General features: G+C 45.8%; 5 protein-coding genes and 1 long non-coding RNA gene across 14 annotated transcripts in view; 2 read left to right on the top strand and 4 right to left on the bottom strand.

Annotated features, from left to right (window-relative positions):
* Positions 1-83,122, bottom strand: part of GDPD5 (glycerophosphodiester phosphodiesterase domain containing 5) — a 104,113-nt gene extending 20,991 nt beyond the window's left edge. The window contains exons 1-7 of the mRNA XM_083881899.1: positions 83,007-83,122; positions 39,543-39,717; positions 8,270-8,373; positions 4,721-4,814; positions 4,088-4,147; positions 1,401-1,499; positions 91-184 (exon numbers count right to left, since the gene is read on the bottom strand). Of these exons, the coding sequence (XP_083738025.1) occupies positions 91-184; positions 1,401-1,499; positions 4,088-4,147; positions 4,721-4,814; positions 8,270-8,373; positions 39,543-39,659 (568 nt within the window). The 5' untranslated portion in view covers positions 39,660-39,717; positions 83,007-83,122. The remainder of the gene's footprint in view (positions 1-90; positions 185-1,400; positions 1,500-4,087; positions 4,148-4,720; positions 4,815-8,269; positions 8,374-39,542; positions 39,718-83,006) is intronic.
* Positions 83,123-91,391: 8,269 nt separating this feature from the next.
* LOC310923944 lies at positions 91,392-103,122 on the bottom strand. Of its 4 annotated transcripts, none has more exons than XR_014592721.1 (4): positions 102,799-103,122; positions 102,281-102,360; positions 98,086-98,255; positions 91,392-91,980 (listed from the first exon to the last, which is right to left on the bottom strand). It is a non-coding gene; the product is annotated as an uncharacterized lncRNA (long non-coding RNA). The 4 variants fall into 4 exon arrangements; XR_014592722.1 differs by having other exon boundaries at positions 102,281-102,357; XR_014592723.1 differs by lacking the exon at positions 102,799-103,122 and adding an exon at positions 102,508-102,593.
* Positions 103,123-105,722: 2,600 nt separating this feature from the next.
* SERPINH1 (serpin family H member 1) lies at positions 105,723-112,496 on the top strand. Of its 4 annotated transcripts, none has more exons than XM_083884860.1 (5): positions 105,723-106,204; positions 108,855-109,468; positions 109,700-109,798; positions 110,171-110,403; positions 110,551-112,496. In XM_083884860.1, the coding sequence occupies exons 2-5, from the start codon at positions 108,886-108,888 to the stop codon at positions 110,851-110,853; spliced, it is 1,218 nt and encodes a 405-aa protein (XP_083740986.1). In that variant the 5' UTR covers positions 105,723-106,204; positions 108,855-108,885; the 3' UTR covers positions 110,854-112,496. The 4 variants fall into 4 exon arrangements, with proteins under 4 accessions (XP_083740986.1, XP_083740987.1, XP_083740985.1 ...); XM_083884861.1 differs by having other exon boundaries at positions 108,852-109,468; XM_083884859.1 differs by lacking the exon at positions 105,723-106,204 and adding an exon at positions 107,528-107,742.
* Positions 112,497-114,753: 2,257 nt separating this feature from the next.
* On the bottom strand, positions 114,754-119,687 carry RPS3 (ribosomal protein S3). Its single transcript, XM_083854697.1, has 7 exons — positions 119,596-119,687; positions 118,642-118,772; positions 118,439-118,532; positions 117,605-117,699; positions 116,864-117,051; positions 115,491-115,687; positions 114,754-114,827 (listed from the first exon to the last, which is right to left on the bottom strand). Exons 1-6 carry the CDS (start codon positions 119,623-119,625, stop codon positions 115,494-115,496), a joined length of 732 nt encoding a protein of 243 aa, XP_083710823.1. The 5' UTR covers positions 119,626-119,687; the 3' UTR covers positions 114,754-114,827; positions 115,491-115,493.
* An 11,831-nt stretch (positions 119,688-131,518) lies between these two features.
* Positions 131,519-252,718, bottom strand: FCHSD2 (FCH and double SH3 domains 2). 3 transcript variants are annotated; one of them, XM_083855410.1, is made up of 20 exons: positions 252,157-252,718; positions 249,747-249,844; positions 225,622-225,667; positions 190,091-190,167; positions 188,817-188,961; positions 185,873-186,006; positions 184,942-184,996; positions 184,428-184,556; positions 163,190-163,312; positions 159,084-159,179; positions 150,433-150,549; positions 149,056-149,160; positions 139,199-139,360; positions 136,390-136,524; positions 135,998-136,081; positions 135,695-135,872; positions 134,843-135,063; positions 133,740-133,869; positions 133,509-133,591; positions 131,519-132,504 (listed from the first exon to the last, which is right to left on the bottom strand). In XM_083855410.1, exons 1-20 carry the CDS (start codon positions 252,175-252,177, stop codon positions 132,421-132,423), a joined length of 2,223 nt encoding a protein of 740 aa, XP_083711536.1. In that variant the 5' UTR covers positions 252,178-252,718; the 3' UTR covers positions 131,519-132,420. The 3 variants fall into 3 exon arrangements, with proteins under 3 accessions (XP_083711536.1, XP_083711535.1, XP_083711537.1); XM_083855409.1 differs by lacking the exon at positions 252,157-252,718 and adding an exon at positions 251,290-251,589; XM_083855411.1 differs by lacking the exons at positions 225,622-225,667; positions 249,747-249,844; positions 252,157-252,718 and adding an exon at positions 192,277-192,689.
* Positions 252,719-270,786: 18,068 nt separating this feature from the next.
* Positions 270,787-278,655, top strand: P2RY2 (purinergic receptor P2Y2). Its single transcript, XM_083855116.1, has 2 exons — positions 270,787-270,947; positions 277,562-278,655. The coding sequence occupies exon 2, from the start codon at positions 277,566-277,568 to the stop codon at positions 278,643-278,645; it is 1,080 nt and encodes a 359-aa protein (XP_083711242.1). The 5' UTR covers positions 270,787-270,947; positions 277,562-277,565; the 3' UTR covers positions 278,646-278,655.
* Positions 278,656-279,184: the final 529 nt, after the last annotated feature.

Raw genomic sequence — 279,184 nt, 5'->3', positions numbered from 1 at the left:
AGGGGAAAAAAGAGAAACAGGGGGAAAATAATAGAACCAAGAAAACCAGCCTCTCCCCACCCTGCAGGGAAGGACACAGGAGGTACTCACTGGCTTTCTCTGTCCGTGCAAACTGCCCTGCCACCAACCACGACAGTGCTGTGACAGCTGCCAGGGCTCCTATATGCAAGAAAGGGGCTGTGGCCTGCAGGGCACAAGAACAAGAGAGGAAAATGTGATTAAAAACAGCCCCAGTATCTCGAAAATTCATTGATTTTGCAGGTGGATTCTGCATCAGCCTCCTGCAGCTGTTTTGGCCATTGCTTCTTCCAAATCCTGACATTGCCTCTGGCATTCAGGCTGCTCTGAAGGGAAAGGAGGAAAGCTCTAACCCCCTTTTAGGGGAGTTTCTCCCTCAATAACACAGCTATTTGGAAAAAGGGGTCCTGGAGAGAGTCCAGAGGAGGTCACAGAGTTGCTCCAAGATCTGGAGCCCCTCTGCTCTGGAGCCAGGCTGTGAGACCTGCTCACTTGGAAAAGGCTCCAGGGACAACTTGTTGTGGCCTTTTAGGACTTAAAGAGGGTCTGTAAGAAAAATGTGGACAGACTTTATTAGGCCCCAGCTGCAACAGAACACGAGGGAATGGTTTTAAACTGAAATAGTGTAGGTTGAGACAAAATATGAGGAAAAAAAATCAGGATGAGGGTGAGGAGGCCCTGGCACAGGGTGCCCAGAGAAGCTGTGGCTGCCCCTGGATCCCTGGCAGTGCCCAAGGCCAGGCTGGACAGGGCTTGGAGCAGCCTGGGACAGTGGAAGGTGTCCCTGCCCATGGCAGGGGGTGGCACTGGATGGGCTTCAAGGTCCCTTCCAACCCAGACTCTTCTAAAATTCTCTGAACACACTGGACTCTATCACCAGGGTGCAGCACCATGACACAAAGTTGGAGACATATCATCTGAATCATGTTTCTGCTCTCCAGTTCCCTGCCTGAATCTTAAAAATACCCCAATAAAATAAAGCACTTCTGAGAAATGTTAGTCACTTGTGTGAATGCCATTTCCACCCCCTGTATTTGCATAGATTTGCATACTCCCAAATACACGTCAGCAGTCACCTCTGAAGAAAAATGGGCAAAATATTTTTGGATTTTTTTTTTTTTTTTTTGAGGAAGAGAGGAAAAAGGAACAGAGAGCAGATACGTAAGAAATTAAGTTTGTACATATTTTCCTTTCATACTTCTCTTGCCCTGCAGGTTACCACAAATCTTCCTTAAAACAATTTTCTCACTGCCAAGGTTTCAATTTGGGGTGTGACAACCATCAAGACAGGGCTTCATCCTACAGAAATACATGAATCCCATGGAATTCAGCTGCACTGGCCCCTTTCCTCCCTCAGGGAAGCATCCTTGCAGACAACTTACCTGCAATGAAATAAATACCATCTCCCACTCGTCATCCCAAAGCTGTGCTATCGATGACATGGTCACCACAGTAGTTATCAAGGTTGTCACCAGGCCAATCTGCAACAAATCAGAGGGTATTTACAGGCTGGGGACTGTGGTTATTATAAAAATTATATAGGTTGGGAAATGGAGAGAGAAAACCTTTGCATGTAATAAAAGGTCTGAAAAAAGCAGCATGAAGACTCACAGGGAAGGAGGTTGGGCTCACATGCTGTCACATTGTGACCTCTTACAACAGATACTGGGCCTGGGGAGGGGACTCTGGATGGGACAGTGGTGGCATTGAGGTGACAGGCCAAGACCCAGCCCATCAGGACCTTTCCCTCTCATGTGGAAGCACTCAGGGGTCTGAGCAAAGCAGCCAAAATGAAGACGTGACCTCTGTGGTGAAGGTAAAAAGTTCAAACCATCGAGGAGTGCCACAGAAATAACTCCAGCTGTAAAGGCAGAAAATCTGGGCTGTCTGTCTAAAAATAATTCCCCACGTTCTGCCTGTGTCTGCTATTCAGCCTCTGCTCTTCTGCCAAAGGATGCTGCTGCAGATCCAAAATTCGCAGGGGAGACTTGGCAGAAAATTGATCCCCAGAAACGAACAGATCCTGTCAGGTGCACAGGGCTCCTCTCGGCCAATTTCAGGTTTAATACCTCAGACCAGCAAATAAAATCTCACATTCCCAACACTTACAGAATCACTCTGGCACATGTAAACAAGATTCCTCTTTGTAGAACCCTAATTCCCCTTGGTGTGGCTATCCTGTGGGGCACAGAGGTGTCAGGACACAAATCTCCACTCCTCCCTTTCCTCCTCCCATCAGATCCAATCCCCTCACACTCATCTTCCACTTGGCTTACAACCCTCAGCTCTTTGCACAGCATTACAGGAGAAAATTGGAAGGAGCTGTGTGGTTTGCCCACACCAGCCTTTGCCTCACACTTTCCTCTATATTTGAAGTTAATTCAGTACAGTTCAGAGAAAAATATTAACTTATTCCAGTCTTGTATCTCAACCTCCTTAGGAAGTTGAGGGAGGTGTGGGGAAGGGAAGAGACAGAGCAACACATCTGAGCTGTGATGAAAAGGGGGCTGCTTTGGGAGAAGGGAAGGAAGGGTGGGAGCCCACAGGGTAGAAGTGATCTCCACCAACACATCCCTCTTCTGGACTTGCTCATCTCAGCCCACCAGCATGTCTGAAAAATAACACTTCCCCTGATGAAGAAACATATGTCAGACTCAATAACTGATAATTTATTTTGCAGCAGAAGTCAGACAGTCCCTGCCCCCTCTCTGACTGCATCCTCTTCCCCTGAGGAAGCACGATTTCTATCATCTCTAAGGAAAAGAAAAAAAGAAAAAGAAAAAGGCAGGGCGGGGAAGTCTCTGCTCTCCCTGTCCTGAGAGGTGTTCAGGCTCTGATCCTCACGTGCAGGATTTCAGGAGGAGCTGTGTATTGGCAGATTCAGGACTAGTCCCTTCATTTCCAATTAGCAGATTGCCAGCTACGAGGGGATCCTGCCAACATATTTTCTCTCCCTGCACACCCTTCCCCTCCCTTTCTGTGCTCCGAATCTCTTGTGTTTCATAGCAGCGTTTCTCAAACTGCTTTACACACAAATCTCCTTGGGCCCAGCAAACCTCACCCTGCGCACTGCACAACCTCAGCCTTAACACCTACATCTCCTCCCAAGGCTTTTCCAGCTGGACTCTCCAAGCACACTCTGAACAGCCTCACATCTGCTCAGCCCCTCTCCAGGGCTGGGTTCAGCACAGAAAGGAGCTCTGAGAGGTTCCTGGAGCACCTGAGCTGGGATGGAATCAGGCTGCTCTAAGCACTGGTGTTTTCTCCACCTCCACAGGTGGCCTCTCTATCAGCAAGGGCCAAAAGCATTTCACCAAATTCTTTGTCCCCAGGCTTTGATGGCCTCTCCTGAGCAGTTTGCTCACGAGGCCACACATGCACCACAGACATTTTAGGCTCTTCCCAAAGACACAGTGACAGCAAGTGGCACCCCCACCTGCTCCTCAGGTGTTGGAACCCTGGAAACTGGAAATTCCAGGCTTTCTGTTCCAACAGGCACTGACCCTCAAGCAAGCACTGCATTTCACCTGAGGCCTTTGAAAAGTCTTCCAAAATTGAATGATAACACTAGGATTATGGGTGTGTAGTTTAGAACAGAAGTGTGAGATACCACATGGTGGAACACTGAGAGTTTAAGGTTTTAGAATATAGTAATATATATATATAAAGCAAGATGGAGGATTTAGGGCATTCTAGTCCTTCTTTCACCTTCTTCATGGGTCTGGGTGGTATTTTGTAATTGGGTAGAAAAATCTGCATTGCGGGCCATGAGTGGTTGGTTATTGGGTTAAAAGCAAAAATAATATGGGTATCATCTCATAACTGGACAGTTTGTTCTTAAAAGACCTTGTAGAGAGATAGAGACAGAGCCATTTTCTACCTTGTTAGGTAGAACTCACAACTTGTGAGACTGTACTATAGATAGGAATTAATAAACATCTGAGTCTGAACATGAAACTGCATCTCTTGAGCATTTAATCCTGGCTCTAACAGAAGAAAAGAAGATAAAAAAGCAACACTCGGGGTCCCACATTCCCGAGGTCCTGCTCCCCTTGGAGCTGAGATTTACCTTGTGCAGCCAGTGCAGGTTCATCTGCTGTCCCACAGCAATGTGACACAGCGCCAGGATCTGCGAGGAACAAACCAAGAGTCAGACAGAGGCACAGCATCACCCTGAGGGGTTTGGGCACACAGGGACACGTCACCACCCGAGGGGACAACCCCAAGAGGTGGCAGGAATGGAGGCAGGATGGGCCAGCAGATCCTCTCCAAAGCCAAGGATGTGGAGGAAAAGGCTTTGTCCTCCAAGGTACAGGGGGTTCAGAGCTTGGCCCACAGCTCCTGGTGCTGCAGGAAGCAGTGCTCATGTGTGGCCACCTGAGTGGGCACCGCGCTGAAGGTCCCAGCACCCTGGGATGAAGGGAAACAACTGGCACTTGTGCCCAGAAGTGAAACTGGGCCATTCTATGGGAAACAAGAGCTGTATTCCTCCTCTGAGGGGATCTGTCTTTTACTTTTGACCATCTGAGGTCAAAGACCATCAATTTCCCACTTTTAATTTTATGCAACTTAAGGCTAAAAGAAAGGGAGAAAAATCACTTCTGAGAGAAAACTCCTCAACTTGTAGATGGCCTGAGAAGCTCATGGCCTTTTAAGGGCCAACTCACAAAGCTCTAAAGAAATGGGATTTCCTTCTACTCACCAGTAACATTGTAATATAGGTAAAGCTAGCAGCAGTTGTAACCAGGATTGGAATGGACCAGTCACTCCAATATCCCATTCGGTTATATAAAAACCTGGAAGAGAAGTGGGAAGGACAGATTAAGAAGGGATTCAACACCAGAACAGCTTCACTAGGGTTAGAGAAGACTTTAGAAAACAGATCTCTCCATGAAAAGAGATAGGCAGCAAAAAGCACAAGTGACAACCCAGTGCTCTAATCCCTTATGGAAATTAACCAGATAGAAAGAAGCAGAGAAACCCCAGAATCCTTCTTGCATCTTTTGAGAATTCAGACCTGACCTGGATTCAAAATTTTCCATCCAAAACAACATCCCTAATTTGGCTTGGATTAGGGTTGACATCATCTCCATGCAAACCCTTTGGCACAACAAGGGCAGGGGATGGTTCCAGGGTGGAATCAGCTCATTCAGTGACCTGGCTGGGATCTTTTTTTGCCTCTCGGTGCCTTTTTTTTTTTTTTTTTTTTGGTTACAACAGACAGAAATGCTGCATTATATAAATGCAGGTCAAAGACTCAAACTGCCCTCCAGCACTCAAATCCAGCATCATTCATCAGCCAGAACCTCTGGCCTTTTTGGACAAACTCTGGGGTGATTTTTGGGGCTGTCCTGTGCAGAGCCAGGTGATACAAGTCAGCCTATTCTCTGATTCTAATTCTGTCCAGGAGTAAAGCTCCCCTGTGGGACCTGGAAAGCAAATTCTCGGGCTCAACAGGCATGGCCCATGTCCAGGTTCTGCTCAGGGAGCCAAAGAGCACAGAACCAGGGATCTGCAGGGATTCAGACGTGCTGTCAGGAAAAAAGAGGGAATAAAGGAAAGAAGGCTTCTCTGAAGTCTTTGCTGATGCCACCCCCCAGAGCTTCCTCAGCTCTCAGTCCATTTAAGTTTTTGCTCTGATGTCCCTTCAATGCCCCTCTGAGAGCACCAGGCCTTCACTTGATGTGCAAATGATTGTTTTAAATTGCTGGGTCCATGGCAGTTATGAAGCAGATGAGCTTTTTCCAAAACCAAGGAGGAAAACATTTGCTACACAGACTTGCATTTCTGGTCCTGCTGCAGAGGGAACACAGGCAGGTTCACAAATGACAGCATCCCCCACAGCCTGCCTGAGCTAGAGTGAAGCCTTCTGGTGCAGTAAAACCTCAGACAGTGCAGATCTGAACCATAATGCAATCAGGTATAAACACCAAAAAGGGAAATGCCAGAAGCAATTTTTTTTTTTTTTAAATTAACTTCAGATGCACAAAACACCCTCACTAACAAGGACCTTGCTGATATTTAGCCTTGAGGAAAAAAAAAAGGTTAAAAGCCTGAAGCAATACATGCTGAGCCACAATTCTGCCTTGTCCTCGTAAAGCCCATTTCAATCCCAGAATAATCCCTTTGGCCCTTACAAGCTGAAATGACCTAACTGCTGCCCGAACTGCCTGACACACAGGTAAAAAAGATAAAAAACCTCCTCAAGGGTGGCAGAGGGGGAAAGGCCCTCAGAGGTTTGGGTTGAAAAGTCTCCTAGAGGGTGGTGCAGAGCTGGAACAAGCCCCAGAGAGGGCAGAAGTCTTCATCCAGGCCTCAAGCTGACCTGCTGCTGCCAATGGCCCTCCTTGGACAGACACCTCCAGCCTCTCTTCACCTGTGGGACAGGCTGAAGGAGCTCCGTGAAGGTGACACAAGCTAGAACTCCCAAGGATGAGCTCTGGAGGGCAGGAAGAAGCTCAGCAGCTCCTCACACCAATATCGCAGCAATTCCTTCTCCCAGCTCCTTCCTCTGGAAGGTCCTGGCAGTAGCTCAGTGTGGATGCCCCATGCAGAGATGCTGTTTGCCCCAAGGAGCCCTTCCTCTCCTCTGGGGGAGCTCCCAGCTTGCCAATAAATCAGTGGAGCAGACAGGAAGGCAGCAGGAACAAGCAGCAAAGAAATCTTGTCCAAAAACACGACCCAGAAGTGACAACGACAAAGGAACAGCAAAGGTGCTGTTTCTAAACACCAGGACCTCACTGTACCTCACCAGCAACAGGTTCAGTGCCCTGCTGGGAATAAAATGATGTTTTCAACTCCTTCACACCCTGTCTGGCCCAAAACTGCTCTGTTTTCATGGAGCCCATGCAGCTGTGCTCAGCTTGCACGGACCCAATGGAAATTATTTCTGTCCCTTGCCTGGAAGTGGCATGGCTGTAATTAAAACCTCACCCTGTGTTCTCCTCCTGCTCCTCCCCAGCCTTTCCACAGCTGTTTTCTGGAAACCCTGCTCGACCTCTGGTGCCAGTGCATGGAGCAGGGATCTGACTGGGGTTACAGCACACACAAAGCACTGAGTGGCAGTGCCTGAAAATGCTGTTTTCCACCCAGAGAGCCTCTTCCAGACCTGTGGTGCACAAGAGGGAATCCTTTCCCAGTGCTGGGCACAATCCAGATGTGCTTCCGGCTCCCTGGCTTGCATGGCAGGGACAGGCTTTGGGCTGCAGGTGACATCTGGACGTGTTAGATCCCAAATGCCTCTTGCAGCCAGAGCAGACTTGCACATCTCCCCCTATTCCTGCAAGAATATTTGGGGGCCCAAAACTTGGCAGCACTGCAGCTGCAGTGCCCGTTCACAGCATTCCCAGGGCTTTCCTTCATTTCTGAAGGATTGTTTTGAGCCCTTTCACAGCTTTGAGCTCAGAGAGAGTTGGCTTTGCACTGGGGTGGACTTGGAGCAACCACATCCTTTACTGAGGATACAAATTGAAAAGGAGAGGGGTTCCAAAATACCACTTTAAAAAAGGCATTTTTATCATCATGCTGCTGTTGTAGATAATCCAGAGCCATGGTGATGGTTTCACTTCTCCCAGTGAGGGTGTGAGCAAAGAGAAAAAAACCATTTCCTCCTGGAAGGAGCCAGCTCACATCTCCTTGTTGGTAAACACTCTCCCTCACCCAGCTCCAGCATCTAAAGCTGATGATTTATTTAAGGGATCAGCTCCCCACTGTGTTTTAAAATGCACTTTACATCTGATGTTTGACAAGAAGATGATGGCAAAGCAGTTTGGTTAGAAGACAGCCTAAGGTGCTGTCAAAATGTTTTAAGATGCTGCCGATAATAAAAGGGAGAATAATTTCCAGCACTGGAGGCAGCTGGCAACACCCTAAATTCCAGCACATCCCACTGCAAAGCTCCTTTTCAGTTCCTTCCAACTTTGTATAATATTTTCCACACCCATGTGCTTCAGGCTGAATTTTTGCCATGGATATTTTGTGGAATAGTTACAGCCAAATTGCTCAGTTGCTTTCAAATCCAGCCAACCATAAAGATAAACAAACAAAAAACCCAGCCACCAAGTGGAGATGTGAGGCCACATTACACCCACACATAGACCAGGCAGAAGCAGCCCTCCTTGAGCCCCACTTCCCATTACATTTACCCTTTATCATTGTTACAGCTCCATCCAAAGGCTTCAAATGAATCCAAAGGAGCACCAAGCAGGTGCACGATGGCAAAACCAAATTTCCTAAGGGCAGCTCTACTCACCAGTTGATTTCATTGTAGTCATTGTGAACTTCCCACCAGAAGTAAAACCAGACAAGGGTGAGGAAGAAGGATGAGGTGAGGATGAGGAACCAGAGGCGCTCCCACTGTGGGGGAAAAGAGAAGTCAGTGTCAATAGGATCCTGTTTGATCCCAGCTGTTGGGACTAAGTGGAGTAAAGAGGCATCTCCAAAGGCAGATTTCACACCTTTGCTCCCTGGGGGATGCGACCCTGTCCCCCAGGTCTGGGCAGAGGGGTCATTTATGTCAATTCATCTTATGGAGGGCTGGAAGAGCATTTCTCCAGCTGTCAGGGAAGAGGGGGCATTTCCAGATATGGAGCTGGGGTTTTGTTTGGTGAGGGGTTTTTGCTGGTGGTTGTTTAGTTGGGGGTTTTTTTAGGTAATTGTTTAATTAACTTATGCATTCTCATGAATATTCCCCTCCCTGGGGCTTAGCCTAAGTAATTACCACATGGTGAAGATCACACAGTGAATTAGGGATATTCCCACTCCTTATTCCTCCCCTGAGGTGCTCAGATCCTGCAGAGCCAAACCACCCATCCCCAGCATTTATTCCTCCCACCACCACCACATAGTTTAAGTGTTTTGCAAACAGACCACACCAGCACCAACATTCAGCTTTCACAGACACTTCAAATTTTACTCAACACACACAGAAGAAATGCCTCAAATAAATCTGTTCAGTGCCCCTGCTCCAATACCATGGGTAAAATCCTAAACCACAAGGACATCAATCTGTATCTTCAAACTCTCTCTCACCAGCACCATTTTGCTGTGAGAAACCTGCTTGGGTTTACTCCTTGGCCTTCATCAGTCCACACATTTCCATTTCAACAAGAAAAACACTAAAATAAATTCTGCATGGAAAATATTCCAACAGATCTTCTCTTCCTGCAACAAGCAAGGAAAGATGAAGATTGGAAAAGACTATGAGCAACTCTACGATAATTCCCTTTCAGAGCCTGAGCACACATTGATCTTCTTGGAAAATATTCTTTTCTCTGGTGAACTCTCCTGGCTTTTTAATTATGCAAAACAATGTAACCAATATAGTGATAATAGAAACACTAAAAACTACTAGCTTTTGCCTCCCTTTCCATGCTAAGGGCTGGAGTTTTCGACTTAACTGTGTGTTGACTATTTTTTAATATGCATCACCCTGGATACCAATCCTGTGATTACAGCTCCTCCTTGTATCCTCCATCATAGAAAAAAAAAATCCAAAAGAAAGCAATAAAAAGGGCTGGAATGATTTCATTTTTGTTGTGCCAAAAATGATGTTTTCTGCTAGAAATTCCAAATTCCTGGCTGTATAACCCAAATCAAGACACCCAATTTTACCCAGAGAAGCCATGGCTGCCCCTGGATCCCTGGAAATGTTCCAAAGGCTGGACAGGGCTTAGGGCAACCTGGGATAGTGGAAGGTGTCTCTGCCCATGGTGGGGTGGCACTGGATCAGCTTCAAGGTCCCTTCCAACCCAACCCATTTCCCTCCTCCTGGATGCCTTCCAGCCTGTACATCTCCAAGACCTCAAACCTCAATCTCTCCATTGTTTGTTGGGATTTTCTTTCCTTCTCTCCATTTAGGTCTAACACCTCCTTCCACACATAACTTAAATATGGGTTATATTCCCACATATATTTGGGGTTTTCCAAGGTAAGGGAAGTTTTAGGAACTTTTTATGCTGAAGATCAATGTTGCTACAAAAAATCCCACCCTCCAGCTCTTTAAAGGTCACTCAGGGCTGAGCTTTGCTGATATTCATGCACTGGATGGCACTGATTTGATAAACAAATCGAGGAAAACATTTTAAAACCTTTGAGCTCTTTTCCCCTTATATATATATATATGTATAAACATAATTTCCCCTCCCTTATTTACATGCAAGGAGCATAGCTTGTGGCAAAAGCTCTCCAAAAGCTATTTTGGGTCTGTCCTTGAGGGCGCCCTTGCCATGCCTTGCTGGTTTTGTGAAAATGCAGGCAAATTCTTCTATCTCAAGGCATCCTTCAGTGAGTTCAAGCCCAGTTCTTGGTGGCTTTCAGAAAAACACAGAATATTGGATCTTTAAGGTCCCTTCCAACCATTCTCTGATTCAGTGATCAACAGACACCATCAGAAGGGCCCGAAAAAGAAATTAATGCAGACAGACACATTTTACCAAGCTGTAGTTTACCAGTTTTTTTTTAATTTTTCGTTAAAATCAGAGGATCCTTAATAAAAAAAAAAAAAAATAAATAAATCAGTGGTTCACGCACATTCTCCACCACTTTTGAACATCCCCAATCCCCACCCCATGCCAGGTGGGACTGAAACCAATTCCAGGTTAGGGGGTTTTGGAAAAAAAAAAAAAAAACAACAACAAAAACCAAACCATATATGAAAGGAATTTGCTGCAGAAAAGCCAATGTTTGATTCATCTGTGACGCTGGCTCACGGATTTTACCTACTCTTGTGCTTGAAGATTTAATCTCGTTTAAAACAGCACGGAAATTCATACCACGGGGGACAGATTTTCCAATTTAGGGATTAGTTTTGGTTAACTGAAGCCTCTGCCAGTCTCTTTTGCTGCAACTCCCCAAGCCAGACAAAGCATTATTGACTGCAGTGGCACAGGAAAGCAGAGAGGTTCAGGAAGTTTATTTTATTTATTGCAGGATCTGTAGGAGATGTTATGAAGTTCAGCTACACACACACTCCCACCAACTCCTCCTACAAGGACTTCCTCAATTCAGTCAAACCTCCTATATTAGAAACAGGAATTTCTCACCTATTTCATTCCAGATGATCACACATATGCCAGGAGACACCTCCCAGCATGGTACCATTTGTGAGCTAAAGAAATCTCTGACCAGGAAATCCAGGCTTGCTAAAAAAAGTTTCTTTAGAGGAAGCTCCTGAGAAACTCATCCTCTGCCAAAACCAACCTGCAGGGCCAATGCAGGTTTAGCCTCTGCCCCTTGGCTCAGGTGAGATCCCACCTGCAGAGCTGCCCCAGCCCTGGGCCAGCAGCACAAGGACCTGGAGCTGCTGGAGAGAGTCCAGAGGAGGCCCCGGAGCTGCTCCAGGGCTGGAGCCCCTCTGCTCTGGAGCCAGGCTGGGAGAGCTGGGGGTGCTCACCTGGAGAGGAGAAGGCTCCAGGGAGAGCTCAGAGCCCCTGCCAGGGCCTAAAGGGGCTCCAGGAGAGCTGGAGAGGGACTGGGGACAAGGGGTGGAGGGGCAGGACACAGGGAATGGCTTCCCACTGCCAGAGGGCAGGGCTGGATGGGATATTGGGAAGGAATTGTCCCCTGGGAGGGTGGACAAGCCCTGGCACAGGGTGCCCAGAGAAGCTGTGGTTGCCCCTGGACCCCTGGAAGTGTCCAAGGCCAGGTTGAACACTGGGGCTTGGAGCAACCTGGGACAGTGGAAGGTGCCCCTGCCCATGGCAGGGGTGGAACTGGATGAGTTTAAGGTCCCTTCCAACCCAAACCATTCTGCAATCTATGATTTGTCTGCCAGACCTATTGCCTGATGAATTCCCTGCTGAACACAACACAATTCCAGAAAATTCCAGAGAAGCCACACTCTGGTCCATTTGATATCTACTTGATGATTCCTTGTCAAGCCTTTAAATCACTAAATTGCCCATTTTCCTCCCAAAAAGCGGATCAACACTGTATTAGGATTCAGAGTGTGATTTGAACTTAGAACAGATATTCAACACTTAAGATTTCAAAATTCAAGACTGTCCAGGGTGGGACTGCATTGATCTGAAGTGGTTATCACTGCATTTACATGTGCCCCTCTTCCTGAGGTTTAAATATTTTAATAGGATTATTAATCATAGAATTTGAAAGGCTAGAAAAGAACTCCAAGATCATCAAGCTCAACCATACAATTAATATTCTTCATATTATATATTAAGAGTAATATAATTAATATTTATAGGCTATAGAAATAAATTCAATATATTTATAATTAAGATTGATTTAAATTACATAATTGAGCTGGCTCTATCAGAAGTCTGTCCCAAACTCTGCCTGAGGCCTGCAGGCAAAACAGAGAGTTGAACATGCGAGGCCATATTAAATTCCTTATTTAGTGCCACATACAGTCCCCCAAGGTTGCTGAAACGCTGCACCATGAGCTCAGCTGCCCCCTCACACTTCCTTTGGACCCAGCTGGGAAGCAGGGGCAGTGCAACACTCTTGGCTCAAGGTCTGCTCCATGAAAGCCAAGAAAATCCAAGGGCAGAGCCAGCTGATTCCCTGACAGCCCATGGGGCCAACAGAGCAGAAGGATTTTGCTCCATTGAAGCTGCTGGAGTCACCTCAGTTGACACCAGTCCTGAAATGCCATCCTGCACCTGTGCTGCTTGCTGGAGTCCTTGTCAGCTCATCCCAAACAGAATTAGCACCCCTGAGATCCACCTACGTCTCCCAGCCTGAGGATGAAACAGCAGAACTCCTTCCTGAGCAAACCCATACATTCAGCATCCTCCCTGGCACCCAGAGCCCACACAGAGTTTCAGAAGGAACTGGAAAGAGAGAAGCCTGCTTTGAACTGGGAATGGGTCTGAGGAAATGCCAGTGCTGGATGGATTAGGGCTCCATTCCCATGGAGATAAGCTCGCAGCAAACATTCCACCAATGTGGGTGAAGTTGGGTCCTTTCCAACATGTGCATCCACAGGAGCTTTCCTCTGAAGGAACTCAAATGCCACTGCTGGAGCATGTTGCAGTTCATCCCAGTACAGCTCACATGGGAACAGATGGATTTTACATTCCCTCCTGGGTTCACATCCAAATGTGAGGATTGCACCGGGCTCACGTCAAACCCACTGAGCCCAAAGCTCTCCCAGAGCAGCTGAATCCCCCTAAAGATCCCACCTAAAGATTCCACCTTAAATAAAGGGAGGAGGTTATGGGTGCTTGGAATTGAGGAGATCCACCTCAGAGCAGATGGATCTTCCTCATTAAAAGGTATTTTCTTTCAAAGACTGAGAACCAGAGAATATCAACAGCTTGGAGCAGCCTGGTCTGATGGAAGGTGTCTCTGCCCTGGTCTGGTGGAAGGTGTCTCTGCCCATGGCAAGGGTTGGAACAAGATGACCCCTAAAGTCTCTTCCAATCCAAACCATTCCTTGGTTCTGTGAACTCTACAAGGAGCCACCACTGAGACTGGGCAGAGGGAACAAACTAAAGTTGTGCAGAAGTTTAAGTCAGATGAGTGTGGCAATTGGGGCATTCTTCTTATAAAAACAAACAACAGGAAAAAAAGAGGAAAATGGGAAAAGAAGAGGAAAAAAAAAAAAAAAAAAAAAAAGGGGAAAAAACTGGAGAAGAAAAAATGGGGGGAAAAGGAGGAGAGAGGGGGAAGAGGAAGCTGACCCTCGTGTTTCTGGAGCTGCCAGTCATCCACCACGAAGAAGGCTCTTATTCAAGCCAAAGTGCCTCTGGGAATTCATGACTTTCAGTCCCTGTGGAGGACCCTAACCACCCTCTGTCTCCTGAGCACAGTGAACCTCCTGTTCATTCATTAAAATAATGAAATAACTAAATAAAAATCTAACTAGAACAGGAAGAAGCTTTTAAACAATGTCTTACCCCTCCTCTCCCTTCTCCTTTTCTATTTTTTTTTAATCAAAAAAGCTCCAGTTTTGTAGAACAGAAGCCTTTTAGAGAAAATCTAATATTTTAAAGCAATTTCTTGCTGAAGGGCATCTTGGCTTGAGGATGGAATTTCTGCTGAGAGAAAACTGGAAGGAGCCTGAGCCCTCCCAAAAATCTGGCAGCACATTGGGCAGGGCACGCACGAGCAGATGGAAAACAGCCGCACGTGGATCTGACCACACAAACAAAATCCAGTGGGGGAACCTTCCTCCAGCTCCATGCTGTAAATCTCCCTGCTGGAAGTTTATGTGCAGACAACATTCAGAGATATCCAAGTTATCACACCCTCAGATTTAGAAATGCAACAAAAAAAGGTGTTTTATCTCCCTGCAGTGCATACCATCCTCATGTCCCTAGAGATCCACCAGCTCAAGCTTTAGCAAATGAAGGAGTTTTTTAAGGGATCATGGCCACACAGTCCTGAACAAATCCAAGAGCTGGTGCTGGACTGGAGCATCACCATCATCACTCAAAGTGTGTTCTCAGACCATTTTAATTCACTCCTGGATCCAACAAAGAGTTTATTAAGGAGTCTGCACTCCACTGTTTTCTGCCATTTCCAAGAATCAATCTGCTGCAGGCATTTATCAATATTAGCTTGGAGAGGAAAGGAGGAGAGCTAACATTTATCCAGCAAATACAAAGGAAAAACCTGACGCCGCAATTCCTCATTTCGGGATTACCCAGTCGCTCCTTGTCCAAACAAACAAAAGATTATCTTCAAGCAAGTTATTAAATCATCTCTGAGGATGAAAGATGACTCCATCTCCCAAGAGAAACTGAGGATCACCAGAACAAGTGTCAGCTGGAGTGTTTTGTCAATGGGAACACTTCAGTTCCTAAGGCGAAGTCAGAAACTTTCATTATTAACTCTCAGTATGTGAATGCAGAGTCCTTAAAGCAGTGGCTTGTTCTGAATTCCCACCCTCCTCTGGCTTCTTCTCCAGGCTTTCACCACCACCCTCGCTGGGAGAAACTTCCCTACTGTGCAACTGGAATTTCCCCTGATGCAGGTTGTGCCCACTGCCTCTTGCCAAGGGCCATCTTGGCTCAAGTTCTCAAGGCCAGGCTGGACAGAGCTTGGAGAAACCAGGTCCAGTGGAAGGTGTCCCTGCCATGGCTTGGAATGTGATGATCTTCAAGGTGCCTTCCAACACCAAAAAAATCACATTTCTGTGACCTTCTCTACAGTCACTCTCTCCTTAGCTGCTTAGAGCAACCAAATCATCTCCTCCCACCTCCAGCTGCACAACTCCAGCTCTCAGCCCCTCCTCCTCTGTTCCTGGCTCCTGCTACAAGCAGTTTGGTGGCTCCAGTGGGTTCACTTCTCTCTATTCTAAGACTGCCAGGGTTATAGGGAGCCCTCACGGCTCAGATGTGCTCCCCAAAGTGTCCCTGGAGAAGAAACCCCACATCCAGCGTCATCATTGTAACAGCCCAGGGTGCAATCAACCTTCACTTCCAAAAGCACAACCAGCAGCCCCATCTCGTGTTGCAGAGGGACAGAACTAATGCAAAGCACCTTGCACTCCAAGGATCTGAAGCATTTAAGTGAGCAGATCAATATAATTGAGCGGCAAATGTTGGCCTGACAGACCTCATGCACATCCAGGGCAGAACCAAGGCGCCTGGGCTGAAATTCCCTCACCTAACAGGCTGCAGAGGGATCAGCCTTTCATCCCTCACTTGGACTGAACATTCAGGAGCCCAAGAGAGTAGGAGGAGGCTGCAAGACTCCACAGTGCGTCAGGCAGCTCCCACAGGACTTCCTAACCTGCCCAGAGGCTTTGTTTCCTCTCCATCCAGCAATCACGACCATCTGGTGCAAAGCTCTGCTTGAACTCCTCCTCCACCTCTTGCTTTTTATTCCTCATGCTCAACTTTCTGCCTTCCCCCAGTGGCAACAGCCCTCTCCAGGCAGGAGATGGAGCAACTGGAAAGATAAATTTGGGAACACAATCAATTTGAGCCAGTCTGGTCACTTCAGAAACACTGCCAAGGTTTTTACCTCTTGGTAACCCCTGTGGTCTTGCATAAGAGGCACCTACCAATCATTATAGAAATGGGAAGAAAAAGGAAGAAACTGGGCCTGAAGCAAGGAGCAAAGAAAAGAAAACCCTGCTGCTCGGGCTGCTGAGGCTTCAACACTTAACCAGATGTTTCCTAAGTAAGTCATCTCAGGCACATCTTGTTTGATTATTGCAAAGACTGGGCTAATGGTTCTCTGCACACCTTGTTAGGAAAGGCCATGAATGAGATTTCTGAGCTGTGCCACGCTCCATTTACAATTCCATTTAGCAGGTCACGGAAAGTGGCGGAGAACATATTCCTGAAATATGTGTTCCTGCTGGGGCTGCTGGAGCTGAACTGCAGCTCAACAGCTGCAACTAAAAGAGAGCCAAATCTCTAAAAATATCAGTGTTACACTTTGCAAAACACCTCCAAAACTCCCAGCCTCCAAAAACACAACCAGAAAGGGTGGGGCTGATTCCCTTCACGCTCCACGGCTTGCAAAGCTGGGAGCAAAGCAGGGTTTTCCTTGCCTGAACAGCAAGAAGAGGGATCCAAACTGAGGAATAACCCATTCTTGCCTGCTCCTCCCTCCCCATACACTCCTCCAGAGGGTCAGTTTAACCCTAGGTGTCCATCACCAAACAAAGGCAGCATTTCACTGCATCCTCAGCATCCACCACAAAAAGCACTGGCAACCCTCGATGGGAATTCCTGCGCTGTTCCAGACACGCAGCACAGCTGGAGCCAGGGCTCTCTCTGGCTATTAGAGGCCCCTGGGGACTTTGAGCAGCAATAATCACGTCCTGGACCAGCTCCGCCTCCGGCAATTACGTTCTCCCTCTTTCATTCAAGGCAGAGGTAAACAAAAATCCCTGAGGGAGCCTCTGATTCATGAGGAAACAGGAGAGAGTGATAGGGGATCCCCAGTCTATCCCCTACAGCATGATTTACTCTACTTCCACAGCTCCTGATAACATGTTTTTAACCTACTGGAATTTGCCCAGCCAACCTAACCAGTGCTTCTGGACAAACTCATGGAATGATCCAAGTATTCCAAACCCATTCCTGATGCTAACAAGGCACTACAACCTCCATTTTTACGAAACACTTTCATACCTGGAGGCCAAGGGGAGACAGCTATTTTTTCCAGACTAAACAGGTCCAGATTTTTCAGTCCTTACTGATAAGCCTCATCTAGGGAAGGAAAAAAAAATACAGCCCGTGGTTCTTGCAGAGACCAACTGGCTGAGGTCCAAGGCTCGCCTGAAGAGGGGCACCTTGCTGGGCCCAGCATCCCTGCTGAGCTCTCATCAGCATCAAGCAGCAGGAGGATTTCATCCTCAGAGCCTCCTGAGGGTGTTATTCCTGCTAACTCATCCCAGCCTCCTGACAGTCCCTTGCAAAGGCACATGATGTTGTCGACTTGCATTCAGCTGATGGTTCACTTTAATTAAAGCACCAGCATCCTGGGGCAAGGGGGTTAGAATTAAAAACAGCTTTAATAAAAGCAGCCTCAATTTAAAAAAAATAGACTATAATCTACCTAAGAAAATAGCCAATGAAGGCTGTTTAATATAATAACCAGTATTACATTTTACTCAAGAAATCTCTGAAAAAAAAAAATATTATCAGCAGGAGGAACATTTTGTGCATATCCTCGGGATTTTGGAAGGTGTTTCCTTAATGGTCAAGCTTCTGGCTCCAGGTGGAAATAAGACATTTGGGCCCTATCCCAGTCAAAGCTGTGATCTAACCACCCTGCACCTCAATGGATCGCTCAGTGCCAGGGTCCACATTTGCCTATTTGCCTTTACTGATCCTATTCCTGTTCTGTCCCCAAACTGCTTGTGCCATTTGTCCAGCTCAGGCTCAGATGTGCCCCCAGCTCTCTCCTGTGGGGTGTTTGTGAGTTTAATAAGCACAACTTGATAGGAAGAACAGTGGATGAGAGAAGTCCTGAACATTTATCCCTATTTAAAGAGAATAACTGCATTTCAGAATTGTTTACAGGAATTCTGTCGTAAAATGTTCTATAGAATATCCTAAATAATCTGACATAGATGTCAAATAGATCCAAGGGCAAAGATTGGACTGGGAGAAGAAACAGACAGTAAGTTTATTCCTTGGACAATTTTCCCCTTGCATCTTACCCTTGGCAGCAAATGTCTCCAAGACAAATTCTAAAAATACTATTTTGTCATGATGCTTGGCACAAAATAAACAAAAATGTACCAAGGATTTCTGTGCTGGCTGAAAGGGCAAGAGCATCACCAGCCAGTGCTGGAGGAAAAAATCCTGACAGGAGAAGAGGCACTTGATGCCATTCTTGGTGCCAACGTCCACTTTCCCTGGATTACACCCCAGATTAAACACAGTTTGGGTCTAGAAAAATCTTGCTTTGTATGACCAGCCTGTGGTACCTTCAGAGCAGGTGATATCAGCCCTCCCCCACAGCCCCCTTCATGTCACAGAGGTCACTTTGGTGTGGCTGCAGAGTGCCCACATGCAGAAGGACAAAGCTAAACCAGGAGCATCAGCACCAAAAGGCAAACCAGAACGTTTCCCCACAGGTTCTTTCTCCTCTCTCCATTGGTGGCACAAGTGACAGGCAATGACATATCCAAAAAGCCTCTGCAAGGGTTGATCATCTAGCAATTCTGCCTGAAGGGTCAGCTGGTCTCCAGCTGAGGACAGCAGCAAGGAAAATGCTCAAGCAGTAGGTGTCTAAATGCTTGTGTTATTCAGAAACCACTAGAGGCATAAAAATGTGACCTAAAATAAGTGAAATTTATAGACCAATAAAAGGTGCAGCGAAGAGACGAAAGGTCTGACTTTACAAAAGGTCCCTTTCCCACTTCCCAGCAGCTCTGACACATCACACTCACATCACTGCTGTTGCAAGTGGGCATTTTCTGAGATGTTTACAAATTCTGGCATGGCAAAGTTGAATTATGTAACAACAACTCTGCCATGCGTGTCTGGACAGGAGCCAGAGGTTCCCCTGCAGCTATTTCCTCTCAGTACCCATCACCATGGCTGAAAGGCAAGCAGCCAACTCACAGACGAGAGAAACAAGTTGTTACCATCCTGTTCTAAGCCGGAGCAAGAGCCTCAGTGCCCTGCTGAAAACCAGGAATGCCTCAGTGCCTGTGCTGAACGAGGCCCTGCAGCTGCTTCATCCCCTGCTGCTTTCCAGGGCCTTTTCCAGGGCAGCACCTGAACAGTGCCAAGCCAAAAAGGGGGGCTGTACTTAATTAAATCTGGTTTATTTCTCTTCAGTTAAAGTTGGAGCATCTGCAGCAGAAGCACAAAGGCCAGCTCTGAGCAAGAGACATGGCCAGGGAGATGAGGAACTCCCAAGGGAGGCACATTCCAGAGTCACCCTTCTGGAACCAGAGCAAATTTCACATTTCATAGAACCACAGGATGGTTTGGGTTGGAACAGACCACGGGCAGGGACACCTTCCACTATCTCAGGCTGCTCCAAGACCTGTCTAGCCTGGCCTTGGGCACTGCCAGGGATCCAGGGGCAGCCACAGCTTCTCTGGGCAGCCACAGCTTCTCTGGGCACCCTGTGCCAGGGGCTCAACACCCTCCCAGGGATCAATTCCTTCCCAATATCCCATCCAGCCCTGCCCTCTGGCAGTGGGAAGCCATTCCCTGTGTCCTGTCCCTCCATGCCTTGTTCAGTCCCTCTCCAGCTCTCCTGGAGCCCCTTTAGGCCCTGGAAGGGGCTCTGAGCTCTCCCTGGAGCCTCCTCCTCTCCAGATGAGCACCCCCAGCTCTCCCAGCCTGGCTCCAGAGCAGAGGGGCTCCAGCCCTGGAGCAGCTCCGGGGCCTCCTCTGGGCTCTGTCCAGCAGCTCCAGGCCCTTGTGCTGCTGGCCCAGGGCTGGGGCAGCTCTGCAGGTGGGGTCTCACCTGAGCACAGGGGCAGAATCTCCCCTCCCCAGCCCAGGAATCTCTGCTGGGATGTCCAGTGAGTGCCCGTGGAAGCAAAGCAGTACCCTGGATGGCTGCTCTTTGGAGAGAAAACTTGGTTCATTTCCTTACCAGAAAATCATTTGCCATTCCAGAAAAGACATTTTCATCTGGCTCCTGTTCTCAGCTCTGTGGAAATGGGAATAATTATCCGTCTCTTTGAGAGCTGTGCATTGATTAAAGCACCTCCAATGGAGGGTGGTACAGGAATAACAAATCTGCCAAAGTGCTTCTTCTGCACCTCACTGCACTCCAGAGTTTGTCAAAGCAGCAGCACAGCCAGCCTGACTTTCCACTCCCCTTTCAGAGGACAACCTGGAGAGGGCATTTTCTGGAAGTTCAAAAAAGCTTGTGCTGAAAATCACCCAAAGCTCAAGATTTTTCCTACTCCATCACTCACTGATGGTAAAACGTGCCAGGAAAAAAAGTGCTAATCCTGCAGCTCTCCCACGTGACTGTGGACAATTTGGATGAGCAAACTGCTTTCACACCTTCTCTTTGCACAACCTAACGTGGAATTCAGCAAGTTGAGATAAAGCCCCTATGGTGGCCAGGACAGGGATGGACCTGACAGATCCCAGCTGGGGAAAAAATGCAGGAAAAGAATTCCCAAAGCATCACTGGTTTGCAGCCTGGGCTTTCACGGACAATGGAAAACATGACTTTTGGCTTCACTAATAAAAAATATTACCAAGCATAGGAACAGATCATGCCCAGAGTGCCAAAAGTGTCAACCCAAAAGGGTTGGGTTTTATCCCAACCACACAGCCTTGTCTCGTGCTTATGGAAGAGAACATGGCCCAAAATGAGACACAACCTGTGTCATACCAAGGTGTAACACCTGCATCCAATGGTCCTTCTCCACCTTTCTCATGGAACAAAGCAGTTCTTAAATCTACTGCTTGGAAGGGAAGCTTGGCAGACATCAAAATGCTCTAAAGGCTGCTGACCACACTCAGAAGCATTTTTTTTCTCTTCCTACTCTGTTCAGATCAAAACAAACATCTTGGACCTGAAGGAGTGTAAGATAAATGCATAATAAAGAAAAAAAAATTAATTTTACAGTGATTTAATTTTTACTTCCCCTGCAAAGAAAGCTTTCCAGCACATTTCTCTCCTCCTTCCTGCAAGAGCAAAACTGCTTGCACAGCAAAACTCACAGCAGGAAAAGTCACCTGCAGAGTCCCTGCAAAGTCATTTGTCACCTCTGTGAGCTTTGTCATCACAATCCCTAAGCAAAGGTTTCTGCCACTGAGAAAGGGAATTCTGGGCAGGAATGGCCTTGAACGTGTTCTGCCTTTGGCAAGGCTGGGTTTTTTCTGTGCATCTCAGAGCATCAAAACTGCTTCAGTGAGAAGCAGCTGGTGGGAAAAATGCCTAATTTTTCAATCAACAGCTAAAGCAGTCCTGGTTTTTAATTATGACTAATTATATCAAGGCACATTTGCTGTAAGACACCTGTTTATTTTTTCAAAATGAAAATACAGCCAGCATTGCCTACAAAAAGCACAGGAGAAGTAAAAACTGATTCACAAACCCGCCTGAGGGTGTCAGCTGTCTGCCTGCAGGACACCCACCTCAAAAAATCCACTCCTTTGCCACAGGAAATATCTGAATTATCCACGGCTCCCATTTCAGTGGGAACTGATGGAATTTCTAAATATAACACGTGCTAAGCCATATTTCCGATTTTTTTATAGCCTCTTCAGCAGTCTGGTTGTTATTGCTCCAGATCTGCTGAGAGATTATCAGGAGAATTTCACAGAGATCCAGAAGGACTCTCTGTTCCTTCCTCTCCAAAGGCAGGCTGGGAAGCTCAGAGGTAGGAGGTGCATCTGCTGTTTCAGCCCACAGAGGAACCTTGCCTTGGACTGACTCCAGCTCCAAACAGGCTGCAGCTTTCAGAAGAACCACGAAAAAAGGAAAAGCAACAGCTCTAAAGCCAAGCAGGATCTTTCTGAGAGATGTGATCTGTCACATTTTTCTTGCTGCATTTAATACCCAAAGAGGGCTGATTTTCCCCTTATCTGTCTCATCATAGGGGGTATTTCCCAAAGCATCTCCCAGCTGTGGCCAGCAGCTCTGGGAGCAACACAAAAGGCAGGGAACAGAACTGGGAAAGGGCTGGAGCCCCAGGAACTGCTGAGGGAGCTGGGAAAGGGGCTCAGTCTGGAGAAAAGGAGGCTCAGGGGGAAATTTTAGGCTCTCCTGGGGTTTTGTTTGAAGAATTTTATCCAGAAGTTTGGTCTCTGCCCATTAACAGCCTGATGTTTTCTCCTCACATCCTCCCTGCATTAGAAGGTCTCCAGAAGAAAATCTGGACTTCAGAGGAACTGGAAGATTTATTTCTGGGGCCAAGTCTTTTTCTTCTCAATGTGCTCCATGCTGAGTGCAAAACTGAGTTATTAACATGCAGTGCTCCCAGTTCACAGAGCTGATGCATGTGGGAAACCACCAGACAGACGTGGCAGCTGCCTGAGGTTGTGTGGGAATATAAAATAAATCTGACAGAATCAGACAGTAGCTCAGAGAAGGCTGAACTCTGTTTGCTGCTGGCAGGTATTTAAACAAAGCAAATAAACCTTATCAAAAGTACCTTGTCAAAACGATGGCACACAAAAAAATGCTTCTAAAAACAAACAGACAAAAAAAAAAAAACAAAAAACAAAAAAAAAACCAAAACAAACAAAAAAAACCACCTAAACAAAATAATGAGCCAATCACACAGAAACCTAAAAACCCCACAAACCAAAACTCAACCAACGCCAATTACAGACTCCGAATCAGCAGGGCTCACAAACAGAATCACAGAATTGTTTGAGTTTGCTGGGAAATCCAGCTCCAAACCCCTGCCATAGGGCAGAGGTGTTGGAAAACAACTCCTATCACCAATGGACAGCACAATACCCCCATCAAGAGCAATCAGACAAGGGCTGCAGCCACGGATTCAGGACACAGCAGCACCTGGGAACAAACCAGGTGGTGCCACATGGGATAAGCCAGCCCATAAAAGCAATTGCACCTTAGATGCTACTGAGCATGATAAACTGCTTCTAAATTATTAGGTCTGGCCTGATGTAATATCCCTGGTCTGCCTTGAGCAACAATCTATAGGTTTATTGGATTATAAATTAGAGTAAACAACTCGAGCAGGGTACAAATTAAAGATCTGTTTTGGAAGCAGAATTACCATCATGCCATAAAGAGTGACACATCGCACCTTCCTTCTTTTATTCTTCATTACACTGAGGCTCTGCTTTAATTTTACAAGAATCCTGTTGTGAATCTTCCCTCCAACAACATCTTTTTAACCCAAATTCCCTTTCTCTGCTGACTGAGAACACCAGGAGCAGCACCCCCAGGTCCTGCAGCTCTCCAGCCACTCATCCCCAATCCCAGAGTACCATGATGACCCAATGCCATTGCGCTTGTTGAACCTCATCCCACTGGCCTCAATCCATGGATCCAGCCTGTCCAGATCCTTCTACTGAGAATTCCTGCCCTCAACATTCCCACCCAGCCTGGGGCTGTGTACTGAGGGTGCCCTCGATCCCCTCATGCAGACACAGACATGGATTTTAAACAGGACTGGCTCCAATCCTGAACTCTGGAGGCCACCTCTGCTCTCCAGGCCCAGCCAGTTTTTTACCCACTAAACAAGCCCTGAGCAACCAATTTCTCCTGAGAAATGCTGTGGGAAGCTTTACTGAAGCCCAGGTGGGAAGATCTCCAGTCACCCTGTGGAGCTCTCACAGCTTCCTTTGCCTCCTGAGGACACAGCAATGTTTGGACACAGATTTAGGACTTGTTTTGTCCATAACTCAGCCAGCTCTCCACCTTTTCCAAGCCCTACCAGGAATTCAGCTGCTCCAATCTCCACCACCTCAGGTACCTGCTCTTTTAGCCCAGTTTTGCACTCCTCAATGTGTTTTTTGTTTGTTTTTCTTTTAAGTGTAACATTCAAAGAAAACCCCTTAGCCTTTCCCAAAGGTGAACTATCACCAGATGCTCCTGAGGGAAAGTCACAGGAATCAGCAGACCTTTATCAAGGCTCAGGGAGTAGCCAAAAAGTAACAGGAGCACCTTGGAAACAACTGGACTGAACATCCCTGGACACAGAGTGAGGCCAGGGAAAGCCAGCCTGCCAGTAAAACACTGGGATTTTCACTAAAAGTCACTAACAGAAAGCTTTTCCAGAGGAATCATTACAGTCAACAACTTCCCACAACATCTAAGCATCCCTGTTTTATTTTTGCCCCTTTCTTGGAGTTTAGAAACAGGGAAAGTCAGGAATTTTTCAGAAGTTCACAGCCATCCCTCTGCCTGTAAAAGGCACAATACTCTTTGTGAGCCCTGAAAACAATCAAAAATATTTCCTGCTCAGGTTGGTGCAACTGCAGGGTCCTGCACTTGTTTCAGACAAAAGCAATTGCATCATGATAACCCAATTCATCCCATTTCCCCCACCAGCCTTCTCATGGTCCCTTTACAGGAAAAGCAGCGTTTCCAAGAAGAGACTGATCTGGATAAGTTGGTTTTCAATATTCACAAAGTCTGTGAAGAGATAAATAGTGACCCTGAGTTTGCCTTTCATGCTCAGAAGCTGCAAAACCAAAGCCTCTGTTCACAGACAGCAAATCAATCCTGACACCCTCTCCAGACCTCTGAGAAAATTAAAATCATTTTTAAACCCCAGCAAACTCTGACATCTGGAATTTGACTGCAACAGGACCCCGAGGAGGATAAATAGCTGCAATTTTGCAGGCAGCAGTGACAGCACACAGCTCCAGAGGACTCCTTTCCTACCACAGGAAATAATTAAATTCGTATTTAAATCACCCTCCTCCCACCAAATTATATGAGAGCAAATGCACTGTAGAAAGTTTTAACAAGTAAAAAGCAGCTGCCAAACACACAAAGAACACGTGATTTATTTCCCAAGCTTTCTTCACCAGTGTCAGTGTCCCTACATAGTAAACATGCCTTAATAATAGAGCTAAAGTCCTCCTTAAGCAAAATTTCAAGAAGCCAAGGAAAACAAACTCTAATCCTATTTCAAGCCAGCGCTGTGATGACAGACAAAAGTATTTAAACAAAGCTCAAGATGTCCATACATGAATTACTAAACTCAAAGCCTCTTTTCCAGCAGTGCAAAAAGCGTTTCATCCCAACCCCACAAGCAAGGCAAGAGTCCAAAAACTGGGCAGTGCATGAATTGAATGATTTTTCCCCAAAGTATGTCCACATATTTGTTTTTTCTCCCCTTACTGACTCCTTCCTGGTCACCTTTTGAGGTGTTTGTAGAAGGTGGAGCTTGCCAAGATCATGACCTCCATTAAAAAGGCACCATCATTCAGAAAATATCCATTTTCCACCGAGGAAATGACTTTCCAGAGGTAACTGGGTGGTGTTTAATGGACCTCCTGATTCTGAATGCAGCCTCAAGCTTTAACCTGCTCCAAGGAGGACAAAACACATCCAGAGGAAACAATGATATCAAACAATTTAAATTTTCTATTCTCCACCATGAGTTCTCACCCAATTTTAACACCCAGCAGCCCCTGACCAAGTCAGTCTTGAAAAAGTAAAATAGGGGAGAAAAAAAATAAAAAAACACAAATAGCAGAAGGAACACACTCTGCCTGTTTCTGAGGAGCATCATGGAAGTCACCCAGATCTTTTCTTTATCGACCTCAAAGCAGGGCAAAAGAAAATCTGAGTCTGGTGTTGTTGTTAAATCAGCATCATCAGGAACAAGAGGACATGAACAACCCGTCCTCAGCCAGCTCTGGTGCAAATGAAATATCTGAGTTTAAAGAGGGTTGCCTTTGAGCAGTCTGGTGTTACTGCAGCTCTTAGGAAAGGGATTTTTGACTACTTCTCTCCTTTCAAGCAAATTAAAAAAAAAAAAAAAAAAGGAGATCACAGAAAGAGGAAGAAAAACAGCACAGGTTAAAAAGGGAGGGAAGGAGGTGTGCACCAATTAAATAAAAACCACAAAGTGACATGAATCATTTCACTGCCAAGAAATGGGGGGAAAAAAGGAAGAAAAAAAGTTCACTCAGGGCAAGATCAGATGTTGAACAAGCCCAAGCAGGTGGAAGCAATGCAGAAGTGGAGAAACTGGGGAGTTTCTTTTCCTCCTGTTGCTTTTTCTGACCTCAAACACCCAGGAGGCTTCAAAGGCACCATCCCCTCACCCAGGGCCATCCCCAAAGAGCATTTCAGCACCAGGGCTGGGAGAATTTTCTCCTGGACCACCTCCCCCCCAACTTCACTGCAGGCTTCTAAAAAAGTCAAGCCTAGAAGTAGCTTTAAAAATCCCTACTGACACCTCTGAAAAACCCTTCAATCAGTGGTAAAAGTGTAATGGAGGCTTTAGAGCCATTTCAGCTTTTTACCTCTCTAATAGCTTTAAACATTGGTTGCAAGTGTTGAAAATCTCAAATTTAATTTGTTTTCAAGCCACAGAGGCACTGGACTAATAAGAAGCTGAGTGCTGGCTTCTCATAAAGCTGTTTTAGTGCTCATAAACCACTTAATGTGCCAGCACCAGCAGATGCTTCCCAGATTCTCCCTGGGGTGCAATAGTCAGGTTGGTGCTGGGATCCATTTCCAAAGCACAGGTAAGAGCAGCATCTCAGGGGTAAAATGACTATTCCCATCTGGAGGTAAGTCAGAAAGGAGGAGAGGAAGACAAGTCTTCATTTCCAAAGCTGTCCTGTAGTGCTTTATGAGCCCTCAATAATCAGAAGGGATGCAAGACTTGAGAACAAAACAGATCCAAGATCATCTCACGCACAGCAGAGGAATGAGCCCGAAAAGGGCCCAGAAAAGCATCCAGAAAGCCCCTCCAGCCTCCACCACGAGCTGCTGCAAACCTCACCCATGAGGTTTGATGTGCCTGCCCAGCATCATTCTGCAGGGAGTGACAGGAGCATTTCCAGGCAGCACCTGACTCGAGGTGAGCCCATCCATCACTGAAATGACAGGCTGGAGAACAAGGGGTAATTGATAAGGAAAACAATTTGGGAGCACAGGCAGTGCATTAAGTCATGAATCACACCCAGACAGACAGAGAGGGCAAAGAACTGCTAAACTTGAACCCTGTTGCAAAATATAATTGTTTAGCAGCAGTTGTCAGTCGATTTAATACCTTAAAACACCCTGACAGCTCTGTGTGGCCTGGGTCACTTCTCCATCACTTTTCCCCAGCTGCAGGACAGCTTTAATGCTCTCAGAGAGATCTACTTTGAAGGAACAAGTTCAGCCCAGGAAAGCTTTGTTTCCAAGAGCAGAAAAAACTGTTTTCCTGAATTTTGCAGGATTTTCTAGAAAAAGGAGTGGGAATCATGGAATCATGCAATAGTTTGAGGTTGCAGGGAACCTTTTAAAGCTCATCCAGTCCAACCTCCCCAGCAATGAGCAGAGACACCTTCCACTGTGCCAGGTTCCAAGCCCTGTCCAGCCTGTCCTTGGACACTTCCAGGGACCCAGGGGTAGCCACAGCTTCTCTGGGGACCTGCGCCAGGGCTCCCCACCCTCACAGCCAGGAATTCCTTCCCAATATTCCATCCAGCCCTGCTCTCTGTCAGTAGGAAGCCATTCCCTGTGTCCTGTCCCTCCATCCCTTGTTCTCAGTCCCTCTCCAGCTCTCCTGGGGCTCCTTTAGTGTCAAATGCCACTTCACTGACATGAAGAAGAAACACTAAATTGACACATTTGAAGCCAAAGATTGGTGAGGTAAGGGCAAGACCTCAATCCTGTCTTTTATTCATCTCATCATATCCAACATTCAAGGCTTTTGGTACAATTTTAAAAAGCCCAGAGGAATACCAAATGTTACAAAAACCAGCACACAATGGCAAATCCCAAACCCACCCAGAAAACTGAATAAGGAACTTGGGTTGAAAGGAACCACCAAATGTAAACATTTGGGTTTTAAGTTACCCAAGAAATGGTGACAGTTCAGCATGTGGGTTGTTGAATTAAATGCATTATTCTACACCCAGATCAGCAACTGGGGGGTTGAAATCACAGCAAATCCACTGCATCAGCTCTGCCCACATTGCAGAAGTGGGGAGAGGAAAGGCAAAGCACCTCTGACTGCTTTGCTGCCTGAATTATGATGCTATCAAGGCATTCAGGCTGCCATGTCCCACTGAATGAATTACATGCTGAATTACAACCCCCATTTCCCAGCACACATTTATCTCTTAGGATGGAGTGCTGGTACAGAATCCCAAGGGAAATACTCTCATTAGTCCCTCTGACCCCACTGAACCAGCTCTGTTCTAGCTGGAAATGAGACTGAGTGCCCTGATGGCACATCCCCCACTTAGGAAGGGGCTTCTGCAAAGATCTACAACAGAGCCAGGGCCAGGAAACAATTCCCAGTTCCTTCTTCTGCCAGTTCCCCACAGTGCAGATAATTTTGGGCTGCTCTGGCAGCAGGTCTGAGATGGAAACAGGAAACGACGTCAGGGGGAAAATGAGAGCAAGGGAAAAAATAGAAAGAAAAAAACCCCAAACACCTTGAGATCAGTATTTCACAGAACCACAGAATGGATTGGGATGGGAGAGGCCTTGCTGGTGACACCACTGAAGAATCCTGAATCCCTGGGATCACCCTTCTCCCCTGGTACCTGAAGCTTCCTGACAGCACCAACTACTGTCTGCTGTTCTGGAGGTGAGGCATGTGGCACTGAGGCTGATGCCACCAGGAGTCACAGAGAATTTGGGGGCTTGCGGGTGTTCTCTGCAGCTTCAGCTGCTTTGCCTTCAAATCCAGGCTCTGGGTAATAGTCCAACTGGCTCCTGAGCAGGGCTGACCTTTTTTTAAGCGATTGATTGGCTCCTACAGCAGTTACTTACAGAATTTCTAATCCTAATTTCTAATCTGGGCCTCCTGTGCCAGGCCTCCCCTTACCCTCACAGCCCAGAATTCCTTCCCCAAATCCCACCTATTTCCTCTGTCAGTGGGAAGCCATTCTCTGTGTCCTGGCACTGGAGGCCCTTGTCCAAAGTCCCTCTCCAGCTCTCCTGAAGCCCCTTTAGGTATTGCTTTGTAATTAAGAACTGTTGGGAAACTGAAACTTGTGAAAGTAAATACCACAACTCGCACCAATCTATTCATTAGTTATTCCCACTGAAGACAATTAAAACTCTGAGGCACAACAAGCGGCTCACTCCAGCTGCACTGAGGAACTCAAAGACAGCTCTGAGCAGAATTTGTCCTCAATCCCAAAGAAATTAATTTTCCAATTATTCTTTTGTTCAGCCCTGTGGGCTCATCCCAGTGAAACTGGTACTAAGATGCCAAAATAAAGACAGAGGTTGCTTTAAACTTTTTTTTCTGCCATTTCAGCCCAGGCTGAGCAGAAGAAATTTTTTATTATTATTTGATTTTCTCAGTTTTCTTTTGTTCAACACACCAAGCTACCTCCCATTTGCTTTAATATATTTGCAGAGGGCAGACTGGCCCCATCCCTAAATCCTCCCATCACAAGAGCAGCAATAAAGTTTGAAATAGTGGCAACTCCAGTTTTCAACAGCTGCTGGTGGTGAAAATTAACTGTAACTTCAGAATCACTTTTCTTTCAAAGGAATTCCCACATTCCACGATCATAAGCTGTCCAATTCAAAGAAAGCAGAAAAAGAAATTTCTTATTTATCCAACTGGGGCCAGTTCATCACAAAATAAACAAAAACAACCAACAAACAACAACAACAAAAGCTTTAAGCAGCAACAGCAAAAATACTGCCCAAAGGTAATGATCCTGAATTAGTTTCTACTCCCAAGCAAGTAAGCTCTGCCTGAGTCCTACAAAAGACTCAGAGAAGCTGAACAATATCCTAAATGAAAAAGCACATGAAAATACAATATATGGAAGGAGGTTCCTGGGATCATCTCGCATTCTCCATTTCTCAGAGGGAGTGTGCTCAGGAATAACTGTAATGCCTCTTTATCTCTCTGAGAAGTCCATGTGTCCACCCAAAGCAACTTCACTAGAAAACATCACTTTCTCCAATGAAGAAACTTATCAAATTTTATCTATTGAACTGGAAAGGTTTCTCCAGGCACTCTTCAGGCAAGCTGATGGACATCAGTTAATTAAAATCAAGAAGGACAGACAAATATTGGATCCAACTACTGGACTGTCTGATTTCCTTGCCCTTCATCCTCCTCTATATTAAGTTTTTTTCCACAGTCCTCTTTCACAGAATCCCACACTGGGCTGGGTTGGAAGAGACCTTCAAGACCATCTGGTCCCCATCCAGGGACACCTTCCACTATCCCAGCTTGCTCCAAGCCCCACTGTCCAACCTGGTCTTGGACACTTCCAGGGATCCAGGGACAGCCACAGCTTCTCTGGAGCCTCCCCACTCTCACAGGGAACAATTCCTTCCTGATATCCAATCCTAGATGGCCACAAGGCAGGAGTGGGAAGAAAGGAGCCCAGAGCAGAGCAGGCTCCTCCCCAAGCCCATCCCTGTGCCCAGGCACAGACAAAATGTTGGGCAGGATGACCTCCAGTCTGACCCAGCTGGCAAATCCTGAGTGCTCACATTCTGCTTCACAAAGTGCTGCCCCATCAAAACACAGAGTTATTTATCCCACAGGATGGTCCAGAGGGCAAGGACACATCTGGTAACAAAAGCCACTGAATGGGCTAATGTGCCAAAGGCTTTCTGCCCCGGCTCTGCTGGCAACCCAGTGACCTGAAGGCCTAGAATAAAAAAGGAATTAGAGCAAGGCAAAACTGAAGTGCCTCTCTTTCAAGGGGAAAATTGATAAAATTGGGGTCTTCCCCAGCCTCCACAGGCACAGCTGACATCAACAGAGACTGTCTGAAACACAGTGGACATGTCAGATTTACCAGCATGAGGTTAGGGCTTGGCTTCCCAGAAACAAGGGTACACTTGTTCCTGTATCTGCCAGACAAGGGGATGCTTTGTGCAAGTCAAAGAAATCATGTATTTTTCTAATGCTTGATGTATGGAAGGAAATTACCTCTTTTTCCCCTAAGAGAGATTTAAATGGGTTCAGTGCACTGCCAGAGGGAAACCAAATGAAGCCACCAGGCCCAGCAGCAGCTGAGTGTCCAAAGCCAGCATCTCTCTGGAGAGGAGGCAGAAACTTGGTTTATTTATTCATTACTATTTCTTAAATCTCAAGGGTGAAGTGTTGGGAAAAGAAAATAAACAATCAGCCATCCTGGGAGCAATTTCAATGCTGGAATTGGCTCATCACACAAAAACTTGGATATTTCAAGCCCAGCACACAACAGACACTGCTCCATCATAGGTTCCACTTTGCCTTGTGTTGTTTATCCCTCACTTCTGGCTGGAGAAACAGGAATCCCTGACGGCTGCAGACAACAGCAGCAAAATAGTTTGGTTAGACTTGAGCACACAGCTACTAAATCCTCCAGACACACACAGAGAGTAAGTCTTCATCAACCTCAAGGGGAAAAAAAAGCAGTGAAATGAGAGATCCTTTCCAGGTACTGCTCAGCTACACCCCCACTTCTGATACAACTTGAGGCTCTTGAGCTTTTTGGGGAAGGAAAAACCCCAGACAAAGAGGCACAGACACAGAGGGGTGGTTTGCCCAGGACGTGGGGTGGTTTGAGTGGTGACAAACCAGGCATGGTGAGCAAAGCCTCCAGTCAGGCACCACAGTCAGCTCTGAATTACAGGAACCAGCTTTGATTTTCCAGAAAGGCCACAAAAAGTCACGTCAAACAACGTCAGACATGAAGGAGCAGCAGTGAGCAAGAACGAAAGAGCTCTGTGGTGAGGCGAGCAGCCTGGGGGAGCGGAAGAGCCAACATAGCACCAACACCAAAAACATCCATCTCCCTCCAAGCATCATTAGATGAGATATTGGGAAGAAATTCCTCCCTGGGAGGGTGGGGAGGCCCTGGCACAGGTTCCCCAGAGAAGCTGTGGCTGCCTCTGGATCCCTGGAAGGGTCCAAGGATAGGTTGGAAAGGGCTTGGAGCAACCTGGGGCAGTGGAAGGTTGGAATTAGCTCATCTTTAAGATCTCTTCCCACCCAAACCATTCTGTGATTAGAAACAAGAGAAGGGCTGGTTTCTGCTGCAAGGCATGAGGATCTGGGTCTCTTCCCTCTCCCTTTGCTGAGCATCCAGCTGACCTGATCCCATTGGAATGGTTGGGAATTGGAGGCCAGCAAGGACACTTCTGCATAAAGGGGATGTAAAAGTCACCAGATTTCTGCTGTTCACATCACCCTCAAATCAAGCGCCTGCTGCCTGCCCAGCAGCTTAGACACCCAACTGATGGGCAGGGAGGTAAGAGCTGCTCTCCTTGACTGAGGGACATCTTTGGCACAGGCAGCATGACCTGAATCACCCAAACTCGACTTGCTGGTCAGTAGCACTGCTTTTTGTCACCCAAAAAATCAACCTTGACTTTACAACTGGCTTCAGGAGAGCTCACAAAGAAGTTGATTCAGTTTCCAAGGCTGCAAGCACACACTTCAAACAAAGCCTCAGTTGTCTCACTTTTTGTTCCATAATTCTCCCTGGAAAAGGGCCTCATTTGACTTCACTGAAGTCAATTGACTCTCAAGTGCTTGCTGACATCATCTGCAAATAAGGATCTGCCAAATAAAGGCTCAGAACTGCATGTCAAGCAGGAATGATGGGTCCAGACCAGTTCATCAGCTTTTCTTTTAACATCTCACTATAGACATGGCACAAAGGCAAAAAAAAAAAAAAAAAATTAGAATAATTTTCAAGGTTGAGATGAGTCCATAGAGTAACAACCAAAACAAACAATTAAAACCTCCAGCCATGGACAAGCACATTTCCAGCTGCTGCTCACACCCTTGAAATCCCACTCAAGGTTGGCCATAGTTCTTCTGGAAACAACCTGGAGAAAAAGCTTAAATCTACAACCCAACACTCCTAAATCCAAGTTTCCTTTCCCACAGGAACACATGCGACAGTAAATAAAAATCACAGATCAGCTTCGCAGCCAACGAAGAAGAGTCATTATGTTTTCCAGCTTTGCTAATCAATTTTGTTAATAAGATGTGTCAGCAGCACAGAGGTTCCCAATTTCTAAAACCACAAGCATTCCTGGAACCCAAGCACTTTGGATCCCCACCCAGACCCCACAGGCAGCAGAGTCCTCTCCCAAACAACAAACTGGCAGATGACTGAAATGTCTTGTGAGCAATGCCAGGAAAACCACACCTCACGTATTTTCAAGTTGTTCCCTTCTCTGCTGACCATTATTTCAGAGAGGGGGATTTGGCAAGGGCCTGGAATAACAGGACAGAGGAGAATGGCTTTAAACCATCAGAGGGCAGGGTTAGGTGGGATACTGGGAAGGAATTGCTGCTCTCTGGGAGGGTGCTGAGGCCCTGGCAGAGGGTGCCCAGAGAAGCTGTGGCTGTCCCGGATCCCTGGAAGTGTCCAAGGCCAGGCTGGATGGGGCTTGGAGCAACCTGGGATAGTGGAAGGTGGAATTAGGTGGTCTTTAAGCTCCTTCCCAACCCAACCCATTCCATGATCTACCTCCAGACTGGTTCCTTTCCCACCTTCCACCTTTTCCTCTGCACACCTTTCTCAAGGATTGTCATCACTAACAAATCCTGCTCCTTCCTATTTCCTCCCTTTCATTCATTTACTCTCACTGGTTTCCTTCTTACCTAGTTAATTTTCATGGTCATTTTGGAACCACAAGCATCTTTGAGGCACTTCCACAAAGTCTACTTTTATGAGAGATGGAAGAAATACCTTCAATTTGGATAGGAAAAGAAGAAAGGATCATGAAAAGCCTTTTCCATTGGCCCCTGCACTCTCCCAGTACACCCAGCCACCCAGGAAGGGCACACTGCAAAGTTACTCTCCAACATTTTCTGCCAACTGTTCTTGGATGTGTTCCAGGACACCTGGGAATCCACGAGAGAGGCTGGAAAAGCAGAGTTAGTGATGCAGGAGACTGGCAAATTCAACCCCAAATGTGAAAGTAAATCACCTGAGTCCAACTCAAGGGCAACAAGGTCACATGTGCTTCCCTCTGGGTGAGGAAAATCAAGTCTCCTCTGGAAAAGGGCCACAATTTTTCACTATTCTCTCAAGATCACAGAACTTCTGACATTGAGACTCCCACAAGTCAAACTTCCATGATGCCCATGCCATTTCACTTTTCTCGTTTTCTCTCCTCAAAATTCACACTCATGGCTCCACACATGGGAAAGGACTAAATGTCTAAGGAAAGAGAGGCACAGTGAATTATCCTGGGATTAACAGGATCACAGGTTCCCATTGCCTCTGTGGAAAAAGGAGTTATACAATTCAATTGTAAAAGTCCAACTGTAACAACAACTACACAGCTGAGAGGATAAACATTTGTTTAGAAAAACAAGCAGGAAAACCACCTCATTTTTCCCCTTCTTGGAGGGGATTCAGAAAATATCATACCTTGATGCTGTGTAAACAATCTTCAGCAAAAGCTGTAAGATTGTTCCGGTCACAAGCCCAAAATCTGGCACCACAGCAGCTGCTGTGCAGAAAATTAACTGCATCCCAGTCAAAACCAGTACAGGGAACTCACAGGGAGAGGCTGGAAAGGCTTTCCCACATGGCTTAAACCAGGAGTTGACTGAGCATATTCAAACCAGCTGAGATTTTACAAGAGTGGCCGTACCACTTTTCTTAGACTGGATGAGCATTGCTGTCCCCAGGTGTCCAGGGGCAAAAAATGTCTGTAAAAACACATGGCTGGTTCCACGGGACCATGGCCCAAAAATCCCTCCTTGCCCCCTCTCTTCTCCCCCCTTTCTCCAGATGCAGCTCAGTTCAGTGCTGGCTGTTCAGAGCCCAAAGCCACGTTTTGCAGATGCTCTGCAGTAAAAACCTTTGACACCTCTAAAGCTTTCTAAATCCCAGGGCATGTTAATCACCCCGTCTGAGCCCATAATCCCAAACCAGGCCCCACAGTCAATGGGTTTTGCAGACTCTCCCCCACAGGCATTCTGCCTGTATCATGACTACACCAGAAACTCAGCATTTCTTAAACATCCTCACCCTGACAACATTTAGGGTGCACCACAAGATTAGGCTCTAACACTGTGGCTTTTCCCTGAGGTTTCCAGGACTTGGGAGTTCCCATCCTTCAAACCAGCTTTGCTGAAATAGGGAACCTCTTTGACACAGAGCAAGCAGGTTCATCCCAGCCTTTCTAGGAGCTGTCTGATGGTGTGGAAATCAAAGAGAAGCAAGCTCCGAACAAGTTTATCCCAGATCCTGAGGCTGGAACATTTCTCTGCCCTCTCTAAGAGAGGTCTTGCTTCTCCATGAAGGCCAAAATATGCTATTCCCAGTTAAAACCAGTAACACTCTGCAAATTCTTGTCTGAAGGCACCACACAAAGCAAAGGCAATTCCTGCCTGGCTCAGCTGTCACATGGATTTCAAACAGCTTCCCTGGACAATCATCCACCTCACAGCATTCCAGTAAAGGCAAATTTTAGAAGATGTTGAAGCGATGTGTAAAACCCTAAACACAGCCTGGTTTTGATTTCATTTCCAAGCATCATGGGGATAAAAAACCCAGAATCACAGAATCAGAATCATTTGGGTTGAAAGGGACATTTAAAGATCATCTAGTCCAACCCCCTCTAATGAGGGGGGCACCCTCAGGAACAACAAGGAAAAAACACATGGATATTTAATGGAATGACTGGATTTCCCTGCATTTAGCCCATCAAGCCAACATGACTGGACACATCCATTCATGGGGACTCAACTCTGAACCACTGGTCACAGCCAGTGTGCAGCACCCAATGCTTCAGTGCCCAGCCTCACACCAAACCACCTTGAAAGAGCCTCTTTCCCTCAAAAGCTCCTGTGCCCCCAGGCCTACGGTCTGAAACACTCGCAAATTGAAAAACACACAGAAAAGGGCAAATTAACCCATCTTCTAATAGCAGATTTCAGCAAAGCAAGCAATTTCTGTGAGCAGTGACCTCTGGCCATTTGGGAATCAGCCCTGAACATGTCCCAACTCCAAAGCCCGTGGCTTAGATCATCTGTTCAGGTCATTTCACAGCTCTGGCCAAGCGGGAATTACAAGAGCATTTCAGCAGAGAGTGAATTAATACACGCAGCCCAGACACAGCACTGCAATTCATTATGCTGATGGATCACAGCTCCTCATTTATCTTCGCACAAAAGGACCCCAAAAAGCCATCAGAAGCCTCAGTTGGAGGTCATGTGATGCATTTAACCAAATGGACTATCTTGATTCACACACATTTCATTTGAAGGGCATAAATCCTGTCAGGGAGTGCCCAATTCGTTGGAAGGGGTTGATATCTCATTTACAGATTTGCAGCTACATGAGCAGCAGCAGATAAAGGCAGGAAGAGGCTTTATTGGGTATTTCCCCTCACCTCCCCTCTCCCACATCCTCACAGTTCAGACAATTTGCAGGTAAGAAGAGGATTAGGAGATTTGTGATGGAAAGAAAGATTTGATATCTCAGCCCAGCCAGTCTATAAAAATGGCTTCTTCTTTTTACTGGATAGATGAAAAAAAAAATCATTGCTATTTCTCTTTCTCCCCTCTCCTACTCAGGATGATTTCCAAGGTGAGATATTTGCTGTGTACAAAAAACAGGGGTTTGGAAGCAATAAAAAAAAAAAATCATGCATTTTTTTCATTCTTCATAATATTCTTGGTTGAATATGTGACGAACAGGCTGTGGTTAGATCAGAAATTCCTTCCTCACACTAGCTACAGAGATTATAATGATCTCAATCTCAGCAGGACCATCTCTCCCCCTTCATGTGTCTTTCATTTAAAAAAGCATTGAGGGGGAAGTGAACGGGGATCTTGCCATTAAAGCTGAGGGCCCACAATAGAAAAAAAGAATTTTGTAAATGTTCAAAATTTTAAAAGGAGATCAGAGTATGTTGGTTGTGTGCCTTCAGCCCCTCTCTTCATTCTCAAAGATCAGAGAAAAGCAAAGATTAATGACAATTCCAGCAACCTGCCTCTCAAAAAAAAATTAGAACTCAGGTGTCCAATTAAAATTCTCATTTTCATGTAAATTTTTAACGTGGAAAGCTTGATGTGCATACATTTGAAGGAAAAAGAGAGGCATCATTAAAATTCTGGCTGTTGAGGTGGAGCACAATTCTGACAACAAAGATTCACAGGTACCAACTGAAGAGATCATGGAGGTCAGGTAGGGTCGTGACCCAAATTTGGATGAAAGCCTTTTATTCTGGGGAGTTTGATGTTTTAACAAGAAAGCAGATAGCCTAAAACGAGCTGCAGGCTGTATTTTCTTCTCCTACTCCTGCTGCTGTCTCCATCTCTCTTTTACCAAAGTGGAAGTTGAGGCTTCACATAGATTTTAAAAAGACCAACTCAGACTGGACATATTGTTAAGCCTGGATCAGCTACCTTTAAACACAACAAATTCCTTTCCAGCACTAGCAAAAACCAATGGAAATTCCAAGTAGACTTGGAAAGCTGCCACTGATATTTTTTGGTAAGGCAGGCAGAGGCAGATTACACTGAGAAATTCATGATAACTTTTCTGTAAATTTTTACCCAAGAATTGTAATGTTCTGCTGGCTCAAAGTGGTCACCCAGACCAGGCTGAAAGCAGAGGGAAAACAGCACCAACACATTCCTACTTTGCACAAGGAAATTTGTTTTGGGCTGCACAAACTCAAGGCGTGACTTCCCAATTCACGGGGGAGCTCCCGGCCAAGCTGCGCCGCCAACAATGGCTGCAATTCACAACCAGGAGCATTTCTGGCACGGGATCTGCCACACAGCCCTGTTTGCTCCTTCACAGCTGCTTTTCCAAGAGGAAAAACACTCCAGAGCCAAGACAATCCCTGGTTATAGGCTTAAAAACAGAACAGAGGAGCCAAGCGATAGGAGAGCAAAATTAAGCATTCAAAAGGCAACCAAAGGGGTCTCCTGGGAGCACTTCCAGATGAAACAAGAATTAAAGTAGGAAAAAAGCCCCAATTTAACTTGTAAGCACACTTTAAAAAAACATCCCAGGCAACATGGGAGTACAGGAGAATAGTAAAACAAAATCCTTACCCAGATGATGTAACAGGGTGGTTTTGACAACAATATTTTCACACTTCTCCTATCAACACACCACAAGACCTCATCTCAGAGCCCAGAACAAGAGGGGAGGTGCAACTCGAGCCTCACTGCCTGGATTCCCTCTGCCAAAGCTCTTACAATCTATATTTATCCAGGGGAAAGAAGAGTCATCTCCAACAGCTTTCCCATTGATCTCCAGCTTGCTCTCACCTTCTGCTGCCTTTCATTGCAGGGTTTAGGTTGGAACAGACCTTAAAGCTCATCCAACTCCACCCCTCCCATGCAGGGACACATTCCACTGTCCCAGGCTGCTCCAAGCCCCATCCAGCCTGGCCTTGGACGCTGCCAGGGATCCAGGGGCAGCCACAGCTTCTCTGGGCACCCTGCTCCCCTGCCTACAAACTCCTTGTCATACACAGGAACAGAATTATGAAGGTTGTAAAAGACCTCCAAGATCATCAAGTCCCTTCTGGGACCAAATACCACTGTGATCACAAAAAACACACCACAAAGGCAGTGATGCTGCAGAAACACAGGAGCTACATATCCAGCCAAGGGTGCTGAAAACACCAGTAGGGCACAGAGCAAGGAGTAAAAAACCACAAGGAAAGTGTTCCCCTTTACCACAACATAAACAGATTTGGGCACAACCAATCCCCTGGAGCACCATCACCAACCTCACTGTGCCCATCTCTACATCGGCCATACAGGGCAGACCTCCTGCCATGCTAAACAGCTCCCAGCAAACATCCCAGCCAATAAAATGTGGGAGTTTTATCTTCTATTCTTGTGTTGTTAGAGCTAGGATTAAAACTCCCATACAGTGTTTGTGTTTGGACTCAGATGTTTATTAATTCTTATCTATGGTACAGTCTCACAAGTTGTGAGTTCTGGCTAACAAGGCAGAAAATGGCTCTGACTCTTTCCAAGGTTTTTTAAGGACTCATTATCCAATAACGAGATGACACCTACATTATTTTTACTTTTAACCCAATAACCAACTACCCATGGCCCACAATGCAGAGTTTTCTACCCAGTTACAAAATAACACCCAGATCCATGAAGAAGAAGGTGAAAAAAGAACTTAGCCTTATGCCCTAAATCCTCCATCTTGTTGTATATGTATTACTATATACCAAAACATTAAACTCTAAGTTTTCCACCCTGTGATATCACAAACTTCTATTCAAACCACACATCCATAATCCCAGTGCTGTCACTCAATTCTGGAAGCCTGTTCCATGGCCTCAGGTCAATGCAGTGTTTGCTTGAGGGTCAGTGCCTGTCAGCACAGAAAGCCTGAAATTCTCAGTGCCCAGAGTTCCAACATCTCCCCCTCTCGTTTGAACCACAAAAACTGCTTTGACAGCTTTGCTTTTCTGAACTTCCAACAATTAAAAAAAAAAATCAATTATTTCATACTTTCAACCCAGACCTACAAGCCAAGAGGACAGGGCAGAGGTGGCAGCCAGCTGCTGTCACTGCTCACCTTGGTGGTGTCATCATGTGACCGCTGGTACCGTTTCCAGCGGCAGCCGTAGATCCCGGTCAGACAGGACAGACATAGCTGGGGCTCGTAGTACTGCAGGGGTTGGTGTTTAACCATGCTCCTTCCAGCCCCTCTGGAGCCAGCTACCACACATCCATCAGCTCTTGGGAGCGCCCTGAGGCAAAAGGAGAGAAAACAACAACAACAAAAAAAGAAATTAAAATCTCAAGCGATATTTCAATACATTAACAAGCAATTTAATAATTAACCATCTCCTCTGGCTACTGAGAGGAGGGATGAGAATCAGATCTATTCCCAGCCCTGCCAACATCTCCCACTTGTAAATCAAGGAGACCAAGAAGTTTAATTAGTTTGCAAGTTTTATTTCCTTGTGCGGCTTCCCCCACATCACCAAAGGCAAATGTGTTCACAGGAGTTATCAGTAGGGAAAGCCACGTGAGGGCAAAAGCAGGAGGGTGACAATCTGCAACCCAGGTGATTGGGGTTTTATGAATGACTGAAGTGTAAAGAGACAGAGCTGCTGCAAGAACAACCTGAAAATCGATTTAGAGACCTCCACAAAGCTGAAGCTGAGCCAAGCTAAAACAGTTTATCATCAGCATCCCATGGAGCCTGCAAAACAGTCCCAGACGAGGAATAAACACTTCCATGCCTCCTGCAGAAGGAGCATCACAGAATCATGGACTACCCTGAGCTGGAAGGGGACCAGCGAGGATCAAACTTCTGGCCCTGCACAGGAAAACCCCAAGAACATAGAATACAGTGTGCACGTGGGCAAAATATATAATATAGACATTACCCTCTCCCTTTATAAACCTCTCAAGCACTCACAGGGATGCAGAGCTGTGCTTGATCCCACACCATAGGCTTTCCACAGCTTCCTGAAGCACAGGTGTGCACCCACAGCCCCACACATTGCTGCTGTGTGGATCACCAGTGGGCTGGGAGCACAGTTTGACAGCGGCTGAGCTTGTCAAGTGCTTGCCCACCTTTCCCCAGAGCGCAGAGTTGTGTGCAGGGTGTGTGGGCAGTAAATCCCATCCTCTCCAGGGGAAACACTTTGCTTCCTCACATGTGGGATATTCCCAGAGCTCAGGTCTTGGGAAAAGCTGTGACAGCTGAGTGGCAACATCCTCCTGGGCATCAGCAAAGCGTGGCTGGACTAAGGGAGATACACCAACCACCTAAAAGCTTCTCCTTGCCACATCCTGTGGAAGGAAGCCTCCAAAAGCAGGGCTGACCATATTTTTCAACCCAGCTGATGCACAAGGGGATGCTGCAGGCAGTGCAGACACAGTGGTGCAGTGTGGAAATGTCAGCAGGGACACAGACAGCTCATCCCTCACAGCCCCTGCCCGTGTCTGTGTCCATTCATGCTCCGTGCTGACAGCCCAGGACAGCCTTGCCCTGACACTCATCAGGAGTCAGCACCCCAGAGGCAGGAGGTTGTTGTGGCTCCCAACCCAGCAGCCTGTCGCCACACTGTCCCCAGAGCCCTGTGCCTCCCCCAGGCACAGGGGCAGCTCTGTGCTTTCAGCAGAGCTCTCTGTACTGCTCAGGGCGCTGACCCAAGCAGGGGACACGAGGTGGGCACCACTCACACATCCATGAGTGGCCAGCCCAGCTCCCCACATGGCTCTGCTCGTCCCCTGGGGGGTGACAAGCAGGACAGAGGCACAGGCACAGCCAGCCTGACAGGGAGCTGTTTGCTGATCACATCCCCCCCGTGCCCTCCCAGCTCAGCTGCTGTGCCACCTCCGTGGCCTCCTGTTGAGGTCACCTCCCTGCCTGCCTTTCACCTCTCCTCCTGCTATTTATAAAGCTCAGCATTAGTCACTGCTCAAGTTGCCTCCCATCTTCAGCTTCAAGACCATCCCCAGGAAATGAGTCTCCCCCTCTGCTTTCCCACCACAGGCACAGAAACTGTCACAATGGGACAGAAGCACCGAGGACATGCTAAAACTGGATACTATTTAAAGGTCTTGGGCAAAACCATCCTCCCTGCCCTGAAAATTCCCAGCGCGGAGTGATGTAAAAGATGCTGAGGGATCTGTGCAAGATGTAAAAATCATTCACAGCCTATTAACAACTCCCCAACCAAACCCCTTACTCCCACCCTGAAAACCTAGAAGGCTACAGTTGTTCCAAGCAATCCTGTACCAATTCTTCTCCCAAGGACAGCATTTCTCCTGATTTCCAGCTGTTTGGTCATGAAAGGCATGAGGGCAGACAGGCCAGCTCCACCCACAGAAGCTTTCACTGGGTATTTCATTTGATCACTTGCAAGAATTGTGTCGATTTGATAGGAGAAAATCCTTCCCTTTGAGGGTTGGGAGGCCCTGGCACAGGGTGCTCAGAGAAGCTGTGGCTGCCCCTGGATCCCTGGCAGTGTCCACGGGAAAAGACAGCTGAAAAGGGTCTGTAAGGCACCAAGTGAAGCTCCCACCCTGGTTCCTCTCGCTGCCAAGGCAGACACTGTGGGAGTCCAGAATTCCAGGCTGCTCTCCACAAAAACTCAGGAAAAGCACGATGACAAAAGAAATCCATTCCTAAATACAGTGTAATTGCATGAGGCACAACCAACAAACCTAAAATCATTCCTTCTTCTCCATAAGCATCACAACCAGATCCATAAAAGCCTGAACCAGATGAGAAAGGACAAAACAGAGCATCAACCCTCCCCACCACACACACCTGAGCAGCAACAGGAGCTGCAGGGAGAGAAACCACACTGATACCATCTGCCCAGAGAGCCTCGCTTGGCCAAGAGCATGGACTTGATACTTACTGCTCCTGCTGCCAGAAATGGAGTTAAGGGAGCAGCAGAAAGTCTGCAGCACCTCACAATCACTGTTCCCATGACATCTCCAACTGTCGAGGTGGAGAAAGCAGCCTATGAATGATTCAGCCCACTCCTGGTTAGCATTACATACAGAAATGAAAACAGGAAGCAAGACAACAGGCATTAATTATTCAAATCCAGCAACGTGCACCAGGAGGGAGGGAGGAGGGAAAAAAGAAATAAAAAACACAAACCCACTCATGCTCTCAGCCTTGACTTTCAAGATGCATTGTCTGCCAATGGCTGTGAGTTTCTCAGAGATGAATAACCAGCTCACTTGTCCAAAAAGGGGGAGCAGGGTAGATTCCATCTGCAAATACAATGGGAGCACTTTCCAAAGGCTCCAGGATGCCTAATTAGCACACACTGCACTTCTGAGATACTGAAGTGGAGGTATCAGTTACACATTATTCCTTTACAAACAGCTTTGGAGAAAAGGAAAAAAAAAAGAGAAGTGGCAAATTTAAAAATGAAGATCTCTGGGGAGATCTGGCCTAAAATTTTTTGATTTTTGTCTCTCTGAGTTAACTCCTCCACCTCTGTAGTCTCAGGGCAATATTCAGAAACCTGGACTGGAGAGAGAAGGCAGCAATCAAGACCAAATCACTAAAGCATCTCAGTGCCCTCATTTTAGTGAAGGGAAGAGCAACAGCACAAGTCCTGAAGTGCTCTGAGTAAACAGTGGGGATGAAACTCCAGAGGAGCAGGTTTAGCAGCCTTTCCCAAGGCTTGCTGCAGTCCAAGCTCTCCCCTTTGATCCCCCTGCAAGGAGACTGAGGGGAGAACCCACTGCAGGTACAACTTCCCCACGAGGGGAAGAGGAGGGGCAGGCACTGATCTCTGCTCTCTGTGACAGGGACAGAACCCAGGGAAGGGCTGGAGCTGTGTCAGGGCAGGCTTAGGTTGGATTTAGGAAAGGGTTCTTCCCTCATAAGAACTGCCCAGGGTCCCCAGAGAATGGGCACACCTTCGAGGCTGCCAGAGCTCCAGGAGTGTCTGGACAGTGCTGCCAGGGATGCACAGAGTGGGATTTTGGCAGGTCTGTTGCAGGGCCAGGAGCTGGACTGGACGATCCCTGTGGGTCCCTTCCAGCTCAGGATATTCTGTGGTTTTTAAAAGCCCAGGAACCAAAAGCCCAGCAGCTTTACTGCTCTTCCAGCCACACCATGGACAGCTCTGAACACCCACCACGGTTCACTCAGGACAGTTTGGATCTGCATATCCAAAGGAAAACCCAAAACACAGCCAAGGATGCTTTGATGGAGGGTCATGAATAATGAAATCATGGAATCATTAAGGCTGGAGAAACCCTCTAAGATAATGGAGTCCAACCATGAAGCCAGCACTGCCAGGGCCACCACCAACCGATGGAGTCCTGGAGAACCACGGAATCCTGAAGCCTCAGGACATGTTGGAGCAAAGCCAAGCTTTTGGAAAGAGGCAGGCACACATTCTTCTCTCCAATAACCCCACCCATGCAGATGTGGAAGACACCTGTGGTCTCCTACAGGATTCTCCACCTGCCAAGGCACGGTGGGAAGATCCATCAAATGGAAAACCTCAGCCTTCCACAAGGACACTCCCAGGGTTTCAGAGAGACAAAGCTGGGGGGAGAACGAGGAGAAGCAGCATGTGGGACACTCATAACCAAAGCAAGCCCTGGGCACACAGGCTCCCATCTCCCAAAATTCAGCCCAAGGAGACTCATCCCACTTGCAATGCAAATAAACATAGAAAATACAGGCTCCTAGGGTATTTGAGGTTAATTTTTTACATCAACTCATTTTAAAAAGAGCTTTGACAAATTCTGCTGATTTCCATATGAAAAGAAGTGTTTTTCCTCTTTTTGGTGACTCTTGGGATCACTGTTTATCAAGAATCTCTCTAAATTCAACATCTCCATCTCTACTTAAACTTGTATCAATCTAATTATGCTTAAAACCTTGTTAAGCAAATAATTTCCTATGCCAATTAGGCGAGAACATCCCTGATAATCAATTAGCCCTATTGATATGCTTGTAAGACTGCTTGTCAGTCGTTGCCCTAATTATACTGGAAAATCCCGATTTTCCTTAAACGCTTTCTAAAAAATTAAGCTATTCCAGAGCAAACTCTACAGTTCTGTGCACAAAAAATAAAAAGAAAAATAGAAGAGAAATCTCTATTGCCCAGCCAGGGCTGAAATCACAATAAATTATCTAAATTCTTGGGATTTTCATGCACTCTCCCATTGGTTTTCATACACTTTTTTTTATTATTATTATTTTTATTAATACACTGAACTCATCCAAGCCAAAGTAATGCAATTTCATTTTCCCCAACTTGGAAAATGGAAATGGAAGCAGGTCAATATCCCCATCTGTTTAATAACAAGCTATTACTGAGGGCTGTTTGCTCTGGCCACTCCCAGGGGAGGAAATCGAGATGCGCACACACACACTGAGCACCATTTTCCACATTTTGCTGGCACAAACCCAAAGCATCTCAGCTTGCAAGATCCAAGATTTCATTTCAAGGCAGGAATGGGACACTCCAAAGCCATAAAACAGCCCCAGGTGATTCATTCTGGGGGTGGAGGATGCCCAGGCAACGACCCCTTTGATGACCCAGCAGAGTTACTCTTCCCAACACACTGTTATTCCCCACTCTGGAAATCAGGTTGGGTCAGAGGTCTCCCACCCACTTTTTCCAGGCTGTAAACATTCATTTTTACACTGATAATGCTGCACAAACAAAACCAGCAGATATATCAAAACTCCACTCAGCATCTATTTTTTTTCCCCTCTGGCATACAAACAAAAAAGATCAATTGCAGCAAAGTATCTCTTGCCATGTGCATGTGGATGGATGGAATCTTTTGGATAAGAACTGAGGCAGGAAAGCACAACATCCTTGTCCTTAAGGCCAAGTGCTGCAGCCTCAAGGACAGAAAATAAGAGTGGGGGAAAAAATAAATTAAAAAACTGAAAGAAAGGTCTACAGGCCATGTGTTGGTCTGGCAGAGCATTCAGAAGAAACATCCCTGTCTCCCTGAAGATCCCAGAAATCCATGGCTACATCCCAACCCAGGGTGAGCCTGCAGAGCCACTTTGATCCCCAGAGTGGCAAGGGATGACCCAAACAGACACATCCCAAATAGGATCTGGCTGACATGGAGCCCCTGTGAGTCTGACCTGTTGTTTATTGTCCTTAAATGTTTTCCACTGAAAAAAAAATTACAGCTTTGAAACTAGGGCAGCATGTAGTTTGGGGCTTGTACACTTCCAGTTAATGAAAATTCAGACTTCAAAAGATAAATACTTCAAAGGGATTACAAAAGAAAAACTTAGACTTTAATCTCCCTAAATAAATAAGCACAGGACGGACTAACACCCTCTGCAACAGAGCTTCTTAATGTTTTCCACAAACTGAGGAGGGAATGGGTGCCTGGAACTTTGAAAGGGTGGAAGAAGAGGAACAGAGCACTGGAAAAACCTGTATAAACTTCTGGCAGAGCAAGAATTAAACACAATCTCTGCTTCCTGCACAAACCTTGCAGGTCAAGGTGTTGGCACAGCTCTGAAAACCCAAAAGCTGCTGCAGATCCCAAATTATCAGCTGAATCCACAAGCAGGTTCTGAAGTAACTCCAAGCAGCAAAGCACAGGTGGGACATGAAGAAAAATGTGGGACACTTCAGGTCCTCTCTGCCAAAGATTTTTTGACAACCTGAGCATAAAAAGAGCTTCATCTTCTGGGGGCTGGTGGGGAGACAGGCAACAACTTGTGAATTTCTCATATTTTTAAGTCTAATAAGGCTCTTGGCTTTTAGAAGCAGCAAAGAGTTATGTTAAGCAGCCCAAAGTGTGTGAAATCACATTTTTGGCAGAGAAAGTCAAACTTTTCCACCTCTCCAAGTCTATGTTTGGTGGAGTCCCCTTGGGACAGCATTCCAGAAACATTCAGAGCAACACAAGAACCCAGCAGCCCAAGAGCTAAACATCTACAATAGCAGGTAAGGTGAGATGAGACACCACCAGAAGACAGACAGCCCTGTTGATCTTGGCAGGGAAGGGGAGGGAATCTGAGCCACAAACCTCAAGGGACAGGCAGGAAAACACCAAACTGCTCTGGGAGAAGTGGGATGGGAAGGGAGTGTCTTGAGTAAGAGACCCCATGTTCAGCTTCTGCTGTCTGAAGAGGCTCTGACAGAGAATGCCCTGTGATGTTGGTATGGTCTGGGTGATGACAAATCAGCAGAGACAGCCAGGTGAGAAAAATACAGGAAAAAACATCACGGGAAGAATGAGCAGACAACCCAGGAGAGCACAGCTGGATGCTAAACAAAACCCATGCACCAACAAGGAATTAAAAACTATTTAAAGAATTAAAAAGGTTACAGAATACTTTTCCTCTCCACAGACTCCCCATCCTCACCAAGGTGCAAACCAGAAGTTTGCCCCAAGCCTTACCCATTATCAGCAAGTTTTTGCTGAGAAATTAAGTGGAAACAGAGCTGGGTTTAAACATGCACACCCTGACAAGCAGCTTCCTCTTCAGACAAGCATTCCTCTCTCTCCTGGTCTTCCCCTTTTCAGACACAGCCATGAAGAGTTCCCCACGGATGGTGTCACCCTGCAAGGGCCAGGTTTCACTTTCCCTGCCAGGTGCCAGCAGCTGGAGCAGGAGCCTGTCCCACACATTGCTGCAGAGACCTCACTGCCTTCCCTCAGCCACACTCCCTGCTGGAAACCTGGCTCCTGCCAGCAGGAAGAGAAAACTGCACCAACAACCCCAGGAACGCTCATCTGACAGGGAGCCAAGTGCCTCCACACCCACTGCACGCACTGGAATGGAAACAGTAAGGCAGGGGGAAAAAAAAGGAAAACAAAACCAGCAAGACTCATTTTCCAATCGATAGCCTGCACATCTGCTGTGCAACTGCTACCCAGAGAATTAGGCATGAATCTCTCTGGCTTAATGAGAGCTGGAAAGTCCTAGTTAAATGGATTACAAGCTCTTTATTTCTTATGATTGATTCCTTTCATATGGCTGCAGGAGGCATTATTAACCAAAAAAAAAAAAAAGAAAGAAAAAAAAAAGAAAAAAGGAAAAAAAAGTTCTTAAGTAGCAGAGAAGCTAAATAAATAAAGAAGAAAATATTGCTTTGCCTTCTCGAGCAATCTGGGAGAGTTGAAGGTGTCCCTGCCGATGGCAGGGGGTGAAACTGGGTGGGCTACCTCCATGAGGTAACTGATGAAGTCCAGGAGAGGTTCAAGAAGCAAAGTCAGCCCTTCATCACCTCCACTACAGCTTTGTGATCGCTTGAAAAACATGGAAACAAAAACTGATATTGGAAAAATGAGCTGTATGCATCCCCCATCCCCTCCTCCACCCCTGTGGCACAGAAGGTATTTGATTTCTGCCAGAGGAAGGCTAACATCCACTTTATCCCTCTTCTGTGCCAGTGAAGCAGAGGCTTGTCTCATGTTCCTAAAGTCTCCTTCCAGTTACTACTGGGGTGTTTTTTTCCAGTTCTGTACAAATCAGTCTCTGCTCAATGCAAGGAGATGGACAGGAGAGTTTCCCTGTCATGGGGGAAAGGAAAACTGCATCCAAGGAAACAAATGGGTAACAAGAGCCAGGTTACAACCCCCCTCCCCCCCATTCCAGAGTCACTCAGCCCCAGGTAAATGCCTGTCTTGCCTGTGATTCCTGTGTCCTGCCAAAAGCTGGTGTTGATCTTTAGGAAGATTTAAAGGGCAAAAGGATTTTACTCTGTTTGCTGCAGCATGAATCTTTCAGGAGAAAGGAATTTTCTCAATTGACCTGGCAAGCAGTTGAATCAGTCTTAAAACACTCCTTGCTTTCCAAAAAGCATCTCCAAATGCAGGCTGAGGTCACCCTGACACAAGGAGGGATGGGGAGAGGGTGAGGTCAGGAAGGGAACCACCCCTCCATCCACAGGGGCACTCCCAGAGTCTCAGACATTGCCAGCTCTTGCCTGGAGAGTCCTGCTCTAATAAAAACACAACAACAAAGCTCCATCTGCCAGTTACATCAGCTCCTATCTTGTTTTCCTTATGGAAAGGCCCAGTCATGAGGGACTCACAAACTCATTTAGTGATGCAAACCCAAGGCCTATTAGTCCAAGAGCTTTCAGTCATTTCTGAGAACTTTTAACAGGATGAACATTGATTCTCTGAGCATTAACTCACTGTGTCCTGGTGCCCTTTTCCTAACACCAGTGACCCTTTTCCAGCTGGTCACCACTGGTGCATTATCAGCAAAATGATGTTTCCAATATAACCAGGGTTAGAGTGAAACAGGGACACCTGCAGACATCTGTCTTCAAAGCAAGATGATCCTGTTCTCCCACAGGCTGCCCAGCTGTGGCTGCCCCAGTCTTGGAATTGTTCAAGCTTGGACAGGGCTTGGAGCACCTTGGGATAGTGGGAGGTGTCCCTGCCCGTGGCAGGGGGTGGAGCTGGGTGAGCTTTAAGGTCTTTTCCAATCCAAACCATTCTGAGATTGATATCAAAGGTATCCAAAACAAACCTTTCAGGGGTTAGGATGAGCTTGGGGGCTGGAGATGCTGGCACAAAGTTCTCCCCATCTGGGAATCCCAGTAATCTCACTGAGGTCATTATTTAATACCCTCAGCCACGTGCTCCAGGGAACATGATCCTCCAGGCAAGACCCCCAAGGGTCCATTAAAACACAGCAGTTGGGTGGGAATTGCTGCCAGCCCAGAGCAGTTTATCCAAACATCTGGAGCAGCTAAATCCCATAGGAGCCCAGAGGCCAGGCTGCAACAGCATTTCTCTCTCCTTCTCTGCACCACTCTAAGCTTTCTAGGAAAAGGCCTAGGAAAAAGGACAAGGCGGAAAGTTGTGGGTTTTTTGTTTTTTTTAAAGTAGCTCTGTGACATCGGAAGAGCAAAAAATATACAAATACCCTGGAGACGTGGAGCAGGGCAGGGTGCTCAGCAGCACAGAATCAACACCAGCTATGCAATCATCCCTCAGTCAGTGAGGCTGACCACAGGGAACACATCTCTTCACCACAATGACCTTTCCTGTCCATCCTAGAAACACATCCCCGGCACCAAAAGACCAGGACGCTGCTCAAAGCAGATCTTTGAGCACCACACAAGTGAAGAATTCAATAAAAAGGCTTCCTGAACATCTGCTGATGAGCCAGCCCTAGCCAAGCCTGAGAAAAGTGCAATTTTCAGGGCTACGCTTGCTCTGAAGGCAGGACCCCTGTCCAGGTGGGTGAGGGATCTCCCATCTGGAATACACACCAACAGCAGCCACATCCCAGGGAAGCAGAGAAGAGCTTTCCAGAGCACAGAACTCCACAGAAAAGCTGTCATTATTGTTGTTGTTAGTCTCATACACATTTATTTAAGAGGTCCCTAGGAAAATTAGCCCGTGAAACTTGAAAGGGCAAGGCAGCTGCACACAAACACAGCATTTCCAGGATGAAATGGCTTTTATCCCACTTCCAGAAAGCCACTCCGAGTTTTCAGCCCATCAGATTAAGATCCTGCCTCGAGAGCAGCTACTGTCTGGGTAGGAGACAAGCAGCTTTCCTTCCGCGAGCCAGGATCTCTTTATTTCCAGCTAATTTTCCTACCAAAACACAGTGAGATTGCATAAGTGTCTCTGTTCCTGTTCTTTGCTTTCTCCTACCTTTCCTTGCCTGCCCAGGCAGCGATTCCCTGGAGCTCCAGCCTCTTCCAGCCCAGCTGGAATGCTCTCCAAGAGTTGCTGCTGGGTGAGAAAAGATCAAATAAACCTCCCCCCAAAGGAAGAGCAGTTTTAGCCCAGCCTGCTGTCAAAGACTAATCAGCAAGTACAGCTGGAGAGGGGAAAGGATGGAAGTGGGAAGATTAAAGATTTGAAATAAGTCCCAAAGAAACCAGACTGCACTTGCTCTTGAGTCAGTATTTTTTGGTTAAGTAGGAAAACATCGAGAGCATTGAATAATTGACTTCACACTCAATAATTTGCTGGCCAAGCCAGTTCCTGCCACTGTTTTAAACAGACTGAAAAAATACTGGGCTGTTCAGCAAATTAAGAGAAAGCATCAAGTACCGAAAAAAATTATTGCTGCAAGTGGGAAATTTCAGGAAGAAATTTCAGAGTAAGACCTTGCAAGTATTAGAAGCAAATAAAACAAAGCAAATCCACCCCCCCCAAAAAAAAAAAACAAACCCAAAACCAAACCAAACCCAACCCGACCAACCCAACAAAACAACAAACCCCACTAAAAACCAAATGAAACAAAAAACCCACAAACAAACAAACAAACAAACCAACCAAAAAACCCACAAACAACAACCCCAAAAGGAAACAAAGAAGAACATCAGCAATACCATCCTTTTTGCTGGAATGGTTTTTACACACTACTGAAACTCAAGGGCAAATCAACTTTAAAATTGCTGTTCCCTAAAAGAGCACACCAAGGTTTTAAAGCCACCAGTATCCAGACTGGATAAACCAGAATTCCACAGGAAAAAAGCTGGCCAGGAGAGAAAGAAAGAAAGAAAATGAAAGGTAGAGAGGTGGAGGTTGTTTTGTTTTTATTCCTGAAAAAGTGTCAACTTCCAGACTAGCAAAGCATAACTGGGTGCAGAAAAGAGAAGGAATCTCCTTTTGCTACATGAAAGCAGAAGGAAATGGCACAACAAATCACCAGCTGAATCTGTCACGGGGAAGGAGAAAAAAGGAAAAGACAACTGGGCAGGGGAGAGAGTCAAGTCTTTCTTCCCATTCCCAAATCTGGTAGTGTAGCTCTTTGTCCGTGTTTCAGAAATTATTTTCAGCTGAAAAGAGGAATTCATGTATGTTTTCAAGGACAAGATGGACTTGGAGCAACCTGGTCTAGCTCAAGGTCGGAAAAAGGATCTGGTTGGAACAAGATGGTTTTAAGATCTCTTCCAACCCACCCCGCTCCACATCCTCTAGCTCTGAACACTCATCCTGCTTCACCACCGCAGCCAATTTCCCTGCATCCCTGGGATGGGAGCATCCTCCTCTACGTGAGACATGGCCGGAACTTGAGCAGGTTTTTTTTTTGTCCTCCCCAGCCAGGACACAATTATAAACATCACAGGTATCCTCCCATCAAGATTAGCATCCAAGATTGGGGTTTGTCTGGCTCAGGGCTCGTGTGAATCCCTTGAATTTCTGTCAATCTGCTGATTATTACCTCCAGCAGGTTCTCCTTCATTCCCTGGAGGCTGCTCCTATTTTTGGATTCTCTGGGCTTATCAGCAATCTTTCACTAGTGTGCTTTTTTTATTTCCCCTCCCCATCCCAGCTCTCTCTTAAGCTGGTTTAGAACAGTTATGTAAGAGTGCTCCAGGGTTACAAGGGGAAGGAGGCACTTTCCTCCCTGACCTCAATCCTGGCGTTATCAGCACCTCTGCCAGACCTTTACCAACCCCAGCCTTACTGAAACCCCTTATTTTCAAAAAGAGAAACCAAACACCTTCCAAATTCAGTATTGGAGGCATTAAGTCACAGCATTTACCTAAGCAGGCTGTGATTGTTTCTCCTGAAAAGGCACTGAATGGAAGCATCACCTGAAGCAGGGTCGTCCTCTGTGCAGTGCAGCTCTTCAGCCAAGAAAGCTGAGAAGAAACAAATCCATGGATCCTCACGGCACCAAGAATCAGACCCATAAGTCCTAAAGATGGATGAGACAGAAGATGCCTTGCTCACGGAAAAAAAGTAATTTTATTCTCTGTACTGACTGAGTTAAACTGGTTGCCTTCCATGGCTCTAAGCCCACAGGTGAGAGACATGAATTAAACTTTTCGTGTCCTCCCTGTCCTTTCCAGCTCAACAGAAAGCTGGAAAGGAATAAAAAATAAATCCAGTGATTTTATTTTTTTTATCTCCAAGGGGGAGAAAACTATGCAACTGCTAGAAGACACCTTTTTCTTGATTTATTCTTGATTTATTCTTGTGTATTTTTGTGAATTCTGTAGGAAAGTGCCTATCAGTCAAAACAAGACAAAACAAAACAAAACAACAACAAAAAAAAAACCAACAAAAAACCCCAAAACAAACAGAAACCCTCAACAACCCAGACTCAGACCCCTTGGCTCACACTCTTTTTTGATACAGAGTGGGGTTGTGGTGGTTCCTGCTCATTCTCCCTCCAGTGTTTCTGGAGTCAGCCTGCATATCCTAACAAGCTGAACTATTTATTCTCATTTTTTGTAAGCAGGAATCACTTTCTTCAAGGAAGGTAAGGAAGTGACTGGAAAGAGGAACTCAACAGGAATTTTGTATTTTATTCCTCCCCTTCCCCAGCAGTAGCTGAGCCTTTTTTAACTTTTCAAACAACCTGAGGTTTACAGCCCATGTCTAAACTCTAACAGAGCGAGGCTGCTCAGGTTGGAAATCTCTTTTTTCCAGCAGAAATCCCCTCAAGTCAGCAACTGGCCAAACTGCTGCAAGTCATCATCCTCCTCATCTTCAATCCTGGCTATTCACTTGCATCTCCCTAAGGAATTTTACATGTTCCACCAAGCTGGGAGTTTGGGCCATGCTGCTTTCCAGGAAGGTTCATTTCTCTCTTCAGCAACTGCAAGTTCCTGAGGAGCCTGGGAGACTTCAGCTCCAGAGCCCCGAGCTTGGCTCATCCGCAGCAGTACTTGTTCACTGGGCTAAAAACAAACACACTGTCCCAGTATTTCCAGTAAGATCCACTTGAATTCCAGGTATTCTCAAATGGAGTTGTTTGCTGTTCAACCTTCTGCCAAGCCCCTGAGAACGTCAAGTTTTCTCATCTCTCTTTTGATGCCAGTTTGCGTGGATCGACTGAAGCCCTGAAAAGCCTTCCCTCTTTTTGTTTTGGCAGACAGCTGACACCACCTGCTTCCAGCAGCAGGGCTGCATTTCTATTCCAGGGACATTACCCAAGTGCTTTCCTCACACACCACCCACACCCGGGTCCCCAAATCTGTTGGGCTTCACAAAATCCACACGGAGCGAGGACGCAGAGGCGGCTCCGAGTCTCGTCTCGCTCTGTCTCTCTCAAGAGGCTGTTTCACAGCTTGAGGACATTTCCACCTTCACACCAGATCATCTCTGTCACCCAACACCTGCTCAGCCCCCAGGTGTGAAGCCACAGCTCACCCCAGCTCCAGAGGTCTCTCCCTGCAACAGGTGGCTCAAGGTTTTGTGGGGATTCGAGTGTGATTCCTCTTAATTCCCTCCTTCAGCTCAACAGAGGCATTTTAAACATGATCTTCTGAATGTTTTCTCCTCAACCAACGTGACTGATCCCAGCTCCACATCCAGCCAACACCACAGAACAGCTGCTGGAGGTCACATCATAAAGTTCCTGCACAGGGAGCTCCCTGCCACGTGCTGGAGAAAGCTCAACCAGCTCAACAATCCAGAAGTCCAGCAGAGGTGGATGCCAGGAAAGAGGTACAGAGGAGGCCATGGAGATGCTCCAGGGGCTGGAGCCAAGCTGGGAGAGCTGGAGGTGCTCACCTGGAGAGGAGAAGGCTCCAGGGAGAGCTCAGAGCCCCTTGCAGGGCCTAAAGGGGCTCCAGGAGAGCTGGAGAGGGACTGGGGACATGGGATAGAGAGACAGGACAGAGGGCAGGGTTAGATGGCATATTGGGAAGGAATTCCTGGCTGGGAGGGTGGTGGGGCCTGGCACAGGGTGCCCAGAGAAGCTGTGGGTGCCCCTGGATCCCTGGCAGCATCCAAGGCTAGGCTGGACAAGGCTTGGAGCAGCCTGGGACAGTGGAAGGTGTCCATGCCCGTGGCAGGGGTGGGATGATCTTGAGGCTCCCTTCCAGCCCAAACCATCCTATGAACACATTTAAAGCTTCCAACCCCACTTCAGTCTCTCCATGGGCTCCAGGTTCCTCTCTGGGAAAGTTTCCAAGAAGAAAAGGCTGCTCAGCTTTCAGACAGGAACAGCCAGTGGTTATGCCAGGGAAACACTTTTGCCTTCTTCTGTAGTAAGATCAAAAGAGCTGATCTGACCCTCAGAGCTGGGAAATCCCAACCTTGTGCCACCAGCTTTCACCTCAGCTTCCATTCCTTGGTCAGAGACTTCAGGAACAGGACAAGATGCAGAGTAAAGGGATTCTTTGTCAAAATAAGGAGGGAAGGATGGAGACACAAAATTATATTTTTATTTATATTTCTTCATTATTACTGTTTTTAAGAGGACTGAGCTAAATGGCAACACACTTAAGCATCTTAAGGAGCCAATACCCCTAATTTTTGGAGCTTCCTCCTGATACTGACATCACTTTAGGATGAGCAAAATACACAAACAGTAGCAACCTCAGCTTCAGCTCCAAGCCTCTGCCAAAATCCACAAAATCCAGGGATATTACTGGAGGAAGGAGCAGAGCACAAAGGAGACAGCAAATCACCAAAGTTGTTTCACTGCTGTCCCATGTCATCTCTTTTGCCCTAAAAGAAAACCTAAATCATTTCACCATCTCAAAGAGCAAAAAAATAAGAGCAGGTACAGGATCAGCTCGAGCAGCCCCAGTGCCAACACTCACCAGGCAATCTCGGCCACAACACAATGAGATTTTATTTTTTCAATGCACAGTCATGCTTTGTACCAGCTGTGGAGGCTGCAGCACTGCACTCCCCAAACTAGAGCTGTCAGCAGCTTTTCTCCTCTTTTATGGGGGAAATACCCTCCAGAAGAGTTTCTCACTACTGAGAGTATTTTTTAACTTTATTTTTAGTTTGGCAGTCAGGAGTCATTTTCAGGATCCATAAATTGTGTTCAGGATCATCCCCATCTTCATATTCTGACAAGGCTGAATTTTTGCTTTAAGTTCCAGTGCAGTTTATTAGTCCAAAGGCTTTCCAGCTGCAGTCATTGCCTGGTAGGAGCTGAGCTGATACCCATTCATCATCCCCTTACTTACAAGACAAGATTGCACAAGGAAGCCAAAGTTCACATCGATTTCCTGCTAAAATCAGGTCCTGGAGGCAGAAGAGGCTTCTTTGTGCATTTTCATCTCATTGGGCTTTGAAATTCTGCTCACGAGACAAGCACAAGGTGGCCAAGCCTTCACCACACAACAGCCCAAGCACTGTGCCTGTTGTCAGCCACAGAGAGGAGAGTGCAGATCCAGGCAGGTTTAGGTCTAGATTTAGTTTAAGCCAGAGGATAACTGGTTTACTTAAACCCCACCTGGAGGTGAAGAGCAGGTCAGATCCAGCACAGCCCAGGAAAAGCTCTTTATGGAGACAGGAATGGCAAGTGAAGGATAACAGGGCTTTTGCAGCACTCTGGTTTGACCACAACATGATTCAGGGATTCCAGCCACACTCCACATTTCCAAAAACAACACTCAATTCCCCCTTTTGGTCACTGAAAACAGGAATACACAATGGAGGAGGAACATTACAGCCTAAAATCCAAGGGGAACAACAGGACATCCAAAGGTTTAATGCCAGCAGCAGATACAGGAGGGAACAAAGAAATCCAAAGTGATCTCACTGCAACTCACAAATCTACCCTCCAGTAAAGTTCATCCACTTTAAAAGTAGGGTTTAACTTAACAGTTAAGCCCAAAAACTTGGATTTAAGTTGAAAAAGACTCAGCCTTCTGTTTACTTCTACTCAGCCTTCTGACTGTCAAGGCTTGAACAAGCCAAAGCCCCAAGGAAAGAGATCAAACAGCAAAGGCAGGAGGGGGAAGAGCCCAGCTCCCAAAAGATCATCCCTGTGCAGAACCTTCTCAGAGCTGCTGACACTTTTTGGCAGCTCAGGGGGGCACAGTGAGAGCAGACATGACAACTCCTGCTCTTTGCACAAGCCTCAGACAGATCCAGGTGGCAGCTCCATCAGTACGAAGCAGACACAGCAGAAACAGCCTGAAATCTCCTCGGGGAAAAAAAGAGTTTCTGGCTAAAAATGTGTACTTGTTGTAAGAAACACAGAGCAAAATGTCAGTGAAGAATTTTAAAATATTTTTTAAAATTATACTCTAAAAATATAGCAAAAGTGCATTAAAATAATGATTGTGTCACAGCAATTCTGTCACTTTTTCCTCATCCACCTGTCTTCAGACCACACAATTTGCTTTATGTCAGACTGGCAACAATGCACATGAAGCCTCTGGAGGATTTAACCACAAAAACCCACATCACAAATCACCTCCACAGATGGAGAAAGACCAGAATCGTGCAGCAGGTCTGTCTTGCCATCACCCTCTGGAAAATCACCCAATCTCAGGATGCCGCATTCACTTTTTTACTTTTTTTTTTTTTTTTTTTTTTTTTTTTTTTTTTTTTTTTGCCAGATTACTGAAAAATCTGCCAGAGATGCTGAATCACAAATGAATCATCACGGAATTGTTTGGGTTGGGAGAGATCTTAAAGCTTATCCAGCCCCACCCCTGCCATGTGCAGGACACCTTCCACTGTCCCAGGCTGCTCCAAGCCCTGTCCAACCTGGATCTTGGACACTTCCAGGGATCCAGAGGCAACCACAGCTTTCCTGTCCTATCACATCAGACATCATCTGGGTTCATCACGGCAAAGCTCTTTTTTCTCACGCTGCACAAAACCACGCCAAAAACCTTCCTTGCTTGCCCTGCAGCAACGCTTGGATGCTTCTCTGGTTGCCACAATCCTTCTGTGCGCCACCTCTCCTCCCCCACCCAATCAGGACATAGCAAAACAGAAAAAAAAAAAAAAACTCAAAAGAAAAACATACAGAGAAGCACTGAAAAGAAATCTCACCATCCCAGTCTGCAGCACAGATGATTTCACCCCAATTACTCGCTCTTGTCATGCAAAATAAGAACTACAGGAGAAAATTCTGATCCAGACAACACAGCAGTCAAAAAGGAAGACGCTGCCCCAAGCATTTCTTTCAGGATTTTACATGCTGGGATCGGTCTGTCAGCATGCGAGGAGTCTCCCAGAAGTGTTTTTGGAAGGAAGACTGATATTAAAGACCAATTAGACATCTGAATGTGAGTCTTCACCCCCTGATTCAGGGGAGCCTGAGGAACACGCACATACAGAAACAAGGCATTTAACAGAGACAGAAAAAAAAGGAAAATGTTCAAGTTACGCAGAGAATCCGGGCAAAGAATGCAAATTCTGGCCTACTTCTCCCTCCTGACTGGGAGAGGGCACGAGGCAGCTGCTACTGCTGCTCTGCAAGGACAGGAGAGGAGCAGGAGCCCTGCCAAAACTGCTGCAGTGATGCCTCTTCTGGAGGCAGGAAGGTGAAGGCCACCATCCTTCTGCCCAGGCAACAAGGCCATAACCCTCCAAAGTCAGCAGCACCATCTTCCAGCGAGCTGGGAGGGCTGGAACCTTCCCACAGCTTCCCTCCAAACTAGTTCCCAAGATAGGAAGGGGACAGGGACAAAGCCACGGAGGGGAAGGACACAACTGGGTTGACTGCAATGCCAGCTGGACACACACAGAAAGCCAAGGTCTCCATCCACTGTCCCAGGACAAGGGAAATTCCAGGGGGGAGGAACAGCCAGCCAGGAGAGGAATTTTGGCTCAGCATCTCCTCCAGCTGAGGATTCCCAGTTTTATCATCTGAGCTGAGGCTCTCAGCCACACCTTCACGAGCTGCCTGCTCAGGAGCCATGCAGCTTCTGCAGGAAAATCCTGTCCTTCAGCTGCTCCCAACCCCAGCAGAATGGAGCCCAGTCAGCCCAGTCCCTGATCCCAGCTGGAACCAGTAACATTCACCCAGAACTTTCCATCTCAAAAGGGTCAAGTTTTCTGTGCACTCCCCAAACCAGAGTGATCTTCAGGAGCCACGAGAATTCTTCCTCCTGGTACAGAATTTTCTAGAGGAGAAAGCCTCTCAGGTGTCAAAAACCCATCTGACCTCACTCAGGACAGGGGCTGACCAGGTTAACACTCAGCTTAGGTCAGAGAGCCCGAGATGTGTCACTGCAGAAGGTTTTTTATTAAAGCACTGAGCTGTGTCAGCACAAAGAAAAGCAGTCAAGATGAGGAGCCGTCAGTGTGACCCCAACCAGAGATCCAGCTCATTTCCCAGTCATCTCCATCCTGCAGCAACCTGGGCTGGGGGAAGATGGCCCTGCCCATGCCAGGGGCTGGATGGAATGAGATGGTCTTCAAGGTACCTTCCAACCCAAATTACTACATGGCTCTAAAACTGTCTCCAGTGATGAATTCCCATAAAAACACTGTTTTCATTAGTGCTTAGCATGCATTTCCTACAATATATCATACACATTTCACCTTTTAATGATGCAGAGTAAGGTACAGGATCCAGCAGCCCCCACACCTCCTCTTGGCATAAATGCAATTATAGATAGAGCCATAAAATCCTTGCTGCACTGGCCAGGAAATGCAATTTCTGTCCAAAGCCTGCTCCAAACTCTGATTATAGAGAAGGCTTTGTTCAGCCAGTCTCCTTCTTTTCCCTTAGGAAACCTATATGTCAAAAGACCAATAAATGCTGGTAATTTATTATGTGGAAAGACAGAACTGAGACCTGAGCCGAGTTTATGTTTGAAATGGTCACAGAGCCCTGGGATGGCAAGTCAGAATCATTGCTCTCTGTTTATACACACATAAACACCCAGAGATAAAAGAATGTCAGGGAGAGAAGAATTATCAGCACCACAGGAGCACTGAGCAGAAAAATGTAGTTCAGATTTAAAGGTTGTCTATGGATTGTACTGCAAGAAAACATAAAAATCAATGAAAAAAACTATAAGGAATAAGATAGTTTCCACTTGCAGTCTGTTTATAAGCATTGAGTAAGGAAAGATTTGTTTTATCCTAAAGGAGAGCAGGTGAATCACTTACAAGGCTTTAAAATTCTCCTCCACCACTCACAGATGACATACCCTGGGCTCTAGAAGCATGTGTGGTATAATTCTGATGTTTAAATAAACAAGAAACACACAGACAGCACTTGGGTTTCTTCCAGCCTCCCAAACATCCAAGAAATTCTGCAGCAGGCCCAGGATGTGGAATCCTGTTAATCACCACCTATGAAGACATCCAAAGCACACCCTGCCAGGTGATTTCTCACCTCCCTCTGGCCTCTCCCTAGGCTTTGGAACATTCCAACACCTCCTGAATAACTTTTATCCTTGCCTTTTCTATACAGCTGCGGGCAGGGGAACTTTCTCCAGCTCCACGGGATGCAGATTACAGAAATCTCCCTCACCCTAGAGAAAACCAAGAGCTGGAATATTAAATAAAACATCTAATCTTTCCCACCAAAACCAGACTGTAAACAGCCTGAGGGTTTAGACAAGTACCTGGGAAGTTGAAGACACTTTCAAAGCTGTTTTCTTCCTCCCACATCCCAGGTGAACTTCCTGCCTAATCCATGAACAGATTTCTTCCACAAACCAAGAGGAAGGGAGCTCTCAGCTCCAGGATGGAGTCCCCAAAGACTTTAAGCCCCTGTTGCTTTGGGTTAGAATGAGGGGGGATGCTTGCAAGAGTTCCCAAGGACATCTGTCCCACCAGACATTTGGGCAGTGAAGAAATAAAACTCCAGAGAAGAAATAAAATGGATTTTCTTTGGGTTGGAAGAGTTTAAGAGACCCAACTTGTGTAGAAAGAATAGGAGCAGGGGAAAAAAGAGTTACCTCATGAAGAGTTAAGTGCCTCCACTGCTAGGGAGATGGTGGGAGATCCACTGAGGAAAAAGTAGAGACAATCACACCCCAATCACTCAAAAGTTCTTTTCTTGTAACAACACCACCTGACAGAGGAGCACAAGAGCTCAGCTCAAAAACAGCCAGGGAGGCAGGCAAAGCCAAGATCACCCTGATCCTGCTCCATGAAAACGTGGCAATTGTTGCTCCAGGGAAGACACAGCCATTTTTGTACAGGAAATGTTGTGCCTGCTGGATAAAGCACTGCCAGAAGCTTGGGTCATTCTGCCCTGGTTGTGTCCTCAAGCTTCTCTCCATAACTGAAGGCAAAGCTCTGACTGAAGGGAGAGCTCTCCAGCTGCTGTGGAACACTGATTGTGGATTTCAGGAATACCAACAGCCACCCATCAGATTCAAAACTGGAGCTGGAAATCAGAGCTACAAGCCCATCACAATGTGCCTCAAAAGGCTGGACACTTCTCCCTTCCCCCATGTCATCCCTAGTCCTTCTTTCAGCCAAGGGATACGACCAGTTCTCAGGGAAATAGGGCTTCATAGCCATCCTTGCCTTTCTCCAAATTCCCCACAACTCTGGGCTCTTTTTCCAGTCTTTTCCAAAGAATAGAAATTTCACTGATGTACTGCTATAGTTGAATTCAGGCACTAATGCACATGGGCTAGTTTTGGGACTCTTCACAGCTTGTTCCAGGACTGGATAACCTTTTCCTTGAAGAATTTCTTTCTAATCTCCAATCTGAACCTCCCCTGGAACAACTTGAGGCTGTTTCTTCTTGTTCTATTATTTGTTACCTGGGAGCAGACATTGATTTCCCTCACCACTTGGGAGATAAAGGCACATCAATCCTTCCATAACATTTTGAGGGAGATAAGGATGTAAATTAACTCTCCAGCATATTTGCTTCAATGTTAATTGTGTCTCTTATAGACCTGGCAGTTTTAGGAGTCTGAACTGCCTCAGGTTTTAACAAGAAGGTCACTTCTGCATCTACTAAGAAAGCTGGATTTTGTTCCTCATCACCTTTAGCCTTGTTAGAATCAGAACTAAAGTCTTTTCACATAGCTTAGTACAAGATGCTGTGCTATGGACACAATGGAAGAGGAGATTTCAGGTCACCATCCCCATTTCCCTTTCTGCATCCTTCTGAGACAGACTAATTCCACCCTCTGAAATTTTCACTAAACCAAGGAAGACCAGTGATCTTTTTTTTGCAGCCCCAAAGAGAGTAGCATTCACAAAACCAAAGACAGTGGTAGTGGGGAATCGTACAGCACCAATGTGCCCTGTTTTGCCAGTTTAATCCCTCCAGCAGCCTATGAGCACATTTCAGAACAGTCACCAGCCAATTAGATGTTCATTTGCACTGGATGGCAATTAGGACACCCAAGTTTCCAATAAGTTAATGAAATAGTGTGAAACCCACCAAAAGTCTCAGGTTGGCCTTTTGTGAGCAGCTCTATGTCCCACCAAGCACCAGAATTACTGTGTTCAAGGCTCTCCCTTTGCTATGTTTTCCTTAATCTGCTCCAGAGGTTCATAATCAGAAGAAATCTTTCCCTGTGAGGGTGGTGGGGCCCTGGCACAGGGTGCTCAGAGAAGCTGTGGCTGCCCCTGGATCCCTGGCAGTGTCCAAGGCCAGGCTGGACAGGGCTTGGAGCAGCCTGGGACAGTGGAAGGTGTCGCTGCCTATGGAAATGGACAAGCCTTAAGCCAAAAAGAGGAAGAAGTTAAAGCTCTGGTTTATAAAGACGGTGATTTAATGTGCTGCAAACACAGACTGGACAGGGGAAGAGGATAAATTAGCCCCAACAGCCCAAGCTGACACATCTTTGCTGCTGGCCTCCTGTCACCTCTGGGACAGGGATCCAACTGCAACAACAGACAGGGTGACGCCAACCCAGCGTCTGTGGGCGTGCCAGCCCCGGTGATTAACTCACTGCTGTTAATTACAGGATGTAAACAGTGCCCTCACCTGACCCGCAGTCAGGTCAGGCATTTGCAGCTCAAGCAGTGCCCTCATGGGTACACATGTGCCACGTCTGGCAGAGCCACTGCACTCCCCTCCCTGCTGGAGCAGCACAGGACATCAGGAATGGCACCACCGGGACTTGGCACTCTGCATTCCTACCCCACCTCCCCCATTCAACAGGGGAGAAAACCTGCTCAGGGCTGAGAGCTCACACAGCTTTTATATCAAAAAACAAGCCAAGAACAAAGCCTTGTGCCAGCCCGAAGGCCCAAGGAATACCTTGAGGGACACAGCTCAGGCTTCCCAGGGTGCTGGGGCATGGACACACTGGGAAGAGCTCTGCAAGGCAGGAACTGGGAGTGCTGCTGGATGAACAGCTGGACATGATCCTGCCATGTGCTCTGGCACCCAGAAACCTCCCTGCCCTGGGCTCAGGGGGATTCTGCCCCTCTACCCCTGTGCTCAGGTGAGACCCCACCTGCAGAGCAGCCCCAGCCCTGGGCCAGCAGCACAAGGATGTGGAGCTGCTGGAGAGAGTCCAGAGGAGCCCTGGAGCTGCTCCAGGGCTGGAGCCCCTCTGCTCTGGAGCCAGGCTGGGAGAGCTGGGGGTGCTCACCTGGAGAGAAGCTCCAGGGAGAGCGCAGAGCCCTGCCAGGGCCTAAAGGGGCTCCAGGAGAGCTGGAGAGGGACTGGGGAGAAGGCATGGAGGGACAGGACACAGGGAATGGCTTCCCACTGCTAGAGGGCAGGGCTGGATGGGATATTGGGAAGGAATTGTTCCCTGTGAGTGTGGGGAGGTCCTGGCACAGGGTGCCCAGAGAAGCTGTGGCTGGTTCTATCCCTGAAAGTGTCCAAGGCCAGTTTGGATGGGGTTTGGAGCAGCCTGGGATAGCGGAAGGCGTCCTGCCCATGGCAGGGGGTGGCACTGGGTGATGTTTAAAGGCCCATTCCAACCTAAAGTATTCTGTTGAACAGTTCTAGCCCACAGAATCCACAGATGATGGTGTCTAACACACCACAAGATCACTGAACACTTTCAATGTTTCCTGTGCCACAAGAGCCCCACGGCTGGCAGTGAGAGATTTAACAAAAAGGACCCCTCAGGCAACAACCTACATGGGCTGCCAGTCTGGGAGCGAGGCAGCCAACACTGGCAGCTTAACACATGTCACTGTGACCTTCTGCTGCTCCAGGAACAGCATTCCTCCAGAGGCACGATGAGATAACACAGAGACAAGGGCACCCAAGAAGTTATTCCTGACAAACACTCATTAAACGTCTTTTCTTGCTGTAATCCTCCCAAACTTCTTTCTGGTTTTTAATCTAAATTCCTCATGGGAGAGCAGATCCCATCAGTCCAGGAGATACCTGACTCTGATAGTGAATACACCAATGTGTAGTTCTACAAACACACTCTGAGCCTTTCTACCAAAGGAAAAGCAAACAAATGTTCTCCCATCTCCCAGGAAGTTTGTCCTCATGTCAGCTTTCCTCCCAGCCTTTGTAGGCAGCATTTAAAACACATGAAAAGCCCTGTTTCAGGTTAAATTCATAACCAGGAGGCAGGGACACTGAAAGAGGACATGAAGCAGAGTCAGGATGCCCAGGCTGCTTTTTGAGCTGCAACCACTTAGAACAGATGACCTTAAGTGTGGAGAGCTGGTGGTGATGGGTTGAATATTCCACATGTGGCATCCCTGTGACCCATCCCAAAGGGGTGGGAAGGTCTCAGGGGCAAAATGACTTAGAATAATAGAGTGGTTTGGGTTGGAAGGGACCTCAAAGCTCATCCAGTCCCATCCCTGCCATGGGCAGGGACACCTTCCACTATCCCACATTGCTCCAAGCTCCATCCAATTCATGACAGCACGAGACACCACAACCAAACCTGTCTGAGCTCAACTCAGACCATGGGTCCCTCCCAACTCAGGATATTCTGTGATTCTGTGAACTTTCCACAGAAGGGCTTCTTAAGCACCTCTCCCCTTCCATAAATTCAGTTTAAAAACTCTTTTCCCCCTGATTTCCCCCACAAGGATGCACCAAACTCCCCTCGGGTCAAACATGCTGGGCACAGTTAAGGTCAGCCTGGGGCTTATCGTAAAGCTGCCTGTCCTTACAAAGGCAGGCTCCACTCTCCAAATACTCCATTAGTGTGTCTCAGCCAGAGCAGCACAGGGCCAGGCCACCCCCAGCTATCACCTGGAGGGCACCTGGCTCGTGCCAGCACTCTGCAGGGGACAGCAGAGAACAGAGACGCTGCTGATTCAGGATGAAGGAACCTTTGCATGAAGTACCCATGGCCCAGCCATGGTACTACAGCCCTTGGGCAGCTCTCTAGCATCTGCAGTAACTGCTTCAGAACACAAAGCTAAAAAAAATAAAAAACACCAAAACATGGAGTAAGAATTTGGGGTTCATTTTTAGCAAAGGAAGATTTCAGTTCTCCCTCGGCGCTGTCGCTGGCGGCTGCATTCAGCCGTGGCTAATCTCTGCTCAGACACTCTGTGACACTGATGTGGAGTAAGTCCAGGGATTAAAGGGGGTTATCCAGAGGGCCAAGGGCAGCCTGAACACACACAGCAGCTGGACCACAGTTAGTGCAGCCCCAGGGATATCCCCACCCATGGAATTCAGTCCCCATCCCAAGGATATGACATAAAGGTTCCCCATGGCCTCCTGCATCAGCCAGCTGAGGCTGGCACCTCTGGCCATGGCCTGTCTGGGGACCAAACCAGGGACAGGATGCAGCCAAAAACTCTCCACCAGAGGCAAGGAGCCTTCTGGAGTCTTCACATGGTTCCACCAAGAGCAGCAGCTCCAAGGCATAAATGTTGGTAACAATCACAATTTTTTAAAGCCTAAAGGATTCCACACTAGGAAGACAAAGTTTCCTAGATTTTTAATGGGTGTCTGCCTTTGAGAGCAAATTCCACTAAGATGTATTGCAAAAAATAGGAAAAAAGGTTGTACTTAAACAGAATCATTAAGGTTGATCATTAAGATCAAATCCCGCTATTAACCAGAACCAGAGAGTGCTCAGGTACCACACATCCCCCACACCTGCTGAGCACTTCCAGGGGCTATGATTCCATCATTCCCCCTTCCAGCCTGTCCCATTGCCTGACCAATCCTCAAGGGAAGAAATTTTCCCTCACATCCAACCTAAACTTCCCCCAGCACTTCCTCCCATCCTGTCACTTGTTATGTTTGGGACACAAGTATCACACAGCCAATGCAAGAGATCTCCAAGCAACTGGAGGCTGGAGATGTTTATCTGTTAATTCTGTTCCTCTGCTCTTTCCTACGCCTCTGGATCAGCTCTGCATTGAGGACTTCCCAGAAGTCCCTTCCCTGGGGCCTAAACTCTGGGGCAAGAAAATAAAAAGGACACAAGAGGAGTGCAAACAACTTCTGCAGAGTCAGCAGCAAATTCTGGCACCTAAACCCATAGATTTGTTTTCTTTTGAGGAATTGGAAAGGAAGGAAGACGATGAGTGCTTCAGAAAATCAGCACTGCCACAGCTGGATCTGTGGAGCCTTGCTAATCCAAAGCAGGCTCCAGCAATCCAATGGCTCCTGCAGATTACACAGGGGCTTAGCTTGCAGATTTATTTGCCATTTCTGGACATTTCCAGTGATGGTATCCCTTAGACAAAAGCTGATGTGTAGGTGCAGTGCTTAGAAGAGTACCCAGTACTCCACAGGACTTGTCCCAAATTTCTGCCTTCTTCCTCCAGCAAGGAATGCCCCAGAGAACATCACCATGGGAGTTCTGGTCTCCCAAGAGGAGGGAAGGAGGAATCCCAGAAGTTAACCAAGATCCTCTGCCTGGCCAGCACCAGGTCAACACCTCAGTGTTTGGCCCCCTGCTAAAGAGAGACCCACCATTCCCTCCAGATCTCCCTTAAAACTGCTCCCAGAAGCAATTTCTTTATCATCTTAATTAAAAGCAATGATAAGAAAGCCCAGAGAACAACCCCACAGCTCTTCTGCAGCAGCCACCACAGTCCCAGTTCCCACAGCATCCCCATCACTCCTGTGCTTCCCTCAAGGAGCTCTTGGTGCAGAAAGTCCTTTGTGCAATCACTCTTGTCCCCTGGAACAGCATCAAACTTTTTGGACACTGCCTGTTTAAACATTGGCTAAAAATACAGCTGGCTCTGGATCAGATGCAGGTAAAGCCTGGGTGACTGGGATCGAGCAAGGACAGATGCTCACATCACACTGGGTTAGGGTTTTATCTATCACCTGTCAAGTCAGCAAACAGTAGCACTTCCAGGCAGCTCTCCAGTCAATAATCATTTCAGGGGATTGCCTGCAATTCCTAACCACAGACTGTGAAAAGGGCACAGAAAGGAGGCTTTTTTTCAGAGTTCCATGTAGAAAAGTCCTTTACCACTGCCCAAGGGAGCCAGGCTCTCAACAGGCTTCTGTTTAATCCTGAAGTCCCAGGTTTCCATCACAAGTTCAGGCTGTTAATTACTGTGTTTACAGTGGGTGTTGGCTTTATCAACAGGATGACTGTCCTGGCTCTACTGTAGAATGATGTAATCCCTTCAAACAGGTTCTCATCAACTCTTGTTTCATTAGACCATGTGATTTCCACCCAACAAGAGAGGGCAGAATCCCCCAGGCTGCTACTGCCGTTCCCAGTTCACTCCATGAGCCATCCAAAGCCTGTCATGGAACATTCACCCTCACTCTTCCTCCCCAGCACAAATCACCCACAGCTCCCTGCAGGAAGCTCCTCTGATAAAAGCTGGAAGACCTGGAAGTTCTTATCTGGAGTCTGAGGGACATTTTCCAAAAGAAATAAGTCGCAGTGGAGTTAGAATCAGGTGGCTACTTATGTCCTTAAGCCTGGAATACCCAATGGTTTATTATTCCTGCATGTGGCATGTGGAATTGTTCAGTTCTAACTTAATTAACGTGCCCACAGTGAAGTCTGAGTGGAGACATCAGCATCTCTCCCATGCTGCTCCATCTAGGCCTGATTTATGACAGATTTTCCCTGGAAATGCCCCTGAAGAACAAACCCAATCTTATCTCTTTATGACTTCCAGGAATGAGACAGCCACAGCTTCTTTGCACAACCTGTGCCCAGGGCTCAACCACTATCCTGGTATTCTTGAAAAATAAAATCAATTAATAAAATAACTCTTGTCTCTGCAAATGGATGCATTTGAAAAGGTTTGAAATTAGGCTGGTCACAAAAAGACCATTTTTTCCCCTAAGGAAGAATCTGGCTCTCCCAAGAGGAGACTACATGGACCCAAGGGATGAAACCCAGAAAGTCTGTTAGGCTTTGCAGTCCCAGGTCTCTGGCAGTAGAATCAGGAATCATCGAGGTTGGAAAAGCCCTCCAGGATCATGGAGTCATTAACCCAGCCCTGTCAAGTTCAAGGGTGAAGGTAGAAGCTGTTCTGACACTTAATTCTCTCCATCAGCACTAAAACGTCTGGTTTTGGCCACCCTGTGCTGAGGATCTGTGCAGAAGTTACAAAGAAAAACAAGAGAGCTGAGGAGAACAAAGAAAGGCAAAGCAGAGACTAAATGTGAGCCCATCCATCATCATCAGGAGGGCTCTTCCCACGATGGGGAGGAAGGGGAAGGAAGAGAGTCAGCCACGGGGAACAATTGCTCCAAGGAAGGGGAAGCAGCATTGTTTGAGAGATTTAACAGAAAAGCATATAAACCAATCCCCCATCCCTCAAAAAAAGGGAAGAAAAAACATTCCCATAGTCTTTGGGAAGGCACAGCTCCACCTTGACATCAACACCCCACTCTGAGCCAGAAGGGAAGAGAAGCTGCTTTGTTTGATTTTTTTCCCCCCAAGCTGCATTACCAGCCCTTTTCCCCAGGAAGGAAACCTTCCACACACTCCCCTTCCCCTCCAACCTGCAAAGGCTGAGCCTGGCTCCTTATTCCAGCTCCCCAGGAGCCCTGACAGTGCAAGGAAATGGGAGCAAAATGCAGCAGAGCTCCCCACTGGGCCAGGAACTCAAATCCTGGGATAGCAGGACCTCTGCAAGCCTGGCAGGAGCTTCCATGGGAAGCAAGCAGACCCAGCATACCCCTTTCACAGAGACAAAAGCTCTCTTTCCAGCAGGGAAGACCTGAGAGACAGGGCTGTGCTCATCCTACGTGGAAGTGATAAAACTCCTTGCTCTATCTCACTTGTCTCCAAGCTTCCCTGCTGTAACATGACTGCAGCTGAATTTTGTTTCACTTAAGCCTTTCCCAAAATACCTGTGCTCCTTTGAGGTACTTCTTCCTCTCCTCAGAAGCTTTGCAGAAATTAAATCCTATTAGTGCTCAAGTCTCCTGCAATAACTGTGACATTCTGGGGATTTTCACTGGCAGGCTCAGCAAAAAACCTTACCAGAGGAGAAGTCCTTCAAATGCCAGACATCCAAGACATGTGCAGCCTCAAGGCACAGTATTTAGTGCTAATCCCAAAGCTCCCCAGCCCTTCACTGCTGGATTTCAGCTCTGCTCTGCCCTATCACATCCTCCAGCAGAGCAGCTTCCCTACCTTGGATCGCTCACGTCCCGTCCCTGGAGATGTCCAAGGCCAGGGTGGAGAGGGTTTGGAGTACCCTGGACTAGAGGAAGGTGTCCCTGCACTGGACGATCTTCAAGGTCCCTCCCCTCTAAACCTGTGACTCCACGATTCCCAGTGCCTCGAAGTAGAGTATTTTAATGGATCTCAAATGTTGCAGGAGTCTCCAAGTTCTTCTTCACCTGCTTTTTTTTAGTGCTGGAAACATCAAACCTTTGCACCTGTTCCCAAAGCAAAAGGGACACATCTGCTGATCAACAAGCCCCATTCATTATCTTCATACCTTTCCCTGTTTGTACATCTATGTTTTCCAATGCTACAGCAGCAGTATCAGGGCAGACCCCACTCCTTCCTTCAGGACATCTCCTGACAAGTTCCTGGAGATGCTCTGGAAATGGGATTTCCTCCAACAGGCAGCAACTGAGGGGATTTACCTGGCCCAGCAAGGAGAGGGACGTGCCTGAAGCACAGATGTCCCCCAGTTCGATTCCCATCTCTACATGCTCCCCAGGTCTCAGGTCAGGGAGGCTGACAGCCAGACTCTGAAAAGCAAAATCACTTCTCTGAAATCCTACCCCCACCCCTTTCCCTGCAGCTTTCCACTGGCATCTCCACAGAGGCAGAGCCCTGTTTCCAGGGAATATTTTCCACCCAAATGTTCAGGGAAGCAGCAGCACGTGATTCAACTCTGCCATCTGCTTTCCAAGGGGGCTTCCTCCTCTGAAAACTCACAGTTAAAAGCACCAACCAAACAAAAAACACCTCCAAAGCAACAAGGCCTCACTTCCCTAACCAGAATAGGAAGCCCTGCAATAACTTTGGGAAGCAGAAGTCTTTAAAGGGCAGATATTTTCTGTCCAGTATCTGAGACATCTTCCTAGGCTTCATTAAGCACATCACAAATTTACTTTTGTCAGTGGAAGTACAGGTGGCATTTGAACTAAAGATTAGGATCTCATTTCCTTCCTCTAAAGCAGAAGGCAAACACTAGCAAGGCCTGCTGAGGTCAACCTTCAATTATTGCACAAGAAGCCCCAGTGCACAGCTCTAACAGGTTCTTCACACCTCAGAGCCCCTGCCAGGGCCTACAGGGGCTCCAGGAGAGCTGGAGAGGGACTGGGGACAAGGGATGGAGGGACAGGACACAGGGAATGGCTTCCCACTGCCAGAGGGCAGGGATGGACGGGATATTGGGAAGGAATTGTTCCCTAGGAGGGTGGGGAGACCCTGGCACAGGGTGCCCAGAGAAACTGTGGCTGTTCCATCCCTGGAAGTGTCCAAGGCCAGGCTGGACAGGGTTGGAGCAGCCTGGATGATGAGGTGAGCTCATCTTTAACATCTCTTCCAACCCAAACCATTCTGTGATTCAAGATTTTCTCCCACTCCAGGGAGAGCTTTGATCCCTAAGAAAAGGGCTGTAAATCAGACACACCCAGCTCAGGGACAGCCAGTGCTGAATACAATCCCATCCCAAAAGGAATTACACCAGTTGATCAATAAAATGGAGGCTCTGGGATAGGTTTGAGGGAGAGAAGCTTTGAAGCCAAGTGTTGTGCATGGAGCACATGACAGGGGAAGAGGGAACCTCTTCAGGTTCTTACCCCTCAGATCCCAAATCACACAGGAGCTGTGACATCCCTTCTCCCAGAGAAGCCTCTAGCTATGGGATCTGCCACCAGGCCACCAGAAGATGCTTTATCACACCTTGCTTAGCATCCTCCCATGAAAAAAAAACCTAGACAAAACACATCCAAGTGAGGTTTTTTCTCAGGCTTCCCAAGAGTGGGAATAATCCCTGCATGGCTCTCCACAGGTTGAGGCTGTGGCAGCATTGTACCTTTCCACTTCCCCTACTGTAAAATTGAGTTATTCTGGGCTCAGAGCTGACACCAAGTCAAACCCCATCTGTTTCCACCACGATAAAGACTCCTCTGAGGTTGCTCTGCTGAGTTGCTGCCATGGCTCCCAGCTCAGCTCTCCCACAGCAGGAGCAGGGAGCTGTGTGATGCCAAAATTAGTGCCTGCTCTGCTCAGGGTTTATTCTGGGCTGCGTGCAAGGCAGTGTCTTTGTGCTTTTTCAGTGCTCAGACCAGTGCTAGGCACAGCATCAGTAAGTGGGGAGTCTGGAGTAAGCAGAAAAGCACAACCATGACAGGAAAAACTCAGGAGATGGCTCTTTCCAAAGCCATTTTTTGCTACGTGGAAGTTCCACAAGTTGCAGCAGAGTCAGAGAAGCATCCCACCCACACAAATTAATTCAGAGCTTGTTTTAAATTAAACTGTTAAAAAGAAAAAAACCCTATCAAGAGGTGCAACAGCAGGATAGAAAAGCAAATGCCACAGCAGCATTGTCTTTGCACCCAGCAAGAAACAGAATGAAAAAGACTCAAGGACTGTGAGTATTTCTGAAAGCAGAGAGATCTCATGAAGTGCTGGTGAGCTGGAGGAGCAGGGAAAGCCAAGCAGCAGCACAGCAGGTGGGCAGGCAGGGAATCAGGAGTGGGATTTGCTCCAGCAAACACAAATTACAGCCATTGAGTGCTTGGGTGACAAATCCATTTGTGCTGGATAAATCAGGACAGCCAAGGCAGGCTTGCCTATGGCCAAAAGCAGCCCCAGCAGGTCAAGGGCTCCCTGCAGAGTCACTGCACCGAGTGACAGCTCAGATGTGACATGCCACTGTCACTGCACCTTGCTCAGCCCTGCCTGTGACGCTGTGTGGGAAGTTCTGCTGCACCCTCAGCTCTTTCAGAGCCCAAATAACCACTGACATTCTCAGAAACACTGTCAGCAACCCCCTGTGGGCTGGGCAGAATCCTCACCTCTGCTCTGGAGCCAGGCTGGGAGAGATGGGGGAAAAAGGATCCAAGGAGAGCTCAGAGCCCCTTGCAGGGCCTAAAGGGGCTCAAGGAGAGCTGGAGAGGGACTAGGGAAAAGGCTTGGAAGAACAGGACAGGGGGCAATGGCTTCCCACTGGGCTGAGGTCAGGATCTTGCTGGACCAGCAGCGCAAGGTCCTGGAGTGCCAGAAGAACGTAAGCCTGAGGGACAGACAGAGTTCTGTCACTGCTGTCCCCATCCTGGCAGCAAACAGACTCACACCACAGGGAAGCCCTTTGGGAGATGACATCTCAAAAGAAAAGTTACTTTATTCCCACCTTTTAGTCTGGGATGGACTGAATACTTTGGGGACACTGGATATTCCCTCAGGGACTGGACCAACCAACCTTGGCCAGGGTGAGCCTCAAAACCTCTCCTGACAAACCCAGTCTTCACTTTATTCTGTGTTTCTCCCCGCCCCCCCATAGCAGCTCACAGGTTGTCCTAAGGAGACCCACGTTCAGTCTGAAAAAGCACATTTTTGCCAGCAATATCTCAGAAAGCTGAGAGATGCCGTTAGCAGCATCCCCCGTGCTGTTCCACCCCCAGAGGGAGGTTATTCCTGTGAATGAGCAGATCTCCCGTGCCCAGCACCCCCCCTCACTGCCACCCCCTCAGGGGAAAGTGCCACTTCCAGATGGAAAGCAAGGAGCCAACACATTCCCTGCTGCCCTCCTCCCAAAAATCATTCTCCAGAGCCACCCCCGGAGTCTCTGGGAACCAGTGGAGCTGAGTGGAGCAGCACAGGCGGGTTCAGCTGCCAGACACATCCACATGCCAAGGGAAAAGTGGCCAAAAATAGCTCAGACACCTCTATCCAGCCCCATAAGACTGGGATTTTACTCCTGTCACACTCATCCACGGGATAAATGCCTCCTCCATGCCCCTCAATCACTCCAAGCAGGGAGCTGAGTGGGTTTGGAGAGGTCTGTGACATTCCCAGGCCAATCCCAGGGCACCAGAGTGCACTCAGCCACCAGGATGAATAAAAACAATGCTCAGGGAATGGAGTTTAGTTTCAAAACCTCCCCAGGTGAGCATCCCACGAGGTGGTGAAGTACTCCCTGTGTCACTGCTGCAGCAGCAGGAGAATTTTCCCATATCCACCTCACACCCCAGTGGTCCCAAAGAAGCTCTGGGAGCTGGGATTGTTGGCTCAGGCTGGGCTGGGCAGAGCCCTTTGCCAAACTCCTCCCCCTGCAGAGCTCCCAGAGTTATTTTGGGCAGGTTGTGTCCAGAGCTGAAGGTATTTCTGGTACCTGCTTAACGTCCATCATGGCAGGGAAACAAATAATAAATAATCACAGAACAAGGGCTCATCCTTTGGCTTCTGCACTGGAGAAGAACTGCTGGAAAGGAAAAAGGAAGGAGAAAAACTACTACAGATTCCATTTTATCTGACACCTTTCCTTTCAGAGTCATCATCAGAGCATCACCCTAAGTTATGTCACATTATCCGAGCACAAATAGCCAACAAATTATTTCTTTGTGGTGCTCCAGTGTTTCTCCATTTAAAACGCAGGATAAAAAGCTCAGTCCTTGCCTGTTCCCATGGAGAAACAGGAGGGAGAGGCACAAGCAAGAGCAAAATCCTCAGAGCTCCAGGATGGCCATGGCAGACAGGTCTTCATTAGATTTTTCATCCTTTTAGAGTTTTCTAAAAGCCAGACAAGTGGCAAACCCATTTTATTTCTCATTTTTGTCACATTGTAAAAGACAGGCCAAATGAAAAGATCAGAGATCAGACTCTGCAGCAGGTTTCAGCTTTAGAGCAAGAAAAATATTTAAATACAGCCCTGATGTTGCAGGGAGAGGATTTATTACTGCTGGGACACAGGACTTTCCCCACAGGCTGCCTTCCTAAATTCCCAAGCCTCCCACCTGGCAGAGAGCCCTGGGGGGAATCCAGACACCTCAGCAGTCCCTGTGTACCCACTCACAGCATAATTTATTCCCAAGCTCAGCCACTTGCAGCAATATTTATTTTTTTAATACCAGCCCCAGCACCTCAGCCCAGCACTTGCTCTCAACAGCTCTGCCATTTAGCAAGCACTAAACCTGATGGCGCATGAGACAGAACAGGGTTTTCCTCACAGCCCTGTCCAAGAGCTGCCTCAGTAGAGCTGACAGCCGCAAGTCTTTCAGGCAGTATTTATTTCGTCCCTTTCCTTCACAGAAAAAAACTTCAACAACACAAAAACAAAACAAAAAATTTGGCATTCTGCCTTTGAGTCCAAAGTCTTTTGGAATCAAACATATGGGATCAGTCACCAAATGTGGCCAGTTTGGGAGCAAAATATCTCATAGGCTTCAGGCAATGCTGAAATACAGCAGTAACTTTTAGGGTGGCCAGACAAAACCAAGCAGGAGGAGACAGACTCCAGGCTGCCCCATTGTTGTATTTCACTTCCAGTTTGGAGCAGAAAACCCTTTCTAAAAAGGAGGAATTGGGTCAGGGATCCAGTTTGCAGCTCTCCACGTTAAAAAGAGATTTGAAGTCACTGCGACCCTTCCCCTCCAAAGGCTGGTTGGTGTTTCCTGACTGTGGTTTTTAAACCAGAGAAATCTGTCAGTGCCTCAAAGCCTGAGGGGTTGGAGCTGTAAGAAGCACCAAGGATGCTCTTTCTCCCCTCTCAGCTTTACAGTCAATTAAGATAAAACAATCAGCATCTCAAGTCTGGGAGAAATCAGATGGCTTTGCTGAGTGAGGCATTGGAATTTCATAGCCCCAGGAACTCCTATTCCCAGTCATTTTAGCTCTGGCTCTTTGGGATTAGGTTGCTCTGACAAAGCCCAGTCAGAAGCACCGGAGGCTGATAAACCCCATTAGCTGCTCACACAGCTGAGCAGCAGCAGCTGTTAGCTGGAAAAATTGGGAACAATTTGGGAGCTCCACGGTCAGGCTGACCTTGGGCACGGCAGCAGGGAACAGCAAGCAGCATTTGCTCCCACTTTTGTCCAAACCCATCTCCCCCAACAGCTCCAGCCAGGGCTGATTTTCCTCAGATTAAGCCCAGCTCAGGCAACCTAAAGCCTGGAATGTGGCTTTGAGAGGGACAGGACACAGGGAATGGTTTTCCACTGCCAGAGGGCAGGGATTGATGGGATACTGAGAAGGAATTGTTCCCTGTGAGGGTGGGGAGGCCCTGGCACAGGGTGCCCAGAGAAGCTGTGGCTGCCCCTGGAAGTGTCCAAAGCCAAGCAATGCTCCACCACTTTACCCTTTGCCAGCTTCAATCCAATGTTTTCCCACTCTTGCAGAGGTCAGAGCCATGAAGAAGCACCAAGATGATGCAGGAAATCTGTGCTCCCTGCACTGGTGTTCAATGGCTGCACAAAACCTCCAGGATCTCCTCCTCTGAGCAAAGAGCAGCCTGGAGAGATGCAAGAATCCCTAAATTTAACTCACAGCATCAGTAAGTTTGGAAAACATCTCCAAGAGCTTCAAGTCCAAGCAGTAACCTTTCTCTGCCAAGTCCAGCACTAAACCACGTCCCCAAATGCCACATTTCACCTCTTTTTGGAGACTGTTCAATCCACGTTGAAAGCAGCCACCACCTCACTCCCCACACACAGAGCACACCACAGCCAGGCAGCTGCCTTTCAGACACCTCACAAACCTTTAGGTGATCCCTAAATTTAAATTAAAAAAAAAAGAGAAGTACATTTGAGAGGGACTTACAGAGCAGCGGCAGCACTCCCAGCACAATTCCTGGTTGGATGTTCTGTGCTGAGGGAGCCAGGGCAGCCTCATCCCTGAAGCCCTGCTGATACTCACGTTTAGTAGTGCTGATAAGCCCGGGCTGGAACAGCTCTTACGCACTGCAGGTTTTATCTCTGGCACAGCACACTTGTTACAGACCCTCTCTTATCAGCACTGCAAATATCAGCCCAGATAAGGGCAGGCACATCATTCCTGGGAAGGTGCAGAAGCTGGAGCAGACACGTTGGGGTTTGTCTCCTTTGGCCTCATCTGCCCCATCTCATGACCTCGAGGGCTCCCTGGTCCTCACCCCCACAGCTCCACATTCAGCCCCTAAACTGCTCCAGGAGAGGGGCAGAGCAGACTTCAAGCCAGACTTCCAGATCTGTCTCTCCAGGGAACCCTGCAGATGAGCTGTAAAGTCCAGGGAAATAGGGAAAAAGCCATTATTTCCCCTGAGCTAGGAGAGAAGAAGCCAAGAGAGCAAAGTGATTTCCTCACAGGTCCAACACAGCTCAATATAACCAATTACCCCAGAAATTTGGATTTAAGGACTCTCATGACAGAAGGAGTTTAACAGAGCCACCTGACCCTTTCAGAAACACAGAGGAGTCAAAAATTTAAGCTTATGGTGCTGTTAGAAGTGGATCTGTGTCTATTCATTACAAGGCAGCTTTAAAAGTCTTTATACCGGGTTAGGGCTTCCAAGCAAGCCCCCAGGCTTCCCTCCTGCCCCACATTCCCACGTTTATGACATCCAGCAGATCAGCCCCAGGAGGGCTATCCAGCCCAGCAGCAGCCTTGGCTTCCAGGTCAAATCCCATCAACAAGCCAACCTTTCTCCTCACACCTCTCACCAGCAGGGCCATCCAAAGGAGCCATCCCCCTGCTCCAGGTGACATGGGGACAGGGCACCAGCATCATTAAGGCAGAGATTCCCTTCACAGAACCACTGCTGAATGATTCTCCCCAAGTCCTGAGGCTCAGCAGAGCACAGGGCAAGGTGTGAGCTCCACATTGACCCCTTGTACCTCGCACCAGAGCTGAAACCTGCCCAGGTACAAAGCCAGGGAAGGACAATCCTCTCCCACACTGCTCCTGCCCATGCTCTCAGGGACAGCAGCTCCATCCCTCTAATCCCACGAGCAGCTCTGTTTCTCTTGGCAAAGCAGAAGTGTCCCAGAAGCCCTGGCAGGGTTTGTGTTTTGGGGACACCACGCAGCTGAGTGACCTTGTGATGCACAGAGGTTTGTCCCTGCCAGCATCAGACACAGCAGAGCACACCTACTGCCCACCAGGTTAACATCTGAACATCCACAGCTGCCTTACACCACGTTCCTTTAACATCCAGCTCTCCCAGGGCAGGAGCCTGGGGATCCAAATAAAAAAAAACCCAAAACAAACACGTCCCTACGCAGAGGAGACAGATTAGGAAAGAGTCGTGATAAGGGAAAGTATCTCCAGCCGAGCTGTCAACCTTGCACTTTAAATCAGGCACTTAATGAGGGCTGCAAGCACTCTGCGTTTGGGTGATTAACTCCCAGCTAAAGAGGAGTTTAGCTGCTTCATTCTCAAAGCAGATCCTGCCTCCAGCTTCCAGGCAGGAGCAGAAAAGCAGGAGATGATCTTACAAGCTGTCAGCCACCACCAAGTGATGCAAAAGCCCATGCAGGGAGGAGAAATCACCCCGAAAACAAGAGCCTGCCACCACTCTGTGTTCACAAAGCATCAAATGCAGCACAGCAAGTGGTGTGGGAGCTCCCAGTCCCCAGCTCCAGGGCACAGGGAAAAAGGAGACAGCAATACCTGAATTTTTGGCAGGCATTTTGATATCTAAGAGCTGGAAAACAGGGATTACAAATCCAGTGTCCCAAGTGCAGAGCAATCCTTGATGATGAATGTAATTTGCATATGAACAGGAACACATCTAAAAATAGGTGTTTGAGAAAGTGTCACCTCACCTCTTAGCTTGATGAACTCCAGGGCTCCCAAATACCCCAAATGCACAGACCTCAAGGACTGTTCAGGCACTCTTACTGTGCAGACCTCTAAAATCAACCATCCACAGTCATAGACAGAGAAATCCCAGCCCAAAAAGCTTGAGAGAAACAGAGCAAATCACACCTGGACACCCAGACCAGGACCCAGGAGCTGCCTCTTTGCTGGGTTTCAAACTGCAATAGGACTGACTGACAGCTTAAAGTCTCACTGACAAGATTCCTGAAAAATCAGTAGGCAGATTAATACCAAAATTCCCACAATACCCGCAAACAATCACTGCTGATCAGGAAACTGCCTACAAAGCATCACCTCCCTGACAGCCTGGAGGAATTTCTTTATGGGGCTGCTTCATGCAACAAAGGAGAATTACAGAATCATCACAGAAAGATTTGGGTTGGAAGTGGTCTTAAAAATCATCTTTTTCCTTGGGCAGGAACACCTTCCGCTAGCCCAGGTTGCTCAAAGTAGTTGGGAAGAGAGAGACACCCTGCATTTGGACATACGCTTCCCACCTTCTCCAAAAGAGCCTTTTTTTCCCCTCTGAGAAGGGTCGAAGGGTTGGATGACTCCTTCCCAAACCAACAGCTGGGACACGCAGGAAATCGTTTAATCCCAAGGAAAGCATTAATTACCTCCTGGCAAAAAAATAAAAGCCAAAATCCACCCAAATATCACAGAGTGACCTCAGCACGGTGCTAAATCCCTGTAAACAAACCTAAGCCCTCTCCATCCGTCCCAGGGACTGGGTTTAAGCCATAACCTGGGAAGCCCCCAGCCCCATCCTGCCCCCAGCAGCACAATGGGGAAGCCCTGGGCACAGTAAGAGGAACCTGAGGCATGATCTGGGATATAAATGCCAGTTTTGTCCCCATTCCTCGAGGTTTTACTCAGACAAGAGCTGTGCAGTCAGCACAGGGGATTGAGACGGGGTCACACACAGGGCCACACCAGATCCCTCCCTCCTGGCAAGGGCCAGGGCAATTTCGCAGGACAGCAAGCCCCGACTTGAGCTTCAAATCCTCTCCAAGCTCTTAAGTGCCCTGCTCAGGATTAGCCCTGCTTCCCAAGAATCTCCTGGAATACCCTGAGCATCCCCTGTCACCTTCAGGTGCCAAGTCCCATCTGCTCCCAATGGGCTGGGGCCTGGCTCCAAGTCACAAAATTTAATGCATTTCATTTTGCTGCAATTCTGCAGTTGGCAAGCAGAACACTGCCTTGATTTTAGACTTTTAGACTTGATTTATGATTAGGTGACTGTCAGCTCAAGAGATTCATCAATAAAAGCTAAGTGGCCCAAATATAATCTCCTAGAGTGGCTCAGGAGAGCACGTGGATGCTGAAAGGTACAACCAGTCCATTGCATCTTTTTAAAGGCTACACCCAAAAATACCTATTAGAGGAAACTCTGGGTTTCACCTTGGACTATTTCAGTCAGATACAAGCTGCTTTCCTTGGGCAAACGTGAGCCTGAAACTCAGCACAGCTAAAAACAGCCAAGGAGCAGAATATTTATGCTCTGTGCATTCACCTCGGACTGGGGGAGGGACAAGTTTCATTTCACCTCAGCGAGGAGGAAAGGGAAGCAAAACACAGGGGCCAGACATTTATGAAGACGTTTTACAAGTTGCAGCAGCATTTTAAGAGAAGCAGCAGGATTTTAAATAAATAAATAAGTAAACAAAATTAAAGGCAAGCTGACATCTAAGGGGGAAAGTGGGAGATAAAAAGCTGCTTTGGCACAGCACCACGTGGGATCTCTGGAAGTGAAACAGATCCTTCTGAGCATTCCCAGACAAGAAGAGAATAAACTTACAGTCCACCACTTCCAAGTCCTCCAGGATCCAGCAGCCTGGACCCCAAGCTCCTCATGGGCAGTAGCTCCAACACAGAGAGATGCGCAGAAGGAGTCAGGTTTGTCATGACTAAGAAATTACATTAAAACCAGTCCAGGCTCTTTCCAAGGAAGAGATTAACCAAGAGCAGGGCTCTGCACAGATGGGGACAGAGCTAGTGCCCACATTTGTGCAGCACCCCCAGGAAAGGTGCAATTTCCCCCTCTCCTATCTCCAGTTCACCCTTCATCCAGCAGGGAAAACAAAGAAAAAAAATAAAACCAGATCAAGAGTCACACACACAAAAGAAGAGTCACAGACAGAAACTGTTTTCGTTTTCATTTCTCATCCTCAGGACTAATCCTGCCCAAGGACCAGGAGGACAAAGAAAAAAAAAAAAGACAGAACTCAATCTCAACCTGAAATGGATTCCAAATGTGGAAACAGGGAATGCATGGAGGTGCAGGCACAAAGAACTTCCCAACTGCCACCCCAGAAGGTCCTTGTTTGAACACCCTTCAGGGGAACACTCTGTACCTTGAAACCACTCCTTGGCAGAAATCTTCTACAAATATTTAATTGCATATATAAAAAAAAAATACAACTTTTTTTTTTTTGGTTGTTTGTCAGGCTATTGAGCAATGACAGACTATTGCACCAAATATTCAGGCAGTTGTCCTGCCAGTATCTGTGGGTACTTCTGGAGGAAGTGGGGGGAACACAGTGGTTTGCTAAAGAGGAAAAAGCAGCAAATGCCAAACACCAGTGTGCAGCCTTTTTTTTTTTTTTTTTTTTTTAAGTCAAGGCATGCATTAAAGTAGCTGTATCTAATCGCTGTTTATAGAGGGGCTGGCAGGCAAAAGCAACTGCCATAAAAATCTTTTAAATCCCTTTTCCCAGCATCACGCTCAGAATGTTCCTGAAAAGGGCTGTTAAGCCCCGAGAGCAGAGCTGGAAGGGGAATATTTGGTTTGGGAAGAAGGGAGGGGGATGAGGTACCTGGATCCCAAACCCCCCGGTGCAGAACCCCTGGGAGCCCCTCTGGACAGAGGTGGCAGCTCTGTGAGTTCCTCAGCACAAGGAACGAGCTCCTTGGTGTGACACTGCCCTCTCCTGAGCACAAGGGAGTGCTCAGCCTCGCACCCGGCCCGGAACAAGGATTTTGGGGAGCCCTGAGCAATAGAGAAAGCACTCTGAGATAAACAGAGAAACTGAGAGCACACTCACCCCAGAGGAGCTCCAGCTGGCAGCAGCAGAGCCCAGGGCAGCCTCAGCCTCCCCCAGCAGCACTGACTGGGGGTCAGGACAAGAGTGAAACAGCCCTATTTGAGCTCTTTGGAGCCTAATTAGCAGCGGCTGCAGCCTAATGAAGCAAAGTGGCTGCCAAGTGGATCCCAGCTCTTCATCTCAGAGGGTGGAACTGGATGAGCTTTAAGGTCCCTTCCAGCCCAAACCATTCCATGAATCTCAGCCTGAAGGTGCAAAGCTCCTCAGGGACAGGAGCACAACCTCTCTGGGTGCATCATGTCAAGAAAAAGGAGCTTGAAACCAGCACTGCAGACTCCAGGGAAAGCACATTCCTACCCCGCTATGTTTGTAGGAAAGCTGCTCTCAGGAGGAACCCTAACTGCCCCCTCCACGTCCAGCCCCACCATCAGTGACTGCCACACCTTCCCACACAAGCCCGGAGCTGCACCGGGAGTATTTCAAAGGTACAACCATTCCCTTTTATCTTCACCCTCGGGAAGACTCACAGAGCGAGTTAAAGGACATTATTCCCCCAGGTGTGTCTGGTTAAAGGGCACCCAGACCTAACTTCCACCACCTGTGAGCATCAAAGTGCCTCTAACACAAATCAGGGTGAAGGACCCACCTGCTCCCTGCATCTTTAACCTCCACCTACACCACCACTTGCACCTGTGAGTTTTAACCCACATGTTAAAAACATATTAAATGACGATTTTAAGGCAGTTGCTTGAGACCAAATAGACCTGGGTACACAGTTAATGGGTAAAAGTACAACAAAGGGTTGTCCCCTCACAGCTGGTTCTGTGTCTCGTTATAACCTTCCTGGTTTATAAAGCAAATTGTTGCCTTGTTAAAAACAAACCCCTTTATCATTAATTCAGAGCCAGCAGTTTCTGAATCTACAACCTGTCACGGCATCAATTGATCCGACCAAGACTCATTTTCCTTCCAAGACAAACACCAGCCGTGCTTTGCCGAATTCACTGCTGGGAAAAATGTAACAAGCAGAACACGCTCATTTAATAAAAAAGTACAGCTTGACAGAGACACCCACTCTAAAATTAACTCAGCCATCAAAGCAGAGCTTGTATTTGCCTCTGAAGAAGCACCTCCTAAATCACAGAGAAATATTCTGCAGCTCCACATTGCTGTGGTATCGGCGTGAAGATGCTTCAAAGCTTGGCAGAGGAGAATATGTTAAAATAACAGGCTTTAAGGAGTCAGGATGCATCACTGCTCAGGTGGATAAAGGCTGGCTAATGAATTAATGGGCCATTTTCCATAGCAATCTGATGAGGAAAATGGACATGCCAGCCAAAATGCGAGGCAGGAAATCCATTTACCTCATCTTTTCCCTGGCCACACCTGCCAAGTGCAAGCTGGCAATTTGTAAAAAGGGGAAAGAAGGGACGAGGCTGTTATCCTGCATGGCTGGGTGATCCAAACCCCAAAAAAACTCTTTAAGAAGCAGCACCACTCTAACTTGTACTTGCTGATCAGCAGCAATCTAAATTTCCTGGCAGCTGGAACATCCCAAGGAGAGTCCAGCACCCGAACAGCGTGCTTGGATTTCGCGTTCTCTGTGCACAGCGTAACTTTCTAATGGAGAAAAATCTGTACAGGCTCCTTCCCACCAGGACAAAGAGCCAGCAAAGAAAACCATAATTCATTATTTTTTAAATTTCACATGCAGCATGGCTATGCCTGTTCCTGTCATCTCTCCCTAATCCCTCTCCAGCCCCAAAATAACCCTTAAACCAACACGATTACACGTAACAAGAGTGGCTGTAAGGACCCACCCCTAAAATCCCAAAGCACGGCAAGTTTGACACAGCCAGGTTTTTTCCTGGCTGGACAAACCCCCATTTCCATCTTGCCAGGGGTGAAATTTCACAGCTTCCACAGCAGGAATTGCTCCAGCAGCCCTTTTCCAGAGCAAGGCTGCAACTCCTCAATGCCCAGTTTTCCGGGCGGGGAACAGACAGACGTGGGTGAGGGCTTCAATAAAACAGCAACGAGACCATTTTTCCCCCCTTCTTTTTCCTGAATTACTCTTTTTTTTTTTTTTTTAGTTAGTTTCTTTGCCAAGCATCAAGACAAACTACACCCTCTTACATTCACCTTTTTTCACCCTCTCTGCTCAGCGCTCGCTGGAAATTTGGGGTCTTTAACAGAAGCTTTGCTGCCAGGGAATGTCGCCAAGAGCCATCCAGGACATCCCTGAGCATCCTCAGGGAGCTGGATGGGCACCGAGTGCCACAATAAATAAATCCCTCTTGGGATTCTGCTGCCTCAGGGTTTTTCAGCTCCGGACAACAGTGGTGTGAAGCCCCGGAGCGGCGGGACACTGCAGATGCCATTATTTTATATCAAAACGAAGCGTTCTCTGTTACACAAGCAAGGCTTGAAGGCGAAAAGCGGTGTCCAGAACCACACCCGGCCAGTTTGAGGCTCTCAGAGACCAGAGGGGGCACCCCGGGACCTCTCCCCAGATGGGTCCCCCAGCACCGGGAGCACCCGCTCACATCCCCAACTTTGCTTGGGATGCTGGCGGCCAGGTGAGCCTCCCATTGTGGGGACGGGGGACACGCAGGGCACAGAAACACCTTTCGGGGATGGGAAAGTAACACCTTTTGGGGCAAAGGAACGCGGCTTTGGGCAGCGGAGCCCCTTCTGGGGGTGCACGTCCCACCCGCAGCAGCAGCAGCTCAGCATCACCCGGGGGATGCGGGCAGCCCCCAGCCCACCCAGCGCGCCCCTTCCCTTTACCTGCTGCCGCCGGGAAATCCGCCAGGTTCCCGAGCCCCGGGGAAGAGGAAGGCCGGCCCCGGCGGCAGGGCTGTGCCAGGGCCGGCAGGGAAGGGCGCAGGGACGGCGCTGGCACGGCCGCAGCCCCGGCCCCGCAGCCCGGCTCGGCTCGGCTCGGGAGCGGGGCGGGCGCTGGGCCGGGCGGCTCCGCCCCGGGCAGCGCGGGAGGAGCACAGGGACGAGAGGAGGAGGAGGAGGAGGAGAAGAAAAGGAAGCTGCACCCGGCCGTGGGGAGCTGTTCTCTTTGGGGTGTCCCCGGCTGCCAGCGAACCCTCCCCCCCCCCCAAGGGTCCTGGTTTGGGGGGCAAAGGGAAAGGTTGGGGCAGCCCTGAGCTGGGAGTGCCGGGGAGGTTTGGGAATGCTGAGCCCCTGAAGGTCAGCGAGCAGCCGGGAATCCCACAATGGGCTGCGCTGGTAAGGGACCTTAAGGATCATCGCGTTCCAACCCCCCTTTCCACTGTCCCAGGTTGTTCCAAGCCCCGTCCGGACTGGTGTTGGACACTTCAGGGATGGGGCAGGCACAGCTTGGGGGTAGGAGGGATGTTCTGTGTTCCCACCTGGGTGGATAGAGGTGGATAAAAAGGGTCAGGTGCAGGTTTAGGCTTTGCAGCCTCCCAGTTTGTCCCCCCCTTTCCAACACACCCTTCAGTTTTTGTACCCCCTTTATCACCTGCACCTAGTCCTACATTAGATCCTGAACTCCCAAGTGTGGAGGTGGACGTGATCTCCACACTGAGGTCATCCTGGTGTGGGGTCCTTGAGCTGTAGCATTTTGAGGGAAGGATAAGTGTTTTGTTGGACCTACACCATGCCCAGGACTTGTTTTCCTCACACTGCAGCAGCACAGGTTATTTGGAATGAGAAGGATGCCCAGGCCTGCCCAGCACTGTGGCCAAAACTCAGCTGTGTCCTGGCTGTGAATCCTTTGCTGTTCTTGATACAAGGTGACAAAACACTTGGCTGACAGCAATAGATTCAAATTTTTTTGTGAAAATTGGCCATTTTCCACTTTTTTTGGCCCAGCCCTGAAGTAGAGACTGATCCAAGCAGTGCAAAAGGAAGGGATGTGCTGTCAAAATAACAAACAAGCACAAGCCAAATGCCAGACTCCTCTTTACTGAGGCAGACTAGGCTGAGAAGAGGTTGCTGGCAACTGTCTCTTTTCCTAGGAGAAGCTGAAATAATCCTGCTGCACCCAGCAGTAGGGAAAGACTGGAGGTGAAAAAATGAGACTTTAGAGTCTGATCCAAGCAATGAGCAGCACAGCAGAGGAGCTGCCGGGTTGAGGTACAGGCAGCTGTCCTGGCAGCCCTTTGCCAAGTGCTTCTCCTTCCAGCACTGCTGACAGGAGACATTTCAGAATCACAAGCTCAAGAGCTGTGATTATCTTAAACCCTGGTGAAAATCTGTCCCGTGGGAGCATTTTATTTGCTGCTTGGTTGTGAGTCCCGGGCAGAGCTTTAGGATGTGTTTTCCTGCAGGCTTAGGGGTGGATGTGCAGGAGGGGACAGGACAGATGCAGATATTTCAAGGCACATAACAAAGTCTGGTGCCTATGCCAAACTTTAAACATCCTTGGTCTTGTGCCTAAGGATTGCCTTTTAACTTCAGTAGAAAGAGTTCAGCCTTTTGTAAGATCAAGGGGAAAATACTTTTTTTCTGGCACCAAGAGGAAATAAATACTCTTCAAACTCGTGAGGTTCCAGAAATCCTGCAGATGCTCCCAGCCAGTCAGCTCTTCACAGCATCCATTTGCTGAGGAAAATGCCTCTGAAAAGATACAGAGTTCGCATATTTTCAGAATATTTCCGTGACTTGGCCAGCTGAATCCGACACAGGATCCTGCCAGGATGCAGGGCTGGGGAAGGATTTCTTCTCCAGCCACTCTAAGCAGCTGTGAGGACAGCAAAGAGGAGCACAAGGACCATCCCAGCCCCCTGAAAGCAGCACTTTGGCTGCTAAGGGCTGTGCAATGTCAAAGAAAAGTCACTGAAGGAAATTTACCATGAATTCCCATGCAGCCTCTAGGAAAACAGATGCAATTCCGGACAGGGAAGAATTGCTTTCAGATTTATAAGCTCCTTGTCCCGTGCTGAGAGCCTTGAATGCTCAAAGCTACTTTAAATATCTCCCTTTGGCATGGGAGGGATTTCTGCTGTGCTCATTCCTCACATTTCCAGCCAGCTTCCCTTCTAAAGTATACAGCTCTAAAGCTCTCCTGAAAACCCTCTGGACCTTGGTGCCACTCCCTGTGTGTGATTCCCTTTTTTAAGCTGCTCCTTTAGGACCTGGCTCAGCTCTAAACCAGGGCTGAGTTTCAGGATTTCATGCCACATCCTGAAAGCATTTTGTTACGTGCTTATGGAAGGGAAAATTCCTCCAGAAGGGACATTTTTGTTTCCTGGCAGGGAAATATGAGGCTGGCAGCTCAGAAGGGCATCAAGGCAAAGTCTCACAGGAGTCACTGCTCTGGTCTTTGGCTGGGATGGCTGGTGAGGGAGATGATGCAGTTTCCTACAAGAGTGGAATCAGGAGGAATGGGCAGATTAATCCTTAAATTCAGCGCCAGCATCCTCCAAGAAAAAGTGCTGTTCCATCCCCTCTGTAGGCAGAAACAAAGTCCTTTTTCCTCCTCCCAGGCTCACGGGGGGAAGTCTTTGCTGGAGAAACACTTTCCTGAGCAGTCTGGATGACCCAGACATGGCCTTGGACACATCCAGGGGCAGACACAACCTCTCTACCCTCCCAGGGAATGATTCTTTCCCAATATCCCATCCAGCCCTGTCCTCTGGCAGTGGGAAGCCATTCCCTGTGTCCTGTCCCTCCATGCCTTGTCCCAAATCCCTCTCCAGCTCTCCTGGAGCCCCTTTAGGCCCTGGAAGGGCTCTGAGCTCTCTCTGGAGTCTTCTCAGAGATGTCAGAGCATGTTGGATGTTCCCTTTTCTGCATTTGCTGCTGTACTCAGGGGCCAAACAAGGCAGGGTCTGGTGACAGCACAGCAGATTCCCCCATGGGGAATTTTTGGGGCAGAGCAAGGAACCCCTGCTCAGCTGCCAGTGCAGCGCTGCCACATGTGGATGGTGGACACAGAGATTTCAACACCTCAATTTTACAGAGAGAAAGGATGAAGCAAAGGATTTAAGTGGGGGACGTCTGGCAGGAGTGGAGCCAAGCCGTGCCTGTGGCTCTGCCCGTGCAGAGGAGCTCTGGGAGGCAAATCCCGCTGTGGCTGCCCCAGAGCATCCCCCCCGGGCAGGGGAAGGAAGCGTGTACAGGGACACACCATTGTTCTGCCCACTCCAGTTCTCAGAGAATGCAGGGCAAGCAGGAGGGAGCTCGGCGCTTTCCTGTGTTTGTGCTGCGAATATTTTCATTAAGGTCCTTTTTCCTACCTCTTTCTCCGAGGCCTTTGTGCCTCTAATAAGTGCAAGGAGGGTGTTGATTGTAAGTGTCCCCCCAGGCATAATTATTTTACCATAATAGCATTTACAGGGAGAGCTTACAGAGCCATTTTCCTGTTACATCCTCTGCATTTCAACCTTTCACTTTTTTTTTTTTTTTTTTTTTTTTTTTTTTTTTTTTTTTTTTTTTTGCCTCCTCAAGCTGCCCCAACAAGCCCTTGCAAGGTCTCCATCCCTGCAGCAGAAGCCATGGTGAACTGGTGAGCCCTGAAGACATCGCTGAGGGTGAAAATGGGAATATTTGATGTTACCCAGCAACTGGAAATGAAGATATCTTTTATCCACCGGGTCAGGAAACACTGTTTGCACAATGACTGTGTTTGCCTGCTCTGGAGGAGTTAACCAGCAACCCCTTCCAGGGAATAAGAGGGATGTACATCTACAGGAGGAAAGTCACTGGCAGGGATTATTGGAGCAGGTAAATCAGATCCCTGTCACCCTCAGCACCCCCTGATGACTGCACTGAAGTCTTGCAGTGTGGGGGAGGAAATAGGGATGGCTCAGTCATAAAAATAAAAAGTAAATAAATATGAAATGAATACAACAAATATAAAATTGAGAAGATCTGGAGGAGCCAGGAGCAGTTATTGTGGCAATGGTGACCCACTGGCAAGGTGAGGAATGTCTGTCTCCATGGAAGTTTCTCAGGATGAAGAGCACCCTGTGCCCCCCTGTCCCTCTGAAGCCCTAAAGGATGTTGTCTTATATCATTCTCTTGGGCAAACAACTCCTGGACTGGCCCCACAGCCCCTCAAAGGGGTGGAGGAACACGGATCTGCCCAGTCCCTCCAGAGCCCTCTGGATGAAGGGAGCTGGGCAGTGTCCTGACAAGGACAGTCCCTGCCACAAAGGATTCCCAACTGAGCTGGTGACAAGACTTAGTCCTGTGTCCCAAGCTTGTGAACTTTTAGTTGCTGGCTTTTTTTTTTTTTTTTTTTTTTCCTCACAATTAATGCACAATTGGAAGGAATGAAACCATCCATAACCTCCAGCTCCTGCTCTCAGTATCAAGCTTAGGATAAACACACGTCTCCTGTGGAAAAAAAAAAAAAAAAAAAAAAAAAAAAACACAAAAAACCAAAACATAGTAAAACCATCACATTGGTGTGGCACTTCACAATATGGTTTAGGGGCATGGTGGGATTTGGTCAAAGGTTAAATGTAATGATCTTGGAGGTCTTTTCCAGCCTTAGTGATTCCACAATTCCAGATATATTGGGAGAACTTCAGGGCATGTAAGTAAAGCCATCTCTGAATGAATTTGTTTTAAATTAGACTTTGTTTAACAGCATTTTCTAGTGCAGTCCACTTAATAAACAAATTCAGCTGAAACTGCAAGGAAGGAAATAGATTTGTCATTCTGTGGTGCAAGACTTCCCTGCCCTGTGAGAAGGAGCTTTATCAAAAACTGCTTTTGATAACATCTGACCAGAAGAGTCAGGGTGAGTGTGAAGGCCAAGCCTTGCTTGCATCACAATCCTAGTGCGTTTTTCTGGAGGAGCTCCCCTCACATCCACCCTGGAAAGCAAATCCCAGCGTTCTCTGCTGGCTGCCCCGTGCACACAGGGCTGCTTTGTTCCCTCTGCTCCCTGCCCACCCAGCCCTCTTCTCTTCACCAACACATTAATCAGAGCCTTTTGGCTGAGGCCTTTGTTCTGTGCCTGCTCAGGAAGGCCTGGGCTCATGGATCACATTCCTGGTGCCAGCACGGGATGATCTTTATTGACAAACCCGTCATCGATCCGGCTCCCTCCAGGAGGACTTTCACCTGCTCCAGCTCTGGCCACATTATGGATTTGCAGGTGATGTTTGGATAAAAACACAGATAGGCTCACAATCAAACCCTTCAGGGATGTGCCCTGCTCCAGTTAATATTAAACACCTTTGGAGATATCTCTGCATTTCTCCAGGCCGGGAGGAACCTGCTGCATTCTTCTCATAGCTCCTCTGCAGGTACTGAAATAAAACCCCTGACCTGGATCCCTGAACAAAGCCTCTGTTATTCAGCCAGGCCAGGGACAAATCAGTTTTCTGATCCTCTCCATCCCAGAGTTTTCTCAGATGGAGATGTGGGGTTTAACCCCATCACAGGGGATAAAAATCCCATCTCAGCCTCAGCTCAGCCTGCCTGGGATGGAGCGTGTGTGCACAAACACTGCTGAGATTAAACCTCTAGAGTTCAAAACCTCACCGTCTTCAAAACGTTATGTGAATCCATTTCCCTGTATTTCCAATAAAACAATAGCCAATTTTCCTCCTGTTACAATGTAATGTTTTTCTACGTGATGCTGTTCCAGCAGTTTATATAAATTTCTACAAATTTAATCTGTAAATTGATTTTTGATGGGTGAAGCACAGCACCTGCATTCAGCTTTCCAAGCATCAGTAACTGTGCACAAACACCCTTCTCTGTTAAAGCCAGAGTGGCATTGTGGGGTATATTTGGCTCAGGAGGAAATTGTAAAAATATATTGGAAAGATGAGTGCACCTTGCACACCATTAGCTTTTGGGTGAGCACCTCACAGTAGCCATGGATTCACAGATTGATGGAATATTCTGAGAGCAGCCAGGACTATTCTATTCCCAGCCTGTGGTCAGAGCAGGGCTGGGCAAAGCAGCACCAGAACATCCCACATTCCTGGGATGGGAGCGTGGGCTGCACCCCTGGCTGCAGGGCCAAGCCCCTGTCTGGGGGATGGATTTTTCCAGCCTCAAAGATGGAAAGCATTTTGCCTTCATCTGCTGGAATACCAAATCCACCAGTGGCACTGTGATGCTTTGTGCCAGCCCCAGGGGGAAGGAGGGAGCAGCATCCTTCACTCCAAGCAGCTCATGCTGGGCTCTGTGGAGGAGAGGTGAGGATTAACTCAGTCCTGGGAGAGAACAGGAACTGGGGGTCCCCACACTGAGGGACAAGCAGGAGGGCAGGGTAAGCAAAGCCTAAATGTCTTGCCCTCCTTTCTCCAAAGGAATCCAAACCACCTCCCAGGCCAGGCCTGGATCACTCTGAAGATGTCAAGACCCACACAAAAGTCCTTCATTCAACCAGGTTTGGAAAAATCTGCAAAATGCTCCTTTGGGCCCATTTCAGTTCAGCTCTTGGATGCCAGGCCAGGGGTGTGCTACCATCCAGGAGGCTTCACAGCCCAGAACCTGTTGGGCTCGTCTTGCTCCCAGCTTCCTGCTCAACCTGCCAGGAGCTGATCCCAAGAGGAGACATTTCAGCCAGGCAGCTCCTCAGCTGCATGGAGAGAGCAGAGAAACATTTCCAGCCTTTCCTCCCAGGGCCAGACCTGCCCTGGATTCTGCTGCCTTCACCTTGAGCTTCCTCTCCTCTTCCTGGCCTTGAAGGCTTCTCCCTGCTCCAAATCACTCTGGAGTTTCTGATGCTGCAAATGCACCTCTTTGTCCTCCCGTTGCCAACCCAGCCCAGAAGTTGCATTTTCCACCCCAAAACCTCAGCTGGGGTCAAGGTCCACCCCAAGAATCACCTCAATCTTTGACACCATGAAGTGACCGGCACCAACCCTCTCATTTCCAGCAGCACGGCAGAGGCAGAGCCAGGGAATCTCCACTCCTCGGGGCAGATTTCCCCTCCTGGTTCGTGGGACAGGCAGGAGAGGCCTGGAGATGTTTGCTTTGACCCTGAGGTGACGTCTGGGGTGCAAAGGTCACAACCAAGACACTTGCAGTGTTTACCCTGTGAGCCCAGCAGCCACCAGCAAGCTGTGCTGGGCACTGGGGCTGTAATGAGGAGAGCAAATATTATCCTCCATAGGTGTCATGAGCTGAGCTGCTGGGAGAAAAGCCTCCTTAAATTGTTGGGATTCCTCCCAGCAGCACAGGGATGAGAGGAATAATATTTGGGAGAGGAACACACCCCGAATGACGGCGTCTGTGTGAGGGTGGGAAGCAGAGAGCAGCCGGCATCTCCCGGCCACAGATGGTTCCCATCAAGAGGAATTTTTTCTTGTTAATCCCAAAACAAGCTTGGGATGTATTTTTATTTCAGTGTTAAGAGGAGAAAAAAAGGAAGTCTGACATGACCCCCTGTTTTTCTGGCCTCACTCCCTGCTCAGCCTCTGCTGTGAGCAAGCACAGAAAATGTAGCTCATGTTAAAGGCAGGCACTCAGAGAACAAAAAATCCTGGGGGGTTCTTCCAGCTCCTCTTGACCTGGGAATTTATTCCATTCAAGCTGGAAATGGAGGTAAAAATCTAAAGCCTGGGTGTGTATTTGAAGTATCCTGTGCTGTTCTCTGGGCTGTTCATCAAGGCACAGAGGACATCCAGGTGCCTGTGGGGGTGTCACCAAGGGTGTCCACTCTCCCCTTTAAATCTTAAACCTGCTCTGAGCACCAGGGAGGGACTCCTGAGCCAATCCTCTCCCAAAGCCATCACATGAGCTCAGGAGCATTTCTAGCTCAAAAAACCCCCAAAACAGTGATAAAAATTGCAATCAGTGGGAGGACTGGGAATTAATTCTACTCAAAAGCCATCCCAAAAGCCCTGCTTTAAGGACTTGCCTGGCATGTTGGATGCCACAGTTCCACAAACTCCCTCTGAGGGAGCTGCCAAGTGGAACACCTTGGCATATCCCAGGCAGTTTGCAAGGAGAGCCATGGCTTGAGGATGTGGCACCTCTCCCAAATAATCAGCTGTGAGCCATCTGAAAGGATTCACATGGAAGCAGGGCCAGGAAATAACTTTTTTTCATGGAGTGACACTTATGGTCCATGGTGATGGCCCTGCTGGACCCTACCAGGTGGTGACCTCTCAATGGGAATTTTCTTTCAGCTGGAACTTCCTGGGATATTTACACCCTCAGATGACACTGGACATCCCCCCCCCCCCCCCCCCCCCCCCCATCTCTGGCAACTCCCTGGAGTGACTCAGGACGTGCAAACACTGACTCATCCCAACCTCCCAGGAGCATTGAACTGCCCACACACTCCAAAACAGCGTGGTGGGAGAAGGGAAAGGCTCCATTGGGCCTCCCCTGTGCCCTGAGGGAGGACTGCAGATGTATCAGCAAGCTGGGGCACTCAGGGCAGGCTGGGGCAGCCAAGGACCCTCTGGACAGGGATGGACAGAGATAAGGGCATCCTGGTGTGGGAACTGCTGCCCAGTATGGGAACAATGGATTGGGAGTTATCCTCCAGGACATGCTCTTCTGGCTCAGAAAGAAGGATTTGAAGAGGTGAGGAAGATCAGGAAATCCAGGGTTGGTGTCTTGGCAGCTGCAAAGGCTGGTGGCAGTTGTAAAGTCATCTTGGCTGCACAAATCCTAGTTTTCAGCAGGACATGATTATTCCATGCAAGGATAAAAATACGTGGTTTCTGCAGCAAACAGCACCACTGAAAAAGCTGCCAAGCTCTCGGGTCTGTGACCACCCACTGCAAATCCTGCTGGAAAACTGTGGAGGAACCTGGATCTGCTTGCCAGGGATGAGGTGGATGGTTCTCCTGGAGTTCTGAAATTTAAATGGACATTCAGATGCATAATTGGTCATCCTAAAAAAGCTGCTTTCCTCACGCCATTGAACACTATGGGGGACAAAACTCCCTGACCTGTTTTGTTTGTGAGTCAGAGCACCACATTTGGCATTTCTCCTCCCTTAGTCCTGGGAAATGGTCAAGTCCAGCCCCTAGCCCTGCACAAACACCCCAAAATCCCACCCTGTGTGTCCCTGGGAGCATTGTCCAACTTCTCCTGGAGCTCTGGCAGCCTCAGGGCTGTGCCCATTCCCTGGGGAGCCTGGGCAGTGCCAGCACCCTCTGGGGGAGGAACCTTTTCCTAAATCCAACCTAAACCTCCCCTGGGACAGCTCCATTCATTCCCTGGGTCCTGTCAGACACCAGGGTCGTTTTCCTGCCATTCCAAGGGGGCAGGATGGAGCTGGGACAGATCTCCAGGTGATACATGAGAAAGTGAGGGCTCCTGAGTGTTTTCCCTTCCCAGCAGAAGCAGGAGGGATGTGAGATGTGACATCCGTGCCCATCACTGGCCATTAAAGATTACAGCCCAGCCAGGCCAGAAGGATTGTAGGAGTCAATCCCATTTAAGCCTTTCTATTTAAAGGAATAAACTACCTAGGGAAAAAGCAGCCTAAGATTAGAAACTCACAGGATTTCCTCAAATTCCAGCCATCAGCCCCAGATTCAGCCCAAGGGGGTGGTTTGTTATTCTCCCAGAGCATGAATCCTGCCCCCCAGCAAAGTTAAGTGCAGCTTAACTTTGCAGCTCCATCACAGGCCCAAAAGCCATGCTCAAAGCTGTTTTAGTGCTGCTCCCTCTCTGCCTAAACCATCTCCAGTATTCCTTGATTTAAAATAGTTTTATAGGCAGGAGAGTTTTGGGGTTTTGCACAAGCAGGGGATGTTTCCTGCAAATTTCATATTGCTCAGGAGGATGCTCCTGTGCAGGAAAATCTTTCAGAAAATTTAATGCTAAGCAGGGTGGGAAGCAGAAATAAATGTTTTTCCTTTTTCTTGTTTTGGGTAGGAAAAGAACTCAAAGACCACCCAGCTCCACCCCTGCCATGAGGGACACCTTCCATTGTCCCAGGGTGCTCCAGGCCCCATCCAACCCGGCCTTGGACATTGCCAGGGATCCAGAGGCAGCCACAGCTTCTCTGGGCACCCTGTGCCAGGGCCTCACCTCCTTCACAGGGAGGAAGTTCTTGCCAATATCTAATCTAAAAATCTCTCACCTTAGTTTAAAATGACACAAAGGATGTGGGCAAAGCAGACAAAGTCACCCCATGCTTTGTGCCTCATCAGCCAGGAACTGGGAAGTCATCTGGGATCTGATACCTGGCTCTGCTGCTTCTCCCTAAGCTGGGTGTAACTCCAGCCTAATTTACCTTAAAGCAGGACAATAGGGAAGCCTAAAGGGATCCCAAAGGACCGAGGGATCCCCTCTGCCCCAGCACCACAGCAGGATGGGAGCAGTTGCTTTTTCCAGGAGTAGCACATGGGGCTGACTCATTCCTGACAGGAATTTCCCTCTCACCCATCCCCTCCTGCCCCCCTCTCTGCCTGGAGATTTTCCCCCAATAGCAACAAGGGGTGAGGGCAGCTGAAGCTCAGCCAAGAAGCAGAGACCTGCCCTGAATCCCTGACGTTTCAGCTGGCAGCAGCTGTGCAGGGACGTGTCCAAGAGGTCCCCACTCCCTCCCAGCTGTGTTTTGGGCAGGAGGGGAGGAGAAATCTGGAATACTGGGCAGAGCTGCCCCATTATGAGGGCGGGGAGACTGAGCATCAAAAGAGAGACATCTCATGTACCAATTGTCCCTGTGGTGGCCTTGAGGTTCAACCAGGGCTGGGCAGGGCACGTGAGGGAGCTCAGCCCTCCCAGGAAACCTCAGATCAGCTGCATGTGCACAAACAAGTCCAGCAGGATCCATCCAGCGATGACCACACAGCCAGGTAGCCCATGATTCATGGGATAACCATCTGCTGAAGCTGCAATCACTCACTTTCCACCTCCGGTTCTCCAGGCCAAGTGGCAAAGCCACAGGGGCAGAAGGTGCCTCTTGCCATGGCCACCAAGCAGAGCCTGGTCCCACAGCCCACAGCAGCAGGAGCTGCCAGGGCTGGTGCTGCAGCAGCTGTTGCTGTGACACAAGACCTTAACTCAGCTCCACACCACAGCAGGGATTTAGTAGGTACAGGGTAGCCTTGGGGACACACCTCAATTTCTCAAGGTACACAACCTGGAATGAGATCTTGGAAAGCTGGAGGTGGAAGGGAAGAGTCCAGAGGAGGACCTGATTTTCAGGAAAATAACAGGGAATCACAGAATCACAGACTGCTTTGGGTAGAAGTGACCTTAAACCTCATCCAGTTTCACTCCCTGCCATGGGCAAGGAAATCTTCCACTATCCCAGGCTGCTCCAAACCCCATCCAACCTGGCCTTGGACACCTCCAGGGATCCAGGGGCAGGCACAGTTTCTCTGGGCACCCTGTGCCAGGGCCTCACCATCTTCACAGCCAAGAATTCATTCCCAATATCCCATCTAAATTTACCCTCTTTTGGTTCATAACCTCATCCTACAACTGCTTACCCTGACAGATGCAGCAGCTCAGGATATAGGAAGGGCAGAGATGTGCCCCTCTCTCCAGGTGTGCTTTTCCTTCACCAGTTATCCCAAACACACCAAGTCTCCCTTTTTTTTTCCCTCCACACTGGGCAGCCACAGCTTGGACCTCAGTGGAAAATGCTTCCTTGAATGAGTGTGGCTGGATCAGCTGACTGGGCTGGCTACAGCAAATCTCGTGGTCACCCAGCTCTAAATGTGCAGCAGTGTCTGCCTAAGCCTTTCCGTTTATAGGACGGAGAGGGGAGCCGGGAGTGCAGAAATAAATCCTTTGGAAGCAGAAGGGGTTTGGAGACCGAACAGGACTCCCCAAGGGAAACAGTGGGAGTGCAGAGAGGGTGGGCAGCAAGCACAGGGATGGAGCTGATGGAGCATCACCAACTCCATGCTTCTGCTGAGCCAAGGTCAGGGAAAGGCACAGAGCTCTGGGAACTGGGATGAGAGCGCTGGGGCTGGGACCTGCCTGCCAGGCTGGGGAGGGAATGCAGTGCTGCAGTGCTCACAGGAGTGTGAAAGCCCCTCCCTGCCTCCCTCCTGCAGCCTGGCTCATCTCTCTGACCCCTGGCCTCCCCACAGGAGCAGAACTCTGGAATAAATCTCAGCTGTCTCCCAGCTCTTCCCTGGGTGAGCTGCCATGCCATGATAAAGCAGCTCCTCCCTCCAAGGCAAGCCCCTGAGCTCCAGCTCTTTGGGAAGGCAGCCTGCTGATGGACTGTGTCAGGGAATAAAAAATGCCCTGAATTGCCCCTTTGTCCAGCAGCTCCTGTGTCCTGAAGGAAGGCAAGCAGGAGGCATCTGGAGCTGTGTGCACAGGCACTCAGATCCCTGGTAAATCACCCCTGACAGGCTCTAAGAATCCTGACAGGCTCTAATTTCTCTCTCCTGGACAGATACAAGGGTAAAACTTGCTGCTTCACTTGGTTATCCCAATGCAAGGGTCTGTAAGCAATCCCTGAGTTATTCCGCAGGGATTTTCCTCACTGCTGGCAATTGCAAAGTCAGGAGAGGAGGGGACCTGAGCAGGAACTGCTGCTGAGGTTTCATTTCCAATATCCATCCCCTGAACACAAATGTTTTTGTCAGACCTGTAGGGGTTTTTCAGGTGGATCAGTGGGGTTTGCTGGCATTGGCACCAGCACCACTGAGGCTGTCAGCTCTGATCATGCACAGCTCGGGGCTCACTGGTGACTGAGAACAGGCTTGGGCTCCATCCAGTTCAGATCCAGTTAATTAAAGGAAATAAAACACTTCCCTACAAGCCAAAGCCCCTTTTCTGGGTGTTGTTTACTGGGAAGCTGCAGTTCTGGCCCAGAGCTGAGTGGGAGACCTGAAGGGTATCACTGCAAATCCCTTGTGTCTTGTAGGAAGCCAGCCCTTCCCGTTCCCTGCTAAAGGGGTTGCCTGCTGCTTGTGCATCCTGGCACATCCCTCTAGGACACACAGACATGTCCCAGAAACAGAGAAGCTGTGGCTGCCCCTGGATCCCTGGAAGTGTCCACAGCCAAGCTGGACAGGGCTTGGAGCAGCCTGGAAGGTGTCTTGCTCATGGCAGTGGGTGAGATTGGATGAGTTTTAAGGTCCTTTCTGACCCAAACCATTCTGTGCCATTATGATTGTACGAATTTATAGGAGAGCTGCTCTAAGTCACTCCCATCCCTACAAACTTTCTGCCAAGATTGTCCTGCAGATCCCATTTGTTCCTTGCCTCTCCTGTAGGCACGCTGCATCCCCAGCCCAGCCTGGGAGGAATTTGGGCAGCCTGAGGAACCCTCTTCAGGAGAAGAGGATGCTGCAGGTCCCTCAAAGAGAAGGAGAAGGACTCCCTCTCTCTGCTCCCAGGCAGAATAGCATCTTTGAAACTAAAACCTGGAAAGACATAAGGAATCTCCTGTCATGTTGCTCTCAGGCACCCGTGCCATGCTTCCACAGTTTGGGGTTATCTATACTGTCATCATCTTATTTCTAGTGATAAATCTAATAAATCACAGTTGAAATTATATTTAGCAGAGTCTGAAATGAGTTAAATTCCCCTTCCAGGCTGGGTTGGATAGGGCTTGGAGCAACCTGGGATAGTGGAAGGTGTCCCTGCTCATGGCAGAGGGTGAGACTGGGTGATCTTTAAGGTTCTTTCCAACTCAAAACAAGGAAAAAAAACAAGCAAAAATTCCAGGGGTTTCTATATCCATCTTTGCTTCCCTTTTTCCTTCCTGGTCCCTGCTAGCCTTGTTACTCCTCTTGGCTCTGCTTTTCTCCTTCCTAAGGGAGGACTGGCCTGGAAGAGCATCATTCCCAGGGCAGGTGGAAGAGGAAACAACTCTCCCGGGCAGAGGGGGGTTCCAGGACGCACTGCTGGGGCACATCCAGGGGCTGGGCGGTGGAAACTGAGCCCTTCCTACTGCTCCTGCAGGGATTGGCGGCTGGGGAAGGCTGGAGGCAGCCCGGGATGGTGCCGGAGCCGGGCAGCGGGGGGAGCAGTGAGACCGGGACACAGGACATGGGACAGGGAGCAGGAGGATGGAATGTCCCTGCCCGGAGCAGCGGCGGCTCCCCAAGCTCGGGAGAGATTCTCTGGGGGAATCAGCTGGGGCTCTGCCAGCACCCGGCCCCACAGAGGGGTGGGTTTGAGTTTGGGGATGCACAGAGGGGATGTCGTGGAGCTGGGTGGGATCTGCTCCCTGGGGAACCCCAGGAAAGGGGAGTAGTGCCAGAGCCACAGGGGACTCTCTGCAGGGGAAGCTGTGCCCAGGGATGGAGCAGGGTCTAATGAGTTCTGCAGCTCCCTAACTGGATCTGTGTGCTCCCAGTTCTCTGTAGCTCATGAAACCCAGCCAGCCCCTCTCTGTTCTCCACTATTTTTAAATCCATCTATTTCCGCTGGTCTGTCTGCTTTGGTGCAGCCTTTTCCACACTGACACTTCTGCAGCCCAGAAATCCTAAATATTCTCCTTCTCCCAAGTGTTTAAGCACTAGCTGCACTGGGGACCAGGGGAGCTCAGGGACAGCAGTGCAGGGGCTGTGCTGTTTATTGTGGGTTTATGGCACTTTCTGAAGCATGGGAAACTCTTGGCCACAGCCCCACAGAGCCAGAAGTGTATTCCCAGTGCAGGATTCAGGGCGTGGGATTGGAGCTGGGGCCAGAGACAGAAACCATGGGGGCAGTCAAGGCTGGAGGAGCTTTTTCACCGTGATCCCACCCTCAAGGACAGTGGTCCTGTGCCCCAGGGATGCAGGGCTGGCACCAAGGCACACAATTATCTGTTTAGCTGAAGCCAGAGCACTGGGATTTTCCAGCTAATGGGACAATGCAGGTGATGAGGCCCCAAAGGACCTCTGGAGTACACGGTGCCATGCACCCAGTGCTTCTCACACCCGTAAGGATTTGTCTGCACTGACTCTACATCAGCTCTGTGGTGCCCAAGATTCCTGCAGGGCTTTTTGGGTGTCCCCCCCATCCTGCCCCACCTTCCACTTCATACCTGCTTCCACAGGGTGACCATGGGGAAATGCCAGGGAAGTCAGGAAAGCTTCAGGCAGAGAATTGCTGGATTCATGGCACGTGGTGAGTCAGAGACGGAGCCCAGAGTGGATTCATTGTGCATCCCACAGTTGATGAACTTGCCTCCAGCAGATCCAATTACTCTATTAACTGGAATTAGGAAGAAAATCATAGTTAAATTGTTAATTCATCAAGACAGGACCATCATAGTCTGGTATAAAGATATTTCTAGATTTGGGAGGGTCTTTGGAAAATGAAGACAATTCCACAATGTACAAATTGCAGTTTCTCCATTATTTTGTGTGTCTAGCACACAGCTTTGTCATTGGAAACTACAATAACCAGAACTGGGTACTCCATAGCCAACAGAAACCCATGGGAGTTCAGGATTTGAGTGTTTCCCTCCCACTAAACTGCAGCCATGACTTGCATCCTGAACTGTTCAAAACTCAGGAGCTGCTTTAAGTTCTTTGCTGCTGCTTCTCTGTGTTCAGGCAGCAAAGGAGCTTGAAATAATTCCCAACTGGATGGGGCTAAGCCAGATCCATGCAGAAGAGGAGGGGGGCAGCAGTAAGAGGCTTTGATTCACACATGTCTTTGTAACCACAGCATCTCCTGGGTCCCAAACCAGGAGTGATCCCAGGGGGATTCAGGTCTTGACGTCAAAGCCAACAGAATCCACAAGTGCAAATGATTTCTAAGACTGAATTTGAGCTGTTTGTGCACGGCTGGGAAACATCCAGCATCCCTCCTGAAGGGAATCAGGAATGAAACAACGATCCTCATTCATCCAAACCTCCCACCCCACCTCTCCCAAGCACCTCTGCCCCAGGCTGAACAAGAGACCTTCTGTACAAAGCCAAATTCAGCATCTCTGATGCCTCCTCCAGTGTTGGGAACAGCTGTCAGATCCAGGGACATGCAGGAGATATTCAATGTGCTGAGTGCTGGGCCAGGAGCTTGGAGTGTGCTGCCTGGAGGTGCAGAGAGGCAGCTACTGCATCTCTTCCCACTGTGGGAAGCACACTTTGGGCATCCACGTTGGAGAAAGGCATCACTCATGGTCCCACAGGCTACAAAAAACACAAAGCAGAGCCTGTTCCTGCCTGGGGTTTACAGCAGAGTAACCAGGAGCAGGGAGGGAAGACAAGGATACAGAGGCTGCTCTGTAAATCCAGAGGACCCCTTGGCCATGAGATCCATCTCTGCTGGATGAGACTGGAGCTGGGATAAACCCACACAGAGTAGCTCCACATCCTGGGCTTCCAGCCCTGGGCTTCGGATTCTGCCCCAAACTCACTTTTCATGCCTCAGTCTCCCCAGCTTTTACAGAGGATAGTGAGCTTTGCCCAACTTTATAAAAACCTGGGACATCTGCAGATGCAGATCTGGTGTGATGAGTCAGATCTGCCTTGAGTGACTCAGCTGGCAGATCCCATCCAACAGCCACGGAGCTTCCCTTGCTCCAGGATCCATTTTGCTTTTTGTCCTTACTGCCAAGTGCTGACTATTCCCAACACTGAACATGCCTGTGAGTTTTAGAGGCATTTGGGAAGAAGCCTTTCTAGCTTCATTCTGAAATGGGAAACAGAGAAAAGTTCACTGGGCTTTCCTCTCTGCAAGTTACAAAAGACGGAAAACGGAAAACAGAGAGTGGAGTTTGCTTCTAAAATTAACATAACTCTCCTTGATGTGGGAATGTGGCTCTGCAATACCAGGAGCTGTTGCAGCACAGGGATGTGACCCTGGAAAAGTCTTTAATGTGTGAATGCAGCCCACTGGAAACTGGAATAAAATGTGAGCAGCTCCTTCTGAAGCTCCCAGGAGCAGGCGTCGCTCTGCAAGAATGCAGCATGGTTGCATCATGTGGTCTCCTTGAATCTTCCAGAAACCTGCCACTTCTTCCCTGCCAGAATTCATGGGGAATCTGTACAGTAGCTGGGAAAAACACTCTGCAATTTTCTGCTGGCATATTTGAAGCAGGCAGGAGTATCCAGGCTAAATGGGGTTTCATGCGGGGACATAAGGTAGATGTCACTTTTTTCCTAAGGGTTTCTAGCCTTGGAGATACATCCTGGCTTCTTGCAGACACATCCTAAACTGCCACGTTATGGATTAGGCCCCCTGACCCAATCTGGACCTATGGGAAGGGACATTTGCATCCTAGGTGGGTGTATTTTGTCACCCCCAGCAAAGCTGCAGCAGCTCAGATCTGGACACAAACTGGTTTGGCCCACCAGATCAGCATAACACCCCCAGGGTGGGGGCAACCACGGTCCTTGAAACTAGGGAATATGAAACCCCTTTTCCTGTTTGGTTTTACCCTAAAGGAGAGATTTTAGATTAAATATTGTGAAGGAATTGTTCCCTGGGAGGGTGGGGAGGCCCTGGCACAGGGTGCCCAGAGAAGCTGTGGCTGCCCCTGGATCCCTGGAAGTGTCCAAGGCCAGGCTGGCTGGGGCCTGGACACCTGGAGCAACCTGGGATAGTGGAAAGAGTCCCTGCCCATGGCAGGGGTGGGACTGGAGGGGCTTTAGTATTACTTCCACCCCAAACCAGTCTGAGATCCTGTGATCCCTGCTGTCTCTCTCTGGGCAGCTTTTCTGCTGCCTCTGCAAGAGCAGAATAGACAAAGAGGCTGCCAAGGCCCTTCCTAAGCATCCCTTTGCTTACACATCCTCAGCACTCAGCTGAGGAGGATTGCACTCGCTGTTTGTTCCTGCTGGGCCACTGCCCAGTGCTGAGCCCAGCGTGTCCTTCCTGGGATTCAGCCCTCCCTCCTCCTTCCCTGCCTTCAAACTGCTGCACCAACCCCCCAAAGTCCTCAAGGCAGCAAAACCCCCAGCCCTGTCCTGCCCCTCCTTCTTCTGGCATCAACAGGGGCAGTTTTAGGACTTGGCTTGTTGGGAACCTGATTCCTAAGGAAGAAAAGACTTTTAGGGACAGTAGTAGGACTGAGGAGACAGGCAGTTGTGTGACATCCTTGCACACACAGCACAGGCTGAGCCCACCCCGCCTCCAGCCTGAGCAGTGCTGTGCTGGAAGGAGAAGATTGGCTGCCTGAGGATCCCTCTCCAAGCCAGGCTTGGGTTTAGGGGCGTTTCTGTTCCCTCAGCTGGCTCCTGAATAAACGGTTTCCTTTTACATCCCGGTTTCCTCGGGAGAAGCTGAGAGGGGGGAGCGTGTGGGGCTGAGGCCTCCTCTCAGCTTCCACCAAAGGGGAAGGGCAGACAGAGCTCAGACCTTTCACATTCCCATATGCTCCTGGAAAATGCCAGGAAGAGACAAGGGAGAGCTCATTGCAGCAGAGTGAACTCAGCTTTTAACAAGAGCTGCCTCACCACAGTTCCACTCCGTGCAGAGCAGATCAACCGCTTGGGCCTTCTCTGCTTCTATTTTGTAATAAAGAGTGAAAACCTGGAATTGGCATATTCCTTGCTGCCTGAGGAAACTGATGTTGCAGCATTCCAAAGCCCTGGTGCTCCCACATCCTGTCCTTGAGATGGCCCCTGTGCCCGTAGGGCTGACGTGGCTGACAAACCAAGCACCTGCTTTTCCTTTTGTCTCCTTTTTGGGAGGATCTAGCCAGTCTCACTCACTGTGAGGCAGAAGGGAGAGGGTAAGGAGTGCACATCACCAGTGTTCATCTTAGAGCCACAGAGCTGAAGGTTGGAAAAGTCCTCTAGGACCACTGAGTCCAAACATGAGCCTGGAAAGGGCATCCTGGAGTCCTCCTGGCTTGCCACGACCCTAAACCAGTGCTCCTGGATCAGTGCAGGAACAGCCCAGGACCCCAGAGCCCCATGGGATCCCTCCCAAGGGATTGCAAATGCTTCCTGCCACATCCACAAGGATTTTATCTCCTCCTGCCATAGCCCAGCTCCCAGGAAGGTGTGGGATACAGGGGCTTGCAATCCAAGCTGCCATCACCAGTGCTGGCCCTCTGCTGAGGCCACACAGATGTCATTCTTTCCACCCAAAAGCACCAGAGGAATTCTGCCCCCCTGCCTCGCTGTGTTGGCAGGAAACCCTGTGGATTTTGAACTTTTCTCTGGGAGTATTAAACAGAGATTACAAACTGGGATCAAGAGAATCTCTCTCTGCTGTGCCCTGTGGGAAAGCTGCAGCTGCAGCCTCTGTAGCCTGTCCTCCCTGGTTTGTGCACCACAACATACCTGGATGAAGCCATGGATAGGGAATTTGTTCCATGGCAATCAGGTCTTTTCCTCTTCCTTTTCCTCCTCCACCACATCTGCTGAGGAAGCAAAAGGAGATCAGTGCTTTGCAGAGCATCTACAGAATTTGCCCCTTTAGGACATGTAAATCCAGTGAGCTCCCTGAGAGCCTGGAGCTGGCATGGCCAGCTGAGCACAGCAGGCTGGCGCAGGGAGTTGGCTCTCACTGCTGCACTCCAGACAGGCCAGGGCACAGATCCACGGGATGCAGCCTTTCAGCTCCACTGCCATCCTTTGTGTGCCATCTGCTCACACAAAGCTGGGCCCTCCCAGCTCCCCCCAGGCCAGAGCTGGGCATGGCTGAGAGCCAGAGAGGGGGGAAAGGGCTGGGATCCCACTCCAGTGCAGGGCACTGCTGCCAGCAAAGCCACAGCTCTGGGATGCCTGGGGCTGCATGGACGAGCTCACAGTGCCAAACGAGGGTGTGCAGGGAGGAGATTAAAGTGCTCATCCCAAACCTGTCCTTGAGCTGAGCCAGGAGCAGAATTCCCCCAGAATCTTTGCATGTGGGGACCTGGAGGAGCAGGCAAGCCCTGACTAGTTTTAGAGCAGAGAGGGATCCAGGAAGAGCTCAGAGCCCCTTCCACTGCCTAAAGGGGGCTTGTGAAAAAGAGACAGAAGGATTTTTTATAAGGGAAGAAAGTGACAAGACAAGGAGGAATGGCTTTCCACTGCCAGGGGGCAGGGTCAGATGGGATATTGGGAAAGAATTCCTCTTGTCAGGCCCTGGCACAGGGTGCCCAGAGAAGCTGTGGCTGCCCCTGGATGCCTGGAAATGCCCAAGGCCAGGTTGGATAGGGCTTGGAGCAATCTGGGACAGTGGAAGATGTTCCTGCCCACGGCAGGGGGTGGCACTGGGTGATTTTAAGGCTCCTCAGTGCTGGCTCTGAGCATTCCTGCCCTCCTTAGCCATGATCCTGGAAAGCAGAAATCCTGCACCAGTACTGCCTCACAGCAGCACGTAAGATGACAGTGTGTCTCCAACACAGGAAAACAGGATGAGTCTCCTGGGTCACTGTAAGGTGAAAGTGCAAAGCTGCTGGAGTTTATATTTTAAAAAAGTCCTGTCCAAAGAACACACAGTGTCTGCTTTCGTAGAAATAAAACACTCCTTCAATAGATAATCAAGTGCATTGGTAACAAACAACCAGGACAGCACCAATCCGGATGTTTCCTGGCTGGGCATGGATTGTTTCCCACAGACCTGGACTCCTACTACAGTTGGATTTCACTGCTCTCCATCTCAGCAGCTGCTCCAGGCCCATTCCAAGCACTGCAACAATGGCCTGGAAATCTCCCTCTGTTTTTTCTTGGGGGCTGTAGGATCACACCCATGTCACAAAAACTTCGGGTGGTTTTTAATTTGAGGCTCAGTGGATCTGCACTGCCCTAAACCCACGAGGTCAACCCATGCTGGAAATAACTCCAGACAAAAGAAACTCGAGTTTTGCCCTGCGCAAGTGCGGTTTGGAGGGGAGGAGCTGGGCTGGAGGAGTGGATGTGTCCCTTTGGCAGCTGGAACCACTTATTACATGAGCAGGGGAGACGGAAGACGGCAACTCCCAGTTTGGCTCCCCCTTCTCAGTCCCCATCCCACCGCTGGAGGAGCTCCTACGTGGCACTGTGGGGGCTGGGAGCGCCTCTGCACAGTCCAATCACACTTGGAAATCACTGGAGAGCAGCAGGAATCTTCCCCAGCAATGCAGAGCAGCCCGATTTCCAGAACTTCGGCCCTGGACAAAACTGTTCACAATCACGATGAAGCTGTTTGCTGTCATTTTGGTAGAACTGACTCATTCTCTGCATATTCACATCCTAAATCTCTGCAGGGGTTTGGGGGGCTCCTACCAGGTTGTATTGTAGAGACAGCAGGAATAGATTGAAATATACACTTGAAAATCAGGAAAAATCTGAAATACCTTTATGCTGGGCTGCCAGCCCTCAAACATAACTATTTTCATTCTACTCCAAATTCATGTTATTGAGGCAGAGCCATTTCAAAGGACTGAAGGACAGAGCCCCCAGTGTCAAAGGACTTTGGTGCTGGGAGGCAGTGAAAGAAATCAAGATTAAAAATTTAGGAGTTTATTTTAAATTTCACTCAGAAGGTGAAAAAAATCTTACATGGGAAGTAATTACAGAGAAGGGTTTGAAGGTGGAGCAATTCAGAATTTGGCAGAGAAAAGCAGCTGACAGTGGAAGTTTAAAGGAGCTTTTCTCATTTCTCAGCTGGCACATGCTCTTGGTACAGAATTACAGTACAGTAATATTTACCTTGGTATTGATAGTTTGATATCAGCAAATTCATTTTTAATAAAGCAAAAAATTATACTATAAAAACTAAGGGATTCCCAGAGAACTGTTGATCATTTATGCAAACACAAAACGAAGCTAACTGCACCAAAATACACTAGTGCACCAAAATCTGTTCCTTAAGGTATTTTAAAGCTCTTTTTCCCACTGAATCCCTCCCTAACCAGTTCTCTAAATATCCCTGAGCATCAGGTTTATTGCAGCTGATGGAAACTTTTTTTTACAGGGAGGGCTCAAACATCTCCCCTTGTATGAGATGAGAAGTATCTGCTCACATGGCACCATCTGAACAGTTCAGATGAAAGAAAAATGGCACTTTTGGATGCTACCTTCCAGAATAGGTAGGCTATGAAGGGGAATTCCAAAGTAAGATGCTTCCAAGACAACAAGCAGAATATTCAAAGCCAGAAGGAAAAATCAGATGCTGTTTGCTACTACAGCAACAGGAGGCTGAGACCTGCTGTCTTCAGAGGGAAGCAGAAAAACTTGGCAGAGGCAAAATTAGGGGGGAAAATGAAATTACAGAGTGATTAAAAAAGAGTTGTAGAGATCAGTTAGAGAACACAAGGATGCAGCATCCTTCTACTGATGCAACCATCCACAAGGTGGATGGTATCTCAAATATCCCTACATCCCAGATTACCATGAAAACAATCCTGTGCTGTCCTAAAACATGACAGGGTTGAATCTGAGCTTCAACACTTGTGACTCAGCAGAACCCTCTCCATGGCACAGCTTTTCTGGCCACCCTGTGCCAGGGCCTCTCCACCCTCCCAGCCAGGAATTCCTTCCCAATATCCCATCTATCCCTGCCCTCTGGCAGTGGGAAGCCATTCCCTGTGTCCTGTCCTTCCATCCCTTGTCCCCAGGCTCTCTCCAGCTCTCCTGGAGCCCCTTTAGGCACTGAAAGGGGTTCTGAGGTCTCCCTGGAGCTTCTCCTCTCTCTTGGAGGTCACCAGTCAGGGTACCCTTCAGATGGCAGGATGGGGCAGGTGTTAAACACTGGCTGCCTGTGACTGCTCCAGTCGTGGCTTGAAGCCCTTTGCACCACTCCTGACTTCATATGAAGGGTAACAGCCCAGAAACAAAAAAACAAGTATGTCACTACCTGCCTTTGCTACCAACAACCATCCAGCTGCAGGAGATGTGAGGAACAGGGAGAGGATGGAAATAAGATGGACTAGAGTCCTGTAAAAAGGCAAAAGCACCGTTTGGGCAGGGAATAGCTCCCCATGTTCCTGCTGCAAGGGCTGGCTGGGCTCAGGCAGGGGACAGGCTGGGGACAGGCTGGGACAGGCAGGGGCAGCTCCGGGAACGCGCATCCCCCCATCCATCCCGACCCCCCTTCGGCGGCGCGGGGCCGGCATTCCCTGCCATTGGCGGCCGGCCGGGAGAGAGCTGGGACGGATCCTCCCCTTCCTCTCCCTCCCAGGCATTTTTGAGAGGGTTTTCCCAACTTTCCAGAAGTTTCTCCCCGGCCCCTTATATACCCCCTCCGCAGGACCGGGAGGTGCACAGGGAGCCGAGCAAAGCCGTGTCCCGACCCCACAGGTAAGAGGGGGGGAGCCGGGGGACCCCGGGCTGACAGGGTGGAGACCGAGCTGAGATTGCAGCAGGGTGGGGGGGGGGACGAGATTTTGGGGTCCTGTAGCCTCCTGGCTGGGAAAAAAAAATTGGGGGGAGGGTTATGGAATGGGAGAAGGGGGTGCGTGGGAGGGGTAGGCTGCAATGGAGTGGGTGGAAGTGGGGGACAGGGATACAGACTGTCCCATGAGCTGGCTCTGGGTTTTTGAGGAACAATAGTTTAAAAATCCCCCAGTTTTGCCTCCAGTTTGCAAGAGGTGGTCACAGTGAAGCTGCAGGAGAAGCTTTCAGAGAATGACGAAAAAGAAAATAGGGATAAGGGAAGCTTTAGTTTGATGTGAGTGAAATCCTCCAGCCCCTGCTCTGGCTCAGCCTGGGAGCCTCCAGGACCCTGGGCACCATCCCAATGCAGGAATGAGAGCTCTCCCTGCAGCCTCCCGCCACAGGACGGCCCGACCCGTCCTTCTGCTGCCTTAACCAAGTGTCACATCCCTCTGGTGACATGGAAATGGCCTTTCGCCTGCACTCCTCTGCCCTGCAGCTCTGCCCTGCTCCTGGGAGAAACAGCCCTCGGAGGACTTCACCTCCACATCCCGCCAGGAAAGCGGGTCCCGGCAGTCCAGGGAAGGCTGTGGAATGCCACGCTGGCACTGGGCGTCCCCTCGCTATCGGAGCACAGGAGAGGATGTTGCTGGCTGTGCATTCCCCACATTCCCTCCATTTTCACCATGAGTTATGAATTCACCCATAACCGCTGCCGTAATCCAAGAATGGGCAAAATCTCTCCGTCTTGGGCTCTGTGACTCAGCAGAGCCCAAATCTGTCACCCGGTCCTGAAATAATGAACCTTTTTTCAAGCTGAGGATGAAGCAGTGCAGGCCCACCCCCTGCTCACAAGAGAACTACTCCATGTATCTGTTTTCTTTCAGAAAGAAAAAGGCAAACGTTGACCTCACTATGAAACAGTTTCAAGGTATCCTTAGAAATAAACGGGAAATAGAAAAACCAGAAGGAACCTCCTCAGACTTCCAGCGTTTGTCATCCTGGCTGCACTTTAAAAGTGTCAAGGGCAGTTTTGAGCCTGTTGCACAAATTTTTGCTCTTGAGGGAGCTGGGATGGCTCTTCCCTTTAACAGAAGCCTTGCTCCCAGAAAGGACTGTAGGTAGCAATCACCTCCCTCTCTGAGGCTATGTAATTCTCACTCTGGCACAGGGTCCCTGGTGGAACTGCGCACTCTCTTTGCCTGGGGCTACGTGCTGCGTGTTTCCTTCCATATGTAATCCCAGCGGGCCCTTCGCTTCCTGCCTGGAATACTTTAACCCCGCTGCAGCCTTTCCCTGCCTCCCCATGCCAGGGGCAGCCCCTGAGGCTGGGCAGGAGCAGGGTGGGAGGAGAGGACCACCAAGGAACAGAACTTCAGTGTAGTGATGCAGCTCCTGTGGAGGAAAAGGTGCCCCCCAAGCTGGAGGTGGAATTTAAGGCCTGAGCAGCTGCCAGCAGGAAGGTTTGCTGAGTGAAGGCAGGAGGGAGGGGAGGTGTGGGGCCAGGTGGGATGAACTCCAAAGGACTTACAGGCACTTAGGACTGGTCAGTCTGCACATGCACCAGAGCTGGGGGCTCAGAGCCCTTGGTGGGGATGGGTTCACCTGCTTTGGGATGAGATCCATCCACCTAAGGCATGAACTGAAGGCTCTTCTGGGGGAAGATGAGGCTCCCCCTCCTCCCTCTGCCCCAGTACCTCCCCAGCAGGGCTGGGGCAAACCAGAGTCGAACAGAGCAGATCAGACAGTGCAGTGCAGGATCTTTTCTAGGACTGCCTCTAGATTTGCTTGGTGGAAGCTCACGTGCTCCATCTAGTGCCAAGGAGGCTGAGGATCTGGGGCCCGGGCTGGGGTCCCCAGAGAGGACGGTCCTCGCCACGCAGCCCTTGGATCAAGGGGTAGCACTGTGCTGCGTGGACCCCGGGCAGCACAAACATCCTGCTTCCAGCTTTTCCTGATGAGGGCAGAGCTTTGTTCTGCACTGGAGACAGAATCATGGAAGGGTTTGGGTAGGAAGGGACCTTAAAGTTCATCCAGTCCCACCCCCTGCCATGGGCAGGGACACCTCCCCCTATCCCAGGTTGCTCCAAGCCCCATCCAGTGTGGCCTTGGAACTTCCAGGGATCCAGGGGCAGCCACAGCTTCTCTGGGTAACCTGTGCCAGAGTCTCACCACCCTCACAGAAAAGAATTTCTTCCCAATATCCCATCTAAATCTGTCTTCTTTCACTTTAAAGCCATTCCCCCTTACCCTGTCAAGATCACATGAGAAATACCTGTTGCTTACATTCCCTGACCCTTAAATCATTCACTGTACATTAACTTTGGAATACAGGGAAACCCTTAGGAAGGAAGCTTTCATTCCAAATGCACAGGCTCTCCTTACCAGGGTGCAGCCTGCACTCCTGAAGATTAATTGTTGCTCAGGATGGACTTGGGATGGTTGCACCCCAATGAAGCACTGGGGCACTGTCACTGGAACCAAGGAGTGGGTTTCTCTGGAAGAGCCCCTGGGATCTCTGGATGCTCCAGGAATGGTTTAGATCATGCTGATGGTGAATTTTCTTGCCCAGCAGGTCCTGGGAGGTGCTGGGTGCTGCTGAAGCCATGTGGATTATCATGGGGCTGGCCCTGCTGGGCCTTGCTGCGGCCGTGCCCTCGGAGGACAGGAAGCTGAGCGACAAGGCCACCACGCTGGCCGAGCGCAGCACCACGCTGGCCTTCAACCTCTACCACGCCATGGCCAAGGACAAGGACATGGAGAACATCCTGCTGTCCCCCGTGGTCGTGGCCTCGTCCCTCGGGCTGGTGTCCCTCGGGGGCAAGGCCACGACGGCCTCGCAGGCCAAGGCGGTGCTGAGCGCGGACAAGCTGAATGATGACTACGTGCACAGCGGGCTGTCCGAGCTGCTCAGCGACGTCAGCAACAGCACTGCCCGCAACGTCACCTGGAAGATCGGCAGCCGCCTCTACGGCCCCGCCTCCATCACCTTCGCCGAGGACTTTGTGAAGAACAGCAAGAAACACTACAACTACGAGCACTCCAAGATCAACTTCCGGGACAAGAGGAGCGCCCTCAAGTCCATCAATGAGTGGGCGGCCCAGACCACGGATGGGAAACTCCCGGAGGTCACCAAAGACGTGGAGAAAACTGACGGGGCCCTCATTGTCAACGCCATGTTCTTCAAACGTAAGTTCCACCTTCAGTTCTTGGTACAAGTGACCCAAAATCTCCCCTGAGCACACAAAATCATGGAATGGTTTGGGTTGGGAGGAGCCTTAAATATCATCTAACAGCCCCAAGGGAAGGTGGACAAATCCTAGGTCTGCTGGAGGTAGCTCTTTGTCAGTGGTTGGGAACTGTGCAGGGAATTACCGCCCATCCCCTTTATTACAAGCTGTGTTTCTCTCTCTCCTGTAGCTCACTGGGATGAGAAGTTCCATCACAAGATGGTGGACAACCGTGGCTTCATGGTGACCCGTTCCTACACCGTGGGAGTGCCCATGATGCACCGCACAGGTGAGTGGGAAACCTCCTGCCCTGCACCAAGACCAGCTGGAGTTAGGATCATTGTTATTCCTTACCCAGATTCCCACCACCTGCTTCTAAGATGGTTTTGCTTCACAAGAGAGAGCAAAGCAGGGGAGTGTTTGTTCTGCTGATTCAGTCCCCCTGTGAGCAGAGAGAATCCATGTTTACTACGAGGTGCTTGGCTGTTGGGACCAAATCCTGGCTCATCACACAAATGAGAGCCACAGCCAACTCCAATAATGCTGGGCCACTTCCCAAAAGGGTGTCCAGACTCTCTTCCTTCCCTGGTAAGGGAAAGTCCAGGCTGAATTCACTTAGCCTCTGCTCCACATCTCACTGTTCCCTGCTTCTGGTTTCAAGGTCTCTACAACTACTATGATGATGAGACAGAGAAGCTCCAGGTGGTAGAGATGCCACTGGCTCACAAGCTCTCCAGCATGATCTTCATCATGCCAAACCATGTGGAGCCTCTGGAGAGAGTGGAGAAATTGCTGAACAAGGAGCAGCTCAAGACCTGGACTACCAAGATGAAGAAGAGATCAGTGGCCATCTCGCTGCCAAAAGTCGTCCTGGAAGTCAGCCACGACCTTCAGGTAAAGGAGGTCCTTAAACAGTTGGGCCTTACAGTTCTGTGGGATGGGAGGAACAGTGAGATGACGGGTCATCCATGCCTGCTGCCCCTTTTCCCTCTTGCACTGTGTCATCTCCAGGAGGGTTGCTGATCTCTTATCTCCTCCTAGAAACACTTGGGTGGCCTGGGCCTGACAGAAGCCATTGACAAAACCAAGGCTGACTTGTCCAAGATTTCCGGCAAGAAAGACCTTTACCTGTCCAATGTGTTCCACGCCGCGGCTCTGGAATGGGACACGGAAGGGAACCCCTACGACGCCGACATCTATGGCCGAGAGGAGATGAGGAACCCCAAACTCTTCTACGCTGACCACCCCTTCATATTCATGATCAAGGACACTAAAACCAACTCCATCCTCTTCATTGGCAGGCTCGTGAGGCCCAAAGGCGACAAGATGCGTGATGAGTTGTAGTTGGGTTTGTTTTGGTTGGGTTTTCTTTTTTCCCAGAGCTTTGGTTTGTGTGTGTTTTTAGGGGGGGATTTTGACAAATGGGAAACACTATTTTGTATCCTTCTCGAACCATGGGTGCTATTCAGACCAGGGTGCATTGTGAAGAGAAACCAGCGTACACTTTACCTCACCCCAAAATCCAGATTGCACAAACCCACCTCCAGAGAGGAGCAGGGGAGCCTGGCACTGGAGGTCACCAGGAGTCAGCTGAGGTGGCCACGTTGAAGCTGAGCTCCTCCCTGCACTGATTAAGCCTCCTGCTCAGTTCCTTGCTGCTCCACCAGCCCTGCCAAGGCACCACCTTCCCATCCCAAACGCTTCCATCCCGCCGCACGCTTACCACTGCTGCTTTTCTCTCGCCTGGGTGCCCTGTGGCACCGCTCCAGAGCTCTTCCCCGCTTCTCTCTTCTCTCTCCAGGAGTGTGTAACAGAGCTCCAAGGGCCAGTTGTGCAGTCCAGCCCCTGCAGGGCCCTGGACCAGAGCAGGAGGCAGCACAGCAGAATGGATATTGTATGGAGTTGTGCCCTTCTGTACTGCCTAACCCTGTGCTCTGCATTTGATGCTTCAACCATAAGTGCTCCTTAGGGAGAGCATCAAAGCCAAGAGCACCTTGGATGAACATTTTATGGAGAACTAAGGGGCTTTGGGATGTCAGGGCAAACCCAAAGTGCAGCTTGGGTTCCTAGAAAGGATATCCTGAGGTCCCTTCAACACTCCACCCCTTGGGATCACTGAGGGGTGTAATTAAACAGGTAGCTGTTCTCACTTCTCTTTCCTGTAGGGCTGGGAAAGACTGTTTCCACTGCCAGGACTCCCAGTTCAGACCAGAAATGGTTCCAATCAGCTCCCTGTGGAGCTGACCCAAGGCACTCCTGGCTGGCTTCTCACTAGGAGGTGGGATCAGGTTCACCTCCACTTTCTCGCTTAATTAAACACAAAGCTTTAAAGCTGCCATTACCTGACTTCCTAATTATGCTCTGCTGAAGCTCCATGGTACTTTAGCTCCCTGTCTGCTGACCTGGATAAGGGGACCCTGAAAAACAAAGGTATTTATAGTTATATTTATGTCTGATAATTAGCAGGTTTCACAGCCTGATCCAGGCTATTCCTAACCTCTCTTCAAGGGATATCAGGTCAGTACTATTTAAAGGAGCTGATGTTATCCCAGGAGTATTGCAGCACTTGCCACGCACTGAGAGACACCACAAGGCAAATACTGAGATTACAGAAATGAGGAAAATCCAGTGGATCTGCCAGTTTTCTGAAACCAGCATGGAGCACCTCTATGGCTTTGCTTTATCTCCCTGCCAGTTTTCCCTGACATAGAAGCCCAATACTGCATATTCCCAGGAGCTGGGAGGCAGGAGGCAATGCCAGGGGTGTCCCCAAATGTGGGGACACTTCCTGGTGATTCAGTGCACTGAACCCACACACAGAACGTTCTGGAGGCTGGGGTGAAAGGGGTGGGCAAGGCAAGAACACACTGTGGGATATTGTGAATAATTTGCATCATGTGGATGCAGGCGTCTGATGGCTTTTATTGTCTGTTCTTGTACCACACAGTGACAGTTGTGTACTTTTGCAATAAAACTTTTTCAATGAATCCCTGGCAGCTGGAATCCCTTGTAGAGGAAAATAAACTTAAGCACGTTCCTCACTATCCTTAAATCCAAGACACCCTAATGTAGTGACTATGGACAAAAATTACTCAATACACAAGATGAATTCCCATGGCACATCAGTCATGAGAAAGAAACACTCTCAGCAGCTTTTCCCTTCATTGTTTTCTCCTGAAACTGCAAATACGCAACACTTTTAATGCTCCACAGGTAAAGAACTAAGTGCCCTGTCCTGCTGGGCCATTCAGCAGAATAAAAAGTGAGCTAACAACCACAGGGACCAGCCTTCCTGACCCTCCAAGCCAAAGTTACTCCAGCTGGGATCCACTCTGGGGAAACTGAGGAGGAAAAAACTGCAGGCTAAAGATATCTTCCCCAGGTGGAAAATCCAGCAGTGGCAGACCCTGCTAATCCATGTTCTCCCACTGCTGGAAAGGGATGAACTGTCTGCCACTCAAGCAAAATTAAAGGCACAGACACATCCCCTTTTCCCTGGGCTGGGCAAGGACACACATCCCTGTGGAGCTGCTCCCACACTGGAAAAGCACCAGGTGCTCCTTAATTTTCACTAAATTGGAATTACTGAAGCCACCTCTGGCACTAACCACATAAGAAACACCATGAACTTCGAACAGCAGTATTAAAACTAAGTTAAAGCTTTGCAGAGTTCCTGAGTTCATCCTACCCCCACCTCATCTTCCAGGGTTTTTGTCCAAGGGAAGCACCCAAAAGACACAGGGAACTAAATGAGCTCCCCCTTTTGGAGCTTTAAACAGCTCAGGGTGGTGGTAATTTCAACCAAGACACATGGAAAAGGTGTCCAGCTCACACTTGGACCCACAGCTTCTCTGGGCACCCTGTGCCAGGGTCTCATCACCTTCCCAGGGAACAATTCCTTCCCAATATCCCATCCATCCCTGCCCTCTGGCAGTGGGAAGCCATTCCCTGTGTCCTGTCCCTCCATGCTTTGTCCCCAATGCCTCTTTAGCTCTCCTGGAAGCCCTGTAGGCACTGGAAGGGCTTTGAGGGATTCCTGGAGTCTTTTCTTCCTCGTTACTTGCACATGTCTTGACTCTACCAGTGGACAGGGTAATGGACAGGGTTGGAGAGCTTTTAACAAGGAAGAAGTGGAGCAATCTCCAGGAAATCCAGCCCTCCATGGGAGGCAGCAGGAGAGATTTCTAACCACCACCATCTACCACATGGGAATGTTTAAGAATTTAGAGACAAGATGCAAAACTGGGTGTGACTTTCATTACTTCAGATCTTCCCATTTTCAAACATTTCCTGCTCCTTACGATCTGACAGAGCTAGTATTTTCAGATTATTTCCAAATTCAAATTTGTATGAAAAAATTATAGTTGGCATCAGTCTAATATTTATATGAACTGTTTAAATCTCTGCACTGAATGGTGTGCACAGAAACCTGAAATCACTCACTGACACCTTAAGGCACATCTTGTTTTTGAAACTTTAACAAGATTCCCAGGTGTGCCAGAGAAGCTGGGAACAGCAAGGCTGAGGCTCCCTAGACAGACCAGTTTGAAATTCCAGTTCCTAAGCTGCCAGCCTAGCTCCTGCAGAGCAACCTCCTAAAACCAGAAATGTGGCTGTGAAAGCTATTCCTTAACAGTGAACAGGCTTTCAATTCCTCAAAATCTAACCTCCTTGATCCTGCACATACATTATCTCCTATGATGTGCCTGTCTCTTCCCATTCCTGCGCACACTTCCACCAGATACTCCCACCTCACAGCTTAGGACAGAAGGTTTGAAATCCTGAGGGTGACTTTTGCTCTCACCCCACAAATCCACATCCAAAGTTACCTGACCCTAACAGGAGCTGCACTGGTTTGGATACCGCCAAAAGAGCTCCCCCTTCTGGAAACATTGGCTAAGGGATGACTGGGATGTGGAGAAAGGCCACCAGTACTCCATGGAGTATGTGTTACTCATGACCCTCTAAAGAGGGAATTGCTGCTCCAGCTCTATCTAACATATGTATCAGTGCTTTATTCCCACTTTGTTTGGATCAGGATCTGGTGAAGTTCAATCCAGAAGGGGAACGCAGCAACAGAATTCCTTCCACACCAAAGCGGGGAGGAAGGCTTCCTGGAGTACATCTTGAAAAAACAAAAAAAACCAAACCAAACCAAACCAAACCAAACCAAAACAAAAAAAGAGAGAGAGAGAGAGAAAAAAACCCCAAAAAACCCAAAACAAAACAAAAAGCACCTTCACAAACACTGTCTTTTGTGATTTTATTAAGAGACGTTGTCAGGACAGACAAGCTTCTGGCTGCAGATGTTACAAACCCTACAACAAGAAACAAAACACTTAGTGAGCTGGGGGCAAACTCTTTTCCATGACCATCATCCTATCTCAAACAAACAAACCCAGCTTTCCAATTAAACTGCATTTCTCATTTCCTGCTTTTTTGGCCAATGATTCCCCTTTCCCACTTGTCAGATTCCTTGGTAAGACTTCAAACTGATTACTTCCTTACAAAAGCAGCCTACAAATTTTTCTCACATGGCTTCTAAGACTATCCCAATTTGCATCATGGGGCAGGACAGGATGGATATATGAGGAATATATTCCCTGTGCTGCCAGCTGTACACTGGTAGCAGCTGGTACAACACCAAGACATCCATGCACCCAACCCAAGTCACTCCAACTGTAAATCCAAGCTCAAGCCAAGGTCTCCACATCCATGCTGTATAACACAACATGGAACAAGGCATGTGGACAGATTCATCATCTCATCTCCAGAGGAGCGTTCTGAGCTGCTCTGCCACAGGTCTTGAACCCTGTCCCCTTCACCCAGTGCAATGCTCAAACCCAATCTTGGTCACTGTGCTGGGCACAACACAGCAGCTTGTCCTCCCAAAAAATCAGCTTCCAGTGTTTTTGGTGGCTTAAAACCTTTTCTACATGGATCCTCAGCAAATCTCCCTCCCACTGTTCCCAGGCACTTACCCCTCAGGCAGTGGGCACTGGCTGAGGCATGGCAGGCTGTTCTGGTTTGCCACCTTTCTGCTCTGAGATGGGGGTGGTGGGCAAAATCTCTTCTTTGGGTTCCACGATGCTGACATGGTCTGGCAGAGGCTTTTTGGGGCCAATCTTTCCACTGGGATCCCAAGGCAACATAATCTTTACTTTGATTCCCAATACTCCTGCAGAGAGTGACGGGATAAGGGAGACACAAAATAGATCAAGCACATGTTCATAGGGATGAGCACCAAGGTTACAAAATATCTCTCTGCACATTGAAGATCTGCTGACAATACTGTAACACAGACATGCTACACCTTAAAAATCTAATTACTGCGACTTTATATCCCTGTTGCAAATTCAGGCAACTTAAAGTTGGATATGCAAAGTTATTCAACTGGCTGCCTTGGCTGACTGCAGTCCTACCCTCAACTCATTCTAAGCTGGTTTTACACTCTGTCCTCTGCCTCAGCTCATTTTTCTAGGAAATTCCACTGGGTTTTTTTACATCCCTTCTCAGACAAATGCCTCTAAATCATCCAAAGAGCAGGACATCCTGGCCAAGGCAGCCTTAGCATAGCACCACAGAACGTGGCACAGGGCAGGCTGCAGTGACACAAGGACATCCCTTCTGACTCGTCATCGTATCATCACCGAAGGGAAGCTGGAGAACAGCTCTGGCTCTGTTGGGATCCCTACACCAGGAGTTCTGCAACTAATTCACACAAAGCCAGTTAAGACACACAAGTCATTTGTGTTTTACCGGGAGGGAGGACAAGTGGAAGCAGGTTTAGCCAGGAACACTGTCTGACACTTGTAGCACCCCTGTTCTCTCTGCCCATCCTGAGGAGCCAGGAAAACCAGAATCCCAACTGCCAAGGGCTCTTAAACCCAGGCAACAGGCACTTCATCTGAAGTTACCACCAGCCTCAGAGACCCCAGGACACAATTGAGAGTGTCTGGAAAATCTACAGCCACATTCCCAACTGGAAACATTCAAACCCCATCAGCAGAGAAGTGGATGACCTGGTATGATCACACTGGCTGCTGAAGGCCCCTTGGCTTTTCATTCCCAAATGACTTCTACTTTAGATGGAAGTTCAAACAAGTGAGAGTTCAGTTGCAAAATCCCAAGAAAACATGATTTTCAGAGTGTGAACCATCCACAGCAGCACAACTGAACTATTCTGTGAGATCAGAGGTGCATCAAAACTACGTGAATTTCAATCCACGGATGCCAGTGGGAAACCTCCATCCTGCAGGAATGGGATGCCAAGAGCTGAGATTTTTTTTGTCTCTGAAGTTCTAGAGAAGGAACCCAACAAAGCTGCAAAGGGATCTGCCTGCCAGGCACTCACCCTGCCGGAGTAGGACGTGACGCACGGCTGTGTCCACATAGTAATTCACTGGGTCCCCACTGTGGATCATCAAACCATCCACAAACTTCATGGATTTGGCCCGCTGCCCTCGGAGTTTGCCAGACACAACGACCTCACAGCCCTTGGCCCCACTCTCCATGATGAAGCGGAGGACACCATAGCAGGCTCTGCAGGGAGAGGACAGCCAAGCCATGAGCCCACTGTGCCAGACCCACAGGGCTCCCTGGAGGAATTTCACCACAATTCCAGTCTCAGTTTCATGTGTCAGGAGTGCAGCTCCCATCCCTTCTCAGACAAATGCCTCTAGATCATTCACTGGTGACAGGAGGCTGCTGCTGAAGGACCTCACGCAGCACCACAGAACGTGACACTGCAGAGGCACCATCACCAGAGCCACCCGCTTCTGACTCGTCATCGTCTCATCACCGAGGGGATGGGAGAGCAGGGCCACTGCCATCTCAGCCACAACACAGCCACCAGGCCTGGAATGGTGTTTGCTTCATCCCTCCACCCATTTATTCCCAAAGGACACATGCAGCTTAATGCCCCACAGACAACCTGCAACCAGATACGCTCTTAATGCTCCAGAAGTAACCGTGAACTGAACAAAAGCTTCAGTGCAGCATTACAATGTTAAATCTTCAAACTGCAGAGGAGCTGTTTTTTTGGGAATGGTCCTGGAGGCCCCCACTTCCCCCAGGGGCAGGCTGCTGTACTCACCTGCGCACGGCCAGCCCTCCCAGGAGCTTGTAGCGCAAGGACTCGGCCTGGGCAATGGCACACAGACCCCTCGTGGCCACCTTCTCGGCGTAGAGCTGCATAGGACACAGGCACACACTCACAACAGGGCTCTTGGCCAAGTCAATCACAGAATCACAGCACATTTTGGCTTGGAAGGTTCATCCAGTTCCATCCCTGCCATGGGCAGGGACACTTTCCACCAGACCGGGTTGCTCCAACCTGGCCTTGGACAACTCCAGGGATGGGGCAGCCACAGTTTCTCTGGGCAGCCTGTTCCTCACCACCCTCACAGTAAATTTAACTTTTATTTTAGCAGAACACAGGAGCTTCATTCTTCTCTACTCCCTACATTCAGCCCAGTTAATCCTTCAACATTTACAGGCAGCAGCTTTATCCTACATTCCCATTCCTGTATGTGATCCAGCAGCACCAGCCAAGCTGGAATAAATGAGCACCACCCCAGCATACACATTCCTCCTCCCTCCCTGATTTGTTTTAGAGCAAGGAACTAGTAACAGAAGCAGATTTCATGGAATAGAATAGAGAATCCTTTGAGGTGCATGGACCCTTGTAAGGACTCCTAATCTAATCTGGGAAAACACCTCTAACATTAAGGATCAAAAATAAGTGGTGCGTCACTTTTTGTTCTATTTCTAAAAGATCCTTCTGAGGCAGAAAAGTTTCTCCGTAAGCAGGAGTATTTTTTGAGGCCAAGTAACACATGGCCCAAGTTATCCCAAAACCATCCTTAAGCTGACACCATCCTGCCACTACAATTTCAACTGCACCACCCAGTCCCTGAGGCAGTTTTACCTCCACGCTTCCCTCGGGGAATCCAAACCTCTTCTGCACCACAGCCGTCAGCTCCCGGATCCGGCGTCCCTTCTCTCCCAGGACATTCTGAGTTCTGAGGGAAAATAAGTACAAGACGACTAAGAAAAGTCCCCAGGAGTGAGGGACGCTGGAGCCATCCCCAAGAGCTTTCAGAGCATCCCACTTCAGGAAGACCGAGCTACCTGGTGGCAAGGATGATAATCTCAGTCCTGGTGGGAGTGACCCGGACTTCCACTCCAGAGTAGCCATCCTCAGCCAGCTCCCGAGTCAGGAACTCGTTCAGCTCAGCTTTGAAGATGCCATCAGCGACAAACTGAAAGACAAATGGACAAAGTCAAGGCCTTGTCACATTCTGAACTTGAGTGCAATTCACCCAAATTCCTCCTTCAGCCTGACAGTCTCTCCTAACATTTTGCTCCTCCTCTGACAGAAAGCACAGAATACTCTTAGTTGGACGGGACCCACGAGGAACACCAAGTCCAACTTTTACATGAACAACCCACAGACTGAACTCACAACCTTGATTTGTCAGCACCGTGCTCTGCCCAGCTCAGGGTGCAGCACTAGGGAAAACGGAACCCACTTCCCTGAAGTTCTCAGGAATAATCCACTCCTAGCAGGAGCCTACACCAGCCACTGCCTGACCCACAGCTGGCCACGGCCACTGCTCACGCCGGGATCACAGCCCTCTGCTGTAATTCGGGAGTAACTTAAGGGAAATAATTAGCGGGGTCACATCCCTTCCCCAGCCCCCCGGGGAGCTGCTGCTGACACTCCTGACAGCCCAAACTTCCCTGGCTCCCCAGGACAGGCAGTGCCCCGTGCCCTCCCGGCCCACAGAGCGGGGCAGTCACTACCCGCAAACCCTCCCCACTGGAAAGCCAAGGGAAAACCCCGCAAATCCTGGCTCCCGGCGCCGCTCCGCACCTCGGAGCACAGCCCCGCTGGCGGCCCTGGGGAAGCGCCCGCTCCATCCCGCCGCCATGTTCCCCGCCGGGCCCCGCGCCGCATCCGCCGCCATCCTCCCCCGTCCGCCGCCGCCTCCGCCCGTGCCCCCGCCCCGCCGACTGCCGGGGCCGCCCCGGGCGATGCGGCAGCGGCCCGAGGCCGCGGAGGATCCGTGAGGCCGCGCTCACCTTGCGCTTCTTGGAGATCTGCACCGCCATGATGAGCCGCGGCCCGGCGGAAAGGAGGGAGCACGCCCCGCGGGCGGCGCTATATCCGCTTTCCGCCGCGCCCCATTGGCTGGCCGATGGCACGGCGGGGGGCGAGCGGGGCACGATGGGAGATGTAGGCTTTGCCACGCCGCCATGTTGGGGAGGGCTGAGCCATGTGTCCGCCCAAACCAGCCTTCTACGGGCTCTGAATCCCGTGGGAACGGACACGAGAGGCAGCGGGATATAAAATAAAACAGATAAATGAGAATTCACCTCGGGCTTATACCTGAAGACGTGCTGTGCCCGGTCGTTACTGTCAGAGGGTGCTCTGCTGTTATCCAGGAATCACAGCATGGCTTGGTTGGGAAGTGACCATAAAGCTCATCCCATTTCATCCCGTGTCAAACAGGGACACCTTCCACTGACCCAGATTGCTCCAAGCACCGTCCAGCCTGGCCTTGGAAACTACCAGGAATCCAGGGGCAGCCACAGCTTCTCTTGGCACCTTCTCTGGCCAGGGGCTCACCATCCTCCCAGGGAAAAATTCCTTCCCACTATCCCAGCTATCCCTGCCTTCTGGCAGTGGTAAGCCATTCCCCTTGTCCTGTCACATTTTTTAAAATGGTTTAGGGATTGTAGGGGATTACAAAAATCATACCAATAATGGGTAGAGTTGATGCACGGCCTCTGGAAAGTGGAGATTTAAACTGCATTTTATCATGGATGTTATTATGGTTTGCAGTTGGACCTGATGATCTTAAAGGACTTCTCCAACCTGAGTGATACTGTGAAAATGTCCACGGTGCTCCTGACTAAAGCCACAGCAGGAACAGCAGCAGGAGCAGAAATGCTCCTCCTCTACCCGGAGGAGCCCAGTCTCCTCTTTGCCAGGGAAAAGCCTACTTTACCACTAGATGTCACTGCAGACGCTTTCCAGGGTGGGAAAAGCCTCAGGGATTCATTTATCCAGAACTAGAGGGATGGCGGAGCATCCCACGGTGCGCTTGGCAAAGGCAGGTGGCGGTGAGGAATTGTGTCCCCTCCTGTCACCGAACACCTTTGTCTCGCTTATGGTGTCCCAACCATCCTGCCCTTCCCTCAGCCAGCTCCCCCCGCTCTCCCTGAGCCTAAGAGTCCCTGTCCCATCCAGAACATCAGACTAGGGAGAAGTGTCCAGCAGCTGAGGAGGTTTCTCTGCAGGGATTTGAGCCCTACAAACTGGGCTCTCAAATAATTTTTCAGGAAAGACCCTCCCAAGCTGCACAACCCTACTCTGTTTTCCAGCATGGGACCACCATACTTTCAGAGCAGAAAAGACCTGCCCAAGATCATATATTTTTTTAGGCTGAGTTCACCCAGGAGGAGCTCACCCGATATATTTTTGTATCATATAAAGGCAGCGAAAGGCACAACATGAAGAAAAAACCCGACCGTGAGGTGTGTCCCCTTCTCCATGGCCTATTAAGGACAAACTATGTGTCGTGTCAGCATTTCAGGGTCAGCACCCAGCAGGCACAAAGCAGGGGCCTGGGTGGTGTTTGGCACCAAGGGAATGTCCCCTGTCCCCCCAGACGTGGCCTGGCTAAGCCAGTGGGCTCTGAGCCTTCCCCTTCACAGCTGGGGACATTTCAGTGCCTTCCCCAAATAGCAATGTGGGATTCCTCCCTCAGCACCAGCCATCCCTGCCTGCAGCCCAAACAGCCCTGGGTGATGCTCCCAAGTGCTGGGAATGGATTCTGGGCTAGTTGGAGATGCCCCTGCTCCCTGCAGGAGGATTGGATTAGATGACCTTTGAAGGTCCCTCCCAATCTGAGCCATTCCATGATTCTGTGAATGTACCTCTGCTCCATCCCTGCTGAAATGGAGGCTGGCAACATCCCAAAAAAACTGTAATATGCCTGCACCCCTCTCCACAGAGAGCTCGGGTGTGGTCCAGCAGGTCCCAGGGGCTTCCCAGGCCCAGCAGTGGCTTGGATCTGCAGCAGGCCTGGGATTATCCATAAATCCCATGATGAGTGACAGACACTCAGGTTTCTGGGTCTCCACCCTTGGGGACTGCACCCCTCCTGTTCCCATTTCCCACTTTTTTGTGGAGCCTGCCATGACTGCCATGAGAGAGCAGGGGCTGCCTCACCACAGGCACAGGAGCTCCTTTTGTCCCCAAAGCACATCCAGGGGATGGAAAAACCTTTGGGATTGCTCCAGCCATGACCCTCCCTGGCTCCAGGCACATCCCACCTGCCCCCAGCTGGCACTAAACCCGGGCTGCAGCTCCTGCTCTGGCAGCAGCACTCAGATCTCCTCTTGGACAGGCAGGAGCAAAATGAGGGATGCATGGGAAGGATGTCATCCCAGGATGTGGCACTTGGCAGCAGCAGGAACCCCCGTGTCCATGGGGAGGGCCCCTGGCAGGTGCTGGGAGGTGGTGCCAGGTTTTCTCGCTGTGGGGGACGAGGCTCGGAGCAGGTTTGGGAATCAGGAGCTGTCCTGCCTCCCCCCAGCTCCATTCACTGCCCAGACAGCAACATGCTTTATGGCAGCTGAGGGCCATTGCACAGGCTCAATTAATCCAGTATCCCAGTGTTTTCTCCCCGGGAAGCTGGCTCCTGTTCAGAGCAGGCAGAAGGGGCTGGCAGCCCTTTGCAGGGACAGCCAGCAGCTTTCCCAGCTTGATGGCACGCTGGATTTTGGGATACCCCCTGCTTTCTGTGGGCAGCCACAAAAGGTGGCATTGGGAGCGAGTGTCTTGCCTGGGAAAGTCCCCGACTGCCATTGCTGCTCTCAAAATAAGGGAGATCCTGCCAGGGACTGTGCTGGCTCTGCAGGAGGATCAGGGAACAGCCTTGGGGTCATCAAAATACAAACCTGGTACAGGCAGAAGCACAGGGCTGCCCATTCCTGCTGTGGTCCCTCCAGCTCAGACACCTGCAGGATTTGGGGTGACACGCTGGCTTCCCGCTCATGCCAGGCCCCATCACCTCTCTGGGTATGCCTGAGGAATTCAGCAATCTCCCTTGCTGGAGCCTGTTCCTTATGATTTCTCTCAGTGCAAACACAAGCCATGGTGCTCCAGGGGGGTTTGGACAGCTGCATCCCTACCTACATCCCACCCCTTTTTAGTGCAGGAATCAGCAGCCCAGGACAGAAAACTTTCTAAATCACCTTTCCTACAACCATCAGAGGCACTGCAGAGCTAATGAATTTTCCCAGGGAGTAGCTGTGGAAAATGAAACCTGGCATAGAGATGGACAAGATGAGATAGTTTGCATTAAATGAATGGAGATGGGTCCTGGAAGGTAATTCCAGCAGAGGTAAGATGAATTGCAAACGCCAGTTGTAAAGTATTTGTAAAGTCTAACTCAGACAGGAATTTTACTGCAGGAGATGCTGTAATAAGAGTTTACTGCTGCAGTTGGAGCAGCTGCTACTGCCCAAGCTGTATAAACCCCTCACAGAGTTACTCACCACTCCCTGGCACCTCTGGAAATCTTCCTGAGAAACGTGTTCCACCTTCCCGCATGGAGCAGCCCTTTGGAGTGGGGAGAGATGGAGGGAACAGGGCTGGGAGGGCACGGCCACATTTACAGGCCTTTTGTAAACATTTCACACCCTGGGAGGATTTACTGGTTTTAGCTTGGCAAAAACACGGGGAGTAAGTCCAGCAAACCTTCAGGAGGCAGGGGAAGGTGGCAGGATCCTGCAGGACAGGGATGGAAGAGGGCACAGAGGGAAGATGCCCCGATCCCATCTCCTTTCCTGCAGCTGGAAGATCGGGATTGAAACTCAGGCAGCACTAGCTCCAGGCTAAGGAGGAATAACTGTTCTGAAAGGTGTGTGTGACCCTTCAGGAGAATTCACACCTCTGAGGACACATTAAAGCTTGAAAACCAACCGGCAAATGGGCAAAATAGAAGCTGTGCACTCGAAGTTGTCTGGAGCTAATGCAGGAATTGCAACACTCAGCAAGGTGTTCGTGAAGCAGAGTCTGACCCAGCAGCCAACTGGATTGTAATCCCAGCCTGTTACCTCCAACACACCTGTTAAATGGTTGGCAGTGTTTTAGTGGCTGTCCTCAAACAGCTCCATCACTCCAACACCTTCCTTTGGGCATCTGCCCTGCTAAACAGGATTTTGCTTCACTGCCTGGATTCATTTTAAGGACTTCAAGCAGATTATTAAATAATTTAGAGTTCCTTTAGCAACAGGAAATGGAATAAGGATGCTGGGGGTGCTGTTTAGCTGGGAATCCTTGGGTTTGTTAGTATTTAATGAAGCGAGTGGCTGCTGGCAGAGGTCATTCCAGCATCTCACACCCAGCCCCACGGCTCTGTGTGAGGGACGTAAATTGAAACTTTAATGGGCATTTCCAGGAGAGCAGTTTGCCCTGGCACTGCCACCTGAGACCCAGCAGCTTAAGCAAGTGATTCTTAATCAGTTTTCAAGCCCCAGGAAATAGGCTGAGGGCAGGAGAGGCTGTTTTGCCCCAGCACCACATTTAGTGATGATTTACAGGTGCACTGAGGTAAGGCCAGTGACAAAGGCCATTCCCTGCTCTTGGTGGTGGAACTCCTGACAAGACACAAGAGGATGGGCCTGGAGGGACAGGACAAGGGGGATGGCTGCTCACTGCCAGAGAAATCCACGGAGCCATTAATGTGGGAAGATGACACCTTCGACACAGCTGACGAGCACTGGAGGCAAGTACCACTAGAAAGAACTTGCTGAGGCTGCAGCAGGAGCCAGCAGGGCTCAGGTCTCGAATCCCAGACCCTCAGTCCCAGAGCTCCCAGGATTTCAGCTCCCTGTTTGGACAAGGGGAAGTAAAACTGCTTTGCCAAGCTGATCCCAGGTGCTGCAGCAGCAGGGAGGGAGCTGCTGGTCCAGGAACAGCCTGGCAATACCCAGCTCTGTGCCTTCTCTGCTTTCTCCTGTCTCCTCTCCACCCCGGAGACACAGCCAGGGAGCAGCAATGATAAACTGGCTGCTGGTCCAAGCACAAGGTTATTTTCTAGGACATTAAGCAGAACCCTCGGATGCCAGCTTGCAGGAGAGCCATGAAGAGTGACTAGACACCTGACCAGAATGCAAAAAGCAGAGCTGCAAACTTAACACTTCTTTTTTTTTTTTTTTTTTTTTTTTTTTTTTTTTTTTTTTTTCCTTATCTGTTAAAAATAGCTTTAGAGGGGAAGCTCAAAGCAGTGTGAGGAGCTGTTGGCTTTAGAAAATGAGCAGTTTCAGCAGAAATATTCAGTGACCACCACCCAGAGAGCTGTGATTTTTGGTATCTCAGCCATTCACATCTTAAACATTCAAGCTGCAATGCAGCCCAATTGTTTGGCAGGGGCTAATAAAAACCTGAAAATCTTTACCCAGCCTGCTTTTCTGTAGGAATAATACCACTAACATCCCAGAATTATCTCCATCTATGTCTGGCCAGGACTCTAAATCAATAAATTGTCTCCTCACCCTCAGATGAGCTCAGTCAGGTAATTTTGAAAGCAGCAGCAGCAGTTCCCCACTGTTAGGCAGAGCAGCTCTGCCAGCTGAATTAACACAAGATTCCTCGTTATCCCAGAGCAATCCCACTCCGACAGCATCCTTGGGGAATCATTTGCACTGACCTCAACAATACTATGTGGCAGTCTGGGAACTGGGAGTGCTGTATTTATTATTACTTATATTTTTGAATTTAGTATTTGGATTATTATTTGGAATTAAATTTCTGTTTGGAAAGAAGAGAAAAAATGGACAAAAATAAAACTACCACCTGCTTCTCTGGCAAAAGAACCCAAACCCACCCTTTTTAGAATAACATTACATTTTTGTTTTCCCTCTTGCCACTTTTATTCCTGGCTCAGCCTCAGCTCTGATGTCCCAAGCCCCCCAGGAATGCTCAGATCCTTTCACAGAAAGTCCTAGGAGGTCCCAGCACTCACCACTTCCCCCTATCTCTCTCTGCCCAAAGCAGCTTCCCTCTGTAGGGTCCTTCTCTCCTGGCATCCTGTCACGGGGTTTGTCATCTACCACTGTCACTGATGTTCTCAGAACCCCACAAGTCCTTCAGCCACAGTCCCCTTTTTGTCCCTTCTCTTGCTATCACACAAAGCATCCCTTCCTTGTTTTTAAGGAGCAACAATAATTTCTGCCATCGAATTCCCAAGAAAAATGCCAATTCTCTTTTAAACTCCACAGCAAAACCTGCAGCAGGAAACCCTGGGAGCATGAACAGGGTGATGGATTAGAGCTGCTCCCTCCACAGAAACCAAGATGTTCATATGAAGTGGGATCCATTTTTTTTAACCCCATAAACCTTATTTTTAAACCATCAGCTTTTCAGTCTCTTCAAACAAGTTTATTCCAGGAGTTAATCCAGGGTTGCTGCTGTTCTCCAGACAGTGCCCTCCCCTCCATCCCTTCCCTTTCCTAAGCAAGGAGGCCCCAGTCTTAGAGAAATTAATTAGTGCACTAATTTGCCCAGGACACAGAGGAGAAGCCGAATTTGTCCCACTCTGCAGGATTCAGCTGAATAAAAAAGACAAATAGCTGTGCTGTGGGATTTTAAAAAGCTGCTGTCAGCATTCCCAATGCAACCAGACCTGGAAATTCATTCGTCTTTCACTAAACAATGGAAAAAGGAGAAGCAATTACAGTAGACAAAACTAATTACAGCAGAGCTGAAGCACAGCTCACAGCACTCACTCTTCAATCTGCATTCAAAAAGAAAAATCCAACCCCAAACCCACTCCATCAAAAAAGGTGAAAATCTGGGAGTGAAATAAAAGCAATTTTGAAATAAAAGAGGCACTTCAGCATTGCACAGAGTGGTTTTTGTAAGAAGCCTTCAGGTGATGCTGGCAGTGCTTGGCAAACAGGACACAGGGATTTGTCCAGGGTGATGCCAGACTGAGGGAGAAGAAATGAGTTCCCAGTTCCTCCTCAGTGGGACCCATTCCATGTTCACTTCACATCCAGGTGAGTTTTGGATGGGATGGTTTTTAGCAGCCAGAAGAACTGGAGCATGGTGTTAATCATGCCAAGGTCTGGGGTTAGATCTCCAAGAGCTAAGACTCCATGATCCTTGGGGGTCCTTTCCAACTCAGAATATCCTGGGATCTCTGTGGAGCTCAACTTCCACACTTGTGGCTGAACAGCTTCTCCTTCCATAGTGAACACAAAGCACTCCAAAGGTGAGGTTATCCCTGTTTCCCAATCCTCACAGCCATCCCTGCCTGGCCAAGAACACTCTAGGAATATTCACATCTTTGGATGAAATGATGAAGAGAATCCAAAGTCTTCTGGAAAGCCCATTCAAACCCTGGCCATGGTCCAGGCTGGCAAGGGGCAGTGACAGATTGTGTGAGAGGCAATTCCTGATCCCTAGAGCTGGATGTCTCACAGGCTGGCTCCTGTTCCCTTTGCACACCAGCTGTGAAATCCAGCAGACAGCAAAAGGGAATTTTAAACAAAGTGGTGGAAGAACTGCTGCTTAACACAGAGACAGGCTGGAAAACGGATTGCAGGGAGAAATCCTGAAGTGGGAAGAGCAGGAGGAATGGGATGTGGATGGATGTGGCAGACACCACATCAGCCCCATTCCCTGGGGATGTGGGCCACACTCAGGATTTGAAATCCTCCATGAGCATTTCCAACACACAAAGCTGCCACTGGATACAGCATGTATTTAATTCCAAAGGATTTCTGGGAATAGAAAGGCCATGGCAGAATGTTGTTTTTCTCTGTGGGTTCTTAAGGAGGTACAATCTGAAGCCTCGATCCTAGAAGCCCATTCCTGAGTGTCCATGGCCCCTGCACAGCACTCAGCCTGTTTAGCACAGAAGCTCCCCCTGCCACAGAATCATTCAGGAAAATCCTTTCAGATCAGTAACTCCTCCAGCACAGCCAGGGACTGACCCAAGTCCCCAAGTGCCACATCCACATGGCTTTAAATCCCTCCAGAGATGGGGACTCACCACTGCTCTGGGTGGCTGTGCCAATGCCTGAAAATCCTTCCAGTGAAGATTTTTTCCCTCATATCCAACCCAAACCTGGCACAACTTGAGGCCATTTCCTCCTGTCCTCTGATCCTATTCTAGGATTCTCTACATTTTCAGCCTGGAGAAGAGAAGGCTGGGGGGGAACTCTTCAATGTGCAGCAATACTGGAAGGGAGGGTGCCAAGGGGATGGGGCCAGGCTCTCCCCAGCAGTGCCAGGATCCGAGGAGATGCACAGGTACCTGTCAGACCCACTCTCCCCCTCCTCCTCGTGCTGCTCCACCAACCAGAGGGATTTCCCACCTCTCCATTCCGGTATCACTGCAGTGCTTTCTTTCATTTTCTGGCTGAAATGACCTGCAATGCAGAGGCTCACTTGCTGCACTGATCCTGCTGCCAGATCTGTAATCCTCAACCCCTCTGGGGAATGCCTGGAGTAGGAAACCACTTGGCATGGCAAGCACGTCAGCATTTTCCTGGCTGCATTTTTTATTGTCTCTTTGCTGCATCCCCGACTTCAGTTAAGTTTTCTTTCCTTTCATCCCTCACTTTCTTCAGCCTCTCACGGTGCCTTGAACTGAGGTCTCGATATCCCTCAGCTCCCCCTTTCTTGGAGACACTTGTCCAGGTGTGGGGGGACAGCACATTCACTCCCATCCATCCCAAGATTTTAATGTAGGGCAACAGATCTGCAAAAGGAAAAATGTGGGGAGACAGAATTCCTCCCTTAACAGTGGCATCCCCTCCTTCCTGGGAGGCTCCAAAGGCTGACCGAGGTAGATTCCCTGCTAATCCTACCAATGCTGGCATGTACAAATTATTAATTATAGGGATCTTGCTGGAAAAGAAGAGCAAGCTGCAGAGCAGCTAGACTTTCAAGAAGCAGATGCTTTATTTAGAGAAGACACTGCAGGTTTTGTTTTCTTTTTAAAATTACTATCAGCAGTGAGAGACATTTGTGCTATATGGGAAAGAGAACCCACCCACTTACTTGGTTTCTTTTAGTATTTCCATAAAACAAACAAAAAGAAACCCTGGCACAATTTGGAGTAAACATCACATTGTTTACCCCCATCTCTTCTACCCAATCTGAGACCTGTTTGAAAATCAGTGAATCCCAGACTGGGATAGAAGGGTTCTTAGATAACCTCATTCCACCCCCTGCCATGTGTAGGGACACCTTCCACTATCCCAGGCTGCTCCAAGCCCCGTCCAACCTGGCCTTGGACACTTCCAGGGATCCTGGGGCAGCCACAGCTTCTCTGGGAACCTGTGCCAGGGCCTCCTGTCCCTCACAGGGAAGGATTTCCCTTTAATACCCAATCCATATCTACATTCTTTCAGTTTAAAGCCAAAATCTGGGAACCAAAGCAATCAGAGGAAACCCGGGTTCTAACAGATCCTGCTGCTGACTTCCAAGGACCCACATTTCACCCTCTGCACTGGGAAAGTTCCCCAGAATCCTTTCCTCAACTATGCCAAGCAGGAAATAAAGCCCTGAAGCCTTTGTGGTTCCTTAGCACCTGTCTTTGCCTCTAAGTGGTTGCTGTGTGCTGCTCACATCTCATCACAGATATGTGCCCATCTCTCACTTGCAGGAAAAGCACTTCAGGGAGAAGAGGTTTTCCTGGAAATCAGTTTATGGCAAGAATGATGGGATCACAGCATAGCTGCTGCTGACTCTGTTTTGGGAAGGAGAACAAGTAAAGGCATGAAGAGCGTCTGTTACAAATGGAAGAAAGGGAAAGTGGCTCTGCTGGTCGATTTGAGGATTAAAAGAATTTTTAAGTTGTAGAGGTGGTGAAAAGGATCCCAAGCAACAAGCAAGAAGTGAAAAGGACAGAGCTTTCAAAGCAGCAAGGCAGGACAATAATTTTTAGAGGAGCACCATGAATCCTTATAAAAAGCAGGAAAGATGGGATTTCTCAAAGGAAGAGGCTGCAGGAGCTCAGGAGAATAAAGTGAAGGTCTGTGCAACAGCTCTGTGGGAAGAGTAGAAGTGAAAAAAGATCCAATCCAACCCCACAGCAAAGTGCAGTGTTCCATGAGGGAAAAAGTCTCCAAAAGCAGGGAGCACCAGGAAATGATGGATCATTTGGCACTTACCACCTGTAGGAATCTGGGATTAGCCCAGCAAGGAGGTGGTCACCAGTGGGCGACTTCCGAGTGCCAGGACAAAATCCAACAGGGAAACGCAGCCCACAGAGGGATCCCAAAGCTGGAGAGCTGGAGAGCTTTGGGATGCAGTGGGAATACTCCTGGCACAATTAAGCAAATCCAGCCTGTTAAGGGACAATCGCTCTGAAGGGTTGTTATCAATCACTCCCCTCGCTTTCTTTAGGCAATTATCCTAATTGCATCAAGGCTATTAAGCAATTATTTTGATAACTGGAGCTTTGTTGCTGGCTCTTCATTTTTGGCAATGTTTTGTTCTTTGTATAAATGCCTCCTCCAAAAGATGTTTAAAGCTGACTTTAAGGATGTTCTTTTCCCGAAGCACAAGATCCAAATTTCTGTGTAAAAGCACAAATTCCCTCTCCAGAAAACTCTGATTTTTATCCCTGGGTTTTCCCTCAATTCCTTCCCCCCCACCCAATCTCCCAGGGCACTAGGGATTTAGTTCCACTTTTTTATTATTCAACTTTTTATACATAATAAATACAAACTTTTTACAGCCAATATAAAGAAAGCATTTGCACTGATGCTTTCAGGGTGTACTGAGCTGTACACAATGCGACGGCCGATACATGCCCTGTATGAAGAAATCATAGTTAAAAAGGAGGCATCTTTTTACAATTTTTCTTCCTTTTTCTTTTTTTTTTTTTCCACTTTTGTTTTTTAAATAAAATTAGCAGCTCTTACAGAAAATATTTTAAAATACAACTAAAGAGACTTTTAAATAAAAATTTTCTGGATTTTTGAAAGTCCAAGTGTGAAAGACACAGAAAAACTGGCCAAAGGAATTGAACATGAACATTATGGCAAAAACTTGGTTTTCTTCTGCGTTGTGAAGATCTCAAAATATTTGCGAACAGTTAAATCTTTTTTTTTTTTTTTTTTTTTTTTTAACTTTTCTTTTTAAACTTAAGAATAAGTTTGATAAACACATAAAAAGACCTCAAACAGATCAACAGGACGAGAGGTGCAAAAGAAGGAATAATATGGAAAAAACTTCATTGGACAGTCACTGATCCATTACTGATCCATGAATTGTTGTCCTCAGACAGCCCCACTCTTGGTTAAGGATCCCACTGGGAAAGGAGACTGGCAAGCACTGGATGTCTCAGAGACCCAGCCTGGGATGGGATTTCCAAGTATGTGCAAAGTTTATGATAAAATCTTGTTAAGATGAGTAGTTGGGTTTTTGTTGTAAATGCAGTCTCAAAAAATAGCCCTTGTTAGTAAACTAAAGGTAGAAAATTTACTGGCTTTGAAAAAAACCATGAAGACACAAGAGAACCCACAAACAGCTCCAAACCCAACCTTGGGATGCCTTTGACCTGAAGTTTTCATCTGATGGAGAATGCTGACAATATTTTAGTCAGTACCGAAAGAAAAACTTGTTTTCATCCAGTTTTTCCCTCTCCTCCACATTCAACTTCAGAATATTCTTTGCCCTTTTCTCTCAAAAAATGGAAATCCAAGCTCCCTTTTCAGAGCTCTCTGAGGGAAATGTGAAATTATTTCCTCTCAGTTTCTTCCCTGAGAGGAATTGGGCACATCTTGGGCACAAAGGTGGTGTGAAGGCAGAACCTGGAGCTGCTCCTGGCTCCCTGGCTTTGGCTGGTTAATGGGTTTGGGGTGGGAAAAGGCTACAGGACCATCCAATGCAACAACTAAATGCATGTAAATACTCTAAAAGGAACTGCTAACTCTAGAACTCAGGTGGTTTGATGACAAAGATACATTGCTAATGTTGGATAATAAAGTACACGGCAATAACTGGGATAAGAGTGACCCCAATGCTTTAAAAAAAATAAAACAAACCCAACAAAAAAACCAAAATCCCCAAAATCTGCTAAGAAAAAAAAAAAAAAAAAAGAAAAGAAAAAGCAGCTCAATTTCCAGATCTAGACAAAATCTCACTTGCTTTTTTGCTTTTCTACCCGTTGGTTTCTGCTGTGGAAGAAGATGTTGCTGCTGGTTCAGCACCTCCATGTTAGATCCTCTATGAGTAAATGCACCGAGTAAACACAAAAGTCCAAAGGCAGAATGTTCAGCTGTGAATCACTGACAAGGGGAGCACCCATGGAACGAACGCTTTTGCTTCTCCAGGAGATCATCTTCCCGTCTCTTCCTTTCTGCAGGGGGATTCAAGAGGAGCCAGCCTCTCCTTTAGACTTCTTTTTCTGTTCCCTTTTTCATTCTTCTGCTGAATACCTGATCAGGCAGGTGATGCTACTGGAAGGATTCACAATCTTTAACACATTCCTATGGCAACAGTAATATACTGTACTAATGCACAGGAGCAAAGGATGCTAAGACTAAGCTGCATGAACAGGGCTCGCTCTTTGTCTCCACATAAAAATGGAGCATCTTCAGCCAAGAAAAAAAGAGCCAATCTTGGCTTGTCTTGGTTTGTGCTAAGAGAGGAAGAATGATGTAGAGAAATCCAAACAAACAAACAAAAAAACAAAAGGCACAAAATATTGATGACTGTGGGAAGGAATCCGCCAGGTCACTGCCACATAAAATCCTCCCTATCACTTGCTCTAGTCCAAGTCTTCATCATGCAAAGGTGCCTAAAAACGAGATTGACCAAAAGCTGTGTTTGGCCTTGATTGTAGCACTACTAATTAGCCAGTCCCCTCGTTACACCAGAGTGATCTCCACGTCCTCGATCTTCTCCATGGGCCGGCGGTGGTGCTGTGTCGGGGGCGGTGGAGCTGCTCGCACCTGCAACATTCAGAACCAGCCTGTGACTACCACAAAATGGCCAAATCCCACCAGAAACCCCTCACATCTCCTGCACAGACTCCTCCAGGGGCTCACCCCTTGAGATAATGCAAACAAACAGGCTGTGTTCCAGCTGCATGCAGCTCCAGTGCTCTCCAATTCAGCCATCAGAGATTTTCCTTACGACCTGTCACACATTCTCTCCAGGGTGGCAATCCCACATCTATTCCATGGATAAGCCAGGATGTAAACATGGGAAAGGCTCATCACATGCTGACTCTGATGGTGCTTTTGCTTGGAATTTCTGTGGAGTAGGAACTACCAGAGTGTTTTGCTGCATCTGACTCACTGATATTTCATTAATCACTGACCTTAACACAACCAAAACTTGATGTTGCTTTCACACTCTGCCACATCAGTTGTCTCCTGACAGAGATCATCTTTAGTGCCAACAGGGTTTTTAGGACACCATTTCAGAATACACCAGACTTGCTGTGGAAAACATGAACTGTGGAGCAATCCTGCCCCAAACTGCCCAATACTACTGGCATATTCAAAATATATTATTTGAATATCCAAAAATATTCTTTTTCTGCAACCTCATTCACTTAGAAGGCCAGGAAAAGACAAATGTTATGTCTTAGTATGATTTAGTTTAGGGCTTTGGAACCTCCAAAACTTGATTTCAAAATTAATTGTAGGAGATGCATTTTGTCAAGTTCTAAGTGATTTAATTCTTCCCTTTCTGGCAAATGTCCTTTTTCTAGGCAGCAAAGACAACATAAAATCTTCATCATTAAGAATCATGATCCAAACCCCTCAAACCAAAGGGGTTGGAAAGAAATAGAATCCCAAATGTGCAGGGAACTGCTGGAAAGCAGGAACTGTATAAAGCATAGGACTGACCTCTTCTGGCATTTACTCCCCACCTCTTTGTCAGCTCTGTTTAGGGGCTGTTACCCTTTGAACATCAGTAAAAACCACAGGATTTGCTGGTCACTTACAGGCCGCAGTTTGCCATAGGAACTTTCCAGAGGAATTCGTGGAGGTTGGGAGAATCCAGAGGACTCTGAACCAAAGCTGTTTTCTGAGGGAATAAGCAACATTCTGTTACAAAGAAGCCCCTGAGAATTGCTGAATTTCTGTTGCAAAAATGCTCTTTTTTTCTTTTTTGCCCCCCTCTCTGAAAGGCTTCTAAAGGAAGCCTTTACCCATAATGTTTGCAAATTTCTCACCATTTGTCGACGGAGATCTGGGGAAAAACTGGGATCCTCTTTTATCTGGGCTGGGATAGGGACTGGTGGGAGGCTGGTCATATAGAGGCAGTGGTGGCAGAGAGTTGTTAGCCTTTGGAGTCGGGGACACCTGGGCCAAAAAATCAGGAGAGGCTGCAGCAAATCCTCCTCGGCAAATTTAACACACACATACCGGTTTCCCAACCCATCCCTATTCTCCAGCAAGTTCCCTCCTGAGAAAAAACAGCTGGCAGGAAAGTTTGGGAAGGAAAGCCAAGGTATCCAACAGGGATTCAATTTTTTCAAATCACAGGTTGCCACTGAGTAGAAATTTTCAGCCTCTCCCAGGTAATTCAGAGAGGTTTTTTGAAGGTTATTTGAAACAAAAAGGTTGCTCGGCCAAGTGGGATTCACACAAAAGTGTTGAGATCACGAGCGTTATCCCTGCCCAAATGCATTCAAATGCTCGTTTTCATGGTCTTCCTAAATCAAGGAATAAAAATACTGAAAAATTTCATTGTAGAAAACATGGAAGTGCAGTTTCTATCTCCAAACTACACTACAAATGGAATGTGTCTGATTTTCTAGTACGATATAAGGATTATAGAACTAGGCTGTGGAAATGAGGATGTTTTTGCAAAAATTACTGTAATCCAAAACTTGGCAGTATCCTGCCCCTCAAAATTGAGAGGATACAGAACAGATTTAGGTATGAAAACACTAAATTAGGGCTGAAAGAGCCTGTAATTCTCTTTTTGCCAGGTTGTGTCTGACATCTCAGTCTCTCATCAATGAATGATAGGAAGTGAACTGTGAATTTTCTCCTTTGATTCATTTCTATCCAAATATCTACCTTTATTCAAAATTTTGCAAAAATACATCAGTTGATAGTTATTAGCTGTGTAAGAAATTAAAATGCAAGCACTGAGGGCTTGGGTTTGTTTTATTTTTTTCCTTAAATTGGTTTTGATTGTTTTTTTCTTAAATAGCTTCTGATTTTTTTTTTTTTCTTAAACCAGTTTTGATTTTTTTTCCCCCTGAAGAAGCGACAGATCTTTACAAATTGCCCAAATACTAAACCAAGCCAACACCTCTTTCCATACCTGGATATCCCCAATCCACTGAGTCTCTCCATTCTCTGAGGCCGTGAGCTCTTCAACCAACACCGAGGGGAAGACGCCGACACGGCCGTTGAATTCTCCCTCCCAAAAGCCATCATCATCCTGGTTTTCCTTGTTCAGGATGCGGATGATGGCTCCCTCTGGGAAGGACAGCTCATCATCTGTCTGCCCCTCGTAGTCATAAAGTGCTTTTACAAAACAGACTGCAAAATGGAAAAGGAAAAACCCAATGAGCTAAGAAAAATATTTAAGTACACGCAAAGTTTGACAGTTGGAGCTGGTGATTTTGAAGTTCTTTTAAAGATTCTATTATTGCTGAGATAGATTATTCTGGTTTTCCTTAATTTTAATCTCAGTTGTATGAGCTGAAGTGGTGAATTATGCAGATTTAATAGGAGAGAGATCATTACTGAGATAATTACTGGGAATGGCTGTGTTCAGATATGAATCAGTCTCTCTCTGCAACTCCCTGAAAGGAGGTTGTGGCCAGGTGGGACCTTTTATCACAGAGATAAGACAAGAAGAAATGGCCTCCAATTGCACTAGGGGAGGTTCAGGTTCGATGTCAGGGAAAATTTCTTCCCTGAAATAGTGATTAAACACTGCAACAGGCTGGGAAGTGGTGGAGTTCCCATGCCTGAAGTGCTAAAAGAATGAGCAGACTTTGCAATGTGGCGAGATTTGGTCAAAGGCTGGATTTCATGATCTTGGAGCTCTTTTCCAACCTTAATGGTTCTGTGATTCCATGAAATCTGGTAAGATCTCCCCAACTGGATGTCCAGAGAGTTTTCAAGAGCCAGCTGGTTATCCTTTGTATCTTTAACTGGAATTTACCATTGGAGTCTCCGTTGAGGCTGCCTGGCACCAGGTCAGTGTCCGTGGAGTTGTTGGAGGTGTGGGATCGGGAGTCCAGGGCAGCCAAGGACTGGAGCATGCTCAGGAGGCTGCTGGAGGTTGGGAATTGCAGGTACTTCTCTGGCACATACCCCACCTGTCCCGCTTTGTTCCGTGCCTGTGAACCAACAACAGGAGCCATTCTCTGCTTGTGAACACTGCTCTGGAAAGAACCCCAGCATTCTCTCCCATCCCAGCTTCTACCCTCAAAGAGTTCATGGAAAGAAGCTCAGAAAATGATACCTTTACCCAGTCTTCCATATCTCCATCTTCAATGACCTCCAAGACCTCGTGTTCCTCTATGGTCAGTTCATCTGGCTGAGAAGCCTGAAATGTAGGACAGAAAGGATGGAAAAGTGGCTTTAAGGGCAAGGCATGGGCAATGGAAAGAACCTTCCCATCCAGACTTTAATTAGAAGTGATGTTTTTTTTAAAAACTGAAAGCTTTAACATAATTTAAAACATCCCAATGAAGGTTCTGCCATTCACAAAAACCCTTCTTCCTCAGAAGGGACAGATGGAACCTCTCTGAATCTCACCCGATCAGAAAAGAAAACCTCAAGCGTGAAAGGCACATTTATTATTTGTTTTTATATAATTCATTTTTCTAATCAGTTAAAAAACAAATCACTAACCTTATAGGAATAAACAACTTTGCAGGTGAGAGGGTAATTTCTGAGAGTACCAGAAGGACTAGAACTGCTGTCATCAAAAACATCCATGCTGTCTTCAAACTCTTCACCTTCCTCCTTTTCTGCATCAGCATTGACCTGGTAAAACAAATTCCAGTTGGCATTACAGCAGCTGCTAAAAATTGGTGAAGGAGTAACAATAAAAATGAGCTGGTTAGTATTTTTCAGTGTGTGTTTTGTATGACTTATTGTTATTGAAAGTAACTCAGCTGGATTTCTTTGTTCAAGCACGAGCACATGTAGGACTTGAAAAAGTACTGCAGATGATTTTGGAAGCTCCAGCTCAACTGCTGGACAGTTATAAAATCCATTTTTCACATAAGCTGTGACTAAAGTACTTTGGAGATGCCATTGCAGAGGCACAAAAAAACAGTTTAATGGAAAAAAAGAGAATTTATGCTACTGAAAGATTAATGTACCTGTGACCACAAGTTATAAAATAAATCTGAAGTGGAAATATTTAAAGTTTAAAGAAATAAACCCCCAAATCAACCTTCTAGCTGGTGTATTCCGCACAACAGTTTTTCTGCAGTGTATCACAAAAATTCTTAGAGACAGGAAGATTTGTAAAAACTTGCTATAAAAGTTTTAATAAAACCTGAAGTCAATGTGCTGGAAAAATACAAGTTTGGGTAAGGCTGCCATGAGCTGTGCTTTGGCCTTGTGCCCAGGTTATGTTTTGAATAAATACTTTATCTCATGTGAAAAATGATGAATTATTCTGTGAAAACACTTCTGTGAATCAAAGGCAACACTGTTATGTAGAGCCATCTTCCCTGTGTTTATTCCTATTAATCTGGGAGTGAATTTGGTGTTCCCCATAAAAAGTGAGAGACTGATTAAAAAAAAGTTGAGCCTACAAATTCCCTGTGCAGTTTCCCTAAACCAGCTCTCTGACAGCTTTGCTCTTCTAAGTCTGGACTAGAAGAGCACAAAGCTTTGTCATGTTCTGACTTAATTAGTTTTTATGTTACTATTTCCAAACCAAATCCTTGCAGTTCTTGTGATTTTCTTCTCCCTCACTAACCCTCATTCAAGACCAGTTTGCCTCCATCTCTCCTTCAGTGTGTTCATGGATGCTGGGATAACCAAAACGTTGTCCTACAGCTGGGCAATGCTTTGGGAGATCAGCAACCAACTATAAATTGTGGCAAATTTGAGGTTTCCCCTCCTGTTTCTCTGCCTTTTGCTGTGCATGGTCCCAGCAGCCAGGGCTGACATCCAGCTGGGACATCATGGAAATCAGCAAATCATGTCTAGAAGGTTTGGGCAACATCTGCTGCTGGTTTTCTAACACGAGGAGGAAAAACATGCCTTCATTTTCAGCGCGGGGGCTGCTCTGAGCTCCTTGGCTGCAATCATTTGGGAAGCAGACATGGAGAGGGAAAACAGGAAACTGAGAGGTTTGCTTGATACAGCTCATCCTTCTGCAGAGTCTGGGATGGAAGATGGCATCAGCAAGGAATAAATGTATGGGACAGAAGGACACTAAAGGTGTGGGACATGCAGCAAACACAGGAAGAAATGCAGTGGAGGTGATCAGAAAAGCAGATTATATACATGCAAAAAAACCAAAGTAAATATAAATATAGACAGAAATAGAAATCTATCCTCTTTTGTTGCACATATACACAGATGAGTCCTGTCTCTCTTCCCTGGGAGCAGAGTCTGACCCCCCTGGCCGTCCCTTCCTGTCAGGGAGTTGTGCAGAGCCACAAGGTCCCCCCTGAGCCTCCTTTTCTCCAGGCTAAGCCCCTTTCCCAGCTCCCTCAGCCTCTCTTGGGGCTCCAGCCCCTTCCCCAGCTCTGTTAAACACTGCCCACTCCTCCAGACTGGAGTGAAAGTGCTGCTTGTTACAAACTGCAGTAATTCCTCTAAATTTTGGCATAACTTTGGTCCCAGTTCTAAGAATTCCATCTCTGGGCTGTCCCTTTCTGGCTTGCCAAGGTCAACAAAGCCTTTTTCAAATACAGGAGCCTACGTAAGTGTAAAAGGGGAAAATGAGACTCAGAGCTGAACCTCCCAGGCTGTGGCAGTGCGTGGGACCAGCACGGGGGGCTCAGTTCCAGGGCCAACTGTGCCATGTCTGGGGACACTGGGAGTGAGGGATTGGGAGCAGCCCAACAGGCACAGAGGGAAGTTAAGGGAGGTGGAGTACAAAAAGAAATTAAATAAATTACTGTTTAACACAGCTATGCAACAAATCCTCATCTATCGTGACCAGAGAGGATCTGAAGTGAAACTCAGGAGGGGAATGAATTTCTTTGGGATTCTGGAGGGCTGACATTTGGATCTGCACACTCAAAGATCTCAAGATGACATTATAAACTATTAATGAAACTTCAAAGAAACACAGGCCTTAAACACTTCCAGAGATCCAGGGGCAGCCACAGCTTCTCTGGGCACCCTGTGCCAGGGCCTCCCAGGGAACAATTCCTTCCCAATATCCCATCCAACTCTGCTCTCTGGCAGTGGGAAGCCATTCCCTGTGTCCTGTCCCTCCATCCCTTGTCCCCAGTCCCTCTCCAGCTCTCCTGGAGCCCCTTTAGGCCCTGCAAGGGGCTCTGAGCTCTCCCTGGAGCCTTCTCCTCTCCAGGTGAGCACCCCCAGCTCTCCCAGCCTGGCTCCAGAGCAGAGGGGCTCCAGCCCTGGAGCAGCTCCAGGGCCTCCTCTGTATCCCACCCTAAGTCAGGAGCAGCCCCAGGAGAGATGCCAGGGCCCTGGGCAGAGGTTTCCCCCTCAGGATCCGTACCAGGTGCGCGGAGCCGTTGTTGGTGACTGAGGGCAGGTTGGCCCAGCGCTCGTTCTCCAGCTCTTCCATCACCTGGTTCATGGCACTCTTCAGCCACGTGTCCACGGACACCCCGATCTGCTTCAGCAGCTCCAGCCGGGCCTCTGCCTTCAGCTTGATGATCTGGGGACACAAACACACACAGAATTCCTCAGGATCCCGCCTTGCCCTGCAGCTTTTTCTGATCCACGGACCATCTGGATGGCTCCCAAAGCTGCTCCCCATGGAAATGAGTCCCACTCCTCATTTCCTTGCCTGCAGGAATGTGGTGTAAGCCAAGACACAGGGAATGGTTTTCTGGAGGCTCAGCCAGTCTCAGCAGTTGTTTTTTAAAGTAACACCTCTGAGTTTATGCTCACTCCCAATTCACACCCTTAAGTTGATCAGTGTAGCTTTAAAGTCCAACAACCCAGTGCTTCCCAAGACTTCTAAAATTAGGAATATGCACAGTGCAGACCTTTCCAGGTGGTGACTAAGCTGGATGTGAAACACAAACAAACCTGACAGGATACACACACCCCCCCCTCAACACCAACTCCCAAGCGAGGCTGTTTTCCACCAGCACGTGCCAGAGAGCACAGGAAACTCATTTGTTATGGAAGCACAATATGTTAATAATCCCCAAATTAAGTAACTATCGCACTCCAACCAACAGTTTCAGGGTTTTTGTCTTCAGAACAGCATGAAAATGGAGGTTTTCTGACAGCTGGGTTCACTTCAGCATACTGGCACATTCGCTGGCTGATGGAGCCAAGGATTTAACAAACTCATGGCAAAGCACCGCCCTGATCCAAATTAGTTCACACTCTGAACAGGAGGGATGGGAAGAGCAGCATGAAGAAATTCAGGATTTCGGCAAGAGTGGATTTGCAGCAAGAAGAGGAGGGCAAACCCAGGGATAAAATTGTGGATATTTTTGGGCAGACCAGCCCTCTCAGCACCCTCCTGCTGCCCTTGCTCATGAGAGGAACAAAAATCAAGTGATTTCCCAAAAATTCTTCAGTGAGTCACTGATGGTGGTAACAACTGAAACCCACGGAACCATCCTGGAATTCTGCCTGCACTCCTTTTCACAGCATTTGTCATTTTTAACAACTAACAAAGTTTCATCTCCTTTCTCTCCCTTGCAGCCCTTCCCACAGGGATCTGAAGCACCTCACTGCAGCATGCCTGACACACCAAGCACTCAGTAATACTGGGAACCTGAGAAAAAACAGCAAAAACAGGTGAGTTCAGGCAAAAATTAGAGGGAAATTCCCTTTCCAGTAGTGGCTGAAGCACAGCAGACTATGAAGAATATGTGTACAGTGAATTCAAATGCCAAGGGGTGCCAGGCAGATATTTATCTCTTACACAAATCCTTACTTTATACAAAATTTTGTGTTGAGCTGAAGTGATATAAGTATTTTTCTTGTTTTTGACATGCTGCTGCACTTACAGAATCACAGAATTGTATCTTTCTACTAAGAAAATGAATCAGAAAAGAAATTAATGTTAACTTGATTAAGCTGAACCCCTAAAGATGTCTCCATTTCCACTTAATTTGTGAAGGTGACTTTAAACTTGTCTCAATCAAACCACTTTTGAAAGATTATTTTAAATTCATCATAGAAGAAACATGATTTTTCAAGAGTAGGTCAGTTGTAAGAGGGAAATTTATGATGTCAGATGCATCTTCAAACAGCTACAGCTGCATGCACACCCTCTCCCCCTTAATCAGGGCTGGAGAAAGGAGGATGGGACAACTTTGAGAGGTGTTTCCCATGGGAAAAGCCAAAGCCACTGAGCCAAGGGAAGTTTCCACTTCATGCAAGAGGTCTCCAGGAGAATGATTAACAGTAAGTAGTGTTCAGAGAGCTGAGAAAAGGAGGAAACATTAAATATATTAATGTGCAGCCCTTCTCTCCTGCTTCTGAGCATCTGAAATTCTGAACAAACCCACTCCAACCTTGGAGCTGCACAGGGCAGGGAGAACAATCATGTCAAAGGCAACTTATTTACAGAATCCCAGAATGTTTTGGGCTGGAAGGACCTTAAATCATCCAGTGCCACCCCCTGCATGGGCAGGGATGCCTTTTGCTATCCCAGGGTGCTCCAAGCCCTGTCCAGCCTCGCCATGAATATATAAATATATATACATAAATATTAATGCATATATTTACTTGTGGAGTGAAGTAGCTTTGCCCTAACTTGTCTTTACATCCTGACACTTTCCCTGAGCCTCCACCAAGGAATTGCTCAGCCCGGTTGCTTTGCTGTTTACCTCGTTATGCAATTTCCAATTAGGCTGAGTTATGCTACAGCAATAAACATCAGTCCAGGCTGCTACAAACATCTGCAGTTGCTGTTCGCCCTCGCTCTACTGTAGTTTGTTTGTACAAATTGTGAGCTAAAATAAACAAGCTGCTCCAAAATCCTTGAGTGTACTTGACAAGAGGGTTTAATTCAACGTACCCAGCAAATCCAATGGAGTTCCCCCTCCCTGTTTACACCCAGGAGCATTAACAGTCAACAAATGTTTGTTCCAAACCACAAATGTTTTGAGTTGCATTCCATTGCAGACAAGCCATAAAAGTACCAGGAGCATTAGGTCAGGTCTGCACTTGAAACTTATTTACAAGCTGAAATTATATTTTCACCTAAATAATGATGGTGGTAGACCAGAATTAACAGCTTCCTATCTGTAGGAAAAATACAAATAAAGTATTACTCAGGAGCAGAACTTTATTCTGCTTCTCACACAGGGACATTTAAACATGATTTAGTGGTGGCCTTGGCTGTGCTGGGTTGGACTCGATGATCTCGGAGTGACTTTCCAACCTCAGTGACTCCGTGATTCCATAAAGATACAAACATTTCGTTCAAACATCAGCATCCCTGAATTTTCTGGGCTTTGATGCTTTCATTATGCCAGAATAAAATGTTAACTATGAAGGAAACAGTAGCGATTTCGCCAGCATTTCACCATATCATGTCACAAGCTTTTCTGAAAGTCCTGTTCCCTTGAAAGATCATCCCATTAAAAACTAAACAAGGCTTTAACCATTGGTTTCCCCTGCCTCTCACTGGATGGTCCCCAGGGACACTCATGCTGTGCCCCCCTGACTGAGTGACCTCCACTGAAAAACTCCAAAATATCTTAAATCAAGTGACCCCCTGGCATTCCCTGCAGCTCTCAGCATCTCCAGGAAGGCAACTGAGCTTCCAAAGCCCAGGAATGCTGGAATCCAGCACTGGCTCTGAAATCTGGGTGCTGCCCAATTTTCATTGTTAGGAAGTCTCACAGCAGGACAAACATTTTCCTGTGTAACAGTGAAATTGCTGTTTACAGTCCCCAATTACTGGTTAATAGCTCAGGACTGGGGTATTTTTACACTGATTAAAAAACCATCAGCCACCCACAAAATGTACAAACTCTTCTGGGGGTTCCTGCTTCTCTGAGCTGTTCTTTCTGCTAGGAGGATCTAAGAAGATGAAAGGAAAAACCACCCAAGTTTTAGAAAATATAAACACTGTTATCTATTCCTCACATACCTAAGGTTGCTTTACACAGAAGATGCAATAGTTTTGTTTATTTACTGTTCCAGTCTTAATTAAGCAATGGTTTTAGACCCACAGCTTACTCAAGATGAAGATACACAACTGCTCTGCAAGGCATGGAAATGAAACCCAGCAGGAACATTACAGAGCTGTTCCCTCTTCCCAGGAGAGAAAAGGGCTGGAAAGAAACCCAGAGTTCCCACAAACACCTCGGATCCAAGTCCTTCAAAGCCATTTATAATGGTGTTGGGGTAAAAACCACACAAAAATGCAGCAAATGTTGCCCCTTCAATATTCTGGTTTAGATTTTTGTTAAACCAGTTTTAAATGGATTTTCCCGAAAGCAGAGTTGCTTTACCTGCCATGGCTTTTCAAGGTACAGAACAAACCCTGGGCCTTGCCCAGATTTTTTTTTTCTCTTGAAGAATTCAGAATTAATTCTTTTACACAAAAGTTGCACTTAGGAGCTTGGCCAGATACTAAAATCAGATTAAATTAGGATTTATGAGGAGACTCAAACCATCTTCCGTGAGAAATGTTTTATTCTACTGCAATGTATTTTCAGTAGCAGGAAAAAAAATATCATAGAATCACAGAATCCTGGAATCATCTAGGGTGGAAAATCCCTGTAAGATCATGGAGCCCAACCATTCCCCCAGCACTGCCAAGGCCACCACTGACCATGACCCAAAGTGGTTGAACACTCTCATCTGGCAAATTCTTTTAGCCAGGAAGAAATCAATGTGGCAAGATTCTGGCAAAACATTCTGGAAAGCCATTATCTTTATTTCTGTCCCCATTTAGAAACACTTTTTTGCTGAAATTCTAGGCTTTTTAATTAAAAAAGATATTAAAATGAAATAGTATTAAAATTAAATCATTCTCTTCAAGAAAAGTCAAATTTTGGGCCACTGGAATTATGATAGAGTGATAGGCAGACATGATTATAAATCAATTTGATTGATAATTAAGGAATAATTATAAATCAATATAAAAAAGAAATTCAAATAAGGAATAACTATAAATCAATTTGATTTATAATTAGGAATGCCCTAAACTTCTCAAAACCCAAAGTGAGTCTTATTCCATGCAGTTCAGTTTTAAATCACAGCCCACTGTGTTAAAGAAGGGGTGTATGAGGAAATAAACCAAAAAATTCAACTTGCAATGCCTTGCTGAGGTTTGGGGTGGGAAAACCCAAAGCCGTGGCAAAACCACCCCAACCAAAAAGATAAATCCTGTCCAACACAACTCACCTAAAATCTGAATCCTTTTTCTACAGCAGGTGGGGAATTAACTCGTAAATTACATTTTCTACCACAACACTGAGTGAGTTTCTTTTCTAAGTGGGAGGCTGGGCAGGAGGTTTGTACAGCAATTCCAGGAATTAATTTATATGCTAAATAATCTGCATGGACTGAAATCCAACGAGGCTGTTGGGGTGAAGCAAACAGGAAATGAGGCACTGGCATTCATAACACTTCTCCCAAGAGAATTCCAAGGTTAAGGAAACAGAGGGGAAGCTATTCCTGGAAAAGAATCTACCTGCACAGCTCCAGCCCAACTAACAGATGGGTTTTGCCCAAGCTTGGGCACATAAAACATTAAAGATTCCTAAGTATTGAATTTGTAGGGTTTAAGAAGTGGCTCTCAAGGTGTTGGGAACGGGGCTTGAATAGAAATCTGTAAGGATACAAATGTCTGTAAAATGTATGTAAGCAACCATTTATTATCACATTTCTCTGTGGTCCTGGGGTGAACGCTGGTTCTTCATAGAGAGAAAAATGTTATGGACATTTCAGAGCCAAAACATTCAGTAAGATTCAGCAGAGGCTGGATTAGAGACACCTCCAAAGCCCATCACCTTCCACTATCCCAGGCTGCTCCAAGCCCTAGTGTCCAATCTGGCCTTGGACACTTCTAGGGATCCAGGGGCAGCCACAGCTTTTCTGGGCACCCTGTGCCAGGGCCTCCCCACCCTTCCAAAGAACAATTCCTTCCCAATATCCCACCTAACCCTGCCCTCTGGCAGTGGAAGCCATGCCCCTTGTCCTGGCACTACCCACTGTGTAAAAGGCCATTCTCCCCCTCACTAAACTGCTTTTCACCATGAGAGTTTGAAATTCCTACTCTGTGGATGTCACTGGGATTTTTCCAGGCCAGTCCTCAATCTGCTGACCTGGAAAGCCCAACAACTCCCACACATCTCCTGCAGGGAAGGCACCTGGTTCCCTGCACAGCTCTCCCAGCCTTTGCTTCCTGAGCTCAACCAGAGATGGCAGCGAGTGGCATTTTACAAATTCACCTTTCCTTTGAATTAGGAGCCTCACTCCCTGGAAGTGCTCCAGGCCAGGTTGGACAGGGCTTGGAGCAACCTGGAATAGTGGAAAGTGTCCCTGTTCAAGGCAGGGGTTGGGACTAAATTGATCTTGAAGGTCCCTTCCAACCCAAACCATCCCGTGATTCTGCAACTCCATTTCATTTATTTTCCTGAAGCATATGGAATTCACTTTGTTCCCACTGTGCCACAACACAGCAATAAATATCCACTGCCAAATACAAGGAGAGGGAGAAATCAGCCCCCCATGTACAATTAAAAATGGCCCTACACCTCTGAGCTGATCAAACCGAGTTAACAGCACCACAATGAGCCTTAACCAGATCTAATCTGGCACAAACACTCTCTGGAGAGCTGCAGATATCCTGATGAGGAGACAAAATGCATCTCCCTAAAATTAAGTGGGAACAGAATTGATTGCTGTGGAGGCCCAAAGACCTGGGAAAAATGAGAACCCTCCCACCATCCTGGAGAAGAATCATGTCAGCCCTGGCACAACTGAACTGCCTGGGGAGATCCATGCTGGAGTCTTTGGCCTGAGAGAGGAAAAATGAGATGAGAAGAAGAAATTTCCTGTGCTGGCACTGCTGAGGCATCTTCAGTCCTGGGGGCAGTCTTGGGCCCCTCAGAAGAAGAATATTGGGGGGCTCGAAGTTTCCAGGGAAGGGAACAGAGCTGGGGAAGGGGCTGGAGCCCCAGGAGAGGCTGAGGGAGCTGGGAATGGGGCTCAGCCTGGAGAAAAGGACGCTCAGGGGGGACCTTGTGGCTCTGCACAACTCCCTGACAGGAGGGGACAGCCAGGGGGTTGGGCTCTGCTCCCAGGCAATTTCTGTCTCCAGTCACTGAAAAATAAAGGGAGTCAAATAAAGCTCAATTCCTTCCTTCCTGCTGCTATAGAAATCAAAGCTGAAAACACCAAAGTCCTACTTCAACTACCTGAATTGGGTGAGTGACAACAGAGAAGCTCCAAGAATGGTTTATTTTCACAAATTATCGGTTTTCTATATCAATTTCCAAATTCTTAATTGATCTCCTTTACAGCTGATGCCTGAGTTTTGCCACTTTCAATTTGAAGGAGCACCTTGTGCACTCAGGGCTTGCCTTTATCAAAGTGGTTCAATGCTGCAGGGAAAAGGATGGAATCCCCCATGATCTAAACTACACAGTGTGTCATTAACTACAGTCAATTTTACTGCTTTGCCAGGGCCAGAGATACAATCACTCAAAATCTAACATTATTTTAACATTTCCTTTAAAAATAAGCCATCAACTAAAACAAAAAAACCCCACCAAAAACCGCAAACAACACTTTAACAAACACCAATTTTTTTCAATTTTAACATGAAAATGTGTGTGCTGGTTTTCAGTTACAGTCACATCTGCCACATATCACCTGCACAGCAGCACTCTGCTGGAATTCCTAATTTTCCCTCAATTCTAATCAAGGAGTTTGCTCCCTGAAAACATGACAAGGAAAAACAGCTGTTATCCTAGGGAGAAAAAGATCAGAAATAACCCACTGAGCTGTAGATGTGCCAACCTGAGGCTTTTATTCATCTTGTAGAAGATAAAAAAAAATTGGATTCTCCAATATTTCCTGATCCTGAGTGCATTTTTACTCAATTCCTTTGCTGTACTTTCAAATTACACCTGTTTCCACATCCCTGTACTTGTTAAATCCAGTTATCCATATGGAACAGCTCCTCAGCTCCTCCCAGGGCTTAGATTTCCCTGAATTCAGGGTCTCCAAGGAAAAGGGCAGTGAGATGAGCACATCTATGGCCAATACACCATGGAGAAGAAACTTTTACCAATAAAAATCCTCTCTAAAAGACCTGACTCAGCTCATCCTGCTTTTTAAGGCACTGGAACAATGAGGATATAAAAATCCCCAAAGAGAAACAGGCAAGTGGAAGATGACCAAAGCAGAAAAAACTAATCCCAATGTGCTTGTGAAGTTCTCTACCCCTTCAGGAATGATGAGGACAGAAAAGAAGGAAGAAAGTGGATTTGCAAAGGAAAAGGAGTGAGTCAAGAAAGCAAAATGGGACAGAGCAGACATAAAAATTTCCATAAAAGGAGAAAAATAAAGTAAAACCCAAATTTCTGTGTCATCCTCACACACCTTCAGATGTGATACCAGAACAAACTCCACAGCCTCCCTACAGCCGAAATAACTTTTTGCACAAATACCACTCCCCAACCCAACCCTCAGTAATTCCAACTCAATCAGTTGCACTTAAATATGCAGGAATGTTTGGTTTTCACACACTGGAAGGAATTATAATTGCATTCCCAAAGAAAAGGTTTTAGGTCAAAGCTCAGGTTGTTCTTCTCCAGGATTTTATGTGCAAAAATCTCTTGTTTAATTCGTGGTCTTGAACTCAGTCTTAGAGGAGTGAGGACCAACAAGGCTAAAAGAAAAAGCCATTCCTAAGTGTAAATAAAATCTCTCTAAATTCACTTACTGGGTGATTTGGAAAAAAATGAACAATGCTATATTATAAACAGCTTTGGAGGCATTACAGAAAAGTCCCACAAAGTGGTTTCCACACTATCCCAAAAGCTCAGGGATAACTTCACATCTTTAAAATATGCATCAGAAGAGAAAGAAGTTGGCAAGAATCCCCCAATCACTGAGTTTCATACTCAAGTACTTGGCACTGGCACCATATTCCCTTGTAAAACAGGGCACGCATTAAATGTTAGGAAGATAAAGGATGGTTTAACTCCAACACACTGGAAAACCAGGAATATACATTATTTGTCTGTATTAGCTAAAACACATGTCCTGGAGAAAATAAGCTATAAAACTTCCACTTTCCATCTCTCCTAAGTCACTTAAGTTCCAGACTGATTTAATTTGTACCTTTTATAATATTTTACTGCAAGAACTTTCTCTTTGGCAACTTCTTATCCTGAATTTATTTCTTGCTGCTGCTTCTATCTTTCATCCTTGCAGATTTAATCATTAACTATGTATGCATATACACATTTGTGTTGGAAATAATTTACTCAAACCAGGAATTTTAAACCACTTTCTGTAAGAATTAGGTTTTTTTTTTAAAAAGCATATTCTGCATTTGCTTAAAAAGGGGAGCCTGATAGTTCTCCTGCCAGGAGGAGGAATAATTTTGCTCTGTATTTTCTAACCCCTTCACCTGTAAATCACATTCCTAATTACATCAGGTACTCTGAGGTATGAGAAGCACTTCACTGAAACAATCAGGTTTCTTCTACAGTTTTAATTAAGCAACCCACTCATCCAAAACCCAGCAGAACAGCTCCTGATGACTGCAATGGGGTTTTTCAGTCAGTGGCCATGAAAACAGTCCACTTTTACCAACCCAACACTGGCAGCCAAATAAGCTGATTTTTTCATGAGTCTTAACACACAAGTCTCAAGAACCTCTGCAACCCATTTAAAAGCACCTCACAGTAAAATGAGAGATACAAGGATTATTTCCAGTGTTTTCCCATCAACAGTCAGATTTAGTTTGTGTATCAAAACCCCACCACAACAGCACGTGGCAGCTGCTTCTAGAACCTAAAAAATATGAAGACAGAGATAAAATCACCATTTTCTGGTATTAATGCCTTCAAGGAGAAGGAAATTAGTAAAAAACCTAAAACCAATAAGATTGTTTTTCAATGTGTTTCAGATAAAGCCCCTAGAGATTCTTGACCTTTGACAGTGAGAAATGCAGCTAAAGAACTCACTCTTCACCAGGAGGTGTTTTTAATATCACTCTTGTGATCTGAAGTTTCATTAAGTTCACTCAGTGATTTGACAAACACCAAATAAAGGGGGAAAAAAAATGACATCCTAAAATTCCTTGATTTTTGATGCTAAAAATACACATTTCCATCAAGCAAATGAAACAGCTGTAACAAACCTGTGGGAAGGAAGTGAAAATGCCAAAAGAATTTTCTTTTTTACCTCAGCCTTGCGGATGCTCTCCCTGGCTTCATCAATCTTCTGCTCCAGTTCTGCTCGGGTTTGCTCAGACATCACGGGCCCGTGGCATTCCAGCTCCTCCAGGGTCTGCCAGGAACAAGGAAACACACCACAGGTGCAGTAAATGCCAAAAGCAAACATTTGTGACAATCAGGGGAGTTACTCTTTTGTGGGATGCTGGGGTTGACCACCAAAGGTCCATCCCAGGAAATAAAAGGTGACGACAGTGGGAAGCCATTCCCTGTGTCCTGCCCCTCCATTCCTTGTCCCTCTGCAGCTCTCCTGGAGCCCCTTCAGGCCCTGGAAAGGGCTCCGAGGTCTCCCTGGAGCCTTCCCAGAGATGTCAGAACATTCTGGATGTTGGTTTTCTCCAGCTGATGCTGCGCTCAAGGATTGGAATTGTATGGATGACTGGGAAACTGGGCAGGGTGTGGTGAAAGCACAGCAGGCTCCTTCATGGCTAGATTTTTTGGGGGAAGAGCAAGGAACTTTTGAATTTATTCTCCCTCCTAAAAGACACATTCAACACATTCCAAAATCCAGCTGCCTGGCTGCCAAACACAGCCCTTGGCTCTTCAGAGCTGAGCCACAGGCACAGAAACAAATTTATCAATTCACATCTAATTTTATGTTTTCGCATTAGATTTAACAGCAAATTCCTCACAGATTTTCCTGGTGTGGAACAGACTTCTGACAGCCACGTGAATGCAGGTCCCAGGTTGTTGGAACCCTGGCACTGAGAATTTCAGGCTTTCTGTGCTGACAGGCACTGACCCCCAAGCAAACACTGCATTTGACCTGAGGCCACGGAACAGGCTTCCAGAATTGAGTGACAGCACTGGGATTGTGGGTGTGGAGTTTGAATAGAAGTGTGTAATATCACAGGGTGGAAAACTTAAGAGTTTAATGTTTTAGTATATAGTAATATATATAAAGCAAGATGAAGGATCTAGTGCGTAGATTAAATTCTTCTTTTTCATCTTCTTTATGAGTTTAGGTGATGTTTTGTAATTGGGTGAAAAAATCCACATTGTGGACCACGGGTGGTTGGTTATTGGGTTAAAAGTTAAAAAAAATAAATCTAGGTGTCATCTTGTTATTGGATAATTTATGCTTAAAAGACCTCAGAAAGAGTCAGAGACAGAGCCATTTTCTACCTTGTTAGCAAGAACTCACAACTCGTGAGACTGTACTATAGATAAGAATTAATAAACATCTGAGTCCAAACATGAAACTGCATCTCTTGAGCTTTAATCCCATCTCTAACAAAAGCAAAAAAAGATAAGAAATGCACACCAGGTAATTCCCTGGTGCTTGCAGCACCTCCTGTCCCAAGGAATGTGCTTTTCCCAGACCTACCCGCTGGCTGTGGACGATGTTCTTGTGCTCGCGGGCCACGCGCGTCGCCCATTTCCGCGCCTCCTTGTTCAGGCTGTGCTCCTCGGTCGTTCCTGTCTCCGACTCCAGCTGACGGCTCTGGGACAGGGAACAAGGGAATGAGTCAGGATGGCCCGGGCTAGCCCTGTGCCCACCTACAGGGTAACTTTGTATTATGTTTATCAGCCTGGGATCTTGTTTTTTATGAAACAAGGAAGGTATGACAAGAACTTCCTGGTGAACTTTGGGATGGTACCAAGTTGTGGGAAGGCAACTCCAAAAGCCAGAAGTTCACAAGAATTCAATTCCCAAAGTAAACAGGCATTAGAGGAAGCAAAGATCATGGAATCATTGAACGGTTTGGGATGGAAGGGAATTTAAAAGCCCATCCAGTGCCCCTCCTGCCATGGGCAGGGACACCTTCCCCTGTCTCAGGCTGCTCCAAGCCCTGTCCAACCTGGCCTTGGACACTGCCAGAGATGGAGCAGCCACAGCTTTTCTGGGCAACCTGTGCCAGGGCCTCTCCACCCTCATGGGGAAAAATTCCTTCCTAAAGATGAAAGGTTTAATGTGCCCAAAGGGCTCATTCTTTGTAAACTGTGATCAAACCACAAAGCCATCAAATATTTTAGTATGGCATGGCAGTTTCTGTCCAAAAATTTCTGTGTCTGCAAAACACCAACTGAAATTTCCAATCATATTTTTGATATTGTTCCATCTTACTCCTGCTTTTGTTGTGTCAATGACAAAAAGTTGTCCTCCTCAAGAAGTTCCAACTAAAGCAAGACAAAATAGTTCTCTACTGTCTACAGGCTGAACAGAACAGCAACATTTCCCAGCATGGAATTAGTGAAATCATTCCCAATCTGTCCGTCATTTTCATTTGCAACAGGGTTCCATCTTTGAAGATATCCAAAAGCTACCTGGACAATCACCCCTGTACAACCAGCTCTGTACAAAACAATCTCCAGAGATCCCTCACAACCTCAACCAGGCCCTATGATTTTTTTTCCTGATCCAGTCACTGCAATCCACAACCCCCCTGCACTCCTTTCTACCAAAAGTCCTGACATATTCCTGCCTCAGTCTTCAAGATCAACCAAAAAAATTCCCTTATAAAATGTGACTCAAGAAGAGAGAATACGCACAGAGCTGTTGAAGTGTGAAAGAAATGCCTGTGTCACAAATTTCTCACTCTGTATGGTTCAAAAAACACCATTTTTCTTCATCAGGTAGAGTTTGAAACTAGAGAAAAAGCCCAGAAGGATGAAAAGATTGTTTAGGCAGGAGAAATCCAAGCTTAGCCGTCAGGAAAGGCTAAGAGAGCAGAAAGACATGGAATTATTTTCAGGGTAGCTGGGAAGCCTCCAGCTGTTGCAGAAGAAGAGATGCTGTTATCAGGTATTTTAGCAGGAGAAGTGGGATGATTTGTGTTAAGGAAGGATGACAGTTTAATCACCTACACCAGCACTTGGCACAGACTGGGGTAAAACCAAGAAACATCAGGAGGTAAACTGAAAACAAGATTTTTCTGCCCTTTAGATTACACTGTCCTCATGGAAGAGACAAAAAATACTAACTTTGACCAACTGCCTATCAGGGGATATAATTGAAAAAGAGGCAAAACTAGCTCAGCTCATTACTTGCTCAGTGAAGTTCCTTGCCAAAACTGAACTTGGCCTCTATTTTGAGTGTCTGAAATGCCCAGCCAGCGTTATTTTCTAAGCACAGGGAATCGTCAGACAAGGTGTGGACCAGCCCAGAAGAGGAAGAGTAGAGGTACAGGCTGGGATGATTGGGTAGGAAGGTGAAGCTTCAGGTGAGGATCTCTTCATCCATGCCCTCAATTTAATTTTTTAATTGGTTTTATTGAGGTGGATTTAGAGAATCATATTCCTTCATTACTGACTTTAATTATTTCCGTTAAGCTACTCTATCGTAAACTTGCAGAAGACAACTCATGGATTTATTTAGGCACATCCAACCCTTAAGATAACATTTCACCTCAGTTTTTGCAACACAGCTTCTTCCACAGCTTCCACCTGAGCCTTAACCTGAGCAGAATCTTTGACATTCCCTCTTCCCTATGAAACATCTGAGAGTGAAAACAGCCCATAACATACTCTTAGTGTTCCCACTGCTCTTGCTCCTACTCAGCAGCTCATTTTCATATGGAAAGAATTCAGACTTTTCAGTCACTTGATAATCTTCTCCATTACTCCAAGTGTGATTTTGGGTTTTCGTCTATTTATCAAAAACACTTGACCATAAAAATGAATGAGGACTTTGTGGCTACTCTTCAAGGCTTACTAAAAAATTAAGGAATTTTATAGGATCAGACTTGTATTAGTTATTTATAAAGCAGTATTGCACCAAGGCAGACCTCACCCTAGCTTGAAGGTCTAAAAATAAAACAAAATAAAAATGCAGCCATGAAAAGCCTTAATTCTGTCCCCTCAGGGAAAGACAGACTGGACAGGAACATCAAGAAAATTAAAACCCAGCTGTCATTAAAATAGGTGAGAAGAAAGGAGCTAAACTAGATTTATTTGCTGTGGACAATGAGGTCCAAATTGTAGGGAAGAAGGTGGAGGGACTGAAGGGTCTGATCCTGATTTGCTCCATGAAGCTGAAGTGGTCTCAGGACTGGAACCTGGTGGTGCCAAGATGTCCAATGACTCAATTTAACCTCTTCCAAAAAGAGAGAGAAACCAAACCCACTCTCCGTGGCCAAGGGATGAAGGGAGAGCCAAAAAACCTGAGCTAAACATAGATGGACACTCTGCTGTTCCCTCAAGGCTTGGATTACAACGAAAACAGTGTTTAGTGCTAAAAATGCGATCAGTAAACCAACAGAAACTTCTGGATGGCTCCAAGCAGCTAAAAAAGCTTAGGGGCAGCAATGCTCTTTCTTAAATTAACAAAAGCATTCAGGCTGCAGACAAATGTCACTTCTCCATTTTGGTCTGAAACATTGGTGCAGGTGCAGGATTTGCCTCCCAACAGGCCCAAACTCAGCCTGTATTTTTATTTACCCAGTTATATCTGGATGCAGATGGCACAGAGCTGCCTTGAAAACAAAAAAAAAATTGGCTCTTGAGCCTCAAAGTTCCTTATTTTTGTGGCTGAGGCCTAAAAAAGTTCACTTCCAGCAAGGCAAAAAGCAAGGAACATTTATTGCATGCAAGACAGCGACATAAAACACATCTGAAAACCAGGCATTTCTGTTAAAAAGAGGTGAAAACAAGAAGTTTCCATGCCAATGCTGCAGAGCAACACTCTGGGGAGGAGGAAGGAACACACATGACATTTTTCACACAACTCATTGCTAAACTCAGCAGTTCTGAGAAAAGCATGAGCCAACTCTGGGGCTCCTTTTAGTCTGTTATTGCTGAACTCATTTAATTTTAATTTAGCCAACAGTGAGCTGGGCCTGACTCATATTTCAGTTAATTTCCAACATTTCAACTCCTCATCTTTAAAAATTAGGATTTTTTGCATAAAGGGTTTTTTCCCCCCTCAAACTAACAAAAAAAAAAAAAAAAAAGGACTTAAATCCACTATTATTATCACATATATATTACAATAAGACTAAAACCAAATCAACTTCCTATTGCTGCTTTATAGAACCACATGCTGCTTTTTAAACTAACAATTTTATATCATATTATTAATACTAGACATTATTATTATATGAATCTAATAAATTTATGAGGATACTGCAGAAAGAAAAAGGAACATCTGACTGGGGAAGGATGTTTTTGGCTTTTGTTTGGTGTTTTTTTTTTTGCTTTGATTTGGAGTTGTTTTGGTTTTTGTATTTGAAGTCTAGAATCTTAAAACTATTGATTTTTATTATATATCACTGATCAACACAGCTTTGTTATTCCTAGGCCTTGACATTTCTGTATTAAGAACTTTTGCTGCATACAAGAGATGAAAAGCACAACCCTTTTATAAAAATTAATTTGAATCTTATTTATTTTAAAATGTTTTGATTGTTCTCAGTGAAATTAATTTTGAAATTAGAGTGCAAAGTATTTTTGTTAATTTACTTCTATTCTCACCCTCATAATTATCCTCATTTGCCACAGCCCTCACAGCAGCTGCATTCTCAGCCAAGTCTTCCAAAAATCTATTAGAACTAGAAATATGGAAAAATTGCCCTCATTAGGTAACCAAAGGCAAAAAAAGGACTTTTAAAATTAAATTTGATGCAGAAAAAAAAGGATTTTGTAGATTTTTTCAATGCAATATAAACAAATTTGTAGGTTTTATGTGGCCACTTCTCTCAAGTGCAACTTCTGCCCTCTGATCTTCAGTTAGAAAATACTCAGAGCTTTGCTTAAACTCTGTTTCCTGACTGCTAAAACCTGAAGAATTCTAACTGTGGGCTCTCAAAATTAAAATTAGGTGGTGAAAATTAAAATAAAATCAACTAGGCAGTGAAAATTAAAATAAAATCCATTAGGTGGGGAGCCAACTTCAGCTCATTATACTTCAGAGAAAATCAGAAATGATCCTCAATTCAACCTAAGCTCAGTCCCCAGCAGATCCAAAACTTTCCTTTTTCTTCAGTATCAACCTTAAATATAAATATTAGATCTCAGATCTTATTTTAAGCCTAACTGGGGTGGGAGAGATTAAATCAAATCAGTTTTAGACAGGCACAAGGTGGGTCAAGTCACAGAGCTTTGCCCACTCACACCCACTGATCATTTCTGTACCTGAATGGCTGTAATTCTCCTCAAAAAGAACTCCTAATACTGAATAAAATTAAATAATTACTTCTTTGTAATATATATTTAGCGTCAAAAAGGTTATACTTAAAACCAGTCTGTTCTGGTATTAAAAGACTGATAAAATTAAATACCAACTTTAATTTCTTTTTTTTTTTTTTTTTTAATTAGATTTAGCTTCAAGAAAGTTATACTTAAACCTGTTCTGGTATTAAATGTACAGACAAGTTGTAAATACAGAAATATGGGCCCTTTTTGTACTTGTTTACGTAACTTATAAAAAATTCCTTCATAGAAGCTGCCGAAAAATTTCCAAGATGTTCTTCTGAGAATGAAGAGAAATTCACCTCTATTTTCACAATCCACCCATAAAAGAGACAAGTTATGTGGGGGGAAACTGCAAAACTTTCCACTGAACTTTCTGAGGTGTTTTTGTGCAAATTAAAAGGGAAAAAAGAGATTATTTTCATGTCAAGAAGCTGTGAGAAAAATCAGCTGGGCCACAGCTTTCCCTCATGCTCTCTGAGGAAACAGTGACTGAAAAACAGGAAAAAGACCCCAAAAATGAAATGTCAGCTTTTCAGGGCCCTTCTCCTCCTGTTCCAGGGACACTTTTGTGTCACCTGCCTCCTTTTCTCACGTGATAACCCTGGGATCAAGGAAAAAGCAGCTTTTCCAAACAGGAAACAGAGAAAAGCTGGCGAATTTCCTTTCTCTTTTTGCCCTGTGCTCGTGGCTTATCTGTGAGCACAGGGACAGCGTGTTTTCCACACGCTGCATTTCTGTGGAATTAATAAATATCCCTTTCCTCGTGGGAGGATGGGGGATGATTGAACTGTGGAGTATCACAGCAGCCTCTGTGGAAGGCCAAGATGTGCTGGATTTCCTTGGGAGGATAAAGGTATTTTAAAAGACTCCTTTCCATTCTCTACTTTGCTGTCTATAAATCCATGCTGGGAATTTATTTCTGGAGAGAATTAAAGCTTGGTAGGAACTGATCAATCATTTCTTTCTGAGTATTTTTAAAACAAACCATTTCTTTAAGAGTAAGTGGTTTGCTTTAGGGATTTTTTTTTGAAAATTTTCTTTTTTAAAAATAAGAATTTATGTTCATCAAAATGAACCAAGACAATGAAATAATCTAAGTAATTTAATCACATGAACAATTGATTAAATTCAAGCTCAAACCATTTTTTTTTTAGATAAAGGAAAAATATCTGATTGATGTAAAACATTTTCAAGTGGTTTTCCCTTTGTGGGCACTCAGAAGTGTACATTTTACCTAGAGCAACTGGGATTTTTGGGATCAAAAATCCTGGAAGTTGATGGAGAACGGTTTCATTCCTTCCTTTCTTAGGAACAGACCTTTTTGCAGGCTCTGACTATGCACGTTGGGATCACTTTGAAAGCAAACTGGGCTGTCCCTGACTCAAGGATTGCACAGAAATCCTGGTGACAGCTCAGATTAACAGACAAAAATCTCACAGATCTCTTATAAAACAGGAGTTTGGGATGGACCATACAAAAGTGGAATTGACCCCAGAATTCAGATCTCCATATCCATATTATTTATATTATTTTATATTCTTCCTGCCTACAGCCCTCACAACTCCATTCCAGTACTACTTAAACACTCCAAATATTGAGCCCAGTCTCAGTGGATCAGCCTGAAGAGAGCCCACAACCTGTTCTTGGAAAAGGTTAATATTAAACTTTTGATGAGAGGTATTTATGACTCTACTTTTTTCTTTCAGTCCTTGGTGTGAAAATTATCATGTACAACCCACAGAAAGTCCAAGCCAACTGAGAAATTGCTGCAAAACATCTAGAAACAGAAAAGGTGGCAAAAGAATGCTTGGTAATTGTTCTCCTGCAATTAAATGTTGCTCTATCATTTAGAAAACATCCAATTTATGACCAATTCAAAAGCCTGAGCAAGAGCCTTCATTCTCTTGTACTTACTGATTAAAAATGGAATTGCCCAGGTAGGATCATGTTAGCTGAGCAGAATTATATGGATCATAAAAAAGTAAAATTCAGTTATTTTGGGGAAAACTGGTTGCAGCTTAAGCTGTTGAAGATGAAGAAGCTGCAGTGCACTGAGGAAATGCAGGAATCCTGCAGCCCAAGAGGGTTTAACCAAGTAAAGGAGTGGGGAACTGAGACATGAAGGATCCATTCATCCCTTCCTAAAAATTCCTGGAGCAAGGCAGCACCGGCAGCACATGTGGACCCTGTGAGCCCACACAAGTGCCACAGCACAGAATCCTGTCATTTCGCACACTGAAGAGTTTAATGGGAGTGAATTCCAGCTCTCCTGGCCATGGGGATGGCCCTCTGGAAAAAGAGCCAAATGAAATCAGCACCAGGGCTGCATTTCATCAGTGCACACTCAGAGTCTGCAGTTGTCAGACAACCTTTCCCTCTCACAGAGGAGCAGCAACCAATTCCACACAGCACTGTCTGGAGCTGTGAAATTTTAATTCATGCCCCAGCAGATTAGAATATCAATTACAAACCCTGTGCAAGAACACAGGAGAAGTGTGAAGCTGCCCCCCACAAATAACACCCTAAACTGATTTTTCCTCCTCAAAGTCTCATTGTAAAAAAACCACTTTTTTTTTTCCCCATTTCTGTTTTATATACATAGAGATTGTGCATTCTGTTGCCACCTCTCCAGAGTGTAAATTCAGCATCCCACATGCACAGGGATAACACAGGGCTGACCAGAAACACCCCCAGGTACCTCTGCTATGGTCATTCTCATAGCACTGACAGGTGAGGGCTCAATCTCCACCAGCTGAACTGCATTAAAACTCTGGATGCAGGGAGTGCACAGGGAGGAGAACATGGCAGCAAAGGTTAGAGAGGCACAGCAAAGACTCAGAAAGATTCTGCTCACTGTTATCAAGAACAACCTAAAATTTATCACAGAATATCCTGAGTTGGAAGAGACTCATCAGCACTACCCAGTCCAACTCCTGGGCCTGCACAGACACCCCAACAATCCCACCCAAGAGCATTGTCCAAACATTGATTTGTGGGAATATCTGACTCCCTCTGGAATAAAAATGAAAATCAGAGTGTTTGTTACAAGGGAAATACAAAGGAGACCCAGTCAGAGATGTCAGGGTGACTGGAAAAATCACTCTTATGCAGTGATGTGTATGTCTTGATCTGAATCACTGGAACTGCAGATCAGGACTGCCCAAATCTGTTCACTAAATGAATTCAAGTCAGAAAATATTTTAGGTTTTAAACCAAACTTATTTTAAACAGCTGTTTCTTAAAATAGCATCAGTAATGTCAATGGGACATCAAGAATCCACTTTAATCAAGGTGCTGTTTAGAAATGCACTTACACACTCTGATTCACTCAATTTAATGTCATTAATAATTGCTTTGGAAGCAACACAGAAACCAAGATAAGATTTGTGGATATTATTTTGGAATGCAGTGTTTTAACACCATTATCTTCAGTAATTCTCTGTATGTATCTCTAAGTATTCCTTGAGCAATTCAGGTGTGTAGGGACACTTCATTTGGCACAGTTGTAACCCAGTATTAGTGAACATTATGAGAACCGCACCAGCAGGATAAAAAGGCAACAAAATTTAGTAGGAATTAGGTTGGAAGCAGTGAAACAGAGGACTGTTAGTCACAATCTGGAAGCCAAAAAAAGATTCTGCTCTTTTGTGGATGATGTAGAGCCAGTTTGATGCTTTTTTTACCATCACCCACCTCCTGCAACCAGGCCACTCTCCCTTTCTTCCCCAAAAATAGAGCACGAGGTTAAACCAGACTGGGATACCAGTGATTCTCTTCCCCATTTATAACAATCTGCTTTAAAATAGAGCAAGACCAAGTAACTGCAGGGATTCCCAGGGCTCTTACAGTGTCACTGTCACTGGGCTGGAACTGGAAAGGCTGAGGTTTGTGGAACACCGAGTTCTCCTGTAAGAACAGCTGGAGATTGCTGTCTCGCACCACCTGAGGAAAGAAAAAGGTTTATTTAGACTCCTTGCTTTGTGAATTGAAAAAACAGCTGGAGAGCAAAACTAGCACAGTTTCCAACTGACATTAAACCTGCAGCAGAAGCTTGGGTGCACCAGCAGGGAATTACGGACCTGAGCTGTTCAGAGGTACTGGCAGGAACACACAGTGGGTGACAAGGACCTAAAATATCCCTGCCATTTACCTACAAAATGGGGAAAAAACACCAATTATTATACAGACACCCTGTGGTGTCACTGCCATAAATATTTTTCCCTCCCCTTGTGGGTAATTTCCTGTGCACTGCTCTTTCTCAAGATGAAAAGTCTTAATTTGGCAGAAATTATTAGATGTGGGAGCTGAAAAGACTATTTGGAATAATGCATCCCAAATCAGTTACAACTTTCATCTCTCTTTATTAAATTGCTTTCAGAGAAAACTCTCCAAGCTTGCATTTTGCTGAAGCAAAACTCCTTCAGCTCCCAAATTTGTTTAATGATACGTTTCAGGCACCATGACACAGATCCCTAAACAAACCTCTTATGTCACAATTTACACAGATTTACAAAGAAATACTCAGTGATTGCAAGATGAAAAAATAGGATCACTGGTTGAAGAACTCTTAGAGAGCATTCACTGCCTCAATTGATGAAAATGCTCAAAATTATATCAATTTATTACCAAACTGGGGGGTTTACATATACAAAGCAGATAATAAAGATGGTATTTATCCAGAAATAGCAGCATTGTGCATGACCAAGAACTCTGTGCTGCGTGGACAATGAGAAATAGAACTTGTTCTCTAATGCAGCAAAATGTTGATGCTTGTGTTGCTGAAATACTGAACTGTAAAAAATTAATCTCCAGTTAAAGAAAGTAAATAGTTCTCCAGGGCCAATAATACACTCATCTAAAGCAGAAAAGTACATAATTACTGCTCCAATTTGAGCAGTTGAACATAAACACACTCAAATGGGGAGAAAACAGACAGGGATCTGCATCACGAATTCCCAGAAATAGAATTTCAGAAAATACTAAAGAAGGAAACATCTGCAGCTTCAGAGGATGCTCAGCACTGATCTGGCATCAAAATCATTTCATTTAACCAGCTATTCCATTGAACTGACCATAGCACACAATCCTGGGCCATGCCAAATATGTGGAACTATTTTAACTTCAATTAGGAAAAAAAAAATCCAAAATGATGTTACTGAGGATGTGAAAACCTATACAGATATTTTAATGCACTTTCCCCACAGAAATCTGACTCTCAGGCAGCTCAGTTCAAAGCAGAAAACTCATTTTTCCAATAGCACTCCTAGGAGGCTTCCCCTCAAAGCCACAAGAAATGGTTAAAAATGAAAACACAACTGTAATCAGAACAGGAGGCTGGGGAGAATGTGCAAGCCCAACACATGAAATCCTGTGCATTTGCACAAAATACTGGACAATTGATAAAAAGAGAACAAAAAGACTCCAAAGCAACACTGTATCCTTGGGATTAAGGGGCAACTTTTCCAAATAGATTTCCTGTTATTCAGTAATTAAATCAATGTTCTTACACAGTTTCTTTCTGAAGTCAATGTCAATTGACAGGTTAAAACAGACCTGAAATCAAACACTAAATATATCCCACATGCAGAAACAAGGCACAGTCAGAGATGTGCATAAAGGAAATTATTTGCCCTCTTACGAGAAACCCCACAGAAATGTTACTCAAAACAGCAAATGGAATTTCAGAAAATGTTCGGAAGAAAATCAGCATTTTTTCCGAAAGAGAAGTGCAAGAAGTACAAGTCTTGAATAAGACTGTTCAAGTGAAAAGGAACTTAAATCACATTTTGATACAATCATGGTCCCACACTGGTTTGGGTGGGAAGGGACCTAATAAATCATCTTTTGCCATGGGCAGGGACACCTTCCACTATCCCAGGCTGCTCCAAGCCCCAGTGTCCAACCTGGCCTTGGACACTTCCAAAGATCCAGGGGCAGCCACAGCTTCTCTGGGCACCCTGTGACAGGGCTCACCACCCTCCCAGGGGACTATTCCTTCCCAAAATCCCATCTACACTTACCGTCTTTGTGGTCAAGTGTTCCTATTCCAGTGTCAGAGCACTGACAAGGGTCACCTTGACTTAGGAGTAATAAAATCTCCAAAGCTCCAACAACCAACGATAAAACTATAAAAACTCGCATTTTATACAGAAAATCTGTTTTTTAGCTGGTTCCCTCAACTGCATCACAGCCAGCCCTGCCTATCCAAGGAGCCATCCCTGGCACTTGTGGGATGTAACTTATGTCCTTCTAAAGCAAATACAATTTAATTCCATCCTGCAAACAGAAATACAGTTCAGATGGAAGAGCAAAAATATTCCTCCCAATGTCCTAAGTGTCTCTTCTAAGCAAAGCCTGCCAAGCTTGTACTGCAAACTAACAAAGAACAGGTGAAGCATTCAAACCCCAAATAAATATTTAAAACCTTTGCTTTGATGACAGGTTTATTTTAAATTGCCAACAAATTTATTACATGTTTAACAACTCAAGCTGCTTTTGAAAGACACGGATGGGTTTTGATGGAGAAAAAATGTGGTTTTTTCTGGATTTTTTTGGGGGGGCTGATTACTGCAACCTGGACCTGTTATGCAAAGAAAGAATAAGCAAAGCCTGTGGAAAAATCCACCAGTCAACATATTCAGAGTGAAGCACACATTTTCAGTAGCAAAGCAACACAGATTTTTCTTTTCTGCATTCCTGAAGCACAAGGAGAGAAGCAAATGGAGTTGCAGAGACCAGTTGTAACAGCCCTGCTCAGACCTGCCAGCTGGATTTCCATTTGTGTCCCTTCTCCAGGCATTGTGCCCACGGAGTAAAGCAGAAACCCAACTCACACACACAGCCTGACTTGGCTGCTGTGTAAAATCAGCCAGACTTGGGTAGCACAAACTACCCTGACCTCAGCACACACAATATCTGAGGAAAGGATTCTTGCACCAAGGAACTGTTTGGATATGGCAGTACAGAATGGGATCAAAGTCCCAACCAGGCAGTTCTCTGAGTATTTTGAACACAAAGGATCTGATAGGAGAGTGAAAAATTAATTATGCAGACATTATACAGAAGCTTGTTTAGCTGAAAGATTCCAAGCTAGCATTTCTGGGGAAGGTATTTGAAGCAGACCTGAATAATACACCCCAAGGTAAATTATTGAAAGTCCTATAACTGAAGACAAAATGGTATTTTGATTCTTTTTACAGTTGCTGCCAAGTGAATTCAAAGCTGAGGGAGAAGCCCGTTTTTCATGCCCCCACTTCAGATCTCTGAAAGTGTGAGATCACTTGCTTGGAGGTAAATAAGGAATGTGTTAAATAAGCTTTTACTCCACATCTCTGTGAATGAGCTCTGTTTCTGGGTGGGTGGGGAAGGTAAACGTATAAAGGAATATTATGACTACACCAAAGCAGCTTTTCTGAGCTCAATGACAATTTTTTTAATTTTTTATTTTTTTAGGCCAGCAGATGAATTATTTAAGCATCAAAATTACCCTGGAAGCGATCACGCCTCTCTCAGTCTGGCTGCTAGACAAAGCAAACAAACCACCTCTATGACAAGGCTCTAATTTGTTTGCTGCGTTTGCCACTCTTAATTCCACGGAGAAAACAGCCCAATAGTTGGGATTTTAAGCTGACAGACAATTATTAAGGAATGATCCAAGCAGTTTCCCAGGGCTTTGCTCCAGATTACACCGTGAAGAACCTTCAGCTGCAATTTCCCCTCCCAAATGTGCAGGGTGAGGAGAACTGAGCATCTCTGGATATAAATACACTCTGGGGAAGGCAGTCTGGGTGCTAGGGGAAAAATTCTCCCCAGGAAAACTGTCTGGTGTCTTTTAACCTAACACCACTCAGGAGTAACCAAACCCAACAACCTTTCACTTCTGTCATGATTTTGGAAGCAAATCTCAGGCCTGCAAGGATTCAGTTACAGAGGATCATCCAGTTCAAACTTACCCTGCTGGAAGTCTCCAGTAAAAACTGGAATGTGTTTTGTACAGCTTGGCATGTCTCTAGTTCAGTCCTGCTGAATGCCATTAAATAATCCTTAAGGTGGTCATATATATTTCCATCAAGAGCCTGCAGGAGGAAAAGAAATTAAAAAAAAATCAGGAAAAGCAGGAGGTAGCTCTGTATACAGTTTATCAGTATTCACCCTGGGACTTCCAAAATGGAATTTTTTTACACCATTTTTTCAGCAGATTTACACCTGTGAGGAATTGCCAGAGCCACTCACTCCTGGCAGGAGGAATGACAGTGCTGGGCTCCCATTAGATGGCAGCACACAGCACTGCAACAACATCCCGGTGATTCCCATCCAGCTGTGCCCATGGGCAGAGCAGCTCTGGAGAAGGGAATGTGCTCAGGGGGATGTCACTGAGGGCAGGGGGGACACCCTGGAACTGCAAGGCCATGGGGTGCTGCCAACCAGAGTATTCCTCAGGGAATGGTGCCAGGACACTCAGCATCTGGATGTGTCACGTCCCCAGCTGTTTGCTTATCAAAAATAGCTGAGCAATAGCTGCCACTTCACTTTCTTTTGTGCACAGAGATACCAAATAAGTAACACAAATTTATCCCAAACCTGGCAGTGACAGCAAAGTTCAAACCCCAAGGCTCTGTTGTACGTAGAGCTGTAAAATCACATCACACAGTGCAGGTTACACAAGTTCTGTGTTAAATATGACTTAGCAAGTGACTGACAATGTCGTTTAAATATTTAACTCAAGAGGTATTTAAATATATATGATACAGATTTTAAATAGGTCAGATTTCACAGATATCCATTTAAACAGTGTATTCACAGAAACTGTGCACACTCCATTTCAACAAACTCAAGAACGTGTTTCTGTAGAAAATTATATTTGATTGTTTAAATAATTTTGAAAATTTGAGTGGGGAGAAAAGAGTGAAACTGTGCAAGACTTAAGGAATAGTTTCTGCCCCTGAAAAATCAAGGCCATGTTTAAGGTGAGGGGAACAGATATAATAAATCAGAAACAAATCCTGGAAGTGTCCAAGGCCAGGCTGGACAGGGCTTGGAGCAACCTGGGATAGTGGAAGGTGTCCCTGCCCATGGCAGGGGGTGGAACTGGATGGGCTTTTAGGTCTCTTCCAACCCAAACCATCCCATGGTTTTATGAAATCCCTCAAAGCTTAGGAAGAACAGAAGAGATTTTCCTTCTGCAAAGTTTTGCCAGCAGCACACAGCTACCACCTTCAGTAAGGGATGCTTTGAGGAGATCATCAAATTGTGGGACTGGATTTCAAACTCTGATATCCCAAATCCACTTCACACTACACTATTCTCTTCATCTTCCATCTACCAAGTGCAAACGAGTTTTCAGCTGAGGCAGATTGTTTCCTTCAGCCTTACACATTAAACCTGCCTCAGACTTAATAGTTCTACTGCCATCAGGAAGCCATTATGCCAAACCAGTAGCAAACTGGGAATTCCTTCCAAGCCCCCACACTGTAGCTGATCAGAGGCCAGGCTCGAGGTGTCAGCAGACAGGGCAGCTCCTGGAGCTGCCACGGGAAGGACTTCCCAGTATGGCTGGGAAAGAGCTATAGGATAAGTGTTCCAGGCTCCTGCAAGTGCTGTCAGACCCACCAAACAATCTGTTAAACAGGATTTTAGAAGATTCTTATTTAAAGAGTTATGAAACACAAGCTTAGAGCTGGGATGTTCGATTGAGGAAAGCATCAGGAAATTCCCAGCAGCAAATCCACAGAAAGCAGGCAGCCACACACAGACACAGGTTCACTCCTTGCCTGTCTGGTGTGGGCACAGCTCTGCTGGGATTCACCCTGAGCTGAGTCAGGAGGCTCAGTCCCAGGCCAGCACCAGGATTTGAACATTCTCTGTGCTTTTACCCTCTCGGTGTCACACGAGTGCCAGAGTCACCACCCCATTCCATTCTCACAGCCAATACAGAATCCCCAACAGCAGCTCAGCCCTGTGCTCACAGAGAATACAAATGATGGGTAAAATTGCCAGGAGTGCCTGTGTTCTCCCTGGGAGACCACGGGAAGCCTCAAACTCCCCCAAAATGGAACTGCTGACTTATATCTGTTCCTAAAGCTTTTCAACTCGAACACCAGGGCTGGAGAGCAACTCTGCTAAAAAAATGTAAAATAAATAATTTCAATATGGCAAAGCAATTCTAAGTGCTCAGTTTGCAAAGCAGCTGTGATATTTTTTTTTAATCCTACAATGCCATAAAAGAGCATTTCACAGCTCCCTATCAAACCCAAATGTTGTTTTTATGTCAAACCCCACACAAAGGGTTTGTGTCATTACATTTAAAGTCTTAAATGCTGAGATCTGTGTTGGGTTTTGTCACTCTGGGTGCTCTGCAGAGCCAGTGGAGAGAAGCTGGTGCTCGTGTGTTGTGATTGATCCCTCTCCAAGATAGATGGCTAAAATAGGTCAGCTGAAAGGCAGGATGCCAAGGGCCTATTCCTCTTCACTGACCGTAAATAGTGCCCCCACAATTAGCTCAGACAGACACATCAGGCACACACAGCCCAGCCCCACACGTGTTTATTCCCTCCAATTATCATCCACGCAGCACTGGGGATTAATTCTTGTCCAGCTGCAGTCTGCAGTCCAAGGAATATTAAAAAAAAAAAAAGGAGAGAAATATTAATTTCATTATTTCTACCCCCCCCTTCTCCAGCAATGACCACAGCCCTGCTGAAATGCCAGAAACCCTCTCAGTGTGATATAAAAAATAAAGGTATTTAAGAAAGAGCATCAGAGCAAAGTGTGGCAAAACATTAGGGAGCACACGGGTCTGTCAGCATGTGAGAACTGCATTACAGCCTGGCTCCTTTCATTAATTAAAGCAGTTTCAATATGATGAAGTTCTTAAATACAGATGAGAGCTGCCAGAACTGAAGTTCTGAAAGTCACTGCAATATCACACAGGCAAGGCTGAGAAAGCAGCTCCAACACAGGCTAAAAAGCTCCTCATGGCACAGAAAAGGTGACATCCCATCAGCCACAGGATCAGAGAGCTGGCTGGTTCCAGACTTGCAATAGTAATGGATTTATCCCTTCTATAAAATGGTAATTATTACATCGAGCTGGATGTGTTCATATTAAAACAAAAGACTTGACTTGCTGAACTGTAGGATATAAATTAACATTCACGTGGGGTTTTATCAGCTGAATCTCATTCACTTACAAACACTCTGACCCAAACCACTCAACATCACAGGTTTTGAAAGGAAAAGTCTTTTCAAAATTTCTCATCACACAACTTGAAGGGGAAACTGGGGAAAAAAAAAGAAAATCAAAAAACCCAACACCCATTATTCCTCTACAATGGCTTTTGTTCTCTTTCTCACTCTCCAGAGAGCACTAAATCACTTACTGTATTACAATCCCACTGAAAAACCTGTCTTTTTGTCAACTTCAAAAGGAAATCAAGGGTTTTAAAAAAAAAAAACAAATCTGGCATCAAACCCAAGATAATACGAAGTTAAGTAGCACAAAATTACAATTTCCAAGGATAGGAAAAAGTCACTGTTTTTTTCAGAAATCATTTTGTTACAGCAGAATTGCCATACTAAAGGTGCAAAACTACTTCCCACTGTGTCCAAGTTTGAGAAGCTAAAGGCTGGAATTAGGGCTGAGAAGAGTTTTAGTTGCTAATAAAAGTAATGGACACACAAGAAATCCTATATATTACCTCAAAATAATAAAATTATATACAGAGGGAATGGGACAAGAACATTGTTCTGATTTCAACATCCCAGTTTCATGTATAACTTTGAGAGTTTTGCCCAGAAACAAAACATCAGTCCCAGTTCAGATCATCATTTTCAGGAGGTTTTTTATGTTTCAAGAGATGATACCAAACATTTGGGGAATTTAGCTTTAAACATTCTACATTCTATGAAAATTCCCTCAAAAGCAAATATGTAAATGAAAGCATTTTAGCTATTAAGCCATTTGGTTGCCTTTGGGAGGTTGTTACTCACTGAAAATAGCATACAATGTAGAACAGACCCTGTGTAGAATTTTCACCTTCGTTTCTGTGACTGACTTCAAGAGGTTTCTTCAACTAAAACATTTACAGGTCTCAGCCACACTCCACTTAAAAATTACCATTTCAATATCTTGGAGAAGACAGAGAACAAGCTGAACTACTCTGTATTTTTTATTTTAAAGGCAAACAGAAATTAAAAATGGAAACTACCTGTCCCACACACAACGCAGACCTAATTTGTGTGAAGCCACCAAGGTGGATTTTCCCTGTTATCCCATTTATTTCTGAAATATTCCTGGTATTGTGCTCATGTTTATCTTGCCCAGAAACTCCTAAAAGCTGTGCTGAAGCTCGGGGTAATAATTTCAGTTTAAACTCAGGTGTGTGAACTAAACCTCTCATTTAACCACCAGGCACCAAAACCAGTGCTAGGTTAAAAACCCACAATTAACGGCACACTTGAAAAGCCACGTGGGTTTCACTGACTAATTCACAGCAGTCTCACCTGAATCATCACTGCCTAGAAATAATTTGGTATTTGCAAACACACATTTATGCTTTTATGCATTTTCAACTCCCTAATCCCACACTTGTGGTAAGAACCATCATCCTCGAACTGGGGTGGAACAAGATGGTCTTTAAGGTCCCTTCCAACCCAAACCATCCTATAGCCCTGTGAGATTCAGTTTTCATTTCAACACATCCATCCTTTCCTGAGCTGATGCTACCCAACTGTTTCTGAGGGCTAATTTTGCCACTGAAATCTTTGGCAAACACTCCCTGAGCTGCCACCGCTTGGCCGGAAACAATAGAACTGATGTGGAAGGCAAGGAATTTCCTTACATGGGTGGAGGGAACAGCACAGAATTAGAGCTGACCCTCCCCTGCCTGGGCTGCAGCCTGGAAACAGAAAGATAAGAGAAAGAAAGGAACAAAAATCATTGTGTTGGTGGAGCGGTAACTTTTCTGAGGACTCAATGGGATTGCATCCTGGTAATGTGACTTGTTTTCCCGTTCAGGAGTCAAGCTCCCAAATCAAAAGGGAGATCTGTATCGTAGATTCCTCTCTCCACTTTATATTAAAATAATTTTATATGTGAATATATTTATATTTAAAATGAAAATGAAATTATTTTACCACCCTACTCTCATTTGCATTAAACCCCCTGTTTTACCTATCCCTGATCTGCTTTGCTTTGAAAACAACTTAGAATCCATTAAGAACAAGGACTTGAGTTTTCATCTTTTTTTTTTCTGTAATATTACTCAAAACTTTTCCTTACTAAAAACCCAACAATCTGAATTGCAGAACAAACATGCTGAGTGAAGCTTTTTGAGTGTTTGTACTTGAAACTCCTGTCTCCAATCCATTAAATAAACAGAGGGATCTCATGGATGGCAGAGTCTGGGAATTTTCAGTTGAATGATTTTGGTAAATGAGACTCCACTGAGGGTTTTAATTTTTATGTGTCAGAAAAGGTAAAATTAATATTAAAAGGAAAAGTTGGGGTACAGACAATAATAATTTGTCAACAGGTATTCTTAGAATTAAGGCATCAACTTCAGTCTTTCTAGGGTGAGAAGAGAAGTCTCTGTATTTTAGCCCAAACAGAGCAACAAATCTCCTTTTATCTGGCAGTGAAGGATAAGGTATTTTAAAAACTCATCTAAAACTCAGAACAAAGTCAAGAGCCTGGATCAGCTGGATTTGCCACACTCAGCACTATTGAGAGCCGTGAAATGGAACAGCACTTGCCAAGGACATGAGGAGAAGGAAGGAAGGTCAGGAAAACCCATCCTTTCCGGGTAACAGCTCCATTCCACAGCCATTTTCCTTTAGAAATGCTGATTCCTGGCATCAATTTCTCCCAATACAGAAGAAAAGCTGCTTATTCTTCCTTTTAAACTCTTCCACCTTTGCAGCATTTGTCACTGCTGAAATCCCTTCCTCTCCATCAAGACCCTCCAACACAAAAGTAAATCAGGGCTGTGTTTGTCAACAAAACACAACCTCTGCGTCTGAATTCCTAAAAAAAAAAAACAAATGAAAGGCCCAGCAGTGTGTCTGAACAAGCTGCCTGGAGCTGCTGGCATCAGGCTCCAGCATTCCCAGAGATCCCTCAGGAACAACTGCACCCTGTCCGTGCCCATCACGGCTTTGAGAGCTGAAGGTTGACTTCAACTGACAGGAAGCTGCTGCCCAGCCTGCCCTTTGTAGACTCCTTCTTTGGGAAAAATGCTGTTTTTCTGCTAAGCTGGGCAAGCAGAGAAAGCTGCTGAGAAAAGCTGAGGGCAAACCCAAACTCTCTTCCCTGGATCAAGGAGTGAGTGCTGGACTTCCTCAGCCTACAAGGAGAGAGGAGCACCTAAGTTCTGTAAAATCAGGATTTCAGCTTGACAGGAGACAAGCCACAGTCTGCATCCAAGGCAGTAAAATGATCTGTATCTCAGGATAATCTTATGCATCCAAAGACTTTATTGATAAGTCTGCTTTAGTGAGGTCCACATCCAACTCACTCTTGAAGTATGACTACCTAGTTCTGTCTGGGAATATCTGAAATCCCATCTGGAGCACTGCATCCAGATCCAGAGTCTTTACACAGGAAGGACATGGAGCACCTGTTACAGCAGGCCCAGAGGATGCCAACATGTCTGAGTGAAGAAGGGTTTAAGAGTCCCTACGAAAAGATCCTCTCCAGCTTCTGCTCCTTCTTGAACTTCTACAGAAAGTAATTTTAAGGAAATTTTATAATTGCCTCACTGTCCTGTTACTGACAGGCTTATTTATTTCACCTGTTTCTTTTTGTTTTCCCTAAATCCACATCCTGCACAACCACGTGCTATTCAGGAGTGCCTTTGCTCAAACCAGCTCTCAACAAGGAAGCACGAGATATTCCAGACACATGCCCACCTTGCTGAAGAACAGAGATACATGAAAAACTGGGAATAAAACCAGCAGGCTAAGAGGTAGGAAGAGAATATAAGGACAGAAGAGGAAGTGCTTCTTTAAAATCGAGAAGGTTTGATGAAGCTCCGAGTTTCCTTTTCTTCCACACCCTGGAGGAGCTCTCACCACGGCAAACACGGGAACAATGGACACTGGAAGACCACGAGAGCCCCAAGTTCCTTTCAGCTGGGTGCCCATGAACACTCTCTGCACTTTCCCTTACCCCAGAGCTTTGTGTTTGCTGCTGTCAGGAGTTTGGGGCTTGTTTGCAAGTTCTTTGTTTGCTCTCATTAGTCACTTGATGATTGTTCTGCACATCATTTTGTTCCTTTACAATCTCGCCAGGGTCATTGTTTTTACTGACAAAACCTTTGTTGTTGGGGCGCTGCAGTCTCCTCTGAGCACAGAAAAATATGGAACAGCCACCAACAGATGCTTGTCACCCTCCTCCAATGCAGAAAAAAATGTCCCTTTAAAAGAAGAATAAGCAAAAATAATAATAACAAGATTTGCCTCCACCATTTAGGATGAGGGTCTGGTAAGGTGAACACAGGCATGAAAGGAAATGCCCTTAATAATTCCTTGTAATTGCCACAAGGCTGGCAGCAGTGAGAGTTACCTGGTGGAGCCAGCACTAAATTAACACTCCTGGGTTAAAGGACAATTCCACTGAAATCACTGAGAACACCCTGATGTGAGACTGCTTCAAGCATGGAAAACCAGATCTTCAAATTCTACCATGTAAGGATTAAAAAACTCTGGAAGATTAAAACATATCCTAGGAATATCTAGAAATACATTCCATAAAAGTATCTCCCAAGACTTCTCAGACCTAGTTTGCTTTTTCTTGCACAGCTCTGGAATAAATCCCAGGGAGATTCCACTTTTGACAGGATGAATTTTTAATAAACTGCATTTTTGCTTTTGTACTTCCTCATTCTTGGTAGAAAAAAACATGTTCTGGCTCAAATCCAACATCTGGAAGATGACTTTGTGGCAGAGCTGTCACCATCATGATATCTTTGCATCTGGAGAGTACAGAGTGCTCTTCACTGCTCATGCCAGTAATAATTGGCTTCCTTCACGTGGAAAAATATGCATTTCAATCCTTCAGCACTTTGACACCATTCCTGCCCTTCAAGGATTCTTCTGCTGACCACAAGATCATCGTCATCATCACAAAATGTCTGAGCAACAGCAGTGGGGTGTGTGCTCTGTCTGGATTTTTTAGTTCTTCTAACCCAAAAATAAATTATTTTGTTGCTCAGCTCAACAAATATTTTGGTATTTCAACATGATTTGGAAGGTAAGTCAAAGAAATGCATTTTGCTCAAGAACAGGCCAGAGCTGATTATTTTTACCTCCTACAAAACCAAATCTCACAGAGAACCATCTCCAAGAAAGCTCTGGGAATGCTTTCTTACAAAATTCCATCCAGATTTACCAGCAAATCTCTATAAGAATTGTCATGCTACAGGTGAACCATCCCTGACTCAGACACAAGCTTGGATAAATCTGAATCTTTTCTATACTACAACACAAGCTAAGGCAGAGAAACCTTAAACTGACACAGACGTGCACATGAAAATGCATTTCACAACAAATCCCAATGTTTCTTAATAAATATTTTCCTTAAAATATTTTCTTAAAATGTTTGTAAAAAATTAAGAAACAATACTTAAAAATACTCCCCTGGCGGATAAAATGCATCAAAAAGGAGAAAAAATAAAATCAGATACTGAGCATAAATGTTCCTCAGGAGCTTTTGTTTACTCTTTTCTACCCTTGCAGTTTTTTAACCACCTATTTTGCTGCATTTAGGTTTTATATTCAGTTGATTTGATCTCTGTATAATCATTTTCATTTACTTCTTCAGATAAATCTCTTCAACAAAACCTTTTTTGCCTCAGCACAGGCTGTTGTTCCCAACTGCTCCTTGGATTTATCACTTCATCTGTTTGTTTTCTCTATGTGGGTTTAAAGTCACCTGTATTCAGTGAACAGGCTATTCAAAAGCTGCTCACAGAGTACGTTCAGGCATGGAAATGTCCCAATATTAAAAATTTCAATTATTTAATATATTCCCGAGCATTTCAGAATCTTATCATGCCAAAGAGATGCAGCTTGATACAGTTCTGCAAATTTAACATTGCTCAAACCCACATCAGGAATAGTCTTGTCAGGATATTCAGAATATTCAGGCATTTTCCAACTCAAATTACAAATTCAATTAAATTTTATATGCTAATATACAAAATAATTAGACAGAATGAAAGGGAAAGATTGTATCTCACACAGGGAACCCCACGTTCCTGAACAGGCACCCCATAAAAGGTTTACTCTGCCAGTCACTTTAAAATGACCAAGGACCAAATCCAAAGAAACCATTTCTAGGAATTTCTGTAATCTACACAAATGTGTTCTTGTAAGGAAAATGGCCCAGAGTCACAGCACTGTGATTATTTGCAATAATTATGGAATCACAGAACAATGACAGCAATTATCTCTCACAATAAAGGAAAAAAACATGGTGGGGGTAATGCCAAAGGTATGGCAGCTGCAGTGCAGCAAGAAGATTAATCCAGGGCTCCTAAACCCCACTTGGGAATTCTGTGTGCCAATTACGTTTTATTACTTTTAGGAGTCCATTCTCAATTATCTCCAGGGGAATCACACTAACAATTTATGCCTGCACTCCTTGTAAGCACCAGTGGGTGAGGACAAAGATAATTTGAGCCTGAAGTCCACAATTAAAAATATTGTGAAAGGTTTTTCCCTTTCACAAACAGATTGATTCCCCCACCCCCATCCCAAAGCCTGGCACAGAATCCCCATTCCAAGCAGTATTCCTGAATAAGGATTGATGGAATCACCACTCATGCCATATTCTCCAGAAGCTGAGAGGATTTTCTAATCTTCTGCTGTTTGATAGGACAGCAATGGGTAACAAAAATCAACAGAAAAATGAACAAAAATGGGATCTAGTGCTGTTAAATCTTTTAATTAAATCACTTCTGAAGTGTGGCCTGATTGGGAATACCTAAATATACTTTGGTCTCCTGACAGTATTTGCTGAACATAACTGCATTAAAGTTAATCTCCTTTTCAAACTTACTTCAGCCCTGTAGGATTAATAGTCAAACCTTTTTAAAAACTCCTTAATTTCACAGTGCCACTGCTCAGATGCCCTCCCAACACTGTGTGGGCAGAGTAGAGCCAGAGACTGAAATCACACAGGAAGAGACATCCCAAGGATCTGGCAGGGCTGGGATTTCTTTGATACAAGGCTGTCTTTAGTGCTTAGTCTTTGCTATTAAATAAATTGAGCCTTTCAGCAAAGTTAATTCACTGAATGCTCCAATATCCCCTTTTAAATTAGAAATGGGGCTCCCAGACCCAGCCAGAGAGAAGGGTCTGTGCTCAGTGGGAATGTTGAGACATAGAATCCAGGGATCTGTACCTGAAGTCACATATGAATATCATAAAAATACACTACAATAATCCAACTGAATGAACTGAGACTGAATCCAACTGCATGAACTGCCCAGTGAGAAGAGCAAAGCCTGACAGAAGTGGATCAGCTATTAAAAAATACTGAATTATCTGGGTATACCCAGAGCCACAAACATCTGTGAACATTTTATGGAGGAAAAAAGGTATTTCTCGGATTTGCCACCTTCTTTTTAGGCCCTTTTTTCTTGGAAATCTGTATTTTTGAAATTTATCTTTTATTAAATTGAATTCTCACCTGTTAAATTATTATATACAATATATATATATATATACAATCTAGTAAATACTGTATGATTTTATTAATAGAAGCAGTTTAAAATTTTGATTTCTAATACTCTTGAGCTTGAACTAGAAACCCAATTTTTAGTTAACTCCATGTCCCTGGTTTAACAGTCCAGTCAAAAGAAGCTTATCCATGAAAATTCACACACCGAATTCCCAGAATATTGTTATGATTCCTCCCAACCATTTTTTTTTTCATTTTAATTTTGAATAATTTTCAGCTCCCCATGACTTTCATGTGAGATTAAAAGCCTTTAACCCAAGCACTGAAACTTTCCTGAAGTTTTAAAAATCCATGAGGATTTTTAAAGATGTCCTCATTGAAGGGTGCTGTTGCATGCCCTGGACAACACTGGTGCCAAGAGGAAAGTGAGCTGGGATGAACCAGTGCAAGGAAAAGGTTCTTCCCATTATCCATGAACAACACTGGGAATACCAGAGAGAGATTAATTCCTTTAATTAGCATTCCAATCCTACAAGCAATTACCTTAGGGCTTTGATAATTTGTAAAACATTATAAAATAATATCCTTGTTCAGCTGGATGACACCATTCCACACGTCAGTCATCAGGAATTACAGATCTAAGGAAGCTCCTGGTAGGGAATATTTGCTACCCTCCACACCAAGGGGGTCTAGCCTGGCTGCAAAGCTTTTTAAGCAGAGATGACAACTTTAACAGATGGGAATTTTATTTTTGGAGATCAAACCTGCAAGTAGGGAGACAAACCACACTGGAGCATTCCCACTCCTCCTCCTCCTCCTCTTCCCATGACTGAGCTTCTGGGCCACTTTACAACCCATTATCTCCTTAGCAATTTGTAAAAACTAAACCAGAATTTTCAGCTGCAGGAAGGGGTTCCAAGGCAAGGAAATTTCCTAAAGACTGTGCAAAAACCAGAACTCAAGGAGCCCTTCTACACACAGTGAATGAGCAGCTCCTCACCTCCAGCCATCCCAAAACACCTGCACTGTCTCCAAACGGAGCAGAGCTTTGGAAGCTGAGAGAATAAAGAAGCCCTCAAAATTTGACAGCTGGGCCCTATGAAACCCTCAAAGATCTGTGAAATCTTCCCAGACTTGCATCCCTCTCGGCAAGACAGTTGTAGATTAGAAACCATTTTCCCTATAACATTTTCTAGGATTTAATTAAACTGCAAATTCAGCGTGACATTTTCCATCTCACACTTACTGGCCTTGTGCTATTTTGGGTCTCATCTCCTTGTTATAATTCTTCCACTGCTTTCATTAGCTAAGTCACTCAGAAGTGTTTTGTCCTGCCACTGACGACAGAAGATGAGTCACAGAATCCCAGGATGGGTTGGTGGGAACAGACCTTAAAATCATCTCATTGCACCCCTGCCATGGGCAGGGGCACCTTCCACTATGCCTGGGTGCTCCAAGCCCCAGTGTCCAACTTGGCCTTGGACACTTCAGGGATCCAGGGGCAGCCACAGCTTCTCTAGGCACCCTGTGCCAGGGTTTAACCATCCTCACAGCCAGGAATTCCTTCCCAAAATCCCATCCAGCCCTGCTCTCTGGCAGTGGGAAGCCATTCCCTGTGTCCTGTCCCTCCATCCCTTGTCCCCAGTCCCTCTTCAGCTCTCCTGGAGCCCCTTTAAGCCCTGGAGGGGTCTCTGAGGTCTCCACATTTTCAGTAACTTTTACAGTTTAATATCCCATTTAACAGGACAATTATAATTTAATTATCTCATTTAACAGGACAAAACCTGTGCACACACATTCAATTTAAGAATAATCCATGAGTTTTTCCCCCGTTTCAATGAAAACACATGCATTTCAGGTAACTCACTGAAACACTGTGTGGTTACGACTAACAGAAGAAAAAAAACACTGAGGAAAAAAATAACTTTTTCCTGCTTCTTCAATTCTTCCAGTGAATCAGGAGTTGCTAAAACCAAAGCCCTCAAGCAAATAAAACCCTGCAAAGGATCTGTTTGGGATGCTTTTCTCCATGAATCCCAAACCAGGAATGTTGGAACCCTGGGCACTGAGAATTTCAGGCTTTCTGTGCTGACAGGCACTGACCCTCAAGCAAACACTGCATTTGACCTGAGGCCATGGAACAGGCTTCCAGAATTGAGTGACAGCACTGGGATTGCGGATGTGTGGTTTTGAATAGAAGTGTGTGATATCACAGGGTGGAAAACTTAGAGTTTAAGGGTTTAGTATATAGTAATATATATAAAGCAAGATGGAGGATTTAGGGCTTAGGCTAAGTTCTTTCACCTTCTTCTTCATGGGTCTGGGTGTTATTTTGGAATTGGGTAGAAAAATCTGCATTGCGGGCCATGGGTGGTTGGTTATTGGGTTAAAAGTAAAAATAATTCAGGTGTCATCTCATAATAGGACAATTTGTTCTTAAAATACCTTGGAAGGAGTTAGAAACAGAGCCATTTTCACTTTGTTAGCCAGGACTCACAACTTGTGAGACTGCAACATAGATAAGAATTAACAAACATCTGAGTCCAAACACAAACCGCGTCTCTTGAGCATTTAATCCCAGCTCTAAGAGAAGAAAAGAAGATAACAAACCCACCCAGGAATGCTACATGTTTCTAGTTAAAGTGTGGTCACCCCACCTGCCTCCCAAGCAGAGCAGACCAGGTGCTTCCTGAGCTGGGTCCTTCCCCAGCGCAGCTCCAAGGCTGCTGTCTGGCACAGGCAAGTATTTTGGGAAGTGCTCTCATTGTGTTACTGTGCGGCTTTGAAACAAGATGGCAGTTTCATTTCCTGCTCACAATGAGTAGGTTTATGAGAGCTGACCAAAATATCTTGAAGCCCCACACAAATCCCAGTTTCTAATAAAATCTTCACATGAAAAAAAAAAAAGAAAAAAACAGGAAGAAAGAAAGACAAAAAAAAAAACAAACCCACAAAAAACCCACCAAAAAAACCCCAAAACAAACAAACAAACAAACAAACAAAAACCACCCACAACAAAAAGAGAGAAGAAAAGGGGGATTTTTTAGGTTTTCTGGCTCAGAGCCCCTTGCAGGGCCTAAAGGGGCTCCAGAAGAGCTGGAGAGGGACTGGGGACAAGGGATAGAGGGACAGGACAAGGAGGAATACCTTTCTTTCATAAGCATCTGTAAAATCAATTTACAATCAACCATTTTCATAAGTTATTTCTGTGAAAACACCAAAGGAAATCTTACTGAAAAGTCAGTCACACATAAAAAATGGTCATTGTTTTTAGATAATTAAGTTGCCCTGAGTTCCCTATTAAATTTTGTCATGCTGCTTTTACACTACACTGCCCACCCATGGAGGAACACATACCTGGATCCCTGAAATAAATGGGCTTCTTTGGGTCAAATGCTTTACCAAGGGATTCATTTGTGACTGAAACACGAGGTGGGACAAACTGACTGTCACCAGGCCAATGTGACCATCACACTTTCTCATCTTCACAACAGAAATAGTTGTGACTCAGACCCACTCCTGTGCCTCAAGGTCGCATGAAAAGTCTGCATGATGAGCAGCATGATTTTTCAGGGGGTGAATGGTGGATTGGAAACTGAAGATACATATTTTATCTCTGAAAAATTAAAAATATAACTGGAAAAGTAAGAATTAGAGGGCAGAGGGCAGGATTAGATGGGGCACTGGGAAGAAATTCCTCCCTGTGAAGGTGGGGAGGCCCTGGCACAGGGTGCCCAGAGAAGTTGTGGTTGCCCCTGGATCCCTGGAAGTGTCCAAGGCCAGGCTAGATGGGGCTTGGAGCCACCTGGGACAGTGGAAGGTGTCCCCGTCCATGGCAGGGGGTGGCACTGGAGGAATTTTGTCCCTTCCAACCCAAACCATTCCATGATTCTGTGACATACATACACATAGTTACTGGTGCAAATACCATTCACTGTTGAGGCCAATAAAACTCTTGTGCTTGTGGTTTTACCAAAATTAACATCAAAAGTTGCATTTCCAGTGCAAATCCTCTTTTCACTTTCCTGGAAACGTTAACTCACAGTCAGCTGGAATCCAAGTGCTCCCAACTGGAGTTAGCACATATTCCATGGACTGGAACACCTAAAATTCTCTAAGGCACTTCTCAGGTATCAGCTGGCAATGTGAGAGATGAACATTTATGAAAAACACTGAACAAGAGACCACAATTGTGTACTGATGATCTAATAATAATAATTTATGTGGATGCAGAACTACACTGCAACCTGGAATTCTCTTCCCTCAGGTCTGATGTGCACACTGACACAGAGACACATGTCCTTGATTGGGAAAACAGTGTGGGATCAGGATCAGCTGCTGTGCAACCTACAGTGAGCATCTTCTGGAACACTGGAATCATGTGCTGAGCATGATCTCTTCAGCCATCCCCCTCTGTGAGAATGACCATGAGGAAGCCAAGCACACTCATGAACTGCCTGGGAAGGAAAGCTCCTGTGCCCATCTGATGCTGGAGATAATGCCATGCATGGCTGCTTTAACTGGGATTACAAAATATTTGTGGCTTGCAGCTGACAAGGGCCGGAAGTGAAACAATAGTTCTTTCACTTGCACAAGTCCCTTCTGCATTTTTATGGGAGTTTTACAGGATCTTAAAAGAATTGGTAGCACTGAAATAATAAAAGAGATTTATAGAAGAAAATGGAAATCTCTGGTGACTTCAGAATTACTTTATCTTAATGCTATTTTTTTCGTTGAGGGGCAGATTTTCCATTTAAAAAAGGAATCCCCTGGGTGCTTCTAAATCATTCCAGAAAGTTTGAAACAATAACGTGGACGTAAATTGATTTCTTACAGTGATAATATTGGTTCTGCATGTTCCAGAGGCTACAGAAAAATGTGCTGATGCAAATGGCACCCTTTTATTTCTACAGGACACAGCAGTGCTGGGATAACATGCCTGAGCCCATTTAAGACTTTCAGCTATCATGTCAACTTATTTTTCAATTCAGACAGAGCCACCAGGGGAAAGAACCCTTTGCCACACACATCCTATTAATTTCAGGGCATAAAGCAAATTATTAACTGAAAGCCACCAAGTCCTCAATTTGGGGTCATTTTTATAAACACTGCCAGCTCCAGCTGGATCTCATTTGTGCAACTCATGTTTGGAGCCTGCATTTCCATTTGTTCTAAATGATCATTGAAAGTGCATGGGAAAAGTGATGGATGACTGTGCTGAAAACAGAGAACTCAGCACATCTTTGCAAAAACTCCCAACCATTCTAACAAATAAAAACTAGGGCTCACCAGAACATGAAGGTTCCAGCATGGCTGGAACTCATGCAGTTACTCCATTTAATTGCAGAAAAAACCCCCAAACCAGAAAGCAGAAGGTATAGAATCCCAAGGAGAACCTCCTTACCAAAAATGCTGTTTTAAGGAATGAGAGAGTAATTCAGGTTTAAAAGGGAATATGTAACAGTGGTTCAATATGTATAACAATAATAACATAGAAATAAATAAATGAAATATATAATACTGGTTCAACCTCTGCACTCAAAGCAAGGTCAAGCACACCAGGTTGCTCATTCCTTGGAAGTCAGCCAGATCTCTTCCTCTATAAGTCCTTAAAATCAGGCAAGGGTGTGGAAAAGCCACACTTCACCTGTAATTTTATAAATCAACCTCTCCAATTAACAAAGCACTGCTGTAACTTGTGTTGTTACTGTCACTCACACCTGAGCAAAGGGCAGTTGCAGGAAAATGATGTAACAAAGTTTTTATTCAAACCTGCCAAATCATCACAAGAACTCTGATCAAGAACAAGAGCCAAATTACACAACTCCACTTCCTCGTGTCAAGCAAACTGGAAAGTACAGAAAAAACCAGAAGGGCAGCCTGATAACTACAACAGGATAAAAGAAACCACTGAAACCACAAAGACAAAGCACCAGCTTTTGACACTGTTCTCCCTCAAACACCAAAGCCCACATGAGCCATGACATGAAATATTTCTTTTTAAAAGAGCTTAGTTTAAAAATACCTCCTGCTACTGCCTGCTACCTTCTGCAGAATTCTTCTGTGTTCATAAAAAATGCAGCACCACCTGTAACCTGTTCCTCAGCTCTGGCACAGGGTGTCCAGAGAAGCTGTGGCTGCCCCATCCCTGGAATTGTTCCAGGCTAGGTTGGAGCAGCCTGGGACAGTGGAAGGTGTCCTTGCCCATGGCAGAGTCAAAACTGGATGAGATTTCAGGTCCCTTCCACCCCAAACCATTCTGTGATTTTGAAGTGTAAGGTTTTGTTACCTCTTTCTCTCTCTCTTTAAATAATCTCAGGACTATTTCAAGTGTCCAGCACACCTGCTTTTCTTTTTTTCAAGTCAACATTTCCTCACTTTAAGCTGCTGTGTAAAGTCACCCTTTGAGGTGATTCACGAGGGCAATTTACAGAATTAAGAGCACAGATGAATTAAGATGAATATCAAAACAGTCCTGATTTGACTTCCACCATCATCTTAGACTTCCTTCTGACCTCAGTTTAAAGTAAAAACCTAAGCACCAGGCAGACAACTTATTTTCAAAAGGGTTTGTGGACTGAACTTTCACACTCGGGCGATGGCAACTCTTCCTAAGCAGCTTGTCAGGAAACAGGCAAAGAATAAAACATTACCAGGCTTTATTTAGTCTCTGCTCTGAGGGGTTTTAATTTCACTGCAGAGATTGAAATGGACATAAAGGAGAGATAAAAAGAAAGGCAAAAGGATTCAAATCTTTTCTGAACAGAAACCTAGAATGACTCTGCTCCTTATTAAGCAGTGTAATTGGAAAACTAGGAAGGCAGAGTAGGAACAATTCTTCATCCTATTAAAAAAGCTGGAAGCATTTTGTATTTTCTTTCCAAGCATCTCTGTTTAGTCTGTGATGGCTTTCACAGTTACAAACACAGCAAAGCAAATCACTTTTTCTTCTCTGCATAAAAATGTTGCAAAATGAAGAAACGTATTTTGAACCACTGAAAATTAGCAGGAGCTGTGTGTACCAGGAACCCTGCCTAGGAAAAGCCCCTTTTGTTGCCTGTCTCAGAAAATGAAACAAGGCCACAAGATGGATTTGTGATTCATTTGTCACAGGACAGCACCACAGCAACATTCCAGAGGCAGACACAAGGGAAAAAAAACCCAGCAGCAGCTTCCTCTTGGGAACAGCCCAAGGTGCCTCAGCCCAGCACACATCACACTTTCCCCACAGTCTGGAAATACCTCCTGCAGGCATCAACCAACACTGCGGCTGCAAAGTATCTCCACCCCTCCTTTCTCCAACACCAAGAGAACCTTTTATTGGATTTTATTGTTACAAAGCACTGAAGATTCATTCTCCAGGCTGTCAGCAAGACAAGCTGGGCAAGAATTCCACCTGTCTGTGCTCAGCTCAACTCACACAGGATGCCAGGACCAACCTTTGTCGTCCACACTAATAACAAACACTCCATGATTCTATTTTATGCTAAGTCACACACCTTTTAACCTACTGAAATAAAAGGTAATTTAATATAAGGAGCAAACAGATGGGAAGGGGCAGCCACATCAGCTGAGATTTTAACCCACTGTTTATCAATGCAGCCAAGTCGATGTCAGAGCTGAGAGTAAAATCTCACATTTTCTAGGAAAGTGAGCACTGTCTGCACATGCATCTGCGTGGTGCAGAGGGATGGTTTGAGAGTGCAGGGCCACAACTTCAACCCAAAAGCAGCAGCTGGATGCACATCATGGCCAGGGACTGGGTGTGCTCCAGCTTCCAGTGAGCCAGAGGCAACAGAACTCACACAGCTCCATTCTAATTCTGGAAACAAGAACTCCATGAAAACCAAAACCCACGGAGAGACTGCTTCTGATGGATGCAAACAGAAACAGCCTCTGACACATCTGTAAATGTTATATACAGTAACACATCCAAGTATCAGCTGAGAAGTTTTTATGCGTTTTTTTCTATCTCTAAAGATGTTATCCTTTTTTTTTTTGTAACAACTAGAAAAACAGGCACTGGGTCCAAAATCTGAACAGTTTGAGGAGATACTTGATGTGATGTAGAAAAATGGAGAGCCCTGAGCAGTTCAAAGATCAGCTCAAGGGCAGCTAAATGGGGAAACACTTACAGACAGCACGTGGCACTACAGGAATACCTAAGGACTTACTAATATTGAGATAAAAGGCACATTTTTAGAATATTAATCACAAGACAGCAGCAAAGATGTTTCGTTTAGACACCACAACTGCTTATAGCATGTAAAATATACTGAGTCACACCACCACTCAACCTATTGAAACAAAAACTGTGCTGCGAGGGTGAAACTCCCTTCCAAAATCCTCCCTTCCCAGTGATGTCACCTAGAGATCAGAAACATTGCACAGGTGTCTCCATTTCTTTATCCTTCATTCCATTTTCCATTTTTAGCATCTCTTTCAAAAACGGTAATGGCTATTCAGAGTTCTTTATTCTGTGGGCAGCAGTTTTTTCCTGGTTATTGCATTTCTCTTTTTAACATTAATTTCATGAGCTATTTTCTGCCTGGTCAACCAAAATTGGCAAGACCTTGCTCCATTTCTCAGTCATTGTACATTTGCTTATACTGAATGGTTCTTCACTTTCAATTGGTCACTCCTCTCTCCAGCTCCTTCTCCATTTGTGTTAAATCATTGTGCTAAATAAAATAACCTTTTTTTTTTCCTGTAGTTTCTACAGTGTGGTTCTTTCAGGAATTTCAGAAGGAGGAGAAGGAGAAACCAGGACCCTGCCAGCAAATCCCATTCCAGATTACAGCTGCTGTTTCTATTGTATTTATTTATATATTTAAGCACTTTCATACTTCAATTTCCATCAGAGTTCCTGGATGAAGGAACCGGAGTCCAGTGATGCATTATCCTTGAATTTCCTTAAGATTTTCCCTCTGTCTCTCTGAAAATCTCCAGTAGCCACTTTAATTCAGGACCTTGTCTGTTACTTTCTCTGCCTTGCTCCACAGAATGACCCCATTCTCAGGACACCTGGGAGTTTCGCTCATGACCAACAGTGCAAGAGACTCGAATTTACAGCTCTTCATTAAAAGCACACTTTTGTTTAGCAGACAAAGAGATTCAACCGCTATAAATATCTGAGAGAGGCAGAAAAATTAGCCCTGAGTGTTGTCCTTCCCTTCCAGAGTAATTTGGTTGGATGAAAGCACTTAGGCTTTCAGCAAACCACAATTATTTATATCAAAGAATAAGCTGTAAGTTTTTTTTTTTTGCTGTATGATAAAAAAGGTTCAGCTTGAGAAAGGCTTGCAAAAAAATTACCAAGGCTATTTACTCATTTTGGAAAATGATTTCAAACATCCTTTTTGTTTGTTCTGTTGTGAACATGTTCAGTTCCCTTCTGGAACTGTTCTCAAGTAAGAGCACTAAGTGATGACAGCCAACCATGCATGTAAGTATGGAATTATCTTATGTAAGCATCAATTAATAATTTTATCTGCACCAGCACAAGGAAATTCTTTACAAGCATCTCCATGTACTAAACATTTAGTCAGCACAAATATTCACATTTTACTAACAGAAAAGCACACACAGAGGGAAAAGCAGGAGAATTCCTTTGGTGCTCTCATTTTTTTCCTCACTTACCTGCTTTCCATATCAATATATCAATATTCCCCCCCCAAAATGCAAAGGCATGCTGATAATACAGGGAACTCTGTGCTACTTCTCCAATAAAGCAATTCAAAATGCAAATGACAGACTTCTAAGTCACCCTGCCTGGAAATAGTTTGTTAAGAGCAAATTAAAGTCTGAAAATGTCAACATGTGAGATGCAAGCAGATAAAAGTGTGAAGTAGATGATTTTACAATTTATTTGTAACTCTCGAATTCAAAGACACAGGAATAGTGTACATTTAATTAATTCTAGAGTGATATTTAAGAAAAAAACAACTGTGAGCAATCAGATTTGAACTTTTTAAAGTGTGTCATTTCCTCTGAGTTCAAGTAGCTACTGCTGCCTTCACCTGGCAAGTTGCCACAGGTGAGAACAGGAATGCTGACTGCTGTTCCCTAAAATCCATCGTTTGGAAACCGAGATATCTAATAACTCTAGCTCATTAATCACACCATAAAGAAGTGTTCTGATCAGACACAAAATAAAAAGGATTATGGCATATGGTACTAAAATTACTTTTAAAAAATCTCCAGTTTCCTTACAACAAGAAAATGTAGGTTTGACAAACCTGACTCCTTTATCCAAGGGAGTTTTACCCCAAGTGAGTTTTTCAGTCAGGTTTAAGTCCTTTATCCAAGTGAGTTTTATCTAACTGAGTTTTTCAGAAAATAATTAAAAAATGAAAAGTGACTGCTCAGTTTTGGAGCCTGAAAGCTGGTTCCAAATTTTTTACACACCACTGCAGGCTCTACCTTCCCTCTCATTCACTGGAAAAGTCAATCCAGGACTTTGTACCCTCCCAGATTTTCCCAGTAGCAGGCAAGAATCACCTTCCTTACCTTCATGATATTCACTAGGTCTGTTTGATAGTAGCGATCCTGGTGTGCATTGGCAGCTGCTAAAGTGAGGAGATAATCATTCCTGGCATGGATGGCCTTGGAATTGCACTCAGATCGTCGGGCTTTTAACTGCAACAAGTGAAAATGCAGCTCAGAAATAGAATCTGAATAAATTTATTGTGTGTATATGTGTTAATACAGTGAAAACTTTAGGGCATTTCTAGTTTTTCAGTCTTCCTAATGAGAGGGGATTCCTGATGGATTTTTCTCTCCTGCAATTGGAATTTCACACGTGGTCTTCAAGAAACAGTTTTAACCAGTTTTAACTCTAATTTAAAAAAAAAATTCCTTGCACATATTCCCTATATAATTCACCATTCTGCTCAGAGAATGCTCTTACCTCATCCCTTGTCCTACCAATTTCCCTTCCAAGCTGTCCCTCACCTCTACATTCCAGACAATTTGGGGCATTTGCCTCATGAAATGAGCAGCAAAATCCAAGTTTTATACTCACCTTCACACTTGCTTTCTGCAAGCTTATTCTTGACTGAAAAAGACTAAGTTTGGACCTGGAACAGAAACAAGCAGATGAAATTGAATGATTGCCTTACAACATTTCTATAAATGTATTTTTTAGCCGTCTGAAGGATGGTGATTTAAAAAGTAAATAAGAAAACAAAATCAAGTCAACAGCTATTTTAATCTGAATAACACTGTGGGACAAATCTCTCCAAAACCCCCAAGCCCAAATTTTTGGTTGTTTTTGTTTGTTTGTGTGTGTTTGTTTACTTTCTTCAGGTATTATAGGTAATTTTATTAGAGTTCTTTTCATCATCCCTCAGAGAGACAGAAAAGATCTCTAAGGAAACCATTATTTCATTCCCTGAGAACCATTCTGAATAACTTCTAAAAACAAAAATTAAACAAAAAAAAAAGAAAAGGGGGTGTGGTAAACTCCCATAAGACAGGCCAGACTCCAAATCCAAAACATGTGTTACTGGTCTTCCTGGAAGGAAGGAAATCACCCCCTTTAGGATGTCAAGGAACAGGAAAAAACCTAAAGCCTCAAAAATTTATCTCAAAAAATGAAAAACTGTGTCCTGTTGCCTCTCCCCCTCTAAACACACTGATACCAAATCTGAGATATGTGGACAGAAAAGGAAGTCAGGAGGCTTTAATATCAAAAAAGTGCCAGCTGACACACTGTCCACAGAAAATGCCAAATTAAAGCTGTTACTTGAACTTCCTTCCTAAACAAACCAACACAAACAAGTTCTAATTTCCTCTCAGGGTGTGCTTGAAATAGCTACAAAAACGTATAGAAGCAAAATGCAAAGAAAACCTGGCAGGATCTCGTTGGAAGCCAAATATCAAGTGCAAAACCCAATACAAACGTGCTTTTTGGGGCTGCAATTATTTCCACATATGCCATTATAAAAACATACTTGGCCTCAATATCAGCTTTCTCCCGCACCGCCTGAGCCATCTGTTCAGTCTCAAAATATTTCTTTTTGCCTTTAGCTAAATCTTTGACTGTCTCCTGTAATTCAGCCTGGATCCTTGTCAGCTGGTCCACGCACTGAAAAAAAAAGCATTCAGGAAAGAAAATATTACTTTTTTTTGCATCCAAATAATATTACTAACATTGTTTTGCTGCTTTTTATGGGCTTTTATAGGGAAAGATGGAGTCTTCAAGTCACTCCTGGTCAATTATTCATGCAGGTCCTTTAAAACTGATCAAAACATGAAACCTTCTCTCTTCCTTTCTTTCTGCTGCTATTTTAACTGTTCAAAATCAATGATGAAGTTCTGAAAGCTTTGGATGAGGTAATCAGTTGAAGTCATCAGAATACAACTGGGAAAAATACAAAGGCAATCTACTGGAAGTGATACCAAAAAAAAAATAAAAATTAATCTTTCCTTCTTTAAAATTTAAAACACGAGGCAAAAGCTGCCACATAAAGCACAACACAACAGGAAGAAAAATTATTATATTCAGCAATTCTTCAGACACTCTGCCAGCTTAAGAAAAACCCCAGCAAAGTGGGAAAGGATCTGTGCTAAGCAGGATCTAGGTAAGAAAACCGATGTGAATCATCAATGTCTAGAATTAAAACTCTCTTTAGAAGAGATTACTAAAGATTTTCCTTTACCCAAACTGGATTAAGCACACAGGAGATTGATAGTCCAGTGGAATTTTTTTAATTACAGACATCACAGGCCTGGATATGGTCAGTGAAGGCTCCAGCAGTACCAGGGGTGAGTTCAAGGAAACCAATTTGCTTTTGAGTCCTTCAAACACCACCCCAAAGGTCCCAGCTCTTTTCAGATCATCATCACCCCCCTGGCTCCCTTCATTCCAGGTGCCCTGGTGCTGAACACCCCTCTAAAACACCTCAGCTTCTTCATTACACTAATTATTAATGCATGTAACCTCCTTCGGGACTAACGACGTGCTGTAATCCAACAACGTAACATTAACTTCCTCGTATTCCACTGCTAAAATATAACATCCAGACACCTGTAAAAAACAAGCTGGCAGCCAACAGGAATTGCTGGTCTTCTCACCATACAATCCTGCTCTCCCTAAAGCTGTTCAAATTGCTCTAAAGCACAGAACAATTCCCACTAAAGTCACTGTTTGATGTGTGCAGACCAATAAAACAACGGGCTCCAGAGGGTGCATTCCCCAGAGGTTGGTTTGGGGAGTGGGGGAAGGCAGAATTTGGATTTTTGGAGACCTCTGTGTGCATCATTGAAAAATCAAAGGTAAAAAAATCTGTTTATAACGGATGGCTGACAAAGACCTAAACGCTTGTGAAAAGGACGGGGGTTTTGCAACATCAGTGAGGATTTTGATCCCTAAAATCTCCTGTCAGCATCAAAAAATTAAAATATCAAATAACCTCAGTTGTTAAAAAGATCATTTGAGAAGAGTTAAATCATCTTGGTTTGCATCCCTGTATGATAAAAAATTGTCAGGAGACTGGATGCCACTTCAGATGGGTATTCCCATGTAACCTCACAAGTATTTTGCTGACTGGATTTTAATTTTGATAAGCTTTTGTCTGAATGGAGGTCAGAACAATTATTTCTCTGTCTGTTATTTATCTGTTTGGGAATTCAAAGGGAAGGGTGAGAGACTGCACTGTGTAAAACAATAAACTGATTGTGTAGGAGAATTAATCCTGCCAAGTGGATGATAATTCCATGTTGTAGGAAAAGCATATCACTGTTAGAATACTCCGAACCAGAACACTGCCCTGATAACTGTAATAACTTGTTCTGCTGATTCAAAAGTGCAGGAATAAAAGAACTTTTATGGCCTTAAAAAATTTAAAGATCTCACTCCTGCTGCTGACTCATAAACACTGAACTATCACCCCTTGCAGAAGAATAAAGTACAATTATTTACCAAGAATTGCACTGTAAGCATTGTTGGGAAAGCTTCACATGAAAATAAAATTCTCCAGAACAATAAAACAGCATTAATAAAGTTAATTTTTCCATCACAAAACAGATATTGCACATGTTTCTAAAAGGAGAATAACTGGTTCAGAAACTGGGAGCTCACATTACAGGAATATCTATTTAAATTTGTAACCAGGTATTTTACAAAATACTACTGTAGAACAAGGAACTAGGCACCTTCTGGGTCTTTGCTGTCACTTTGTAACAAGGACAGCTAAAATGTCTGTTGTTTGAGTTTGGTTTTTTTGTCATTCAATTGACACCTTCCACTATCCCAGGTTACTTCAAGCCCCCTCCAGCCTGACCTTTGGATATTTGAAGGGACCGAGGGACAGCCACAGCTCTGGGCACCCTGCGCCAGGGCTCACCACCCTCATAAATGACTTTCAAGTGCAACAAGCAATTAAATGAATATCCAGCTCATTGGAACTACATTATTTTCTCTGCAGGGATAATTACAGATAATTAAACAGATAACTAAAGCAGCTTTTGGAGCACTTACTTGTGATACTGTTACAGGAGGTGGCTGGACAATCTCCACTCTCCATCCTGGAGATTGCTCAAGCCATTCCTTCAGGTTTCAGATGGATCTTTTCTTGAAATCAGAACTTTTTCTAACAAAAACCACTTGCAGTTGTCACTGCAAACCCAATGTAATGCAATTTCTATAGCTGAGTGTGAGATTTGCTGAGATACATTTGACCAAGTGGTATCACATTTTCAGAAGACTCATTTCCAAGCAGTTATAATTTGGGATAACTCAGACTTTTGACCCCTCTCCAACAAGCTGGATATGTACATCTATAAGATGAAGAGTACTTACATATTTTAGAAGTGCCACAATAAAAGATTCCAGGAAAAAAAATTCCCCTCAATAAAAATGACAATAGTTTATAGGATTTATTAAAGCACAAATACCTTCTTCAGCTGCTGCTCCTTAAAGCACCGGACATTCCTGGCTGGTTCAGAAATTAAGTTTTTATAGTTCTCACAGATATTTAGTCGGGACTGGGCCACCTGCATGGTGCCTTCTAAGAGTGATTTCCAAACTGAGTACATGCTCCTAAAAGAATGAAACACAGAGAGGGTGTGGGAAGGAAGAAAGGGAGGTCAGGTGTTCCAGTGAAAATTCGGATTTATAGAATCTCCTGAACTGGAAGGATCCTCCACAAGGATCAGAATCTAGCTCCTGGGCTGGTTTATGTGACAGCAGCACACATTTTTCCAAGAACTGCTTTTAAAACTAAATCTGAAGCACAATCCCTTAGGCTGAATGAGCAAATATCTCCACTTTTGACAAAACTTTTAATGGAAGTTGTACCAAAAATAAAGATTTTCCCACCTGTTCTTGTCTTGTCATTCAATTTATTGCCAAACATTTTGGGTTCAGCACTTGGTGATGGGTAGGGAGGGGTCTGGAGAAGATCTCTGGCACTGTGGGATTTCATGGCATGGGAGGGAACAAGCTGAAGGTATGAAGGCCTGGGTGTTATGGGAGTGTTTTATGTACACTTGGGACTGATAATTCAGTTTATTTCTTTCTAAACACACAACCGATGTGAGGGTGCTGAAAGCCCCAAACACAAATCTGTCAAATTCTTCCTGTTTGAAATAAAACTCGTTGGAACACAAAGAAGACATTAAAACAAAGCATCTGAAAGCTTATTCCAAATATTTAGGAGGTGTTGCTCAAAGGCTTTCAGCAACTGAGTTATTTCTGGTTTCATGTTTTATCCACCTTTCATGTTAATCAAATAAAGTTTTGTAAACAACTGTCTCTTGCTTTGCCTCCTCCCTGCTGTCAGATTTGATCTTCACAAAGAACAAACTCATAAAATGAAATCTCTTCCTCTCTTTTCCTATAAAACACTCCACACACTTATCCCTCTAACCTTAAAGTTATTTACTAAAATCTATATTCAGATACAAGCATTAATACCCAAACAGATGCAAACTACAGTTGTCTTGTCAGGCTGTTTTGTTTCTCCCATCTTCTTAAATATTCAAGTCATAAACATCTATTTAAGACTAATCTCGTGAAAACAAAGCTTCTTTTTTAACTGGCAATGCTCTACTACAAAGGGAAAAGAAACATTAACTACAGAAAAGCGGTGATTCATTGTTAAGTAAAATAATGACACAAATTGAAACGATAAATACAGCAATTTTGAGATATCCAACTGGTAAATTACCTATAATCACTTCGTTCCTCAGCTCTTATTCCAAGCCAGTCCTTCTTTAAGTACTGGCTAGCCAGCTTCTGAATGCTCTGTTAAAAGAAGGGAAAAAAAAAAAAAAAAAAAAAAAGGGTTATTTTTTAAAAAGGTAATTAAAATACCATTTCTGCTCTTATGTCAGACAAATGAAAACACAAAGAAGCAAACAATTTACAGCTCCAACAAATGTACAGTGGCAGACTCAGAGGTGGAAATGTTGGAAGGGACAGGGTTGAACTTGTCCCAGCTGTGAGAACCCTAATTTTTTATTTCTCTGGAACCAGAACCTCCCAGAACCCAGGAAACCTCTGCTGATATATGAGCCCACCCTGACATGCCCAGCTCAGACCATCCAGGGCTGTGAGCTCTGCTGCTCCCAGGAGGAGCCCATTACTCAGAGGATTACACCACACAACAGATTGACAAATGCAGCTCATCTTTAATTATTAATGTTAATTGCACCCTTCAGTCCCTGCGTTTCGTTTTGCATGGCCTCAGGAAATCAATAACAACATTTTCATATTCAAGGTCAGAAAGCAGCAGGGTTTCATTTGTAACCACGGGAAAGGGGAGCTGCTGCCACACCGACCCCTCCTCCACCTGCTGATCCCACTTTCCTCAATATATCACTGCTGGAACCCTGGGCACTGAGAATTTCAGGCTTTCTGTGCTGAAAGGCACTGACCCTCAAGAAAACACTACAATTGACCTGAGGCTTTGGAAAAGGCTTCCAAAATTGAGTGACAGCACTGGGATTGTGGGTGTGGAGTTTGAATAGAAGTGTGGAATAACACATGGTGGAAAACTTAGAGTTTAAAGGTTTAGAATACAGTTATATATATATATATATATATATATATATATATAAAGCAAGATGGAGGATTTAGGGCATTCCAGTCCTCCTTTTTTCACCTTCTTCTTCATGGGTCTGGGGGGTATTTTGTAAATGGACAGAAAAATCCGCATTGCGGGCCACGTGTGATGGTTATTGGGTTAAAAGTAAAAATAATTTAGGTGTCATCTCATAATTGGAGAATTCATCCTTAAAAGACCTTGTAAAGAGATAGAGACAGAGCCATTTTCTACTTTGTTAGCTAGAACTCACAGCTTGTGAGACTGTAACATAGATAAGAATTAATAAACATCTGAGTCCTAACTCGAAAAACCATCTCTTGAGCATTTAATCCTGACTCTGACACGAGAAGAAAATAAAAAAGCAACATATCACTTTGGAATTGGGTTCCATCAACTGGAAAACACGATGGACACTGTGGAAATCATGGAGCTGAAGATGAGTTTATGATGAGTTTATGAACACTGAGCAGCATTCCTGGATTTGGGTTCCTGCTGGGGAACCACAACCCCAAGGAATGCTCCAGGCTGGGACAGAGGGGCTGGGAAAGGATCTGCAAGGGCCTTGGGGGTGGTTTAGGTTGGATTAGAGAAAATTCCTTTCCCATAAGGAAAAGGACAGCACAGTTGCCCAGGACAGTGGTGAGTCCCTGTGCCTGAAGGATTGGAGAGCCCTGTGGATGTGGCACTTGGGGACATGGGTTGGTAGTGGGACAACAGCTGGACTGGAAGACCTTGAAGATCCTTTCCAACCTAAATTTGTGACTCTTTCAAAGAACCATCACCACAGAAACACCTTCCAACTTCTTGCACGTCAGTCTACACCGCAAAGAAGTGGAGATCTGGGTAAAAATTCCCTTTCCAGCTAAGAATCAATTACCCAGGAATATTCTGGAAGAGCAATCCTGAGGAAGAGCCTGGGGTGAGACATCTTTGCCTCACTCCATGAGAGGCACAGCCCCGTGCTATTTATTTACATTTTCCATACCATGTTTAAGATGCCACAACCTTTTAATTTCTCATAGAAAAAATATGAGAAGTAGCTCAAAGAGCACAAGATTTTATTCATGTCTCATGGCCCACACAGTAGTAAAAATTTATTACCAAGCTATGATTTGATCAATGTGTTCAGATAGAAAAACTAAATGTCGCTAATAGATCATTAGTAGCAAAGTCATGCTCCCCCATATTTTTAAAAAATGCACATTCCATTAGGTAGCTGTTAAAAAATCCCAGATAAAAGGAAAAATAACATTTCCTTTAACCCTGGCAGAGCAATTTGTGATGGGATTTGGAGTTTTATGAGATACCTCCACCCAGTGCTAATTCCATGTTTCCACCCCTTCTTCCTCAGACTCCACTACAAGATCTGCCTCAAGATGCTGAACAAACATTCACAAACGGGAAAAAAAAGCTCACTGGCAGCTGAGGACAAGCTCTGCCAAAATTAAGACACAAAAAAAAAAAGTCACAAGAGGCATAAATAAAGCTATTTTTGCTCACAGAAATCCTATCACTGATATCAGCAAATAAACCTTAAACTCAGCAGGATTAACCTTTAATTTCCAAACCAGACAAGCTCAGCAACAAAACCACTCAAAAAAGTGAAGAGAATAGGAATGATAAAAGAATCGTGGAATATCCTGAGCTGGAAGGGAACCACAGGATCACAAAGTCCAACTCCTGGCCCAGCACAGTCCAACAATCCCACCCTGTGCATCCCTGAGAGCATTGTCCAAACACTCCCGGAGCTCTGGAACCCATGAAAAATCAGCACAATTTCACATACACTCAGATTTGTATTCCCCAGGGCTGCAGCTCCTACTTGATCTTCCCTATCATCAGATCTCACCTCAAGTCTATTTATTGATGTTTTATAATACAGCCAGTTGTGGCAGGTATTGGGGAGGAAAAAAAAATCTTAAAATATTTGCTTTAATACTTACAAAAGGAATCACCACTAGAAAAAGAAAGAGGGAGAGGACCCAAATTAAAAGATCATTGTTAGAAGACTTTTTAGAAGTCATATTAATGATACTTTCCAAAGCAGTTGTGATGTTTTTATCTGTAATAATAATTGAGAGGTGCTGATGACAGCAGGTGCCCAAAAAACCTATTATTGATAGCTGAAAGCACGTCAGACACAGCTGATGTAACACTTGAGGTTTGGGATGACCAAACAGGCAAATTCAGCGCTGCTTTTCATTTAGGTGGTTTCGATATCTTGCATCATTTTGATCCCTTCTCTTTATCACAGCAGCTTTCTGACATGATTTTTTTTTTCATTATTTCGTTTGCTAAGTCCTCTTCTGGCAGGCAAACACTCCACAACAGAGAGGCTTTAGTATCTCTCTTTACTTTGCTTCTTCTCTGGGAAAAGCAAGGTTACTCCCAATTAAACTGACTTTACAGAAGTGTGGAAGTCACTTTTACTTATCAACAGCTGCAAATTAACACTCTCCATTAGCAGCAAGAAAATGTCACAGTTTTATTATGTATATATTCTCATTATCAGACTCATCCATTGCTTATGTGCAAGAGAGCTTTGCTTTATTTTACTTTTAAATGGGAAAAAAAGTGTTGGGAATGTTGTACCATTGTCATTATTGTGAGGTGCAGGCACTGTGGAAAATTCTGTTTCATTCCAGTACTGCTGGTTCTTCCAAAATAAATTTGACAGCTGCACCATGACTCTCCTGCCACAGTAAAAACAGCCTTTTGACTGATAACAGATATTTTCAAACCCATATTTTTAGCTGTAAGAGAGCAAGACTGTCTGGGCCACTGATGATCCTTGCGGGTTCCTTCCAGCTCAGAATATTCTGTGAAATGAATGAAGTAAACTGCGAGGACTGGCTGAGGATGAAGGGAAATTGTCAAACACAGAGACTCCACCAAAAAAATAAAGGACAAAAAAACAACAAAACCCCACACAACCAAAATGCAAAATGTCTACATTTTGAAGAATGCTTCTGCTACAAAAATGAAGAAATTAGATGTATCCAAAACAAGAAATTTCAGGCACTTCCCCGGCATCCTCAGCATTTTTTCTCAAACCAGTGAGATTTGACACAACTTCAGCGAGCTCAGGGAGCCTGACTCATTCCAACACAGCTACTTGGGGCCAAAAATCCAGGAGGCAGCTTTATCAATCACACAGATGTTTCCCTCACAGGCTTCAAGAGTAACTTGGAAGAGATTTTATACCCTTGCCAATCTCTTGGAAACATTTCAACAGGGAGAAGGGAGCAGAAAATACAGCCTGTGAGGTGAGAACTCTGTTCTTGAATACCGCAGAACCATTCAGTATCAGCACTAAAGCCTGGGGTAGTCACTGCAGTGATTTTATTTCAAGTGATATTTTATTTACCAGAGCTAGATTCAATAAGGGTTTCATGAGAATGAAGGGACTCAGGCAGGGATTCCAGGCAGGATGTGACGCGGCTCCATCTGCATCACAAGCTGTCAACACAGGCTCTGTCAGACACAATTACTGTGCTGGGAGCTCTCACAGGGCCTTGGGCAGCAGCGCCGTGACCAAAGCGCTGCTGCAGTACAAATGAAAATGAAAACAATCAGCAGCACATGGACTTCTCCAGTGCATCCCAGCACTTTGCAAAAGGTGCCCTGACTGTTGATCTGCACTGCCTTTAACGTGGTTAAATGAGAGATAAAAGAGGTTTCCTTGTGCCTGCAGCGTCAATTGCAAAAATCCCTGGGAACATTAGGAAAGGCTGGTTGTCTAAGGGGAAGGTGCATCCCTAACCATGCTGGTTCTCCTTCCTCAAGATGGGATATTCCTTCCACCATTAGATGACTCCAACTCCAGAAAACACAGGGTGTCATTCTTTCTTTCATTCATTCATTTATTCATTCATTCATTTACAATTTTGTTCCAAACTGCTTCATTTCTCTCTTTATTTTCGGATATTTGAAGCATGACAAGAAAGCAAAGAAAACAAAGTGGAGAGCTGAAAAATTCATGTACAGCAGCTAAATATCACCTCAGGCACTCCTGCAATCAGGTTTAGCAAAGGAAATGTCAAAGCTCTTCTCATTCACTTTGTTCATTTGTTAAAACTGTTGCTTCATTTGCAGCATCTTAATTCGCTCCAAAACAACCTGAATGAAATATCATTTAACTTTTCCTCTCTCAGTCCTCCTTTTAAAAAAACCCTGGCACTAAGTTTGTCCCTTTTATCCAAAGGTTTCACAGTTTTCAAAGACAACACTCACGGTGCTAAGACAGGAAATGATCAGAGGATAAATCCACTGTAGCCAAGCTGACTAGACCTAGAGCCAATTCAGATTTATTCATCAAAATATCCTCTAACCTATTATATTCCTGACCTTTCATCAGGCCAGGATCTGTAGCTAACCTAGGGATTCATATTCTGTATTACTTGGCACAAAACCAGTGTTGGAAGTTTCTTTCTCTGCCTTATTTTGAGTCTCCCTTATTATGAATACCCTGACAGATTTTAAGTAATAAAACCATATTTTACTAAGCTTCCAACTGCTTTTTCTCTGAATTCTCCTGTCTTTGGCTTCCAGATTTTAGGATTTCTGCCATCCAGAAAAATTAACTGTAATCTCCATGATGTGGCACCATGGCCATAACTTAATCACAGATACTTCCAACCCAGAGCAAGTTACAAACCAGAATAAATCCAGTTACACCAACCAAGCTCAGTATTCATGAGGAGGAATTATTTTCACTTTCTAAATTACATACTTTAAATTGCTCCACTAGGGATATGTCGCTATCTGGAAACATTCCAGGTTATTTTTAAGGCCTTTTGCTAAATGACTCCTTTAAAAACGTCTGCGTTGATGTTCTTACTGCACCATCCAGTGAGTATTTATCCCGTGAGTGTATTTCAGGCAGCCTGAAGTTTAAGGACTCTCTTCCAACAATTTTTTTTAGCTCTACAACCCCTGAGGAAGTACAATAATCCAAGCAAATAAAAATCCCCCAGCTTTCCAAGCACCAAGTGAAGAAATCTGAGTAAAATTCCCCCCATCTTTGAGGGTGGAAGTTGGAAAATGGCTGAAGATTGATTTGATTCTTCAAAATACAAGGAGCTCCTGTTTAAACCATCTAAAATTATTCTTTCTTATGTTTGAAATAACTTTTCCTAGATTGTGAAGCTGTTCTGCATAAACTCAGAGTCCTGTTTCAGAGGTGGCTTTCTTTAAGTCCCTGTGAAACTGTTAGAAAACCTCAGGAAGGGGCAGAGCCTCAGGTTGTATTACAAGATATCAGGAGGTTTCCACCACATCACTTCTCCCTGGAGCCAAAGGCACATTAGCAGCTCTGGAGAAGAAGTTTGTTTGTCTTTCGGTTGAGAAGTCTGTCCTTCCAGAGCAAATCCCCATTGGATGGGGAACCACTGCTTTACACAGCTCCTTATAAACCAGATTCCTTTTCCACCCTACTGCACTTGACAATGCCATTTTTGGCTGAGTTAATTTTTAACTTTTAGGTCAACTTTTACCAACTTTGGACCTTGATGTTTAGACAGATTTTCTAAAGCTCAAAAATAGGGAAAATTTTGAGGTTCCACAAGGGCAAGGTCCTGCACATGGGTCAGGGCAATGACAGGACACAAGGAATGGCTTCCCACTGCCAGAGGGCAGGGTTATGTGGGATATTGGGAAGGAATTCCTCCCTGTGAGGGTGGGAAGGCCCTGGGTGCCCAGAGAAGCTGTGGCTGCCCTATCCCTGCAAGAGTCCAAGTCCAGGTTGGACAACCTGGAATAGCAGAAGGTGTCCCTACTCATGGCAGCGGGTTGGAATGAGGTGATTTTTAAGATCCCTCCCTGAAATAAAAAGACTGATGAGAGTGAAGTCATGGCAAACTACATGTTTTCCTCTGTGTGCAGGCCTGATTGCCAGCGTTCATTCAAATTTTCTCAGGACACAAATACAAAATGCCCCCCAAATCCCACAGGGATGGCACTTGTGCCAACCACCTGCACACAGGCTGGACCCCTCAGCCTGCCCTGCACAGGGACACCAAGGCCACATCCTTCCTCTGCCTCACACACCTCAGCTGAAGCAGGACATGAGGGACACGTCTGTCACCTCCTCACCACCATTTCCTGCTGGTTTCAGGGGTCCCAGCCAGAATTATCCCTTTAATACCAGTCTGAAAGAACTTCTGTGGGGTTTTAACCAGTGCTGCTGCCAGACAGAGGGATTTTTCTTCTCTATTTGAACTGCTAAGAAGTATCACTTTTGACAAGCACCAAACTGACTGTAAGGACTCCTGGAATGCTGAAAAAACCCTTTCCCTCCACTCCCAAATGGAAGCTCTGTGTTGCTGGACAGAAAGACAAGACAACAGGATCATGATGTGAAGCCTTGGAAAAAAGGAAAGTCCCACTTAGGATTAAAAAAAAAAAAGTGTAACTTCTCAAATCTCTCTTCTCACCTTCCCCATAATTACCTCCAAGAGTTCTGTTTTGCTGAGTGAGACCAAAACCAGACACTTCCCAGTTTTTTAACATGTGAGGAGCATAGCAGTAACTTCCAAACTTCCCGTAATTCACATTTTGGGTGGCTGATGAAGGATGGCAAAAACCTCACCTAACACACTATTTTTTGGCCGGAGAACACTGTGCAGCCACTGCTCTACTAAACAGAAGGATCAGGATAGGATCTCCTAAGCACAGTCTGAACTACAGATTAAAAACCCATATTAACCAGTTCAGTTGCCTCATGGAACCAGTTCAAAAGGTTTGAATTAGCTCAAAAAGCAGGGAAGCATTGGAAGAGCTACAAAGGGCAAGTCAGAATAAACCAGGAATGGTGAGTGACCTCTCTGTCTTGTTTCAAACAGCTACAAAAAGTTGGATTTAAGACCAACGAGTCCTGGCTGTAACACTGTGGTTCTCTCATCCTCACTGTAGGATTTGGCCCTGACCATAATAATAAGTCATAATTAATAAACCACAGCATGTATAGGGCTTTTTTTTTTTTTTTTTTTAATGCCATACAGGAGGATTAAAATTTTAAATATTTACTATTTTGAGAGAAACCTTTCTCAATTTGTTTCATTCTCCACAGCGCTGCCACTGAAGCTGCTCTGTTACTCTCTGGAAGTCTCTCTGGCAGGTTAGCATTTCCTATTCTGTGGGAACTTCTTAATTAAAGGTTCACATGATTACAAAGCACCGACACAGCTCCGGCTCTATGAAGCACAAAGCTGATTTTTTTCCCACCCTAAAACAGCTGGCAGACAACTCTGGTTGTGCTTCACGTAATATTTATTGATTAGTCCGTAACAGTGAAAGTGCTACTGCTCTGAAGTTTATCATGTTGAAGTTTTAAAATTAACTTTGAATTTGGTAATCAGCTTCTGAGCTTGGTCTATCTTTAGAATACGGAACCCATATGGAATTAAGTCAGGTTTTGGCATAAATTTAATTGTGTACATCATAATATGGGATAAAAATAAAAATCAGCCTGAAATATTTTTAAGGAGTTCAGTACATTTTGTCTGCCTGGCAAAGCTTACATGAACAAATTTTGCTCTGAAAGCATCACCACTATTCAGAATTCACTACTTACTAATTAAATAGTTTTTTAAATTCATATTTCTCGTCTGTTCTGTTCAACACTAATCCCTAAAGGTCTACTTAAAGCCCTGCCGGAATCAACCCTTCTAATAGAAGACAATAATAAAAATTGTGCACAAGCAGTCAGTTTCTACACCTTTATAAACTTACAGAGTTGGACACTAATTAGCAAAGTCTCTTTTCCTCATGGATCTCAGGGAACACACATATTTGCATGGAACAGGAATTCTGGGATGCTGCAGTCATACATTCCAAGTGCCACTGGTCCCACCACAGCACCACAATGCCTCAACCTGCCCCACAACCACCACCAAAGATTTCAGCCATTCCATTTTCTCCAAGAAAACTTGTCCTTAATGCCAGTGAGCTTTAAGGTCCCTTCCAACCCAATCCATTCCATGATTTTACGAGGAAAGGTTGGCCACTGCTCGACTAGTTATGCTCAGATCAGTAAAATAATTAAATGCAGCACAAACACTACAACAATCAGGGAATTTAATCCCTTACCTGATAGTCTGGGTTTGTTATGAACCCCTAAATCTGCAGTAAAAGTACAGTTACGAATGTCAAGGGTAGAAGACAAAGAGACCTAAATTTCTAAAAAACAACTGAAGATGATTCACCTTGGCTGGACGACACTTCCAGCTGAACAAACAACCCAAGTGCTCCCTGGACATCAGAAAGACAAGTGTGCATGCTTCATCCGCCAAGGAATTTTGGCACCACCATCCAGTCATGGAAAACAAAGGTTTGGACTTCCTAAATGAAACAGCTGGATTGATCAGGCAGCTTGAGGAGGAGCAAAGAACACACTTGCACCTAAAAACTCCTCAGCATTCTAAGTCAGCAGACACCAAAGCCACATTATTCTTCTGGTTAGTAAAGTTTGAGACTTGATGCGGGAAAAGGGACTGGAGAACTCAGCATTTCAGTGGAGAAAAAGAAGAACAAATAATTGATTTGTTCCTGGGCGAGGGGAACTCCAGCTAAGTGTTTGTTAGGAAGAATGCACATTCATAGAAGAGCATAAGAAATGGTGGGATTGTGTCCTGCAAGGGAAATACAGAAGAAAGTGGTAACCTCAAAAAAATTTCAGGAGAAATGTGGCCAAGGAGAGGTTTTTTTCAGCAGTTTGAGGCCGTTTCCTCTCATCCTATCCCTGTTCCCCACAGAGCTGTCCCCTCCTGTCAGGGAGTTGTGCAGAGGCACAAGATCCCCCCTGAGCCTCCTTTTCTCCAGAGCCCCTTTCCCAGCTCCCTCAGCCTCTCCTGGGGCTCCAGCCCCTTCCCCAGCTCCACTCCCTGCCCTGGACACACTCCAGCCCCTCAACATCCTTCTTCTGAGGAACCCAAAACTGCTCCCAGGACTGGAGGTGCCTCAGCAGGACCAGCCAGCACAGGGAACAGAGTTTGGTTTGAATTTTGTTGGGTTTTGGGGTTTTTGTTTTTGGAAAGAAGCCATTAAAACAAATCTATTTTAGATCCTTGAAAATGCTAAAACTCTTTGAGGGCTTTTTTTTCAATAGGAAAAAGTAAACAATGCCCACAGCAGCAGGGAAGCCACAGGAAGGTTACCATGAGAAGATCCCAGGTGAATGCAGCACACCAGAACCACTGTTAATAATTAAACTGGGTCTAAAGGAGATCACTGATACCAAAGTTCCCAAGAAAGGGGGCTCCAAAGCTCACATCCAGCTTTCCACATGCAGCAGGAATGATATCCAGGGATCACAGGCTTTTTAATTCCCTTGACTTACCACAGAAAATTTCCCACCTTTCCAAGACTCCACATTAACCCTGAAGTAGTAATTTAACAACAATATTATCTAGCGCACAGCACATTCCTTAACACCTCATATATCCTATAGGACACAGGACGTGACATCCTCATTCCTCTGGCTGAACCTTTAAATATTGCCTTATATTTCCAGGGATTTCCCATGGCTTTGTTTTGTCTTTTATAAATCAAACAGTAGCAGAGATTGAGAGCAAAATTTAAATTTAACTGTAAAACACAGTTATGCAAAAATACAAAATTTTAAGTAATATTTTACTAATCTTAAAGTGTCTTTAATAGCATTTTATAGGGTAAATTGGCTGTTTTACGGTATGATGGTACTTAATATCAAGGATATTATATTTTAGGAAAAAAAAAATCTCTGTTTTCAACAGGACAGAAAAGCTGGCAGCAGTAACATAAAGATGTTAAAGGTTGTGTTCATGTTCAAACATCTGTAGAAAAAAAAGAAACCCTTCCGCAACTCAGGATACAGGTGCCAAGGCACTCACTAAGGGGAAAAACAGTCTATTAGAAAGCAATTTTTCTCTCAAGTTAGAAGGCAAGCCAACTCCACAAGAGCTGCCAAGAACATCAGAGTCCAGCTCAGTTTGACTTTGTTCACATGAAAAAAAAAAAAAAGAAGAAAGAAAAAGAAATTTCTTCCTGCTCATTTAAGAAAGAATTTAACAGGAACAGTTCAGAAAAACAAAAAATCATCAAGTCAATCTCTGCTCAGAAAACAGACAGAGAAGGAAAGCTTGTCTTAGGGAGCTTAAAAGACGGACTAATTCAGGCTCAACGTTTGCTAAGTCCAGGTCCATGCAGAGGAAGTTTTTATGCAGAGATTTATACATCCATTTCACATGTGAAACTCCTGGATTTGGTGTTATCAGACAAACAGAACGAGTGAGAAAAGGCAGTGCCCGGCGCCGGGGAAAGGAACCATCTGGTCTCCACTGCGCCGACACAATAGGGAAGGGCTTGAGTTTGGCAGCTCAGGATTGGGAAGCATATGGTGCATTTCCTCTGAACTGGGCATTTTCTGGCTTCCCCCACCTTGTGTCAGAACTTTTCCAGCCCGTGTGGGGTTTGTACGAAGCTTTGTGGTGCTGGGAATGAAGGCACGGAGCAGCGCGGGGTCCTTCGCGTGGGGTTATTCTGAAGGGTGAGCAGGGAGGTGAGGCACAGAAATCTCTGCCATCTCTTCAGATTGGTGTGTTGATAATTTTTCTGCTTTCTGAATGGATTTTGGGCTAATTTTTCACCAGAGACATGCAATGTCCTCCTATTCTATTTTCGAAATTGGAAAATTCCCAAACCGCTTCCAGGGCAGGTTCCCCCCCACAAAAAAAAAGGGAGGGAAAAAAGGGAAGACTGAAGTCCTAGCAAACTAAGATTATTTGGACCAAATTTCTTTGGGTTCTTATTCTTAAAACAGCAAAGACAATCTTTTATTTGTGTACTCACTGATAGTTACAAGAGGAGCTCTCAAGCCACAAGTTTATTCATGTATTAATACAATAAACCAGAGAAGCCTGGAACTCAAAGTCTATGCTGGTAACAAATATATTTTAACATAAAATTAGCCAAGTACAGGACTGAAATGAGTTCCTTGGAAACAGGTTTGTATCTCACACTTGAGTTTTAGGAGACAACACCTCAGGTGGTTTTGTCCAGCTTGTTTAGAACAAGGTTTTGCTACAATGATAAATGGAAGTTGTCTGTTACAGTTTCAGATCAGCAAATTAAATGAGATAAATGCAGACTGCAGCAGGTTTTTCTGCTCTGGCTTCTGGGAGCACCAATGCCCTGGGTATGGTCAGCACTCTGTAACATCAGGCCAGGCAGAAGGACAGAGACCAAAACCTCCCAAAAATCAAATAAGGCAACAACAACTCAAGTTTGAGGCAAAAAAATTACATGCAAAGATTAACATAATGCAAATGCAGTGAGCCCAGGAGGGAATGAGACCGTGTCAGTCCCCAGCACACTGATCTCAGCACATCAGCACTTTAATTTATTCCAAAATTACACAGCAGTTACATGAAGTTGCACTATTTCACCCTGCAGCATGTATAAGGCATCCAAAGTCAAGCCCTGATGAGTACTGAGAAGTCCTATTTTGTATTAAGCAGCAACTTTCACTTTGCAGAGATCAGTAGATATTATTTTTAATCATTGGATCTAAAAAAATACAAGAGGGGGAAAAAACATCTGCAACTTCCATGATCAGTATTAGCAACTACAAGGTTATTCCAACAGGAATAGCCCTGCACAAGAAAAGCACAAATTATTCCTATTAAAAATTATGCAGATGAGGTGGAGGGAAGGGGAAAACTGCAGATTTCAGTCCTTGAAGTAGAAATAGTACTATCCAAAGGGTTCTACTAAGCACACTCACAGGGTGAGCAGGGAGAAATAAAGTGGGGAGGTTGAAAGTTTTTAGGAGAAAACAATGACATTTAACACTCATACTTCAAGAGATGCTGTGTAATGAAGCTCCTCCAAAGTGAAAGAGTCCCTGGAAAAACAGATGAGTTTGATGGCAAAAAGGGAGCATACAGAATAATGTAAAGAAAAATGAATCCACACTGTAATTCAGGAAACTGTGCCACTTTTCAGACTTGAATTCGAAGCAATATGAAAGATAATACAGGTCTAAACCCTGGATAACATCCTTACGACAACAGGAATAAACCAAAAAAACTAGCTATTGAATCTGGTCATCAAAAATATCTCCTAGCGTCTGTATGTGTATGTTTATTATATTTAAGTATACATTTATATATATATATTTATATATCTAAAGCAGCTGCACATTGACAGGAGGTGAAATAGTCACATCCAAGAATATCAGCAACATATTTAAGAAATATTTTCTTCTCCAGACAAATGCTTGACAGACTAACATTAGAAATCTCTCCTAACTTTTTAATTTTATAACATTTCTAGAAGAGCCAGTGGAGTCAGTTCATACAGACAGGGCTTTGTAGGAGGAGCTCTGAACTTTATTTCTGGTTCTTGGCCTTTGTACATCTCCAGAGAACTGCAGTCCCTCATTCTCCTGCAGCTGAAAACCCAGGTGGGCTTTTCTTCCTTTGATCTATCAAAGATTGGACATATCACTATTTTGTTAAATGCTAAATTACTAGCTGTTTCACTGGAAGGTGTCTATACAATTCCTAAGTCACACATATAAACACCAAGAATATTGAAATTACACCAGGATTACTGAAATCTAGTAGATATGCAATTGCTTTCCTCCCTTCCCCAGCATTACATTTTCCCCAGGAAATACTATATTTATTTTAAATATTATATTTACCATTAAAGGTGAAAGAACACTAAAAAGTCACCAAGTCACAAGCAAATTCGACAAAAAAGAATTTAAGAACAACAAGATTTGCAAAAAAATCCTGCGGTTCACTTTCTGCTTCCCAAAGGTTTTTCTGTATTCACAAGACACTGAAGCTCTAAGAGAGCCGAGCCAACTCTTATATTTAGGTAACAAGACAAAGCATTAATTATTAGATGACAAAGTCATCTGGTTCTGGATCCTCTGCCACTCTTCAAAGGAAAATCATTTCTAAGCTCAATCTCAGCCTCACAGAGAGCCCTGAAAGGTTAAACAAAACCCTCTTCAGTCAGAACGCTTACAACCCTTAAGACAGCAAGCTATAAATTATTAAGTAGCTTGTCTAATTGCTTCATGATGGCATCCAAAGATTCCAGTCCCCCCTACCCCCATCCCAAGACGCAATTCCAGCTGGATGCACTTTCAACACAGACCATTATTCACCAGAGTCCGCTCTAATGTTAAAATGAGGTACCAGAGGTCAGGCTTCTAATCAGAAAACAAAGAGTGAGATTCCCATACCCACATAACATCCTAAATCTTGGAGCTCCATCAGCAAGCTGACAACTGGAAAACCTAGGAAACCTCATCAATAAGTAATGGCCAAAGGGATCGGATTGCACTCGACAGCCCGACTTTAAATCCTCCAAATTCAGTCATATCTGGAGAACTGCTCCTATAAACAGTGTGCTGATCCACAGCTGTAAATCACAAACTTGCGTTATGAATCAGGTCTTCACTCAGTGGGCCAGAGTATAAAATGTGAAATCAATTTCCAGTTATTACAGGAGAGATAGGCTAAGCAGGAAAAAGATCAGCAAAAGATTTTAAAAATATGTCCAGTTCACGACATGCCCCCATTTTCCAATTCACTGGTTTGTTGGGTTTTTAAACACCCCATCTCAGGCAGAGAAAACACACCTTTAATGGCTCAGGGTTTACAAACCATAGCAGGGGTGGTAAATCAAACAAAACAACTCCTTTTTTAAACTAGGTTATAGTAACAGCTCTCATAATTTTATCAAATACATGTACAAATCATCCATTCACACAAAATGAAAAGGGATCTGCAAATTTTAACTGCTGAATCAGGAAGACTTGGCTTTAAACTTCTTAGTTTACAGACATTCAATATTTATTCCTTGTTGTCTATAATGACATTGCCTTTATTCCAGCAAAACACAACTGTCTGATTTTTATTTTTGCCATTCTCCCACGGCAAAATATCCATGGCAGATATTCCAAGTTTGTTTTAAACCAACACTGCTGACTGACAGCTACATGAGGGACACCTCAGCCTCTTCCTGAGCAGTTCCAGACCAAAGTCCATAATAATTCCAAAAATATTCCAAAGCTGATAAAACTGACACGTAGATCAATCACAGTAACATTCAATGTTCACTTGAAGCATTTCCAAGTGATTGCTAACTAAGGGAAATAAAAAAGCAGGAAGAGCTCTGGACCCAATCCATGGGACATGTGCACCAGGAATGAGCCAGAAGCCAAACAAGGTAGGACAATGCCCCTGGTGGATGTTCTTGTCTCAGGAATGTAATTGCAATTGCTGACTGACAGAAACTCCCATCCTCTTATCTGCTGCCACCAAACAGCAAAGCAGAAATGGCCACTGCAGAGCTGAGAAAGGGCTCAAAAGCACAGTTAAAATAATCATAATGTGCTTTGGGTCAATGCAGGTCTTACCTTGAACTGCTCTGGGGAAGAGAAATGCAGGGGTAGCATAAAACCACATCCTTTTGGTTCATAATTTAGCGATGATTACTTGGCTGAACTTTAGCCAGTTGTTTTTTAATGGGGGCAATAGAAGATACAAATATGAAAGTAAAATGGGCAATATAGAAGTCTTGTTCTCCCAGTTAACCTGTTATTTATGGCCAAGAGGAGGTATGGAAGGGTTTGTTTTGCTTTCTCATAATGCAGCAATCGAAACTCAGTCTTGGGGCAAAGGTTGAAGTGCAATAAAATGTGGCACCCAGAGTTTGTCCCTTCCACACCTTGGCTGGCAAAAGCCCCAAACCCACATGTGGGAACACATTGTCTCTTTTTTCCCCCTTTAAAAGCAGAAATTATAATTATTTTCTTATGATTTCAGTCACAGGAGTACAAGAGATCAAGGACTAACACTGAAACATGCAAAAGTCAAATATGTGAATAGTGAACAAGCTTAATTCTCGTGCTGCAGCCCTGGCAGTGGTGGTGTCCTCAGCACCCTCCTCTTCTTCCTTCCCTAAGAGGCCAACTGTTTAATTAATTGTTTTACATAGGTGAAATGGACCATTAGAAAACATTAGACAACACTTAATTTATCATTTATACAAGGATGAATGCAAATCATTTTGAGGTTTGGGGTTGGGTTTTTTTTTCCTTCCCACACCCCTAATTAATATTCATGAGGATAATTTCACAAAGGCAGTTATAAAACTATGTCAGAGGCAGCTTCAAAATATAGTTGTGCTAACAGAGAAAGAGGAAACTCTGTCCCCCTCCCCACCCCTGCAAGGGGGGATTTAAACCCAACACAAACATTTACTGAATGATGGGGTTTTATAATATTTTAATCGAGTTATTCATTACACAAAAAATAACACTGTGGAAAACCAGATAACGTTATACAAAAGCTAAGTTCATTTGTTCTGGACAGGTGGCCAGTCTGCAACTCCGTGCCGGCATCCAAAGCCCGCCCACAATAGCACTAAAGACGATTATGCAAATGCTCCCTATTCCCTGCTATTTTCCCAGGAATGGGAGAAGGGCTCCATGTGGAAGAAGCAATTGTTTCCCAGTCATGTGGAAAACAAACCAAGAGAAAGAAGGGAGGGAATGTGAACGGAAGATAGCAACACATCCCCTGGCCGGGCCGCGCCGAACGGGGAGATGCCTGGAATGATCCTACCGGAGCGCGGATAGCAGGGGTCAGAGCCCGAGTTCAGAGCCCAGGAAATGTATTCTTCACACTGCTGGACGTTTTCCTTGTGTTCTGCCACGGGACAAAGCAGCTGAGAGATGGCAGCTCTCCTTCAGCTGTAAGGCACCGCTCCAGAGGGAGCGCTGGCACAAGCGGGAAGTTTGGGGAAGATGGGCAGGTCGTCATCTCGTTATTTGGGAGCCTGGATTCCGGCCGAGCTCTTCCCAATTCCACATTTTGGTCATGGAATAAGTAAAATACAAATGTGCTATCTCGGACAATGAATTTGCTCCACTTCAGTCCTCCAGTGATTATTAATTTTAACATATTTTACTAAAATACACTGATGGCAGGGATGTAAAACTGATCCTTAAAAACTACTAGAATGTTTCTTATATTTCAAGCACAGTTCTTCAAAGCCCATGCCTTCAACCACCCATTTTAACCTCAAATGCTTTTCACCTCTCCCAAGTATCAGTTTTCCACCTAAGTACTCATGTAGATAACTCAGCTCTTCTTCTGCTGTCCCACTGGATCCCAGGATTCAGTTGGACACAAAAAAGACCGCAGGCAAATGATTGTGATCCAAGTAACCAGCAGCGTGCAACTTTATTAATTGTAAGTTAGGCATGACTAATTATAATTCTAATGGCAGGACTTTCCCTTCCCACAGAGCACCAGGTACTAAACGGATGCAGAGCAGCATTAATGGGTCAGAAGCTGTCACACATGAACAACCTGTGCCATTAGCACTGACTTTTACACAGGCTGAGAATTCAGCTCTGCAGCTGAATTCTTTATTCTCACTATTCATGAAGGAATTGTGGCTGCCCCTGTATCCCTGGAAGTGTCCAAGGCTAGGTTGGACAGGGCTTGGAGCAGCCTGGGATAGTGGAAGGTGTCCCTGCCCATGGTAGGGGGTGGAACAGGACGACCTTTAAGGTCCCTTCCAACCCATTCCAGCCTGTGACTTTGATTCTAAAGGAACCAGGTTTCTACAGTTGGTATCAGGAGACTAAAATAAGAAATAATCATCTGAGCCTTGCTCAAATAAAAATGCAATCAATTTAAAATCTTCACTTATTCCTCAAATAAGGACATGTCCATCTGATTTAGAGTGGGCCTCAAAGTCGGTTGAGTAGAATACAGGAGCAGTGTTAGGGATAATCCATATTTAAAGACCAACACCTCATTTGCTTGAAAGGTTTTCACTATTCCAGCCCTGTAATTTGAGTCAGTAAAGATGAAAGTTTATATAGTTGCCTTTTTAAAAAAAATTTTCAAGTATAGCTTTTCTGAACTTATTTTTTATGCTTCTTTTTGCTTCACCTCAATATTCCCTAATCCTTAAAGCAAGTTTCCAAAGCCCACATGCTTTGTTTTCCCAGTTGATGGAAATTTGGCTCCATTTCCATCACTACCTCTTTTCCATTCCGATTCCAACAACTTTACACTGAACTTCGATTCAAAAGAAATTTTTGGGCAGTTTCTGTCACTGCTTTAAAGTGATTTATCAAATCCTCCTTCTATCAGTGATGGTGCTGTTACTTTTCCTCATTCAACAGAATTTATAAATAAATTGTGGAGACTCTTGCTCATGTGTTCATCACATGTACACAGCCTTTATCATGTCTCCTGCCTGGCTGGAGTTCCTCCAGGATTTTTCTGACAACCAGAATTCACATTCTCCCTTTTTCTGCCAAGATACCAAGTGCTTTGCACTTCTAGTAACTCCACTGTTCTCTCTCCCTGCTTGCTTCCTGTAGGAATCTCCTCTGGGATCAGCCTACCTATTGGCTTCTGGGCACTCTGTAAGTCTTCCAGACATCTTTCACCCCTTGTGTTTGTGTTCTCAACTATTATTTGTCTTTCAGCATGGACATCTTTGATTCCAGTGCTCCACTTCAGACGCCTTTTATCTTGCCACACAACCCAGTTTTTCTCCACACACTCTTCTGACCATTCTTACCCACTCAGGCATTTTTGTATTTCCATTTTCAACACCAAATGTCTGGTCCATCTCTTCAATCACTTTTCTAATTTCCCCCCTTCAATTTCTAGCACTTCCCACCTCTATTTCTTTGTCTTGGCCTGGTAACACAAAACTTGATCAGCCATTGCCATAATCTCATTTTTTATGCCGTTCCACAGTTCTTCACCATTCACTTCTTCTTTCACCAGGGACAAAATTCCATCCCCCAGCTGCTTTGTTTTCTTTCCTGTATCTGGCTCTTTCCATCTGTGCTTATCGTAGATCTTCATCCCTGACACTTTTTTGGTTGCTTTCAGCTCTGCTGCTGCCAAAACTCACTTGAGCTCTGGAGGTAATTCTGGGAGAGAGGAAGCCTTCGACAGCCCCAGGAACATTCCCTGATTTACTGCAAGCTCCCTCTGGATTGCCAATCCTTGTTCACTGTCAGGTGCAATTCACTGAGCCTTTAGAGGACAGGGTTTATTCAGAAACTGAACGTTATAGTCACTCAGGAAAATAATCACGATCTTCAGAGAAAGTTAAAATAGTGAGCACAAGCGGAGCTAAAATAATAGATATATTTTCTATTTTAATTAAAACATGCTTGCAGGGCATGCCATTGATTTTGGCATATGAGAATACCACTACCAGCTTAATATAGGATGGTACATAATTGGATTTTACTTAAAGTTCTGCTCTTTCATTTAGTAGATTTTAAAAGCTAATTATTACTGGTCTTTAGTTCCAGGTATTCACAACATTGATGGAAGGATAAAAAACATTTAGGATATAAACAAGAGGACAGAGAAAATACTGTTCACTAAAGGGGGAATAAATCCAGCCTGCTTTAGTAGAGTCCAATTCACAGTCCCCATGACATTTGTCCTGTTAAAAATTCCCACAACCATGAGCAGAAATCCCATCACCAAGATGCCACAACACTGCTTTCACTTTCCCTCTCAGGACTGTGTTTCTCCAACATCCCACAGGTACATCACCAGGTGTACACCCTGAAATTGTGGCTGCCCCAGCCTTGGAATCGTTCCAGACCAGGCTGGACAGGGCTTGGAGCAACCACGGATAGTGGCAGGTGTCCCTGCCCATGAGCTTTAAGGTCCCTTCTAATCAGAACCATTCCATGATCTTATCATAACACAGATGTTCTTCCCACTCTTGCTTTGCAATTCCTTTACAAATCCAGGTGATTAAAGGACACTTGGTGATTTACACACGGCCTGGCTCCACCTCACGTTCACTGGCCCAGTGACACACAGGCCCTTACAGACACTCACATTAGCCTCAGCCTTTTCCAAAATTTAATAGGCACTTCAAAAAAAATAAGACAAGGAAGCAGTAATAAAAGATTATAACAAATTATCTTTCAAAAGTCAGTTCCAAATAGCTGATTTTTCTTATTTACATCATTATTATACCTAAAAGAAAACTCATTTTCTCCTTCTCTCACACACAATTATATGATTGATTTAGCATATAATTAAGACACTTTGACATTTGTCAACTCCTTGTTTCAATGTAAGCCTCCAGCCCAATATTTTCTGTACACCTCCACAGATAGAGCCACCATTCATTATTCAGAGGTTTCTTTGCTGCAAACCAAAGATGTTCTGATAAATAAGTTTTGGACTCATTACAAGGTGAGCCATGTTTGAGTTTCCAATTATCGTGGGTAACTCAGTTATTAATTCTTAAAATATTTTTGCTCTTTGCACATTATTCAGAGTTCTGCAGGGAAAAACCTTTGCTACAAGTCATAGGGAGAAGAGGAAAAAGAAATTCATTGTAAATTATCAGCTGCTCCTGGGAGACAGAGACATTGCAGTGTGCCAAGTCAAATTAATCCCAGACACAAAGATGTGAATAAAGCTTTAAAACTGAGATCAAGCAGGGAAATTAAATAGATCACTCAGAAAAAATAAAACTAAGTTCATTTGGTACTGTATTTTACACCCTGGCCAATGTGTGTTTAAAATTCCATGGTTTTGCAAAGGAAAATGCTCTTCACAGGAATGCCTGAAGCCAAAAAGAAGCCAGTGCTGACAAAGAGCCCGGAGATTGCAGATGGGCTTTCTCAAGTCTTGTTTTAAGCAAACACATCAAGAGCAAATTTCTGCTAAGGAAAACCAATGAAATCTGGTTTAAAAAGATCTGAAACAGAATCAAAACCAAAGTGAACTGCATTCAGATTTAAGTCAGCATTGCTAGATAACAGATTTTAGAAAACCAACTTTTATTTAGCCCAGGGCAAGCTTCAAATTTGCAGTCTGGGCTCATGTCTCCACTCTAACCTTTTTTAATTCTGGTTTTCTTTAAATAAACCCTATGTTTCTGAACACAATGCATCAAGCTCAGCTCTGATGTGACTTATTAACTTCCACAGGGCTAGGTCATTAGAAAACATTTCTATATTGCTGCAAATTTACATAGTGCTGTACAAACACAGAAGGAAATATTCCCTACGTGGAAGCACTTGGAACACAAATAAACCCCCCCAAAAGCAGGGTAAATCAGAGTTCGGTGGGACCTGGCAGCTGCAGAAATCAGGGGCACAGAAAAGTGTCACTGAGGGTGAAATAGGAAAGATATTGACAGAAGTGAACTAAAACCTTGTGGAAAGTTAATACACAAGGGCTGGGTGCTTTAGAGCTTCACAAACAAGGAGTTTAATGTAAAAAATTAAACAGAAAAATGGTCTGTATCAAATATTTTCATAAATATTGGAAGAAGTTTTAGTTCAAGTCATTTCATTGCCACATAAGGGGTTTTAGTACTTTGACAATTGAGAAAGACATTCTGGCACTAATATAAAGGCAAAAATGAATCAAAACATACATGAAATATGAAAAACTCATCACTAAGAAAGATGAGATCTCCCTCTTTTCCAAATGAGAATCTGATTTGTTTGGGAAAGGAAGACAGAAAGGCAGATTTAGCAGTTAAAAACAAATGTAGTGCTGGTTAGAGGCAGGAAAGATCTACCTGAAATCACAACACTGAACATAGCAAAAGAGGATTCCCTGAAACCATCAACATGAGATATTCAATCTGTGGGCAAGAAAAGCCTGGGATGACTAAAAACTGAATCACCTATGGCAAAGCTTTCTGAAAAAGTCAAGAATCACAAAACCAAAGTCACCACACTGACAGAATCCCACCTGAGCAGCAGCACATGAATGATTTAACAAGCCCACATGCAAGCAGGGATAATTATAAAATAATGTGGCATGGCATGGTATTGATATAAATGAGAGGCAATTCATGGCACTAAATTGCTTCTCACCTTTAAACAATATCTTAAAGCCATGCAGGACTTTGGTTTGTATCTCATTCTTCTGCTCCCTGTGAAATCTGATCACAACTCATCCTGAGCTTACAAAAACCACTTGCACAAGGTCACCTTGGCACCAGAGCTGCTCTGTGGATTTGTATTTTTATTACTATTTGGTTGTGGATCTGCACATCCCAGCAAATACATCTTCCAGACACTCTGAAAGGCAGCAGTGGCAGCTCTTCATTTTGTTTGTCATTCCCCACTCCTACAACAGGGAAATTTCTGGGCACATTGCCAAATTATTTTTAATTAAAAGCTCCTCTGCTTTTGATTCTTTAGTAACTTGGTTACCAGCTCCATCGACCACTTATGTGGGGAAAGGAATTTAATATAAAAGTGGTTTTCTCTGGTGTTTACAGAACTGGTGACAGTATAATTTGGAGTGGGGAGACAGCTGGCAGTGCAGTTAGAGAAAGAAAACACTGAAAAAGTTGAGACAGAAAAAGCCCAAATCAATGGAGCACACTGATGCTGTACAAGTGCTATTTATTTTAGTTTATCAGCTGGCAAACCAAAGTGCTTTCTTCAGCAGAGAGGAAGCTCTCCCCGAGTACCTGAATAATTATTTAATATTAATTTAGTATTAATACCTCAATAATCCATCCATTAATTCCTGTGTTGAAGCCACATTTCAAAAATAAAGAAATAGAAGATCTTTCATTAAAAGGACATCTCCTGCACATGAAAGAGGGCTGATTAAATACATCCCAATCAGATACAAACCAGTGGAAGGTACAAATATTTCTTGGATAATAAAGGCTGACTGAAGAGTTTACCAGTTCTATTTATTTAAAGGCTGGGTTGGCTCTTTTTTAAATGGTGGGAAAATATCTCTGATCTTACTTATCAGGAGCCTCTGGTCATGGATTTTAACACCTGACATATCAAAAATGATGAGTGGCCTCCCTGATAACCTGAGTGAAGTGGGATTTTTTTGTTCCACAAAACCACCTGCCAAGTGACTCAGTGCAGCAGCCAAATTAGTTCCTGAGGATTCTTCCTTGAAATTGATGAAGAAAAGTGGATTTCAAGGTCAGATATTGGAGCAGAATAAGGAGAACCAATACAGGTGATACCTCTGGAAGAGCTGCCATTGTGCTTTCAGGAAAAGGAAAAGGAAAACAAGACAGAATTATGGGATGGGCTGGGACACACACTCAGTCAGACATTCTATTATTTTTGCTGGAAAATGCTTTTTAAATGTGAACACCTAAAGCTTTAGGTACTGCGAGAAAAAAAACCAAAAACAAACCAACCATAAAATACCCAAAAGTTCTGAACAGATCAGAACAGCAGAATTCCCACAGAATTCCTGCTGAACACACAGGCTGATTCCATCAGCCAGCCAGGCCATATCCCTGCTCCCAGCTAAGGCTAAATTCCAGCAGTGCTTCCTCAGCATGTCCTAATCCTACCATGAATCAGCAAACATTTCACGCTCCTGAACCTGGACAAACTGCAAGAATAATCAGGGAGAGACTCTGTCAAACAGCACATCAGAAAGTGGCTGAAAGAGTCAATCTGTTTATTCCTGTTATATACAATGCTGGGAGGATTGGAGTTGGTGGAATTTTACAACTGGCTTAGAGAGGAAAATATCACTGCTCGGTGAAAAGAAATTCCTGTGAAGCAGAGAGTATTTTATTTTTAACAAAATGACTCAAATTTAGCTACATTCAATATCTGCAGTTGGAAGCTGAGCCTCACTTCAGCTCTGTGGCTTCCCAAGAAGAACACACATTTTAGGAACTAAAATTATTTCCTAGGAGGTTGTTTGCAGCATTTTACAAGAACCTTTAAAAGGTCTTTGCCTCATTTCTTTATGCCTGACACACATAGGGGAAAAACCCAAACAAAAACATTAGATAAGCTGCATGAACTTGCAAAACATGTAGTGTGAGGGGATTTTTTTTTTAAGATTCAAGAGTTCAGTTTACGAATACACAGCAAAATCCTTTTTCTCATAGATTTTTCCCCAGAAAGAAGTTTTAAGGAACTAAGGAGTCATGGTACAAGCGTGAAGGTCACCATAAAGATGGTGATAAGATCCACTGCTAAAAAAATAAACACCACCCACCCCAACCCCACAATTTTTACCATTTATTGGTGTGTAATTATTGCTACAGAGGAAATCAGCTTTGAAATCAAAAATTATCATTTCCTGATCTTGAACCATGGAATATTGGGTGTTTGGAGTCACAAGGATCATCAAAGTCTTTGTTATTTGGAGGGAAAGAAGATGTATTTCCACCACATATATTCAATATTCTATATGCTTTTTGTTTTTTTTTTCTGTGGAACAAGTACAGAGTTCCTTGCAGGGGAAAAAAAAAAAGAAGTATTTTTTCAAGGTATTTCTAAGAATTCTTGGTGGAACTCCCAACCAAAACCCTTCTGCAGACGAATTCCCAGAAGCTGTCTACACCTTGCATCACATTTCCAGATTTTGTTATGTGAGGGGGATTTTGCTTCCTGAAGGCCTAACACACAACCTGCAGGCTACAAGAATAATCAAAAATCAACATCTGGATGTATTCCAGCTGTTCCTGACTCTCCACGACCCCTTTTAGGTGAAAGCAAGGATTCAGCAGCTGCTGAACAGGGACCTCCACACCTTCCATTTAAAGGGAAACACTGAAGGAATAAATGGGAAGCTGTGTTTAAAGGAACTTTGGGATCTTCTGAGAAGCCTCCCTTGGCCACCATTTGAGAGAGAACCTTTTGCTTCCAACTCTGAGGAACAATTGATAAACTTGACCCTGGCTCTGGGGTGTCTTCCCTGTGGATGTCAGAGCAGAGGGGAGTTAATGCCCTGCAGGATTTTCTATCCCCTCCTAGCAGCAGGTGAATATTTACAGCATCTCTTCAAAACTCAAGCCCTAAAATTGAATGCATTGACCCAAAAATTTGCTTTCCCCCCTCAATTTTCACCAAATATCCTTATTTGAATATTTATATGTATTTTTATAAAATATATATTATATAAGAGTTTATATTATTATTATTATTATATATAATAATATATGTCTTATATATAATAATATTCTTATATGTAAGTAAACAATTTTAGCATCATTGCACCTGGTAATAGCTTTATAATTGAAAACTGTTTTTTTAAAAGGCAAGTAGTGTATTATCTGCATTATTCACTTTCACGAACACAGAAAAAATAATCCTGCTTACAAATTCCACTCCCAACCACATTTACTGGAGGGCATTCATAGAGATGCTTTGCTCTGCCTTAAGTGAACATAAATCATCAGGCAAAACAAAACCAGAAAGCCAACACGAGACAGAAAATGTCTTTCAAGATGCTGCTGTAAATACAAGAAAACCCCATGTGATAGGAAAAATGCAAATTTTTGGCCAGCCTATTTGGATAGACAATCAAAAAGCAAACACAGATGTACCTGGCATCCTGAAGAGAAATAAATCCAGGAAACCCAGGAGCTCACAAATTTCACATCTCAAAAAATGTAACCAGCCCTTGGTATTTTATTTTTTTTTTTTAAATTACCTCTTTATGGCTTGTGAAGGTTAAAAAAAAAAAGCTCTGAGCCATATTTGGACACAAGCAGAGCTAAGAAAACCAATGCTGAGATTTTTTTTTCATAAATCTGTAGGCTTCCTCCTACTCAATTAGTTTCTGTTTGCAACCAATATGAAATATGCTTTTATTTTTGCTGAAAATATGACAAACTACCCTTTAAAACTGCAGAAGGCAGTGAAGAGTATATTGCTAGAGGAATGAGCAGCAGTCAGGATATCTGCCTAGCAGAAAACATGGAGAAATATTGAAAATTTAAAAAGGGATAGCAGGAATAACTCTGTGCCATCATCAAGACAATTCTGGCAACTGAAAAGAATGTTTTGCATCTATAAATTAAAATGTAAATCAGTATTAAGGTTCTGTTCCTGCACTATACCTACACTGGATTTTCCCCTCATGAATGTTCACTGATGTTGATGTCACTAACTTACCCATCAAACCACATTTTAAAATATTTTTCAATAAAACAGAAGTTAATTTATTTTTAAATATATGGAAATCTCCCAATATAAAACTTGTTGCACTGGCTTATTTTATTTCCTATGGAAAAAAAAATGGAAAACTGTTTAATAAGTAACTTAATGAATAACAACCAAACACTACTAAAATAAAATAGTCCCAATCCAGTAACCAAGTGGAGCCCATCATCTACATGGGATGCCAGCCACCTACACATTCCAGAATCCAGCTGAACAAGCATTTTTCCTTATCTAAAGCACCAAGACGTTCAAACATTTTTATTTATTCCTTCTAAAATTATGTGGAAGGGAATGACTCAGCTGAGCTTCACTGCTGACCACACACACTATAAAACAGAACAATAAATGTTTGAGGCAACAGTTTGGAGAACTCTCAGAAATAACCCCTAGGATCTAAAAGTTGATGGCTTTCCTCTCTCCCACCTCTTTTTTTGGAACTGTAAGCAGCTAAAAGGGCTTCATGTGTATAAAACTGAACAAGTCACCCACTGTGGATGCAGAGTCTGACACTGAATAATCATTAAGGGGAGATTTGACTTAAACATTCTCTGTTGGGTTGGTTTTGTTTTTTTTTTTTTGAGGTGTCAACACGTTCTGGTTTATCCACGTCTGAAAGCAAACTTCCAAGATTGGAAAGGGCTAGAAGGGAGTATAGTTTTTAAAAATAGTTAAGAACACATCTACTTTACCCTTTAAATAATCCTCTAAGACAAACAGCTTCAGTAGCCAAGAAGCTCTGCCCAGTTTTCCTTACATCCATCTAATGAATTCCTGAGGGTCCAACATGAAATCTGGATCCCTGGGGTTGGGGATTGCTCTAGATGGAAAGGATGACAGGCTGCTCCTGCAAACCCACGTTCAGGCCTTTATACAGTGTGAACACAACTTTATGTCTTTAATTATTGAATAGTAGATAAAATGAGCTCTTTCTTAAACTTTTTTTTATTTTGTTTTTGGTTTTTATCTAACCAGTGAGACCTCTTCAACAGTAAAATTAAGGTAAGCTGGTCTGAGACACATGAAAAGGAAGAATAACTTTTCAGAAATGTCACTACCTAAAATACAGTCACACATAGCCCAAAATCATTTTAATTACTGTGCAGGATGTGCAATTGAACAGTTTTTCAAAGTCCCAGAGAAAAAAGGAACACTATCTCCTGTGAATTACCTCTGTCAGCCCAACACTTGACAACCAGCAGAAGCAGCTAAACTGGAGAAAATTTAATCAGCTGAATTAACCAACTGAACTATACAAAGAATAAGACTTTCAATACTTTCATTTCTACACAGGTTATTTTTTTTAAACCAACATTTTCTTTTTAATTACACTCTCCTGAGTACCATTTCCAGGGAAACCAGTGATTGCTGGTTTTCCCTAATTTATGGTCTTTTGATTGAAACAGAGAAGGTGCTCATTATTAGGTAAAGAGGCACAGTTTTGTTGGATACAAAGTAATTTTTTTTCAATTGATGGCTCCAGAACAAATGCAGGGCTAACAGACAAGGTGCAGAAATACAAATAAAGACAAAAGAAAGTTAAGAGATAAACAGGCCACTTGTTTGTGGCCTACTAGAAAATACAAGGAAGGGATGATGGATAATGTTCATGCACCAAATATTTGCCTTCTTACCTAGAAGCTTTAGGGATTTAAAAATCCCCAAACAAACATCCCCAAATGCATATCCAGAGCATTCCTGGGCATATTGACTGCTTGCAGATCCCTGCGCAGCCATGTCCAGCGGTGCTCTGCAAACCAGGACACATTTCCTGAGAAATTGATACCAACCCAAAAGCTGGGAGGAGAACATGGCACCACCATTATCAGGGGAATGGGAAAAATGGAGCAGGAAAAACAGCCAAGGAGGTGGCTCAGGCAGGGCCTGGGCTCTCAAACAACCCTGAGAACAAAGATGTGTTTTTCCTGAGGGATGCAGTTCGGGAAACAAGTTGCTGAAAGATTTTTCCAAGTATAAAAAGGACAAGGTAACTGTAACAAATTACAGTTTGGTTAAGGAGTTTGGAACAGGCAACCTCCAGGAACCTCTGCCACCAAAAGAACTCTGAGATGACTGTGAGATGTGTATGAGGTGTGGAAAGCTAGGAAATCACAGAGTATTGTATTCCCAGGACAAGATATAAGGAAAGATATGGAAAAGGAACCCAAGGAGAGGTGGAGCAGCCTTGGCAGGGTATGGCTGGCACAGACTCATGACTCAGCGCTGGTGGTGCTGCTGCTGCTTCGGAGGCCTAAAGTTTCCACTGTGCATATTTTGGAAGCCTTGAGTTGTGACTCGCCTGCCCTCTTAAATCCCAGGAAAGAGAAACGCAGCTGCTGGGAAGGATGACTGGGTTGAATGTGTTAGGAAAGAGCTGAGATGCTGAGGCAAAAACACTGAGGCAGTAGAGAAAAAACGATGCCCACAGAAGCAACTCATGGATAACTCCACAGGCTGCAGGAGCCACTGCCTGGCTCACGGGTGGAGCTGAATGGCCAAGCAAAGAGCAGCTCTGAAGAATAAAGTTTTTCATCCGCAAGCAGAACCACTTACAAGGATCCAAATTCCAGGCCCTGGATGCTTCTGAGCACAGTAATCGGAAAGAAAAATAACTGCTCTTACAAGCAGGCTCAGAGAAACTTGCTTGCATCAGTTCAGAAAAAAAATGGGGTTTCTTTATGAAGGGCTTTCTTTGTAGGGATAGAGTAATTCTAAGCTTAGCAGCCCCTTTATAAGGAACTAGATGTTTTCACTGAAAATAGAAGCTGACAGTCCTGCTCTGTTCTTAGAGAAATATTATTTTAACCTAAAGAATTCCATAAAAACTGTAGCAGATAGCTTAGCATTTTTAAAAGGCCGCCTTTTAAAATTCTTTTTAAATGGACTAATACTGCAGTGCAGGGCATTTTCATTTTTCTTCTAACAGTACAACCAGTGAGACAAGATCAAAATTAGATATCCCACTTTTTCCCCCACTTTAAGTTCTGACATGTGTTTCTTGGAGACAGAAAAGTACACGAACAACTGAATGCAAAATCTACATAAAAAGAGAAGGTCAACGATAATATTGTTTGGAATGTCACTCATAGACCCACGGTCTTTGTTCCAGGCAAAGTATATTATATTAAATGTTAAACGGACATTTAATATAGAGAATTCTAAAGAGTTTCTTGTTTGGGGGAAAAAAGGGAAACGTGCACTAAGAGGTTGAACTGTGACAAGTGCAGAATAGTATCAATAATCCCATTATAACACCTGATTTGTCAAACTTGTCTCTACAAGTTATTCTAAAATTCACAATAGTGTTCCTAACCATTTATGAAATGGAGCAGATCAGTCTTTGTGGCCTTCATGGCCACTGATTTTCCATGCTTTGTCAGGAAGAATGGCCTGAATAGCCACGGAGTACTACACTTCATTTTCCTGCCCCGCTTATGGATATCCCAGTGCTTTGAATAGAGAACATAATCCAAAGGTAGCACCAGGCAGGTGTTTTCTTTCTGGAAGCAGCAAGTTCTGCTGATGTATTGTGCACCACCATGGCTGAAAGGACCAAACCAGGCCATCAATATGCATGATCTCCACACCAGCCAGTGACTGGGAAGTGCTATGGATCCTCTCCATAAAAATGGAAAGTTAGTCATGCTGAGATTTAAAACAAACTAACAAAACAGTCCAGGCTCCAGGTATATCTGAAATCATTGGCATTCCACACTAAACATGAGATTCTTTAGGAATATGGCAAGGAACAAAGACTTAAAGTGATTGCTCATAATCCAGGTTGAAACACAGGTCTTACTCTGAGGGTTTTTTACCTAAAGAATCCAAATCATATTTAGAAAACACCAGTGATTATCTAAAAGAAATATGCTAAATTAAGTCACATAATCCCAGAATGGCTTGGGTTGGAAGGGATATTGAAGATCATCCAGTGTCACCCCCTGCCACGAGCAGGTCCACCTTCCACTGTCCCAGGCTGCTCCAAGCCCCATCCAGCCTGGCCTTGGACACTGCCAGGGATCCAGGGGCAGCCACAGCTTCTCTGGGCACCCTGTGCCCAGGCCTCACCACCCTCACAGGGAACAATTCATGGGTATCAACCAAAGATATCATCTCCAAGCAAGCATCAGCTCCTTCTGAAGGCTCCACACCCTCCCTGGTTTCCAGGGTCCATGAAAGAGCAGGAGGAAGCTCAAGGAAAGCAACACAGTTTGTTTACAAGCAAACCTGCCTGACACAGTTGTCTGTGACAGATGGGAGCAACTACAGCAAGATTCCAAAGAAAGGAAAAAGAGGAGTCTCACAGCCCTCAAGGATCCATGGGGGAATATCACTCAGTGCAGGATTAGGCCTGAATGGCTCTGGCATTTTTGCTATTGGATCCAGAGATTTCTTGGATACAGCTTTTCCCACTCCCCCAAGCAGATGTGCCAACCAAGCTTCAGGGAGTAACACCCAAAATAAAATCACATACGAAGCTTCCGTGGGTCTGCTGCCTTCTCCTATAGAAATTACTACAACAGGAAAGGTGGAATATTCAAGTCAAATCTTAGATCATAGGATTTCTGTACCTTTTCTCTCTGTACAGGTAAGAAATGAGGTGCCACATTCACACAGCCACCACTGGGAAAAAAGGGAACTTGGATAAAGTCTCCTCCAGGCTCTGGGCTGGAAGAGCATTCCCCAGTGCTGCTGGACAAAACCAGGATTTTCATATTCAATTAAACCAACACACTGAATGTCTGCTAAAATGGTCTGCAATACTAGCAATAAAATAGAAAGAAGTACCTCAAAGCTCTGCCACACTTTTAGGTAGCACACATGAAGCACCTCAAGCCTCCAGGGTCACTTTGTACAGGTTGGGTTTGTTTGTCTGTTTGCTTGTTTTGGAATATTTTGTCTGTCTTTTAAAACAGACACAATGATAAAACCAACACTTGCAGACCCTCTTCATGTGAGTTCATTCCTGGGAAAAGGTTCCTATCTGAATTTTTCCTAGTGCTCCCTACAGAAAGTTTGAAAATAGAATAAAGACATAGATGGGTTTCAAAGCAATTTGTTGTCTTTCAAATTAATTGCTACCAAATATATCCAGATACAGCAGCCATTCAGTTCAGGATACCCAGGACAGAAATTTCAACCTAGTCCACCCATGCACTACAAGTGAAAGTTTCTCTGCAGAGAAACCACAGAATGACAGCTAAATTCCTCCCAAAGATAAGCCTGAGATAAAACAAAAAAACAACCTAGTTTCTGCATATGGGCTAATTACAAACTAAACTCTCCTCACAGGATCTGGAGTATAGAAGTCAAAGATCCTAATTCCCTAAAAGATGAAGTGTCCTAAGTCTTACAAATACATCTTCCATAAACACACACAAATTTCCCAAGGTTTTTTAAAATTACTGCTTGATTACCGAAGTCATCAATTTCACCATAGAAAAAAACCAAGACAAATGTCTTAGGTAATACAGAAATACTCTAGAGGGAGGTTTAGCACTGCAGTAACTAAAATCATCCTCACAGGAAGAAACAAGTAACTTGAGTTCATCAGTTAACAAAACAGCTCCTGAGCAGTCAATCCAGGGCTGCTCCTTGTTTGTCCCCAAGTCGGGGACCCACCCTTAAAGTCCACAATCTTTTCCTGCTCTCCCACAGCAACCTCCTGCATCCTTTGGGATTAAAAAATCCAACCCATTCTGCCCAGACTGCAGGGAATGATCTAATGGAAAGCTGCTTGCTGGGTGTGCAGGGCAGGTACCTCAAGTTATTTTTTCCTGCCGCTCCAGGGGTTCCGTAGCTCAGAGGCAGAGGAAGGACTTGGCTTCACTCTGGAATTTTTTTTGTATTCCAAACTGGTTGTAAGGCTGTGTTTGCCATGCTGCAGTTGTTTTGCCTGCTGGGATTTAGGAATCAGCCCAGGTGACTGGTGTTCCATGCTGACAGGGTTCTATTTACAGAGCTCCCCAGCACCATTCCCAAATCTCCAGCTGTTCCTGCGCAGTGTCTGCCATCCTCCTGCTACTACAGCCACCACTGAAACACTGCAATACATCAGTGTATTTTCAAAAGAGTTGAGTTTCCATTCTATCAGAGACTTGTGTTCTTTTGGTTAAAATTCACTCAATTTCTCTCATTCCTTACAAGTGAAATACCATCACCTTCCCAGTCTTCACAGGATAAAGATAAATCGGTTAACTTTCACAAAGTGTATATATAGATATAAAATAAATCATGTTGCATTTATTTATGAAGTATCTACTTTATATATTATGTATACTCATGCACATATTATACGGACAAAAACTGCCATAGGAATATTGTAATTTTTTAGGAAATATTAAAGCATATATCCTGATGTCTTGAAATGAGTGTGTTTTCTAGGTCTGGTGAGACACAGAGTGAGGGAAATGGGTAATGGTGACCATGGTGTCTGCTTACATCCACCTCCCCACCTTTCCTGCTCCTCTCACATCCATTTCATCTTATTTAGGGCTCCTCTCCTGACCACTACCATGGCTATGAGGAGCTGCCAACTGGACTGTGTGGCTATAAACTACATTAACTCTTCTATTCTCCACATTTGAAAATGTTTTAAATACATGAAGTTTCTCAGTGCCACAGACACAGCAATCAACACCGAGTGCCCTGTCCCCTCCTGATGACAGATAAGCTGGTTTTACCGAGCACCCACAGCTATTCAATGTTAATTTGACCTCTAGAAAACACAGAGAGGAGGGAAAAAAACCCTAACAATTACTACCTCTTTTTAAAAAGCAACTGAACAGGCACTTCTACCTGTGCCTCACTTAAAATGTAGCTCAGGGAATCCGCTCTCCCACCTTTTTTTGTACAACATCAGTGCCTTTAGCTGAGGTACTACAATTAGAAACTCATTAGCATGCAGGGAAACTCAACCTCCTCGAGTTTACTTGCAATTTCCAAGGAGCCAGGCCATACTGATTGCCTGGAGTCACGTTTTACTCTGAAACAATGATAATGTAACATTAAGAAAAACCAAAACATGACAAGGAAGGTCATCTGCGTGTTCCCAGACTGTGAGAGACCCGTCTCTCAAGTTAAAAATGTGAAATAATAGTAACTGCAGCAGAGATGTATTTACAAACTCAAGAAAAAAACCCAACATTTTATCTTTTAACATGCTGGGTAAAACAGTTTTTTGTAGGTAGCAGCAAAAGCACACATTCAGTAAACTGTTCTTTCACCATAGGAGTATTCTCAGCCACTGATTTCAGGTAGCTTATTAATCATGGAGAATAGCTAATAATAACAATATAAAATTGCAATTTAAATACTATTAACAGGCATACTGTTAGTGGGAAATGAGAACCTTTCTGAGCTCTCACTTCTGAATATTAAGGTAAGCCTCTAAGCATATATTAAATAATGAAGGACCAAAGATACAAGTGCAAGAGCTGAGTACAGAATCCCAACTGATCTAGAAAACTGCAGAATTGCTGATACACTGGATCCCTCTCCCATTTCTACCATGGCACAGCCTAGAAAAGCCAGGAAAGAACCCACTGGAGATGGACAATAAACAAAAAAATAGCTCCAAAAACCTTCAAAGACAACAGGTACAACAAGGTAAAAACACAGCGCAAAAAAAAAACCCTGGACAAAATGAGAGCAGGAAAATTTAAATCCAGGCCCTGTAATTCATCACATACATTTGCACCACTTACCATGTAATTAGGGGCAAGTTACAAACACTGGACTGGGGTGTTTCACTTGCCTTTGGACAGGTTCTCCTGCTCCCAACAAAAGCACTCTGTGTTTAGAAACTTGGCACCCAAGTGCAGGGCACCAACCTACAGGTTTTTTTAAACCAACAAAGCGTTCAGTTCTGGGAAACTTATTTTCACTGGCCACCCTTCTACTGCTTCTAACTTGCCAAAAAAAAGTCAGATGTCAGAATATTCCAAATTCCCTAAGGTGACAAGAGGCATTTGGAGAGAATCTGTGAAAAGGTTTAGAAATCTGGCTTCATAAACTACTGAGCATTTCCAGCTCTCTCTATAACCGGTTTAAAAGGAATATCCCACTGCTGATGAATGCGACTTCTCATTTATGTGGAGCACAACTTCTCTCCCTAAAAGGCTTTATGTGAAATTTTATTACCACCTCCGAAACAGAAATCCTTTTAGAGGCCCTGGAAGAAGCATCCAACATTGTTTTGGAGCTGTGCACTTATCAGCAATCCAAGGAAGCGATCCCACAAGACTTCATTCATATAAACAGCCATTCAGTGAATCTCAAATGCTGCAGCTGCACTGCTGCAAAGCTGGGGGGTTTTAAATCCAAGGAGCTGAAAGCCTCAGTTGTTAAGTCTGAGCTTTCCGAAGCGCAGAGTGTAATTATTTTTCCAACTTATCAAGACTATTCCCTAAATGCAGCAACTGTTGTGTCTCTGCATGTAAAAGACATTCCCAGTGTCCAGTGGATAAATGTATTAAGAACTGGTGCTAAATTTTCTACATCAGTTAAAAAAAAAATCACTCACAATACACATTTTTAACCACAGTTTCAGGAGGCACCATCATTGAAAAATTCAGGTATTTTAATCAAGTTTACTTCAGCTGCCAATGGAATTGATACTTGCCAAGGTAAATTCATATCCAGAGAAAGAATGGGAGCACCAATAACTTATGGCACTATTGTCAGTGAGTGGCCTTAACTCAGCACAAATTCCACGTGATGTAGGAAAGGTTTTCAGACATGTTTTAGGCTGAGAAGATACACAGAAAATCCAGCACTAAAAACCCATCCATCACAGCCACAGGAATCATCTTTTCCCAACTGACAGAGAAGTCTGGCCCCAGAACAAGTTTGCTCTGTGTATTTTGGGGGTGATGCAGCACTGAGGACTAAAAGGATGTTTAACATGACATCCTACAAGCTGCACTTGGAAGGAGCCTAGTGACAGCTTGTGTTCTCACATTCCACGTCAGGCACATCTCCAGTTGGATTTATGGCATACTGAGCTCCACGAGCTCACTCTCTTGGATTTTATTCTACCTTTAATCTATTTTAAAATAAATTAATGTATTTTTAATCTCTTGTACTTGGACTTAAGCTTCAAGAGCCTTTACTGTAAATTAAATAGGCAGCTTCCCCTTATTAGATGCTTTCTAATTTTGGACTGGGGGAGAAAAAGCAATCCTCCCTCTTTTCTCACAAACAAATCAAAATTCATTCCACTCCCTATCACAAGCACGAGGCCAAATCCGCTTTTATTTCAGATGAATGGGAAGCTGCTCTTACTGAAGAATGTGAATTTAAATTTATTTTGGACAAAGTAAGCCAGAACATTTCCTCTCCCTCTAATTGACCTGATTTTACCTTTCACTCAAGTTTCACACTGACTTCTGAGAAAACCACACGGAGATTGACTTCATAACAATTGGGGAAAAAATGTTAAAAATGTTTTCTGTACTTGAGAACTTCCTCAAGTCAAAAGACATGAAAATACAGAATAGGCCTAAGCCCTGCATAGACCAAACTGATTCAGAACTTAACACATTTTCATAGTAAGTCACTTATGGAAAAGATAAATGAAAAAAAACATACACCATGATAATCTGCTGATTAACAAATTATCCCAACAAAACAATGTCACCACCATCAAAATCATTCCAGAACCTACCTGTGCATATTCCTTCTCAATTGCAGCTCTTTTCTGACTGAATGCTCTGAAAGAAAGCAAAGACATTCCATTAGAACACTAAGCAAAACACTCCAAATTCAATAATTTCATCAAAATCCATTAACACAGAGAGCAAAACTCTACAAATTCAATAATTCACTTTAAAAGGAGCTTCTGCTGGACAGTCTGCAGAGTGAAACAGTAACAAAAAAGGGAAATGGTTCGACAAGTGCACATCAGTAGCCCAGCAACGATTGTGCGTGGACTTCACATATGTGATGGCTGAATTTCCAAGTTTTATTGGGCAAACTCAGTTCCCAGGGCTACTCAGTTCCCAGGCATAAATAGCATTTTCTTCATGAAAAGCTCATCAGCTTTCCAGTGGTACAGCCAAGGGAGGAATTTGGGAGAACAGAACAGGATTTGGCTTTATGTATCATTCAGACTTATTTTGATCAGAGTTATTTTCTTTAAGCTATACCACAAACTACTCAGCTTAAGGCTACGCCACAGGCACAGAAAAAAAAATCAAATTCTATTTAAGTTAGTTACACAATAATTCTGGTGACATGCCAATTTAAAACAAACAAACAAACAAACAAACAAACAAAAAACAAACAAAACAAAACAAAAAAAACCACACATGAGGAACATCCTCTAATAAAGTTAACTCAATAAAAAGGAGCTCTGGACTGGCGCCTTTTATTCCTGTCTATTCCATTTCATCCATGAAGAGCATCCACATGCTACAGGCTGAGCTTCTCCAACAGGATGTAAAACAAAAGTTCAAATGCATCATGATTGTTTAAAATTCTTCCCAGACCAACGACAGCCCAAAAGATATGGCCGTATTCCAGTTCCAACAGCTTAACTTCCCAAATCCCCCTCGTACAGCCCAGGTGGGTTCCAAGGGCTGACTCCCATATGAAACACCTCCATAGGAACAAGTAAAATTGACTGAGATGCCTGTGAATGAATTTCCTTTGTAAACCATTCCAAGTATTCCAACTAATATTATAACCCAATTTCCTTTAAGATCTCCTGTTCCAAAATCCAGTATCTCAGTCAGTTTAGCAAACACCTAGAAATCACAACGTTCCTCTGAAAAGACTCACTTTTCTATCAGAAGTATGAAGGACTGCACAAATAACTCCAAGGAATAATTGAAATGTGTTATCAATACGGAAAATGTAGAAGAAAACAAGCAGCAGTCTTTGGAACACAAATCTAGGAATACTTTAGGCAAACAAAGTTATTTTCCAATTCTCATGTAACTGTGTTTCAAAACATAGGATCAGGGCTGAATTACACCAAACCTGGATATGAAGTTGTGTATTTCACCTGAGCTTTTTTCCCACCCCATTCAAACCAAATTCATGTTAAATTAACTGCAAAACAATGACTGTGACAAGCAGGATGCCAGAGATATCCCCGAAGCCTTTCTACATTACAAGTTTTGCACCAGAGAAGAAAACAAAAAACATTCAACCAGCCCTTGTGGAGGATTACAAAATCACATGGGAATCAAATTGACTCCCAAAACCAACTGAAATCTTGGAATCAGATCAACCTCCAGCTCTGGCAGGAAAAAAATGGATTGTACAGCAGCACCTCCTTAGAAAAAACACTTTAGTTTTAGATTTTGTTCTGTATTTTAAATGGGGAAATAGTTGGCAAGGTGATGTATCCAATATTTAAATTTGCTTTGCTGAACGAGGAGAATGGTTGAGTACGGAAAGGCCGCCGGGATCAGCCGTCTGCATTCCTTGGAGCCGGTGCTCCCTGCGGCTCTGGGACTGCGCTTCCCTCCCTTGGGCCAACACAAAGCTGCTTTTAACCTTGGGACACTTCATACAGCAATCCTTCTGTGTCAACTATGAATGTATTACAAAACATGATGAAAGAGGGGACTGAAGTCAACACATTTCCCAGGAGAAAATTATTTTGAGCGGAGGAAAAGAGAAGTCTGACTAATAAATGCATCATAATTTCTTTACTTGGGCAGTGTGAAAACTTTGACGTGTGTATCCAGATTTAATGCGCAAAGCTGGGATAGTCTTAACCTTATTGTCCTACAGGATGGGCTTTCAAATCCATTTACATAAGGAAACATTTGTTTCCATGAAGTAATAAAATGTTTTCTAAGTACTGGTAACTTTTTAAGACACGACTAAGTGAGTCTGCAAGAAAGCAGGAACATTATTTTGTGGGTTTTTTTTTAACTAGGGAGCATTAATATCTACTTATACATCTTTTTCTCAAAGTAACCATTCACTTAAGTGCAGGAAACACCAGAACTGCACCCCCCAAAAAAGCATCTTGGTTTGTGGACAATAATTCCTGAATATCATCTTTATCCTGCCAACATTAATGCAATGCACTCAGTCCATTTTCCCCACTTTTCCTCAAGCTCTGTGAGACCAGGGAATTCTGAGAGAGCAGGAGAAAGAAAACTTCTCTTCCTGCCATCCCCATTCTGCTAATGCCACTTTTTCTAGTGCTGAACCCTCATTGTCACTGCAAATTCCCAACCCCAAATTTCAGCCACTGCCACACATTTCAATTACCCATATCACTTTAAAGCAACAGATGCTATGAAATATTGAGGTATCTTTTTATATTCCCATTGTAGAAGAGCATAACAATGTGAATTAAGGAGTCAAGTCAGTGGAGAATCATATTTCATTAAGTTTTCCTACAGGGAAACAGGAGAAACAGATGGGCTTAGTTATTTCATGGATGTCCACTTGGGCTGGGAACGTGTAAAGCTCACACCTTCATGAAAAATCAATATAAGAACATTAAAATACACATTAGAGTTTTATAAGGCAATGTGACATCTGCCAATATTGTGCAATTGTACAAATGGGAAAATCAAAGTCACAGCTTGCACAGCAGAAAGTTAAACCCAGTGACACCCAGAAAACCGGAAAGTGAATCAGTTGCTGTGTAAAAATTTAATTCCATGCAGAGCTATGCAAAAACATAAACACACACTTCACGTTCAGGGCTCTTGAATAAAAGAAGAGGCTAAATTTGCACCAGTGAGTGTATTTCTATTCAAAGGCTGAGAAATTCAACAATGAACCAGGCAAGGCCTGAATCCCATTTGGAACAATTTCTTGTGCAAGAGGATAATAATGATCAAAAACCCGAGGTATTAACTGGAAAATTCATAAAGCTCACCTGACACCAGCAGTTTGTGTTGGTAGGTTTTTTTGGCTATGAACGTTCAGACAAATTGTTTGGAAAATTTAATTAAATTTTTTAATCCTTACAATTAACACAAAGCCTCAGAAAAAGGTTAAACTAGTATCACACCCAAAACATCCAAAACCAAAAGAAACACACCTTTTGACTGACCTTGACCTGAAATTAATTCACCCCATCAAAAATTCCTGAAGTAAATTTCCCTAAGAATTGTAGAGCACACTGCAGCTGGGTTAAACCTGACTCAATCCACCAACACTCAAGAAGATGAATCAGTGAATTTTGAAACACTCAAAAATTTCCAGCTTCCCAGAAAGTAGATCAAAGATAATTCCTGACAGCTAGAACACACCAGTGGAAAAATATGAGTTTACAGCTTATGCTTATAATGCACACTGGGAGGACACACACTCAGTGTGCAATCATGTCCAAAGTATCCTGGTTTTTTTTAGTATACACTCACTCCGAAATTTTCCATTAAAAGCATGAAAACAGACAGCTCTCATTATAAAAAAGAACAGAAAAAGGGGAGCAGCTAGTTTTATCCCTGTGACAAGAAACACTCCATCAGCTTGAATGAACCCCAAATATTGTTGAATTTGCATTTATTCTTTCTTGCCCTCTTTTTAAACCATCACAGATTTTAAATGGTATTGAATTTTTTTTTTTTTTTGTGGGGCAAATGGAATAAATAAGCATATTGCATCACTGTTGGAAGGATAAAGATGATATTTAGGAATTATTCTCCACAAATCACTCCTGACCAATCTCTTTAACAGTGAAGACGTGCAGTGAAGTGTTTCCATCCAGGATGGCACTCAAGTCCCAGCCTGGAGTCCCAGCCTGGCCTGCTGCTGAAGGCTGGAATGCTCCTGAACTTGGCATTTGCCTTTGTTGACCTTCCAGAGGTTCCTGCCAGCCCCTGTCACTCACAGCTCAAGGTCACCCTGGCCACAGCCCTGCCTCCAGCCTATCAATGTTCTCCCCCAATTTAACAGGCTCCTTCAGCTTGCCAAAAGCCCCATCTCACCATCCAGCTTGTGACTGAAGTCATGGAGCAGCACTGATCCATCGACCTCTGAGGGATTCCCAGCTGCCAGCTGCACTTGGCCCTGTTCCCCAGCACTTAGATTTGGGAAGCCCAGCCAATTTTCCACCCAGCTATCAGTCCATGTGTCCCCAGCATGGCTGTAAAGGTGCTACAGGACTGTGGCAAAGGTCTCACCGAAGCCGCCACGTACAAATCATGCACTGCCAGCTCTCCCAAAAGGCAATCCCTTTTGCCCTTGGGAGTCCATGCTGGCTGCTCCAAATCACCTCTGTGCCCCCTCAAGGAATGGAAAAGAAGCTTCAAAAATGGTTTCCAGGAGGTTTTGCTGCATAATTTTCCCAGGAATAAAGGTAAAGATGAGCAGCTGCTGTTCCCCAGATCCTCCTTCCAGCGGTCTTTGAAAATGGATCCAGCATTTGCCTTTCTGCAGTCATCAGGAATTTCTCCTGATGCCATGATTTTTCCAAGGTGACAAGGAACTATCCCACAGCACCTCTGGAGTCCCAGTAAGCTCTAAGTCCTGCAGCTGCTCCTGCCATGTCCAGTTCCATTGGACAGGTCACAGCTCACAGTGCTGGCCTTGGCTGGGATGGAGTTAATTTTTGCACAGTGGCTGGGATGGGGCTGTGCCTAGGATTTGTGCTGAGAACACAAAGTTCCGGGCACAGATAACTCAGGGATGTTCCCATTATTGCTGAGCAGTGCTTACACAGCTCAAAGCCTTTCCTGCTCCTCGCACCACAGAATGGTTTGCGTTGGGAGGGACCTTAATAATAATCTTGTTCTAGCCCCTGCCATGGGCAGGAACACCTTCCACTATCTCAGGTGGTTCCAAGCCTAGCCCAGCCTGGCTTTGGACTTCCAGGGATGCAGGGGCAGCCTCAGCTTCTCTTGGGCAATCTGTTCCCATTAGTGAGTAGGCTGTGAGTGTGTAAGAAATTGGGAGGGGACTCAGCCAGGACAGCTGACCCCAAGTGACCTCAGACCACACAGCATTGTGCTCAGCAATAAAAGCTGGGGGAAGAAGAAGGAAGAAGGATGTTCAAAATGATGGCATTTGTCTTGCCAAGTCATGGAATCAATAATGTTGGAAAAAACCTCAAGGGATCATTGAGTCCAAGCTGTGCCCAATCTCCACCTTGTCACCAGCCCAGAGCAGTGAGTGTCACCTCTACTCTTTCCTTGGACACCTCCAGAGATGGGGACCGCACACCTCCCTGGGCAGCCCCTTACAATGCTTGACAATCATGTCCATGAATAAATTCCTCCTGATGTCTAACCTGACTCTCCCCTGACTCAGCCTGAGGCTGCTCCCTCTCCTCCTGTCCCTGTTCCTCCCTGGCTGTCTCCTCCTGTCAGGGAGTTGTGCAGAGCCACAAGATCCCCCCTGTGCCTCCTCTTCTCCAGGCTGAGCCCCTTTCTCAGCTCCATCAGCCACTTGTGGTGCTCCAGCCCCTTCCCCAGACCATGACACTGAATTAAAATATCCTTTGGAATGCCAGCTCCCACTACAAAATCCAAAAGGGAACAATCCTGCAATACTTGGGAAGAGGGAAGGGACCAAAACATTTTGCTCCTCCTTGAAGGAAAACAGGTTTTCTTAAGAAATGCCAACATCCTTGTTTGGTTTAGTTCAGTGCTTTTATGTAGATGCCTCTTCCCACTTTCCCCCAGCAACATGAAAAATGCACCATCACGAATCAATACCGTACAAGCAAACAACTGCTGTTACCTGGTATTTCATTTAAGGACAGGTGTGTCACTAACAAAGGCACAGCCGAATCCCAAATACTCCAGCCAGTATAAATCATCCCCGTGGCTCCGTTCAGGGCAGGGGTTGACAATAAATGCTGAGATAAGGGAACACAGCAGCAGCTGCATGGCTAATGAGGGACTCCAGGAACACCCGTGTGTGCAGGGACACACTGCATTAATATTCCCTCCCCGTGTCCAGCAGAGACAAAGACAACATACCTGGAGCAATAATGAATCTACAGAAATTATTCATCACGACAAGACTCTCAAACGCTGCGTGTAATAAGCTCCTCTTCGTGGTTTTTCTCTTTACTAAACAGAATTACCACTACAGCAATGTTTTAGCAGATTTGCATAAAATTCTGAGCGTCTGAAGGGTAAATGATTTTTCAGAACACCACTATTTCTGAAGTTATTTGTACACAGGCTGCAGAAAGCATGGCAGTGCAGCAACCAGGTTATTAAAATTTGGAACATACTTCACAGAATCTCAGAATGGTTATGGTCAGAGGGAACCTTATAGAACATCCCATTCCCTTCCCCGCCATGGGCAGGGACACGTTCCACTGTCCCAGGCTGCTTCAAGCCCCATCCAGCCTGGCCTTGGACACTTTCAGGAATTCAGGGACAGTCACAGCTTCTCTGGGCACCCTGTGCCAGGGCCCCACCACCCTCCCAGGGAAAAACTTGTTCTTAATACCTTCCTGCTAATATCTAATCTAAATTTACTCTCTTTTTAGTCCAAATCCATTCCCCTTGTCCACCCTCTCACAAAGTACTCAAGACTCCTAATTCAGAGATTTTTGTAGACTGATTTTTCCCTTTTCCCAGCAAAACTCCTCCAACACTGATCACTGAACACCAATAATAATATTTTTTATTTATGCATCAAAAATTTCACCTCAGAAAAACTGTGGCAAGCGAAGTTTCACCTTAATTACATCATGCAAAAGAATTAACTCCTTTATTACAACTCTCTGTACTGTCAGACCGCCACAAAATTACCAGGGAATCCTGGTGCCTCCAATCACTTTCTGGCTAACTGTATTTGATTTAAACATCCCCAAATTTCAGTAAAACCAGTGCTGACTCTAGGGGCTGATCTCATGCCTTTGCTCTTGCAAAAAGGCAGCTGAAGAAATTAAGAACTTGTATTAAGCAAGAACTTGAAATTAAGCAAGGAGAAAGTCACTTCTATTTCATTTAAGACGAGAGTCTCCACTTGCACAGAATAGTTTAGGTTCCTCTTCAGCCACTCCAAGAAAAAAATCACCAGAGGTCACATTACAGCAAATCACAGCCTTTATGTTTGGTTTTAAAAATAACAAACGCTCTTTTGTTCAATGGTTTTATATCATCTGAATGAAACAAATCCCTTCCTAGAAAGATAACTCTCTTATATGCATGCTGTCACCTCCCAGGTTTATGTTATTGCTTAGAAATAGGCAGTTCAGCTACGCTTTTATCAAGAAGCAAAAGTTCCATGTCAGGTTTGGGTATCAGCACTGCCACTATTGCCTTTCCTGCTGAAGACTTCGCACCACCTATTAAATAAACTCCACAAGCATTTACTGGACTGTGCTGGGCCTTTAACAGCACTGTTTAAACACTGGTTTGCTGCTTGGATTTTGGGCTGGCTTTATTTGCCTGGTCTGCAGTTAAACTTGCTGTCTCCTACATTATATCACATCCATGCCCTTCCTCAGCACAGAGACACACACGTGGAATTCTTTAACCAGCTCTTGGTGATGAACATATTTCTACATCAGAGCATTACCTTGGCTCTTCTCTCCAAAATTACATGTTAAGGTTTTCCAAGACATCAGTAAAGGGAAAGATTTCCCTAGAAAAGGTTGAGTGGGAGGAAATAAAACTGCTGATTACTGCAGACCCTTCCCTAGAGCCCATCACTAGGCTGCCTCAGACAATGTCTTGCTGCTCTCATTCCCAGAGCATCCCTCCTTCCACTCCTCGTGTCCCTGACCAGCTGGAGGTGTCACTGATACAGTCCTTGAGCAGCCAAGCGAAGCATCCATACTCCTCCCTTACTGCTCACCGACCTCACAGGCTTTCCCTGCTCAGCCATGAGGGAGTCCTGCTGAAATTCCTGACCTTCCCATACGACACAACGGGATGGGCTGCTCCTTAGCTTTCTGGAAGTCAGCCTTAGGAAAACTTAAGGTGAACCTATCACTCCTGGCTGCTTCCCAGGAGACTCTGGCCACCAGCTGCGTTAAGGAGCTGAATCCTGTTCCCATGAGGGCGCGTCTCCAGGTCCTGAAGGCAATCTGTGGTCACAGACGCCCAAGCCACCACCAGTCTGGACAGGATTCCAAACACCAGCCTCCCCTCCCACGGCAAGGACGGACAACGTCGAGTTCTCACACCACAAACATCCCAACGCGGTGTGAACGTGGCCTCCAGGCCAAGATTTTTAACAAGAACGTTGCTGGGCAGGCCAAGGTCCCACCAGCTGTGAAAGCACACGAGGCAGCAGAACAAACTCAAAACCACCCTGCCGAGGTCACCCACAGCCTAAATTCTTGCCCACAAAGAAGTTCTCTGACCCAGCATGAGAAGCCAGTGACATTTCCTGCTTGTGGATCCACTTAAGGTCTGCCTGATCTCAGCAGATGTGTGAAGGGCACCTTCACAACTCCTGAAGCACAAACATTTCTAACATCAGGAAACTCTCTGCTTGCTGAGTCAAGAATTCAGCTCTCCTTCCTCACTGGCAAGCCGGCCCTCACTTTCTGCTTACCTCAGTGCACTGCTTCAGTTCTCAGGCAAGCACAAAAGAAATAAAAAGTGGCTTTTTTTAAAACTTGACATTAATGTACATACTCTGTACTGTCTCCTCTTTAGTCTTAAAATAGCTCTTCCAAACAGAGCTTCATAAATTCCTGCAGAAAGGGAGTAACTGGCAGTTCAAACATCCTGTACCACAGCAGAGCTCTTCTCTCGTCTACAAATTCCTTTCTCCAACGCATCTCACAATTTTCTAACAGCTCTTCCCCAAGCAAACAGGAGCTACAATATCCGCCCCATCCCTTTTACAGCCAAGCACACAGTAATCCCTTGTTGATTCAGCTACTACAGAACATTTTACCACCCTGAGGAGCCCAGCTCTGTCCCTCTGCTACACAGAGGACCTACAGTAACTCACAACTGCACTGGATTCTGTATCTGACCTGCCGTTAGAAGCCCGCTCATCTCACACCTAAAACTCATCAGCTCGGACAGCTTTGCTATCATTTGTCCTTTGCAATGTTTACCCTTTAAATCTCCACTTATCCTCAACTAAGCTAGAAGTACACGGAAGGAAAATTCTCCTGAATGTAAAGAGAGGTATTAAAGCTGAAAATATTTCAACTAATATTTCAATGTAGCAGGATATAGCAAGCTATGTAATCAAGGAGTCCAAGTCGGGTATAATATCTTTGTGACAAAAGCAGTCTCCTGCCTGTGAACCCTAATTCACACCAAATTTTCAGTACCTGGATCATCCTCCTGCCATCCCCACAAGCAACTGCAGGCACTACTGTTCTAACCCCACCCAACCCAAAGGTGTAATAACTGCCTTTCATGCCCACAGAGAGCAGATAAATGAGCTCCTGCTTTGAGAAACAAAGGCCAGAAAGCCCAACTTTGAACATCTTGACTTCACGAATACTCACACACAGAATCGTTCAGGTGGGAGAAGACCTTGAGCATCATCATGACCAACCACGAACAATTTCCCAATGTTACAAAATGCCCCTTGCTAAGAAGCCCATTTGGATTTTCAAGAGGGCATTGCTTGCTCAGAGCACTCACGGCAGTTCAACTGCTGCTCTTCAAACCTGAAACTTCCTCACACAATGTGTAATAAAGTCACAGTTTTTAGCAGGACATTTAGAGGTCAATCACAACTGGCACAAGCCAATTTTAAGTGTTCTTTACAACATACAGAACATACTAAAACACACATTACATATCTTGGCAACATTTCTAACTGAAGCTTTTTAATGTTCAGTAAAATTTATTTTATTTAAACACAAAATATTAACACATATGCAAAATGCTTGGTGTGAAAGGACGCACAAGCAAATTGGGCCTTAAATGGGAGATGTGATTTTTACCAACACAAGCTCCCAATTAATGAGAAATTTCTCCTCTGTAAACCTATCAAAAACAACAAAGCAGTTTTTTTTTTCCAAAGGCATCTGTGAGCTATGATTTTATTCATGATTTTAAATGTTCTAATCCACACAACCTATGATAAACCATGAAATATCTTTACCTTGTGCCTGAACAGTGCCCCTGCAGCAATGCACAGAGAAAAAAATTCCAGACAACATTCACTAGCGAGCAATGTACTCCCCATAAATCACATTACTGTACAGTTTGGGATTAGGATGAGTTGCCACTAGCAACAGAGCCAAAAAAATCAATTCTGTCACTATATATAGAGAATTCTTGCAACCTCAAACGTACCCAGTGTTTTCAGCAATTTGTCTCAGAGAAGTATTAGCAGTCCAGCATGTGATCAGAGGAACATGACAGTCAGACACAAAACAACAATGCTAAAACAATAGTTTTTCCTTCAGTAGAATAAATAAAAGAAAAAAGAACCGTCAGAAAGCTGCTGGTGAGTGTGAGCATTTCATTCAGCCTTTTCAAAATAAAAGCGTGCCCTCTTTACAGTATTAACATTCACAACAAATACAAGGATTGGTTTCAGAGCTTAAGTGTATTTAAAATGATCACTAATGAGTTTTTGGTTTAAAAGGGGAAACTAAGCAAACGTTAGGGAGAGATACAATTTAGACAAATACAAGGGTACTTTTCTATGGCTTCCCCAAATTCTCCTGATTCATCATACCTAAGGCATTTCCCTTTCAGAAAAAAAAAACCAAAAAAAAACAAACAAAAAACAACCTAGGATGTTATAATTCAGACTGTCTACCAGAAGCTTTTAGAAAACAGGGATATGAGGAGCTTCTTTGATCCCCATTTGCTTAACAGCAAGAAGCCAAGACACATTTCATCATCCATGCTTCTTATTTCATCCTGGATCTGCAAAAGGTTTTGCAGCAGGCAACAACCACCTTGGGGTTCTTACTTTACTCATCTGTCACATTTTAGGAATCTTGACAGTGCCACCCAGGTTTATTACAAAGACTTCTCTCCTTTCTTTTCCTACAGTCTTAATATGAGCACTTCAATTTTAAATGATGCCCTTCACATGGTTTCATTGTCACTAACATTGACGTAAGTCAAATTCTGTATTTTAATGGATTTTACAGGTAATAATAATTACTATAATGTTTTTTTTTTCCTCAAAGCACAATCACTCTGTTTTAAAAGAGCACAGTAGATGTACTGTTCTTTTTTAAGTCAGGAAAACGTAACATCTCACTGAAAATATGCGGCACAATTTCTAAAATCTATCTGTAGACATATGTCAGAATCACAGAATCATTTAGGTTGGAAAAGACCTCTGAGATGATCAGGTCCAAGTCTTGACTGATCACTACCTTGGCACCACCAAGTCCATGTCCAGTCATTCCCTGAACACAAATATTCCTTATAAACTTTTTCCCAAAAGGAGAATTTTCAGTCCATTGCCAACCAAAAAAAGATATGGAAAAGATATCTGCTAGGGGTCAAGTCATCCTGTCTTCTTGCCACTGACAAGAATATTGATCTTACTTACTACCTCCAGCACCACCATCTGCCCCAAACACATACAGGAGTATAATGGACTTAAAACAATTTCTCCTGAGCTCCAGTATAACCAGAACAGGGCTGTTAATAAAGGTTTTGTATAGAATCACAGACTCACAGCATGGTTTGGGTGGGAAGGGATTTGAAAGATCATTAGTCCCACCCCCTGCCATGGGCAGGGACACCTTCCACTGTCCCAGGCTGCTTCAAGCCCCATCCAACCTGGCCTTGGACACTGCCAGGGATCCAGGGGCAGCCACAGCTTCTCTGGGCACCCTGTGCCAGGGCCTCCCCACCCTCACAGGGAAGAACTTTCCTCCCAAACCCAATCACCTCTGCTCTTTAGCAGTCTGAAGTCATGCCACTTGTCCTGGCATTCCATGCCCTTTTCTGAAGTCCCTCTCCATCTTTCTTATGGGTTCCTTTCAAGTCCTGGAATGGGCAATTAAGTCACCCTGAAGCTTCTCTTTTCCAAGCTGAACAATCTCAATTCTCCCAGCCTTTCCCTCTGGGCTGCCAGTTCAGCAGCACAGCTGGGTGCAGAGAAGGCAAAAGGCATTTCAAACATCCAGTGAGCTGTGTCAACAAAAGGGCCCAACCCTCCTCTAGCACAGTATTGAGCTAACCTGCTAAATTTAGAACAAAAAAAAAAATCACAACTACAACGGACAAACTGCTCCAGCAGAGAGATCCATTTGCTCCCTGAGAATAAAGAAGTGTTTGGGTGCCTGGAGAGATGAGGTCTTGGTTCCCAACTGGACAACAGCTCCGCACTGCACCTCCACCAGAAGGACTTGGCAGCCAGCGAGCAGAGAACATCAAAGCACCCCCACCAACTCAAAGGAGCTTCTCAGGGCAGATCAAAGCTCGAGGCACTTCATAACCCGGGCCCGGGGTGTTCCAAACACCACCCCAAACCCGGGAACAAAGAGCGCCGTGACAGCCGCATTCCTGAGGCACAGCAGAGCCCCGCAGGAACAGCAAACCTTGGCTGCAGGACACGCAAGTCACAAGTCCAAGTCTCCCCAGGAAATCGGGAATAATAACACAGCCACACTCAGCTTCAGGGAAAAGAAAAGTACCTTCGCTCCTCCTTGCGTTGTTCTTCGTTAGGATGGAAAGGAAGAGAGAAAGAAGAGGGAGCACACAGGAAGCACGTGCAGACAAAGAATTAAAGGACATTTTTATCAGCGACTCATTAGAGAATGATCAAAGTCTTTACACAAGTTTTTAATATTATTTCTTGAGTACCAAAAGCCCAACAGACAAACAGAGGATTCAGCTCCTCTGGCATTAGGGATCAGCTTCAGCCACTTTTCACCAACAACAGGCAGACTGTAAAACCAACTTCAACCACTCTTTGGATACTACAATCAAAATTCTGTATATTTCTAAACTAAAAACTCCTGTAATCACAAAGATTACATTCACCTCCTCAGCAGAAAAGCTTAAGCTTCAAATGCTTAGAAAAGCTAGAATATAGGGCCTTCTTTGTTTTCTATGCAGCTGATTAGCTCATAGCAATTAACTACAATCTGCTTTAACATCAATTAATACAAATACAGATGAACAACATCTAGAAGAAGTTTGTTTGCATTTTAACCTATTTGAACATAATGCACATCATTCAAGTTCTGCATACATTCAGCCAAATCAGAAGGTTTTAGGCAGATGCTCCCTTGAAAGCCTGTACATCAGAGGGAAAAAAAAAAAAAAAAAGAGATTCCCAAAGAGAACTAGTGCACTTCCCAAGCTTTCCCAAGTCCTCCCAAGTCTGCCACTATTTATAGTGATTCGAGAGACTCAACACCTCCCACACTGTTACAGTTCTGAGCTTTTGCTTTGATTTGAAACACACAGAAAAGAACTAAGAAGGAGATACAAACCAGTCTTACTGCAACTGCAGGAATTACTTTTCTCTCATCTCTTTTCTATTACTGGGAGGGAAATGTGGGATACAAGGAATAGCTGCAAGGCCCACTAACAATCCCAAAGACACTAATTGTACAAGTACCCCAAAAATACTAACTTTTTGCTACACAGACAACTGATGTTCTTTTAACTGCACAGAAAAGATGAGATTGCTCAGAGATCCAGAGCAAATCCAATCATGAGCCTTGAATCTTTTGCTCCCAAATGCCCACATTTTTGAAAGAAAGCAACAGTCTCTGGAACAACCTCCCAAGAGATGCGTAGAGTCCCCAGTGTGGAGGTTTTCAAGATACAGATGTGAGGTAACTTCATCCAGGTTCCCCTTGCCTTGTGGGGTTGGATGAGATGGTCTTTTCAGGTGTGACCTGGAGGCAAATCTACTTTTAAAGGGCATCCTGCTATTGTTGATACGGTGAAGTATCTTAAGTTTACCACCTAAAACCAATGCCACAGGAGCTGGTTCACTAAAGTTAGTGAAATTCAAAGGTTTGGGCTTTGCTGTGACTCATGTGAAAAACAAAAACAAACAAAAAAACCACCCTTGTGATTTTCCTCTCATCACTTCACACAAATCACACAACCATGGAATGGCTGGGGCTGGAAGTGACCTCTAGAGACCCCCCAGTCCAGCCCCCTGCCAAAGCAGGTTCACCCAGAGCAGTTTTGAATAAGCCCAGGGAAGGAGATTCAGAACCTCTCTGAGCAGCCTCCTCCATGTGCTCTGTCACTTCACAGTAGTTTTTTTCCTCATATTCAAGGGCAACTTCCTGCATTCCAGTTTGTGCCCGTTGCCCCTTGTCCTGTCACTGGAAAGAGTCTGGCCCCATCCTCTTGGCACCTGGCCTGAAAATATTTGTATGCATTGGTAAGATCCTCTCTCAGCGGTCTGTTCTGGAGGCTGAACAGCCCAGTTCCCTCAGCCTTTCCCCATACGTGAGGTGCTCCTGACCCTCATCATCTTTGTAGCCTCTGCTGGATCCTCTCCAGTCGTTCCCTGTCTTGTCCCTCCTCACACAACTCTGGCTGAACAGAGTTGAGAAGAACAGAGGAAGAATGAGAAGACAAAGAGGAACTGAAAAGCAGGACCTCTTTCTGAATCAGATCTTACTAGGCAGTGATATATACTTGTCCTCTTATACTCAGCCAGCTCAGATCACAGAGATATAATTAGGAACAATCACACAAAATCAATTAACATGAAAGAAAACTTCATAAACAACAAGCACATGAAAATAATGTGGGAAGCCACTGCCATCTACGCCCTTTCTCACCAGTGGCAAAACAGCTGAAAATGAGCAAAGTACATTTATAGATAAGAGACTAAAACCAGGCTGGGAACACACCAGGACTATGAAAAGCAGCTGCTGGAAATCAAGACACCGTAACACTGCCTATTATTGCTTTTCTGAATATTCTTTTTAATTCACAAGGCAATCCAGCTTGTCTATTCTGCCTCTGCCTGGCTTTAGGATGGGAAGACAATGATTTTCAGGTCAAACATTAACAGAAATTCAGCAGCCTAACACATGGCAATGTTTCAAGACAGAAATTCTCAATTATGTCAAGAGATTACAACTATTTCACTCCCTGCTGAAAGACTGAAAAATAGGGGTCAATTCTACTTCATTTTTCAAGAACTTCAGCCCCTCATCTCTGTCGCTCTCAAACCCTGAAATAAAAGGACAGTAATTTCACCTTTTATACAGTTAAGTGATTTCTCAAATTTCCAGTTTGCAGACGATGCCAAGCTGAGCAGTGCAGTTGACACAATGGAAGGACAGGGCCATCCAGAGGGTAGGATTAAATGGGATATTGGGAAGGAATTGTTCCCTGGGTGGGTGGGTGCGGAGGCCCTGGCACAGGGTGTCCAGAGAAACTGGGGATACCCCTGGATCCCTGGAAGTGTCCAAGGCCAGGCTGGACAGGGCTTGGAGCAACCTGGGATAGTGGAAGGTGTCCCTGCCCATGGTAGGGGGCGGCACTGGATGAGTTTGAACATCTACCTCCCAACCAAAATCATTCTACAAATAGATGATTCATTCTTACATTCAAAAGATCCTTAAAGGCACTTCTGATCTGAGCTCATCTCAGAGTATCATACCCTCAAGAAAAAATGTGGCTTGCTCAGTTTTTTGCCTCCTTTTTTTTTTTTTTCCCTTCAAAAATGCAAACAGAACACAGCAGAGCCCCCTCAAAAAATCTTATTTATGCTCAGGATTTGCGTGTATTTAAACATGGCCATAAGTGCCAACATTTTCCCCACTAACACTGGCCTGCATCTGGCTAGAAATCACTATACTTAGTGGCTTTACCACCATAAATCTTCGAAAGTCTTCTGCATGGCTGAGCTGTGCTCATAAAATTAGACACCAGCGCGTTTTGTCTGTCTCATTAAAAGGATGTTTGGTGGAGCCGGCGCAGGAGGACAGAGGAGTGTGTGAACAACCTCCTCAGAGCCACTGGGGATCGGCCCAAACTGTTCTCACAGTGGCACAAAGAAAGGAACGCTTAAAATAACTCCAAAGGCTCTTAGAAGGAGCGGCTCCGAAGGTTATGAATAATTTTAAAAGTCTGAGAATGGAATCTCCGCGCTTACAGTAGCACACAGGGAAAAAAAAAAAAAAAAAAAGCTAGATTTCAATAGATTGTTTTTTTAGTTGCTCTCTTTCCTCGGGTTTCAATTGGAAATATTCCATTTGCTTCCTAAATAAACACAACCCAAGACTTACAACCATTAATTCAATACCTTCCCTCTTTTTCCTCAAGTTTTAATTGGAAATATTGTATTTGCTCCATAAATAAACACAATTCAACACTTACAAGCTTGAAGTCAATAACAAACCCCCAAATTGATACATTCCTACTGTCTATTTTGGAAAAATGTTATTAAATTTTAAAAACCTACTATAAAAACCAGTCAGAAAAGCAGCGCGTTGAGTCATTACAAACCAGTTTATACTGCAAACATTTGACCAGAGCAACTCAGGTTTGATAAGGTTTTAACCTTTTTTCAACTGCCAGTTTTTAGAAGTATAAATGCAGAACACCTTTTCTGTGTGCTTTCTTATGCAGAAAGCAATCAAGATGATTAAACAAGGTCATTGATTTTACTAAGAAAAAAAATTTAAAAATGAGATGCATATTCATCAGAAAACCAAATTCACCACATATAAGATAACATATCAGGTGGGTCAAAAGTTCACTGGGAGCAGGAGAGGCTGATCTCAAGGACCAGCTGGGAATGACAAGAAAAATCAGGACACCAAGCTCTCTGCAGCCAAGATAACCACGGTACATCGGTATCATGGTACAAACCAACAAGACAAACCCACAACCTTTCTGGTTACCTCTGCCTCCCCTACAAGGAATATTTACATGCTGTAGGATTTGGTAACCCCATTCCCATAGTTTTTCAGGATGCTAGCATTGAAAAGGCACAAGACTTCAGAGGTCTCCTGATGGGATATTGGCAAAGGCAGCAAAACCTGCAAAATAAACCTTTTGGCACCAAACTAAACAGAATAAAAGGCTGAGGCTGGATACTGGGACGTGGCTTTGCCCCCAAAGGGTGATCAGGCACTGAACAGGCTCCCCAGGGAATGGTGACAGCACCAAGCCTGACTTCAAGAAGCCTTTGGACAATGCCCTCAGGCACAGGGGGGAGTTTGTGCAGGGCCAGGAGCTGGACTGGATGATCCTGATGGGCCCATTCCATCAGGATATTCCACGACTCTGTGACAACACACCACCAATAGGAAATCAGTCCAGGCCACACTGACTGTGCCTGGAATGGGAAGAATGCTCTTCCTCTTTCCAGCACAGCTTATCCAACACAGTGAGGTTTGTGGGATGTCCCCAACGCCTTCAATTCCCCTTATACACAGGGGTTTGCAATAACAGCTGGGATGAAAAGCCTCGAGGGAAAGCCTTCACCACAGAAGTGATGTGATGAAGAAGAAAGAAAAACCAAGAAGCACCTTTAGTTTGAACAAGTGGATCAAAGGAAGAGCTTTTTGTTCCTTTAGAACTACCCTGTGCCATATATTTTAGTAATACACATTGCAATTGTCCCCATTAAAATCTGTAGCAAAGGCAACTTTACAGGACTTCATGGCAGCTGCTGGTTTCCCAGAGCTCTGCCAAGTAACATCGTGGTGAAAAACAAGAGTTCGCTCCAGGAAAAGCCATGCTCGGATAAAATTCAGGGAAAAAAAAAATACCAAACCCACACGACTTTCTGCAAACTAAAGACTTTGTTCTTAAAAACGGGGCACGAGTCAAAAGTGAAAATGCAACTTTTGGCAAGGAGTTGTACTCAGAACTCAAATGCTCTTATTATGGCTTGGAAGACAAACTCACACCACATCTTAACAGAACAAGCCCAGGTTCTCCTGAAAGTCCGTAAAAACCAGACTTCCAGAGAGTGTGTTGGAATTGCTTTAAGAAAAAAGAGCTCATTCAAATGCAAACCTCAGAGAAAAAAAAATTAGGAACAAAAAAGAATTTTCATTCTGATGTGAGAAATGGTTTGTTGGGCATTTTTTACACTATTAGTTCTGCTACAAAAAAGCAAACAAAAAAGTCATCTTTTGATTATTTAACTTTCACCAGTTGAAAAGTACTCAGAAATACTAAGCAGGAGATCCATTAATTTTTGTATGTCAGGGATTAAAAAAAAAGGAATGTGGTCCATTTCTCAATTCCACTGTGCCAAGACAGGCCTGAATCATTACACTGTGGCCATGTTTACACTAAAACTCTTCTTTTTTTTTTTTGCCCAGAACTTGGATTTCCACACCCAGTAGGCAGCAGCTTTTTTTAAAGCACATTCCAAGCTTCCCTCAAACAGTTCCAGTCAAAACATCACCAGATTTTAATTCCATCAAGAATGTGAGCATCTCATTAAAGCCCTGCCTAATTATAGGTAACGTGCCCAGACCACAGATTCTGTGGTATCTTTGTATGGAATATTATTTAGAAGTAACTGCACCAACTTTCCTCCAAAATTCTGAAATTTCTGCTTATTTAGTCTTACAGCAAAGAATTGTGTGTCCTCAATTAATTAGCAGAGCCTGGGAAAAAAACTGCAAGTACAAAATAAAGTCACAATCATCACTAGTGGTGAGAAAGATCAACCCAAGAGGAAAGAAATGTCATCAGCTCATAAGAAAATTTAAAGTTTTAAAGAAATAAATATTCCAGTCACACGAAAGCCTCAAGTGTTAGTCAAACCCAGAAAAAAAATAACATTTTGCACATTGTCTTTGGGAATTTTTCTGATTCTTCTGCTGCTTTCCACTTTGGTAGGTTGCAGCTTTCAGAACCTGTAAGCACAGCAAATCACTCTGCTCCTACTTAAATAAAGCCCCAAACACCAGAGGCAAGAACTGCATCTGCTGAATGCAGGGGATGACCTTGAAGGAAAAACGAAGGACACATTTCTCAGCAGGAGAAAGGGAAAAAAGAGATGGACTTGCTTGTGGATAGATGAATTTTTTAAAAAGGGGCTTTATCAGACACCAACTAGCCAGAGGCAAACATGCTCTGGAGCCCAGGTTTAGGAGTATCCAAATAAATTGCATTCCCTGCAGCTGGAGACTGGAAAGAACAGGAAGAAAGGTAAACTCCTCACCACCTCCGTGCCTAGGGGCAGGAAAAGCAGAGATTTCTTCAAATTATTCAGAATCTCTTACGGAATTCTAATACATATGGCTACACACACATGTAAATACAGATTATTTTACAGCTTTTTTCTCCATCTGCTCCTCCTTCCACAGCTCCACAAGGCTCTGCCCTAACACAGAATCTTTGAAGGGATCTTGTAGATTTGCTGTATTTAAAAGTGGAACTGCTGCTGGTCTCTGCTCCAGACTCAGCCCCAGCTGCCATAAACCTTATCAGGAACCTGCCAACACAGCCAGCCAGATTCCAGGAGCACAAATTCCACCAGGGAGTACAAAGTATATCCAACAGCAAAAGCTTCCACAGAGCATAATTGAGCACAGAAAATGACATGTTAAAACGAGCAGGAACTGGCTGGCTACGGATGTAAATTCATTCATACTTTTACTTTCTTTTTTTAAGTATCTGTGCTGCTCGTTCTGGCTTGTTATGACAGGCTGAGGCATCAAAGGAGTTCTCTGTCCTCATCCTGGGCACAGAAACACAAATCCTGCCCTGGAATTACTGATTCCCTCACAACCTGCAGGAGGGACGGCCCAGCAACAGCATCCAAAACAGGGAAGGCCTCAGATTGGGAAGGAAGAGCCACAAGATCTCCCCATTCGGCTTAACACATCTTCAGTAACTCTGCTGAACATTAAACAGGAAAGAATCTCAGGAATAGAGAACTAGTTAAAATTCACAAGATCAGAACTGGATAAAGGGAGGAGATGAAGCACCTGGGCAGAAAAAAAAAAAAAAAAAAAAAAAAAAAAAAAAAAAAAAAAAAAAAAAATTGACAAATTGGAAGGGAGAAGGAATGGTCAGAAGGCAGAGCTTTGGAGGAGAGGATGGAAGATAGAAAATCACAGAATATTCTGAGCTGGAAGGGACCCACAAGGACACCCCACAAAGGCAAGGCAGCAGCAGGAGAAAGGTGAATGACACAGAGAAATGCAGCTTTATAAAAAAGAAAATGTCAGGAGGTAGAAACCACAAGGACAGAAGAGGGAAGGAAACAGAAGGAAGTATTTGTAAATAGATTTGCATCCCTATCAGGAGCACCAGTAGATTGTGAGCCTGTCTTTTTGACAATTCCTTTTAAACTATGAACGTAAAAAAAAACCTGAAAAAATTTAAATTCAGGAGCCAACAAATGAAAGGACTGTATTGTTCCTCCTTCTCAGCCAGAAATCAGGCAATCTTTACATCTCATTTCAAACGACTTAAAAGGATGAAGCAACGTAGATCAACACATCCAGACAGCCAAAACGAGTTAAGACTTAAATAAGGTGAATTTTCCAGAGCAGTAACTCACAAAGCAGCAGCTGTGCCTTCCACAGGAGCATCAGGCTGGGGTTACACAGTGACTTTAAACCCGTGTGAACCTGGGCTGCTGTTGAGCAGCTTTGCTTTCCCTCTCCTTCCTCAGGTACTCATCATTCCTCCTCCCTCTTATGCCACACTGGACCGGGGACTGGATTTACCAAAAAAACTGGGAGAAAAGGCCAGGGAAGGTTTGATTTCAGGTGGGTGACTGCTCTGATCCACAGAACTCACCCTGTGCTGGCAGCAGAATTAGCGGACCTGGCCCTACATCTTTAGTCCAGAATAAAGTTAAAACAGACACATAAGCACAGCTTCATTCTCTCTAGCCAAACACCAAGGTGAAGAAGTTTTAAAAAGGACATTTAGGATACCTCAGGAAAACCTGAAAGGCCATAACAAGTGCTTTGGAAAAGCAGACCCCAAGCCTTTGAAAAAGCAAGACCCAACGTTTAATGTAAAGCAATTATCACTTAATGAGTTTATGAAGTCTGTAGCACATAAATACCTCACAGAAATGCCAAGTTGAATTAAAATGTGAATCATACAGAGTTCTTTACAATTCTGCAGGCACTGGTACACACACGAAAGCAAAGCATCCCTGTGTCTCACCAAACCAAGAGCATCTGCAGACCCTGGCTGTGACTTACTACCATCAGTCAAATAAGGCAATCTTAAAACCAAAATAAAACAGAAGAATATTGCTAATGCCTCTGATAAATTCAGCCATTCATAGACCTAAAAGCAGCCAGTGTGGATGGAGGGAAGGACTCCTTGCCATAAATGTTGAAGGGTTTCTGGATCACAGCAACAAAATAACCTACATTTACCTGTCAAGGAAAAAACCTTTTTCTCCATCCCACTGGCAGAAAGACAACCTTTTTTATGGTAATGCCAACACAGATCTCCCACATGAAGGCATGAGATAGCTTTAGTGAGCTACAGAAGATAAACACATGTCATGCCTAAAAGTAAGCCAAAGACCTTAAAAGCATCCTGAATCACTTGTTCCCCAAATTCCCCAGTCACTGAACATGAAGAAATGCAACACGAAGAGCCAAACAGAGATTATAAACACAGAAATGTATTTTTAAACCTATTTGCTGACACATTTCAAACACATTTTTTATTAGAGTCTTGTCAAGTCACGGAAAGAGACTCCAGCTTTAGTGCTGCTGAGCTTCCACAGAAGAATACAACACAGTTTGTTAAGACTGAAATGAATATTTGGTATTTTTTAAAATAAATACTAGAATTTTAGATACTGTCAAAAGCCATCCGAAAGAAAAGGGTAGTTACACACATATACCTCAACCCTGACCAAGAATCCCCAGTTTTGCATAAAGATATCAAAGCTGCTAGAACTGCAAACATGCTTTATGGGCTGGTAGACTGCCAAAAATCATCTGCTAATACACCAGACAATAGATGTATTTTGCTGGAGAACTTTCTGATCTTTTCCTCCTATCACTTCTCTTTAGTTGCACATAAAACCCAACTGAAGCGATACAAAAAAATGTGATTTGAATGCTTGCATTTGTGTGCCAACAAATGAAGCAATTATTCACAATAAAGTAACTTTTTCAAGCATGCATTTTTAATCACTGGTTTGCAAGCCCTGATTCAGTGTTTCCTGTTGCCATTGCAGCACTTCAGTTTCTGGAATTCCGAGTACAAAGTTGTGCTCCTGCAGTGCCTGAAAGCTTCAGAAACGCTACCAAAGGACCCAAAGTCTTCTGAGTCTTGATAAACAAATGGCACTCTGCTCAAATTCCATACTTCTGGATAACAGCAGGGCGCTGTCTATAAAAAACAAACCTTCCTTCCAGAGACAGAAAGATCCTGTGCGTGGTTCCAGCTTTCTGGAACGCTCCGGAACCACAGTGGCTGCATATCCTGAATCCAGCCATGAATTACAGGGGATATTAGGGTGAGGTTGGCACCCAACTTCTCGCAGGAGCATCACACCCTGACCAACACCATGGAGCCCCCAAAGCTTTCCCCCTTCCCAATTCAAGGCCTCTCTCTGCCTCACACACCAAGATCAGGGCTTGTTCAGCAAATGCTTTTAACCCCAAATTCCCTGGTTCTGATTCTCTTATCCAATATTTGAACAAATCACCAACACCATGGAGCTGTCATACTCCATCCCATCATCCCACAGTGAAAGAATGTTTAATCTGTAAATCCACGCAGCAATTCTGCAACCAGAGTGCTGAACACACTCAGTGACCATGGGAGTGAATTAAATATATTAACCCAGCTTCCTAATCCCCAGTGTTAAAATTCAGAAATTTAATTAACTGTAGAAATTAAATTATATTAAAGGAAAATATTTTAAGCTGACATTTTCACGTTTTCCTGGGTTTGTATCCGCAGGCTTATGACATCTTTCAGCAGAATACAGACTGAAGGCTGATCCTAAGGTCCTGAAAAACAGCAATTGCTAACAAAACCTGGGCTAGAACAGCAGTATCCGGCCTAGATGCTCTAAAAATAAGTTTCCATCTAAGGGGGGAAAATTCCTTGGATCAGTCTGTTACTTATTACTCAGCATTTGCAAGTCACACACTCCCCAGAATAATCTTAATCTGAAGAAATGAACGCTGTGATCTTTCCCATGCAAAGAAAAAGTGTTTCAACACCCAAAAAAAAAAAAAAACCCAGGGGGAAAAAAGGCTCCAGCCTTGACATTTTGATTTGTAGAGGACCCTGATAGTGACACAAACAGAACTTCATCTGTCAAAGCCAAACACTTGAATTTAATACATAAACATCAAGCAGGAAACCTCATTTAAATAATTAACACGTGGACTAGCCACTGCCAGAAAGAGCAGGGCAGCAATGGACTTCTGCTGAATATTTTACAGGAAATTGAATGATTAATCCTCCATATAATGCCAGGTACCACTCCCACCATATATTGTTAAAAGCAAACCTTTAATTTCAGGAGAAGCAAATCACATTAGGTAAAAAGAATAATGAAACCCCCCTCAACTGCTCTCGTGTGGATTTTCTCGATTGTTTTGAACCCATGCAGAGTTTTAAATTATAAATGCAAATATCTTCTTGTAACTTTCTGGTAAAAAATGCAATCTGGTTGAAAGTGCTTTTCAAAGCTATCTCTAGTGAGACATAAATCATCAGTGGCTTTAAAATATTTTAGTAATTTTAGCAGCCCTTTACAATTGGTAAATCAAAGTCTCAGAATATTATGTAAATAAATATTGCTGAAAAGACCGATGCTTTTTGGATGTTGTTTGTGAGTTTCTTTTAACATTTCCCCCATTGAAGAGAAGAAAAAATGGTTTGCATTGTGTTAGCTCCAGTTATAATTTCCAGCTGTGTCAAAACTTTAACAGCCTAAAAGCAGGAAATCCAAAGAGGAAATTCCATCGTCAGTTCCTGAATTTTGTAACTCAAATGTTCTTCCAAAAACTGGACCTTAAAGGAATTTTGGTAACATTTTCTGTAGCCTTACCTGATATCTTCCAGTAGGTCACATTCTGCCTGATGCTTGGCCTGAAGTTTTGTCATCTGCTCAACCTGAATGTTCTTCAGCTCTTGTGTAACTTTCACCTACAAAAGACCCAAACAAACCCAAGGACCATTTATATTTTCTGTAGTTCAAGTCACATTTCAACAAGAAAACAAACAAACAAGCCCAAAGACCACTTATATTTTCTGTGGTTCATGTCACATTTCAACAGGAAAACAAACAAGCCCAAGGATCACATATATTTTCTGTAGTTCAAGTCACATTTCAACAAGAAAACAAACAAACTGGAAAAGGCCTCAGAAGGTTGGCTTTACCTTTTTAGTACCGGTGTAGTTTTCCTTTGAGCCTTGTGACTCTGCACAGCTAAAATTCCAATATCTGGGGAAGAGAGCACCAATGGCACAGATATTGGGAATGACTTGGGTTTGGAAGGGAACCTCAGAATTGTTTTGTTCTTGTTTTTTATAAAAGGAAGAGGTCTTGGCATTTAAGCCCTCTAGTGATCACAGGGAATCCGCATATCGGCCTAAAAAATGATCACCAGTATCTCTGAACACATTATGCATTCATGAGGACAGAAATGCCAAACTGTTACTGCAGAGGGATGAGAAATTCAGAGAGGAACAGGGCACCCATCTCCCTCTTCTTCACTAACCAGGCAAAAAAAAAAAAAAAAAAAAAAAAAAAAAAAAAAAAAAAAAAAAAAAAAAAAAAAAAAAAATCCTGGATCTCATCAGCTTCTCTATTTTAACTCTGAAAACCATGTCCCAGCAACAATCACCCTTTAATGGCAACATCACATAAAGACAAGTTTTTCACACATGACACCACAAAAATAAATCACATGTATGCCCCTGATTTTAAGGAGAAAAAGCGACTATTTTAAACGCAAACTTCCAGCATTTTTGGGGTTATCTGTATATAAAAAAAGCCCAACTCAAAATAAATAAACCCACACGACATAACCCAGGTAATGGAAATAAATGAAGTAATACCGGCAAAGAACAGCACACATGTAAAATAAACCACCACTAAAATGGAAATAAATGAAATTAAATTGGTTTTGTTTGACAAAAGCAGAGTACACCCGTAAAATAAGAGGCTGGGAGGCAGGAATGAGCCACGGAGAGACCTTCACTGCAGCTGCCTGCCAGGGCTACTGGGGAGCTCTGGGCATGACAAGGGAAACCTGTTTATGTTCCCTCCTCTCCTGGTCACTACTGCAGGGGTTTGCCTGATGGGAGAACCGGGTAATCTCCGCTCCCCAGGGAGAAATCCCAGTGCCACACGGAAAATCTCCATGGGGCTGCAAACCATCACGGCCCGGAGCACCCCAAAGCAGGCATGGAACAGGCACAGGTCCCAGCTCCACAAACTCCTTCCCCCGGAGCCTGCACAGGAGCAGCCTCTCCATCCTCTCCCCACAGCCCCAGCATTCCGCACGATCCCCAAAATGACCAGCCCAGAAATCACCCCCGACCGGCTCAAGACCCCCGCTACAGCTCAGGTCTCCCCAGATACCAACCTGCCCACCCAGACAAGCCACACCGGGCACAGCCTTTATCCCCAATCTCCATTCCTGCTTGCCTCCTTTCCCACAGCAGTCCCCCCGGTGGGCAGCACCCCACATCCCCACGGGCCGCGGGGTCACCCAAGAGCCTCCCCGCTGCAGCCGCAGGTTGTTCCCATCGCACGTGGGAACGTGCGTGAAAACGCCGCACAATTCCCGCTGTCCCCGCTCCTGTGTTCTCTCCTGTGTGCTGCTGGCACACGCCGGGATAGTCTGCGTCCCTGGATCAACTCCAGACGTGACCTTCTTCCCCAAGACAACCAACCCGCCGCCGCTGGCACCCACACACCAGGCGAGCCCCCAAAACTCCCGTGGCAGCACCCCGGGAGCAGCACAGCCCCAACGCCTCCCCCCCGCAGCCCAGCCCTCCGCAGGCACCGACCCCCTCCCAGCCCTCCCTCTCCCCTGAGAGCCCCGCTGGAGATGGGGGTCCCTGCCCCTCCATCCTCCTCACAGCGCGTCCCCATCCCTGCCCTCTCCTGCCTCCAGAGCTCACTACAACCCATCCCACCCCACCGCCACCCCGGCCCTCCCTGCCCAGTCCCCAGTATTCCCCCCCAGACATTTCCCCAGGACCCACCTTGCAGGGCCACCCTGTCCAGAGTCCCCCAGCCCCCCGCTCCCTTCCCAACACTGGCGTTCCCCCTCCAAACCTTCCCGCAGCCTCCCCCCCGCACAGCCCACCCTGCGCCCCCCTCCCCGCGCCCCCGGACCCCCACACGGCTCCGTGCCCCCAACCCGCCCCACCCCACGCCGCAGCCCCCCCGGATCCACCGCCGGCCGCCCCCCGGCCCCTCCGCGGGCGCCGGGCGGGGGTCTCACCTTCCTCGGCGGCGGCTGCATGGTGGTGCTGCGCTGGGTATCCACATCAATTCCCTCCCCCCGGCAGCAGGATGCGGCCCCCGCTGCAGGAGGAGGAGCAGCAGGAGGAGGAGGAGGAGCGGGCAGCGAGCGTCCCCCTCCCGGTTCGGGGCGAGTCCCGGTCGGCGGGAGGAGCGGGGAGGGGAGGGAGGGAGGCGGGGAGGGATGGCGGGGCGGGGGGAGGCCGCGTCTTCCTCACGGGCGGCGGAACCGCGTCTGGGCGCTGAGGAGACGGCGAGGGAAAGGAGGCGGCGGAGGGAGAGCGGGGAGAGACTTCGGGAAAAGACGTGCGGCGAAAAAAAGAAAATAAAAAGAGGAAGGAGAAAGGGAGGAGAAAAAAAAAAAAAAGAAAAAAAAGAAAAAGCAGCAACAAACCAAGGCCGCCAGAGGCGCGCGAGGGCCGCGCGCGCCCCCCAGCGGCCGCCCCTTGGCCCTGCACCGCCCCCGGCGGCCGCCATGGGCAGGGGCGGGGCGGGAACGCGCGCGCGGGGCGCGGGGGCGCGCGGCGGCCGCTGGGGGGCGCCACGGGGGCGGCGGCGGCGGGAGGGGAGGGAGCAGCGAGGGGACACAATGGGGGCACAGTGGGGACACCACGGGGACACAATGGGGGCACAGTGGGGGGTTATGGGGTGTGCACAATGGGCGTGTGTAGGGGGGTGCACAATGGAGATGCACGGAGGTGCGTATGGGGTGTGCACAAGGCGTGCACGGGTGTGCACAATGGGGTGTATATGGGGTATCCACAATGGGGTGTGCACAATGGGGCGCATGTGGCTGTGCGGTGTGCACAATGGGGTTTGCACCATAGGGGTGTAAAAGGGGTTATTGGGATGTGCAGGGGTGTGTACAATGCAGGTGTGTGGGGGATGCACAGCGGGGCAGAGTGAGGGTGCTGGGGTGTGTAGGGGGTGCACAAGAGGGTACACGAAGAGTTTGGGGTTTGCACAAGGGAGTGCACAGAGGTGAAGGGGTTTGCACACAGAGGGTGCAGGGTGTGCATGAGGCACACCCTGGGGGTTACACAGGGAGTGGTCAGGATGCTTTTGGGGTGCTCAGGGGTTCAGGGAGGTGCCCAGAGGAGTGCAGTGCCCTCCAAGGCATGAGTCCAGTGCAGGATCCACACACTGGGATTGGGGTGCAGGACACAGCTGGTGACACTCCAGGGGTGCTCCCCAGCACAAAGCAGCCATCTGCTTCCCTCCAGCACTTTCCAGGCTGCCCAAAAAGAGCTGTCAGCAAGAGCTGGGCTTGAGCTGAAGTGCCTGAGGGACCATCACCCCCTGACAGCAGCTGGAGAATCCCTTGATGCTGGCACCCAGATCCTGGTGCATCCCAAGGGCAGCACACTGGGAGCAGAGCACCTGGACATGAGCCTTTGCACAGGGTTGGTTTTAACCAAAGGAAAACAAAGCTGAATTCTTGAGCATTGCAGATATTGCAGATGCAGAGAGCCCATGAGGCAGAAGTGATGCTCCCAGCCCTGTCATGTTCCACTGGGTGTGAATTAAAAACCCTTAATCAGAAGTACTTTTGGGGTTTTAACCCCCCTCCCCAGCACTGAAATTCCTGGCCTGTGCTTATTAGTTCTGCTGCAACAAAATCTTTGAAATATTAACATGCATTTGGCTGTTTCCCTTAAGCAAATTACTGGTGCAGTTTGCAGAGCGTCAGGCAATTCCCATAATTGCATTTTCCCAAGTGCTCCAGCATTGCTGCCGCTGCTCCATCGCCGGCTCCTTCATTATTGATGGGCTGCTTTGCTCCAGCTCCCAGAAAATGACCCCTCGCCTTTAAAGATGCTTTAACCACCCCTAAAACTAAAATGCAACTTAAATTCTACTTTCCCCTCCAGCTGTTAGTTTATTTAGTGCTGCTAATTAGTCTTAACTCTTTCTCCCTGGAAAACTTGAAATGATTAGTGACACCTGGTGCACCAGCTGATGTTGTGAAAATATATTGCACCTCTCTATTAGGGCTGCAAGGGGATGGGATCTGCATGTCCATCTCTTCATGGAATGGTTTGCACCTTAAAGCTCATCCAGTTCCAACCCCCTGCCATGGGCAAGGACACTTTCTACTAGACCAAGTTGCTCAAAAAATCATGCCCAGACTTCCGCATGCAGGACTGAGAAGCATTTTAGGTACCAGACCTGCAGGCAGATGTATCATCCTCCCTTATCGTGCAGTTGTTTTTCCACTATTTGCTTGTACTCTTCCATGAATTATTATGTTTTATCTGTTTGACCACGGATTCCCTGAAGCCTGACTCATGGAGTGCTGCAGGTTTGATGTGAGTCCTAGAGGATTTTGCATCTGAGATGATAAATCCTGATTGAGCTGCCTCTTGTAGCTGCCTATGGCTCTTCCACATCTTAATAATACTGCTGATAATAGAGGAAAAAAGGATGTGAAATAAAGATTATAAAAAAGTCAATAGTGTAAGTGTCTAAGTGTTGTATATTTTATCAAAATACTTGTTTTCACAGCATAATTTGAGTTTGGCTTATGCTGAGCCTTTATCCCTTAATTTCTCCTTTTAGATTGCAGGACTTGAAGGCAGTTGAGCCTCATGGAATTCCAGAATGGTTTGAGTTGGAAGGGATTCTTAAGGATCATCCAGTTCCAACCCCTGCCATGGGCAGGGACACCTTCTACTAGACCAGTTATTATTTTATATTTTATTGACCTTTATTTTATTTTGCTTTGTTTAATTTAATTTTGGTTTATTTAATTTAATTCATTTTATTTTCACTCTATTTGATTTCATTTCAGCTCAGTTCAGTTCATTTTGCTTTATTTCATGTTTTATGAAGGAGGGTACAGAATACAGTCCCAGAGCAATACACACCTCTCAGGGAACCCCAACAGAGATGAGACATCAAGGCTGGAAACCCCAAGAGCCAAATTCCAGCTGATGGTAACAAGCCACAACTGAAAACAGCAGTTTATTCAGAAGAAGAAAAAAAAATTTAGCCATAAAAGCAAAATTTGGAGAGGAACTTTAGGGAGCAGAGCTCTCTTGATTCCCATCATCAGGCAAAGGCAACACATCAGATCTCAGCTCCTGAGCGGCTGCTCTGTTGTCCCATTGGGCCTGTTCATTCTTCACATCTGAATTTAATCCCTGCAGCGGTTTAAAGCTTTTTAAGTCCAAAAAACATGATGTGTTGGAGGGTTCCTTGGCTGCCAGGATGCACTTCCGAGCAGAATCCAGCGAGTTGGAACCTGCTGCTGGGCCCGTGATGATGCCTTAAGTTTTAGCTTTCATGTTTTCAGATTCTGTGCTGCTTAGGTGTAGTTCTGAGCCTCACATTAAGTGCTGGTGAGCTCTCTTCACAGAGTAGGTAGACAAACCAAAGTTTTTTTCTGCTGAAGATCAAGGACAACTTTCAGCCCAACGGCGCAGACAAGGGTGGGCTGAAGGGAGGAACAAGAAGGATGGGACCTCACAACCTGAAGCTGTAACTGGACAACTAAACCCCAATATGCAAATGGACCAAAACTTATAAAAATGTAAGATCTCATTTTGTGACCGTTTTGGGTCCACCTTGGGTGTAGCCCTGGTCAGGCCCTGTCCTGACCAAGGTGGATCCTGGAGACTTTTCAATAAATACCTGCTTTATTCTCTAGCTCTGTCCAGTCTCTGTTTCGGGTCAGCCTTCCCAAGGCATCAGTGAGTAAAACACACAAGGCAGGTCCAGCTGCCAGAGCCTGGGCAGAGCAGGTTCTCCAGCCACGGATCCAAGGCACTGCTGATAATGCTGATTTTGCTGCTGACCTGGCAGGAATGTTCCTGGCAGAAGGGTTTGTTCACTAGGAGAGAACATGGAGGGAGGGGGCTGCCGGCAGAGCAGCTCCTGAGGAGCTTCCTCTAAGGAAGTCAGCTTTCTATGTGAAATATATTTAATTGTAGTAAATATGAATATTTAGGAATGTCATAGAATCCCAGAATGGTTTAGTTGGAAGGAACCTTAAAAAATGTCTCGTTCCACCCCTGTCCTTGTCCAGGGGCAGGGACAATTCCCACTATTCCAGGGTGCTTCAAGCCCCACCCAATCTGGCCTTGGACACTGCCAGGGATCCAGGGGCAGCCGCAGCTTCTCTGGGCACCCTGTGTCAGGGCCCCCCCACCCTCATAACCAGGAATTCCTTCCCAATATCCCATCCATTTCCTCTGGCAGTGGGAAGCCATTCCTGTCCCTCCATCCCTTGTCCAAAGTCCCTGTCCAGCTGTCTTCTATAGGAATATTTATTTTATATTATGTCTGGATATATATGAATGTATAAGAATTGATTTTATATTTAAATGAATATATAAGTAATAAAAAGCTTAGTAGATATAATGATTGAGAGAGACACACACATAGAATCATAAATTCATTTATATTGGAAAATACATCTAAAGTAATATATATATAAGAATAAAATAATGAAAACAAGGAAAAGGTAAATAAAAGTATAATAAAATAAAAAAATAAAGAAAAGACAAAATTATCTGCAGTAATTAGCCATAATATCCATAATGTTCCCGACCACTCCCAGGAGCAGGTAAAGCCAGAAATGGAGTTTGACATTATCTGACATCCACAATTCTGTTCTGAGTGTTTCTTCCAGGCCTTCGAAGCTCATGGTGGCACTGAACGAGGTGTTTCCAGCCTTCCTTCCTTCCTTCCATGAAAAGGAAATTGTGTGAGGCTGGTGCCGGAGCCTCCAGGCTTTCCCCACGCGGGGGTGCCATGTGGATGAGAATCTCACACCGGTGCTACAGGCAAGGGAAGGGGACAGGTGACAGCTCAGCGGCTGACATCGCTCACTGCTTTTCTCCAGGAAAGAAAAAACAGAAAGAAATATTTTAAAAAGTAAAGAAAAAGAGCAAAGAAAATATATGGGTTGGGAAGAACAACGAGATTGATAAAGCGCGCAGGAAGCGCAGAATCCTACGGATGGAGGAAAATAAGTTTCATAGGGCACTATGTATTTTTCCCCCTCCCAAGAATTCCTTACTTCTTACACACTTTGGCTCTCCCCAGCGGAATTAAAAATTCTTCTTTGGGGCTTGGTGTAACCCGGTGCAGCCCGAGGAAACCCTGAAGGACCTGTTGGGGAGCCCAGGGGACAGAACCAGCCTCCTCCAGGTGACAGTGAGGGAGAAGGACTGGTTGGGCAGCCGGCATGGCCACGGGGAGCTGAAGGTCCAGCCGGGCTGGAAGGAGCCCCAGCAGCCCTGCCATGTCCTGCTTGGGCCTGTTCCACTACATTTTGGGGCAGGCTGGTACACCCAGACAGCTCTGTTCCTCTTGCTCCACTGTCCTGGCCTCTCCCCATTCCTTCCTTCTAATGTTTACCATACCTGCAGGGCTGAGACTGGGATTAATTTCCATGAGAACACATTGAAAGTGCAAATATCTGAGAGCAGGGACGCTTGGCTGGTTTATGGGATTTGTTTTCCTCCAGGAACTGGCAGCTTTCCTGCTCTGATTGTATCTGACCAGACAAGAACAGGAGGCATCGGGACATCTGGAGCAGGACTCGGTGTCTGCCCTTTGTCCCATGCCACTGTGGCTGTGTTTCCAAGGCTATCCAGGTGCATCTTGGTGCTTTGAAGTGGATGTGGCCTCTCTGTTGATATAAAGCCCCATCCAGCCTGGCCTTGGACATTTCCAGAAATCCAGGAGCAGCCACAGCTTCTCTGGGCAATTTGTGCCAGGACATCCCCACCTTTATTATAAAAAACTTCCACCTCATATCTAAACTAAATCTCCTCTCTTTCAGTTTAGAACCATCACCCCTTGTACTATCACAACGAGCCTTGCTTAAAAGTTTGTCTCCATCTTTCCTACAGTCCCCATTTGATTTTCCTTCCTTGGGAGTCCAAGTTTGTCAGACTGACAAATCTGTGCCCCTGCTGCTGCCCGGAGCACGTCAGGATGAGGCTGTCCCAGCCCTGCTATAAATTCCCTGCCTGGTCGTGCGTCACTTTCACCGCTGCTCTCCCTCTTTTCTTGTTAATGTGTAACCTGAAACTCGCCGGGGCACATTGCTGTGATCCCAGCACTATCTGTCCCGGGGCAGGTCCATCCCTGCCTGCTCCCAGTGGGGTATTTTTATCTGCAGGTGGATGGTGTCGTGTGAAGGGCAGGAGATGGGGAGGGCTGAGTGTCCTGGATCCTTCCATTTGGAGGCTCCTATAAGGTTTGCTCAGAGTTTTCTCTTCAGCCTGGAGAAGAGAAGGCTCCAGGGAGACCTTAGAGCCTCCTCCAGTGCCTGAAGGGGCTCCAAGGGTGCTCAAGAGGGACTTTGCACAAGGGCCTGGAGGGACAGGACACGGGGAATGACTTCCACTGCCAGAAGGCAGGGTTAGACAGGATATGGGGAAGGAATTGTCCCTGTGAGGGTGGGGAGGCCCTGGCACAGGGTGCCCAGAGAAGCTGTGGCTGCTGCCCCTGGATGCCTGGAACTGTTCAGAAATGCGTAGATGTGACATTTGGGGATGTGGTTTAAAGGTAAAAATGGTGATGTTGGGTAATGATTGGACTCAGTGGCCTTAGAAGTCCTTCCCATCCTTAGAAATTTTATATTTCTGAGGTCTCTTCCAATATGACCCACATTGTGATTCTATGATCCCTCTAAGGCAGCTGAGAAAAAATCCATCTTGGACAGAGATAATCACCTGAAAAGAGGTTCTGCAAAAATGTGTCTAAGGGCAGTTTTGGGGGACCAGGAGTTGCACAGGGCTAAAGATTATTGTGTGGCTGGGAAAAGATGTGCGAAGTCCTTCTCCTCCTTATTTACAGCTGCAGAGGGAAAGGGATTGCTAGACTGCTTTCTGCATCCATGGTGGATGTAGGACAGGGCACACCCAGAGCAGGACTGCTGTGGGAAGAGCTGCTTGACCTCCAGAGTGGGAGGATGTTAGAGATGCCAGCACCTGTCTGCTCCCTGCCCTTATCAGAGCACTGCTCTCACTGGGGTTCAGCTGCACAGGGACTGTATCAGCCCACAGCTGCTGGGCTGGACAGGGATGGCTCCTTTCCAGTGTTCCCCACTGGGCCACATCCCACCACAGCCCTGGTTATCACCACCAGCCATCCCCTCCATGCTGGCACTGAGTTTCTGCGGGTGCTTTCTCATGCAGACATCTCCATTCACCCTGGCCAGCCTTAAAATCCCTTTCCCCGCTCTCTTCCTACAGCCAGGGAGGCAGGGAAGAAGCTGTGATCTTCCTGAAGAAAAGCCCCTTCCAACTTCAAACAATCCTAGCTGTGAAGCCCGGGAGCTTGGCTCTGGTTCAGCTACGGGGAATTGCAAACCTTGGGATCTGGATGCAGCCTCAGATCATGGAGTCACAAAATGGTTTGTGGAAAACACCTTAAAGCTCATCCAGTTCCACTCCCTGCCGAATCTCTCCAATCTGTCTGGCCTTGGACACTTCCAGGGATGGGGCAGCCACAACTTCTCTGGAAAACCTGTGCCAGGGCCTCACCACTCTTGTGGTGAAGAATAAAGGTAAAAATCTTACACGGATTCCCTTTTCCCAGTACCTTTTCCAAACAGAAGGTGTCTCTGTCAAGTCTTCCCCTGACACTGGGTGCCAGTAAAGGAAGCAGAGAGGAAGCTCCTAAGAAATCTCCTTTTGTAAGGAGACTGGACTTGGATAAGGAGGAAGCTCCTTGATGCAGACAGGAGAGGACATCAGAAGATGAATGTGTGGCCTCAGAGGCCACCAGCCATGAAGATCTTGGAGTTACTCATCCTCTGCCAAGGCTAGGAAGGAAGTGAAACTGGACATGGAGTTGAAAGTGAGGCGTAAACCAATTTTGGCACTTTCCCCCCCATTCTGTGCATGGCCTGGCACGTTCCGTCCAGAGGGTGGAAGTGGGACAAATTGGGTTTAGAGCTGGATCTTCACACACAAAGGGGAACCAAAGCTTCCTGAAAGAAGGAGAAGTGGTGAGAGCAATGTGCTGATGTGTCTCTAGCTGGTTTAATTCCTATTCCTCTCCATTTCCCAGAGATAATGCTCTGGGCTGCAGTGTCCTGCTCACTGAAGCAAAGTGACCACAAAGCTCCATGCTGAGGGCAAAAGTGATTTATCCCTGCTGTAAATGAGCAAAGGCACAGAGATCAACCCCACTCCTGCCAGTGGGTCTCTTCTGCTGCTTGTTTTTGCCAGTGAAATGAGATTATTTGGAGGGTGAGGCTTTGAGAGGAGGAGAAGTGAAAACCCCAAAATGTGGAAGAGAATAAGAAAGGGCTCCAGGGATTTTTATTCTCCTAGAGCATTATGGCTGTAATTACCAATCAAAGCATTTTAACAATAAGTAATCCCCTAATTTAATATCCCAATGTAAAAATGGACATCTATTGAGTGGTTTGAGTTTTCTATGAGCTTGGATTACTGTTTGCAGCCTGAGCACCAGAAAGCAGCAATAAACCCCTTACAAATACAAATTCAGTGCTGGTTTCTCATCAAAAGGCAGAGAAACAGTCTCATGTTGCCCTCCCAAAGATGAGTTTGTTCAACCCTAGTGGATTATCAGTGCCTGAGAGCACTGAATTAGGGCACTTGGGCACACAGTTTGGTGGTGAACATGGAGGATCAGGGTTAATGGCTGGCACGATGATCTTAGAGGGCTTTTCCAACTTTAATGATTCTGTGATTCTAAATAAGCCTAAGCTCAGCTGAGCTGGCAGCTGGGTTTATACATCACCTGCATAAAACCAGCCCCTCTCCACTATGAAGTGATTTTTCAGAGAAAATTGCTTTTCCTGCTTTGAGGGCATTGCTCCTGCCCTGGGAAAGGTTCTTTTTCCCTAGGAACAGCTGATGGGGAACAATGGCAAACACAAGAGCCATGCCAGGGAGTGAGTGCTCATCTCTGAGTCACAGGGGAAATGAAACAGGAATTTGTGCTGGCTTTTAACGCCGTGAAATACTTAATCTGTTTGCTTTGCCCATCCATAAATGCAGATCTTAAATCTGGAAAGTCCCAGCACTTGGAGGCATAAACATGAGCTTGGTTAAGCTTTATACTGGCCCTGCAGAGAGAAGATGCCTATCTGGGAATGTGTGGCTTAAGAAAGCTTAGGGAAAGGGCTCTGGAGCCAGGCTGGGAGAGCTGGGGGGTTTCAGCTTGGAGAGGAAAAGGTTCTGGGAAGACCTCAGAGCCCCTTCCAGTGCCTAAAGGGGCTTCAGGACAGCTGGAGAGGGACAAAGGCTGGAGGGACAGGACAAGGGGGAACGGCTTCCCACTGCCAGATGGCAGAGTTAAGTAGGATATTGGGAAGGAATTCCTGTCTGTGAGGGTGGAGAGGCCCTGGCACAGGGTGCCCAGAGAAGCTGTGGCTGCCCATGGATCCCTGGAAGTGCCCAAGACCACATTGGCCAGCAACCTGGGATAGTGGAAGGTATCTCTGTCCAAAGCAGGGAGTGGCACTGGGTGATCTTTGAGATCATGCAAAATAAGGATTTTTTTTCCCCATCCTTGCTGCTGCTGATTTGGCAGGCACACTTTGCAGCCCATGTTTGCATTTCTACATGCCCAGACTCCCAGAAATGCCATGCAGGGCTGGCCGTGCTGCAGAGCACCTCTGACTCAGCTGCTGTGCCACGCTCGGCTGCTGGCGGCGGCGTGTCCCAACTCGGGCTGGAACACAACCCGAACTCTGCGAGGTGGGAACGCCCTGGGCAGCCCCGTGCTGCCCTCCCGGCCCTGGGATGGCATCTGGGACACACAGCAATGTGTGTAGGTCATGGTAATTCCATGGTTGCACAAGCTGAGGTGAACTCTGTCAACACAGAGCGCCTCTGTGCCCCAGGTGAGGGGGACTCACCAGCCAAGGTCGGGAAGGAAGCACTGCCTGGGAGTGCAGGTTGCCCTTGCCAGGATGTGGGGATCTTTTTTTGTCTTCTGAGCATCCCTTTTCCATTACCAAAGGTATTTCCCAGGGATAGGCTGTCCCTTGGAGCAACCTGGTTCTGATCTCACTGAGACCTAAACAGAGCCCTTTGCCTTACCCATGTGTTCCTTAGCCCTCTGTGTCCCTTTGTCCCAATCCCCCCCAAGGATCTACTGACTCCTCACTGGCATCCTGGGGACACCAGGTGCCATCAGGATGTCATTGGGAAGTACAGGGACATGGTCTAAGTGCTGTCCTCTGGACAGCTGGGAGAAGGAATGTGAAGGGTTAACCCAATGCTGTGGGCTGTTAATCCCACACATGCAATGTCTCACTGCAGCTGCACTTGGGAGATCCTCTCCTGCATGCTCCAGGGAGTCCTAGAGTGCCAGGACAGGCTTGAGAACTTTTTGAACAACCTCCATCACTCCTGTAACCACCTGCATGATGGAATGGGAATGCTCAGGGAGTTTGGGAGCAGGACCAGGATGGGGAGCATGGTTGGGCTGAGAGAGGCAAGGCTGATGGAGGAGCTGGAGAGGTCCCATTGAAGAGTAGGAAAATCTCCATCCTTAGAGGAAGTCAAGCCTGTCCTCGACAAAACCTGACCTCATGGAAGGCTTGGAGCAGAGACAGCAGAGAACGCCCCCAACCCCAGTTATTCTGAGGGGGACAGGACGTGGTGCAGAGCTCATGCCCCAGTTCCTGGATGCTGGCCCCACAATCCTGCCCTTTATCCTCTGTCCCACTGGGGTTTAGGGTTTCTCAGTGAGAGCTGAATTTTGGAGCAGAGAGCACCCAGCAGTCCAGGAACAGACTTCCCACATACTCTAAAACCACACTGGTGTGAGATGATCTCACCTCCTCATGGCCCTCATGGAAGATTATCAAATAGTTTGAGCTGGGGAGGAATTTAAAGTCACCTCATTCCACCCCCTGCTATGGGCAGGGACACCTTCCAGTATCCCAGGGTGCTTCAAGCCCCATCCAACCTGGCCTTGGACACTGCCAGGGATCCGGGGGCAGCCACAGCTTCTCTGGGTACCCCGTGCCAGGGTCTCCCCACCCTCAGAGGGAACAATTTCTTCCCAATATCCCATCTGACCCTTCCCTCTGGCAGTGGGAAGCCATTCCCCCTTGTCCTGGTCAGCACCAGGATTGAGCCTTGCCCAGAGGTGCCCGCTTTTCCCCCTGCTCCCAGCTGCTGCCATCCCTCCATGGAGGAAGCGCAGAGCCAGGGCGGTGAGGAGGGTCTCCACTGTGCTAGGGATTCCCCAGCCCACGCTGCTGGCCCTGAGGGACACGGGAAGAAGCAGAGCATTGTAGCATTGTATCCCAGAATAGCAGCCTCCTTACAAAGGAAAGGTCCATGGAGTGCCAATCTGCCGAGGGTTTCCTCCTGCCACAGGAAGGTGAGTGACTCACTCCTGTGTAAACTGGAGGCAATCCCTCTCCCTGGTGATTATCTATCTGGAGAGAAATCTCCATCCACTTCCCTTGGAAATACCTGCTCCCAAAATTATCTCTGCCTGGGGTTTTCTTATCAGATGATCTATTTGTTCTAAAAATCACAGAGCCTTGAGGGTTCCATCTGTGTCTCCAAAACTTTGCCGTGGACACCCCATGACTGACTCATTGAAAGGGACAACTTGGACAGCCCCCATGCCTGGAATCATTAGGAAACACCTGCAGGCTCTTAGCTAAGGGAAGGGTCTTCCTCGTGGTATTTTCCTAACCAGGAAAAGGTAAATCCCAGTGGCAATGAGACTCTCTTGTTTCTGCATGAGGTTGTGGTTCAGTTTTAATGACAGCTACCAGCCCGAAGTGTCATTAAATGTCACCAGCTGCAGGGATCAGAGTCTAGACTTATTGGATTTCATGGAAGGCTGCCGGGTGAAGTTCATGTGGAAGCTGAAATAAAAGGACCTGACTTTCTGCTGACCTCAGTAAAACTCCCCACTTTATGACAGAGACCCATGGGTCAGGGCAGTGGAGCCACAGGAGACTAGGTCAAGGTGCTGCTCTATCGGTGATGTGTTTGGGATCCTTGGGTCAGAGGATGACAGGATAAGTGGGGTTGGAAAGGACCTCAGGGAGTCTGAGTCCAACCTCCTGGTCATGGCAGGGGCAACTCTGGGGTCAGACCAGGTTATGCAGGGCTTTATTCAGTTGGGCCTTGAAAAGCTCCAAGGACAGAGGTTGCACAACCTGCTTGTGGGACAGTTTTCCCTTATCTTCAGCCTGGAATATCAGTGATGTCCATGTCAGCAGGGCTGCCAGGATAACCAAGATTTCCTCAAAGAGGTCTCCTCATCACGAGAAGAGAATGAAGGCAGCAGTTCCAGGGAGCACCACCATCACCTCTCCTGGAAAAGCCCTGCTGACACCAGGAGCAGCCCTGAGAGATATGGAGAAGGAACCCTTGTATTGCCCTAAGCTGCTTCATGCACGTTTGGATGATGCAGTTTGGTTCATCCAGCTGGGAAAAGGATGCTGGTATGAAGGTCTGTGTCTCTGCAGAGGACACACTGCAGGTCTCACTGTCCTTCCCATCTCCTGTGCCACAGACTATTGACTCCTCTCTCCCTGGGGACAATGGAATTTTTATTCCCCTTCCCTCTCTCCTTGCCCACACACCCTCTGCTCCTTAGGCACAACTTATCCTTTCATTTAGAGATGGTCTCACCAATACCCATTTCATTAAGCACTCAATTACTCTCCACTTGTATTTAGCTTGGAAACCCTTTCCTGTCATTCCAGGACTTTTTTAGACAAAAAGCATGCACAGGACCAGCTGTAAGAGCTGGTCAAACAAACTCCATGCCTCCAAAGCTTGTTTCGCAAACTTGGACTTCCCAGGACTGCTTGGCTGAGGGCTAGGAGCAGATTTACACAGAATTAACCATTTGACCAGGGGGAATTGGCTTCTGTTTAGCTCAGAATTGTCCATAGCTCCATGTCCAGCTCATGTAGGATGTCGAAGCTGGCATTGGTGACAGGCCCACTCCTGGCCAGGGGATCTCCAGCACTGGGAGTGCACACCCAGCATCCCCAGGCTTTTGCTCCACGCCGGTCCCAACAGGGATCCCAAGCCAAGGAGCCAGCCTGGGAGGCTCTGCTTTAATCTCTGGAATGTGACCTTTACATGCTGGGAGTGGTGGGAGAGATATTTTAACTGCAGTGGCAAAGGTCCAAAGAAGAAACACCAGCCAGGCCCTAGATAACAACACTGGCCTCCTGACAAGGACTCCAGCTGGGAATGAGCCGCAGGGCTGGTTTCCCTTTTCGGGGTGGGACAATTCCATGTGGACCCAATTTCCTACCTTCCCTCTTTGCTCCAGCCAGGAAAACAGGGGTCACAGAACTCTGCACTCCTGAGGGCAGGCTTCAAGAGCCCAATTTGGGTCTAATTGGTGTGTTAAATGAAAAAATACAGGAAAATGCAATTTTAAAATAAATAATCATGGTGGAGGGGTTTTAAAACAGAGAACCTGAATTGCATCCATCCTCTGCAGAGAGGTTTTCCTACCCAGGGCAGTGCTGGAGTCCCCATCCCTGGAGGGATTTAAAGCTGTGCGGATGTGGCACTTGGGGACATGGGTCAGTGGTGGCCTTGGCAGTGCTGGGGGAATGGTTGTGTCTGATGGTCTCTTTCCAGCCTCAGTGATTCTGTTATTTTTATTGACAGTCGAAGCAGATCTAATATTTATTTTCTTCCAACAGGGTTTGTATCCATGGGGAAGCTGCTAAAGGACAACTTGACAACTTGTGTAGGAGGACGACACCAACCTTTTCCCAAAGGGCAGGAAACAGGATGGGTCACCCAGGAGGTGTACTGGGACATTGGGAAGGTGTAATGGTACCCTCCCCATCCTCACCCATCTCTCAAATCCCCATGTGATCAGTTTGGGCTCTAAAAGAGACACTTGATGTGATTCTTTCACCCATTTGACTTGAACACCAAATAAAATTTATTGGAAGTTAATTTGGATGGACATCTCCAAGGGGGCCCCAAGCACGGGCTGGACTCACTGGGGTTGAGCAAACCTCCTGTTTTCTGGGCTGAGCTGGTTAAGGATCACCCCAGCAGTGGCTTTCTGGGGTCCAGGGCCATCCCTGGGGGTGTCTCAGTGGGAATCCCTCTGAGGACACAAGGGTTGTTTTGGAGCAAAAGGGGAAGGAAGTGATTTCAGAAGTCCCATAGTGAGAACAAGTATTTTTATTTTTTTGAAACAAAGAGGATCCAGGGTGGGACCCTGTGCTGGTCTCCATGGTCTCACTGCTGGGAGCTCAGAGCAAAAATAATGGCCCACAGAACTACTGGAAAATGGCTTTTTCTCCAGCATCAATGGGAACTTGCTCCTGAGCATCTCTGTGGCTTTTCTTTGCTGTGGATTTCATGAGGACCCAGTAAAAAATGGGAGACATGGGATGCTATGGGGACCCTGCCACTCCACCCCTGGAACCAATCTCCAGCTGGATCTAAATCCATTGTGGTGCCAGGCTGTTTCCACCCCCAGGCTGAGCTGCTGGTGGGTCAGCCGAGCAGTAACCCCACAAAATTTGGGGGTGATTGGACCCCACAATCCAGCTGCCCATGCCCATTGAATCCCACCAAGCTGCTGCCAGGGGTCGAGGCACAGCTGGGACCGCTCCTGCACAGCTCCTAAGCAGCTCTGCAAATAGGGAAATGAGGAGAAAGGAGCCTTTTTCAGGAGAGCCTTTCCCCCAGCACTATTTTAGGCCAGGACCATTATGTAGATGTGTTTCTGCTGCTGGTTTTAGGAGGGCTTGGTTTGAGGACATGTGTGTTTACTTGTGTTATTGAATGCCAGGATCAGTGCAAAACCTCCTCCAGCAGCAAGTTCTGTCCTCCAGGACACCCCTTCCAACAGTTCCTGCTGTTGCAACTTGTTCAAACCCTCTTGAATGAGACCTTGAATGGGTTAGTTTTTTGATTTTTTTTTTATCTGTCTTATTTACTATTTTCTAGGCAGTCCCAGAGGAAGAGGAAGTGTAATGATATTTGGCAGAAAACTCAGCATCTCTGCTCCTAAGAAAGCCATCAATGGGGTCAGCAGAAGCAGAGATAACCCTGACAGAGCTGACCTCGTTGAGTTTTGTGACTTTTTTGTGAATCTGGGAACCCACAGCACACGTAGCCCAAGCCTATGGGTTAATTTTAACACACCTGCCCTGGTGTGAGGTGTTTAGTTATTTATGGTCTTCCCAGAAGCAACATTTTTGGCCACAATGGGATGCTTGTGTTTTAGGGCCTGGCAGGCAGCTCCTGCTGCCTGGGAGGTCGTGGCAGCACCCCTACCCCTCTTTCCAAGCATCACCTTGAGGGGGGAAATGCACTTGGAGTCTGGAAACCCCTTCAAAAAACCTGGGTTATGCAGGAGCATGGAGGAAAAGCGAGTGGCACCTGCATCACCCTCCTGATGGTGAGGAAGAGGAGGGGAGAGACTTCACATGCACTCAGTGGGGAGGAAGCGAAAGCTGGGCTTAAAAAAAACCCCAGCCGCTGGTGGAGAAGAGAAAATCCCCACCCAGACAGCCACAGCCACAGAGCAAAGCCCTCCCTGCACTGAAGCAATGTGCTCAAGGCTCGCTGCTTGCATCACATGCCTCGGGGCTTCTCCAATTCCCTCTTCCCCACAGAGCACCAGCCCCAGACAGCAAATGTCCCCTGTGCCCTGTCTGTGTCCATTTGTCAGTTCCTGTTAAAGGGATGAGTGAGAAAAGGGTGGAAAAGGGAGGAAAGTGTCTTCCTGTGCTCAGCACCCACCCAGCAGCACCTCCAGGGTGATGCAGCCTCAGGGGTGGCAAGAGGAGGCTCCCTCAGAGCATCTGAGGATGAGAGATGGACAGAGGGACTGGCTCCTGGCACAGCCAAGAGGAAATGGCCTCAAGTTACACTTGACCAGCCAGGTCACCACCAAAAGTATCAAGGTGGGATCAGGGCATCAGTTTGCACTTGCACGGATTTAGGTGAGTGCTCACCCTCTCCTCTCCCACCAGCCAATACTGGGCAGGGCTGCAGGCTCAGCCCAACACTCCCAAACTCTCTTACTTGCTGCACCTAAGGCTTTAGAAACAAAATAAAAGAAAAAAAAAAAAAGAGATTTGATTTATGCCAGCCTGTCTCCAGCTCTTCTGCTGGTGCCTCCCTGCATGTTTGAGCTTCACCCATGGGTGCAGCGCAGGCTCTGCTGTGGCCAGCCTGACCTTCCTGGTCCACCCATTCCTGTATCACATTCCTGCCCGCCAGTCAACATGGAAATGTTTTGAAAGTGTCTTAGAAACCTGCTGGGCTGCCAAAACAGTTGAAAAATGAAGCCACGGAGGGAAACGTGAGGCTGCTTTCCAGGTCGGCTTGCTGGGTATTGCGTCCGTCTTCTGCACTGCAGCTGCACAAATCATTTGCTTTTCAGCAGGATTAAAACATCTGCCTCTTCCTCGGGCTTGTTTGAGCTGCTGTGGAGCTGGGAAATGGAGATTTGGGGCAAGGGAGGCTCTGGTTTTGGGTCCCCTGGGTGACAGGTGACTTGCATGAAGGACAGAAATGAGTAAGGTGGATTAGGGTTGACACCCTCTTTCCATCTCCCTCACACCCAAACAGGCGGATTAAAGTGAGGAAAAGCAAAGGAAGGCAAAGGAAAGGTTTTTCCTTGCAGTGGGCAGTGAAGCTGAGAAGCTCCTGCTTGCTGGAAGCTGCTGGGACTTCAACCAGGCTCGGGAAAGGTCTGATGGGAAGAGGACTCTCCAGGGGACCACTTCCCCGCTCCAAAGAAGCTTTTAGAAAAATATCTCCTCTGGCCTGCTGAAGCATGCAGCACCAAGCCTCCACACAGACCTCTCAGCTGGCCTGGCCATAATGAATCACCCCTGGGGATGAGGAAGGCGCCTGCCTTTTGTTTCTGAGTTGTTTGGCTTTATCTCACGGAGGACGAGCTGCGGGTGTTCAGACCTTGGAGGACCAGGCTGGGGGAGACGGCGCCAGGCAAGGGCTGCTGAGCAGCAGCCATCACCCCACAGGTCACAGCTCATGCAAGGACAGCAACAACTCCTTGGACATCATCCACACGTCCATCCATCACCTCTGGACATCATCCCTCCTTGGGAGGGCGAAGGATTTGGAGGATGAAATTAAGGTTGGGTGAACCCAGCCTTTGCCCAAGAAATGTTTCCAAATCCGAGAGAGATGGGTTGAACTCAGCACCCAGGGCACTGCTGGGCAGCTTCACCCAGCTGAGCCTCACTCAGCAGCTCTGCCCAGGCATCACCCTCCCCCCTGGGCAAGCAGCAGGCCTGTCCTTCCTTATCAGCCCCAAATAGCTGTGATGTGATGTATTGTTTTCCCTCCTTAAACAAATTACATCAGAAGAAGGAAACAGGAATATTTTTTTTGCTCTTTTCTGGCATGGAGGTCCGTGAGCAAGATCTCTGCAGCACTGTGTCCATGCCAGGAGTTCATATCCTCTTAATGCCTCCTTAGCCAGCTGCCACTCTGCTGTTGAATAATAGATGCCATTGGTGTCCTTCCTCTCCTCCATCAGGGGCTTCATGGTTCCCCCCAGCCATAGCCAGGGGGCCCAAGGACCCCCACATGAAATCAGATCCAGCTGGGGAAGGAGGATCTGGCTTTCACCCAGGGACACAGCTGAGGAATACTCAGGGGAGCACCAGGGCTCGCTCTGCACTCGCAGCAGTGGAAAACAACTGGGCCACCTGCACACGATCCCGTGGGGCTGCTCCTGTCCAGGAACCCTCCAGCCCCCTCAAATCTGAAGGTTTTTCACCCAGGTGAATGAGCCCCACTGGGAAGGCTGGGTTGAACCTGGCCACTGCTTCCCTTGGGCAGCAGGCTGCAGGAGAGGGCAGCTGTGAAGGTGGTGGTGGCCCTCTGCAGCTCCCTGCAGCTTCCTGGGAGCCTGTGTCGTGCCAGGGCTCAGTGGGGACAGCAGTTCAAAGACACAGCAGGAGACAAACCTGGAGCAAACCTTCTGCCATGTCCTCCTGGCTCCAGCAATGCTGAAAAGTCCCAACATTGCGGTCCTGCCATCAGTCCTGGCCCCTAGCACCCGTGGAAGGGAGTCCGGTCTCAGTCCCAGCTCCAATCCCATCCATGGTCCCGTTCCCGGGACAGACAGGTGGGAGGGGTCCTGTCCTTGTCCTGACTCCGGCCCCATCCCCGGGGGAGGATTTGGGGAGCAATCGCCTGTCTCCAACGCCAGTCCCGATTCTGATGCCACCTATGCTCTCATTTCTGGAGGATGGGGGAGGGTCACCTGTCCCAACCCTCACCCCGGTCCCATTCCCGGGGAAGAAAGGGGAGAGAGGTCGGTGTCCGGTCCCAGCCCCGGTCCCCAATCCCATCCGTACCCCCATCTCCGGCGGAGAGAGCGGGGGGGTCCTGCTCTACCCTAATCCCGCTCCCAGCCATAGTACCACAGTGCCATTCCGGAGGGGAAGGAGAGGGGGCGGTCAGGCTCCCGTCCCGACCGCGGCGCTGATCCCGGACACGTTCCCATCCCGGGAGGAGAGCTCCTGTGCCGTCCCCGGGGGAAGGGGCGGTCCCAGCCCCGGGCGGGGCAGTTCTGGCCCGGCTCCTGCCCCGTCCCGAGCGCGTTCCCAGCCCGGGGGGGCGGTGCGGCCCCACGCCCGCCCCATCCCCGCTCACAGCGGCGGCGGCACCGGGAGCGGCGGCACCGGGGCGGGGGAGGGAGCACAGCCGGGCATGGAGGGGCCTCCGCCGCCCTCCTGAGCGGGACGATCGGCGCCGAACCCCCGGCACGGAGCCCCCGGCACGGAGCCCCCGGCACGGAGCCCCCGGCTCGGCATCCCCGGTGAGCGCGGCCGCGGCGGGCGGGGGACCACGGAGGGACCGGAGTGGGACATGGAGGGACCGTGGAATGACCATGGAGGGACCAGGGAGGGATGTCCTGGGGGGCGTCCAACCTTCCGTGTCCTGCCCACGACAGGGCAAGGGAAGGACTGGCGGCGACCTCCAGGGTCGATTGGGGAACTCGTGGATGGGGTGGGAATGGGGACACGGGTGGGAATGGGGACACGACAGGCACGGGGGTGAAGGGGACACAGACACAGGAATAGGGGACACACACACTCACACGAATGGGACACACACCCCCCGGTGTGCACATACCCACGGGCACGGACATGCACATGCACATATTGGCGGTGGTGGCACTTGTTGCTGTCTGGGTGACAGGGGTGACACAGGATCCCAGTGCACCCAAAGTGGGGCACTGCATGGACAGAGCCGAACCCCGACTCTCCTGCTCTCCTCCTCTCACCCCACACACTGCCCCTACTGCCACTAGAACGGCCCCAAAGTGTCCCAAGGCAGGGCGGTGGGAGCAGCAGCCGGCAGGGAGTCACTGCCATGGGCGGGTACTGGCACAAATAGTTCAAACTGGGCACTCAGGGAAGCCTCCTGCTCCTTTTGCTCCTCTTTACCTGAATTATTGGATTTTTTTAATGCATTAATTTACAATAGTATCTTTGCTGCTCAGTTTCTCCCTTCCCTGGGGAATTCACTGGCTGTTTACCCGTGTTTTCCCGTGCACAGCTCTGGTTAAACCATGGAGCTGGCTCCCTGCTTTGCTCCGTGTGTTTTTCCACCTCTTTGTGTGGCTGGGCTCCCTGTGTAATTTCTTTGGGAGCGTTTTAATTTACACTGCAATGGGTGATACTCTGATTTCAAACCATTTGACTCCTTCTAGCCACTCCTAACTTCCAAAACACCCTTCTTCCCAGAGCCGGGCACTGGCTGCCATCACTGCAGGAACAACTTGAGGGGAAAAACATCTTATTTCTCATTTTGTTTCAGTTTTCTTATCAGATTATTGCAAAAGCCATTTGGCAACCCACTGCCTTCCTGTACACGAGGTGAGGAGCAGCAAACGCGGCTCTGGAGGGCCACCAGCATGGGGGATGGTGGCCCTAGCTCATGGTCACTGCTGCCAAAATTGGGCTGTTCATTACCACCAAATTCCTCTTGATTTCCCTCAGGCAAAGGGTGGCTGGTGGGTTCAGGGGCTCCAGTGCAAAGGGAGAGACCCCAAAATGCTCTGAGCCCCAAAGCGCGGCCGCATCCCAGGGCTTTGTGGGCTATAAAACCCCCAGAAGGATTTCTGACGGTCGTGGCACTGAGTGACTTTATCCTGTCTCTGCCCAGTGCGATTTTTATCTGGGGCTGTTGACACGAAGCCAAGGCCATGAATAGTTCTCTGGCAGCGGAGCGTGCTGCCGGCCACGCTGAGCTCCCTCCTCACTGTGAGCAGCCCCCACTAAACCCTGAGTGGGAACCTGCCATGAACCAAAGACCCCATTGCCCCCTTGGGATGCTGCCTGTGGAGCAAGAAATTATCCCCCAAAGTCCACCCCCAGCGGGGTTTTCTGGTGGTGCCCTGTAATTATGTTATCCTGGTTGCTCCCCAGAGTGCCTTTGGTTTTTCCAGGGTGGTTGTGACTCCTTTGGTGTGGGCAGGAGGCTGGGGGGTCTCCATGGAAATGTCCTTTCTCCCAGATACAGAGCCTGTAGGGTTACCAGATTGGCCAGAAACTGGTCCCACACTCTTCTGTCTGGCTGTTGCTTCCTCCAGTGAGCATCAAAAGGTCATGGAGGGCAAACCTAGAGTCCAAATCCTGATAGAAACACCACCTTCCTACCTCCAGGAAGCCTAAGGGATGCAAGTGTTCTCCTTCCCCCATGGAATAAGTAAAACTGGGAGTTTGAGGGCTCAGATAGTATCCACTCCAATCCCACAGCATGGAAAAGCAGGCAGGGAGCATCACCTTTGCTGAAGCAGGAAGGGAAGTGTTGATGAAGGGATTAAATGTTGGCCAGGGTTGATGTTTGCTTCCAGAAGGATCCATCCCCAGAGCCCTGCCGTGCTGGGAATTGAGTCAGGTTCAACTGAATGAAAGTGGCCTTAATTACCAATGTCACTGATGGTTTTAATTCACTTCAATTTAATTTTTTTATTCACTTTAAAGCCACAGATTTGGTTAATCTCAATTGATTTCCCATGGTGTGGAGCAAGGCAGGAGGTTCTGGCACCCCTGGGAAGTGAAGGCTGGAAGGGGGATTGATTCAGGGAAGAATTCAGGGAGTTTCTTGGGGGAAACCAGAAATTCCCAGAAGAAGTGATTTCTCTCAAAGCAAAACATTTTATTTGACCTCCAAACAAACTCATAAAGTTTTTTTTAACTAGTTATATCTTTTCTCCAGACTCTCTCTCCCCTTTTTAGCTTGGATCAAGTCAATGAAAAACCCTCTAGGAAACCAAAACAGCCCCAGAAAAATATTTTTTGTGGAGAAAACAAATTCAACTCTGCTGTTTCCCAGTCTGGCGACAGGAGGGGAAACTGAGGCACGTGGCTGCTTCAGTGGAGCAGATACATTTCTGGAGTGGAGCTGCCCTCCTAAGGTGCTTTTTTGTAGGGACAGAAACACAGATTCTTTGCAAGGTTTTGGTTTAAATTAGGTGTTCTGGCTATTTTGGGGATGGAGGAAGGAGTAGATCATCACACCCATCAGGGATAAAGGAGGGATGTTGCCTGGTAGGGAGATGGATAAAGCCCCTTAAGCTGCTTGGCTGTCCTGGAAATGAGTTTTGGAGGTGTCCTGCCTTGGCATTGCTGGAGAGAAGTGCTGGGGATGGTGGAGCTGGGACAGCTGGGGAGGTCCTCAGCCCACACTGGTGGCTGGGGCCAGCCCAGAGGAGAAAGGCTCTGAAAGTCACTGTGGCAGAAAGGATCCAAAGGGAAAGGGCAGATGGAAACCTGGCAGTTTGGGCAGGCTCAGATTTCGGCCGGATCGGGAGCAGACAGGCTCGAGAGCATCTGAACATGCTGCCTGTTTGCTTTTGGTCACAGAGGGTTTGAACCACAATCCCAGAGCAGTGAAAAACGATTCCAGGTCGTTTGCTTCCCAGAGTCTCAAGTAGCTTCTGATCCTGAGCGAGGATTTTGATGAGTGTACTAAATGCCTCTGAATTAGGGCAGGGAAAACACCACATTACTCCATGTGTCCTTTGGAAGGGAGTCAGGGAGAAAATGCAGTGAATGGATCGTGGTTTCAACCTCCAGCATGAAACAATGAGAGCTGTGGCAGAACCAAGGGCTGCCTCTGTGAGGTCCTGCTGGTAAATTAATCCCCATTAATTATTTGGGAAGGCCAATTAAACCTCATCAGCCCCCTGTGAAAACGTATCCATTGCAGCCCTGATTTGGTTGCGCTTTGTTATCTTCAGTGACTTTGCTGCAGCCTGGCAGATTCCCGAGCACAAAACACGAGTGGGAATGCTGAAAAATGGCGCAGAAATCAGGAGTCAAGGCCTTGACTTGGCAATTCAGTGCCCATCCTGGGATGTCCCTGTGGAGTGCTGCCCACTTCTCAAGCTGCCCATGACCTTCTCTTGTGACAGCCCCCTCCTTTTCCATAGTGGCTGATCTCAATATCCCTGGTGGATACAGTTACAGGAGCATTTTGGGATGCTGACTTCACGTGCACATGCCTGTGGCTACTTTATTTGAGGGCAGTGACCTGCCCAGGCTCCTCTCATCAGCAGGCTTCTCTCCTGTGCTGCCTTCATCCACTGGCACTGAGTGTATGTGTTTTCTGGGAAAAACTTCCCATGTCCCGTGGGATAAACACATCCAAGGCCACACTGCAGAGAGAGACGGTCCTGCCACTGCAACCTGCATGTGGTTCAGCATGGAGGAAACTGTGTGTGGATGGCTGGAGGGCACCCAAAAAACTGTGCCTGGTCACCTGCATCCAATGCCAGAGAAAAAACCTCCCACTGTGACCTCAGAAAGGGATAGGAGATGAAGTGATGAGGCAGATGCAGGTGCTTCTCACCAAAGCATTTGTGCTTTTGGGGATCACAGCAGTGTTTATTCTGCTTGGCATCCTCAGGGATTGCTGCTGCTCTTGCCTCCCCCTCGTCCCTGCCAGGGGCTCAGGATGTCACAGTCAGAGCTGGTATCTGTGCCAGCCATGGGCACAGCAAAGGGCAGTGCCAGCTGCCAACTCTTGTGCCTTCACATGCCTTGGCTGGCCCTGGCCTCTCCAGCTCGCTCCCTGCGGATGCAGTGGGGCTGGAGTGAGGGGGTGGACTGCAGCCACGGGCCCGGCACACACAGCAGGTTTTGTCCTAGGGATTCTGGGCAAAACTCGGGTAAAAAAGGAAAAAGAAAGGCTTTTGCGTTCCAGAAGGAAAAGGAGGGAGAGCACGACAGTGAAGACAAGGCTGCATTCAAACCAAGCAGCAGACACTGTTTGCTCCTTGTCCTGAAGATGGGGATGAGGAACTTGGCACATCCCTGGCTTACAGATGGATTATGGTTGGGTTTTTTCGCTGGGGTCTCAGGAGCCTGTGGGAAGATGAGCTGGAATTCAGGGCAATCTCCCCCCCCGTCAGTGCTGGGTTATGTGCAGGGAAGAGAGGGAATGCAGATGGTGAAATCCCATGCCAGGCTGAGGCCTCTGGAACTCTGTAACCCTTCCCTGTGCCTTTTAGGGCATCTTGTGTGGCTTCCCTCGGCCACGGTGGCCTGTCCAACCCGTCTCATCAGCTGCCAGGTCTGTGGGCCACCTCTCCCTGCTTGGCCACAGATCTGCAGAGCTCAGAGGGAAGGAAGAAACTGCGGAGAACAGCAGCTGGAAAATGTTTTCCCATCTGCCAGAGCTCTGTTAACCCTCTCCATCCACAGCCACACTGCTGGGGACTCAGGGGAAGCAGGATGGGAGCAAAGCTGAACTGAGTGCAGGAAAAGCAAAACGCCGAGGCCAGGACAGTGCTGGCTCCTGATTTTCATCACAGAGTGGTTCTCAAAGTTACATTGGGTTTTTTGCAGATAGGAGGATTAGTTGGGGTGTGAGAGTGTGTGTAGTTTCCACTCCTGTCCTTGGGAAGTGTGAGCCTCAGCCAGCACTGTTTCTGCTCTGCTCCAAGGAGAAAGCAGCAGGATGGGGAAAACATCATCAGGGATAATGTCAGTGCACTTCTGGACAGGTTGTTTTATCCAGTCCCTAGAGCAAGGACTGGAGTTATCCCCTTGTGATGGGCTGGAAGCATCGCTTCATCCCTTCTCCCTCTGCAATTAGTTGAGTTTTTTTAGAAGGTGCTTTTTTGTACCAAAGTGCTTTATTATGGTGAGAGATCATCCAGGCTGGCAGCTTCGAGGAGCCTGTCATTGCTTCCTTCCCTACAGGATCTGAGTTGGAGGTAGGGGCAGGATAGCTCTGGATCTGGTGCTTATTTTGCATAAAGGGCATGGCCACACTGTCCCTCAGCATGGTGGCACCAGGTTAGAGCTGAGCTCTTTACCTGAAAAATCTGGGATTGCTCTTTTCCACCTAAAACCCTGGTGAGGTTTGGGTCAGGGTACATCCTGCACACTCACTCCAAGGGCACCTTTCCTCAGACCTTTTCTGCTGCTCCTAGTCCCTGAGCTCCTGGGCTGGATTCATCCCACATTTCTACAGGCTTCCCGTAAGGCAGGGAACAGCAGGGACATCAACCCGGCTTCACTTACGGGAAGGGAGGAAATCCATTTGAATCTGATTCCTGACTGATGGACTCGTTCAGAGATCATGTGTCAGCAGAGCCCAGGGCACAAAAGAGCCTTTGTCCCATCTCACAGACAGGCCAGGCTCTGTGTGTCTGCAGAGACCCTTTCAAGGCCATTTTTCTCCTCCCAGATAATCAGCCCCATGCAGAAACCAGCTCTGCACAAGCAGGGCTCAAGGCCAGGGAGCAGGGCTGTGACCTGGCCACCATCAGCCCAACACTAAACCCATTAAAGACCCCTCATCCTCATCAACAGCTGAGCCAGGCAGAGCCCCTGTGGTGGAGACCATGCTCGTTTTGGCAAGATTTGATTACAGGGCCTGCAGGTGTGGTGAGGTTTGCCTTCCCAGAGGAAGCTGAAGACCTCTGCAATGGAGGACAGTCATGAGGATTGCTTGCCGAAATTCCACTTTCTAATCCTTTCTTTCAAATTTTCCAGCTGCTGGAATTTAGCAGGACCCATTTTTATAGTGCTCAGTTGAGTCACTTCTCGTGGCTGGTTAAACACAGAATGGAGCATCTTTCCTGTTAGGTGATGCAGGGAACCAAATTTCTGTGTGAACCTGCTGGGAAGGGCGGTTTGGGACATTGAACTGGGCTCCAGGAGGTCTGGGGTGGACTCCCATATGTGGTCTGGGGTTTGTCGGTGTCTTTAAAGCAGCTCAGTTCTTCCTCTGTGCTCCACAGGCAGAATGAGGTTAAATAAAACTCACCTCATCTGCCTGACCGTAATTCCTCCATGCCCATACTCAGGTGTGTCACCAGCACCATGAGGCCATGGTGTCTGTGGTCAGTGATGTGCTGCCCTCTTGAGCCTTTGTCTCCATGTCCTTACAGCCTCTTTGCTTTCCTCCCAGGGTGATGGAGAACCTCACAACTTCTCCAGCCTGGACCAGGATCACCAACAGCTCCTTGGACCCAGGTGGCACAGATGACAACCCCTACAAGTGCGTATTTGATGAGGACTTCAAATACATCCTGCTGCCCGTCTCCTACGGCATCGTGTGTGTGGTGGGGCTCTTCCTCAACCTGCTGGCCCTCTATGCCTTCATCTTCAGGATCAAGACCTGGAATGCCTCCACCACCTACATGTTCAACCTGGCCATATCCGACACGCTCTATGTGGTCTCCCTGCCCCTGCTGGTGTACTACTATGCCATGGGGGACAACTGGCCCTTCAGCGTGGGGCTGTGCAAGATCGTCCGCTTCCTCTTCTACACCAACCTCTACTGCAGCATCCTCTTCCTGCTCTGCATCAGCATCCACCGCTTCCTGGGCATCTGCTTCCCGCTGAAGTCGCTGCAGTGGGGCCACGTGCGCCACGCGCGCCGCATCTCGGTGGCTGTGTGGGTGGTGACCGTGGCCTGCCAGTCCCCTGTGCTCTTCTTCGTCACCACCAGCGTCAAGGGCGACACCATCACCTGCCACGACACCTCCAGCAAGGACCTCTTCGGCCAGTTTGTCATTTACAGCTCGGTGATGCTGGTGCTGCTCTTCTGCATCCCTTTCCTCATCATCATCGTCTGCTACTGCCTGATGGCGCGGCGGCTGCTCCAGCCCACCCGCGGCATCTCCCGCCTGTCCCGCTCCAAAAAGAAGTCGGTGAAGATGATCATCATCGTCTTGGTGGTCTTCATCGTTTGTTTTCTTCCCTTCCACGTCACTCGTACCTTGTACTACTCCTTCCGGAGCTGGGACCTGAGCTGCCAGACCCTCAATGCCATCAATTTGGCCTACAAGGTGACTCGTCCCCTCGCCAGCACCAACAGCTGCTTGGATCCCATTTTGTATTTCTTAGCAGGGCAACGATTTATGAAGTTTGCTGGCCACAAAATGGTGCTAGGGAAGCCTCAGAATGAGGTGGCGCTGGGCATCGTGCCCAACAATCACCTGGGAACCAGCACTGACACGGACACGCTCTCCAAGGATCTGAAATCCTAGCTCTGCTCCTCAGCAGAAGGGTTTATACTGGGTGTGAGGAGGGCACAGGATGCTCTGGGGCCCGAAGCTTTGGGGTGCTGGGCTTGCACCCGCTTCAGCGTGGTCTGTGTCAAACGCGCTCCTCTGCTTGTTTTGTGCAGTATTTTTTTCAGGAAGATGCAGCTGTGGTTGCGCATGTAAACCCTGATGTCTGGCTCTGCATCCCAGCCTGCCCCTCTGATCAACGCTGAGGTGACCAAATCTGGGGAAAAAATCGTGCCCTGAGAGTGCCTTGAATCATTTTCCAAAGCAAAAACACCGTGTGTGAAAGGTCTCCCTAAAGAATTCTGCCTGCAGATTGCCTGGCACAGGGGGAGCTGGAGTTCCTCTGTGCCTTGGCAAGGCAGGAAAGGCTTCGAGTGGATCAGGAGAGTCAGCTGCAGTTCTGCTGAACAGCTTGATGCAAATGTCAAGGACAAGTATCACCCAGAGCGGGAGAGGGTCTCCCGCAGCTTTGCATCCCTGAAGAAATGCTCTCCCAGCTTCAAGCTGCCAGAGCA

Source organism: Zosterops lateralis (assembly GCF_965231275.1).
Source record: "Zosterops lateralis genome assembly, chromosome: 2".
NCBI lineage: Eukaryota > Metazoa > Chordata > Aves > Passeriformes > Zosteropidae > Zosterops > Zosterops lateralis.
This window is presented reverse-complemented; position numbering and strand designations above follow the sequence as displayed.

Coding starts and splice junctions, on each gene's coding strand:
- P2RY2 (XM_083855116.1), top strand. CDS start 277,566: ATGGAGAACCTCACAACTTCTCCAGCCTGGACCAGGATCACCAACAGC.
- FCHSD2 (XM_083855409.1), bottom strand. CDS start 251,394: ATGTGGGGTGCTGCCCACCGGGGGGACTGCTGTGGGAAAGGAGGCAAG. Junction 249,845..251,289: donor TGGCTTGTCTGGGTGGGCAG/GTTGGTATCTGG, acceptor GGTCTTTTGTAG/GTGAAAGTTACACAAGAGCT. Junction 163,313..184,427: donor ACCTAGTGAATATCATGAAG/GTAAGGAAGGTG, acceptor TTCCTCCTGCAG/GCTCTTGATGGAAATATATA.
- RPS3 (XM_083854697.1), bottom strand. CDS start 119,625: ATGGCGGTGCAGATCTCCAAGAAGCGCAAG. Junction 118,773..119,595: donor AGATCTCCAAGAAGCGCAAG/GTGAGCGCGGCC, acceptor TTTGTCTTTCAG/TTTGTCGCTGATGGCATCTT. Junction 118,533..118,641: donor ATTATCATCCTTGCCACCAG/GTAGCTCGGTCT, acceptor ATTTTCCCTCAG/AACTCAGAATGTCCTGGGAG.
- SERPINH1 (XM_083884858.1), top strand. CDS start 107,666: ATGCAGCTCCTGTGGAGGAAAAGGTGCCCCCCAAGCTGGAGGTGGAAT. Junction 109,469..109,699: donor CAACGCCATGTTCTTCAAAC/GTAAGTTCCACC, acceptor TCTCTCCTGTAG/CTCACTGGGATGAGAAGTTC. Junction 109,799..110,170: donor GCCCATGATGCACCGCACAG/GTGAGTGGGAAA, acceptor TCTGGTTTCAAG/GTCTCTACAACTACTATGAT.